The sequence below is a fragment of the Macaca nemestrina genome, chromosome 1, assembly GCF_043159975.1.
Source record: "Macaca nemestrina isolate mMacNem1 chromosome 1, mMacNem.hap1, whole genome shotgun sequence".
NCBI classification, from domain to species: Eukaryota; Metazoa; Chordata; class Mammalia; order Primates; family Cercopithecidae; genus Macaca; species Macaca nemestrina.
Window position 1 is genome coordinate 134380198 of NC_092125.1, and position 288358 is coordinate 134668555.

The 288358-nt window shown below is 36.8% G+C and overlaps 1 protein-coding gene across 2 annotated transcripts; it reads right to left on the reverse strand.

Annotated features, from left to right (window-relative positions):
- Window positions 1–84851: 84851 nt before the first annotated feature.
- LOC105485449 (sorting nexin 7) lies at window positions 84852–193206 on the reverse strand. Of its 2 annotated transcripts, XM_071074422.1 has the most exons (10): window positions 193012–193140; window positions 192091–192702; window positions 166506–166688; window positions 160351–160461; window positions 159842–160006; window positions 156445–156643; window positions 153252–153451; window positions 150601–150687; window positions 107511–107663; window positions 84852–85303 (listed from the first exon to the last, which is right to left on the reverse strand). In XM_071074422.1, the coding sequence occupies exons 3-10, from the start codon at window positions 166674–166676 to the stop codon at window positions 85226–85228; spliced, it is 1164 nt and encodes a 387-aa protein (XP_070930523.1). In that variant the 5' UTR covers window positions 166677–166688; window positions 192091–192702; window positions 193012–193140; the 3' UTR covers window positions 84852–85225. The 2 variants fall into 2 exon arrangements, with proteins under 2 accessions (XP_070930523.1, XP_011746107.2); XM_011747805.3 differs by lacking the exon at window positions 192091–192702 and having other exon boundaries at window positions 193012–193206.
- Window positions 193207–288358: the final 95152 nt, after the last annotated feature.

Sequence of the window (288358 nt, forward strand, 5' to 3'; positions counted from 1 at the left end):
TGCAAAAATTCAAAAAATTGCAACCTCAGGCATAAATGGGTGAATAAAGTTTTAGTTATATAAAAACTATACCTATCATTATATGATAAAAAGAAGATAAAGTTGATAAATTTAAAAGAATTGGCAGAAAAAATATTTTCAATTTCTTTCTAATTTTTTAATTATCCTCCTCTCCAATTACTCAAGACAAGCTGGAATTAGATGGCCATCTGTGCTGACCAGAATTAATGACTCAAGTAACAAAATAGCAAAGAGACTGTCCTGACATCCTCCATACCTGAAAACCTGTAGCATGGCACTTGCACTGAATTATTATTAGAGTCATCATGGGTTTTCTACTGATCTTATACAAAACCACCTGAATATAATTATGAATGTCAGAATGATATCTGTGGCCAAGTAACCAAGGAAAAGAAACTCATCAGCCTGTAGAATAACAGGACCCAAACCTGTAGCTCTATGCTATAACCAATTCATCTACACAGGTCTCTGGCTATGCACACTACTGGAGACCAGTCTACATATGTAACTTACGAAAAATGCCACTAGCCCTGTACTCAAGTGAGGGGGATGTGAGGGCAAAGAGAGAGAGAAAGAAGAGAGAACAAAATTCACAGATGAAAAAGGGGTGGGGGAGAGAGAGAATAAAATTCACTACTAAATAGGAAAAAGACAGAAGAAAAACAAGTCTATCATTTTACTAAAGAGTGCATTCCCCAAGGAGGGTACAAGACAGGAAATATGAATCTAATGTTTCTTCCGTAGGTATCAATCTCCCAAGTTTCTCTCCTACTATAAGCACTTTGTGAACTAAGGCTTGTGGATAGAAGAACTTTTTTAATAACATGGGCCGTAAACACTAGCTAACTTCGTCATCTGATGCTCAAAGAAGCAGAGCAACTATTTGTTGGACTTCCCAAGAGACAACATGTGAATCTCCACTCTGAGGGATTTTCAATAACAATTATGAGCATATGTAACTTATGTCTTATATTCCAACTTGAGAATTTACCCTAGACACACATACATACCCCATGACCATCTCTACCACAACCACCATCATGAGCGCTTAAAATGTGATCTCATTATATCAATCACTCAGAATTTCTACAGCATATTTTCCTAGGACTGAAAAAAAATTGCCATTTTAAAATTGTTTTTCTAGGGGAAAACTTAAAACTGTCAAAAATGATTAAAAATAACAAATCATGATTCAGTTCACAATCAAGTAACTAGTATTGTACTTACCCTCCTATAGTAAAGAATTATAAAATTGGAAAATATTATTATTTTTAAAAAATGTTTTCAGATACTGAACAATGGAAAGCACAAGGCTGTGATCCTTGAAAGAAGGGAGCCTCATAGAGTCAGTTTCATTCACTCATTCACTCATTATGGCTTTCTGTCTGGGGGAGATTTCCAGATTATTTTTCAGAAAATTGAATAAGCAAAAACCTCTACATAACTGGATAGAGAAAAAGATAAGTGGGTTAAAAAGATGGATATTAGAGTTTGAGGACTTAATGTCATCTTGGAGTTGTTAGGGCAAGGCTCTGAAGAGAGAAAACCACATCGAGAAAGTCTGAGAAATTTGCATATAAGTTTCCTGCCAAGACATTGATCAAATTCTAAGTTGTACATGCGTGGGGCATGATTCTGTGAGGATAAGCAAAAAAACTGTTGGGGAACTGAAAGGTGAATAGAGACTTCAGAGGTCTTACGGTGCTGGGGAAATATTGGCATTCCCATCCATCCAGATGAAGGCACCTTTTTGAACAATGTTAGTATTCGGCTGAGAACCTAGGAAGCCCATGCCTCAGGGGTTAGGACCACAGCCTAAGAGTAAAGACCACATGCTAGGACTCAGAGAAAATTAGATCAAAGTTATCTGCCACAAATTTGACTGTTGGTCAGCACAATGCTCTCTCTTGAGCTGGAAATGACATAATCCCAGAAGCTCTACCATATATAATTTGCAACATTCAGCATCAATAAAATTACTAAATATGCAAGAAGCAAGAACCTGAAATCCATCAACAAAAAATTGGCTTATGAAAGACCCACACATAATCCAAATTTTGGAGTTAGCAGTAAAGGATTTAAAAGGGCTAGTATAAGTATGTCAAAAACTTTAGTGAACAATACAGATAGGTACAAACAGATGGAGAATTTTCAGCAAAAAGCTGAAAGACTAGAAAAGAACCAAAGAGCAATTTTAAGTCTAAAAGTAAAATCTCTCTATGACAAACAATTTATTGAAGTGCTTAACAGCAGACTTGAAAAAGCAGAAAAAGTTTTAGTAATCTCAAAGTCAGGTCAGTAGAAATTATCTAATCTCACATACAGAGAATAAAAATAAAAGAATGGAAAATGCAGGTTAAAGTTTCCATATCAAGTGAGACAATGTCACGTTAACGTACATGCAACTAGAATCCAGAAAGCCACTGAGAAAATGGAGGACAAAAAAAGATTGGAAAAGATAATGGCCAAAACATTTTTAAATTTTATTAAAAATATCAACCCACAAGTCCAGAAAATTTCAGGAGGCTTAGTAAATATAAAGACCACATGGGGCACATCAAACTGAAACAGAAGCATACAAAAAAAAAAAAAGGGAGGGGGAGAAAATCTTAAAACCACCAAAGGGCAGATAACATTATATTCAGGGATACAACCATAAGAATGATAGCTGTCTTCTCATTATAAATAAATAGAAGCCAAAAGATAATAGGAGAACGTCTTTAATATTTTGAAAGGAAAAGTCTACTAGCCTAGAATGTATGTGTGTGTGTATATATATATAGGAATATATACATGGTATTAGTTTATATGAATATATATATTATTTTATATGAATATATATATCAGTTTATATATATTCATATATATATATCTATATATATCTCCAGGAAACATATCTATCCGCAAAAACGATCCAAAATGAAGGCAAAATAAAGATATTTTGGACAAATAAATGCTTAGTAAGTTCAATATCAGCAGACGCACACTACACAAATACAAAGGAAATTCTCACATCAAACAGAAATGCCCCCAGATAAAAATCTGAACCTACCAGAAGTAATGAAGAGTACTGAAGATGGGAAACATGAGGGTAAATATGAAAGGTTATTTTTTAAATGTTCTAATAACACATTGTTTAGAATAACAATAGAACAAAGGAAACACAGACGTATAGAAAACAAGAAACAAGACGGTGGGCCTAAACTCCACCACATCAGTAAATTCAATAAATCTAAATAGACTAAACCACTCTATTTAAAAGACAGTGATTGTCCACTAGAAAAAGACCAACTAAATGCTGTTTACAGTGCTAGGATCTATTTTAGCATTTAGGATCCATTTTAGCATTTAGGTTCTATTTTAAGTATAACGACATAGATATGTTGAAAGTAAAAGGATAGAAAATTATATACCAGGCAAACACCAATTTAAAAATTCTATGGCTATATTAATATCAGACAAAGCAGACTTTAAAGACAAAGAGGATTAATAGAGATAAGAAATAATTCATAATGATTAAAGTGTCAATTCATAAGGTAGGTATAACAACCCTAAATACATTTAGTTGAATAATACAGTTTCAAAGTATTTGAAAGAAATGAAAAGAGGAAAAGAAAAATATAGCAAAATCCACAATACAGTTGACAATTTTAACACTTTTCTCTCAGTAATTGATAGATTTAACTGACAAAAGTTCAATAAAGATATGGAAAATTGGAAGAATTTTCAATTTTATTACCTAACTTGATCTGATTGGAATTTATGGAGTACTACACCCAACAACTGCAGAAAATATATTACTTTTAAGTATACATGGAACATTCGTCAAAATAGATCATAAGCTAGCTCATAAAATTGAGTCTTAATAAATTTAAAAGACTGTAATCACAAAAAGTATGTTCCTTAACTACAATAAAATTAAATCTAGAAATCAATTTTAAAGTAGAAAAGTCTCCTAAGACATGAAAATTGAATAACACACTTTTAAATAAATGTGTCAAAGAATAAATTGTCATAAATATTAGCAAATATGTTTAATCACTCTGATTGCTATGTAAGAATAGGCAGGAAAGAGAAGCAAGAAGAGAGAGAAGGATGCCAGTTAGGTGGTTATTACATTTATCCAGGTGAGAGACGGTGTCGGCATGGATAAGGATAGTAACAGAGTGTAAGGATTGGTCAGATTATAAATATATTGTAAAACCATAGACAATAGGATTTGCTGATAGATAAATATGAGGTTTGAGAGAACAAGAAAAGTCAAGGATTAATTTGAGATTTTGGCCTGAGTATGCAAAAAGATGAAGCCACCATTAACTGAAATGAGGGAGATTAAAAAAGAACCAGGTTGAGAGCAGAAATAGTATGAGCTGAGTTTTGATCACAACCACTAGTTTAAGATGCTTGTGCCGTGCGTGGTGGCTCACGCCTGTAATCCTAGCACTTTGGGGGGCCGAGGCGAGCAGATCACCTGAGGTCATGAGTTTGAGACCAGGCTGGCCAACATGGTGAAAGCCCATCTCTACTAAAGTGTTTTAAGGAGGGATAGTGTTTCAAGGAGGAGAAAATAAGCAAATTTGTGAACTTCCACTTGTAGGTCAAGTTAATGTGAAAACTGTGAACTGACCTTTGATTTAGAACCCATCAATTTGTGACCTGAAAAATGCTTGAGGTGAAACAGTAGGAGTGTGAGCCTCACTATAGTGAATGTAAGAGAAAATGGATACAGAAGAAGCCAGTGTGTGGAGATAACTGTTTTGAGGATAGTTTTCTAAAAGAAGAGAAATAATGGGAAAGTTGGGTTAAGAGAATTTTTTAAGATATAAGAAATACTAGCATTTTTCTATATCAATAACAAAAATGTAATACAGAGAAAATAACTACAATTCAGATATTAAAAAAAGAGAGTTAGTTGAAATGATATTTTTAATTGGGCAAAAGGTGATGGGATTTAGCACCAAAGGGAAAAAGAGGTTGGCTTTAAAACAGAGGACAGGCAGTTCTATTGTAAGAGGGAACACAGATTGTACAGAAATGACAGAAACTTGGGAAATTCTGATTGCGTTATCAGCTGAGAATGAGGACGGTGAAGAGGAGGTGGAAGTTAGAAGCTTCAGGAGAGAAGAGGAAGTACTAAGTATTCATTTTGGAAAACATAAAAATGAATGGAGTGGGAAAAAGAGCACTACTGCTGAGCAGCATATACAGGCACAATTAAAGTAATCAATTGTGAATTTAAGTGAGACCAGTAATCCCGGTTGTTTGTTTTTCTCCATGCATTTGCATCTGAGCAACTACAGGTGCAAGATAGCAGAGATTTCGATTTAACCAGGATTGAGGCGTTGCCTCAATCAAGCACATGAAAGGTATTTGAGGAAATGATTATGAAGATTAACAATGGAATTTAAGGAAAGAAGGGAGGACATGAGGATAAGTAAAAAGCTGGTAGAATCAATGGATTTCATTCTCAAAGGGGGTTGAAACACTAAGTCAGAACAATAGTAGGAATGAGCAGAAAAGATAACAGATACTTTCAGAGATTAGGATGCTTACATTTAAGATTATGGAGTGATTTCAGTCATTGGAATGAATGTCAGAGACGGTTTAGAGGAAAAAAATATCATTTGAGGAGAACAGTTAAGGAAATGGAAATGTTGGGGTTTAGAAAAATAACCTATATGATTACTGAAATCACACCCAGTTATGATAGGAGTACTGTGGAAGAGATGGACAGTAAGCCAGGATTTAACATCTTCAAGGAAAAAGCTGACTTTAGTTAGGAGATAGATTGGTATATGGGCTACATCTGAGTGTCATTTGTTGACATGAGATTAACACACGAGGGGTAGGGTTTGGAAAGGAAATAAAATGTTCTGGAAGGGACAGTAGGAGCAAAAGGCATTCCTGCACCACCTCCAGGCCCTGATGCGTTACAAGAGCAGGAGGGGAAAAGCCACCCCAAAAGAGATTCACAGGAGAGCTTCAAAGATGCTCACAGAGATTCAAAAGAGAGTCTGATTTCAAACTTACTTTTGATGACAACAATCGTGGTCTCTATAAATAGCCCAGGAAAGAATGGCTGCAGTAAATCTGCTTTTCTGGCTGCTGAAGTGTCTGGTCGGTCTTGACGCTTCCTATGGTGCCATAAGAAAGTGTTACTGCTACATCTCTGGCAGTCTCAACCAACCCCCGAACTACTAACAACTTTGAAGATTTCACACCTATTGATAACAAAATCAGTTTCCATGTGATGAGATGGAGGTTCTTTCTTTCTCTCTCTCTCTCTTTCTCTTTGTCTCCCTCACTTCTTCGCTCCTTCCCTCTCTCTTCTTACCACCCTTTCTGTCGTTTAGAGAGGGAAGACAAATGAAGAGATGATGAGATATTCAAAACACTTTTGGCTCCTGTTAGAACCAGAAAATAAGAAAAATAGACTATGAGAAAACATTACATATGAAACTGAAGTATGCAATTTGTCAGTATTCTCTAGCACACTAAGCAGAATGTGATGAATTCGGAAAGCAACAAGAGGGAATTCTGAAAAATGAGACTTCCAGGCTGGGAAAATGTCGAATTATATTAAAGAAGAAAAATTATTGATGACCAGATATCCATTTCCCTTTCGTCTTTGCTACATTTCTTCACTTTAAGGTGATTCCTCAGCAGAGGGAAAATGTTCTTAGGGATTAATTTACTAGATTATTAGACTACAGTTAGAAATCAATTTCTAACATTTGTGTGATGAAATTATGTGAAATAACTTGCAGTGGACCATTCACTAAATTTTCCTTCCTAACATGTCTTGCATTAGAGATAACTGAATTTTAAATCAGGGTATTGGAACTCCAACCCTGATTCTGCTATAGGACCAACCTCTTACTCATCCTACTAATCTTACTTTCAGTATCTCTTTCTCCAAGAAAATTTTCCCCCTAAGTATGCTTCTTATTCTGATAATAGTCTGCTGTTGCAACCTGAAATTCTCTTTTGCATTCTACTGGAAATGTATACATTTTTATTTGTTTGATTAATGTATGTCTTTCCTATAGAACTGCAAGCTCTCTGAAGCCAGGGAGCTCATATTACCAGCATCTACATAGAAGGTAATCAAGAAATGCTTATTGTCTGCCTGTCTGATTTGGACAAATAACATACTGAACTTCAGTTTCTTCAGATCCAGTCTGTCAACTGCATAGAACTATGGAATCCAGTATTCCTAAGGGCACCTCAAAACCTTTAAAGTATTTATCAAATAGGAAGGATTTCTTAAGGTATCAAACAGTTTCCTGATACAATAGTATTATCAGCATATATTATTGGCAGAGAATATGTTCCAAGACATCTAGTAACTAATACCAAAATGTATATATAGTATGTTTCATCCTATTCATATGTATCTATAATAATCTAATTTATAAACTAGGCACAGTAAGAGATTAACAACAATAAATAATAATAAAATAGAACAAATATAACAAATGACAGCACCACTATTCTTGTGCTTTGGGGTCATTATTAAGTAAAATAAGGCTTTCTTGAACACAAGAAAGGCGATAACATGACAATTTATCTGGTAATGGAAACAGCTACTAAGTGACTACCGGGCAGGTAACATTCACAGCCTAGATACACTAGAGAAAGAGGTGATTCACATCCCAGCTGGAATGGAGCAGGCTGGCACAAGATTTCATCACACTACTGAGAATGCCATGCAATTTTAAGTGTATGAATTGTTTACTTCTGGAATTTTTTGTTTAATATTTTCAGACCATTGTTGACCAGGAATAACTGAAACCTTGGACAGTGAAACCACGTGTAAGTATATTCGTGATTAATTCACCATTAACTTTTACTACTTCTCCTAGTAATGAGTGTTTATTTTCCATAGGATCTGTTAACTACTTTTTGATAGTGGGCTTCAAGAAACCAAAAAAGTCCCAGGAATTTGAGAACCTACTTTAAATTTTACTAGATTTATAAATGTCCCCTGAAAACTTTAAATTACAGAATTCTGAGACAAAATGTTACGTCATGGGTTATGGAGATGCCTTACTGCCTTCTTTAAGTATGATAATGAATGGATTACCTTACTAGGTAATTTTGTTGTGAGTGGCACTTATCATCACAACCCCACTGAGTATGAGGTCAGATAAGGTGCATCCTCAACATTAATCACAAGCTGAAAATTTTACAGGTAGATTCAGGCTTCTAACTGATGGACTTATACCTTAGCCATTCATTTATACATATAACTGACCATCTGCCCATTCAACAGATATTTAGTGAGCAAGTACTTTGTGTTTAGGATACAAAGAAATGCAAAGAGGGCATTATGAGCCATAGTTTCAGTCTTATAATATTATGATCTTACATATTATAATATTATAACAATTACGTCATGACACATAAGAGAGATACATAACTCAGAACGGTAGGCTCAAGAAGCACTTTTCAGATAAGGAGCCACTTGAGCTGAGACCTAAAGAATCAGTAAGAAATCAGTGGGGAAAAATGATAGGCATATTATTTCAGGAAGAGACATGAACATACGAAGTCATGGAGGTGATACAGTGATTGGTGAATTTTTAAAAATGTTGATCATTTAATACTGTCAGAGAAAATAATATGTATCCTAGGAGGACTGGAGAGGTCAGGGAGATGAACCTGGGGAGGACTGCAGACACCCAGTCGTGAAAGTCTGCACATATTTAGACTTTATCTTAAATGTGAATGGAAGCTATAACCTGGATGTTGGTCTGTAGAGACAATTTATTCTATTTCTCCAGGTTAATAGTCTAAAAAAAAAGTAGAACTGGAAAATGGCAATTGTGTGTAGATCCCATAATGTATCATCTGAAGAGGATTTGCTAAGTGTTTTCTACCTGCTGGGCAATGTTGCAGAGGCCTTCATTTATTCAAAGAAATCTAGACAATCTATCAACAAAGACTAACGAGAATTTATTACCTAGGAGCCCTCTCTTTAGTTTGTAAAAACCAGACATTCCAAAGTCAATAGGAAGTAACGCATCATGGGTTGCAGGTCACCTGACAACTCACCATTTTAGCTGTAAGTAGTGCCTTAAACAACTGCTATTATTTATATGACAAATATGTATTCTAATTTTTGTGGAATAGTCATAATTTCATGAAATAGTTTTATTTTTGGTAAGTTGCATTTGTTCAATACATAGCTTAAAAATTAATTAAATGTAACTTAAATTGGATGTATTCATAGCTTAAGAAATACAAAAATTTAAAAATTCTCTTCTGGAGTATGTAAAGAATTTTGGTCCCCCAAATTTACTTCCTATGCCTCTACATCTACATTTATAAAAACTATTAATTGTAATGTTCCCAACACGGAGAAAACATAAATGTTAGACATGATGGATACCTGTATACATTATGTAAAGGTATCAAAATATCACATGTACCTTTAAAATATGTACAACTATTATATGTCAATTTAAAAAGAAGAATAATATAGAGCACTTCCTCAGTTATAAAAGAGGAATATATCTGATTTATTTTTAGATCAATCACATAGCGTGAAGATAGCTAATCATTGAGTTTGTAAATTTCAGTATCACTAAAAGAGTATATTTGTAATATTCTCATCACAAAAAAATGTTTAAAAAATTAACAAACAGAAAAAAGAAAAACAAGGGCATTACACAATAGTAAAGGGCTCAATTAAACAAGAATATATAATTATCCTAAATATATATACACCCAACACAGGAGCACCCAGATTCATAAAGTAAGTTCTTAGAGACCTACAAAGAGACTTAGATAACTACACAATACTAGTGGGAGACTTCGGCATGCCACTGACAGTATTAGACACATCATCAATGCAGAAAACTAACAGAGATATTTAGAACCGGAACTCAACACTTGTCCAAATACACCTAATAGACATCTATAGAACTCTCCACCCAAAAACAACATAACATACATTGTTCTCATCTGCACATGGAACATACTCTAAAATCAACCATATAATTGGACACAAAACAATCATTAACAAATTTTAAAAACTGAAATCACACCAACCACACTCTTGGACTACAGTGCAATGAAAATAGAAATAAATACTAAGAAAACTGCTCAAAACCATACAATTACATGAAAATTAAACAACCAGCTCCTGAAAGACTTTTGGGTGAATAATTAAATTAATGCAAAGATCAAGAAGTTGCTTGAAACTAATGAAAACTAAGATATAACACACCAGAATCTCTGTGACACAGCTAAGGCAGTGTTAAGAGGGAAGGTTATAGCATGAAATACCCACATCAAAAAGTTAGTAAGATCTCAAATTACCAGTCTAACATCATAACTAGAGGAAATAGATAAATTAGAGCAAACCAATCTCAAAGCTAGCGTAAGACAAGAAATAAGTAAAAACAGAGCTGAACTAAAGGAAATTGACATGGGAAAAACCATACAAAAGAGCAATGAATCCAGGAGTTTGTTGCTTGAACGAATTAATAAGATACATAGACCACTAGCTTGACTAATACATAAAAAAAAAGAGAGAGAGAGAGAAGATCCACTGAACACAATTCGAAATGACAAAGGGGACTTTACCACTGGCCCCACAGGAAAAAAAAAAAAAAAAAAACCCTTAGAAACTACTATGAACACCTCTATGCACACAAGTTAGAAGATCTAGAAGAGATGGATAAATTGGATAAATTCCTAGAAACATACAACATCTCAAGACTGAAGCAGGAGAGAAATTTAATCCCTGAATAGACGAATAATGAGTCCCAAAATTAAATCAGTAATAAAAAGACTGCAAATCAAAAAAAGCCCAGGACCAGATGGATTTGCAGCCAAATTCTACCAGATGTATAAAGACCTGGTATCATTTCTACTGAAAGTATCACACAGAATTGAGGACGAAGGACTCCTCCCTAAATCATCCTGTGAGGCCAAAACCTGGTAGAGACACAACAAAAAATAAAACTTGGCGAGGCACAGTGCCTCATGTCTGTAATCCCAGCACTTTGGGAGCCCAAGGCGGGCAGATGATGAGGTCAGGAGTTTGAGACCAGCCTGGCCATCATGGTGAAACTCCATCTCTACTAAAAACACAAAAATTAGCTGGGCATGGTGGTGTGTACCTGCAATCTAAGCTACTCGGGAGGCTGAGGCAGGAGAATTGCATGAACCTGGGAGGTGGAGGTTGCACTGAGCTGAGATTGTGCCACTGCACTGCAGCCTGGGCAACAGCACAAGACTCTGTCTGGGAAAATAAATAAATAAATAATAAATAAGTAAAACTAGAGGCCAATATTTTTGATGACCATAGATGATAAAATTCTCAACAAAACACTAGCAAACTGAGTCCAGGAGCACTTCAAAAAGCTAATCCACCACAACCAAGTAAAGTTTCTCCCTGGGATGCAAGCTTGGTTCAACCTATGCAAATCAATGAATGTGATTCATTACATAAACAGAATTGAAAAAAAAATACGCAATCACCTTAATAGATGCAGAAAAGGCTTTCAATAAAATTCAACACCCCTTCATGTTAAAAACCTTCAACAAAGTAGGCACTGAATGAACATACTTCAAAATATTAAGAGCCCTCTATGACAAAACCATAGCCAACATTAGACTGAATGCGCAAAGGCTGGAAGCATTCCTTTTGAAAAGCAGAACAAGACAAGGATGACCTTTCTCACCACTCCTATTCAACATAATCCTGAAAGTCCTGGCCAGAGCAATCAGGCAAGAGAAAAAATAGAAGACATCCAAATAGGAAGAGAGAAAGTCAAACTATCCCTGTTTGCAGATGGTATGATTCTCACCTAGAACACCCCACAGTCTCTGCCCAAAAGCTCCTTGAGCTAATAAACAACTTCAGCAAAATTTCAGAATACAAAATTAATGTACATAAATTACTAGCATTCCGATACACCGGTGCTATCCAAGCTGAGAGCCAAGTCAAGAATGCAACGCCACTTATGATAGCCACAAAAAAGAATAAAATACCTAGGAATACAGCTAACCAGGGAGGTGAAAGGTCTCTACAAAGAGAATTACAAAACACTGCTCAAAGAAATCAGAGAAGACACAAACAAACGGAAAAACATTCCATGCTCATGGATAGGAAAAATCAATATCATTAAAATGGCCATACTGCCCAAGCTGCTTATAAATTCAATGCTATTGCTATCAGACCACCAATGACATTCTTCACAGAACTAGAAAAAAACTGTAACAATTTATATGGAACCAAAAAAGAGCCTGAATAGGCAAGGCTATCCTAAGCAAAAAGAAAAAGGCTGAAGGCATCACATTACCCAGCTTCAAACTATATTATAAGGCTACAATAACCAATACAGCACGGTAGTGCTACAAAAGCAGACACATAGACCAATGGAACAGAATAGCAAGCCCAGAAATAATGCTGCACACCTACAACCATCTAATCTTCAACAAAATCAACAAAAACTAGCAATGGGAAAAGGACTCCCTATTCAATAAATGGTGCTAGATTAAATATCTTGTCACATGCAGAAGATCGAAACTGGAACACTTCCTTGCACCGTATACAAAAATCAACTCAAGATGTATTAAATATTTAAATGTAAAACCTAAAACTAAAACAACCCGTGAAGACAAACTAGGAAATACCTTTCTGAACACAGGTCCTGGCAAGGATTTCATGACAAAAACTCCAAAAGCAATTGCAAATAAAACCCCGAAAATTAACAAGAGGGACCTAATTAAACTAAAGAACTTCTACACAGCAAAAGAAACTATTAACAAAGTAAACAGACGACCTTCAGGATGGGAGAAAATATTTGCAAACTATGTATCTGACAGAGTCCTATTATCCAGAATCTATAAGGAACTTAAACAAATTAACAAGCAAAAAAACAACCCCATTAAAAAGTGGGCAAAGGACATGAACAGACACTTATTAAAATAAGACATGTACATGACCGACAAGTATATGAAAAAATGATCAACATCACTGATCATTAGAGAAATGCAAATCAAAACCACAATGAGGCCAGGCATGATGACTCACTCCTGTAATCCCAACACTTTGGGAGGCTGAGGTGGGTGGATCACTAGAGGTCAGGAATTTGAGACCAGCCTGGCCAACTGGTGAAATTCCGTCTCTACTAAAAATACAAAAATTAGCCAGGCGTGGTGGCAGGGACCTGTAATCCCAGCTTCTCGGGAGGCTGAGACAGGAGAATTGCTTGAACCTGGTAGGAGGACATTGCAATGAACTGAGACAGTGCCATTGCACTCCAGCCTGGGCAACAGAGAGAGTCTTTATCTCAAAAACAAACAAATAAACAAACACAATGAGATATCATCTCACACCAGTCAGAATGGCTATAATTAAAAAGTTAAAAAATAACAGATGTTGGTAAGGTTGCAGAGAAAAAGAAATGCTTATACACTGATGCTGAGAATGTAAATTAGCTCAGCCGCTGTGGAAAACACATTGGTGATTTTTCAAAGAACTCAGCAGAATTACCATTTGACCCAGCAATCCCATTATTGGGGATATTTCCAAAGGAATATATATCATTCTACCTTAAAGACACATGCATGTGCATGTTCATCACAGCACTATTTACAATAGCAAAAACATGGGATCAATCTAGATGCCCATCAATGGTAGACTGAATAAAGGAAATGTGCTACATATACACCATGGAATACTATGCAGCCATAAAAAGCAATGAGGTCACGTCCTCTGCAGCAACATGGTGGAGCTGGAGGCCATTATCCTAAGCAAACTAACACAGGAACCAAATACCACATGTTCTCATTCGTAAGTGGGAGCTAAACATTGAGTACATATGGACACAAAGAAGGGAACCACAGACACCAGGGCCTACTTGGGAGTGCAGGGAGGGAGAAGGGTGAGGATTGAAAGAGTTCCTATAGAGTACTATGCTTATTGCCTGAATGGTGAAATAATCTGTACACCAAATCGCCATGACACGCAATTTACCTATGTAACAAACCCATATATGTACTCCTAAATCTAAAATAAAAGTGTTTTAAAAAGTTAGAAATTTGAGGTGATGGATATGTTAACTGCCTTAATTCAATCTTTTCATATTATGTTTTAAAAGCATAACATCACTTTGTAACCAATAAATATACACAACTATATTTTGTTAACATAAAATACTATACATGTGACTGGATATATTAAGAAATAAAGTTCTGTCTGAGAAAAAGTTCATAATTTCCTTTTGTCATTTATTAAGACCAATTGAAGAGCTGTGTCTCCTTTAATCTCAAATGTATTTAACACTCAAGCACACCAAAAGGCACACTAATTTGTTTAAACCTATGCATACAACCAAGCTCAAAAATGGCCCCGAAAGATTTTTCCCTCCTGGTATTCACGATGTCGTATAGTCGTCTATACACTGACTCACGGCTTGCCTGCGTAATCAGGTGGACACTGTGGAACTGATAGTGATGACTTCTAAGGGTAAATCCAAAAACACTGTGGTTTTCACTTTGCCATTTCTTGGATTATTCTCTCTGGGGGAACTCAGCTGCCATGTAATGAGGATTCTTAGGAAGCCTATGCAGAGGGCCATTTGGTGAAGAACTGAAGCCTCCAGTAATAGCCAGCATCAACTTGCTATATGTGTGAGTGTGTCATTTTGGAATCAGATCTTGCTGCTCAGTGAGACCTTCGGATGACGGCAGCCATGACAACATCTTGACTGAAACTTCCTGAGAGAACCTGGGCCAGAACCACCCAGCTAAGCCACTACGGAATCCCTTACCCACAGAGACTATGTGAGATAATCACTGTCTACTGTTTTTTCAAGCCACAAAGTTTTAATTTGTCACATAGCAACTAAAGCTATATAATACAACCTAATTAAGATACCTGATGCAACCCAGAAAGGATTATTTATAATCACAGATAATAGTGAATCTGGTGCTTTTAGTAGCAATAGTTCAAAAAGAAAAAAAGGTTTTGAGTGTTGAAGTAGACAGAATTATGGTCTCCCAAAGATGTTCATTAGGATTCAAGGAGGTCTAAATCTCTAGAACCTGTGAATATGATACCTTACATTACAAAAGGGAGTGTAGTTGTGATTAAAGATTTTGAGATGGGGAGATTTTCCTTGGTTAGACAGGTAGGTCCAAGGTAATCACAAGTGTTCTTATGAGGAGAAGGCAAGAGGGTCATGAGATGTCAGGAGATGTGACAACGGAAGCAAGAGGTACAAATGGTACAAAAAAAAGAGATGATGATCCACGGAATGCAGGGAGCCTCTAGAAACAGAAATAGGTGAGACAATTGATTCCCCAGTGAAGCCCCCAGAAGTTGCACAGTGTTGTCAACATTTTGATTTAGGTGAACTCCAGAGTTGTAAGAGAAAAAACTGTGTACTTTCAAGCCACTAATTGTGTGGTAATTCATTACAGCAGTAATAGGAAACTAAAACAGTAAGCTGATACTGTGCCACAAGGAAAAAATACGATAAAAAGAGCCAAAAAGAGTGGTAGGCTTCGTTACTTTATCTCACGAAAGTTTCTCTGAGCTTAGTGAGAAAACAACAACAACAACATTAAGATTCTATTCTGAACAAATGTCTTCCAAAGGATGCAATCTAGAAAATGAAAAGGGTCAAATGACTCATTATTTAATTAAGAAATGCATTTGACAATGCCAAGCCTCCTGTGCTTTCACCCAAAATGCAAATGTTTTTGATGAAAGGGAAAGAAATTTTATTTCCGGTATGAGTTCAGTAAATATTTGTTGATGATATAGAGGATAACTTACCAAAAGCATTTTTAGCAAAAAAATGAATTTGGGGATGTTTGCAAACTTATTTTCGAAAGTGGATTTCATGCCTCCTGACGTGTGACATTGTTTTATCTTTTTAAGTGATAAGAACAAACCTAATAGTTATATAACCTGTCACAAACATTATCGCATACATGTCTCAAGTAATCCTCAACCTGTGAAGTCGGACTATTATTGTTATTTATATCTTATTCATTAGAATCCCAAGTCTCAGCCAGGTTGACTTCTGAAATCTCACCCAACTATGAATGATAGAACAGCAAGAGTGAATGAAAATCCCTATTCATCTACTATTCATTCACTCTTTGCTGTGCTTTTCTAGTGTAAGTTAAATATAACAAGGTTATTAGAAAAAGTAATTGGATACAGTGTTTATCATTCTCACTTTTTCTTTTGACAAGTTAACATTGAGCAATTCTATGTTCCAACTACCAGGTCTACAACAGTGAAACAGATGTGATTTCTAGCTTGAAGTTCATTGTGTAGTAGAAGAGACAAATGAGTGGGTTGATATTTACCCCGAAGACTGGCGGAGACTGTGGCAGGGCTAAGTAGCACTGTGTTAGGGGATCAAATAGCAGGGGACATTAATCTATAATTGAGGACTTAGCGAGAACTTCTCAAAGGTAGTAACTCAAATTTGTCAACTGAAGCTAAGAAGATTAGCTAGGCAAATAGAAGGTAAGTGTGGGTAAGGCAAGGTATTCCAGGAAGAAGAAACAAAAAAGTCTGGGAGTGGGCTGGGCGCGGTGGCTCACACCTATAATCCCAGCACTTTGGAAGGCAAAGGCTGTGAATCATAGGAGGTCAGGAGTTCTAGACCAGCCTGACCAACATGGTGAAACTGCATCTCTACTAAAAACACAAAAATTAGCTGAGCATGGTGGCCTGTGCCTGTAGTCGCAGCTACTCGGGGGGCTGAGGAAAGGAGAATCACTTGAACCCAGGAAGTTGCAGTGAGCTGAGATTGTGCTATTGCACTACAGCCAGGGCAACAAGAGTGAAACTCCGATTCAAAAAAAAAAGAAAAGAAAAGAAAAAGAAAGTCTGGGAATAGGTTTCCAAGAATGTTTTCATAGAACTGTCCTATATTCAGATGGAGGAACTCTCTTACTATTCAACTGATGTCACCTTGATGCCAACGATAGTGAGTGCTGAGCCTTACTGGTCCAAGAGGATACCTGAGGAGAATTTATTTTTTATTTTTCTTTTCTCAAGAAGTTGGCAGATTTTATAGTATCAAGTGTTAATTTTTTCACTTTATATCATAAAGGCCTGTTTCTGGATTCCTTCTAGGAGAAGCTCTAAAATATACATCTTTTCAGAGTAACTCCTGTTAGCTGTTGTCCATGAGGATCTCCTTCTTTTGAACCCTGCTGAACCTTTTCCCAAGATTCCTTTCCTGTATCTTGTATCCACTTGGAGCTTAATATTATTTTCTGTATACTAGGCTCTTGCACTTGGGCAAAGAGCAGATGTGGCAATAACTTTTTAAAAAGTCATTAGTATATCATTTTGCAAATTGCTTAGCACCAGAAGTATCGGGCCTGGAGTGTTTAAAGCATTTTAATAATTTAGAAATGCAAGATTAATGCAAAGCGATGTTACATTAAATAAGAGTTAATTTGCTTACCTTGTTGTATGCTATGTCATTTGATGAGCAGCCAAAATTAATTCACTAAGTGTCATGCCGGGGCCCAAAAGAAAAATGAAAACAGCTTTGCAAACTTTACTACTAGATGGAATGAATTCATTTATTAAATATAGCTAAATTATTTACTTATCTTCCAGGTTTTCAAAGGGCAGAGTGTATCTTCTTTCAGCTATTTGAAATATGAAATTAAATTGTTATAATAATGTATAGAGATAATTCATAAGGAGTCCAGAGGGGTACAGTGGACAGCACCTTAGGCTAGACAGGCACTAGTGAGTCCTCAGGGCAGGAACTTTATCTGTTTTGTTCACTACTGACTTTCCCAGCATCTAAAACAGTACCTTGCATCCAGCAGGTATTTCATGGTTATGTGTTCAGTAATTAAATGAGTGATTATCTGTTATGTTTGAATTGTGTCCCCTACACACACACACACACACACACACACACACACACACACACACACACACAAATCATATGATGAAGTCCCAACTTCAGGTACCTCAGAATGTGACCTTATTTGGAGACAGGGTCTTAGAAAGGTCATCAAATGAAAATGAGGTTATTAGAATATGCATTAATCAAGTGAGTCCTTATGAAGTCCTTATGAAAAGGAGAAATTAGGAGATAGACATGCATATGGAGAGAATGCCATGTGAAGATGAAGGTGGAAATTGGGGTGATGCTTCTACAAGCCAAGAAATGTGAAAGATTACCAGCAAACCACCAGAAACTGGGCAAGAAGCATGGAACAATAGATACTCTCTCACAGCCCTCAGAAAAAATCAACCCTTCCAACAAATTGATCTTAGATTTATAGTCTCCAGAACCATGAGACAATAAATTTCTGTTGTTTGAGCCACCTAGTTTGTGGTACTTTGTTATGGAAGCCCTACCAAACTAATGTAATATCTTTCTAGTTAAGTCTTGCACCTCCAAGTTATAGGCTATCTTGATTTTAATGTTCTATTATGACTTACTTCAGTTCTCCAGTTGCGTTTAGTGTTTGTCTAACTAACCACTCTCTGAAAGAGAAAATAAACCTATTTTCTTTGGATTTCACATATCATTAAGCTGTACACAGTGCAAGTGCTGAAAAAATGCTTAATTGTATATACTCTATAAAATAGTCTTGTCTCTTCTGTGATTGAGTACCTTCTGCATATGCTTGTTTGATGATTAAATGAGACTACTTGTGCAAAATGATAAGTTAGCCTAGATATATCTCTCCATAAGTGAAATTTGCAAAGACGCAGTTAAGCTTAGTGCAAAAGAAATGTTTTGAAATTAGACAACATGGGTTTAAATTCTTATTAACTGTATAACCTTGAGCAACATACACAATCTCTCTGTGTTCAATCTCTAGTATTCAATAAGGAACAGTTTTATTGTTACCCATTTAGTATGAAAATACTGTGCTAGATACTGAGTGGGAATTGAGCATGTAAGAAGTTTCAAAAATGAATGAGTCATTTTACTTCTTGGAAAACACATAAAAACTATTACAGTTAGGAAACGCTAGCTGCTGTAACAAATAAACCACCAAATTTCCATGCCCAAACCCAATAGATGTGTATTTCTTAGGCAAAACTCTAAGGTGATAGTCCCTATTTGACAGGCTTTCCTTGATAGAGTCATTCAGAGAACCAGGCTCCTGTCTTGTGGCACTGGATTCCCTTAAAAGTTCTGTGTCCTCTGCTCCAGCCAGCAGAAGAGAAAAGGGAGAGAGTGGGAGAGACATTGGAGAAGACATAACTAACTTTTAGGAATCCTGGTCCAAAAGTGACCATCCCATTCATGTTCCACTGATGAAAATTATTTAACCTGGATGCGTAATGGTCAGGACATATAGTTCCTAACTCAGTAGAACTTCCAGCAACAACTTCATTCTATGAAAGGAGGAGATGTAGCTTAGCTATATCTGTTACTGTCACAGAGCTAAACCTATATATAGCAACAAAATGGAGTAAGCTCCAAATGGGGAAGAAATACAGAGTATAGTATGGGCATAAAACCAGCATTCTCAAAGCTCCAAGTTGGTTCTCTGGGGTTCTGGGCTACTCTGAAATCCACTGTCTGTTATATAATCAAGAGTAGAAAATCCTACTTGGTGATAGAGGAAGGAGAGAAATAAGCAGGGGAAACGCTACTAAACCCTATTTCAGGAACGTAGTTACTATTATAGTATTCCAGAGTGATATTCTAAAGAAAGAATTTAGACATGGGTGAAGAGTTTTCACGTGGTTCTGCTTACACTTATACCTGATAGTTTAAGGCTACAAATCAGATTGGACATAATTACTGGGCACAGCCAGTCTTTAATAATACATGTGTACTCTGTGTGTGATGAGTCTGACCTTATGAGGTATGACTGAGCTTTCTGGGTATTTTGTTGTTGTTGTTGTTATTTTGCTCGATAGAAGATCATTAAAACAAAGTTAGTATTCAACAGCAGCACTTGGCTTTTGAGAAGACCTTTTCCTCAAATTAGCTAGGTCAGCAGCACGACTGTACGATTTGTTAATGCACAATAAGAAGCTCTAAATTTCAGTGCTGAGAATGTCACTCATTGAGATGCAATGCATGGCGTGCAGTTATGCAAGAAATCTGCCAGGTTGTGAAAGCATTTTCTAATACTAATAAAAGCAACCAAATAACTTATAGTGGTCCCAGACTGAGGCGGGGGGAACTATCCAAAGGGAAATATGCGATAGCCAGCATTAATTTATCTATGAGCGAAATGTTCTGTATTAAAGTGAGTCAATAGAAAATGCTTTGCTAGAGGACTTAGATGGGTTCAATATGAAAATAGCTCACTGTATTAATTTTTATTAAAAATTATATTATCCTAACAGAAGAGCAGAGTTTACTGTTATTTCCTGGGTAACTTTTGAAATTATATAATCTGCCGGGTGTGGTGTCTCATGCCTGTATTTGCAGCACTTTGGAAGGCTGAGGCAGGAGGACTGCTGGAGCCCAAGTGTTTGAGACCAGTATAGGCAACATAGGGATACGTCCTGTCTACAAAATTTTAAAAAGTTTAGTTGGGCATGCTGGTGTGCACCTGTAGTCCCAACTACTCAGGAGGCTGAGGAGGGAGGATTGCTTGAACCCAGGAGATTGAGGCTATAGTGAGCTATGATCATGCCACTGCACAATCTAGCCTGGGTGTCTCAAATATATGTATATTTTTTCTTTTTTAATATCCATCATAAGTGATGAAATCACAGAGTGACACACACATTTTCTGACTGAATAATTTCCTCACTCATGTTCCTTCAAAGGCTATTCCTTGTAAGTAATGATAAAAAATTGGTACTCTGTAATTTTATCTGCAAATATTATTAAGCCTGGGGGACAAATGATACTCAAAGAAAACATGAAGTTTCTGTGTGCTACTTTTATTTGTTTAATAATAGAGCCTTCTTAAAAATGCAGTATTGATTTAAGTTCAAAATCTATTTAAAAATTCCATTAAAGTTCATCAAAGAAAAGCACTAGCACTATAATTTAGTACAAAAAGGTAACTAGTAACAGATGAGAATAGGTATGCCAGAAATAATTATAGTGTGAGACAATTGCTTATTGAAGTTTTAGAAGTTGCATCCAATGGCTAGCCATTCTATTTACTAAGTTGGATGAAATGAGTACAATTTGTTTAACCCTGTTTGTTATACAATCAAAGACTTATGTATTTAGGAAGAAATAGATTCCGGCAGTAAAACAGGAGCCTATCTAAATGGGTCTGAGCATTTAGTGAAAAGCCACCATTTCAATGGCAGGGAAAGGAAGACCTTTTACCAATACAGAAAAAGTACGTGATAGTTTACAAATTCCAAGGAGGAAAACATAAGGTTAAGGAATGAATCGCCTGACCAATGGTAAGAAGGAAAACAAAATAAACTGTAGTCATATTCATAAGAGCTACAACCAGCAACTTATTCCAAGAGCTCCAGATATTAGAATTAATAATTAAGGCCTAGAAACTAGTAATACAGAGGTAAGCATAATAATTTCATGGTTAACACATTTTGTATCACTGACTTTCCAAATTGCTTTAATTTTTAAATAAAAGTGAGGTTCAATGGAAAGGGGATTGGTTGCTAAGTCTAGAGACATACAATGTAGGACTCTGGGGAAACCACTGTGGGCCTGTTACCTCAGATATAAAACAAAAGATTAGGTTGGATGAGTCTGTCTTCTCTTTTGCTCCATTATTTAGGTCTCTATTTCATTATTCTAGTGCTAGGGCTCCCAGTTCAGTCATAAGAAGAGGGAAGTGGTACCTCCTTCAAACTAGAGTTGAACCAGCAATCGGAGTTTTCCCAAAGATTCTGCAGTTATTTTCCAGAAGTGAAAAAGAAGAAACATCAGCTGGTGGCAATGTTGTCACTGAAACAAAGCCTTTTAAAAATATGTTGTAGCCCAAAATCAACTTCAAAAGCAGTCAGAGTAGCAAGGTGACATTACTATAAGTGGCTGCTAATCCCATATATCATCTGTAGCTTGAATTCAAGAGATAGTCTTTAAAATCACAGCAAGAAAAATTAACCAAATGTTAAGAGGAAACCATTCACTACTGAAGACAGACAATCCTTTACACAGCTGATTGATTTTATGACATCTCATTTACTTTTGCACACAATCAAAAAGTAACAGTTTTCCTACACATTGCAAATATATAGGACATCAGTTTCCAATGAAACCAGGACACTTGTTTGAAAAGTGAGTCTGAAAAGAATGATTTGATGTTATATTAATTTCTCTTGCACAATAAAGCAATATGACTTCATATGTACCAAATGCATTGTCACGTCAAAGCCAAGAAAATTAAACAAATAAATAGTTATTTCACTCTAAAATTAATTTTTAATGATGGAATCCAGGTAGTCATAAATAAGCATTTTCCAGGTCTCATTCCAAACTCAATAGTGGAGTTCAAGATAAAGACTCTGCTTATAGATTTTGCCTTTCCTCTGCCCCTTTCACCATGCAACATTTTTCAAGAGGCTGAAGCAAACAGATTGAATGAAAACTACATATCCATAGCATTCATTGTCTCTGTTTGCCTTCAGCCCACGTTCTGTTCTGTTCTGAGATGAAAGAATCTGCAGAGTCCAGAGGAAATAGGCAAAAGTGTCAGAGAGCTCAGCATTTTCCTCTTAGGCATGACAGGTAGGCACTAAATCGCCAGACCCTTTCTCCAGTCACCGGCATCATTCATGATAGTCAGCTAGCCCACCAAGCTTCAAAGCTGGTGTGTGTGTGTGTGCGTGCGTGCGTGCGTGTGTGTGCGCGTGTGTGTGTGGTGTATGTGTGTGTTTTGGTTTGGTTTTTTATTTATTTATTTATTTTTGAGATGAAGTTTCACTCTTGTTGCCTAGGCTGGAGTGCAATGGCGCAATCTCGGCTCACGGCAACCTCAGCCTCCCAGGTTCAAGTGATTCTCCTGCCTCAGCCTCCCAAGTAGCTGGGATTACAGGTGCCCACCACCATGTCAAGCTAATTTTTTGTTTTGTTTTTCCTACATAAGGGCTTTGATATAAACTGAAATTATAGAACTAGAATCTGGGTATTCTAATTTAGGCAACTTCCTGCTGCTCCCTAGAGAAAGGAGTGAGAAATGACTAATGAATGAACTCATCATGAGTGTATATATGAATGAATTAAAAAAGAAACTCTTAAATCCTCTGAACTTAAGAAATTTAGATCGGTTCTATGTTTTCACCTAACGCTGCTCCTATATAGATAATCTAAGATGTCATTTATAGCACCATCCCTGAGAAGTGTCTAAACCAAAACGGATAGACAGTCTCTGACTTACGATTTTTTGACTTTATGCTGGTGTGAAAGCAATATGCATTCAGTAGAAACCATGTTTCAAGTGCCCACACAGCCATTCTGGTTTTCGCTTTCCATATACTATTCTTTATGCCATCTTTTCTTTCTTGGATTTAATCTTCATATAACATTTAGAAAGCAAAATGAAAATATTTTATCACTGAGTATCAAGAGTTCTTATATGCTTACTAGCAGGTATTTATTTGAACATTTTATTTATGTACAAAAATTTGTACATATTTGGGAAGACAAATTTGTGAAAATATATTCTTTTAAGTTAAATTATGATCTTTGTATCAATCTTTAAATTGAGGAAAAATTTACACATAGTGATTTCAAGTACAAAATTTCATGAGATATGACAAATGGGATACCAATATCACAATGGGACAGTGAAGATATGAAATATTTTTATCACTCCTGGAATTTACCTGTGCCTCAATCCACCACAGGCAACCACATTTTATATAATTTCTATCATCATGGAGATTAATTTTGCTCCTTCTAGAATTTCTATACATGGAATTAATTATACTGTCCTTATGACTTCAACTCTGCAGTATATGTTCTTAATCGGGTGATACTGGCCTCAAGGGGATGAAAGTTGATTATTGGTGATAAGAGAAAAAAATCTTGGATATTACAATGATGTGTGGCACTCCAAAACTCAACCTTATCTGACACTTACTATGTAAGATTTAATTTCTCTCATTAGGGAGACAATTACTTGAGACTTAATTTGTCTTATTAGGGAGAATTTAAATTTAATTTTTTCTCAGGGCAGGGGGTAATAATTTTTAAAATGTTGAGATGCATTAGGAAAGAGTTGGTATTGTGCAGTTGTTTGCCATAATATTTTATTAATAGTAAATGGGGTCAAGTTTGTTGATAGTGTAACTTAAGTCTTTTATATCCTTATTGAATTTTTAGTCTACTTCTTCTGTTAGTTAGTTTTAGAAGAGCGTTAAGTCTCTATTCATAACTGTGAATTTGTCTATTTGCCCCTTCAGTTTGATCAGTTTTTGTTTCATGTATTTTGAGGTTCATTATGTGCTCTGAAGTTCCGGTTCTTCAGATCAAAAACTTAGAGTTATTCTGGGATATCTTTATCTTATACCACACATCCAAATTGTTTTTATTTGTTTGCTCTAACTTTAAAACATATCCAAGATCTAATTATTTTTCACCACCTTCACCGTTACCATGAGGCCTAAATTATCAACATCTCTCACTTGCATTGCTACAAAACCTCCTATTGGGGCCTCGATTTCTATCCTGGCAAGGTAGAAATGATTAAGCTTAGTGAGGAAGGCATATTGAAAGTTGAAAAAGGCCAAAAGCTAGGCCTCTTGTGCCAGTTAGCCAAATTATGAATATAAATGAGAATATATTGAATAAAATTAAAAGTGCTACTCCAGTGAACACATGAATAATGTGAAAGGAAAACAGCTCTATGTCTAATATGGAGAAAGTTTGAGTGATCTGGTTAGAAAATCAAACCAGCCACAACACTTTCTTAAGGCAAAGCTTAAACCAGAGCAAAGCCCTAACCATCTTCAATTCTGTAACTGTCTCAGAGAGGTGAGGAAACTGCAGAAGAAATTTTTGGAGCTAGAAGTTGGTTCATGGGGTTTAAGGAAAGAAGTCGTCTCCATAACATAAAAGTGCAAGGCAAAGCAGCGAGTGCTGATGTAGAAGCTGTAGCCAGTTACCCAGAAGATCTAGATAAGATCATTCATGAGGGTGGCTGCACTAAACAACAGATTTTCAATGTAGACAAAACAGCCTTCTATTGGAAAAATATGCCATCTAGGACATTCATAGCTTGAGAAAAGATGTCAATGCTTGGCTTCAAAGTTTCAAAGGACAGGCTGACTCTCTCGTTAGGGGTTAATGTAACTGGCAACTTTAAGTTGAAGCTAATGCTCATTTACCGTTTCAAAAATTCTAGGGCCCTTAAAGATTATGCTAAATCTCCTCTGCCTGTGTTCTGTAAATTGAACAACAAAGCCTGGATGACAGAACATCTGTTTAGGGTATGGTTTACTCGATATTTTAAGCCCACTCTTGAGATCTACTGCTCAAAAAAAGATTCCTTTCAAAGTATTACTGCTCACTGACAACGCACCTGGTCAGCCAAGATCTTTGATGAAGATGTGTAAGATTAATGTTGTTTTCAGCTAACGCAACATTCATAATCTATGGGTCAAGGATTAATTTTGACTTCCAAGTCTTATTCTTTGAAATAATACATTAAGTAAGGCTATAGAAGCCTTGTGATTCCTTTGATGGAACTGGGGAAACTAAATAAAATCCTCTGAAAAGAATTTCCCATTCTAATGCCATTAAGAACATTAAGACAGGTCAAAATATCAACATTAATGGGAGTTTAGAGTAAGTTGATTCCAATCATTATGGATAACTTTAAAGAATTCAAGAGATCTATGAAGGAGGTAACTGCAGATGTTGTGGAGAAAGCAAGAGAATATTAATTAGAAATGGAGCCTGAAGAGGTGACTGAATTGTTGAAATCTCATAAAACATAAACAGATGAGGAGTTACTTCTTATGGATGAGCAAATAAAATTGTTTCTTGAGAAGAAATCTATGCCTGGTAAAGATGTCGCAAACGTTGTTGAAATGACGACAAAGAATTTAGAATCTTTCATAGAATTAGTTAATTAAGCAGTGGCACAAATTGAGAGGACTGAGTCCAGTTTTGAAAGAAGTTGTACCATGGGTAAAATGCTATGAAACAGCATCCCATGATAGAGAAATCTTTGGTGAAAGGAATTCAAAGGATACAGAAAACTTCCTTGTTTTCTTATTTTTAGAAACTGCCACAGCCACTCCAATATTCAGCAATGACCACTCTGACCAATCAGAAGCCAGTAACATCGACGCAAGCCCCTCCGCCAGCAATAAGATTATGATTCCCTGAGGCTCAGATGATCTTTAGCATTTTTAGCAATAAAGTATTTTTAAATTAAGTTTATGCACATTTTTGACATAATGTTATTGCCCACTTAATAGACTGTAGTGTAGGATAACCATAACTTTTATATGCACTGAGAAAACAAAAAAAAAATTATTACTCACTTTATGGTGCTATTCCCTTTATTGTAGTGGTCTGGAACTGAATCCACAATATCTCTCAGGTATGCCTGTACTGGTAAGAATCTGCCACTTGTTTATAATCAAGTTGTACATTACAATATTTCAATAACAAATTAGGTATTTCACTCTCATTGCAGAAACACCACATTGGGTAAAAAATAAAAATAAAAAATAAAAAAGTGAAAAAAAAACAGTTAAAGGAAGGAACAAAGTCCTCAATTACAAACCTCCAGGTTGGTATGCATAGTATTATTACAATACTAAGTACTAGTCAATAATGTTTAGAGACTTTTCAGAATAAATTGCAGTGATCTGCTGCTCTCCTGAAGTCATTTAAAAACATACTCTTCTTGCTAACAAATTACACCAAATATTTGTTTTGCCAGATCAGATTCCTTTACAGTCAGCATGAAGAAGGAGATCCAATTAGAAGCTAAATAACATTTGCTCTCATTGATTTCCAAGTCCAAAAATCCTGGGTGAAACACAAGTTTGACTAGCATAGATCAAAATTTTTGAACACTAGTTGCTGTCAACAGAATGCATCCCTTGCCATTACTTCATCTCTGAGTAAAAGTGTCAGATAGTACCTCTGCTAATAGACTTTTCTCCTAGGATCAGGGCACATCCTCTTTTATAAACTGTTAGCCTTCATGATTCTCAGTTAAAAAATAAACTTTACATTGTTATGCATATTTTTACTTTGCAACATGCTCTCATTTATTTTCTCTTTGATCTTGGAGGATATATTAATGATACTTTTTCATAATTAGATATTTTAGTTTTCACCTTACCAAGCTCAAAATTCTGGTTGATCATGTCTACACCTTCAAAATATATTATTAATAATACACACTTGTATTTTTAATCCTCCTATTTCTTTCTCCTCTTTTCTGGTCTTCAGTCTTTCTTACTCAGAAGCATTCACATTCATGATGCTCCAGTCAAGCTTTTGCACAAGAGGAATGAGTTTAACAAATATTCTTCCTAGGTCCTTAAACATCTAATAAATTTTTAGATGGTAATAAAAATAAATGAATTTTAATTTTAGAAAAATTTGAGAACACAGATGTATAGCAAAAAAGTGAACAAATAATAAAACAATCCCAAAGAGATTAACATAAAACTGTGTTTCAAATTTCAAGCCTTTTCTTAATAAAAAATGTTTATTTTTAACATGTGCAGTTTTGATTCTTCCTCATATTTTATTTTTAGATTAAAGTATTACTTACATAGAATGAAATAAATAATTTTATGTCCACTTTGCTGAGTTTTATTCAACAGATATAACTGTGTAACCACTACTGCAAGCAAGATGTAGAATATTTCCATCACCACAGAAAATATCCTCCTGCTCCTCCTTTCCAATAAATCTACTCCCATTTCTCAAGGAAATCACTGCTCTAATATTTATCACCATAAGTATAGATTTGTCTATTGTAAAAGTCATATACATAGAATCTGTTAGTGTGTGTCTAAATTATTTAGTTATTTAGTATGGGCTAGATGACTGGCCAAATCATTTGCTTCTCTAGGTCCTTGTTTTTTCATTAGAAAAGAGAATAATTGGCCAAGCATAGTGGCTCACACCTGGAACCCCAGCACTTTGGGAGGTCCAGGTGGGTGGATCACTTGATTCTAGGAGTTGGAGGCCAGTTGGGCAACATGAAACCGTATCTCTACTAAAAATACAAAAAATAGCCGAATGTGGTTGTACATGCCTGTCATCCCAGCTACTCAGGAGGCTGAGGCAGCAGAATCACTTGAACCCATAACCTGAGTGATCTTTACTCCAGTAACTTCCTCATTTCTCTCTGAGACCTCTTTAGCCTGGCCTTCACTGTCCATATCTCTATCAGCATTTTTGGTCACAACTATTTAACCAGTTATCTAAAAAGCTGAAATCTTTCCCTCATCTTCCTATCTTCTTGGAGCCCTCCACATTCTTTCAAACTCTGCCTGTTACCCAGTTCCAGAGCTGCCTCCTCATCTACAGGTATCTTTATAGCAGTACCCCATTCTCAGTACCAATTTTCTATGGTAATCCATTCTTAAATTGCTATAAAGAAATACCTGAGGCTGAGTAATTTATCAGGAAAAAAAGTTTATTTTAGCTCATAATTCCACAGGCTGTACAGAAAGCCTGGTGCCAGCATCTGCTTCTGGTGAGGGCCTCAGGAAACTTGTGATCGTGGTGAAAGGTAAAGGGAAATCAGCATTTTACACGTTGAGACAGGGAGCAAGAGAGAGAGCAAGAGGAGGTCTCAGACTCCTTTAAACAATGAGATCTTGCGTGAATTAACTGAGAGAGAACTCACTTAACACCAAGGGGATATTATTAAACCACTCATGAACAATCCACCACCATGATCCAATCACCTCCCAGGTCCCACCTCGAATATTGGGAGTCACATTTCAGTACGAGATTTGGAGGAGACAAACATCCAAACCATATCACGCTGAGCACTCACTTTTAGTTTCCTAATCTCAGACATCCTTATGCTTACAATAATCCTGTAAGTTTGAAAAAATTAGTTTCAGAGTAGAGACAATCAAGACACAGAACTTAAGTGACTTGCCAGCTGAAATAACAACTTTGATCTTCTAAGTTCTTTATTGTATAATCAAAGGCTGACACATTAAGAAGGCAACTCCTACTCCTTTATTTATTTATTTATTTATTTAACAGATAGGGTCTTCATCTGTCATCTGGTTTGGAGATTGGAGTGCAGTGGCATGATTATGGCTCACTACATCTGGAACTTCTGGGCTCAAGTAATTTTCACGCCTCAGCCTCCCAAGTAGCTAGGGCTTACAGGCATGCACCATCATGCCCAGATAACTTCTTTATTTTTATTTTTTGTAGAGATGGGGTCTTGCTTTGTTGCCAAGGCTGGTCTCATACCATGGCATCAAGTGATCCTCTGCCTCAGCCTCCCATATCGTACTCTTTTTATGGTCTCAGTTTAATCATTATTTTTTCCAGAAAAAAATCTTGCATTTTCCAAGACTAAACTTGGTATACATTTATAGGACTACTTAGATCTCTATTGTTGCCTTACTACAGCACTTAGTACCCTATATTTGTCATATAATAACTATAATACAAGCTTTTTGAGGGTAGATATGGTACCTTACTCATGATGCATGTCCATTTATTTCTATAATAGAAATCTAGAGAAGTAGCCTTATCAGGGTCATAAATTCTGATTTCTGAATACCCCAGAGGGCAATCTGTCCTTTTCTCAAATATAAAGGTTAAAAACAATATTGATGTTTGATTGAAAAAAAGAAAAAAATGGCCAATAAGAGGTTAAAAAAAAAAAGAAGAAAAATATGGAAAAAAGAAAGCTCTCTTCTTTGTAACATTCCTGTTACCAAATTTCCTCACTCAATGACCTAGGGATTGGATTATTCTGTCTTAAAATGTATCTCCAAAATGAAGCAGCAATAAGAATTTTAAGAACAGGTTGCACATTAGCAGGACAGTGAAGGAAAGCACTGTGGCCTCTTCTTAGTTATCGAGCATTCCTGCTAGGCTAGTTTGAGAAGCCACGACAGAATTGTTTGACACTTATTGAAGGTCATCTTTGACAGTCAGTAGTTAATTTTCTGACTTATGGCACTTTTTTTCTTTTCTAAATTTGGAAATGATGATTCTTTTTTGTACTTTGGCTTTTCACTCATTACATTCTATAGGATTGCCAGGGAGGATTGTAGAAAGTCTTTTGAGTGACAACATTTCAGCAGGGTTTTTTTTTTTTTTGAACATTGAGAAATATTGTCACTGGGGCTTTTGGAGGATGGATTATTTTCTTGGCAGGTAGTGTGGCCTCCACAGGGCTCATTAGGCTTTCTGTTGGGAAGATCTAAAGTGCGCAGTTGAATACTGTCATAAAAAAGGGAAGTGATTTGGGCCTAATTCCTAATGGAGCCGCAAAGACTACAGCTCCTTTTTGATCTCTGAATTCCAAATAGGCCTTTTATAGTTGTCATATTATTGACTGTTCATTCTAGAGGCATGATTCTCTTTCTTTCTAAATCTTTTATGCTCAGAATGTTATTCTGATGCTTAGTATTACATGAGCAGATTGGCACCCTAGTGTATTTAATAATATCAATATTTCCTTCTAACTGGCTGTGGGGTGTGTGTGTGTGTGTGTGTGTGTGTGTGTGTGTGTGTTTCATAGAAGAGTTCTTTCTTGCAGGACCTGGCTTCTCCAGGTTAAGCAGTCATACATCAAACTCAGTTGTCATTTTCTATTTGTTCCTTGTGTAACCTCTTACTATATTCCTCAATTGATTACTGAAAATTTTTAATACATGATGTTATTTGGTGGTGTGACATAGAGGAAACAATTTCTTATTTTTGATATAAAAGTGATTTGCAAATTTTCTCAAGAATAAAAGCCCAGGTTAATCTCGGGCTGTGGATGATGACAGGACTAGAGTATTGCATAAAATTAAAGATTTCTGTCTGATAAGAAAGGAGAAAAAAATGACAAGGTAATTTTATATGTAAAACTTGCATTTTTTCCTATGAATAACTATTTCATATTGTTCTAAAGAAGTATAACTTTAAGAAAAAGAAGGGGGCCGGGCACAGTAGCTCACACCTGTAATCTCAGCACTTTAGGAGGCCATGGTGGGCAGATCATGAGGTCAGGAGATCGAGACCATCCTGGTCAACACGGTGAAATCTCATCTCTACTAAAAACACAAAACTTAGCTGGGCGTGGTGGCACACACCTGTAGTCCCAGCTACTCGGGAGGCTGAGGCAGAAGAATCGCTTGAACCTGGGAGAAGGAGGTTGCAGTAGCAAGGTTACACCACTGCACTTCAGCCTGGCAATAGAGCGAGACTCTGTCCCCACCCCCCCAAAAAAAAGAAGAAGAAAAGAAAAAGAAGTTTTATTCCACTTATGAAATAAATACATACCACTTATTCATCTTTTCTCTGTTGCAAATACAAAAGACATGAGTTCAAGTTTTATTATCACAAAACATTATTATTTGCATCTGTCACGAACTGGTAAATATTCCATGAGTAAGAACATGTTAATGTTTAAGATTTAAAAATAAAAAATGGTTAAGAATTTTTTAATAATTTCAAAATGTAATTCAGTGTTTACTCAGATTAATAGTTGATACGAGTATGACAATTTTGTTTTCCTTTTCATTAATGATTATTTTTATTTTAGTCCTTTCTAATCTTCTAGTTTATCTGGATACTTACTATCCATAGTTTATTTTTTTGCTTAAAATTATTATCAGTTAAACTTCCCAGGACTTAGTAGTTTAGTTACAACATGAATGAAGAAGATTAGTTTTGGACAAGTAGGAAAAGGTAGTATGAACTAAAAGCCTGTATTAGAAACACAGAATCCTGTAACAATTCTAAAGGCATCATATCCATTTTTACAAAGAAATCCCAGACTGTTTGTTGATGTTTCTAGAATAATCTTTTGTGCTATAATGGCACCAGATTGTCCTGCTGTATCATTTTAAAAATAAAAAAGATAGTGCTCCAACAGTCTGAATACAATTTTGTAAAAGGAAAAATAGTTACCTATAACCCTAAATCTTAACTAGCTCTTTTAATTTTTGCATGTTAGCTTCTAATCCTTGTGTATTTACATCTATATTTTTAATAAAATTTATTCCACTTAATATTTACATCCTACAGACTTCACGTTTTTAGTAATCTCTATAATTATTGTTTTCACAGTAAGTGTAGCTTTCAAGAGACTGATTTACTTTGATAGCTAATAGACTTGAATCTCCTATTCTTATATTTAAAGCAAAGAAAGATACAAAGTTACTGCCAATTTGCTACTAAATCACTGGTGCAGAGCTGCTAGCACGATGAAGATTTAGGCAGACAGAATTTTAAACGTTCTGCTGGCAGTGTTGAATTGGGAACTTTCTTCAATCAGAACCTGTAACTACACATGCCACATTCCTGTCTTCTTGGGTTCCTAAAAGTAAATATTGCAATGCACACCCAGACCTTGTGAAAAGCAAATAAGAATCCATTACCTAAAGTATCTTTTTAATCTTAAGAAACTGATGGAATTGTTCTATCTATGAAAATGAATTCTTATAATGATGATAGGGATTATTATTTTTTCAATAGCCAATGTACAAATCTTTTACAGATGTAGAAGAAAAAAGGAGTAACATTTCCTTGAACATGTTTCCTTAAAATATCAAGTGAAGAGACATTTTGAATGATTTAGCACCGTTAAACATTTATCAATGTAAAAAGTATAGATGTTTTTATAACCGACTTTGTTAATATTTCAAAATTAAAACAGTTATTGCTTGTACTTAATTATAAGATACAGTGTTGGCTTTATAAACCTAGTCCTAATTAGAATAAGAACATCATAAAATTAACTATTTAGGAGTTTAGGAAACAAAATACAAAATAGGATCAATGTAAATCATTCATTCATCTATTCACTTTATGAATATTTACTGAACACTTTCTTTGTATGTGGTAAGAATATAACAAAAGCTAATAGATCCTTCTCTTCAAGAAGCTTAAATATTTGAAATTAAATACTTTGGGAATTGAAGTCTGTTAGGAATATTAGTGGCCACACTAATATTTAGAAGAATGCAATAAATATTTAGTTTCCTTGTTTTCTTATATAAAGCACAGTTCTTATTAAGACCTGTCTGGAAAATTAAGAGCTTGAGGTATAAATATGTAAATTATTTTTCTCCTCAGTGAGATTGGATAATCTTAATTTAACAAGAATCTCAGCTTTGTGGTGGTGCTCAGCTCCCACTGAGATGTTCACTTCTTTGCCAAAACAGAGTGATCAGATTCAACTATGCAAGCACATGTTGGCTCCTTTTTAGTCAAATGGTGAATGTAACTCACTTGCAGATATGTGTGCAAAACGGCTTCCTCATATATGCCACACACGTGCTTTGCAAATTTAACAAATATTTTCTTACATGTGTTTCACCATTGATACTTTATGACCAAGGAAGCTCCATATTTGTGGTAAAGGTGTGGTTAACAATACCTCTCTTAGACGTTGGCACTTTATTCCTTGAGGTCTGGGGATCCAGTAAATATTTTTCCTCTTTTCCAGTTCACGTCAAAAAGACACTACTATTTGCAGTGTTTCCTATGACAAATATGTTTCATTTACTTTCAAAGATGTGTACTTCTAATCCATTTTCAAAGAATGAACTAGCTTAATTATTTTGAGTATTTTTTCCTTGCCAGATTAGTAGTTTAAAGAGATAATCATATGCAAACCTTCCTCTAAGCTATATCACTCCTGAGCGGGGGGCTCCTTTATCTACTTAACCCATATTTTGGTTACTTTGTTCCTGTTGGTGAATAAAGACATTCAACTGTAAATACATTCCAGAGCAGCATTGCAAGATCAGGGAATTGTTGGATAAGTAAATAATTATTAGATAATCTCTGATTACTTGACAGAGAAAGACATTATTATTTATTATTGCAGCTACATGTACATGTCCATTATATAATAATGTACATATACATCATTGTACGTGTGCTTTATAATAATATATTATAATACTGTACATTATAATACATGTACAAGTGCATTATGATAATAATGATTTCAGATTGGTTTTGTTTTATATGTTATGCTATATTTGTGTTTTAAATTAGCATTAATTAAACTATTTATAATAAACCTACAACTGCAAATAGAAATAAAGTGAGGTATAAAATGTGATCCCCGAATAAGCTCAAATTTTAGCTGAAAGAGGGATAAATATACATCTATCCCAGTGTCACATTTAAACTCGAACTAAAAGTGTGGTATTTACAACATCAGCGGGTTAGAAACACCTAATTGGATGTGGTTCCTTGGAGTCAGAAACCTGAGTGGATTTCGGTTCTGGATGGAGCAGGTTGAAGGTATCTTGGGAAACTGCTGTCTAAACTCCTCAGTATCTTTTTTTTAAAAAATCCTCTTCAGAATACTATACATTCCCATTGAGATTGTTATGAGTGTCACCTAACTGATCTTTCTACATTTAAATTTAGGCCATTCTAGTCTGAATCTGATCTGACCATTGAAGCTAAAAAAATCTTTCTAAAATATGTCTGACCTTTCCATCTCCCTGCTTAAAAGCTTCAATGAATCCCATTGCTTTTATTATAAAGTAAAAACCGTAAGTATATCTTCCAGGCTTCTGAATAATTGGGCCGGTGCTTAAATCTGAGTTCATGCCTGCCCAATTCCCGTTCACCTTACATCCTCCAGTAGGAATGAGGTTCCAGTAGTTCTTTGAATGCATCATGTTCACTGTGCACTTGGGCCTTGGATTTCACGCATGCCCTTCCCTTTGCCCTGACACTGGCAGCCTCAGTTTTCCTCCCTCCTGGCTGACTCCAATTAATTTCTTCAATTTCAGATTAGATCTCTTCATTCAGGCAAGGTTGAGGTTAGGGATATTTTGTGTGTGTGGCTACACACACCTCTGTACTTGCATCATCAATATACTTCTGACATCCTACTTGAATTTCCTATTTGCTTGTCCCAAAAGTCTTTAAGCTATGTGAGCAAAAGTGCTTGGATACAATGTTGGACAGTAAAAACTGTACTAAATTACAGTTAATAAACTATATAGAAGATGTTAGAGGTTTTGGGGAATTAGGGTACTTGAGATTCTGTCCTATAAGAAATAATTGAAAGAGAAATTAAAAGAAAATATTTCAAGGTTCTGAGAAATCTAGCCAGTTGAAAAAATAAAGGAAAAAAAAAACCTCTGGGAGCATTACATAGCAGACAACACATTTAGTGTTGTCTAAATATCCAAGGGCTCTCCTACTTTTCCCAGTCCGTTGCAGTTAGGTTGTGGCCACATGACTAGTTCTGGCCAGTGGGCAGAGAGATACATCACTTCAAGGACATGGCAATTAACAGTTACTCTGCTGCTTCCATCTCTCTTTTCCTCTGGAAAAGTAATCCTGAAGGCCACATGTTCCAGAAAGCATAGTACAGGATTCAGAAAGGCATCCTGTCCCACATGAGAAAGAAATAAGCCTTTATTTTTCTAAGACCTTAATATTTCAGGGTTTGTCTGATATGGTCAATAATTACCCAGACCAGTACAAGGAATAATGACTCTCTTCAAGTATTTTAAGAAGCCAGTCATATATAAGAGTAACAAGATATGATCTATCAGTTCCTAAGAATAGAATTAAAACCAAAAGATAAACATCTTAACAATCAGAACTATACCAAGATGGTTTGAGGTCTTAAAAAAATGAGCTCTACTGGTATTTGGTCACTATAAGAACATTGTAGAAAGCACTGGAGTGCTTCATAGATGATTAGGCCAGCACATCAACAGAGAGTCTGGAGGAAGTGGTCGTTTTTAAGAAGAGGCATGACCCCCAGCAAGGCTGCTGGGAAGGAGTGTGTTATTGACTCAAATGGCAGCAAGAATATACATATTAGCCACCTCTTGTGACCAAGCAGTTTAACCCTCACCTTGCCTGACCACCACCATTCCTTAACTTCCCAAATATCCTTCCAATTATCCCTTCACCAGTGCCCACAGCTTTTGACCCTGGCTTTTCTAGCTGTATTTTTTCTCTTTCAACAGTTCTGTTTTCATATCTACATCACTACCTTCTGGGGTTCTTTACCTATTATTTTGGACTTCACATTTGTGAACCTTGACCTTAAGCAATGTGATTATGTACCTTCCAGCCTCAAATTCAGATTAACGTGCGTGCAAGCTGATAGAAGAATACATATATTTTAGCTAGAAATAGATAGTGTATTATTTCTAATTTGTTCATTTCTTGAAATTCCTTATATACTACTTTGATTAAAAAAACTGTTCTGAGGCAAATTTGCAGTGACCCTTCCAAGTGATATATTTTTACAAAGGTAGGCATAGTTCTTGCCGATTTTACTGATTCCTAACACAACACAATTTAAGGTGGATGAGATCAACAGGCAGCAAGATGACATGCACTCAATTATTCAAGATTTGTTTATTGAACACCTGCTATATACCAGGTATGCTGGATGTATATCTGCACAGAAGAAATTCAGAGTACCTGTCTTCTTAGAACTTTCTTTCTAATGTGACTATGAAAAATAAACAAGTGGGTAAAATATATATTAAGCAAGTATCAATGTGAATGTGAAGGCGGTGTGCACAGTGCTATTGTAGAATCTGATGGAAGTGCGTAATTATTCCAGGTAGATTACTAATATCCTAGGTTAGGCTATTTGATTTATACAGAGAAATTTAAAAATTAAACTCTTGTTTCCTCCCACAATCTAACTCACAAGCTTTCATATCTCATCAGGTAATTACCACCAAATCCCAAAACATAACATTGTGTAATGCTGGCTCACAACCAACAAATACAGGGGTCTAGAAGGAAAGAGAAGATAAAGCATTCTCTTGAAAGAGGAAAGCAGAACTTTTGCCAGTGTAATAGCCAAGATACAAAATTCAAGAAATCAGCAGAAAAAGAAGGACAAAACAGAGCTGTTCAACCATAACGTCTTATTCCAGGCAGAGAAAGGGCACAGATGGACAAGGGATTACTGCCATGTGCAGCCCAGTGCCACCACCAGGCTAGGGCTCAGCAGTGCTGGGAGCCAGTGTGCAGAAGAACACCCGAACACCACACGCCATAGGCAGCCATGTGCAAGCCCCGCTGAAAGGCCGGCTGGTTGCTCTGCACTTTTTAAAGCTGGCATTTAAAATCACTCTGGCAGATGGAAGAAAAGTATGGAATAAAAGTTGACATTTAATTTTACTCTGTATGTTCGTTAAGTTAATTCTCGTATCATTTACAGGGAGATCTTCACTGAATGATGATCAGACTGTGGCAGCTTCCGGCTAATGTAAACAGTATACAGTTTCTAAGGGTCAAATAAATACTAAAAGATTGGCAACAATTAATCATAAGAATGTTATTATCTTAAGAGGTCCTTTATAAATTAAAGGTAAAGTTATAGAAGGTTAAATCTATCTTCATATACATTTTTCAACAACTTTCTCTTTGATTTGCACATTCTCAGAAAGAAAGAAAGAAGAAAGGGAGGGAGGGAAAGGGAAGGATGAACTTTTTTCATTTTGCCTTTCATTTTGTCAAAGTCATATCTCTCTGTAGTAAATCAGCATTCTCTTTTCTAATACCTTTTCTATTTCATTCAAAAAGACAGTTTTTACACAGATAACTCAGACAAAGTCATTACTTTTGACTTAGAAATGTACCCATTCACACATTCATCTCAGATAATTAAATATAAAACATTTTTGAAGATCTTTATTTTACTCGACCCCCAAAGTTATAGTAAAAGTATTTGATTTTACATAATTCTTAGAAGTTAGAGGGGAATTAATCTTTCCTCCACAAATGAATTTCCATTTTTCCTTGCTCCATTTCTGTCATGTCATCTTTATAGATGTTATTTCCTTTTTCACTTTATCCAATATGTGGCTGCAATAAATGCTGCCAGAGCGCTGACCATATACCTGTGTCTGCCACAGAGGTCACCTGTGGCTTCATAAGCAGTTGCTGTCCATGCCCATGGCTTCTTATCTCAAGCACTTGCATTTATGGAAGGGTAGAAGTGCAATAGTTTAATGATCCCAGGAGTAACACAACCAATGAGGGGCTACATCTGATGGTCTGGTACTCCAGCTTTCTCATTACTTGATGCAATTATTCTGAGTTCCCTTTTTTTTTTTTTTAACTTTATAAAGAGCCCCAGTGGACTCAGTCCCTTTTGTCCACATGGGTAGCCCAGTGTAACACCATCCTGTCTTCCCTGCCTCCTCTCTTCCCTGTCTCCTGTTCCCACTACCTCACTCTGCTTGTTGGAATACCTTACCAAATAAACTGCTTATACCCACCTCCTTCTCCCAGTGAATGCTTTTGGGAGATTCGTTTGGGGAGAACCCAAACGAAGATAAATGCTGATGAAAGAGAAATTGGAAGGAAGCTGACCATTAAACAAGCACTTACTAGGTGCTAGGCACTGTCTAATTTTTGCACATAAAAAACATATTTTATTACTTACTCTTGGAAATACTTCCCTTTAATGTCCTCCCAGAATGATATTGTTTCCCCACCCCAAAGCAAGTATAATGTTCTTATTTTAACTTATAAATTATTTATTTTCAAATATGTAATAAGAGCCCGACAGAATTGAATATTCCTATAAATCTTAGCCACAGCACAGTTCGAGCCTGTGTATTGGGGATGCCTATCCCAGTATAGCACTGTTAAGAAGCCACTGGAATTCACATTAAAAGAAATGTCCTTAGGAAAAAAAAATATACTGGCAACAGATACGATAGACAACAGGTTAATATTCTCAATATACAAAGCACATATACAAATCAATAAAAAGTCAAAATTGAAGATTTTACAATGGGCAATGAGTATGAATAGGTAGTTCAGGAATGGCCCATAAACAGGACCTTTCTCAACAGTAATCGTTGTAGCAGGTGGTGTTTTTCCAAACATGGCAGTTACAATTATCTCCCATTCCACATATTCTTCTAACAATATGACCTTGAAACTTCTTAACCAATAGATTTCAGCTGAAATGATGTTATGCGTCTTCTGAGTCAGCATTACAAAAATGCCACATACTTCCACTTTGTTTTCTTGGAATTCTCAGCCTTGGAACCCAGCTGGGAGGAAGACCCAGAACCACACGGAGAGACCTATGTGAAGAGCAACCATGGTCCCTGGCCCACAACCCTGACTGAGCTTGCAGGCAGTAGCCTCCAGTGAGTAAACCCTCATGAAAATGGCTGTCCCGTTTGACACTGCGTGGAGCAAAAAGGAGTTACATCTGCCCAAATTATAGAATTGTTAACAAATAAATGATTTTTGTTGTTTTAAGCTTCTATGATTTGGAGTGATTTGTTATGTATTAATGAGCAGCTAATATGTAACGTGATACCTGTAAATGGATACTGTCTTGACAAAGACCTAAAGCACCTGGTATTGGTTTGAGGGTGCAGTGGTGAATGGAAACTGGAAGGAATTTGAGGAGACTGTTAGTGATGTCTGAAATGGATTTGAGGAGAGTTTTAACAGATACTTAAAAGGTCTCAAGCCCGAAAGCTTGTTAAGTGAAGGCTTAAATGGGAAAAAAAAAAAAAAAAAAACTATTGCAAATACAGGAATGTGTTCCTTGTTATGTAATGGTGGAGAATTTATCAACACCATTGCCCTCTGTAATGTGATAAAAAATAGAATATGTAGCTCATGTGCTCCTTGAATGTAATGATATAGCTAAGGAGATTTCCAGCATAATATTACAATTGTCACCTGGCTTCCTTTCCAAGCCTTTGATAAAATATGAAAAGAATAAGTTGACGAATAAGAAAAAAAAAACCCCTGTTAATAAATATCAAAGAGTAAGGACTTAGGACTTACTAGACTTGAAAATAAGACTATTTTTCATTTCCAGTGTTTCCAGGTTGGAAATGATTTTCAAATTAAGAAAGGACCACACCAAAGGTCAAACTCTGGATGGGACTATAAGCTCTTTTGTTAAAACTTTAGAAAGTTCTAATATAATGCCTCATTAAAAGCTTTCAGACAAACAAAAAGCACTTTCAAGTGTTTAAGAGAATGTCTTGCAGATTCTCTGCACCAAAATGTGAAGCTTGTATTTTGGTGGGAAGCTGCTCTCAGTGATTCCAAGATAGACATGGGCCAGCCTTAAAGATACTTCTACTTGTGGCTTTCTAAAATTGGGATGAACCCTAGTAAGATTCATAAAATAGTCTCAACATTTTAAAAAATTGTTTTGGCACAAGCATTGGGATTACACGTGGAAAAGAGCAGAAACAGTACAAGATGAGAATAAACCTTTGTACTCACAATATTCTACAGGCAGAAAGCAGGCTGAGAAGACTTCTCAAATGAAACCAAAGACCTATTCTTGTGGAAAAGGAGAAACTCAGAAGACACAACCAAGAAATACTGAGAACAACTCCCAACGAATAGGACTCATCAAAGAATTGGCAAAATATGTCCCACTGCATATTACAGCTGCTATGAACCAGTGAATACCGTCTATCATATCCCCCGGTTTTGAGTAGTTATCTTATTTCTGTCCCAGAATTATATGTTGGGGCAGTGAGGAGAAAGGTAGAGAACAGATAATTTGTCTCTTTTAATTCAAAGGTGTTTAGATTGAGAGGAACTGAATTCCTTCAAGTACTGAAGAAGCTGTACTTGAGGAACTGCATCTAAGGAACATAGACCTGAGCTAAATAATGAAATACTGGGCTTTGAGCAGATGCTGTAATGAATTACACTTTGGAAATCTTGAGGCAAGGGTGGATGCATTTTACCTATAAAAGCAATGTGAATTGTTGTGACCAGAGCCTGGATTGTGGCAAACTGTATTTGCAAAGATGCCCATCATCAGCTTCTCTCATTCTGTGATCTTACAATGTGATCTTGAGTCTCCTGTGATTGAGTGGTGGTATCTGTGTCCCCTTATAGTGAACATGGGTAGGGTTTTGTGACTGCCTGCACTCACTGAGTACTGTGGAAGTTACACCATGTGACTTCCAAGTCTGGGTGACAAAAATCTTCATAAAGAAGAAATGTGTTAAGAAAAGTGGAAACAATCTTTATGAGTCATAGAAAAATGAAAAGCAGAGAATGAGTTTGGCAGTAGTTCTTCAACACTTGCTAAAGAAAACAGACATGAAATCTTAGAAACACATTTCTTACTCACTAGAGAGGTGTAACCAGTTGTGAAGCAGGGAAGATTTGAAGAGCCTCACCAAGGATGAGTAAAACCTACCTCAAACTTTCTGTTTCTCTTTCTCTGATTCTGTGCCTATCAATGAACATCCTAATAGCCAATGCAACAACCCCAGACTCTGTAACTGGGTAGAAATTTACCTGGGCAGAAGAAGGATATCTTAATGGCTGGAAATGAAAATCCCTTATTGTGAATTGGTGAAATAAAAACCAGTTTACTTAAATTTGGTTAGTATGAGTTAGTCTTTATGATCGATGAACTATGATCATGTCATTGTGTTACTGGGTCTACAAATGTGAGAAAGACAGCACAATGAGGAAAAAAAAAAAAAAACACTTGGGAAGCTCAGTTTAGAAGGCTCTTTGTTTTCCCTTTTCATCATATTATTTGAACACTATTCCATTTCTAAATTCCATGCAATGGGTTTAGAAAAGGTGATGTTAATAGAATAGGCTGAGTTGAGATGACAGGCAGGGTTAGATATAGGTCAATTTAAAAGGCATTTGTGATATTAGAGACCTTAAATAGTGGATCAAATATTTTTTCCAAAAGCTTTTGCAATAAAAATAAGCATCTAAGTATGTAAATTGTATTCATCATCTGAATAAATTCATCAACAAAAACCTGCACAGATTTATCACTCCAGCCTCCTTTTGGTTGGACATTTCCCACAGCTTTCTGCAAGCAGAAATTGTCTATGAACATCTGCTAGGGAAAAAAAAAAACCATATGATCTGAAACCCCATTAGAAATTTTAAGATTTAGAGAATAGCACTTAGAGCTAATAAATATATTCTTATAATTTTTATTTTATCATTTTGTGATTGTATTCTCTCCTTTCTGCCTTCCTTATATTTTTATATAGTCATATCTTAGAAAGTGACCATTAAATATCTTCAAGAACTTCCAGAATTCAAACCTCAGATACAGATAGGCAGTAAAGACATTTGAGAGAAGAAAGTCATGCATTTTCCATATCAGCAAATGAGAGATACATCTCTAGCATCATCTATACCTCCAACCCCTGCTTCATAGTGGACAACTTGTGCTCACCAAGCACACCATGCCGATTGCTTCCTCTGTACTTTGGAATATCCTCCTACTTCACAGTCTACCTGATAAACACCTGCAGCAGATGGCTTAATATGACATGTACTATTCTTCTAAAGGGAGATAACCTTAAACATATTTTGTTTTCAATTTCTGTTTTCATATTTTGTTTTCAATTTCATATTTTTCAATTTTTTGTTTTCATATTTTGTTTTCTTTTTTTAAGTTCTCATGTACAGGTTAACACCTGATTTTCTTTATCCTCTAAAGTGACACAATCATAAACTTCAAGAAATATCTAAAGAATAACTATTCATGTTTTAAGACTCTTTTAAAGTGTTACAAACTTTACAAAGATATCGTGGTGCCACGTTCCAAATTTCAAGATGAAAACAATCTCATTTTTTCTGTACAAGCACTGTAACGACCATAACTTCTTAGTCAAAGGATTTATAATATTTCATTAAGCTATTAATTCCCACTATAATTTGAATACTGAAAGATCCTTGAAGGTAAGTACCTACCTCTGTTCCCATGGCCCCGAACATTATTGACATCTTTAATATTTTCTGAAAGAATGGGAATGAAGAGGAGAGAGAATATGAATATAGAGAGATAGTGAAAAATGAATTATTTTATTCTGTATCCTATATTCTGGCCACATATGAGCAGAGTTGGCCTAGAATCACATCAGCCTTGGGTGAATATGGAAGACTGCATCTGTCAGAATATCCCAGAAAAAAAATGGCATAGTGAATACTGAATGGTTTCTTTTGCGCTCATTCTGGGTTAGTTTATGGTTAATTTTCAATTTAAACTACTGTGCCTTGCCTGAACACTTTCCAATGACAGAAATTTCCAAATAAATGTCTTATTTCAAGTAAACTCTTAAGGAAAAAGGTTATTTTGTTCATTTAATAAATAATAATTAAGTACCTACTATGTGTGAGACATTGCGGTAGAGGCTAGACATAACAAAAGTAAATGAGTCCAAGTTCCCTTACACTGTTAGGTGTGGTCTAAAATTGTTTGTTTGATGAGCATATTGAGAAAGTAAGGAAAGAGCCATCATTTCATACTCCCTCTGAACTAAGCCTCAAAAGCCCTTCTGTAGAAAACTGATGCACTTAGCCAGACAGTTGACCTACTAGAAAGCATGGGGTATTTATAAATGGTGTTCAGCATCAGTGATTTCTCAAAAAAAAAAAAAAAAAAGAAAAAAGAAAAAAAAAGACACAATATTTTGTATCTTGAAGCTTTCCATAAGTTATTTATCAGTTCCAAGAGCCTTTTCGAGGAGTCTTTAGAGTTTCTAGGTATGGAATCATATTGTCTGCAAAAAGAGATGGTTTGACTTATTTTTCTATTTGGATGCCTTTTATTTCTTTCTCTTGTCCGATTGTTCTGACTAGGAATTCTAGTACTGTGTTGAATAGGAGTGGGCATCCTTGTCTTGTTCCAATTCTCAAGGGGAAGGCTCCCCATTTTCTCCAATTCAGTATAATATTGGCTGTGGATTTGTCATAGACGGTTCTTGTTATCTTGAAGTATGTTCCTTTGATGCCTAGATTCTTCAGGGTTTTATCATGAAGGGATGTTGGATTTATCAAAAGCTTTTTACATGAATATTGAGATGATCACATGGTTTTTGCTTTTAATTCTGTTTATGTGGTGAATCACATGTAATGATTTGTGTACGTTAAACCAACTTTGTATCCCAGGAGTGAAGCCTACTTGATCATGGTGAATGAGATTTTAGATTTGGTTTGCTAGTATTTTACTGAAGGTTTTTTGTGTATATGTTCATCAATGATATTGGCCTGTAGTTTTCTTTTTTCTTTGTGTCTTTGCCAGGTTTTGGTATCAGGGTGATGCTGGCTTCATAGAATGAGTTTGGGAGGAGTCCCTCTTCCTCGATTTTTTGGAATAGTTTCAGTAGAGTTTGGAATAATTTTAGTAGAGTTTAATACCAGCTCTTCTTTGAATGTCGGGTAGAATTTATGAACCCATCCGGTCCAGGGCTTTCTTTGGTTAGTAGATTTTTAATTTCTGACTCAATTTCAGAACTCAATATTGGTCTGTTCAGGGTCTCAATTCCTTCCTGATTTAATCTTGGGACATTGTGTGTTTCCAGGAATTTTCCATTTCCTCTAGATTTTCTAGTTTGTGTGTATAGAGGTGTTCATAATAGTCTCTGAGGATCTTTCATATTTCTGTGAGATTGGTTGTAGTGTCACCAATATGGTTTGGCTGTGCTCTCACCAAAATCTCATCTTGAATTGTAATTTCCATAATTCCCATGTGTTATGGGAGGAACCCAGTGAGAGGTAATTGAATCATGAGGGTGGTTACCTCCATGCTGTTCTTGTGATAGTGAGTGAGTTCTAACAAGATCTGATGGTTTTATAAGAGGCTTTCCCCTTCCTCTTTGCTGTCATCATGGGAAGGGGCATGTTTTCTTCCCCTTCCACCATGATTATAAGTTTCCTGAGGCCTCCCCAGCCTTGCAGAATTGTGAGTCAATTAAACCCCTTTCCTTTATAAAGGAAAGAGTCTTGGGTTGTCCTTATTAGCAGTGTGAAAATGGAATAATACAGTAAACTGGTACCAGTAGAGTGGGGTATTGCTACAAGTTTACCCAAAAACGTGGAAGAGACTTTGGAACTGGTAACAGGCAGAGGTTGGCAGAGGCTCAGAAAAAGAGAGGAAAATGTGAGAAAGTTTGGAACTTCCTAGAGACTTGTTGAATGGCTTTGACCAAAATGCTGATAGTAATATGAACAATAAAGTTCAGGCTGAGGTGGTCTCAAATGGAGATGCAGAACTTTTTGGGAACTGGAGCAGAACTGATTCTTATTACTCTTGAGCAAAGAGATTGGCAGCATTTTGCCCCTGCCCTGGAGACCTGTGGAACTTTGAACTTGAGAGAGAAAATTTAGGGTATCTGGAAGAAGAAATTTCTAAGCAGCAAAGCTTCAAGAGGAAGCGGAGAACAAACGTTTGGAAAATTTGCCAACTGATGATGCAACAGAAAAGAAAAACCCATTTTCTGGTGAGAAATTGAAGCCTGCTGCAGAAATTTGCATAAGCAACAAGGAGCTGAATGTTAATCACCAAGACAATGGGGAAAATGTCTCCAGGGCATGTCAGAGAGCTTTGCAGCAGCCCCTCTCATCACAGGCCTGGATGTCTATGAGGAAAAAAATGGTTTCCTGGGCTGGGCTCAGGGCCCCACTTCTCTCTGAAGCCTAGGAACTTGGTGCCCTGCATCCCAGCTGCTCCAGCCATGGCTAAAAGGAGCCAAGGTAAAGCTCAGGCCATGGCTTCAGAGGGCACAAGCCCCAAACCTTGGCAACTTTCATGTGGTGTTGAGTCTGCAGGTAGACAGAAGTCAATAATTGAGGTTTGGGAACTTCCACCTAGATTTCAGAGGATGTGTGGAAATGCCTGGATGTCCAGGCAGAAGTTTGCTGCAGTGGAAGAGCCCAAATGGAAAACCTCTGCTAGGGCAGTGTGGGAGGAAAATGTGGGGTTGGAGCCCCCACACAATGTCCCTACTGGGGTACTGCCTAGTGGAGCTTTGAGAAGAGGGCCACTGTCCTCCAGACTCCAGAATGGTAGATCCACTGACAGCTTGTACTGTGAGCCTGGAAAAGCCACAGACACTCAATGCCAGCTCATAAAACCAGCTAAGAGTTGGGGGCTGTACCCTGCAAAGCCACAAGAGAAGAGCTGCCCAAGGCCATGGGAAACTACCTCTTGCATCAGTGTGACCTGGATGTGAGACATGGAGTCAAAGGCGATCATTTTGGAATTTTAAGGTTTAATGGCTGCCATATTGGATTTTGGACTTGCACAGAGCCCGTAGCCCCTTTGTTTTGGCAAATTTGTCCCATTTGGGATGGGTTTATTTACCCAATGCCTGTACCCCCATTGTATCTAGGAAGTAAGTAACTCACTTTTTATTTTACAGGCACATAGGCGGAAGGGACTTGCCTTGTCTCAGATGAAACTTTGGACTTGGACTTTTGGGTTAATGCTGAAATGAGTTGAGACTTTGGAGGATGGTTGGAAGGGTGTGACTGTGTTTTAATTGTGAGGACATGAGATTTGGAAGGGGCCGGGGTGGACTTATATGATTTGGCTGTGTCCCCACCCAAATCTGATCTTGAACTGTAGTTTCCACAATCCCCATGTGTCATGGGATGAACCTGGTGGTAGGTGATTAAATCATGGAGGAGTTACCTCCACACTGTTCTTGTGATAATGAGTGAGTTCTCACAAGATCTGATAGTTTTATAAGGGAATTTTTCCCTCCTTTGCTCTGCACTTCTCCTTGCTGCCTCCATGTGAAGAAAGAAAATGTTTGCTTCCCCTTCCGCTATGATTGTAACTTTCCTGAGTCCTCCCCAGCCCTGAGGAACTGTGAGTCAATAAACTTCTTTCCTTTATAAATTACCCAATCTCAAGTATGTCTTTATTAGCAGCATAAGAACGACTAATGCAGTCATCTTTATCATTTCTGATTGTGCTTATTTGGAACCTCTTTCTTTTCTTTCTTTCTTTTTTTTTTCTTTGTCAATCTAGCTAGCAGTCTATTGATCTTGTTTATCTTTTCCAAAGACCAACTTTTGGTTCCATTGATTCTTTAGATGAAATATTGGATCTCAATTTTGTTCAGTTCTGCTCTGATTTTCATTATTTTCTTTCTTCTGCTAGCTTTGGCATTGGTTTGTTCTTGTTTTTCTAGTTCTTCTAGGTGTTATGCTAAATAATTAACTTGAGATCTTTCTAACTTTTCGAGGTAAGCATTTAGCATTATAATCCTTTCTCTTGACACTGCATTTGCTGCATTCCAGGGATTTTGGTATTATGTATCTCTCTTTTCTTTTATTTAATTTTTTAAAAAATTTCTGTCTTAATTTCATTGTTTACTCAAAAGTCACTCAGTAGCAAGTTGTTTAATTTCCATGTAATTTCACATATAATTGTGTGGTTTTGAGAGACCTTCTTGGTATTGATTTCTAGTTTTATTCCACTGTGGTCCAACAGTATGTTTGGTATAATTTCAATTTTCTGAATTTATTGAGACTGGCTTTATGGCCAAATTTTTGAGCATGAGGGTGGTCTTGGAGTATTTGCTGTGTGCAGATTATAATGTATATTCTGTGGTTGATGAGTGGAGTAATATATTGTCTATTACTTATTTAGTAATCTAAATGTCTATTAGGTTCAATTGGTCAGGTGTTGAGTGTGAGTCCAAAATTTTTCTGTTACTTTTCTCCCTTGATGGTCTGTCTAATGCTGTCAGTGGGGTATTTAAGTCCCCCACTATTACTGTGTGGCTGTCTAAGTCTTTTTGTATATCTATAAGTACTGGTTTTATGAATCTGGGTGCTTCAATGTTGGGTGCATATGTATTTAGGTTATGTCTTCTTGTTGAATTGAACAAGAAGACAATTATGTAATGCCCTATTTATCATTTGTAATGTAATGCCCTATTTGTTTTTTGTTTTTGTTTTTCTTCTTGTTTTTTACTATTTTTTATTTAAATCCTGTTTTATCTGATATAAGAACAGCAACTCCTGCTGTTTTTTGTTTTCCAATTGCATGGTAGATCCTTCTCCAACCCTTTACTTTGGGCCTATGGGTGTTTTTATGTGCAATATGGGTCCGTTGAAGACAATGGACAGATGGACATTGTTTTTCTTTATTCAACTCGCCACTCTGTGTCTTGCAAGTGGAGAATTTAGACAATTTATGTTCAAGAATAATACTGATATATAAAATTTTGATCCTATATTGAAGTTATTAACTGGTTACTTTGTAGTTTCTATTGTGCAGTTGCTTGATAGGGCCTGTAGGCTATATACTTAAGTGTGTTTTTGTGGTAGGATTTCAGTCCACCTACAATGTTCAAGCTGAGAGACAAATCAAGAATGCAATCCCATTTATGATAACGATAAATACATCTAGGAATACATCTAGCTAAGGAAGTGGAAGAACTCTACAAGAAGAACTACAAAACACTGCTAAAAGATATCACAGATGACACAAACAAATGGAAAAATATTCCATGCTTATGGATTGAAAGAATCAATATTATTAAAATGGCCATACTGCCCAAAGCAATCTACAGATTCAACATACTTCCTATCAAACTACCAATGTCATTTTTCACAGAACTGCAAAAAATTCAAAACTTCATGTGGAACCAGAAAAGAAGAGCCTGAATAGCTGAAGCAATGCTAAGGAAAAAGAAAAGAAAGAAAGAGACATCACATTATCCAACTTCAAACTATACTACAAGGCTACAGTAACCAAAATAGCATGGTACTGGTATAAAAGCAGACACATGGACCAGCAGAATGGAATAGAGAACCCAGAGATAAAGCTGCACACCTAAAGTCATCTGATCTTGACACAGTTGACAAAAACAAGTAATGGGGAAAGGACTCTATTCAACAAATGGCATAGCTGACTGTCTATATGCAGAAGAATGAAACTGAACCCTTGCCTTTAACCATATACAAAAATTATCTCAAGATGGATTAAAGATTTAAATTTAAGACATCAAACTATAAGAATCCTAGAAAGAAACCAAGGAAACACCATTCTAGACATCAACTTTGAGTCCTCAAAAACAATTACAACAAAAATGAAAAGTGACAAGTCAGACTTAATTAAACTAAAAAGCTTCTCCGCAGCAAAAGAAACTATCAACAGAGTAAAAGACAATCTATAGAATGGTAGAAGATATTCACAAACTGTGCATCTGGCAAAGGTCTAGTATCCAGAATCTATGAGGAATTTAATTGAATAAGCAGAAAACAAATAACCCCATTAAAAATGAGCAAAATACATGAACAAAACAAGATATACAAGTAGCCAGCAAACTTATAAAAATATGCTCAACATCACTAATCATCAGAGTAATACAAATCAAAACCATATGAGAAACCATCTCACACCAATCAGAACAGCTATTATTAAAAAGTCAAAAAATTACAGATGTTGGTAAGATTGCAGAGAACAGGGAACACTTATACACACTGCTGGCGATAATATAAATTAGTTCAACCACTGTGGAAAGCAGCTTGGGGATTTCTCAATGAACTTAAAACAGAACTACCATTTGACCCAGCAATCCCATCATTAGGGGTATGTCGAAAAGAAAAAAGAAATCATTCTACCAAAAAGACACATGCACTCACATGTTCACCACAGTACTATTCACAATAGCAAAGACAGGGAGTCAACCTAGGTGCCCATCAATGGTGGACTGGATAAAGAAAATGTAGTACACGTACGTATACCATGGAATACTATGCAGCCACAAGTGGGATGAAATCATGTCTTTTGCAGCAAAATGGATGGAGCTGGAGGCCATTATTCTAAGCGAATTAATGCAGGAACAGAAAATCAAATACCACATGTTCTCACTTATAAGAGGGAACTCAACACTGGGTACTCACGGCCATAGAGATGGCAACAATAGAAACTGGGGACTACCAGAGGGAGTAGGAGGGGGAGTAAGGGTTGAAAAAGTAACTATTAGGTACTACGCTCAGTACCTGGGTGATGCAAACATTCGTAACACAAACCTCAGCGTCTGTCAGTAAGCCAGGTAACAAACCTGCACATGTATCACCTGAACATAAAATAAAAGTTGAAAAAAAAAGAAGATGGCCAACCAGTATCTGAAAAAAAGAAAAAAGCTCTACATCACTAATCATCAGGGAAATGCAATCAAAACTATGATAAAATATTATCTCATCCCAGTTAGAATGGCTACTATCAAAAAGACAAAAAATAAATGCTGGTGAGGATGGGGAGAAAGAGGAATGTTTGTACACTGCTGGTGAGACTGTAAATTAGTACACCCATTATGGAAAACAGTATGGAGGTTCCTCAAAAATCTAAAAATATGCCATATGATCCAGCAATCCCACTACTGAATATGTAGCCAAAAGAAAGGAAGTTAGTTTGGGGAGGTTGAGGCAGGCAGATCACAAGGTCAGGAAATGGAGACCATCCTGGCCAATATGGTGAAACCCCATCTCTACTAAAATTAAAAAAAAAAAAAAAAAAAAAATTGGCCTGGTGTGGTGGCGTGAACCTGTAATCCCAGCTGCTCGGGAGGCTGAGGCGGGAGAATTGCTTAAACCTGGGAGGTGGAGGTTGCAGTGAGCTGAGATCGCGCCACTGTACTCAGCCTGGTGACAGAGCTAGACTCTGTCTCAAAAAAAAAAAAAAAAAAAAAAAAAGAAAAGAAAGGAAGTTAGTATATCAACAAGATATCTGCAGTCACATGGCTGTTACACCACAATTCACAATAGCTAAAATATGGAATAAACCTATGTGTACACCAACAGATGAATGAATACAGAAAACTATTCTACAATGGAATATTATTCAGTCACACAAATAATGAAATTTTGTCAATTGTAACAATAAGGATGTCACTAGAGGTCCTTACATTAAGTGAAATAAGCCAGGCACAGAAACACAAGAGAACCTTGCATGTTCTTGCTTATACGTGGAGACTAAAAAAATGGATCTCATGGAAGGAAAGAGTAAAATGATGGTCACTGGAGTCTGGGAAGGTAAGGAGGAAGGGATAAAAAGAAGTTGGTTAAGGGTACAAAAATTCACTTAGAACAAAGGAATACATTCTAGCATTTGACAGTACAATAGGGAAATTGTAGTTAACAATAATTTACTGTGTATTTCAAAATAGCCGGAAGAGAAGAACTGTAATGCTTCCAACATTAAGAAAAGATAAATGTTTGAGATAATGGATATCCCAATTATTCTGGTTTGATGACTACATGTTTTGTACATGTATCCAAATATCACATGTACCACCAAAATATGTACAATTATGGTAAAACAATAAAAATACAAAAAAAAAGGAAACATTGGTCATCACAGAAAAGGAAAGACAATTAACTTTGAATATGTTTCATTTATGTTCAATATTATCTAGTTATCCCTCTCTCCAAAGAAAAAGAAAGGGAGCTCAGGTCATTCAAACAAGGGCAAGACTCATGTATTTGTAACTTAGTACATCAAAAGTAGTTTATTTGAAAGATCTGCTTACTGTTAATCTAAGCAACAAAAGTTACCCTTCAACCTTCAATTAACATAAAAAATAAATCTGTGTTTGAATACCTTCGAATGGATTACAAATCGTGCTATATTTTCTCATTAAATATGGTTTTTGGGCATTACATACCAGAAAGCAAAAAGCCCCATACTATCATATGCCACTAGGAAAAAAGGTCCCCAATTCACAAAACCTCTTCTAAGACCAAGTCTATATCCAGGAAACCACAAATAACGTAAAAGTCAAGGCCTTCATTTTTCACCCTTCAGAATAGCATAGGATTTTCTTCTGAGTGGTGAAGGACTTTCCTATTCCCTAGTTGATACACTTAGAGAACAATAAAACAGACACACACACGAATAAGAAAAATACATGTGAAAGAATGTAATATTTCAAAAAGTATCACGGTAGTTATCAACACACTGATGGACTTTGCCACATGTATTTTAACGATGACTACCATTCTCACTTTGAATTACCTTGAATTACCTTTGAATTACCTGAAGGCTCAGAGACTTCCGATCTCACTCAGATCCTAAACAGTGAAGAAAACAGAGCCTCATTTCCTCATTTGTAAAGGGAATGTATTTTTGACACACTTGGGGTTGGGTGTGCAGCCTACCGCATCTTCTCAACCCCCCTCCCTCCCCTACCCATGAGTTATCCTTAAAGAACTTTAACTCATGGCCCCATGCTTTGTTCAATCTGATCCATACAGGGCATTTTACTTTCTCTGCTCTCCACTCCCATCCAATTTATTCCCAGAAACTTTTAGTTGGAACACAGAGATTCCAGTAACTAGCTGTAGATGCTAGAAGTAGCAAATACATAAAATAAAATTTCTGTCTGTGATCACATCCCTTAAAAACAGATAAAAGGATTTTCACCAAATTTAGAGAATATGTTAGAGATGATGAGTCAACATTTATGGAATGTGACATAGCAAAATGAACTTTGTTGAGTCCAGTGTTGCTAATATTTTCACTTAATTTCCTCTTCATTTGTTATCCAGGATTAACTCTCAGCATCTCTATCACTAGACATATTAGTAGCCTATTTCTTACCAAAGCAGAAACAGCTCATCTAACTCCTTAACAGAATATCTTGTGCTCCATACCAGAGTCACATCTAGATATATGGATAAATTGGACAAGCAAGTAATTCCATGCACACCTAAACCACTATCTCCAAAATATCCATCCAACAATTATTTATTAAAAAAGAGAGAAAGTGTCTTTTTATATTTCTTTCATTGTATGTAAGATAACTAAGATAATCACATGCACTGCATTTAATGTAATATTCTAACTTAATTTTGAATATTCTTTTCTTTTGTAATTTTCTTTTTATTTATTTATTTATTGTAATTTTCTTTATTCATAGTTTATATGTATGGATACAGAAGTACCTTATAAGGATACATTACAAAATTCTGTTCAAAGCAACACTGAAAGCTCTTTTCTATTGTCTTTTATGTCAGCAAAATATTTTTACCTTCTCGGTAGTTCTTTCTCTCTTTTTAGCTTCTTTTGCAATTTTCTAAATCAGAAAACATCTTGGCAGGTATATTAGAGCATTTAAAGTTTAGGGGGAAAATTTCCAGTTCTCACTAAACAGCACTATCACATGCATTTTTCAATTTCAGCTCAAACTGCTGACTTCATGCAGCTGTCAACCGGCTGTTCTCAGAGTGATTGTCACCTGTTGGAAAAATTCCCAACAGAGATCCATCACAGGTGGCAAGGAATGCTTGGTTTTGTTTTAATTTTTACTCCAAAGTGCACTTCAATTTGGCAGAAGCCAAACTATGAAAGAAGCCAGCTACCAAAGGAGTTGTATGTAGAAACCTGAATTAAATGGTTGTATTTGTTTTAGAGTCCCTTATACATCGATGCACCAAATGTCTTCCTACTTGGCGCTGACCATCGGCTCTTTGCCCTTTTCCAACCACAATGTTCCATGGATTTCCATCCTAGCCTTACAATCCCCTAATGTTTGAATTTCTTGAGAATCTAAACAATGTATTCAGTTATTATTTACTGTTTCCCATCAGCAATGAAAATACCAAAGCATCAGTGATCAGTGCAACTGGCACCAGCTTGTATTTCCTTACTTAATGGCTGGTAGATTTTGAGGTTGGATCTAGTGGCTTGGAAAGTAATGGAAATAAAAATGGACAAAGGAGAAAACATCTATCCCAAAGGGAGGAAGGAAAAGGATTAAATTAAGAAGCCAAGTGAAAATTTATGTGAACCCCTCTGCCCCTCAACCCCCACCTTCCTCCAGCAATCTGGCTCATTTTCTGAGTGCCCACCATGTGCCAAGCACTGTGCTTTATCCAAATAATAGTATTTTAAAATACAGTTCTATAAACTAGATACTATTAGTCCCTTTTTAAGAATGAGGAAACTAATGTTGAGAGGTTCTTTCTCACAATATCACATCTAACAGGTCTTCAAATCCAGGTATATTAGCTAAAAAGTAAGACATCTAAGAATAAGAAAATGAACACTGTATATCCTGATACAACAGTCTGTAATCCTAAAGTGACCGAGGTAGAGATGATCAGAATCAAAGTTGCAACTAGTTCAGGGGAAATGGGAAGACCTACTTGTCTTATAAAAAAATTTTCTATAACCAATCATGTCTGAAATTTTGAAGTAAAGCATAATAGAAAGCACAGAAGATTTTCTTAAGTAAATAAAGTACTGGGAGTAAGGAATAATAGTACTAGCAAACATTTATTGAGTACTACCATGCACCAGACACTATTGAAAACATAGTTCCAAGAGTCTTTTCATTGTAATCCTAACAACAACTATGTAATTAAGGTATTACTGTTTTATTCATATAAAGATTATGAAAACTGACATCTAACAAGCTTAAATAACCTTCTCAGGGTCACAGGGTTACTAAGTGTCCAAACCAGGACTCCCACTCAGAACTGTATGCCTCTAGACTCTGTGCTTCAAACTACTAGACTAAACTACTTCTGGAAGGGAACTGATGATCCTAGTATAGGTGATCAAGTCATCATCTACCTTAGCTGGAATCCAAGCTCTACAGAAGAGGATTCCCCAAGATAAAGTGAACACCTAAGCATTAGATCATAATATATATAAATTTAATGAGGCAGTGCTAACACTGTAGCTAAGTCCTTTACCTGGATTGTCTTATTTCTTGCTCACAACAACCTATGGGATAGGTACTAATACTAACTTTATTTCAAAGTTGAGGAAACTTGAGACTTAGGAAAATTTGCTATTTTGCAGGACTTAAAACCTAGACCCTAGGAACTATCACTATTAACCACTATATGCTCCTTCAAGTCATATCTTTATGGGCTGAGATCTAATTCCATCTTTTGTAGTACTGACTTCGTAGTACCCTACTACAGTAAAATATTTTGCTCTTACATCTGGACCAGAGTCTTACATGTTGAGTAGTGGATGGAGTAGCCTCCAGCTCCTCCTAGTGGCTAGAATGGCCACTAACATTTACTAAGGAGTTGAGTATTGTGAATCATTGCAAACCAGGAACCACCAGCTTATGGGTTTGTCCAAAGGCCTGACAGGCATTAAACACCTGCAATCAAATTTATCCTAAACCTCAGAAGCCTCATTAAGTGTCTGACATCTGGTATGCACCAGGGTACTTTAGCAACTGGGGAAGAGCAACATGCAGATTAAAATGATAAAATTACCCCCAAATTAAGTTAAGCAGATGTGGAGTGGAGACACCACGAGTTCTGTTTTTCAGTTTCTTCCTTGCATTCCACAACAATAAATATCAATGCTTGTTATCTCAGCTAATTACACAGTTCTTCAGCAGTAAAGAAACCATTCTCCTTTCATTTCTGACACATAGCATTTAGATGCCTCCCCTCTAATGACCTGCTTCCTTGTCTTTTAAGAATGGAGTGCTACTGCATCCAGCTAGTAATTCAAAACTGAAAGCTTCTCCATCCTCCAACACTTATTCTTTTTAGGGTTAATTTTTAAATCATACCCTAATTACAGGAATTTACAGTCTTTAAAAAAGTAGCTATTTTCAGACCTGTTTACTAGACCACAATCTGAAACATCAGTCAAAAATAGCTTCAACTGATTGCATCCTTCTCTGGAACAGAACATCTAGCAGCAGAACATCCTATTGTAGCTGGTCCATCTACCCCATAATTGAGGTTGCATTGCAGCCCTGCTCCAAACTTATTTCTGCAGGAGAACAGCTAAGATCCCTTAGATAAGATGTCGGAATATGTGCTACTGGAATTGCATCCAGTCTGTTGGTTAACATTACCAGAGCCAATTTAGTGTTGAATTTAAATCACGGAAATGTTGGTGATATGGCAACATATATTCACAAAACTTTAGTAAAGTCAGTAATGACTGCCTTGCTCTCTGAGGCTCCACTCTGAGAATCCTCTTCATAAGACCCAGTCAAAGCTCAGTAAGGGAAACATATTGCTGTTAAATTTAAAAAAAAACTTATTATGTTCATCAACTCAATATTGCACACTTAAAAGTCATAAAAACAGCTTTTGGAATCACAGGGGATTTTTAACCACAAGTTCTTTTTTTTGTAAATATTCATACAAACAGATGATGTAATGTGCATTTTAAAAATGAGAAATTAACTTTAGGAATCAAGTGGGTCAAGGATAAGAACAGTCTGACTCAAAGAACTCAATGCCTCCTTTCAGATTAAAGTGAGAAACTCTAAAAACGAGAACAATATCGGGGAAATTTTTGATTTATTTTTTCTTTCTAAAGCAAGTTTGATGGAAACAAAAAAACAGCAAGTGTTTTCAGAGGCTTCTATGTTTATATTATGCAACCATATCCTGCTAATATAGCTTTAGGTGTTTATCCTTCAAAAGTAAAAGAATTAAACAGACCCAAAGAATTCCTCAAAGCTAAAACCAAAGAATACAATAGCAGACTAACAAAGATTTGCAGAGAACCTACTACATGCAAAGCACTGTTTTGCTGTGAGCTGCATAGTGATATAGAAAATTTGGCACAAACTGCTTGTCCCCAATGTCTACTTCAAAAAATAATTCTTTCCTCTAAAACGTGATCCCTTCTGCTGTCCCTTAGCTGACAGCCTCCTGCCATCACAAAGCCTTCCAGCCCTAAGATCTAGAGTCCATTTTTGAAGCAGCACAGTGCTATGAAGGAGAGGCAGATAACATGGATGGATCCCATCTCAGCATGCTAGGCACACAACTCCCCCTCCCCAGATTTTATGAAATCACCTCAAAAACCCTCATACATAATATTCAGATAAATTAGTCTTTCCATTTAGCTTCCTCTCTTGAGAAATGTTTTAAGAATCTAACCCCATCCAAATGCTCTTTGTTTTCTCCCCAACACAGAACCTGTGAATGAGTGTGATTTTAAGTCAATAGAAACATACATAATTTATAAGAGGATTTTTTTTAAATTATGCATTTCCAAACACAGTTGTTAAGGTTATAGCAAGTAATAAAAATGCAGAGAACATCTTGCAGTAGAGACAGGCTTTGGGAACCCCCTACTGGCTTAGCCAGAAGAAAACGACCCCACTGGTTCACTCAGCAACAGCTGTGGGATCCAGATTACAAATTCCTCCCAAGGCAATATGAATATGAGCTTGAAATATTCATCTCTCTTCCCAATACAAACTTGCTGATGCATTGCTGCCTCAATATTTCTATAAACCAAAACACCCCACCCTCAGAGCAGAGCTAGTTGAATCCTAAATTCTTAGGACATAAAGTATACAATGCTCAGAAGGCACATATGAAAAGATTTTCCTTTGGAATCTCAAAGTCAGTTGGCAGTTGGTAGCAAGACCAAACACAGAGATAAAGTCAAAGATCCTATCGCATTTTTGGTTTTTGAATCTCAAAAAGTAAACATATTTGTGGTGGGATTAATAGTTGTCAGTGGGGAGCCATCTCCAGTAAAATGCAGGCACATTATTACACAATTTAGAGAATATCTTATGTGTGTGTGTGTGTGTTTTAAAATAAACAGCACTATAGAGTTGGATGAAAACACACAGACTATATAAGAGCCAAATTCATAGCGACTGGAAAATGCTACATATGGGTGAAGGTGAAACTCTAAACTGAAGCAGGAAATCTCCCTGATCCGTTTGTAGGGGGGAGTTGGAGTACCTGGGCGCTGGACCTAGCTAGGTGCTTCCGTGGCAGCAGGGACGAACTCCACTCACTTGAACACACTGCATTCTACCCCTCACCACAGGGGGCCCACAGGTGAGCAGGTGCAGGATCCAGGGCAAGCGCTTTTGGATGCCAGCAGGAATGAATTTTGTATTGCCCCCACAGCAGCGTCTAGGGGGATGCCTGCGACCCTTGAAGCCCCAGAAGGAGTTTCGCAGAAGGAGTGTTGCAATCAGTGCTCGTTTAGCTTGCCATCTGCAGATGGCTTAAGTGTTAACAGCTCAGTGGAGGGTCAGTGTCACAGCCTTTTGCACCTGCACTCGAGTTCTTGTCCACTGTCCAAGAGGAATGATGTTGCAGGAACAAATTGGAGACGGTAAATGTGAGGTGGGGGTGGGGTGGGGTTATTGCCAACGAAAGTGGCTCTCAGCAGGAAGAGGAGATGAAAAGGGGATGGAGTGGGGAGGTAATCTTCTCCTGGAGTCCAGCCGTACTCAGAGGGACTACTTTTCAAAGCTACACTACCATCAAGCTGTCCCTCTGAAATCAAGCCTCTTCTCTCTGACATCCAACCATAGTCTCTGACATTCAGTTACTTCCCCTCCCCTCCTCTTTCTGCCAGAGAGCCTGCGGTTTTTAAGGGGCACAGGATGGGGGGCAGGGCGGGCCACGGGTGGTTTTGGAAAAGGCATTATTGAAGCGGGAGAGCGGGAAAGTATGTTCTCATTTTGGGTCGCAGTTCCAGGCTTGAGGGCGGGGCCGTCACTGGGGACCCACTCTCTTCTGCCAAGAATTTCCCTGCCTCCTGTTCCTATCAGAACTACTGGCCTCACCTGAGATTATGATAAAAGTGAAGTGTGAGTTTAATAATAGTCCAGATTTTTATTCTAATTTCAGTTCAAGTATTGGTTATAATCCATTTTCCTGATATTACATTGAGTGTCAGAAATATAAGGATAAAAAACAAATGTCCTGCCCTCAGGACATGGTCTAATGGGAGACTGACATAGTCTGATGGGAGAGACATAAGAGGTTGATGCAAAAGTAATTGCAAAAAGTAAAACCAATTACTTGTGCACCAACTTAACACATGTAAATACGCAACCACCCAAAGCATAATTTATGCCATAATGGTATCTTGGTATCTTGCATGGTAAGTGCTCAGTAGATAATAATGAATTTTTATGTTAGAAAGAGACATTTTTAGGTTACAGATATTCTTAAGAAAATAATTCTAAGTCAGAGAAACCTTCCCAAGAAAGCAGCTGTACTCAAAAGATGAATACTGCAATATTATTTATAATAGTGGACCATTTAAAACTATGTGAACATACAGCAACAGGAGATTGATAATAAATTATGGTATGTCTAAATGATTGAATTTATAATGGCTATTAAAATGAATATTTAGTACAAAAATCTCTTCTTTAATATCAAGTGAAAAAAGCAAGATACACATAATAATAGTATTATTATAATACCATTTATATTATATAATTATAATACACAACAGTATTATTATAATAATAGCATTATTATAATACTATTTATATTATATAATTATAATACTACACATAATAGTATTATTATGACATGTACTTACATACAAATAATGTAGGTAAGGTATGCCAAATATTAATAATAGTTATAACTGTATAATAGACCTATAAATATTTTTTCTTTTTCTTTTTTTTAATTTTACTTTAAGTTCCAGGATACATGTGCGGAACATGCAGGTTTGTTACATAGTTATGTGTGTGCCATGGTGGTTTGCTACACCTATTGACCTGTTCTCTAAGTTCCCTCCCCTCGCCCCTCACCCGCCAGCAGGCCCTGGTATGTGATGTTCCCCACCCTGTGTCCACGTATTCTTATTGTTCAACTCCCACTTATGAGTGAGAACATGCGTTATTTGGTTTTCTGTTCCTGTGTTCATTTGCTGAGGATGATGGCTTCCAGCTCCATCAATGTCCCTGTAAAGGACATGATCTCATTCCTTTTTATGGCTGCACAGTATTCCACAATGTTTTTGTACCACATTTACTTTAACCAGTCTATCATTGATGGGCATTTGGGTTGGTTCCATGTCTTTGCTATTGTGAATAGTGCTGCGATAAACACATGTGTGCATGTGTCTTCATAGTAGAATGAATTATATTCCTTTGGGTATATACCCAGTAATGGGATTGCTGGATGGAATGCTATTTTTGGTTCTGGATCCTTGAGGAATCGACACACTGTCTTCCACAATGGTTGAACTAATTTACATTCCCACCAACAGTGTAAAAGCATTCCTATTTCTCCACAGCCTCACCAGCACCTATTGTTTCTTGACTTTTTAGTAATCACCATTCGGACTGGCAAGAAATGGAATCTCATTGTGGTTTTGATTTGCATTTCTCTAATAATCAGTGATGTTGAGATTTTTTTCATATATTTGTTGGCCACATAAATGTCTTACTTTGAGAAGTGTCTGTTTGTTTCCTTTGCCCACTTTTTCATGGTTTTGTGTGTGTGTGTGTGTGTGTGTGTGTGTGTAATTTTGTTTAAGCTCCTTATAAATACTGGATATTCAACATTTGTCAGATGGGTAGATTGCAAAAATTTTCTCCCATTATGTAGGTTGCCTGTTCACTCTGATGATATTTCCTTTTGCTATACAGACACTCTTTAGTTTCATTAGATCCCATTTGTCAGTTTCAGCTTTTGTCGCAATTGCTTTTGGCGTTTTCATCATGAAGTTTTGTCCGTTCCTATGTCCTAAATGGTATTGCCTAGATTTTCTTCTAGGGTTTTTATGGTTTTGGGTTTTACATTTAAGTCTTTAATTCATCTTGAGTTAATTTTTGTATAAGGTGTAAAGAAGGGGTCCAGTTTCAGTTTTCTGTGTATGGCTAGCCAGTTTTCCCAGCACCATTTACTGAATTGGAGATCCTTTCCCCACTGCTTGTTTTTGTCAGGTTTGTTGAGGATCAGATGGTAGTACATGTGTGGTGTTATTTCTGAGGTCTCTATTCTGTTCCCTTGGTCTATAGGTCTGTTTCGGTGCCAGTAGTATGCTGTTTGGGTTACTCTAGCCTTGTAGTGTAGTTTGAAGTCAGGTAGTGCAATGCCTCAAGCTTTGTCTTTTTGCTTAGGATTGTCTTGGCTATATGAGGTTTTCTTTCATTCCATATGAAATTTAAAGTAGTTTTTTCTAATTCTGTGAAGAAAGTCAATGGTAGCTTGATGGGAATAGCATTGAATCTATAAATTACTTTGGGCAGTATGACCATTTTCATGATACTGATTCTTCCTATCCATGAGGATGAAATGTTTTTCCATTTGCTTTTGTGTTCTCTTATTTCCTTGAGCAGTGGTTTGTATTTCTCCTTGAAGAGATCGTTCACATCTCTAGGTAGCTGTATTCCTAGGTATTATATTCTCTTTGTAGCAATTGTGAATGGGAGTTCACTCATGATTTGGCTCTCTGCTTGTCTATTGTTGGTATAAAGGAATGCTTGTGATTTTTGCATATTCATTTTGTATCCTGAGACTTTGCTGAAGTTGCTTATCAGTTTAAGGAGTTTTGGGGCTGAGATGATGGGGTTTTCTAAATAGATAATCATGTCATCTGCAAACAGGGATGATTTGACTTCCGCTCTTCCTATTTGAATACGTTTATTGCTTTCTCTTGCCTGATAGCCCTGGCCAGAACTTCCAATATTACGTTGAATAGGAGTGGTGAGAAGGGGCATCCCTGTCTTGTACCAGTTTTCAAAGGGAATGCTTTCAGCTTTTGCCCATTCAGTATGATATTGGCTGTGGGTTTGTCATAAATAGCTCTTATTATTTTGAGATATGTTCCATCAGTACCTAGTTTATTGAGAGTTTTTACCATAAAAGGAAGTTGAATTTTATCAAAGGCCTTTTCTGCATCTATTGAGATAATCATGTAATTTTTGCCTTTAGTTCTGTTTACGTGATGGATTACATTTACTGATTTGCATATGTTGAACCAGCCTTGCCTCCCAGGGATGAACAGCTCACTGCAAGTTCTGCCTCCCAGTTTCAAGCAATTCTCCTGCCTCAACCTCCCGAGTAGCTGGGATTATAGGGGCCCGCCACCACACCCAGCTAATTTTCATATTTTTAGTGGAGACAAAGTATCACCATGTTGGCCAGGCTGATCTCGAACTCCTGACCTCAGGTGATCCACCCAGCTGGGCCTCCCAAAGTGCTAGGACTACAGGTATGAGCCACCACACCTGGATTTAGTGCTTCTTTCAGGAGTTCTTGCAGGGCAGGCCTGGTGGTAATGAAATCTCTCATTCTATTTTCACTAGCAGTTGCTCCATATTTTTGTCAGTACGTGATATGCTTGGTCTTTGGTTTAATCCATTCTAATAGGTATGTGGTGTTATTTAATTGTGGTTTTAATTTGCATTTTTAAACAACTAACAGAATTTTTTATTATTTCATTTGCTTATTTGCCATAAAGGTATATTTTATTTGGTGAAGTATCTGTTCAAATCTTTTGACTATATCTAATAAACAAATTGTTTCTCTTTTATTGAGTTTGGGGAGGATATAAATCAATAATATATTTTTAAATTTTCTTTTTATCATTGGTTTTTACAATTGGATTATAGGCTTGGTTTGGTGGATCACACCTGGAATCCCAGTGCTTTGGGAGGCTCAGGAGGCAGGATCACCTGGGGCCAGGAGTTTGAGATCAGTCTGGACAACATAGTGAGACCAGGTTTCTACCAAAAATTTTAAAAATTAGCCAGGTGTGGGAGCATATGTCTATAGTCCTAGCTACTTAGTAGACTGAAGTGGGAGGATTGCTTGAGCCCAGGAGTTTGGGGCAGCAGTGAGCTATGTTTGTGTCACTGAACTTTAACCTGGGTGACAGAGAAAAAGAAAAATTGGGTGTCTCAAAAAAAATTTTTAATTAAAAAACCCAATTAGTTGGATTATGATGAACTGTGTTATAATTGTCTTCATGTTTCTTGAATTTGGGATTCTTTGTGCTTCTTGGATCTGTGAGTTTACTGTTTTTATCAAATTTGAAAATTTTCAAACTTACTTTCTTCAGTATTTTTTCTGTCTCGCTCCCTGCTTTGGCCACTTAACTTACAAACATATTAGGCCACTTGAAATTGTCTCATATCTATATAGTCCATTCATTTTTTAAAAAATTATCCTTTATTTTTGTGTTTTATCTTGATGGTTTTCATTTTCATGTCACCATGTTTACCAATATTTACATCTGCAATGTTGCATTTGTCATTAATTCCATCCAATATATTGTTCCCCTCACACATGTTAGTTTTCATTTCTAGAAATTCCATTTTTGTCTTTCTTATAAATTCCATTTCTATACTTAATATTTGAATACATATAATTGTTATATAACTGTTTTTATGTCTTTATTTGCTAATTGTAATATCTGTGTCAGTTCTGGTTTCCAGTTGACATTTCCTTTCATTATAAATCATATTTTTGTACTATCTTGCCAGTTTATAATATTTTATTGAATTCCTGACATTGCAAACTTTACTATGTTGGATGTTAAATGTTTTTGGATTCCTATGGATATTCTTGAGCTTTCTTCTTGATACATGAGTAATTTATCTGGATACTGTTGAAGCTTGCTTTTAAGGTTTGTTACGCATGACTGGAAAGGTGTTTTAGCCTAATTATTTACTACTATTGAAGACAGGTCAGTATGCTTTACCCAGTGTTCCATGAAACATGAGATTTCTCCAGTTTGGCTGGTGGGAATGTGTGCTATGTCCAGTCTTAAGTCACCTCTAGGCAATGTCACCTTTACTCTGTTTAGGCAGTTTTTTTCCTCTGTCTTTGGGTGGTCTCCTCATGCATGGGCACTTAGCAGCACTCTGCTAAAGACATGGAGGGGCTTGCTGTTGACCTCTGGAGTTCCAGCTCTGTGAAGTTCTCTCTTCTCCAGCAGACTGTCCCACATACTCCGAGCTCTGTCTCTTCAACTCAGAGAACTGGTCCAGCTCTGCCTAGATTCTGCCTCCATATACTCTGTCCTGGAAACAATCTTGAAGGTAATAAGATAGGGAAATAACAGGGCTCACATCATTTTCTCCTGTCTCTCGGAAATCATTGTCCTACATTGCTTGATGCTAGTGTTTTGATAACATTTATTTCATACATTTTGTCAATTTGTTTATTTTTCAGGTTGGGTGATAATTCTACTCCCTCATAGTTGGAAGTGTATGTCCCTAAGTGTATTCATTTTGCTTCTAAGTGATAACTTCATAAGCCTCAGAATTCTAAATAATGAATAAAATATTCCCATAGCAGCTTTTATGTCTGACCAATCACGTAGACCCAAATGTTCCTTTGTAAAATACTTCACATAAGAAAACCTAAAAACAAAAACAAAACAAAAAACCTGATGGTTTCAACCAGAATTTTTGTTGTTGTTGTTGTTTAAGGAGCATTGCTTTCAGTAAATATTTCTCACTTTATCTTTTTAAAAATTACCTTTTAAAATTAATACTTTAATACTATTCTTGAGTAGCTGTGTTTATTAAAGTACTAGATATTAATTTTGATTTTTCATTGCCAACTTAAAGCTGTTCTCAATAGACGCTAGAGATAAATACAGAAACTATTGGTTTTACATTTTATTCTTTTTTAAAATGTAAGATACTTCTCTGCAAACTTAATTTTAGAAAAATATTTGATTATTTTTTAAAAGCACAATAAAGCAATGGAAATATTTTATAATAACACATAATTTTTGTGTGGAGAAAACATACTAACTTATAAACCTTCAAATCAATTGCTTAGACTATACCTGCAGGTAAAATGAGCTGTTTGGCCTGAATTGACTGCTTGGTTATTTCAAAATCCTTAAAAATTCAGTTAAATTGGTTGGATCATTACATAGTATGAAACTGGCAGGTTGCTTAATCAAAAATGGTTGAATTGGCTGTATGTGGAGCTATAACATGAATCTGGGAATAGTAGTCTCATGTTTGATCCTAAGGGTACTAGAAAGAACTAAGAAAACATTTGTGAATGTTTTTTATCCCATAATTGTGTTGTTTTTCATCAAAGGACTTTGAAGTTATAATAGTATTAATCTCCTTAAACCTAAGGTGTCTATGTCATTAGAGGAATGATGCTGGGTACTTGCAAATTGTCCGTGGCATGTATTATAGACATATTAGGAAATGAGAGGAAATCACAACTAGACCTCAGAATTACCCCATTTACACAATAAATAGAACACCTGTTATAACTAAATTAAACACACACCAGCAAGAAACTGGCCCAATCTTTACCCAAGGACCACTGAAAATCTTAAATGGAAACCTCAAATGGCATTCAATAAATAGATTAGTATATTCATGCTAGATTTACAAAGTATACCTCATCACTTATTGTCACTGAAGAGTCAGTAAGCGTTACAGTTACCAGGAGACCTACTTGAAAGTTCTTACTAATAGTAAGAATGGAGGTTTTGGTTTAGGATGTTATTTGGGAGATTAAAAGATTTAGACAAGCTTAACTGGGAAGAATAGCATAGTTTCTTTGAAATCATGTAGTTTAAAGCTGAGTTGACAGTTGCACATTCACTAGTTTAATTTCTTTCCTAACTCTGAATAGTTTGGCTAAGAAGGAAGAATGCAGGACGGACTGAACATTAGAAAAGAAATATCGTGATATAAAATGAGGGCTGAGGTAAAGATGAGTGTAAATGACTATCCAAATGGGATATCTCATAGATCCAAATAACTTTAGAGTTAGAAAATACTTCAACAGCCAGCTCAGATATTCCCTAATTTTGCAGATATTCTAGGAAGTGAAGCGACTTCACATGCAGACAGGATAAAAGTCCACCCAAGCAGACTGATTATTAGTAGTTCTCCAAGACTTACCAGGTAGATCACCAAATGTGTGGACACTGATAGGTCCTCCTCCCTGAGGTTCAAAAGGGTTTCTAAAGGTGAGGGAGGCTGGCTGTGTCTGGCAGCAAGCAGTGATTCTTTCTGCCTCTACATAGTGTGGCTGGCACTCTTTCTCTCTTCCAAGGCACTTTGCTGGGAAAGCTCCACTCTTCCCACGACTGTAGATCTAATGTTTCAGAGAAACACAAAGTGACTGAGGCTTCCAAAATAAATTCTTGATTTCTTAGACTGGGGAAGGGAACTTAGGGGCATGGTTAAGAGCACTGACTTAGGTGTGAATCACACTGATTGTTGTGTGAAATTGTATGAGCTATTTCACTTCTCCAAGGCTTACTTTCCTTGTGTGAATAAATATAATAATTGTTTCAGTTTCATAATACTGAGAAGGAATAATCACATGTAAGGTGCTTAACCCAGTATCTGTCAAAAATATTATCCATTGTCACAATAAAATAGGATTATCCATCTCCTATGTTTCTTTTCCTGGAAGAGCATTGTTGACTGGTAGACCCTTATTTTACTCTAGATTCATAATGGGGGAAAATGACATTTTTATAGATTACAAATTTATTGAAGTAGCCATGGAAAAAATTGTCACGCATCACATGTGAAGTATCGTAAACACATCATAATGAAATCAATACCATATTATTACAAACTTCTCTTTCATATTTATCTGGGGTCACAGGCTTCTCAAAGGACTGTGGGCTTGAAAATATAGTGTCAATGGAGCTTCAAAGCCAGTCCAATGGTGATGGCAATGACCCATAAGATTCTGGAATTGGGGCTGGGCATGGTGGCTCATGCCTGTAATCCCAGCACTTTGAGAGGCCAAGGTGGGTGGGAGTTCCAGACCTGAGGTCAGGAGTTCGAGACCAGCCTAGCCAACATGGTGATACTCCATATCTACTAAAAACACAAAAATTAGCCAGGCTTAGTGGCTCACACCTGTAATCCCAGCTACTTGGGAGGCTGAGGTAGGAGAATCGCTTGAACCCAGGAGGCGGAGTTTGCAGTGAGCCAAGATTATGCCACTGCACTCCAGCCTGGGCTATAAGAGCGCAACTCCATTTCAAAAAAAAAAAAAACCTATGGAATTGGGTACAATGTCTCTCTGCACTTCTTTACCCTCTTTACATCCTCTTTTTCCTCAAACAAGCTGGATTCAAAGAAGGGCTGGGAGCCGTGGGGCTAGTTGGTAATAGCTCCTGAAAACTCAATGTAGCACTGTAATAGGAGAGAATGAAATGGTGAAAGAGAAAAGTTTGAGAATCACTGAATTAATTCAGTCAAGTGTGTCTTTGCTTCCTGTACTAGAACTAGAGTCAATGTATGTTGGAATAGTAATCATTTATATAATTATGCTTCTCTTATTTATGTTTAAAGAACTTTGAGTGAATGAATTATTAAATTATTGAATGAAGGTGAGCATGATAGAAACAAATTTATTCTTCTCCTTAAGATTTGTTTGGACATGGTGCAAAATGAATGGCTCTCAGCCTCCAGAAAGAGTGTTCCCTGCACAATGTGCCTCCCTTTTTCTGCTGTGCCACATGTGACAAGAAAACACAATTAAACTTTCAGTTGGGTTTTGCATTTTTCTGAGCTTCTAACAACTGGGTGTCAGATATCTCAATGCATAACCACCCACTCACAATAAGATTATACATTAGACTCTTTGTTATCTACTTTTATGAAGGATTTCTGAATGCTAAAAGGAATAAATTAACTGTGCCAAATCTGTAATAAAGTTGTTCTCTCTATCCGATTGTTAATATTTCCACGATTGTAGAGTAATCCTCATCAAGGATAAGAACATTTACATTATCCTAAAAGAAGGACACTGAAAGTTATATAAAATTCATTTGATTCTTGGAGCTATATATCCATATTTGCCCTAGACTAAATATCATAATAGTATCTAATAGCCAAGTGTAAAATAACTATTAGAATAAATCTTTCCAAATATAATGAGAATACAAACCAGGAATGCAAAATTAAATATAACCATTTTATTTAAATTTCTCAGATTTTAATAATCTGATACCTAGATTTTCTTCTAAGTGCTATTATAGTGTTAATTTCCCTGTGCCCACACGTGGTAGAAAAGTACTTGCTGGTTACTGCTTGTGAGCAGAGATGTTCATCTTTTTCAACATTAACTCCATCACCAATAAGAGTGACTGGCACACATACTCCAAAATATTTGTTTATTATTGCATCAAATAGTACATAAATCATAAACTGTGAATTATGGAGATTAATATTTATTTTAAATAAAAATAATAGCTACAATGTTTGGAATAGTCTCAATGGGTAGACTGCTTCATGTATATCTTTTCAAAGTCATAAATACACCATAATATATTAGCATGATCACTTTGAAGATAAGCAAACTTTTAAAATATCTCTTTAAAATTTTCAATTTAAAAATGATTTGATTTAACATAATTTGTGCGGAAAGGCAGAGATTATATCACACGATCTGTTACTTGTGATCACTCTGCTATCATCCCCAGCACTCTTCCCCTCCCTCACTCGCATTGCTCCTATCATCCTGGCTTCCCTGTTGTTCTTCAAGACACCAAGCTTAATGTTGGCTTAGGGTATTCGTATTTACTGTTCCCTCTCCTGAGATACTCCTCCCTCTGTACCCGCAAGACTGGCTTCATCACTACTTCATCTATATCACTGTCTTCTCAAAGAGGCAGTCACTGACTACCCTGTGTCATATAGCTGCCCCACTCTCTAACCCCTTGCCTTGATATAGTTTTCTTCACTGTACTTGTTGCCATCATATTAAACATTTGCCCGTTTGCTTACTCTAGATCTCTCTCCACTAGAATATAAGCTCCAAGAGAGCGGACTTTGTCATTTTCTTCACCACTGGATCCTCCCAGTGTATAATAGTACACATAGTATCATTCAATAAGTAGATAAGTATTTCTTAAATAAATGACTCAATTGGTTGCTCTTATTTACCTAAAAATATATTTTACATGTTTTATGAATAAATTCATTTGGACTTTCTTAGTTCATTAAAGACTAGAAACAAAACTCCAAAACAATGATCTATCTAATTCTGACTTTCTTGAGACGTATTTTGAGAATATTTTGCAAAAATGATCGCCAGTAGTCATTACTGCTGTGGAGTTGCCTAAGGAGAAAAGGGATGCCTCAATTTACTATGTTAACTCAACCCAGGAAATGTTGAGATATACAGAGCCCCACCATTCCAACATTCATCAGCCATGCAAATTAAGTTTTTCATAAAAATTTTAGTGAACTCAAAAGGTTATTGTGAAAAAAAATTCTACTGATTATATTTCTGTCGCTATGTGCCAGGCATTGTATTTAGTACTTGACATGTATTAACATATTTAATTCTCACTTCAGAGCTCTCTGAGGCACTATTATCACGCTATTTGTTATGGACTGAATTACGTGCCCCTCAAAATTCATATGTTGAATGTCCAACACCATACCTCAGAATGTGACTGTATTTGGAGATGGGGTCTCTAAAGAAATGAGTTAGGTAAAATGAACTCATATAGGTGATCTCTAATCCAGTATGACCAATGTGCTTATAAGAAGAGGAGATTAGGACTCAGACAACACACAGACTATGAGGCATTGTAGTAGTTAAGAGTTCTCCAGAGAAACAGAACCAATAGGATTTTATATACAGATGTTGCCTGACTTACAATGGTTTGATGTAGGGTTTTTCAACTTTCTGATGGTGTAAAAGCAATAGGTATTCATTAGAAACCATACTTCGTGTAGCCATGCACTGTTTTTCACTTTCAGTACAATATTCAATAATTTATATGAGCTATTTAATACTGTATTATATAACAGGCTTTGTGTTAGATGATTTTGCCCAACTGTGGGCTGAGGTAAGTGTTCTCAGCACATTTAAGGTAGGCTAGACTAAGATATCCTGTTCAGTGGGTTAGGTGTACTAAATACATTTTTGACACTGGATATTTCAACATATGATGGGCTTATCAGGATATAACCCCATTGTAAGTCAAGGAGATTTATTTTAAGGCTCTCAAGATTATGAAGGTTGCAAAAACAAACAAACAAACAAAACAAAAACAAAAACAAAAAAAACTGCAGGGTGGGCCAGCAGGCTGGAGGCCTAGGAAAGAGGCAATGTTGCATGAAGGTCCAAGGCAGTCTGCTGGCAGAATTTCCTCTTGCTCAGGGCAAGTCAGTCTTTTGTTCTATCCAGGCCTGCATCACCAAGAACAATATATTTTATTCAAAGGTCATGGATTTAAATGTAAATGCCATCCAAAAACATCCTCACAGAAACATTCTGAATAACATTTGACCAGCTATCTGGGCACCATAGCTCAGCCAAGTAGGCACATAAAATTAATCATCACAAGGGCACTCCATGTGAACTTGGTGCCCATACACATCTTTAACCATACAGTAATCCCCCCAGACTCACTGTTTTGATTTCTTTGGTTTCAGCTACTCGAAGTCAACCATGGTCCAAAAATATTAAATAAAAAGTCCAGAAATAATCAATTCATAAGTTTTAAATTGTACACTGTTCTGAGTGGTGTGTGCTGAAATCTCACACCATCCCACTCTGTCCCTGAGATGTGAGTCCTCCCTTTGTCCAGCATATCCACTGTCTATTCTTTCTGGCCATTAGCCAGTTAGTAGCTAACGTGGTTGTCAAATTGACTGTCATGGTTTACAGTGCTTGTGTTCAAGTAGCCCTTATTTTACTTAACTGTGGTTCCAAGGTGCAAGAGTAGTGATACTGGCAATTTGGGTATGCCAAAGAGAAGTTATAAAGTACTTCCTTTAAGTTAAAAAGTGAAAGTTCTTGACTTAATAAGGAAAGAAAAAAATCATATGCTGAGGTTGTTAGGATCTACAGCGAAAACGAATGTTCTATCTGTGAAATTGTGAAGAAGTAAAAAGAAATTCCTGCATATTATTTATAGGTTTGGGATTATCCTCAGTTTCAGGCATCCACTGGGGGTGCTGGAACATATCTGCCACAGATAAGGGGGCTACGTACTTTAATCTCCAGTAAAGACAATAACGAGGTCATACTTCCATCTAGCATAATACAACTATCCTATGTACAACTGAAAATGCACTCTTTTCCCGGAAAAGGATGTGAAGTCCTTACATGATGTTTTCTCTTCTTGATACCTTGTAATTTAAATATTATGATATGAAGTCTACAATACTTAATACTATGACATGAAGTCAATACATCTTATATCACATAATAAGGGGAAAAGAAAGGGAAGAAAACAAAGATACTATATATTATATATATTAATACATACATATGTATGTGCATGCATACACACAAACATACTGATAACAAAACAAGGAATACTTATGACAATTACAGTACATATTTCTGCAACTGGTCACATGGTCATAGCTGGGATCTGTAATTACCTTCTTTCACTGCCCATTCTGCCTTCTATCACCTCAGCTGGTCATAGTTCCTTCCCTGGTGGGGTGACCCAAACCTTCATTCCTGAAGGGTCTGGGCCATTAGCAGTTCTATCTGGATTGGGTTGTTTTATTTTTCCATTGATTTTAATCACAGGGTATGGTAATACTATGAGAAACCCTAAGGAATCTCTTGTATTAGACAGAGTCTTACTTAGTATCCGTCCAATTTCTCCTTGGTATAATAGTTAGGATCAATCACCCCAGCGAACAAGTAATTCCCATATTTGCCTATTGATTCAGAGGCATGAGTAGCCTAAAGTGGTTGGGTGGTAGTCTTAACTGCTGGTTCAATGGAATCATTGTTATCTGTCCTAGTGGAAGCATTCCCCCATTTGGTACTGAGACCCCTAGGCAAGCAGAGCATGAGATCATAGGAACAGAAAGCAAATATTTTACTAGTTGGTTACAAATGGTACTGCTACCATTTTTACCCCTTGATTCCTGGACATTTGAGTGTCTGCTGTGGAAGAAACAGCACAATATATTGCACACGAATTCAGAGTATCTACAGCCTGTTGCAGAATATTGACCCAGCCCTGCAAGGTACCACCCCTCAGATGTTGTTGTAACTAAGTCTTCAAAAGGCCATTCCACTATTCTATCAAGCCAGCTGCTTCAGGATGGTGGGGAACAGTTCACCATGTGTGGACACAGTGAAAAAGTGGCAATCCTTAAAAACAAAAACAAGGAGAGAGGACTCAGAAGAAACCAAACCTGCTGACACCTTGATCTTGGACTTCTAGCCTCCAGAATTATGGTCTATTGTTATGGTAGCCCTAGCAAACTGATGAACTATTTTACTATTTAGATAGATAGATAGATAGATAGATAGATAGATAGATAGATAGATAGATAAAAACCCTGAGACTCAGAAAAACGGATAAACTTTCCCAAAGTAACACAGATAATAAATGATTAATTCTTAAACTCAGAGCCCTAATTCTTGACCATTAGTTAAGAGAGCACCTGGTTGCCTTATCTGCGTAACAAGTGTCAAGCACTTCTGTGGTTTTGGTCATGCTCAGCACATTAGGTGCTCAACAATTAATAACTGGTGATAAATATGTTCACTAGTCTATTTAAGGATTGTCAAGCAAATTAATATCTAGGAGGCATGAAGCTATAAAGAAAAATACTTGTTCTACATGTAAAGAGGAAGAGAATATGGGGCATTCATTTTTTGAGTGACAACATTTAGAGAGCAATTTTGAGAAAATTTTTACTTTATGAAGAAAATTTTGAAAACTTGCAATGACTTAGCAGCCCAAGCTGGCCCATGTGCTGAGGCTGAGGTGTATCCACCAGTCAACAGTGCCAAAAACAAACACAAAATCTGCAGGTGCTTCTGAACCATTTCAGGAAGAAGGTGCTCACTTAGCTGGGGTCAGGGAAGCTTCACACATTTCTTCCCTCTGAGAAAAGAGTTCTTTTTAGAAGATTTGGCAAATGTTTTCTTGGAAAACTCTTCAGCTTAGTAATAGTTGGGGCTGTAATTTACCCAAAATGGACAGAGAACAGCTAAAGAAGAAGAGAAGGATCTTCATTCAAAAGGTAAAATGTAAAAAACAATCGATACTAAGTGGGAAGGAGGGAAAATTTATATCTGAAAAAAGTAATTAGGTATTATTCCTCCCTAAACAATTATATAACATATATTTATAATGTATAAAGTTATAAATACACTATATCTACACATATATATCTTTCCCAGATATTGAATATCTTTCATGCATTATTGACTGTTGCCCCTCCCGTCTTGTATAGGTACAGGAATGCTTTAAAAATATAAAAAATAGTGACTTTTCTTTTTCTAAAACATACAATTTCCTATTTACTATCAGACTAGCAATACTCTATATATATATAGCAATACTCTCTCTATATATATTTTAGATACAGAGTTTAAATCTGTCACCCAGGCTGGAGTGCAGTGGCAAAATCATAGCTCACTGCAGCCTCAACCTCCTAAGCTCAAGCAATCCTCCTGCCTCAGCCTCCTGAGTAGCTGGGACTACTGGTGCATACCACCACACCCAGCTAATTTTTGCACTTTTTGGAGAGACAGGGTCTTGTTACGTTGCTCAGACTGATCTTCAACTGGTCTCAAATGATCCTCCCAGCTCGGCTTCACAAAGCACTGGGATCACAGGTGTAAGCCACCGTGCCCAACCTGACCCTTAATTTTAAAAGCTTTTTGTGGATGTGTACTTTGCACTGAACTTGTGCTGATGATGAATGACAGCCAAAGGGGCCTACACAGAAGCCTCCTATATAGAGCAAGGAAACTGTAAATAAAGCATTTCCCTTCCCAACTCTTTGCCATTTACTTGATGTAATTAAGAAAGATGGCATTAGATACTTGTATACTATCTGGAGTAAGGCAGCCAGACACTGTATATTAGGAGGAAAGTTATTCCAAGGAGTAAGGAGATTCACTTGAAACGATATTTGGCTAAGGAAGTGAGAGTACAAAGAGAGGGGATGAAAAGTTCTAATTCTGACTCTGTTTTCAAATAACTGGAACCAGGGCCCACGTATAATGTGTGGGGCACAATGCAAGATGAAAACATTAGGCTTTTTGTTTAAAAATTACAAGACTTCCAAGTCTGTGACAGCAGAGCATTAAACCAAGTGTTAGGCCTTGGTAAGCCTAGGAATCTGCATAGCGACACAGGTCACATGCTGTGTCCAAAGACCTGAGTTCAGTTTTATCTGTGAATTCAGGAACTGATTTGCTAAGTTAGCTTGTCTCATCCACAATTTAGAATTCCACATCATGACAGTATAACGCCTTATGTTTCTTATATGGAAAAGGTTATAACCTTCACTTGTTGTAACAGAATTTGATAATGTTTTTCTCTAAAAGCGAATTATACACCAAAATATCTTCCAGTATTTGTAGCATCCTTGCCTTAAAGAAAAAACAAACCTCATAAATGAAATTTTTGATGATTTCTATCACATATTTCCAAAGAAACACAAAGTAATCTTGCCTGTTAGAATTTGCATAAGTCCTTCTAGAAGGAAAAAGAAAATGCAGCTGTTACGTATTTTGAATCCTAAAACTTAAAGTTTAAAAGCAGATATTATATAGTTCTTTGGTTGTAGTTAAGCCTTCATTAACGGATACAAATTATGCCATCAAGCCACTTTGAGTTTTTTATGTTTTTCTAATATCATAATTAAATTAAAAGGTTTTCTCTCCAGAAAAGTATTGATTTTAGCACAATTCTCTCTCTCTTGAAATATTAGAATCTGAATTCCTTTAAAGGGGATGTGTTACATTATGACAGAAATATACAGGAGCATGAAATACCAAGAGAAAGAATGCTTATAAGAAATGAAGAAAATAAAGGGGAAAGAGGAATGAAGAAAGGAAGGGGAAAAGGTAAGTTACTGTGATGCTATTCTAAGGAATATTTATATTTTGTATTAAAGAATATTCAAAAGTAAAATTATGTGACTGCAATGATGATTCTGAAGAAATAAATAGTGGGGAAAGAATCTCTAAGACCTACGAGAGGAGCTCTGGGCAATCATGAAGTTTGGGATCAGGCTTGAAGACATCTCCTAAGACTTAGTCTTCAGGTCGGCAATTCACTGCAGCAGTCTGACAGCAGTGAGAAATGTGATTTCTGTACTGTCCACCACAGGTTGTGTATTACAGATACTGCTGGTTATCTGCCCTACATCTAGACTTCCATTTTACCCTAGTAATGGAGCTCTAATTTTATTCTGTGGAAGCTGTGTGCAAAAATAAATATTAAATTATCCAATACCCCTTAAAGGTAGGTGTGCTATGCGACTGGCCATTGAATTTGTGGTGAAATCTGGCCACTGAATTATGAACAAAACTACTCACTATAGTTAGCATGTAATTCCTAATTCCTTAGTTCTGTAGGTCCATTTCCTATAAGTTCTCTTTGGAGCAATTCACTTTATTTTTTGTTACGTATCCTGAAACTCTGTCCTTTCTTAGCTTTCAAAATAAAATTCTGAATTTTTTTCTCTAATGTTTTAGCTACTCTTTTCAAATATCTATTACCACAAGTTTGGTTAAGATCTCAGTAATCTCTAATGGGGACTACAGCAATAAATTCTAAATTACCATCTCAGCCTTTGGTTCAAATATAGCTCTTCAGTTTGTTATGCACTGAACATTTTCATATTTTTCTCTAATGGCATAGAACTAGTACAGTTTGAGGCTGAGAATATGACACAGAGAATTAGAGAATAATTATTATTCCTGTGACTGTATTATTCCCAGAATGATCTAAGCAGGTAGACTTCAGGAACAGTGGTACATGTTCCAAAAAATAAACGTAGCTATAAAGTGCCACAGGAGGATGGAGGGAAGAGTGATTCTTGGAGATAATAGGAAAATTCATCAAAGACTGGATGACATTAAGGTGGGTCTTAAATGAGTAGGAGTTTGAAAGGCAGGAAGGAAGAACTCATCAACAGAAGGAAAAACATGAGCACAATTATAGAAAGATGAAAGTGCAGCTGTGTTTGGAGAATGCTAAGTCAGTCTACGTGATTGGACTTTAGAGGAGGTGAAGAGAAAGTATGGAAGGTCTTTCAGACCAGTAGTCTTCAAACTAGCCTGGAGCTACAGAAGAAAATTTCCAGAAAGTACTCTGGTATGGGTAGTGTTTCTGGTTATCAGTTCCTAGATACTAAATTCCTAAATCTATTCTTTTCTAAAACTGTCTGCTTGAGAATATTCTTCCTTTCTAGAAGTCATACCTAATTTTCTTTCTTTCCATTTTACAGTAGACGCTCTCTCAATTTAAAAAAGAGAGGCATAGCTCTTATACATCTGGAATTTTACTATGGCTAATTGCCTAAGAGTGCAAATCCACTAGTCGCTAAACAAAGAGAAAATTAAAATATTTCTCATATTTCTATGGGGGGGGTGTGTGTGTGTGTGCTGTGTAATTAAAAATGCTGCGTTCTGGTCAATGTTGCAATGTTCAGAATAATTTTGGGTGAGGCAGGGTTTATTTAATTTTCATTTAGTGACCTCAATCTCATCTGTCTCTGGAGGATCATCAAAGAATGCTTTGCTCCAGTGACTGTGTCTCATGAGAGCAAAGCAATGAGTCTATTGAGAAATGCTGAAAGTTGTGATGCTTTATTTTATGCAAATGACAAGGTAGTAGCAAGGGTGATCTATCTATTCACCTATTTGTGCACCCATCCTCCCATCTATCACCTATCTATCCATGTAATGATCTTAAAATTCAGAAGGGAGATGATTCTCATGAAAATATGAATTTGTATGTTTATTTAAATTGAAATATAATGATTGACTTCACAATGAGGGCTGGCTTGATCATTTAGGTTATATGGCTGACATTTTCTATAAATTTCATGAGCTAAGTCTGTAACTCCAAAGTTTTGACCAAAAACTTACAATACGTAAGAAAAAAGCACTTTATCAAAAACTGTTGTCATAGCAAAGGTTTATTAAAACTAGCAATATTTAAATTTCCCTAACCTTTTCTGTTTAACAAGGTGCCTCTAAAGTGAAAGAGTAAAAGATGAGTCATTGTCACTGAATACGTTTTGGTAAAATCTGTGCTATTTTCCAGAAACTAAAAAGAGAAGAAAGACTCTGTGTGACAGTCACTTAGACAGCAGCTAAGTCTGTAGCTTAGCTCTTCTTCCAAGAGAGACCCTGTTGTGAGAAGTGTAGTTAGCTGGCAGCCCCCAACTGCCACATCTTCAGATCCACTGCGATTTCCATGCAAACATCCTACTTTCCCCCAGACTGCTCTCAGTCAGTGACAGCCTGGCGGAGGTACCGGAGCTGGGGGTCACTTCTGCCAAGCCAGGATCCATAACAGAAAAGTTTTGCTCCGGGAATGGCTTATGGCCTAAGATTTTTTAAGAACTGTGCTGCATTCTGAGGCCCTTCGAACCCAGTTTCTTCTCCTTCCACCTCTCCCCTCATAGATCCAGATCTGCACGGCAGTCTGAAGCCTTTTTCTGGCCCTCTCTTCTTTATCTCTTCTACATAGAGTTTCTATCAATCTTTGACATTTCTAATTTTGTCTTGGAGTCTGACTCTCAATCTGAGACACTCCAATACCAGGGCATCAAATCCTTTTCTGATTATTTACTTTCAACAAAATTAAGAGAGGATCTAAGCAAAGGATCCTTTGCTAAATAATAATTTCAAAAACTGGTAATACATCCAGGAGTAGGTTAAATAGAGCAAAAGTAATCTCATCCCCCTAGTTCGGGATTAGCTTAGAAACTCAGGCCTAGGCCAACTGTGTGACAAAATAGTCACAGGGATTGGTTCAGGATAGGCATACATTTCAATTTGGAGAAATGAGACACAAGGAGAATGTTGGGTATTCTGGAAAAGAGTTTTCCTATTCTTAAAAAACTAACCTGGAAAAGATAACTTCTTGCTTCCTTTCTATACCATGTATGTGGGTACAAAATTAAAAGCCACCAGTCACTTTCATACTGTAAGGGAAGGAAGTCAAAAAGCAAAATGCTCACAGACCAGGGAACTGCAGAGAAACAGGGATGGAGCAACCAGATTAAGCTGATCCTAAAGCCCACTCTACTGAGTGACTTCCTAGTTAAATGAGGATATATTTTTCTCTCCATTTAAACCTGCTAGAGTCAGTTCCCTATCACAGCCAAATACATCCTTCGTGCCTCCACTTACATTGGAACCTGCTCGGAATCCACCTTGCCCCAGCTCCCTCCCACGTGCAGTGGATCCTGTCCTTTATGTCTCAGCTGCTTTCCTGGAATGGGCATGCAGTTGTTTATCTGGACTTTGGGCTTTGCCTCTGCCTCAGCCTCCGGCTTCTTATATTTCCTCTGTGGAATGGGACAAATTTGGACGTGAATACCAGCCTGAATCAAAGTCTACCTGATTGTTTATTGGATTTTCTGCTTCTTTGTTTACACAGCTACATTTCCATCTCTAGCCCCTACAATTACCCTGTCAGTTAATGCTTTTGTGTCTCCATGGATCGTTAAGATTTCAGGGACTATGGGCATATAAAGACAGACATACAAAATAATTAACTGTTAAGCTTATCCTACTAATTAATTTTCACTAATATATGCAAGTGTACAAACATATTTGCATATATATTTTTGCACACATGCGCATGTATATGGACATAGAGATATATCTATATAGAGAGAAAAATGCCTTTCTATATATTTATGTCTGAATATCACATTTGAAAGTTCTTACCATGATATATCCAGTGTATCATAGGTGAACTAATCTGAATAAAGAACTAATCTGAATAAAGAGCTGATGCAAGAGTCTCCTAGGACCCTGCTGTCTCATGAGATGTTTTCATTTCTGAGACTTGGGGACAATCTGGGGATAGTTCTAGAAGATGAGTCAGTGGGGTGATTGGAGGCCTATGCCAGCAGTTATTTAGCAATTGTTATCAAAGTATTTAAATGATTTGTTTTTCCTACTGACATATGTCTCTAGATAGCATTAAATAGTTTAATAACAAGTATGGTTGTATTAGTGCAAACTTCCCTGAATATGAACACTGCTGATGACAATTTGAAGCCTGGTATCTTGGATTTCTATTAGTTCTACTGATGTTCTTGTTTATGCTTTAGGTTTCCTCTCCTAATTCTTCTGCTGTTCCTAGCTTCGTGTGTCCTCCGATATCCCCACTTTTGTCACTCACTATAAAGGGGGTAATAGAAAATAAAAACCATATTGATTGGGTCCCTTAGAAGTTCACACTATCCCCAACCAAGTTCTGGTAATCGCTCACAATTCAAAAAAAAAAAAAAAAAGAAAAAGATTCCAGTAAGTTTAAACGACTCATCTTGGAACCTCTTCTTTCTCGCTCACTACAGCCCAGACACCCTGGTTTTCTTTCACTTCCTCCTATGCATTAAGCTTTTTCCCATCTCAGGGCCCTTGTTTGTTGTTTCACTCAGCCACAATCTACTCCCCTTTGCCTGGTTTGTTCTTACTTTCTGGGTCTTAAGTTGTGCTTCGCTGTCTACTCAATTTAAAATAGATGCTCCATATTATTCCCTCTCTTACATCACAGCACTTCACACAATTTGTAATTATGCATTGTTAAGGGTTGAATTGTATCTCCTTTCCAAAAAAAAAAAACATATGTTGAAGTCCTAACCCTCAATACCTCAGAGTGTGACCTTATTTCACTATGGGGCCTTTATAGAGGCAATCAAATTAAAATGATGTCATTAAGGTGGGCCCTAATCCAGCAAGACATGTGTCCTTGTGCAAAAGGGAAATTTGGACACAGAGACACAGAGGGAAGACAATGTGAGAACACACAGGGAGAAGATGTCCATGCAATTGGAGTGATGCATCTACAAGCCGAGGAATGCCAAGGATTGCTGGCAAACACCAGAAGCTAGAAGAGGCAAGGAAGCCTTCACCCCTAGAACCATCAGGGAGAGCACGGTCCTGTAGACATCTTGATTTGCCACTTCTAGCCTTGAGAACTGTGAGACAGGTGTCTATTGTTTTAAGACACCCAGTTCCTGATACTTTTATAAGGCATCCCTAAGAAATAATACATGCATTAATTGAGATTTATTATTTATTGTATGATGTCTGTCTCATTAGACTTTTAGCTTTATGAGAGTAGGGTATGTTTACTTACCATAATTGTTAACAGCAAAACAGAGGATGGTGTCTGGCACCTATTACTAGTGGAATATTTGTGGAATTAGTGAATTACTGAATAAGTGGATGCATGGATAATATCTTAATGCAAAGTCCTTCAAAAGAATTTAGAATCTCAGATTGTTCAAATAAACCACTTAAAAGTAACACTAATGTAATCTTAAAATCAGTAATCATAATGCTTCAAGTAGGAAAAGAAAATTTCTGATGCTCAATTATCAAACACTTCTAACCAGTTCTGATTAGTTACTAAATTGCATGTTGTGGGATGATTCCCCTTAAAAAGGGAAAGCATTGTTCTTCTGATCTTACCAAAAGATTACCCTGTCATGTTTTAAGATAAAAAGCACAAACCATCTCTTCAATCTTCACGATTTACATTAAGAGAAATATAAACAGGAATTGCAGAAGTACACATTTTCTCTTTTGAACGTATGTAATTATAGCCTTAAAGAATTACACAAGCAAAAGTGATGGCAAACATATTTAAATAGCTGTCCCACTTTAAGGGATCTCATTGCACAATAACCTTATGAACAGGCACATAAATACATTTTCAAACCTGGGCAAACTGTAATACACGAAGACCGGGAGATAAGTAACAGCAGGCATGCCGTTGGCTTCCTGCTCCATTGATTTTTATTCCCATCTTTCCACTGATCACTATACACATTCACACACCACACATGCATACAAACACGCCACATAACACGTTTATACCATGTATATAAGCTTAAATATGTATCTATATGTATTTCTACTGACACATATGCATGACATTCTGAACATATCTTACTATGACATGCCTTGGTAAATGTGACTATTGTTTGCTTTATCTCAGGATTCACTTATGAAGGGATTTGGAGTTTTGAAGATTTAGTAGGTAACAAGGGGAAGCTGAGGCAGAACTTTTATAATCCAAAGTAAGTGGTCAAAATCAGCTGTTCGTAATTTATTCTTATACTTCCCAGCAATGTAGATCTGGCAGATTAATTCCCCCTTTCCACAGATGGGAAATCGGGGCCTAGAATAGTTAACTCACAAGCTCAGAATTTTAATGCTAAAATGACTATTTTTTTTTTACAGTATGTTCAGAATTTAATTCTAGTTCTAACAACCCATGTGTTTCAATGGAATCTTAATTCAGTATTTCCACATAAGAATATTTCTTACATATTGAACTCCTTATTCAATCAATTCTAATGTAAAGGTTGATTTTTTAATACAGATGAGTGCACTAACAACTCTAATTTCACAGTCTTGTGCTATTTTTTAGCTAACACAATTATGATTGACTTCCTATGTAATTATATATGCTGGACTAATGGTTTATTCACACTTGTAATCTCGAATAGATATTCTTTGAAGAGCTATTTTTACACGAGTCCTTGCTTGTTGAAAAATTTTAGGCATCAGAAGTGTTAATTATACATAGAACTAATATAATTCTAGATAGATAAAAAAGTATGTTCATTTAAAATTATCATGTGGACATGTATTACTCTATCTTCCCCAGCACTCTTCTTTCTTCTGGATAAAGCAGCCCCTTCTTTTAGATGGTGAACACATAAGGTGGTTGAATGAAAACTGCTGTCTCCCTTTGGTCATAACTTCTTTACCTACTGTAATTTGTGTAAAAGTAGGAACTGACCTTGGCTATGATAATAATAGCACATTGGCTCCTAGCCACAAAGACTGACCTGAGACCGGTGGGTGGGACTAAGAGTGGGCTTGGCTGTATGCTAAGCCAGTTCTTCTCTCAAGAGTTTTAACTGAATTGAAGGTGGAAGGGAAGAGCTCTCTCCTTCCTAGTAGCAAAGCTGGGCACTTGTGAGCCAGGAGCTACCAGCAGACATTAATCTAGCCCAGGACTTGTCAACCTCAGCAATGACATTTGAGGTTAAAAAATTCTTTGTAGTTGGAAGCTCTACTGTGCCTTCTTACCTCTATCCACTTGATACCAGTAGCAACCTCCTCCCCAAGTGTGACAACAAAAAATAGCTCTAAGCTCTGCTAATTGTCACTTGGGGATCACACTGCCCCAGCTGAGAACCACAGAACTAGCTTCATGTAAAGGCAGCAATAGGAGAAATTGAGGCCAACCATTCAAGAGAAGTAGGGAATAGACAGAAAGAAAAATATATCTGTTCAGGACCAGTCATGGCCAAATATATCCTTTTCTTTTTGATTATGTAAACTGTTCAATTCCTTTTTTTTTTTTTAAAGTAGTTTGATTTGTTCTTTTGTCAAGTGCTATAGTAAGAATCCTGAAACAAAGCATGGTCTCTCAACAAATAGTGCAGGGACAACTGGATACCTACATGCAAAAGAATAAAAGTGGGCCTTTTCTTCACACCATACACAAAATTTAAATAAAAATGCACTAAAGCACTAAAACTCTCAGAAGAAAGCAGGAATTAATCTTCCTAACCTCATACTTAGCAATGAATACGATACCAAAAGCATGAGCAACCTAAGAAAAAATAGATACTTTGGACTTCATCAAAACGAAAAACTTCTGCACTTTAAATGGCATAATCAAGAAAGTGAAAATCATAATTCGAGAGATTTGTATATTAAATACATAAAGAACTCTTACAACTCAAAAATAAAAGCACACAAAACCCAAATTTAAAAGTGGGAAAAATATGTGAATAGACATTTGTCCAAAAATACGTATATAAATGGCCATTAAGCACATGAAAATACGCATCAGGGAAATACAAATCAAAAACAATGAGATGTCACTTCATACCCACTAGGGCAGTTATAATAAAAAAATCAGAGAGTAACAAGTATTGGTGAGGACGTGGAGAAATTAGGACCCTTAACCACTGCTGGAGGGAATGTAAAATGGTGCAGCCACTTTGGAAAACAATCTGGCAGCTCCTCAAATGGCTAAACAGAGTTATAATATAACCCAGCAATCCCACTTTCAGGTATAGGCCAAAGATAAATGAAAACATATGTCCACCCAAAATCCTGTATATCAATATTCATAGCAGCCTTATTCATAATAGCCAAAGTTGGAAACAACCTAAATGTCCACAAGTGAAAGGATAAACATAATAGATGAACAAAATGTGGTATAACCACGCAATGGAGTATTTTTAGCCATAAAAATAATGAAGTATTGACAAATACTACATTGATGAATCTAAGTGAAGGAAGCCAGTCACAAAAGATCACATATGATTATTCTAATATGAAATATACAGAATAGGCAAATCTATAGAGACAGAAAGAAGATTCCTTAGGCCCTGGGAGATGGGGGTTGAGGGCTAAGACAGTGACAGTTAAAAGGGATGAGGAGTCTTAAAAGGGACGGGGATTCTTTTTGAAGTGATGAAAAAGTGAAAGCAAAGTAAATAACTATAAACAAGAAAATGGCTGCATAAATTGCTGTAGATTCATTTCATGATATACTTTGCAGTCACGTAAAGAGTAGAGCTATTTTTGACTTTGAAGGTTTTCCAGAAGATATTGTTAAGTGAGGAAAGAGGCAAAATAGCATGTATAGTATGATGTCATTTTTAGATGTGTGATAAAAGATATGTGTGTATAAGTATGTACAGTATATTATGAGAATGGAAAAGTGTAAGGAAGGGTACATGCTAGTTAACATGGGTTACCTGTGCAGCTATGCATGGTATGTATTTGGGAGAGCAGTCATGTAGATGGAAAAGGAGAGGGATGAGGAAAGGCTCACAGTGCACTAAAGCTGGGAGGAAGGAGGGGAATGTATTGCACTTAAAAACAAAGCACATTTCATATTATCCCATTGAATCACTTAATGATCTGATTAACTATCATTTCTCTGCCAGGTTTTCTAAGTTTACTGTATCATTTAACAACCTGTGGGTTAGAGTCTATTATCTCCATTACCTCCAGATGGGGAAACTGAAGTTCAGAAGGCTTAAAGAGCTTGCAAAACAATACTGCTGGGGCAATTTTGATAAACAGGAAGGACTCTCACCTAAAATTTGTTTTGGATGTCAAGACTCATGATGCCACAAACACACCAAGAGGATATGAAAAGGTTTATCACTTACATCATGAGGCTTTCCGGGGAGAGCAAGGCTGGCCTCTCGGACTGATTCAAAAATGGTTTGAGGCAACTGGAAAAGGAGACCAGCTAAGGTTTTTATGGTAGTTAGCAGGTAGATTCCCATCTGTAGGGAGAGGCTTGTGTTTGAACTTTATTCCAGTCAGTGCCAAAGGAGGGAGCACTTGGGCTTTCAAAGCAGCTTGTCCAGGAGATGTGGGGCAGAAGAGGAAGAGAGAGAGGTGGGACCTACAAACTATCAGCAGCCAAATGTCAAAATATGGAGCAAGACTTTTTATTACAGATGGTTATAAAATTTTATTTGCCAATATTTAAGAAAAATGTTTAGTTTTATATTTATAGCTGTGTGTGTATAAGTGAATCTCTTGTTTTAGTTAAAACAATTTAAATGTCTAGTTTTGTGACACTTAATTGACAATACCCAAAATATAAAGTCGTATGTGTAAGACAGCATGCATGACCAAATACCTCAAATTTCACAGTCCTGAGAAATATCTACTTCCAAAAATCAGCGAAAATTAAATAATCAACACATTTAGCTTTTTTTATATGGTTATAAAATTAATAGAAAAAAATCTGTATGATCAGTATTACTAGAATATAAGCTCTGAAAGTATCTTTTTCATCACTACAGAACATAAGCACCTACATCTGTGCCTTGCATGGGATAGACAATGAATGAATGGGGAAATAAACTTGATAAACACTGTACATCTTAACAAATAAAAGCTAGGTATGAGTTGAAAGAATATGCAAAAATTTTACAAAGCCCAAATATATCTACTAGTGGGAATATAATTATATAAGGATTTCTAACTAATAACTCAAATAATAATTTAAATCTTGGAAACTTTTTAATTGTGGAAAACAATTACTTAACTTATAAAAAATCAATTTTTGAACAGTTATCATCTATTTTAATAATGTCAAATAATTTTTGGTTGTTACTTTGAATTCCTAATATTAAACTGAATAGTATTCAGAGGAAATGATAATGAAATAAAATTGAATGCACAGTATACTTGTTAACACATGCTGAACTCAATTTAGAATGTTTAAGAGGCTTGAGTTACTAGGAGGCAAGGAATACACTGCAGCCAGCCACTTCATACTAAACTTTTTATTAAAACAGTCCTTACAACATATTTAAAATGGCATGTTCCACAGTCAAATATTTAAGAAAAAAAATCTATATGCAATTATTGGCACACAAATTTAAGAACATAATTAAAACCAAGCCAGATCTCTCGCTGTATTTCTATATCTATATACATATAGATATATATCCATACAGATAGATATATTTTCAAATTCATGTCAGTGACCTGGAATACCTGAGGTTTCAAGTTGTTGGTTTTCCAGATAGTACAAAACATTTTTCATCCACTTTATAAGGGACATGGCAGATCCAGAAAGAATAACTTTGGTTAATAAATGCTGTCTCCCAAAGATCAAACAGAAGTCCTCAATGGGATTAAGGTTTATCTTCAGAGGTTTCTTCCAAGTGGAGGTTGGTCTGTGATGTAAGGAATGATTCCCACGTAGCAAGGCACTGAATAATGGAAACACACCATGAGGCAATCAATAACGGTTTACTTTCAGCATTAAAGGATTAATAAATTCTAACACATCTGTTCCTATTGCAATCTGTTCTATTCTTCTCTCCTATCATCTTGTCAGAATCCTTGTCATTTTCTACATATTTTAATTCTTAATGAGGGATGCTACTGCGAAGGGGAAAACATATTAAAGGTTAAAAAGATTAGCAAGGATTAGTTTGCTGAAATAGTCTACTATTACCCCATATCAAGAGAAAAATAAGAGCTCCACGTTATAGAGAAAAAGATGGAGCCACTTGGAGCTGAGGAGGAGTGATGATACAAACACACTTCAGTCTGATTTGAATCCCATTACATCAAGTGTGAATTTGAGAAAGTTGATTAACCTTTATTAGTTTCTTCAGCTACAAATTAGGTTAATGATAGTACTTACCACTAGCACAACTGTGAGAATTAAATTTATATAATCTGTATAAATCTCTACGCAGAATGCATAACATAAAGTGAATGCTCAAAAAGTTAGCAACTGTTAGGATGGTCTGTCGGGAATGGGTGGAAAGACTTAAGTTATTAATGTGCCACAGGAAATGACACAGGATTGTAAGGGTCTGAAGGCATTCAGAACACATAAACATAAATGTGGCCTATTTGATTTTGCCTGAGGATGACCTTCCTAATAGACCAGTCTCAAGTATCTGTATGAAGTTTATCTACAGCATAATGTTAACAGTCTGAACGCACTTAGGATTCTTCTAAATCATACCTACTCTAATGTATATTCAGCCTGAGCTATAATGAATTTGGAAAGCAATTATGTTTTTTTTTTTTCAAACGTGGATAGACGGCCATAGACATGTATGTTTCTACATAATACACTCCAAAGTTGGACTGAGTAACGCTGGTCCACCTGGCTCAACTACCTCCATGTCACTTCTTCTGCCTCTAATCCTTTCACAGCTTTAATGTGTCCATATCGGACAACCAGTGCTAATAACAGACTAGAGATTTTTCAAACACTGTAAAAACTCAAACATTTAAAGCTCTCAAATTATAAGTGTGTTGCATTTCAAAAAGTATGTATTCATATAATTATGTATGTGTATGTGTATGTGTGTGCGTATGCACAAACACATTTTTTTCAAACTGAAGATTTAGAATATGGGAAATACTATGTCAATTCAGATTTTCATAAAGATTACATACTGTGATTTAACTCTGAGATAGGCTCCAATAACTTAGGAAGCTAATAATAAGCTAAAAGATTTGTATAATTACAGGAGAACAGTAAAACATTGAATGACCTAATTGTCAAATAAAAAAGGCACTGGGTAAAATTTACCCAATAAATTACTGGGTTAAATAGTGGGTATTTATTTTGTAATATATTTTGAAGGCCAAACTTGGGGTAATGTAGGCCTCATTAGAATAATCAAGTTTATCAAGACTTTAAGGGATACTTTTTCTTTAAGTAGCTTTAGAAGGTACTGAAAGTCAAGTACAATCCAAGAAGCACAGTAACTGTAATGAATCGATTCTGGGATTTGCTTTTATCCTCCGGTAAGTTACTAACTTTACGATATTCTAGTTCCTCAGATATATAATAATAATAGCCTCTCTCCTAGGGATGGAGAAATGACAAAATAAAATAGGAAGAGGAGGGAAGGGGAGGGGAGTAGAGGAATCAGGGTCAGGTAGTTACTACAGGAGACACCTAGTAAGAGTGGCCTCCTCTTAGACGGTACAGGAGAATATCTTAGATATCTTTAAGTATATCTAAATGCTTATACTAATGAAAAGGCATAAATTACTTCACATTTAGTATATTTTTCAAATTTTGGACTGTAAGTAATTTATAATTGTCTAAACTACACATGATTTGGGGGGCATGGAGGGTAGACATACAAAAATCTCTTCACTCAACAAATATTTTGGAGTTCTTACTATATGCCAGGCACTGTGACGGTACTAGCGCACAGCTCACAAACCAATAGAAATTAGGATTTAGCATGAAACCCAAGTAAGCAAATATAATCAACTATAGGATCTGTGATGTTACAGGACATGATGGGAGTAACAGTAATAGGATCTAAGATTGGAGTGTCCTAATGTTTCCTAGTGGAAGTAATCACTGAATGCAGACTAAAAGATGAGCAAAAGGTAGACCCCATAAATCTCAGCATGTTTGTGAAAGGTCAGTGTGAGGAAGTATAGAGTAGTGATCAAGAACTCAGGTTCAGGACTTCTGTTGCTGACCCAGAGGGTGTAACAGGGACTGGAAAGGCTCTTTTGCCTAAATCAATCAACCCAGTAGATACTATATATATAAAGCAATGGTTTTCAACACCCTGGAAATCAGGCAACAAAGGATAGTGGCCCCTGAGGAGAAAAACAAACAAACAAACAAACAAAACCAGAGTAAGCTCCATGATTACCCCAGTGTTATGGACTGAAGCCCTAATTCTAGTACCTAAGAAAGTGACTATATCTGGAGATGAGGCCTTTAAAGAGGTCATTAAGGTAAAATAAGGTCATATGGGTGAGCCCTAATCCAATATGACTGGTGTCCTTATAAGAAGAGGAAATCTGGACACAGAGAGGAAACCAGAAATGTGAGCAAGGAGGAAGAATCATCTGAGGACACAGCAGGAAGGTGGGCATCTGTAAGCCAAGGAGAGGGACCTTAGAAGAAAGCAGCCTGCTGACACCTTCATCTTAGACTTCTAGCCTCTAGAATTGTGAGGAAACAAATTTCTGTTGTTTAAGCCATCTAGTCTTCGGAATTTTGTTATGGCATTTGTATTGGGCTGTTCTTGCATTGCTATAAATAAATACCCGAGACTGGGTAATTTATAAAGAAAAGAGGTTTAATTGCCTCACGGTTCTGCAGGCTGTATGGGAAGCTGGTGCCAGCATCTGCTCAGATTCTGGGGAGGCCTCAGGAAGTTCACAATCATGGCGGAAGGTGAGGTGGGAGCAGGCATGCCACATGGCGAATGCAGGAGTGGTGGGGGCAGTGCTAGACACTTTTAAACAACCAGATCTCATGTGAACTCAGAGCAAGGGCTCCCTTATCACCAAAGGGATGGCCCAAGCCATACATAAGGGATCCAACACTATGATCCAAACACCTTCCACCAGCCCCAACTCCAACACTACGGATGACATTTCAACATGAGATTTGGGCGGGGATGAATATCTAAACTATATTAGCATCCCTCTAATATACCAGCTTGTTGCCTTAACAGAATTTCCAGGCCATGGTGAAGGGAGACATTACCTGGCTGACTCACTGAGTTAAAAGGATAGAGCTAAGAGTTAGAGAAAATGCAGCTAGAGTTCATAGACCAGAGTAACAGAGAAGAGAGTGGTGTATAGAGACAAACCTCTGGAGATGTGCGGAGGATGCACCATACCAAGCAGAATACTGATTGGCACATGCACATGAGAAGACTACGAGACACAGGGTAAAAAAGCCATCGGGAAGGATTAAACAGTATCCAGCATTCTCATAGGGCCTACAATAGTACAAGATCCCATCAAGCAGACTGCAAAATCACTTAATTCATTATCTGCAAAATTTATCACTGTCAGAACACACTATAAAAAATGTTAAAAAAAAAAAAAAAAAAAAAAAAAGCTTATTTGGCAGAAAAAAAAGAGACCAGATAGAAATATGGATCTATAAATAAATGACATAGTAACTACATGAGTACATATGATATATACTTTATTATTTAAACGTATTAAAATATATGAATTAAAAAAAGGAAAATCTTACAGGGCTTGTAATACATGTAGAGGTAAAATGCATGACAAAAACAGCATAAAGGTCAGGTGGAAGGGAATGAAAAAACACATTTGTAGGTTCTTATATAGGCAATATAATACTACCTGAAGGTAGACTATGACAAATTTAAGATACATACAGTAACCTAAAAATAACCACTAAAATAATAAAAGAGTTATACCTAATACAAAAGAGTTATATCTAATACACCACAAAGAGATGTAAAATGAAATCATGTAAAATTGTCTATCAATTCAAAAGAAGGCAAAAGAAGAAAATGGGAACAATGTACAGACAGGACAAATAAAAAACAGCAAGATAAAAGACTCAAATATACCAATAATCTACTCAAATGTCTATATGCTAAACACACCATTAAAAGATGCAGATTGCCAACCGAATTAAAAAAAAGACCTACCTATACTTTGTTTAAATTTCTTATAAATATTTTAAATATAAGGACAAATATAGTTAAAATTAAAAGGATTAAAAAATATCTATATGGCCAGGCACGGTGGTTCATGCCTGTAATCCCAGCAGTTTGGGTGGTTGAGGTGGGAGGATCGCTTGAGCCCAGGAGTTTGAGATAAGCCTGGGCAACACAGTGAGATCCTGGGTTTATTTTTTTTAATTAAAAAAAATTATATATATATATATGTTTTATTGTAACACATGTCAAAAGAAAAGCTAGCATGGCTACACTAGTATCAGAAATGTAGATTTCAGAGCAAAGATCATTATCAGAGATAAAGATGATCATTTCATAATGATAAAAGGGCCAACACATCTAGAGGACATAATTTAAAATGTTTACACACATAAAAGAGTTTCATAAAAACTGAGAGAAATACAAGGAGAAAGACAAATCTACAAGCATAATTGATTTTGATACCCCTCTCAAGAACTGACAGAATGTGTGGATAGAAAATCAGCACTCATATAGAAGATCTGAACCACACTATCAATCAAGTTGACCTAATTGAGATCTACAGGACAAAAGCAGAATACATATTTTCTTTCACGTGCCCATAAAACATTTACCAATATAGATCACATTCTGGCCATACAAGAAGTCTTGATAAATTTTAAAAGATTCAAGTCATATAAAGTATGTTATTTGAACATAATGGAATTAAACTAGAAATCAGTAACAGAAAGATATCTTTAAAATCACCGAATATTTGAAATCTAAACAGGACAATTATAAAAAGCCTCCAGTGTCAAAGGACAAATCAAAGGAGAAATTAGAAAGAGTTTTGAACTGAATATGAAAACACGACACAGCAACAATTTTGGTATGCCATTAAAGTAGAACATAGAGATTTTTTAGCACTAAATGCCTACATATGAAAGGAGGAAAGATTTCAAATCAATGACTTTAGTCTCTACCTTGAAAACCAAAAAAAGAACAATTAAATGCAGAAGAAAAAAAAAAACAAAAACAAAACAGAAAAGAGCAAAGTGGGACTCGATGAAAGAAAAAAGAAAAACAATCAAGAAAAATCAATGAAACTGACATTAGATCTTTGAGAAAATTAAACTTTTAGCCATGCTGCCAAGGGTCAGGAATGAGAGGTTTAATGTTAGTTCAGACTCTACTAAAGGAAAAAAGAAAATTATGAAGATCTTTATGCCTCTACATTTGACAATTCCTTGAAAGACACAAATTACCAAAATTCACCATAGAAGAAACCAATAACCCAAATGAATCTGAATTTGTAGTTAAATATCTTCATACACATACACAAATTTCCAGGCCCAGAATTCTTCACTGGTGAATTACAGCAAACATTTAAGGAAGAAATCATACTAATTCCATATAATGTCTTCCAGAAAATTGAAGACATGGGGATGCTGTCCAAAATACCAGAGCCAAAGATATTCCAAGAAAAGAAAACTACAGACTATTATTCCTCCTAAACATAGATATGAAAATTCTAAATAAAATTTTGGTAAATCAAATATAGTAATTTCTATAAACAATTATGCATCATAACCAAATGGAGTTTATTCCACGAATGCAAGATTGGATTAACATCCAATTATTTATCAAATGATAATATTAAATGCAACATTATCTCAATAGAGAGAAAACATTTATCAAATTCTAATGTCCATTCCTTATTAAAAAAAAAAATTCTCAGCAAATTAGGAATAAAGGAGAAGTTCCACAACCTGAGGAACAACACCTCCAAAAAGCTACAATAAACATCATATGCAGATATGCAATAAATATTAGCTATTATCAGTATTTTATTGCTTTTCAATAGCAAAAAAAAAAAAAACTGAGTTTCATAAACCACTCACAAATCTCTTTCACCAAATGTCAAGTTTAAAAAAGAAGGAAATACAAAAATTCCGAAGTATATCTTTAAAAAATCTACCCACAATGTTTACGAAACAGAAAACTATTAACTGGGTGGAGAGGGCTGATGGGAACAGCACCACACTTTACATTTAGAGAAAAGCCCTCAGTTTCCTTTGCAAACCATCTTTCTGCTAGAGCTCTCTGGTTTGCTCTCTGCAAACCCATACACAATCTTGTATCTGGTACCCCTGCAGGGCAGCCCCAAAGCAATTACTACTTTCAGAAGATATTAGGTATTTTTAATAACTGCAAAACTATCATTTAAATAAACTTCTGAACATTATCCAGGTAAAATTCAAAATGAAATTCTAAGCAGCCTGCTCTATTTAGAATTCTTGTCTAATAAGTGATTCAAATTGCACCAAAGATGGTGTTAGTCCTCAAGTGAACAAACTCCTATCATTTTCATATTCTGCATTAACTATGCTAGTTTAATAAAGGTCTAAGATATTCAGCAGTTGTCCATGCTAATTAGTGATGTGAGCTAATATTTTCATTTCTAAAGTAAGTACTAAAAGGGATAGTAAAACATGATAAGACAGACAAATTAGCTATTTCATGATTTCCTTATCTTCCATACCAGAAGCAGAAAAAGTATGTGTTTTGAAATACAGAATATTATAGAAAAATTGACATAGGATAGCAACAGAAATAACATTAACAACTGTCATATACTGATATGAATATTTGGTTAGGCATTATAATGATTGCTTTATATATCACCTTCTTTAAGCCTCACAATGACTACTGTGAATCCTATTTGACAGGTGAGAAAGCTGAGGCTCAAATGGTCTAAGTGTGTTTACATTATAAATCTCATCAATTGTATGCCAGTATTTTTCCATCAACAAATGGATAGTCAATCTCCTGAACCATCACCAGGGTACATTTAATAAGTCACTGGGTCATGAGAATGAGATGCCTTTCTTTCACATAGTAGAAGGATGATTTTGGAAGGAGAAATAGGTAAGAAACCCCGATTGCTGGGGCATCAGGCTGATCACATTTTAGGAAAGAGTATTTACAAAAGGTGAGTGTATGGAAATTAATTCCCTTCATGTATCTTGGAAATTCTGTATATATTTCTAGGAACGTATCTATTCTTTGAAGAAGACTGAATTAATACATGTCAGGAATATGGTAAGTGCTCAGTAAATGCAGACGACGCTATAGAGAAGGAATATATTGAACAACTGATGCTAAGATGCTGGCCATCAGAAAACTGCACTTTTCTATTTGAACACTAACCAACTGATACTTTGGTTTCTATTGCTCTCCAAACATGTAAATATTAAGTTTTGCCCTAAAAGCCTGAACCCCACTTATGTTGCTGACCAATATGGTTTTCTTCTGGGCCTGCAAAGCTGAGATCTGACCTTGAACTATGCAGTTCCTGACGCTACCAGATAACTTTGGGATTCTTGATAGCAGGTTTTTAATTAAATAAATGTAATTGCCTGTTTCCACCAATGTTTAATATTCACCCGTGTTACCTGATATCCTGCACATATATCAAATTAATGTACACAAATCTTTATAAACAACAAAAAGATGATATCTAAGGCTCCTTAAATTTCTTTGCCCTTGAGTATGAAACCTAAGGAAAAACTCAAGACATATATTGTTTATACCATATAGTTAAGTAATTTATTACAGTGAATATTTACTGTGCTCAGGATTACAATTGGAAGATATAAAGAATCGTTAATACAACCAAAAAGAATCTCAAAACCTAGTGTGAGATTTGCTTATAAGTTAATATTTTTAAAAGATGTTTCTATTTATTTGGCTTTGCATTGTCATCAAACAATTTTTTCCACTTTTAAATCATTACAGTGAGTGAAGAAAGTATCTGTCAAAACCAGAGTAGTAATAAAAAAAATATCCAGCAACACTGCTGGCCTGACATTTAATAGTTCTGGTTAGCTCATTCTAGCTTTGGATTCTCATACTATCATGGGAGAACCAACAACAACAGGAGTTCCACTTCCATTTGAATAAGATGTCATCATTTTCCATACATACTGTTTTATTTCATGCAATAATCTTCTGATGAAATCAGGTAATTTCATTTTACAGTTAAGAAAAATGACTCTCATAGTGCAGTACTGTGTTTTTTTCCAGTGCTCTATAGGAAACCATGGTGAACAGCTCCTTCTCACTGCAGAAAAAAATAAGCTGATAAATATGCTCTACATGCAACGAGCCAAGATGTGGATTGACCGGAAAAAAAGCTTATCACAAATCCTCGTTAATTGAGAATCCCGTACACGTTTCCCCCAGGTGGCTGCAGTTGTGGCCAAAGGCAAGTGCAATTTCTCTTTGAGGAGGGAACTCAGACAAAGAGAACCACCACAGGAAGGTGAGCCAGAGGTGGGGAAAACAGACCCAACAGGTAAACGAAGCCTTTCTGTTTCTACACACAGGCTGACAACCTCCTCAAATGCAGTACACACAGATAGAATACGTAGAAAATTAAGTTTTAATTCCAAAACTAACTTTCAGTTTTGAAAATAAATCTCTTGATACTTCACTAAAGGTGGTGACATTTTGCATTAGAAGAGGTAAATGTCTCTTCAGTTCTCATAAGCGGGTAGTAATCCCACAGGCAGATGTGATCAAGTTTTCTAAAGAGTAAATGGTGACAATAATGGTATTTCTATAGATAAGATACAGCTTTCAGTGGAAGCTTCCACATTTGAGAATCACTATTTTCTCAAGCTTGTGGGATATGAAGATGTTCTGTTCTACAGTGTGATTTCAGGCAAATTTCTTTATTGCTCTGGGCCTGTTTACCTATTCATAGTAAGGGTTTGAACTATGTGTGTCCGTTAAGTTTCATCCCAGAACTAAAATTGAAGATTTCCAGAGGCTAACCATGGCTGACAAGAAGTTGGCAAATGAAATCATATATAGTTTGTAAATATGCCTTGCTCTGCTTTGCTTGACCCAGTGTGGAATACAGCAAACATAAAATTTTACTTCTCCTCCTTGCATTTGGTATTTATAAGATAATTGTCATTATAATTTCCAAAGATAAGATTCATAAACATATGAGAAATATTTTCAGTACCACTACAGCTGCTTGTACTACTAGTAGCCAACATTTACTGAATCCTTATTAGACACTGAGTTAACTGCTTTTCTTTCATTCATTCATCCATTCATTCGTTTAGCAGCTTTAAAACCTGTTTTCTATGGTGGCAATTTTGGGCTCAAGTAAAATTAGTGGCTTAAGGCATATGCTGGTTAAGACTCCTGGAAATACCTGATGAGCATAAAATCTTATAAACAATTTTTAGTGACTCACTGGGAATGTTAACCTTTGCTTCCAAGACTTCTCTTTCATCTTTACGTATTCATTTCCATCCATACATATATGTATATGCACGTACATTTATATTTTAACACCCAAACAAATCTATGGCATTGTCAGCACTTCATCGATGAGGATACTGAGGCTCACTACAATAAAAAAAAAGTCCTTAAGGTCACTCAGCTAAAAGTCAGAAGTCATTTGTCCAAAGCCCATGCCCTTAGCCACCATGTGATGCCTATGTAACAGCTGATATCTCCATAGGTAATGACACCACACTGTTGATAGAAACAGCTAACTAGAAAATTTTTCATCCAAATTATTACATAAGTCAAAATAAAATATAATTATGTATTTCTGTGGTAATAAAGTAAAATAACTAGACATTTACCTAATAATAATGATACTTATTATTAGAGAATATGTAAAAGTCACACCTTCCCATATATTTATTTTAAAACGGGAAATTCCCATATTAAGCCACATAAAGCTGTTGTGCGTAAACTTTTCACCTTTAATCAAAAAGCACCTTTTAGAGAGAGTACCATAATAATTAGATCTTTCTCAATAAGCTACCAACTGGAAATATGACTGAGTTTCTTCTAAGTATTTTAACGTCGTCTCAAATGATCCTGGACACAGCTGATATCACCTACATTTGAGAAAACATTGAAGCTCAAATTGGCAATCATTTCTCTACTAGGTCAATAGCATCATGAAATTATTTATCATCTATAAAAATCATTAGGTTATGCCTACAATGACAGCAATAGGGTGTGTAACATTTTAGTAACTGTGTTTTAATCTCCTAAACCTGAAATTGAAACACTAATGAAAACTTTCAGGAGGTACATATTTTCAAATTCTGATATGTAATCAATCTGGAAATTAGAGTTGATACTACCAGAGAAAAGCAACTTTTATTATTTTGCAATAGCTCAAATTATTCATTAAATTTCATTTTTGGAAAAGTCTAAATTCAGCTTCTGAGAATCATTTGCCAATTTATAATTTTAGAAATACCAATAACTTAAAAATAACAGGATTTGCAGATTATTTTTCTAAAAATTACTTTTACATATCTCTCAAGAATGTAAGTGATAAGTGTGCACTTGTAATTATTGCAAATATTTAAATGACTGCAACACAGTTAATGCAAAAGGACTCATTAGCTACAAACGCCATCTTGTGGTCCATTTTTTTATTATTCTGTAGCATTATTCTGTAGATGTCTAACTCAAGATCTGATAAAGCCAGATGGAGCCCTAGATAAAATTTAATCCATTTCTCTCATTTTTATACATGAGGAAATTGGGGCTCTGAAAGGTCTAACATATTGGAAATCTTTATAGGAGAAATTAACATAAGAGCCAAAATTTAAATTCATATCCTTATAAACTCCTACTTTTGCTACACCACAACATCATTGTTGTTTACTTAAAACTAAGCCAATTACATGAAGTCTATCCAGTTTAATGCGAGACACTTCAGACATTAAGCTTATCTGTTTTTGTGTAAGCATACGTTGAAAGTACAACAAACTATACAGATGAGCACATTTACCTTTGGATTATTAGAAAATTAAGGTGCAACTATGATGCTTAAGCACATTATTTTATAGTGTGTTACATATGTGTTCCAGTTTTATTCTCCTAAAGACTTGTGAGGGATGTATGTGAAAGGGATATGGGGTGGGGGAAGGGAGGAATACCTCTATTTGGCAGTTTAGCAAACTGGGTATATAGAGAGGACATGATTAGGACTTTATAATTAGCTAATGCAGGCATCATGGTATCCAACTTTAATTTTTTCCATTAGAAGACCCACCTTTCTTATTTGTGATAAAATGCTGTGTGTGTGCGTGTGTGTGTGTTTAAATCATTTTTTCCTTTTCTATACAGAAACTATTATATTGGCCCATAGTATGTAGTCTGTCATTTACAAAGCACAATAAGCAGAATGTCCTTGATTCAGAAAGTAGACATTTTTAGAAATTATTTCATTATTATGTGCAATCTCCTTCCATGCAAATCCCTGATTAACTACATAAAAACTTATGTAGCCCAAAGGATGGGAAGCAGCACAGACTATGGCATGATATAACTGTCTATTTCACACCTAAGGTCACTTTATTTGCATAGATAATTGAGAACAAATTACATTACAGAATATAGGGGACTGATGAGAATATTTTCAATCGAAGTTTTGAAAACCGCAGAAAGCTGGCTGGGTGCGGTGGTTCACACCTATAATCCCAGAACTCTGGGAGGCCAAGGCAGGCAGATCACTTGAGGTCAGGAGTTTGAGACCAGCCTGGCCAACATGGTGAAACCTCGTCTCTACTAAAAATATAAAAAATTAGCCAGGCATGATGGCAGGTGCCTGTAATCCCAGCTACCTGGATAGTTGGGAGGCTGAGGCAGGAGAATCGCTTGAACCTGGGAGGCAGAGGTTGCAGTGAGCTGAGATTGGAGCACTGCACTCCAGCCTGGGTGACAGAGCAAGACTCCATCTCAAAAAAAAAAAAAAAAGAAAAAAAAAAAAAGTAAAAACCTATAAAACAACAAAAATATTTAAGACTTATATGACACATAATAAAAGGTTCACAACTAGATGGAAACATGAGCTATAGCTATGGATTTTGAAAATTTAATTCAGAGCAGAAATCACACTTAATCAAACAACAAAATAAGTACATAATAGTTAAGAATTCTGAAAATGACAACTAGTTGATTCTAAAGTTTCCTTAGAAATAAATAAAAATAAAATTCTGCTGCATTTAAACTTAATTCTACCACTGACTGTATTTTATATGCTTTATATGATGCTTGAATATTAAATCGATTATAAACTTTTAAATGAGAAAGGACACTATCTATATTAAGTATAAGAGATCAACAGACTTGTAAAAACCAGAAGGCACTTCAGAGCAATGCTTCTTAAACTATCCGTGGTGAAGAACAATGGTTTTGTTTTTTCTTCTTTCAGTCTTCTAAGGACCATTGTGGTCTTACTGGCCATGACTAGTCTGTAATTCATGCCACATGCAAATCACCACAAAGGCTGGACAATACTTGAATTGTTCCATAGAATTCAACAAGTCAAACTTCCTAATCACCCACTTGGATGTCTTGGCAATGTGGAATCGCTATCAAAGATTCCAACTGATTACTTGCAACTTCTAAATTGAATCTGTAATAACTTATGGAATGAATATCAGTCCACACTTAAAGTAGCATTAGAGATCAACACTATTACCCAAGATTTCCTAAACTATGTTCGGTAGAACACTCATCCTGCAAGAAGAAACACTGATCTAGTCAAGAAAAGTATTATGTCTTCAGATTCACAACCATATAAGCACATAAAGTACTCTGAGAACTTCTTTAGTACTAAATAAGCCTGCTTAACTACTTAATAATTACTTTGTTCTTTTTTTTTAAGTCAGAAATATCTTCTAATACAATAGGACCTTAATATGACTCTCATAAAACTTAAATTTTGAAAAAAATTAAGATTTTTTCAAAATTAATTAAGAGGTCACCAAAACAAATACCCAGAAAATTAAATAAATTGACTTCTAAAAAGCATATTATCATTCTCCATGCTAACGACTAACTTATGGAAAATAACTTTGGCTTAAATATAAAGATTCCTGCAGACAGAAACTAGTTAGATTTTAGATTTACCTCTTGGAATGTGAAAGCAGGACCTTATCAACAACATAGAAGATAATACTTACCTTCTTATTTGCTATGGTAGGGGAATATTCATCTATACATCAGTGAAAAGTTGCATCAAATTATGCAAACATAAGTTCAAAGGCAGTAGGCTATAATAGAGCAGTGTTTTAAGCCATGTTGAATTAAAATCTACTCTGTCAAGACCTCATGGTTACCTAAGCTCGTTCAAGTGGTGTTAAAATGAACACTCTAATGAGCATTAGAAATCTTATATCTCTATCATCTGTTGTTTTCCCTCTGTTTTCTAGAGAACATTTCAGACATTTACTCCATAAATGGTTTCTGTGAGCAAACAAATTCGGTATGTGAGAGGATAAAGAAAGGTGAATAGGTTTCTTTCCTAAGAATTTCTTAGAAACATAAACATGCTAAGATGCGTTGCCAACCTTCTCCAACAAAACGAAACAGTATAAGCTAAATGGGAGTAATCTGGCTATCAACTTGCCATCCTCAAGAAGTGGAAGTAAAGGATTGTGGGATAATGTATACCACAAATATACAATAATTAGAGACTCAAAGAACTATGCCCAGAGACTTCCTCTGATATTTATAATAGTCAACTTTTAAAAAGTTATTTGTGAAATATCTTAAATGTAGGTTTCCCTGAGCTCAGCTTACAATTCTTGCTTCTTCACTTATCCAAATTTCCTGGTAATAATGTGTCAAACTGAGAAGGCAGTTTCTTGGAGTCTAATGGTGGCTTGCCTCCAAAGATGTTCTAGAATCACAGAAGACTATTCCATCTCTGTATCTTTTGCTCTGACCATTTCTATGTTTCTTTAGATTCTATTTGAAATAAGAACTGATTGCTCAACAAAAAAGTGATATAGTTGGTAAAAAGGACAAGGTTAATAATCAATAACAATGTTGGTCTCTTGAAACACAAGGAGAACACTCTATTCAATGTATTGCCATTTAATGGCATTAAGAAGATGAAAAGTTGCTGTTTTCCTTTTGATGATCATCCCTAAATAAATTAGATGATCCATAGAAAAGTAGCATGATGTAACCTGAATTTCTTAATGCATTCAGGCTTCCAGTGAGTACTTCCCAATGAATAAGACAGCAGATAATGTAGGTACAAGGATGTAACGAATTGGAAAAGTTAACTGGTATAAAAATGGCTAGACTGAGTAAACTTCTAAGCTTCTTATCCTCTCAAGCTGGTGTGTTTGCTTTGCCAGAAATATAGCCTACATGTAACTGGAATCTATTCAATTTTAGGGTGTATAATGTAGTTCTGAGATATTCTTCACATAGTTCCAAAGACATAGAATGCTCTTTTCTGAAGGCCTATTTTAGCACCAGGGCATCTGTCTTCTGAGGTCTAGGGTTTAGGTCAGGCTTTAGTAACTATTAGGAGGCATGATTGTAAAAAGAAATGCACCTTGTTATGGGTTCAAAATTCCCTGTCCTGGATAACTCTGGATTATTCCAGCTCTAGTCAGCTTCTTTGTTTTCATAATAAGGAAAGAGCATTTAACTTTAAAGAAGGTGCCTCTTGACAGAGATTCAGCCCAGGAGTCTTTTTTATGGCCAACATAAAAAAAAAAAATGATTCAATACAGACCATCTATTACACCTCTGTTCCAACAATTTTAAAGAAAACTCAAACACTACCTGCCATTTCTTAGGCTAAAAACTATGCTGAACAACTCTATGTGGGTAACTCCCCTACCATATCCACTCTTCTCTCTCTAAGACAGGCTATTGACAAAGGGTTGAGCAAGTATTGACTGTGCCTGGTGTGTATCTGAAGTTACAAAGGAGGTTAACTACTTTGGAAACATTGTTCCAGTATTGCTGAAAACCTTCTCTGGGATTCACCTAGGAAAGTAACATGGCCTGCATTTCTTCTGAGTAAGTGACGGTCTGTCAGTCTTCCTTCTATGAGTAAATTTAGAATTAAGAGCTTCAACTGGGGCTTTGTAAGCACTGCTTTCAGGTTGGTAAAGGGCGGGCTTTTGCACCACTCACTGAAAAACAGAAGATACCCAGCCATCTCTTTGTAGCAATGGATAGTTTTTGTTTTATTACGTCTTCAAATGTACTGGATTTTAGTTAACTTTCATTTGTATTTGCCTAACCTTTTCATCTTATACTTTCATTCTCCTTCATGGATAAAACAGCAGTGAAATAGAAATGAGGTAGTTCTGTTTTCTTCATTCCCATTACACAGTTTCCACTAGGAATTCATTTTTATTAATTTCTTGATAACACATGAATTCCTAATTTTCTTGCTTCCAAAGAGGCTCCTCATACCTACTCTCATTTGACTCTGGTGCTGTTTGGAAGCTCTTCACATTTTTCCCCCCAAAAACTCTGTTTCCCGACATATGCTTTCACTGATATTGCCTGTGTTTTTCTGTATTCTTCCTTGACTGTATCCTCCTCTATCATCTTTGTTTCCATGGTCCATGGTCCACAGGTACGATTGTGTCAGGTTCTTTACCTGCTTCATTCTTTTCACTTTTAAGAATTGCCCACTCGGCCGGGCGCGGTGGCTCAAGCCTGTAATCCCAGCACTTTGGGAGGCCGAGACGGGCGGATCACGAGGTCAGGAGATCGAGACCATCCTGGCTAACCCGGTGAAACCCTGTCTCTACTAAAAAAATACAAAAAACTAGCCGGGCGACGTGGCGGGCGCCTGTAGTCCCAGATACTCGGGAGGCTGAGGCAGGGGAATGGCGGAAACCCGGGAGGCGGAGCTTGCAGTGAGCTGAGATCCAGCCACTGCACTCCAGCCTGGGCGACAGAGCGAGACTCCGTCTCAAAAAAAAAAAAAAAAAAAAAAAAAAAGGAATTGCCCACTCCTCTCAAGTCATATTCTCATTTAGAGTGTATGATTTTCAAAGTATAACTAACTTTTCTCTAATTTTTTAAGCTACTTTACTAAATTCTAGGAAATATGACTGAGAATGGCCAAGTTTTCCTTCTTTGCTTTCACCCCCCAGATTTTGAAAATAGTACTGTCTCCTTATGGAACTGTCATGTTAAGATAACAGTTCTTTGTCAGTCAGAATTAAGTCTAGGGAGACTATTCCCCTCATTGCTCCTTTCAACTCACAGATGAGCACAAATCGATACTTTTTCTGATTTTCAGCTTTGAATAGAATGAAATTTCTGACAGGAATCTAAATGCCATCCATCCAAATCTTGCTTAGGTAGCAGTTTTATCATCATTATCAATATAGATTAACCTCTTAAGCTCAGAATACTTGGAAATTGTCCTATTTGGACCAGGATGGTTTCAAGTAAATATATACACAATCTACAAAATGTCCCAAAGTATGCAGTATAATATTAAGTTTAAAACAAACAACCATTTCACTAGAATTTATTTCACCATTTTCCCAACACAAGAAGAAATAAATCCCTAAATAAGTAAAACTACACTTGAAGAACCTTCTGGACACTCAGCGCTTATTCATACTTATTTATTTATTTATTTACTTACTTACTTATTTATTTTTCGAGATGGAGTCTCGCTCTGTCGCCCAGGCTGGAGTGCGGTGGCGCGATCTCAGCTCACTGCAAGCTCTGCCTCCCGGGTTCATGCTATTCTCCTGCCCCAGCCTCCTGAGCAGCTGGGAGTACAGGCGTCCGTCGCCACGCCTGGCTAATTTTTTTGTATTTTTAGTAGACACCGGGTTTCACCATGGTCTCGATCTGATCTCCTGACCTCGTGATCCACCCGTCTCGGCCTCCCAAAGTGCTGGGATTACAGGGGTGAGCCACTGCACCAGGCCCATACTTAGTTTTTAGAGGACTGCTGTGAGATCTACTTTTACAAAATTTCTGTGATTTTTAAATGAGCCATAAGTAACTAGACTGGGATTTTAAGAAAACATTAGTAGTACTGTTCATCTGGCTAGATGGTATACCCTTATAATCATTTTTTTTCTTTTTCTCATTTATCTTTCAGAAATTTTCCTTTGCTATAATTGTTTTTCTGCTTGCTAGATGTCCATATAAATATGTTTGTGTTATCTGCTAAGTATAGAACCTTTTATTGAGTCTGTCCATTACAATCAAGTAAAAAAACTAATTTAAATACTTCGCCATTAGAAAAAAATAACGTTAGGGTTGTATTAATCAAATAAATGAATAAATATTTTTATATATTATTTTTCCCCAATCAACTTTAGCCTCCTAACAGCAAAACTTAAGTGTGAATTTGGATCATCTCTCCCCAGGCTGCACCACCCGTGTTTAGCACAGAGCTTCAATAACAGAATCTCACATAAATGAGTTTACATGAGGGAAGTGACATTCCTAAATAAGACTGATAGAATAAGAAATGCAGTAATCATGGACCTGCTTATTTCTTGAAATTCTTACCAAGTTTTCAAAAAGCTAATATTTATAATTATTTTTAATAGTATACTTATGATAGAAGAAAAAAAACAAATGTTCAACTATTAATTATCTAAGCTAATATACATCAGTATGATGTATCATAAGAAAATTATGACACTATGTGGAAACATGTAAAATAAATGAAAAATATGGAACTCAAAATAATATATATTCATTTTAATGATTGTGACACTAAATAACTAAACATATGTGTTTTTATGCTGACACATTCCAAAGACCCATGCAGAAAATCTAACAATAATTTAATCTTAAAATAGCAAATTATTTTCTGTAATTATATATAAATGAACCACTCCCTAGGAGAAAGGATTATATGGGTATTCTTTATCCTCATCATACATTTGTGTACTGAGCTTTTGTTGCTGTAATTGTTTGTTTTCAGTGAGCCTGTATTAATATTATAACCAGAAAAATAAGATAATAAAATAAGCATTTCCATATATCCACTAATAATTTTAAAATAAACTATTCAAAGGAATGAACTATATTATAAAATAAGCTATGCAAAGGAATAAACTATATTCCTTTATCATATTCACTTAACTACAAACTGCAATTTGGCAAAAATTAACATTAGTAGAAACTTGGGCCAGCAAGACTGCAGAGAGAGGAGAGCACTACCTCCATGAGTTACAGAGAAGGTCATGTGAGATGCCACATGTGAGATACAGAGCAGGCCCGGATCATAGCAGGTACTCAGAAATGTTAATTTAGCAGGCACATATTAAGAATCTGCATAGACACATTGGAACATAGCTCCTTTTACTAACCCTACCCTTATCATAACTCTTGTGAATTCCCTACCCTTTCTTACTATCAACCTTGTCCTTGATATGTTAGAGACAAATAAAACAAAGACATTAAATGACCAAAAGGACATCAGAGCTGTCTGTCACCTCCTTAGTAACAAAGGTGATTTCACTGGACTGGGTAGACGGTTCCCCATTTTTTGTGCTCATCCAGCCGAAAGGTAATTGTTCTCTTTTATATTAATAGTTCTTGCCAAGTCCAGAGCTATTCCAAAGCAGTTCCTAAATGGCTTCACTTTCCTGTCAAAATGTCCAAATAAGCCCTCAAAGTCTAATTGTAAGAGGACATTGGACAGCCAAGTGAATTCAATGATATTAAAATAAAGTTTTGAGAAGAATGCGCTCTTCCAGTTCATAAGATAAGCCAGGAATCACTTGCTCTCAAGCTTTCATCATTAGCACCATCAGCATTGACAACAACAAAGCAGATTTTCTTTTGCACCTTCAAGAAAAATGTTAGGAAATATCCACGCCCTGTATCCAACATGTCCTGTTTTACTGTTTTAGAATCCCTTTACATTAGCAGGAAGTCATTTTCTTTCGTTATTTGAGTATCAGTGTACTTTGAAATCATTCATCCTGCTCAAGTGGATTTTTAATTTTATTGTTTTATTATTCATTTGTTTAAAAAGACTCAACACATTTATCCTTAATTATTGGTCATATAGAACAAAATGTGAATAACATCATTTTACCTAGTAAAAGTTTCATTTGAGACACCCGTTGTGGATTGAGAATCAACTCTCTCCCAATAAATTCATACATCTAAGTACAACATGACACTGATTATTACATGTTCTTAGATGTAATAGATGCCTCTAAGTATAACATGACACAATTATTGTACAATATGATAATAACTGGAGTTGGATACAGACCCATACCTCATATTTATAATCTAATTTCCCTCTGCCATTTTAATATTTAAGTTTTAATATCTAAACAATCTGTGACCAGAACTTAATACAGGTAAATCCAAAGGCAAATGTATATATACCCTGTTTCATCCATCACACTAGGAACAGACCCTTTTGGGAATACTGATGAAAAAAGAAGTATTTCCATTAGAATGTGATGAAATTAAACAGGAAATGAATGGTCTCTGGAACATTTCTCTTCCCTGTATATCTGAGATATTCTGATGTTAATAGTTAGTGGCGGATTGTTGCTGTTTAGGCCTTAATCTTTCGCTAAGAATCCTTGACCATTTAAGGGTTCCAACTTCTTGATTTTGTTTTACTGGACTGATGTGCCAAATCTGTTACAAGTTTTTCACTCAGGAAAAAATTCAACAAATAAATGGGGCTATAAGGATCTCTGGAAGTTATACAAACGAAAAACAATGATCCCTCCAAATTTATACATTTAAGATGGAGGACACTTGATATATTTTTGTAACATTTAGAACTGTAGTACACTTGGGGAAAGAGTTAAAAACATCACACACTGATAGAAACTGCTGTGAAAAACAAAATTTGCAATATGGCACAGCGATGCTCTTTTAACTGTTTCTAAGAAAGGAACATTTTATATAAACTGAATTCAATCAATGAGACTGAAAAAAATACGTATTTACGTGAGAAGTATGGTCAAAACCCAAACATTTTAGTTGGAATGCTGTGGAATTGTTATGAACACTTTAAAAAAAATCCAAATTTAGAAAAATTGGCAGATCTTATCATTTAATGGAAAATATATTAAGTGCATTTGTCCTGTGATTTTTATACCCTAATATACTTAGGTTTTATAATCGTTTATAGAAAAATGCATGTTTTAAGACATTTTCTTATAAATTATCTCAATTAAATTTTTGATTTGTTTTGTTATTCATAACAAGTGACTTTCTTAACAATTCTGTAATTTAAGTGTAGACAATTTCTACTAAAAAGGAGAGGTAAGGTTAGCTCTATGGATTTAAACAGTTAAACGGTAATAAAGCTTTATGTTGATAAATGTGCTTTATTAAAAAGAAATATTTTATATCATTCAAAATCTGAGATTTATGGGAAATTCATTTTAGATACTTGATTTTACTTATAGTTGTTATCAGAATGAAAAATTAAGGAGAGATAGAAAATGATCTTTCCAGTTCTACCCAGTTAAAAAACAAAACAAAACAAAACAAAACCACAGATCTGTTCGATAATCTCTAGCCCACTAACATGAAACTCCTAGGTCAGTTCACATCTCTGCCTTTCCTGCCTCCTAACTAGTCTCATCATGTCCAGTGTTGCCTAACTCTGACCCATGTACAGTCAGAGTGATCTTTCCAAAAGGCAAGTCTGATGCTGTCAGTTCCCTGCTGAAAACTACTCAAAGGTTCCCATTTCCCTTAAAAGACTAAATTTATATAGCACTCTTCAGCCTAATCTTTCAATTCAAAACTACCTTCACTCTTTCTTCCTCCAAAAAAGAACCTCAGTTATCTGAACATGTTCTCTCTCCCTTCGAGGCTTTTGTACATGTGTTTTCTCTGCCTCCAACTCCATTTCTCACACCCTTATCTGGCAACTCCTTATTCTTCATTCAGGTCTCTGCATAAACATATCCTTATTTTTCCTAGATTAGGTTATATGCCACTGCAATGTCTTTCTATACCTAACCTTTATACCATTTTGTTATGCTCTCTTTGTGACTGTTCCCGTCATTGGCTGTAACTATGTGAGAAAGGGATTGTGTTTGCCTTGCATACTGTGGTCTCTCCAGGGCCAGGCACAATGTCTGGTGATAGAAGGAGCTTAATTAACTCTTGTTGAATAAAAACATCAATATCAGTTAATCTTTCAAGATATATAATATTTCAGTTTAAAGTTCTTTTAAACTGATAAGCACTATATACTCTAAATTACAGGGGTTCTCAACCCCTGGGCCATGGACCGGTACTGGTCACTGGCCTGTTAGGAACCCAGCCACACAGCAGGTGAGCGGTGGGTGAGCATTACCGCCTGAGCTCTACTCCCTATCAGATCAGAGGCAGCATTAGATTCTCACAGGAGCGCATGTAAGGGATCTAAGTTGCATGCTCCTTATGACAATCTAACTAATGGCTGATGATCTGAGGTAGAGCAGTTTCATCCTGAAACTAACCCCGCTCCCACCTAGGTCCATGGAAGAATCATCTTCCATGAAACCTGTCCCTGGTACGAAAAAGGGTGGGGACCACTGCTATAGGACATAATTTTGTTAATGTAATAATTTCATATATTCATTAATTCAGCCAGAGATAAAGTTAAAGATGTTATTTTAAAATATACTTTCTAGGAAAAGTATGTTTACAATTTAAAAAGAAAAACAAAAAACTTATCTGAGGAAAAGTTAGTTGTAAAAAAATGAAATACAATCATCTGAAAAACAAAATGACCTTAAAAAAAAAAAGATGTTGTTACTCTTTTGCTGATGGAATAGGGTGCTCCTTTGTTGATGGTTTTAGAATAGCTACAGAAGATGGGGATAGCAAGGATATAGGGAACAGGGCCTGAACTGATTTTCTGCTCATTCAAACCGCTGTTCCTTTCCTTCCTTTGCCACATCTTTATAAATGGAAAAGAGAGAGGAAAGAGGAGTAGTTAGGAGAATCATTAGAAAGCATTATCAAATGCTTTTGAAGAATCGAAATCCAAAACAACAAACTGAGGATAAAAAACCAAATGTAACTGACAACTTCATCGAAACTGAGCTACCAGAGGGGCATCAGAATGTGACACTGGTTCTTTAATACACTCTTTCAACATTGGACAGACCAAAAGTAAATGAGAATATAACTTTAAAATGAAGCAATATCAAATAACACTAATTACCTGTTCATAATAATGGATATTCTCCTCAGCCATATCTGTAAATGCTAACTTGATGTCATTTTGCATATTTTGTTTCCATCTTTCCCAATCTGCTTTCAGGGCATTATTAGCGCATTCCACTTTATCTTCAAGTTTTCCAATCTCCTCTGGAAGCTGAATTAGGTCACAAAGAGAGACAAATTGACCTATGTATTATTTCCATTAGGTGAATTCATCAAATATTAAGTTGAACAAAATACCAAAATAGCCTAAGTATAACTCTTTTTTGTTCTTAATCACCAGTATTTATCATATGTACTAACGAAAGTAAAAAGAACACGGGGTTCAGTCAGGGTTGTTGAGTACAGTTCTATGGCTGGCCACCAATTAACACTTGACCTTGGCTAAGTCTCTCAAATCCTGGGCTTCAGTTTCACTATTTAGAAAACAAAAGCAACTGAGCCAAAAATTAACTCTAAAGTCTTTTGTATTAAGACTCTCCTTACAACTACCATTTCTGGTGATAATATTTACATTAAAAAATACGGTTTCAGTCACTTCAGCTTCCCAGTTCTGGTCCTCATTTTTCAATTGTTTTTAGCAGAAGGCTCAATTAACTGAGAGGTTATAACATCCATACTCTAGTCCCGCCTGGAGGCCCAAGGGATTAACTTGTAAACTTTACTCAGATAGCCAGTAACAGAGGCAAGTTTATAGCGCAAGATGCCCAGATCCTAGACCATGAGCCACCAGACAGACTTAGTGTAATATTTACCCTCTTCCCCACCTTATCAGCCTTTCAGTATGTAATCCATTGATTTATTTTTTTATATTTGGCATATTCATATATATGTATTTATACATTTATATTATAGCTATTCATATATTCAGTGTATATTTACTAAGTGTCTTGTCTGTAGCGGGCATTTGTCTAAGACCTGGAGATTCAGTAGTGAAGAAAATACACAAAAATCCCTGTTTTTACCACAGCTTATACTCTACTGGGGAGAGACAAACTACAGGCAAGGTAAATAAAAAATACGAACTGTCCGCTGGTAATAAATGCTAGAGAGAAAAATGAAGCAGAAAAGTAGACAGGAAATGTTAGGATGCTGCAATTTCAGATAAGGTGGCCAGGGAAAGCCTAAATCAGGGAAAGCCTAAATAAGTATGACTTGAATAAATATCTGAAGTAGATGTGAGAGTGAACCATGGGCTTCTCAGTGGAAACACATTCCCAGCAGAGGAAACACATTCCCAGGAAAGGAAACACCAAGGGCAATGACCTGGAGGTGGAAGTATGCCTAGGTGATTTAAGAACGGAAAGACCTGTTCACTCTGATGGTAGTTTCTTTCGCTGTGCAGAAGCTCTTTATTTTAATGAGATCCCATTTGTCAATTTTGGCTTTTGTTGCCGTTGCTTTTGGGGTTTCAGACATGAAGTCCTTGCCCATGCGTATGTCCTGAATGGTATTACCTAGGTTTTCTTGTAGGGTTTTTATGGTATTAGGCCTAACATTTAAGTCTCTAATCCATCTTGAATTAATTTTCGTATAAGGAGTAAGGAAAGTATCCAGTTTCAGCTTTCTACTTATGGCTAGCCAATTTTCCCAGCACCATTTATTAAATAGGGAATCCTTTCCCCATTTCTTGTTTTTCTTAGGTTTGTCAAAGATCAGATGGCTGTAGATGGGTGGTATTATTTCTGAGGACTCTGTTCTGTTCCATTGGTCTATATCTCTGTTTTGGTACCAGTACCATGCTGTTTTGGTTACTGTAGCCTTGTAGTATAGTTTGAAGTCAGGTAGCGTGATGCCTCCAGCTTTGTTCTTTTGACTTAGGATTGTCTTGGCAATGTGGGCTCTTTTTTGGTTCCCTATGAACTTTAAAGCAGTTTTTTCCAATTCTGTGAAGAAATTCATTGGTAGCTTGATGGGGATGGCATTGAATCTAAAAATTACCTTGGGCAGTATGGTCATTGAATGGGAGAAAATTTTTGCAATCTACTCATCTGACAAAGGGCTAATATCCAGAACCTACAAAGAACTCAAACAAATTGACAAGAAAAAAACAAACAACCCCATCAAAAAGTGGGCAAAGGATATGAACAGACATTTCTCAAAAGAAGACATTCATACAGCCAACAGACACATGAAAAAATGCTCATCATCACTGGCCATCAGAGAAACGCAAATCAAAACCACAATGAGATACCATCTCACACCAGTTAGAATGGCAATCATTAAAAAGTCAGGAAACAACAGGTGCTGGAGAGGATGTGGAGAAATAGGAACACTTTTACACTGTTGGTGGGATTGTAAACTAGTTCAACCATTATGGAAAACAGCATGGCGATTCCTCAAGGATCTAGAACTAGAAGTACCATATGACCCAGCCATCCCATTACTGGGTATATACCCAAAGGATTATAAATCATGCTGCTATAAAGACACATGCACACGTATGTTTATTGCAGCACTATTCACAATAGCAAAGACTTGGAATCAACCCAGATGTCCATCAGTGACAGACTGGATTAAGAAAATGTGGCACATATACACCATGGAATACTATGCAGCCATAAAAAAGGATGAGTTTGTGTCCTTTGTAGGGACATGGATGCAGCTGGAAACCATCATTCTCAGCAAACTATCACAAGAACAGAAACCAAACACCGCATGTTCTCACTCACAGGCGGGAACTGAACAATGAGATCACTTGGACTTGGGAAGGGGAACATCACACACCGGGGCCTATCGTGGGGAGGGGAGAGGGGGGAGGGATTGCACTGGGAGTTATACCTGATGTAAGTGACGAGTTGATGGTTGCTGACGAGTTGATGGGTGCAGCACAGCAACATGGCACAAGTATACATATGTAACAAACCTGTACGTTATGCACATGTACCCTAGAACTTAAAGTATAATAATAATAATTAAAAAAAAAAAAAAAAAAGAACGGAAAGACCAGCATGGTTGCAAGAAAGAGAGAAAAAAACGAGGGCGGGGGAAAGTCCTGGGAAATGAGGTTAGAGAAGCAAGTGAGTGGCCAGATCATACTGAGCCATGTAGTCTACGGTTAAGGTTCTTGGATTTTATGGAGATCCAAAGCCAGGAAGATTTGAACAGAAATGACATCATCTCGCTCATGTTTTAAAAGGGGCCTTATATGTTACCACCATTTCACGACAAAGTATTTGTGAGAGGCCATCTTTTAAAAAGAATTCCTATTTTAAGATGCTGAAATGTAAAAATGTCTTAGAACCAATAAAATGTTACTTCCAATGCTTGTCTGAATTAGTTCCTTTTTAATATGAAATTTCACTTCTGTTCTTATTTCACAGCAGCTGTGTGTGCTTTCATTTCTCAAATAATAGATATTTGGTATTATATAAAACTTGCATTACCAATGTGAGATCTATTTCAGTAGAAAGGCTGACTTTCATGTTTTTGTCTGTGTTTTTTCACTCTCTTGTTTTGTTTGTACGGTCAAACTATATCAGTGAGAATACTTTATGGGACTCTGTAGTCTTCTGGGTAATTATTTTGCTAAATCTTAAAGAACATGTCCAATGGGATGTTATTGAATAACTAATAATGACAGGCTGTCGGTGCTTGGAAATAGGCACCTACAGCCATAATAAAATTGTTGAAAGGCCAAACTCAAATAGGATCTGGGTCTGCTAGGAGACCTCAGGGATGTTAGAGAGCCTCCTCTGGATTGTTGGATGGAATCTTGCCATTTGCATAGCCAGATGGGGATTATTAACAGAACGTCTCCATCTAGGATCAAGGGGTACATACACCAATTGTAATCACACTGTTAACTCTCCTCTGCTTAGGCTTTGCAGTTTAAATTGCCATGCAATGGCGTGGAATGCTGATAGAGTGGTTCCACTGAAATTGGCTTTCAGGAAACATAGTATCTAAATCACATAGTCTATCTTTGTCTTCTTCCTGATGCAGCTTAAAATGGTGTCCCTGCCATAAAGGATTTACTACAAAGAGTTTTTCCATGTCAATCTGTAAATCTCCCTCATTAAAGCCTTTGAAGTGGTGTTCTGGTCAGTTGGTGGCTCTGCCATAACCAGCAGAGCGTGTTCCTAGAGAAGAACTTAAGAACTCACTCTCAGAACTTTGCCCTCACTGTCACCTACAGAAAAGATTGTAGCCTTATCAGTACAGCACTGGGATTAAGAGGACTGACAGTGGGTTAGCCTGGTCTCAGTTTAAGTCCCACTTCTGTCGTTTACAAGTTATGCGACATTGAGTAAGACTACCTGTTGAAGCCCTAGTATCTTTAACTGTAAAACAAAGGTAAAAATAATAACATGCATTTCATTGGGATTCTTATAAAAACTGCAGCATGAAACAATGACCACTAATTGACTTACACAGGGCCTGAAAATTTGCCTACTAAATGTTCTCACCATCATCATCACCATCATCATCAGCTGGTGAAACTGACATTAATTTCCTCTCTTCTTCTGGTATTTTAGTCTCTGGTAATATGTCATTCTTCTACCAGTGTCTAGGTCTTAAGCCAATTTCTAGTGCTATTTCCTCAATCTATTTTCACCAGTGTAGAAAACGACACATATGCTTTAAATATGTATGATGAATTCTTGTCATTTTTTGGTGACTATATCAGGTTTTTCCTTTCTTTGATGAGTTATTCATAATTTTAGTTGGAAAAAAGGAAGGTAAAAAAATTAGGTATTTCCTCACAGTGAATCATCTTCCCATAATTTCAATTCTAAGAAACACTAACATAATAAACACAAAACACCTAATTCAAATTAGGAATGATCTGCACTACATCTTTCCCAACAATTTACAAAAGCATAATATAATTAGATACCTTTCCCCTTCGTTGACTTCAATTTTACTAAGTTCTTTGGCACAAAGACTACGCATTCTGACTGTGCCATCCATCCAAGTTCTAATAGAACATATATACTCAACAAAAGTTAACCTGAGGGGGAGAATAGCCCACTGGCAGGCTAAAGAAGTCCTTCTGGTGTTTTATTGTTCCCTCCAACACCACATGTCAGGTTTCAATAACTCTAACCGTGGGAAATTCAACTCATTTACTGCAAAATAGCATGGAAAAGACTGGGCTAGATAGGATTTAAGGCTTGGTATTAACCTTCTTTTCACAAATACTGACAGCAGTTTAGCCTTCTGTTATTGGAAAAATTGAAGAAGCAAGCAATCCTTGCTGCCTGCAAAATGTTGTAATGCCAAAATAAGTAATAATAAAAGACTGTAAGATAGTGAAAACATGCTTTATATTTAATAGTAAGGCTAATGGGTAATTTCTAGCTTCAGTTATATTCAGCTAGAAATTAGCCACACAATTAAAGTCATTAATCCTAAAAGCTCAAACAAAACAATATGTTTCTACAGTGGTGAGTACATGTCTATAGTAACAGTAACAGCAGTAATCATGACTATTTTTTGCATTGTGTCATGGGCCATTGTTTTAAGCTATATGCTTTCCATACATTATTTCACTTAATCTGCATAAGCACGTTACAAATGTGGTATTATCATCTTCCTATTACAAGCTGGGAAACCAGAAGAAAGAAAAGAGATTACATAGCTATTTGTGGCATATCAGGGATTCAAACCGATGTCTGCCAGTCAAGGCAGGTGCTCTATTCATACTGACTGAATAGCACCAGCCATTGATTGGGCAAGCTTGTCTGTGGCTTTCAAGGTTAAACTGATATAGCTGTTATCTCAAGGAGTTTGTAATCTATTAGGTACAGGTACGCAAAAGTAAAGCAAAAACCAAAGGCTATAATAAAAAGTAGAATGGGATACCATAATGGAAGGAAAAACGTAAAAGTAGTATTTACAGATACAGAATGGGAGATTAATTCTGATTGTGGGGTAGGGGACATTTTGACTTTTAATTAACTAGTCAGTGACTGGGACAAGGAAACACCTATCTGAGGATATATATGAACACAATCACATAAATACTATGCTACAGAGTGTGACAAAAGAATGGACAAGAGGCTGGTCTGGAGTTGGCAAGGAGAAGCATGGGAAATGCAGCTGCAAATGCAGATTAGAGAGACTGACAAGTAAAGGCTGGAAATGATATTGAGCATGAAAAGGATTTTGCAAGAGATGGTTATCCACTGAAGGTTTTGATCAAGGCAGAGCTGTACTTCAGCCAGATTGAGTCAGAGGTATGTGGAAATTGTTAAGAGAGAAACAAAGGAGGAGAAGAAAGGAAACCAGTTCATCTAAAATGGGACTAAGGAATCAAGAATAAAAATCAATAGGGAGGATCTGGTTGGTTCTCACTCATTCACCCAGCAGCTTCCACTCAGCATCCATCTAGTCTGCGTTAGGAACGAAAATGGAGGGGGAAGAGATGGACCTTGCTCTCACAGACTGATGCCATTGGGGAGAAATAAATAAGTAATCAGGAAAAGAAAACTTGAAAGGCATTCATGCAAAGCAAACTGCAGACGTTAGTTCACAGAAGCATGTTTACCTTGGAGTTTCTGAAGAACTACAGATGGTTCTTTAAGGTTGATACCTACAGTACAGTACGAGTAGATGAAGAGCTAAGGAAAAGGACAGAGAGGCAGGCAGTGCCAAGTCCTACAGGGATTCTCCTGCAGGTTGTTTGGATTTTTATTGAAGACAAGTGGAGGTGTGAAGGAGTTTAAGAAAGAGGACTAGAGAACAGTGGTAAAGATCAGACCCCTGATGCCACAGAAACTGAAAAGCAGCGACTGAAATGCTGGGAGGCAGAGTCAGGAGGGTCTAGCCCTGATGTAGATGGTGGGCACTGTGAGAAAAGTCTGCATTGCTGATAAGGTTAACTGGAAGAACAGTTACTGCAAGGTGTGATAGGAGATGATGGCCTGAAGGCTAACAGTGGTAATACATTCACTGTCCCAAATAGTATTGCAAAGTGAGGGACACTGTTATATAAACATTCAAAACCATTTAGTTGCAGACAGAGCAAACAATTTTTGGAGGCTAGCAGGAATCAAGATTAAAGTTAAGCTTTGAAGCTTCCAAAAAGACTTTGCTACACTAATTTGGGTAGTTTGGGCAGGCTGGGAGATAATATGGATACACCAATTGACATACCGATTGCACCAAAGCAGAGCTGACATTTTAAATTTTAAAAATTACAGGTATATGTCTAAGGAAGTAAGTAAAACTGATGTGCAGCTCTGCTCTTTTGGGAGAGACCTCTCTCCATTATCAAGGTTTTTTATTTGATGTTTCAATGATGCTTAAACTGCTTTGGAAGTCTTGTTTGAACTAAAAACGGTAACGTGGTTCATTTGGAAACTGTTAAAACATTTGGTCCTCTAAAATGAATGACTAATCCTCCTCATTCAAACACATAAATATATACATCTGTTTTTATTTGTTGACCCTGACCTCTTTGATACCTCTTTGGAAACAATTAATTACGGATGCTCCTGACTTACCTATGTAAAAGAAAACAAAAACTCCAACCTGAACCCCAATTCACTATGCCAAAAGAAAAACATTAAGCTGAAAGCTGAGTCATGCAAGAAGCTGCCTTTCCTTTTGTTCCTAAGCAGATACCTATAGATAAAAAGATTAAATATCTCCACATGTAGCTACTCTAAGTTCACCTTATCTTATGTAAAGTGCCCATTCACTGAGGCTGAGAGGAATACATAACTGACTACTCCCCTACCTGCTCCTTTTCTCTTGCAACAAGTGGATAACAGTACCCTCACTATTTCCCCTCCAGCCCACTTTTCCCCTTTAGATACTGAAGCCTTCAAAATCATCTTTGGAGAAAGTTACAGGCCACAGACTGTTTCTGTGACTCCATGTTTATTTCCTCCACGCATGTCCCTAACCTTGGCAAAATAAACTAAACGGATTAAGACCTGTCTCAGATACTTTTTGGGCTACACCTAAATCCCAATAAACCCACTGTTAGTTGAAAATATTGTAAGTCAAAAATGTATTTAATGCTGGTAACACAGCAGACCGTCTCCAATTTAAAATCATTCAACTTAGGATTTTTTGACTTTAGGATAGTGAGAAAACCAAACACATTCAATAGAAACTGTAACCCCACCTTAAAGTTGAATAATCCTAAATGGAACCATCAGAATTCACGGACCATCTGCATTTTGAAGTGCTAAGCTTTCAGGGCTATCTGAACACTGTAAATCATTTTACTGGTTATAAGTCATTCAAACGTCATTCACATTTAATTAAATCAAGTTAGTAAGAAATGCAAACAGATTCAGGAAACTTTGTAGAGTCATGTGCCACATAACATTTCAGTCAATGACAATCTGCATATATGACAGTGATTCCTTCCATAAGATAATCACATGGTATTTTTACTGTACTTTTTCTATGTCTAGATACACAAATATTTGCCATTGTGTTTCAATGGACTAAAATAAAATGCTGTACAGGTTTGTGACTCAGGAACAACATGCTATATACCACAGAGCCTGGGTGTGCAGTAGAGCATGACATCTTGAGGTTGTGTAAGTATACTCTACAATATTCGCACAATGATGAGAATGCCGAAAAACACATTTTTCAGAACATATCCCTACCACTTAATAACACATGACTGTATAGTAATTGAGTTATGTGATGTTGAGTTGAGTTCCTGTGAAAAAGAACTGAAAATTTTTCTACTGAAGTCCAAAGACAAAGAGGGAAACATTAGGGAATTCTGAAGCAGCTCATGCTCACCAAGACAACTACTTTGTGAGAATTATGAAGTAAAAATATGAAGTTTATTCACTTAGCTAATAAATATTTTTCCTGTCTACTATGGGCCAGGCACATGGTAGATGTTATGAGAGATATACTGTAATAAGCACATAGCTCCTTGAGGCACTTGAAGCTAAATAAAACACTATTCTTATACTTTAAAAAAAAACTTTTATTCTTATAAAAAACAGTATTCCTATACTTTGGAGTTTTCTTTTGTTCATTCTAAAAAAAAAAAAAAGAATAAAGGGCAGGAATAAATTTTGAATTGTTTTTAGTTATAACTATTTTTCCTGAGAGGGGAATATGACCAAACTTTGGTAAGGCTGACATATTTCTCTAAAAAGTATTATTATTAGTCTTAAAAAGTGAAAACAGAATTTGCTGATTCCTGAGAAGAAACAAAATTACAGGGGGAAAAAAAAGGAAATAATTTTTAAAAAATCACACTACAAATAAGTCCACCAATAACATATTAAATGTTATTTTGTTATTTCTTACCCATGGACAGTACAGTATAAAAGGCAGCAACGAGTGGATGAATAAAAGACGCATGAAGTTCATGTCATGCCCCATCTATTGGAGGGATCCCAATCCAGCTGAAGGTCATTTCCTCCCTTTCTTGTTAGATCTGGCTTGCTTTTTCTGATTCAGTTCAAAGTTATCTAAGGAATTGTTGCGGGAAGTCAGGGACCCCGAATGGAGGGACCGGCTGAAGCCATGGCAGAAGAACATAAATTGTGAAGATTTCATGGACATTTACTAGTTCCCCAAATTAATACTTTTATAATTTCTTATGCCTGTCTTTACCGCAATCTCTGAACATAAATTGTGAAGACTTCATGGACACTTATCACTTCCCCAATCAATACCCTTGTGATTTCCTATGCCTGTCTTTAATCTCTTAATCCCATCATCTTCATAAGTTGAGGAGGATATATGTTGCCTCAGGACCCTGTGATGACTGCGTTAACTGCACAAATTGTTTGTAGAGCATGTGTGCTTGAACAATATGAAATTTGGGCACCTTGAAAAAGGAAGAGAATAATAGCAATGTTCAGGGAACAAGGGAGATGGCCTTGGACTCTGACTGCTGGTGAGCCAGGCGGAACAGAGCCATATTTCTCTTCTTTCAAAAGCAAATAGAAGAAATATTGCTGAATTCTTTTTCTCAGCAAGGAACATCCCTGAGAAAGAGAATGCGCTCCTGAGGGTAGGCCTATGAACGGCCCCCGTAGGGGTGGTTCTTTTATGGTCGAAGCCAAAGCGATGAATTAAGCCCCCGTCTCCTGTAGTACTCCCAGGCTTATTAGGATGAGGAAATTCCCGCCTAATAAATTTTGGTCAGACAGGTTGTCTGCTCTCAAACCCTGTCACCTGATGTTATCAATGACAATGCGTGCTGAAACTTCATTAGCAATTTTAATTTCACCCCGTCCTGTGGTCCTGTGATCTTGCCCTGCCCCCATTTGCTTTGTGATACTTTATTACCTTGTGAAGCATGTGATCTCTGTGACCCACACCCTATTCGTACACTCCCTCCCCGTTTAAAAATCGCTGATAAAAACTTGCTGGTTTTACGGCTCAGGGAGCATCACAGAACCTGCCAACACGTGATGTCTCCCCAGGACACCCAGCTTTGAAATTTCTCTCTCTTGTACTCTTTCCCTTTATTTCTCAGACCAATTGACGCTTAGGGAAATAGAAAAGAACCCACGTTAAATATCAGGGGTGGGGTTTCCCCCGATAGGGAATGGTCTGATGATTAAAAGGGTCAAAACAGATGCACTGGGTTCCATAAGCACTGGCTGCGCTGTGAACCCTGGTCATCATGTTGTGAATGTTTACAGGTCACATGGGCAGGTGGGAAAAGTAATGTGATAAATCCAAGCATTATTATCAGAAAATAAAAACTACATTCTGTTGGCATGGACTCATAGGACCATTTCTAGAACTGCATAACAGAGCACTGTTTTAGTATTATTCCATTTTTAAAGAGCATATGACTACTAACATCACCACTGGGACACTAATCTCACTAGCCCATTTAATCATATTGGAGGTTTTTCTCCTTATACACTCAACACTGACTTTTGGTAAAACTAATCCAGAAACATAATATTCTAATAATTTTCATTAAAAAGTGCTTTTATAAATTCTAATTTAATATTACCTTTACAAATTTAAACTTTCAAGAACATATCTTCACATAAGCATAACCATCAGAAACAGACCTAATATTAAAGTTGCATAAATCTCTGAAAATATGGTTTATTAGCTTTTTCAACCAAATGATTAACTGGAATGTGAAGAGTAAAAAAAAAAAATCACAAAAAAAACAAAATAATTTTATTAACTTTATGGAAAAGATTAAAGTGATAGAACATTTTGGAATCTCATTAAGAGAATAAAGATAGTATTTTCTTTCTGACAAAATATGGTCTTGGAAATTGTATCACAAATATCTACATATAACTATTACAGATGAGAACTGCATTCTCACAAGGTTAGAGTAGCAAATAAAATATAGAAAATATTTTTTAATTGTTAAAAAGAACATATTCCACAAATCTAAGTTTCCAAAAATACTTTATAATAAATAAAATTTGGAGAAAAATTTAATAAAATGGGATTACTTATAAACTAAATAAGATATAAAAATAATGTATCCAGAGTGCATACATTTGATCTAATGCTAAATATTTAAAAATAACCGAGCTTTTCCTCTTAGAGAGTAAAGTGTGTTTAAAGATGACTGGGTAGTCTTTTGCTCTTAAGACTTAAGTTTGATACTCTGATGCTATTTCCCTCAATATGTGTCTATTACAGAGGCAGGAACTTTACTTTCAAATTTACTAATAGAAATAACAATGACGTCATTGAATTCACTTGACTATCCTATGGCCTCTTACAAATGGTGAGAGCTTATTTGGACTTTCGAGCAGGAGACTGCAGCTATTTACGATTTGCTTTAAAATAGCTCTGGAGTTGGCAAGAACTACAAAAGAGAACAATTACCTTTTGGAGGGATGGACACAAAAAATGAGGAACTATCTACTCAGTCTGGTGAAACCAACTTTGTTATCAAGGAGATGACAAACAGCCCTGATCTTTACATTCTTGCTGGAAGGCCTTTTGATCATCTTAATGTCTTTGTGTTTCTTTATCTCTAACATATCAAGGATAACTTGATAGTAAGAAAGGGTAGGGACTTCATGAGAGTCATAAGAGTAGGGTTAGTAAGGGTAGCTATGTTTCAGCAAGTCTACTGCATATTGCAGATTCTTAACATGTGCCTGCTAGATGAACATTTCTGAGTACCTACTATGATCAGGCCCTGCGCCATATGTCATATGTGGCATTTCACTTAACTTTCTCTGTAGCTCTTGGAGGTAGCTCTCTGCCCCTGCCCTCATGCTCCCAGTCCAGCTGGCTTACCTTTCAGTAATGCAAAAGCAGAATTAGGCATGCGATGCAAGTCCCTATGACAGTACTGCAGGCTAGTTCTCAACTATACTTTTCTTCTTCCTAATTGTTTAGCAAACTCCATCTAAGGATTTTTGTTTTTTTAAGTTCCACAATGCATGTGCAGGATGTGCAGGTTTGTTACATAGGTAAACATGCCATGGTGGTTTGCTGCACCTATCAACCCATCACCCAGGTATTAAGCCTAGTATGCATTAGCTAGTTTTCCCGATGTTCTCTCTCCCCACCACCCCCGCCAACAGGGCCCAGTGTGTGTTGTTCCCCTCCCTGTGCCCACATGTTCTCACTGTTCAGCTCCCATTTATAAGCGGGAACATGTGGTGTTTGGTTTTCTGTTCCTGCGTTAGTTTGCTGAGGATAATGGCTTCCAGCTCCATCCATGTCCTTGCAAATGACAAGATCTCATTCCTTTTCACAGCTGCATAGTATTCCATGGTATATATGTACCGTATTTTCTTTATCCAGCCTAACATTGATGAGCATTTGGGTTGGTTCCATGCCTTCGCTTTTGTGAACAATGCTGCAATGAACATACATGTGCATGTATCTTTATAACAGAATGATTTATATTCCTTTGGGTATATACCCAGTAATGGAATTGCTGAGTCAAATGGTATTTCTAGTTCTAGGTCTTTGAGGAATCACCACACTGTCTTCAACAATGGTTGAACTAATTACATTCTCACCAACACTGTAAAAGTGTTCCTATTTCTCCACAGCCTCACGAGCATCTGTTGTTTCTTGACCTTTTAATAATTGCCGTTGTGACCGTCATGAGATGGTAGCTAATTACAGTTTTGATTTGGACTTCTCTAATGATCAGGGATGTTGAGCTTTTTTAATGTTTGTTGGCTGCACAGATTTTGTTTTCTTTTGAGAAGTGTCTGTTCATGTCCTGTACCCACTTTTTAATGAGGTGATTTTTTTCCTTGTAAATTTAAGTTCCTTGTAGATTCTAGTTATTAGACCTTTGTCAGATACACAGACTGAAAGCATTTTCTCCCATTCTGTAGGTTGTCTGTTCACTCTGGTGATAGTTTCTTTTGTTGTGCAGGAGCTCTTTAGTTTAATTAGATCCCATTTGTCAACTTTTGCTTTTATTGCAATTGCTTTTGACATCTTCCTCATGAAATCTTTGCCCATGCCTATGTCCTGAAGGGTACTGCCTAGATTGCATTCTAGGAATTTTATAGTTTGGGTTTTTACATTTAAGTCTTTAATTCAACTTGAATTAATTTTTGTGTAAGGTGTAAGGAAGGGGTCCAGTTTCAATTTTTTGCATATGACAAGCTTGTTCTCCCAGCACCATTTTTAAAATAGAGAATCCTTTCCCCATTGCTTGTTTTTGTCAGTTTTGTTGAAGATCAGATGGTTGTGGGTGTGCAGTCTTATTTCTAAGTTCTCTATTCTGTTCCATTGGTCTGTGTGTCTGTATTCGTACCAGTACCATGTTGTTTTGGTTACTATAGCATTGTAGTATAGTTTGAAGTCAGGTAGCAAGATGCTTCCCGCTTTGTTCTTTTTGCTTAGTATTTTCTTGGCTAGCTGGGCTCTTTCTTAGTTTCATATGAATTTTAAAGTAATTTTTCTAATTCTGTGAAAAATGTCAATGATAATTTAACCAGAATAGCATTGAATCTATAAATTACTTTGGGCAGTATGGCCATTTTCACAATATTGATTCTTCTTACCCATGAGTATGGAATGTTTTATCCATTTGTTTGTGTCCTCTGATTTCCTTGAGCAATGGTTTGTAATTCTCCTTAAAGAGGTCCTTCACTTCCTTTGTTAGCTGTATTCCTAGGTATTTTATTCTTTTTGTGAAATTGTGAATGGGAATTCATTCATGATTTGGCTCTCTGCTTGACTACTGTCAGTGAATAGGAATGCTTGTGATATTTGCACATTTATTTGTATCCTGAGACTTTGCTGAAGTTGTTTATCAGCTTAAGAAGCTTTTCGGCTGAGAGGATGACGTTTTCTAGATATAGGCTTGCGTCAGCTGGAAACAGAGACATTTTGATTTCCTCTCTTCCTATCTGAATATTCTTTATTTCCTTCTCTTGCCTGACTGCCCTGGCCAGAACTTCCTAAGCTGAACAGGAGTGGTGAGAGACTGCATTCTTGTCTTGTGCTGGTTTTCAACGGGACTGTTTCCAGATTTTGCCCATTCATTATGATATTGGCTGTGGGTTTGTCATAAATGCTCCTATTATTTTGAGTTATGTTCCATTCATATCTAGTTTATTGAGAGTTTTTAACATGAAGGAATGTTGAATTTTATCGAAGGCCTTTTCTGCATCTATTGAGACAATCATGTGGTTTTTGTCTTTGGTTGTTTATGTGATGGATTACATTTATTGATTTGCATATGTTGAACCAGCCTTGCATCCCAGGGATGAAGCCTACTTGATCATGCTGGATAAGCTTTTTGATATGCTGCTGGATTTCGTTTGCCAGTATGTTACTGAGGATTTTCACATTGATGTGCATCAGGGATACTGGCCTGAAGTTTTATTTTTTTATTGTATTTCTGCTAGGTTTTGGTATTAATGTTGGCCTCATAAAATGAATTAGGGAGGAATCCTTCCTTTCCAGTTGTTTAGAATAGTTTCAGTAAAAATGGTACCAGCCTCCTTTTGTTCCCCTTGTAGAATCCAGCTGTAAATCTGTCTGATCTTGGGCTTTTCTGGTTGGTAGGCTATTTATTACTGCCTCAATTTCAGAACTTATTATTGGTCTATTCAAGGATTCAACTTCTTCCTGGTTCAGTCTTGAAAGGGTGCATGTGTCCAGGAACTTATCATTTTCTTCTTGATTTCTTAGTTTATTTGCATAGAAGTGTTTACAGTATTCTCTGATGGTTGTTTACGTTTTTGTGGGGTCAGTGATGATATCCCCCTTCATCATTTTTTATTGTGTCTATTTGATTCTTCTCTCTTTTCTTCATTACTAATAGTCTATTAATTAAAAAAAACAAAACAAAAAACAAACAAAAAAAACCCTCCTGGGTTTCTTGATTTGTTGAAGGGTTTTTTGTGTTTCTATCTCCTTTAGTTCCACTCTGATCTTGGTTATTTCTTGTTTTCTTCTAGCTCTGGGGTTTGTTGGCTCTTTGTTCTCTAGTTTTTTTAGTTGAGATGTTAGGTTTTTGACTTGAGATCTTGAGATCTTTCTAGCTTTATGAAGCGGGCATTTAGTGCTATAAATTTCCCTCTTAAACACTGCTTTAGCTGCATCCCAGAGATTCTGGTATGTTGTTTCTTTGTTCAAAGAACTTCTTGATTTCTGATTTCATTTCATTATTTAGCCAGGAGTCATTCAGGAGCAGGATGTTCAATTTCCATATAGTTGTGTAGTTTTGAGTGAGCTTCTTAGTCTTGAGTTCTAATTTGACTGGGCTGTTGTCTGAGAGACTGTTATGATTTCAGTTCTTTCGTATTTGTTGAGGAGTGTTTTACTTCCAATTATGTGATCGATTTTAGAGTAAGTAACATGCAGCACTGAGAAGAATGCATATTCTGTTGTTTTTGGGTGGGGGGTTCTGTATATATCTATCAGGTCCACTTGATCCCTATCTGAGTTTAAGTACTGAATATCTTTGTTAATTTTCAGTCTTGATGATCTGTGTAATATTGAGAGTGGTATGTTAAAGTATCCCACTATTATTGTGTGGGAATCTAAGCCTTTTTGCAGGTCTATAAGATCTTCTTTTATGAGTCTGGATGCTCCTGTATTGGGTGCATATGTATCTAGATTAGTTAGCTCTTCTTGCTGAATTGAACCCTTTACCATTATGTAATGCCTTTCTTTGTCTTTTTGATCTTTGTTGGTTTAAAGTCTGTTTTGTCAGAAACTAGGATTGCAACCCCTGCTTGTTCCTGCTTTCCATTTGCTTGGTAGATTTTCCTCTACCCCTTTATTTTAAGCCTATGTGTGTCTTTGCCTGTGAGATGGGCCTCTTGAATATAGCACATTAATGGATCTTGACTCTTTATCCAGCTTGACATTCTGTGTCTTTTAATTGGAGCATTTAGCTCATTTATACTTAAGGTCAATGTGGCTATGTGTGAATTTGATGCTGTAATCATGATGCTAGCTGGTTATTTTATAGACTTTAGTGCTTCCTTCAGTGGTTCTTGCAAGGCAGGCCTGGTGGTGATGAATTCCCTCAGCATTTGCTTGTCTGAAATGGGTTTTATTTCTCCTTCGCTTATGAAGCTTAGGTTGGCCAGATATGAGATTCTGGTTGGAAATTCTTTTCTTTAAGAATGTTGAATATTGGCCACCAAACACTTCTGGTTTGCAGGGTTTCTGCTACGAGGTACATTATTATTCTGATGGGCTTCCTTTGTAGGTGACCTGGCTTTTCTCTCTAGCTGCTCTTAACATTTTTTCCTTCATTTTGACCTTGGAGAATCTGAAGATTATGTGTCTTGGGATTGATCTTCTCATGGAGTATCTTACTTGGATTCTCTGGATTTCCTGAATGTTGGCCAGTACTGCTAGGTTAGAGAAGTTCCCCTGGATGATATTCTGAAGTTTCTTTTCCAACATGATTCCATTCTCCCCATCTTTTCCAGGTACCACAAACAGTCACAGGTTTAGTCTTTTTATATAATCTCATAGTTCTCAGAGGTTTTGTTCATCCCTTTTCATTCTTTTTTCTCTAACATTGTCTGCCTGTCTTATTTCAGCAAGATAGTCTTCAATCTCTGGAATTCTTTCCTCTGCTTGGTCTATTCAGTTATTGATACTATGGTTGCACTGTGAAATTCTCATGCTGCATTTTTCAGCTACATCAGGTCATTTATGTTCCTCTCTAAACTGGTTACTCTGTTTCACAGCTCCTGTAATGCCTGTAATGTTTTATCATGGTTCTTAGCTTCATTGTATTGGGTTAGAACATGCTCCTTTAGCTCAGTGAAGTTCCTTGTTACCTACCTTCTAAAACCTCTACTTCTGTCAGCTCATCCATCTCAGCCTTGGCCCAGTTCTGTGCCCTTGCTGGAGAGGTGCTGTGATCATCTGGAGAAGAGGCACTCTGGCTTTCTGAGTTTTCAGCAGGTTTTTTGGTTGATTCTTTCTCATCTTTCTGAGTTTATCTACCTTCAATCTTTGAGGCTGCTGAGCTTTGGATGGGGTTTTTGTGGGGATACTTTTGTTGATGCTGTTGTTGCTGCTGTTTTTCTTTTAGCAGTCAGGCTCCTCTTCTACAGGGCTGCTGTGGTTTGCAAAATAAATTTGGTAGAAAAGTAAACAATCATTTTTTAACAACTTATTTATTTATTTAAGACGGAGTCTCATTGTGTCGCCCAGGCTGGAGTGCAGTGGCGCAATCTCAGTTCACTGCAAGCTCCACCTCCCGGGTTCATGCCATTCTCCTGCCTCAGCTTGCCGAGTAGCTGGGACTACAGGTGTCCACCACCATGCCCAGCTAATTTTTTGTATTTTTAGTAGAGATGGGGTTTCACCATGTTAGCCAGGATGGTCTCGATCTTCCGACCTCATGGTCCACCTGCCTTGGTCTCCCAAAGTGCTGGGATTACAGGCATGAGCCACCGCACCCGGCCAAAAAAACTTTATTTTTAAGTGCCTATTGTGTGCCAGGCATTGGCCTAGACACATGACCAAGGGCACAGGATGAATATGAGAAGGAAGGTTCTGCCTCTGGGAGCTTACAGTCTAGCAGGGACTTAAAATTCACATCACACCAGGCATTCTCTGGCCTTAGAGATTCTCAATGAGTTTTCTTTTTAAAATAAATAAAATAAGTACCCTCCAAACTAAATCTTAAGAAATCCAGACTATCTAGATCCAAAAAATCCCCTTAAAAAGGAAATATATATTTATATTCAATGGATATTCCTTACTGGACTAAATATTCACTTGATGAAATTAAGGTATATACTAATATAGGTAAGTACACAATCAGACATACTCAAGCTCAGTTGAATGACATCTTTATTTCTAGGACATTTTTACATGTCCAGTGCTCTGCTGCATTTGGGGAGAAAGATATGTACCCGTTACGAAGAGGATGCAACACCTGCCTCAACAGTAAGTTTCCTGTCTCCTAATAACAAATGCTTCTGGCTCTAGGTCAAGACTCAGATTATACTGGCCACTCAGGTAGCTCCACTTTGAAGAAATACCATTTCATCTTCCTCAGTTGCCTTAGGGTATTAACAGTTTGGTGTTACCTGCTTCCCTTGCTCCTTTCTTACTAAACTTTAAACATTTACAATCACACACATTTATCAGTCAGTGATCTAAAGTCTGGGCTTTGAAGTCCTGTGGGTTCAAGTCCTAACTGTGTCAATGTAGACAAGGTCATTGCCTTAGGAGGGTGCAGTTTCTCCCTCTGTAAAATGTGGCACCCTGGTGTGATGATGAAAAGATTTTTATTAAGGTATCAGAACTGTCCTTAAATGAATCTGCCCTCTCATTTATCCTATGTTAAGGAATTGAGGACCTGTAAGAAAAGAAAACCACAGGAGAAACAAAGAGCTATCTTATTAATAACTCAGTAAGCTCTTCAATAGCCCTGACAAAGCCTGAGAGTGTTGGTGGGTGAAATGAACAATGAAATGCTTCAGGCTAAAAAGTCTTCTATTATAGTAAGACCCATCTCCAAATCAGATAGGTGAAGCCAAAAAGCCCAGAAATTACCTCTATTTTAGAAACTTAGGTTGTCACACCACCTCAATAAATTATTCCTCTCAATTACAAGAAATTTTAGTGTCTTGCAAATTACGGAATGTAAATACCCTAAGACAAACTATGCAAATGGATATTTTCCCCCGACTCTGAAAGCACTTTAGAATATACTTCCTGGTAACTGAAAAAAGCTGTCTAGCAATCTAGGAAGAATAAAAGCCAAAACCATCCCTTTCGACTTCCAAACATCTTTTCAGGCCTTTAGTTTTTTATTAGAGATCAGTTTTTTTAAAGTATATTAACTCAGCCAACAACTATTTCTTCAGCACTTACTTCATGCCAAGTACCATACTAGGCACAGTGCCCCTTTGTGAAATGTTTTTCTTCCTTTCTCATTCGTTTTTGGAACACTTCTATCATAGAGGCAAATCTTTGCCTAATATCACAGAGTCCTTCCAATCTGGATATAGTCTCATGATGAGACCACTAAGGAATGCTTTAACACGTTTTTCTCAAATTGGGATTCCTATATCTATATCAACACTCAGTGATGGCCTAAGGATCGCCAAAGTCATGAATAAACATGGCAAAATATTCATAGATATTTTACAGAGATTAAACTATTTTTAAATTAACAAATATAAATATATTATGGAGTAGTGACATTTACACGAGAATTTAAAACAGGAGATCTTAAAGAAATTTTGAGTTTGCATTGCCCATGAAGGGGTATATCTCTCAGACTTACTGGGGCATATATTCCAACTTTCCAAACTCTTTTGGTAAAAATATTTGAACTGTACACCACATTAAAATATGTGTTAAAAGAAACTCTGCTTGACTGCTAAACTATACATTTAATAAATAATATACTTTAGCATGATGATTCTAGAGGAATTAATTTTCATAATTACCAACAGTTTTATCAAAGTATCAATTATAAAAATTATGGATTGAGAAATCAGCTTCCCTACAGTCTGTTTCTCTAGGAACAGCTGCCAGAATTACAGGAGAAAATATCCAGTCAAAACCTTTTTAAATCACTGCAATTTATCATTGCTAAAAAGCAATCTAGGAAGAAATTTCACTTATCTCTCTAAGAAAGAGCCACCCATGTTGACTATTTAATTAATAATCTTCCATCACTTATCCCTGATTTTGTAATCTAGAACTACAGCAAATAAGCATCCTTTATCCTTATCCTGTGATTGTCTCTATACATACAATAGTAAGGCCATATGGCAGCACAATTAAAATTTAGAGTCTTTCCAATATTATTACTAAGCCCCTAGTGTCTAAACATCTTATGAGGTCTGGTCCTAATACATTATAAAAAGAGTTATTTCTTCATTAACAAATAATAGCATTTTCATACAAATTAATCTAGTATGTAAAAATTTCTGAGGCTAGCATTACCTTGATACAAAAAGTGCCATTTCTGGCAGAAGCAACTATAATTACAAATCATTCTTATTCAGAAATGTGGATACAAAAGTCCTAAAAAAGAAAATGAGCAAGCCAAATCCAGCAATGGCCAGAGTGGGTTTATCCCAGGGACCCAAGCATGGTTAACATGAAAAAATCTCTAGTGTAAGTTGCCACAAGAAAATAATAAAAAGTGTACAATTATCTGCGTAGACACAGAAAATCATTCTGAAAGTTCGATACTAACTTATGAATCAACCTCTCATCAAATAGGAGTAGGTAAGAACTGCCCCAGCCTGATTAAAAATATATAGGATAAAAAACTATAGCAGACATTATTACTTATGACAAAAATCTTGGAAGCATTTACTTTACAATCAGGAAAAATACAAGAATGTTCTATCACTAAGAACATTATAATGTTTTTGCCAGCTAACAATGAAAAAGGAAATATGAAGAATAATTATTGAATAAACAAAATTGCCAATATTCACCCATAATTGAATTTTCTTTCTTTATTTTTGAGTCAAAGTCTTGCTCCGTCACCCAGGCAGGAGTGCAGCAGTGCGATCTTGGTTCACCACAACCTCTGACTCCTGGGATGAATCAAGCAATTCTCCTGCCCCAGCCTCCCGAGTAGCTGGGACTACAGGCATGCGCCACTGCGCTCAGCTACATTTTTTTTGTATTTTTATTAGAGATGGGGTTTCGTCATGTTGGCCAGGCTGCTATTGAACTCCTGACTTCAGGTGATCCGCCTGCCTCGGCCTCCCGAAACAGGAGTGAGCCACTGTGCCCAGCCTAGAATTTTCTATGTAGAAAACCCATCTATAAATTATTAAAATTAAAAATAACTTAAATCATTAAATATAGAATAGATATGTAAAAGTGAATTACTTTTCTCTAATTCTGGCCAAAAAAAAAAAAAAGCCATAAAATGTTTTAAAATACAAAATTTACAATAAATACAAGCCAAAAAAATAAGGTACTTAGTAATAAATTTAACAAAAAGCATACATGGCCTTTTTGGGGAAAAAAAAGTTTAAAACTTTATTGAGAGATAGTGAAGGATTTTCAAATAGTGAAGTATCAAAAAAAAAAAATCTATTTTAAATCTTTTGCTGGTTTCTTTCATCTCAGCTTAAATAATAGTTCCCAGATAATGCTTCCCAAAACATTTATGTACAAAGCAGGGTTGTTGTTCTTTTTGTTTTTGGTCTTTGTTTTTTGCTATTTCCTATCTCAGTCCATTCTTCATTTCCTTAACATTCATTAGATCTTGCAATCATTTTATTTATTTGTCTTGTACTTTTCTGTTGGGATGTAAGGTCTACCATGAGGGTCCTTGGGTTTATCGATCTTTTCATTATTATCCCCAGTGTTTACACTAGGTGGGAATTTGGTAAATATCTGTAGATTGAATCAGTGATTTTAGGAAAGTGAAAGGTTAGTAATTAATCCAGGCTTGTTTCTTTTACTGGCTTTATGAGTATTATTTCTTTACATAGATGTCTATCTATATAAAGATATATCATGAACATTTTTGAGCAAAATAACAAAATTTGAAGATGATAGTTATTCTTACTTAAAAGTATCATCTTTTTTTTCTTTTTAAATGGCTTATCTATTATTTCCTTTTATGGAAGAAAAAATCATTCAATCTATTTATTCAAATGCTAAAAATTTCTCTTCATAATCAGAAAAGCTGGGAAATTATCATTTTGAAAAGTTCTTGAAAATAATATATCTAAATAAAAGGATTAAGATTGCCACTCCATCAGAAGACAATAGAAAATTCTGAAATTCATTTCGAATCTGACAGCTACCTCTTCTTAACAAGTATTAATTAAATTGCAGGGGAAAGATAAGAGGGCTCTTAACAATAAAATTGTATTTTTTCTGATTCGTGAGAGAGGTGAGATGTGTCTGAAGAAATTAAATGCTTGATTATACAATGCTGCTTAAGCATACATGTGATTACTAAGTAGCACCTGTTTTACATACTTTACAATACACACTTTTCTTACAAAGTGAAAACCTCTGTCCCTGAAACCCACTGCAGATTTTGTTATCCAAATGTAACTTGTGCAGTAAAACACAATGCATTTTCTAAAAATGACAAATTGAGTCATAAAACACCCACAAATGTAGTTAACGCATCACCTTTCAAGCCAGCACCTTCGACACCATTAACATCCTTCAAATAATGATTATAATTTCTTGTGACATTGCAGGAAACAGAAAGACAATTATTTAAAGGGCCACATTTTAGGACAGGTAGAGATCTCCTCAGAATCTTCTATACAACAAAAGCCACTAAATATATATGTCAGAATATAAAGGATTCATTTCTTTCTAGGTGCTTCCATCAGTCATTAATATATTTCTATTAAAAAGAAATGATGTGGCTCCTTAAAAGTAAAACAAACAAACAAACAAAAAATCACAGTCCTTTAACTCTTTAGATATAATTCCCTGCACTTTTCTGCAAAATATAACCTAAGGCTAGAAAAGCAATATGTTCAATTACCACTAGGCTTTCCAAAGTTTAGAATAATTTCAAAGCCAAAAATCAAAATTTATTTATTTCACAGAACTTCACAGGCCAAACTGTTTTGTTATTAAATATTTTTATTTTACTCACTACTTAACTAAACAATATCTCATACATTATCTCATTTAGTTCTCAATATACCCTGTAAGGTAAATATTATTTTTCCCAGTTTACTTACAAGAAAAAATAAGGCTTACTGAAGTTTAAAAGTGACTTATTTTGAAATTTCGGTCTAGAACCTAGGTTCTCTATAGCTTGTGATACAAACCTTAACATACTACAAAACTCCAAAATTGGGTAGATGAGGTTTAAGGCATATACAAGACAGCTCACAGTACTACATTAAGGAATTTCCATTTATAGTTAACTGCTTTGCATTGTTTTTAATGTCTACTTACATGCACAGTTTATAACACAAGTAAAACATGAGTATAGTACAGGTTAAGTATCCCTTATCCAAAATGCTTAGGACCAGAAGTGTTTCGGATTTTGGAATATCTGCACTACACCTACCAGTTCAGCATTCCTAATCTGAAAATGCAAAATCTAAAATGCTCTGAAGAGCATTTCCTGTGAGCGTCATGTCAGTACTCAAAAAGAACCAGATTTTGGAGCATTTTGGGTTTCAGAGACATGTGTTAGGAATATTCAACTTGAGGTGCAAGTAAATAATCTGTAAATTAAAAATTAACATCTATTGGGAGGTGTGCTTAAAAAATATTTATTTGATGGAGTATGTGATCAAAAGAGTCTGGTGACTACCATATTATTTTTGCTCTAGTACTGTGTATACTATACTTTCAATCAGGTGAATTCCCCTGATGTTTCTTTCAGACATTCATCTCTTTTCTATCTGAATCCCTATCAAAGCTAAAACTTCCATGAGAAATGATCTCCCCTCTTTGATTTGATCAACCAAACTACCATATATAAAAAACAGCTCCTAAAGCTGCAACATACCATAAAACAAATCCAGCCAAATAGAACATTCTGTGATGATAGAAATATTCCACTCTGGACCATCCAAAATGGTACCAATAGCCACATGTGACTACTGAAATTCAGCTAGTGTGACTGAGAAACTGAATTTTTAATTGTGTTTAATTTTAATTAATGCAAATGTAAGAGTAAACAGCACATGTGGCTAGAGGGTAACATAATGTATAGCATGACTCTAGAAAAGTTGTATCATGTAACTGGAATAGCATCATATGTATAGCTCAAGTATAAAAATTAGGGGTTCACTCAAAAAAGTATCCTTTAATAAGGATAAAATACCTTTCATGTGTTTTCCCAGAAATACTCTAATATTACTGAATATTTTCTCAATCACTTCATTTTGAAAAATGAGGTAATATTTTATAAGAAATATTAGCCTGAGGTAAACTCAATTGATGGTACTTTTGGATATACATAGTAGTCTACTAATGGAGTTATTTTTTAAAGAAAAGAGACAAAGATTAACAACAGAGTTATTTCTAGGTAATCTCTCATGATTCAGGTATTTGATTATTATTATAAATATTTTATAGTTTACTTTTAAAAGCTCTGTAAATAGACAAGCAAGAGGAACAAAAAGTGGGGGTAGACAAGTCCTGCCATTTATCAAACATATTACAAAACCTCCATTATTGACACAGTATGGTCTTGGAGCATTAACAAACCAAGTGAACATACAGAAAGTCTTAACATCGTTGCATATTAGAACAAATAAGGTATATTTCAAAGGCAGCATCAAATCACTAGGGAAAACATGATTATTCAACAGATAACTTGGGTGCAAGTGGGACAGTTATTAAAATATATACAATTGAATAATATATAATATATAGTTGAAATATATAGTTGATATATACCATTAAAATATATATATTACATATATAGTTGACAAAAACCTCGTAAGAATCAATTTCTAATGGCTCAAAGATTCTACTGTAAAAAAGGAAACTAAAAAATTTATGGAAGAAACCATGAGACATTTTTTCTGTCACCTGAAGTATAACACTTTCTAACTTGTCTTTAAAGGTAAAATCTTTAAGAAAAAGATAGATAAACCTGACTTTATAAAAATTAGAAACTTCTGCTAGTAAAAATCAGTACAAAAAATTGCAATATAAGTGAAAAAGAAAGACTAATTTCCCAAATAAGAAGTTCCTATAAATCAGAAAGACAGAGATCAAGAATTAATAGAGAAAACATAATGAACAAAAACCAGACACTGACAGATAAAAATAATACAAATTTTACTTAAACATATAAAGCACTGCTTAACCCCACTCATCAGAAGAGAAATGCAAAATTAAACCTACAAGGGGATACCATTTTTCACTTTTGAGGTGGCAACAATTCTACCATTCGATATCTCCCCTTAACAAGACCTGGGGTGGAGTGTACAGGTATAAGCCAGCTGGTGAGAATATAGTAGCTCTCCTGTGGACAGCAGCTGGGTGGTAACAAGAATAGCAGCAGCAGAAGAGCTAATTCTTTTATCCCTTCCTATGGGCCAGGCAATATTCTAAGCACCCTACATGGGTTAACACAGTTAGTGCTATGAGCTAGGTACTATTATTATCTCTAATCCACAAAACAAGAAACTGAGGCATGGAGAAGTTAGCTAATTTGCTCAAGATCACTCATTTAGTAAAGGGCTATCAAAATCAAATACCCTCCAATTTAGCAATTTCACTCTAAGTATTCTAAAGATCTACTGGTATACTTACAAATAACATGTACAAAATTCTTCAGCAAAGCATTGTCTATAGTCACAAAATATTAGAAATAAGTATTACCAGCAGGGGTCAGGTTAAATAAATTCTGCACAGCCATACAATGGAATATCATGTAGCTGTAAAACACCAATAAATGAAATGATCTCCAAAATATCTTACCTTAAAAAAGCAAAGTGCAGAAATCTTTAGAGCATATTACCACACGTATTAAAAAGTCAGAATGTATATTTGTATTTATTGTATATCCATGAAGAAAGCGGAAGGCTCCAGAAGTAACTAACAATAGGATGTGCTTATATTAATAACATGGGTAGTGGGACTTGGAAGAATAGGATATTGGGATGGGCACACTTTTCACTGTGTGTGTTTTTCTAAATTTATGAATTTTTAGCCATGTGAATATATTATGTTTTCAAATAAATTATAATTTGGGGTCATTTTTTAAAGCAATGCACTAATTAGTTATGTTAGAGATCAAGACTATATTATCTTATGGGATGAATGAAATGTTGAAGTACCTAATGTTATATAAATGAGAAGTGGTGGTTGGGAAGTAATATTTGTAGGGACACATTACATCTGGATTTCAGAAAATAAGGCATAAAAGTGGAGACTCTGGCCGGGTGTGGTGGCTCACGCCTATAATCCGAGCACTTTGGGAGGCTGAGGCGGGTGGATCATGAGGTCATGAGATCGAGACCATCCTGGCTAACACGGTGAAATCCCGTCTGTACCAAAAATATAAAAAATTAGCCAGACACAGTGGCAGGCGCCTGTAACCCCAGCTACTAGGGAGCCTGAGGCTAGAGAATAGCGTGAACCTGGGAGGCGGAGCTTGCAGTGAACAGAGATTGTGACACTGCACTCTAGCCTGGGTAACAGAGCAAAACACTGTCTCAAAAAAACAAACAAACAAACAAAAAAACCCACAAAATGGAGCTCCTTTTTCCTGATTGTTAAATTGTGTGTATATATTTCCTCTTCCAATAAAAGTGTTAGGTGATAAAAAGAAGTATTGAAAATGCATGTGAAAGTGGAAAAAGGTGTTATTTCTATATTAACGTATTATTTTATCCTAAAAATCACACATTCATGTGTGATCTTGACTATGTATAACAAAGTTAATCTAAATATTGTAACTAAAAATTTGACATTGGACAAAAACTATGCTTTTTGGTGAGAGACCTTCTTCAGGAAGTGTGTTAGGCAAGCCTTACATTTGCACTTCTATGTGCAATCAGTAATGACCACATCTGGCACTTCTCTCATCATCTGACCTATGTGCACGCCTCTTTCATTTCCTCATTAATGGAGTGCCCATTATATGTCTTGCATTTTCCTGGTACAAGGGTCTGCAACACCTCTTTAAATGCATTAAGGTTTATTTTGAATGCTCTTCACGGATATCTCTGTCTTTTTTCTCACTAAGTTTACATTAAAAGCTTCTAAATAAGACGGTCTCAGAAGCGACAGAATCTGCCTTCTGGGAAGGACAGTATCTTCGTAATTTTGTTATTTTGAAAATGCTTCTTACCCTCTCCCTACCCACACTGCTTATGAGAACCGCTGACATACATTAAGGAAAGAAACTGTACCTCCTTAACTCATTTCATCCCCTTTTTGTGACTGACAGATAAATAAGGCAGGTCAATTTAACCTCAAATAAACACTATTAAGACTGCCAGTTCACCGTAATAAAATATTTCAAGTCACCAATGATGTTCTGGCAAAGAGAATTTATCACAAGCTAACTCTGATTAGTATTAATTATTTGAAACATGTTGATAAGTGTTTTCTGAGGATTGTTCTGGGATTACACATAGTGGTTTCTGCTACGGGTAAAGGAGTAGTAGGCTATTTACAAGTACTGTCTTGGAATATAGTTTTCAAGTCCTGGAATATAGTTAATAGCACAATTTCTGAAGTTCTGCTTCAAAAATTTCTGCATGTGCAATGTTGTTCAAGTAATTCTATTTCTCTGTTCCTCAACTGTCACATTTATAAAATATATAAAAACTTATAAAATAAGGAAAATAATAGTACCTACACCCCGTATTATGTGAGACTTAAGTGAAACAGTACACATAGAACATTTAGGACTCTGCATGGCACATCGTGTGTGCTTAAGAAATGTTAGCTATTATTATCATCATCAATTAGTCTTGTTGATCTAGTTAACACATAATTCTATATAATAATTCCTTGAAAGAAAAAAAGACTTTCAACTCTCTGAGATAATTATAACTCTATGTATTTCAAAGCATTTCCAAGTGGCAATTTACAATTTATTATAAAATCCAAGTATATTTTTTAAAGAAGATAAAAGAAGAAAATACCAAACTTTTATTCCTTTTTGCTTTGATTTTAGTAGTAATTGTTAGTTGCCTTAAAATTTTCTCATCTCCCTATGTATTTCAAAGCATTTCCAACTGGCAATTTATAATTTATTATGAAATCTAAGTATATTTTTTTAAAGAAGATAAAAGAAGAAAACACCAAACTTTTATTCCTTTTTGCTTTGATTTTAGTAGCAGATAAATTGTTACTTGTCTTAAAATTTTCTCATCTCCATGGACTTCAGACCCACCCATTGGGAAAAAAAAATTGTATTTATGATATATCAGGCAGTACAGAGTTAGGTTACAATTCTGGCTCTGCTATTTAACTAGCTGTATAACTGCAAGCAAGTCACTTAACTTTCTTATCAAAATCTCCACTACTACCTTCCTTTTTTATGCCATCATCACCACCTACTCATGGTATTGGATTCAACACAGCTTTCTGTTTTCCCATGCAGGAAACACAGTGAGCATTTGAGAGCAACTATAAACTCTTCCATTCTCTGAAACTTCATGAAAAACTCAGCTCTAAAAGTTAATCACTGCAGGCAGAACAAGACTAATGTCCACACAGGTGGAGAAAAGGAGGCAAAGTCATGGTGGCCAAGCACAGACTGTCAAAGCAGCAAGATGAGGAGGTAGTTCCTGCAAACAGTGGCCTGAATTAGGGGGTAACTGCCCAAGTAGGATGAAGAGGGCACCATATGGGGATAGGAGGCAAACTTGGCATGGGGGAACAGAAGTGTGGTAAAGAAGAGGTGTGGCCCTTGCAGGGTGTGAAAGCCCAAGTGGAGTGGAGAGTGCCACCAATTTAGGAAAGATGACTTGGGCTATGCAGCATTGGTTATATACAGAGGGATTAATCAGATAAGCAGATATAAAAAAGATAATGAGAGCCTGTCTCTCGCTGTCAGAAAGGGAACTACAAATACGGAAAATAAAATATATCAAGAATGAATCCTTATAACTAGATTAAAATTGGAGGTATTGGTGTAAAATCATTGTTGTAATATATATGCAAATACAGATGATATAAAAACGTGTGTGTGTGTGTGTGTGTGTGTGTGTGTGTGTGTGTGAATATGATTAAACAGACATTCTCCCTAGCTCTGCTCATACAGAAGGTCTTAGATAGTGATACCTCAATAGCAATGAACACATCTAATGACGAGTTACTGTTTTCTAAATATAACTTTTTCTACTAAAAGGAACCAGGGCTCATTAGAGAAATAACTGATTCCAGGGCTGAGCCAGGTAAAGTACAAGACAGTCAGAATGTTTTGTTACATCAGAAGCAAAGAGTTGATCAAAACGATGTGAAGATGTCAAAAGGGCACAGAAGCCAGCTTGAAGATGGTCCCATTCATCAAAATCGGGTAACTCATGCATCAAAACAAGTAATGATAACATCGGGCTAAAACCCACATCCTAAAATAAAAAACAAATTCATACATGAATAAATTGAAAGTTAAAGTAGGATAAGGCATGGGATTATCAGTCTCAAAGACGCTCCCCACAAAACACTTATTAATTACATTGGAAAAAGAGTGATTTTACAGTGAAGAAGCTGGACGGACATTGCCTTAGTGATCAAAGAGCACAGCATCATTAATGGGACAAATAAGTATCATGTACTACCTAAAAGGAATCAATGAAAGGATCACAGTAATGCTTAAGTGATATTCCTTTCAAAGATTGATAATATAAATCTAAGCATAAGGAAATATGAAACAAGTTAAAATAGGAGGCATTCTACAAAATAATCTGCAAATGTAGAATGATCATGAAAGTCAAGGGAAGATGAAAGAACTTTTCCAGACTGAAGGAGATATCTAACTAAATACTGTCAAAAAACATTAGAGAACACTGGTGAAACCTGAATGGGTCTGAGCATGTGATAATAGAAATGTATCAATAATTTATTGATATTGATGGTTGTACTATAGTTATCTAGGAAAACATTCTTGTTTGTAAGAAACACAGTATTCAAGTGTTATTACATTTACGATTTATTCTCCAATGGTTCAAAAGAAATGTAGGTCTTTGAAGTACTTGCAACTTTTCTGTAAGTTTGTCCCTTTGAAACAAATTTAAAAATGTTAACACTTCGAATCACAACTCTTCCCTACTTGAAACCCTTCAGGGGCTCTCCACTGCAACCAGAAGAAAACTCAAGGCCTACACGTTCTTCGTCTGCTAGTTTTCAGTCCTCATGCTATAGTGCTGCCCCTCTGTCCTTCATATTCCGGCTACTTACAATCTAACAAGGCTCCTGGAACATGTGAATTCATTCTCATTTCAGAGGATCATGGCTTTTCCTCCGTCTTCCAACACTGGTGCTCCAGAATTTGGATCAATGGCCCCTTATAATGATTCAGCTCTCTTCTCAAGGTCATCTCCTCAGAAAGGCCTTTCTGATCACTCTAGACACTTCCCCTCCTGGTATTCTTGATCATATTACCCTGTTTTATATTCTTTATAGCACTAATCACGGTCTAAAATTATCATATTCATTTAATTATTTTTATTTATTTTCAGTCTCCTTCCACTAGAGAATAAGCTCCTAGGGAGAGGGACTTTGTCAGTCTTCTTCACCGCAGTATCTCCTCCACCTAGGGCCTGGACGTTGAAGGAGCTAAGAACTATTTGCTGATTGACTCTCTAGGACTCGATTTTCCCATTTACAAAAATGGGAACAAATTACTACGTATCTCATAGGATTAGACATTGGCTGATAAATGCGAATGCTTAGCATAGTGCCTGACATACAACATGTACTAAATAGATGTTAAATATGATTATAAAATGAAAGCACTAGTTTGGGTCTAAAAATTCTCTGAAAGTTGAATGGCCATCTGATTGGGGCATTGACACCACCCCCCCTCAAATTGACTATTGACTAAGCTTCACCAGAGAGAAAATGCTTACTCTCTGAAGTCTACTAATTATACAACTATACTTCATTTTATTGTACTGTACTTTACCGTGCTTTGCAGATATTCCTTTTTTTTTTTTAAACAAATTGAAGCTTAAGCCTACCAGCATCATTTTTCCAACAACATGTGCTTACTTCATGTGTGTGTGTCACATTTTGGTAATTCTTACAATACTTCAAACTTTTTCATTATTATCATATCTGCGATGGTGATCTGTGGTAAGTAGTCTTTGATGTTACCACTATAATTTGGAAGGGGAGGAAATGTGTCCATATAAAGTAGTGAATCTAATCCATAAATGTGTATGTTCTGACTGTACTACTGACCATTCTCCTGTCTCTGTTCTTCTCCTTCCTATTCCCTGAGAGACAATAATATTGAAATATGGCCAATTAATAAACCTACAATGGCTTTTATGTGTTTAAGTGAAAGAAAGAATTGAGCGTCTCTTACTTTAAATCAAAAGCTAGAAATGAGTGAGGAAGGCATTTCGAAAGCTGAGATTGGCTGCAAGCTAGGCCTCTTGCACAGAACAGACAAATTCTGAATGCAAAGAAAAAGTTCTTGGAAGAAATTAAAAATGCTATTCCAGTAAATATATGAATTATAAGAAAGAAAGAAAAAAAAAAAGCCTTATTTCTGATATGGAGAAGGTTTTAGTGGTCTGAATAGAAGATCAAACCAGCCATAGCATTCCCTTAAGCCAAAGCCTAATCCAGAGCAATGCCCTAACTCTTCAATTTTATGAAGGCTGGAAGAGGTGAGGAAGCTGGAGAGAAAATGTTTGAAGCTAGCAGACGTTGGTTCACTAGGTTTAAGGTTTAAGGAAAGAAGCTGTCTCCATAAACATAAAAATGCAAGCTGAAGCAACAACTGCTGATGTAGAAGTTATAACAAGTTATCCAGAAGACCTAACTATGATCATTGACAAGGATGGCTACATTATAAACAACAGAGTTTCAACGTAGACAAGTTTTTTTTTTTTTCCCCTGAGACAGACTTTCGCTCTTGTTGCCCAGACTGGAGTGCAATGGCACTATCTCAGCTCACTGCAACCTCCACCTCCTAGGTTTAAGCAATTCTCCTGCCTTAGCCTCCCGGGTAGCTGGCATTACAGGCATGCACCACTATGTTTGGCTAATTTTGTATTTGTAGTAGAGATGGGGTTTCTCCATGTTGGTCAGGCTAGTCTCGAACTCCCAACCTCAAGTGATGCGCCCGCCTCGGGCCTCCCAAAGTGCTAGGATTACAGGTGTGAGCCACTGTGCCCAGCCAACAAAAGTTTTATATTGGAAAAAGATGCTACCTAAGACTTTCATAGCGAGAGAGGAAAAGTCAATACCTAGCTTCAAAGGACAGCCTGACTCTCGTTAGGAGCTAATGTAGTTGGTGATTTTAAGTTGAAGCCAATGCCCATTTACCATTCTGATAATCCTAGGGCCCTTAATAATTACTCTAAATCTACTCTGCCTGTGCTCTATACCTGAAATAACAAAGCCTGGATGATAGTGTTATCTGTTAATAGTATGGTTTACTGAATATTTTAAGCCCACTCTTGAGATCTACTGCTCAGGAAAAAAGATTCCTTTCAAAATATTACTGTTTATTGTCAATGTACTTGGTCACTGAAGAACTCTGATGGAAATGTAAAAAGGAATTATCACTGCCTTCATGCCAGCTAATGTTAACTTCCATAGTCCATGGGTCAATGAGTCATTTGGACTTTAGAGTCTTATTATTTAAGAAATACATTTTGTAAGGCTGTAGCTGCCATAGATAGTGATTCCGCTGATGGAACTGAGTAAACTGAAAATCTTCTGGAAAGAATACACCATTCTAGATTCCATGAATAATATTTGTGATTCATGGGAACAGATCAAAATATTAACATAGGAATTTGGAAGAAGTTGATTCTAACTCTTATAGATGACTTTGAGCAAAGGGTTCAAGACTTCAGTGGAGGAAGTAACTACAGGTGTGGCAGAAATAGTAGAGAACTGTAATTAGAAGTAGAGCCAGAAGAGATGACTGAATTGCTACAATTTCATGATAGAATTCGAACAGATGAGAAGTTGCTTCTTATGGATGAGCAAAGGAAGTGATTTCTTGAGGCGGGATCTACTCCTGGTGAAGATGCTGTGAGTATTCTTAAGATGACAATAAAGAATTCAGAATATTATGTAAACTTTGATACAGCAGTGGCAAGTTTTGAAAGGATTGGCTCCAATTTCAAAAACAGTCCTACTGTGGGTAAAATGATATCAAACAACATCGCATGCTACGGGGAATTCACTGTGAAAGGAATATCGATCTATGCAGCAAACTTCCTTGTTCTCATATTTTAAGAAATTGCCATAGCCACCCGAATCTTCATCCACCACCACGTGATCAGTCAGCAGCCATCAACATAGAGGCAAGATGCTCCACCAGCAAAAAGATTACAGCTCTCTGAAGGCTCATATGACCATTAGCATTTTTAACAATGACATATTTTTAAGTAAGTTATGCACATTTTTTACACATAATGCTATTCCACATTTAATAGACTATAGTGCAAACATAACTTTTATATCCACTGGGAAACCAAAAATTTCTTGTGTCTTGCTTTATTGTGGCAGTCTGAAACTGAACACAGTATCTCCAAGCTATGCCTGTAATAAATCAAAATGAATTTAATTTAATGATATTCAAATGGGCTAGAGGAAAACTACTGGTTCTCTATTTTGTGGAAATACAATTTTTGATTTTCAGTACTAAATTATTTATACTTTAGGCTAGGCCTGTAATCCCAGCACTTTGGGAGGTCAAGGCAGGCGGATCACTTGAGGTCAGGAGTTTGAGATTCCACCTGGCCAACATGGCAAAACCCTGTCTCTACTAAAAATACAAAAATCAGCTGGGCCTGGTGGCACAAGCCTCTAATCCCCACTACTTGGGAGGCTGAGGCAGGAGAATCGCTTGAACTAGGGAGACGGAGGTTGCAGTGAGCCAAGATCGCACCACTGCCCTCCAGCCTGGATGACAGAGCTAAATTCTGTCTCAAAATAATAATAATAATTGTTATTACAATTATTATTTTTACATTATTATTATTATTACAATTGTAATAACAATTATTATTATTATTTATACTTTAAATGTTTTATAAAACCATGATGTATTATCTAATACTTTACATATTCATACTATAACTTAAAATTTTTACTAACACAAGTCCTAGATTTATAAACACTAATTCATCTTCAAAAAAAATTCTTTAAGCACAATTTCTGCATGTCAATGGATAAAGAATAATTAATGTCTGATTAAGGACACAAGTTAAATAAAAGTGAATCAAAGCCCTCTCCTGGCTTCTAATTCCCAGTGGGTTACTGCTCCAAGCATTATGAAATATTTATTACGTGCCCAGGCAGGGCCAGGAGTGAAAGAGATATATAAGACAGATCCCTAGGACATATTTCTTATTAACAAAAAGTCTAAATTAAGAAGAAATTGAATCTGTTTTGAGTTTCTATATAGGAAAGCTATTTAAACTTTCTATCTATGGCAGGTAAATCCCATAAAACACACCACAAATCCAAAGGACACCGTAAGTAGAATTTCTTAAAACCCTGAGAAGAAATGACTGGAATTTTAAACTACCCCTTTTACTTGTCCATCTGTTACTTTTTCTGTTGCAGTTAAGGCAACAGAAAAAAAAAATCTTCCTAGAGAAAGACACAGAGCTTAGTCTTTCTTTAGAAATTATCTGCAACACTGTTACACTGCCTCTCTTTCTCCAGTCTTTGTCTTCTTCCTTCTTCTCCCCTTTCACCCTCACCCACCACAAACATACACAGGCCTATTCATCAAGACTGTACATTTATATGTTCTACTTTCAAATTAGCAACCCTTAATATGCAGTTACTTCCCTAAGCAAATTTCACTGGTGAAATTTTGAAAATGGTACAGTATTTTTCACCTCACCCTCTAATATCTCTTGACAAGTTTTCTGGGTAACGGTTACATGAGTCATTCAGTGTTCAGGTTTGTGTTCATGACAGACATGCTGCTGTTGATGAATTTCAAAAGAAATGACTAAAAACACACTTGGGCAGGGTGGTCAAAATATGTGTAAGAAATGTGTGGTCTTTAAAATGATTTGGAACACTTTACCTCTAGTTCTTATTAATTTGTTTCTAATTTATTCCTTATTAGATTCCATATTCCATATAAGAGAGCTTCCACAATTGTACTCTACAAGTTTAAAGACAGAAAGTAAAGACATTGGTGCAATGAGAAAGTGAGAGTAAGGAAAAAACAAGGTAAAGTTAAGGGTGAGAGTTTGACACACACAAGACACACTTGACAGACACAAGTGGATCAGAATTGGGGCTCTCAATAGTTTAGTAACTAATGTAAAAAGTGAGATAAATGGGATAAGATCAGGTATAAAACCCAAGATGTGTATAAGCTGAAAACACACTAGCTACTCAGGAGAAATGCAACCGTATTGCTGGTGCTATAAACGAAAGCTTTCTCATGCAGTCTTATAAAAGAAAAATATAAAATAGTCAGTGCTGTTGATGTTTATCATAAATAGATTTATGGTTCTCCTTAAAATGTCCTTCTGATACATCAGTGGTACAACATCGAGTGAGTTGAGTTAAAATAATTCCATAGGAGTCCAAAGCGCAACCTCTGAATAGTCTGTATGAATTCATATACAATTTAAAGTATCTATGCAACTGCCTAGAGCAACCGGGTAGGGCAAGTGGGGGTGGTCACTACACAGCTAAAGCTAATTGCTGCCTCGCTTTTTCTTTTTTCTTATTTTAACACTGTGGAGGTCTCACAAGCAGGACTGCAGTTAACACTTTCTAATCTTTGATCTAGAAGAATGAAACTAATATATACGTCAAAGAAAGTTGCTTTAACATTGTTTATAGAAATATTTACAATCTAATCCTGGTTAGGCACTGGGCTAAGGTTTCAATATGCTCATTTAACAACACTTTACGGAAGGTATTACCCACATCTCTCATAGTTGAGGAAACTAAAGTATGGAGAATGTTAAGTAAATTGGCCCAGAACTACAAAGGCAGTAAGTGACCTCTGCCACAAAATGCTGTGCTTTAAATTATACACAACTTTGCAACTGGGATTAAGACCTTATATTAAATACTTTATAGAGACTGCTCTATTGTGAAGTGCCAGGGGCACAAAAATAAATGACAGAGAGAAAAATTCAATATAGTAAAATTCCAACCAGAGATCTCAGGCTCAACAGACTCTTATTCATAAGGCAGATATGGTGATTTTTGCAATTTAATCAAATATTCATTACTATCCTTTACAACTTTAGGAGAACACAGTTTTGCTTATGTACCTACCACTCAAGCCAATGAAGCCCTGAATGAGAGGGCTGCCTGAGAAGACACAGAGGGAGAGGAATTCTAGGCACTCCTTTGTGCTTTCTTCTGGGAGAAGCTGGCTGCTGAGGGCCTTCTTGATTACGGCATCACTCAAGCACCATTCCAAATTCCCAGCCAGCTGTGTGTGTACAAACCCACTACCCTGCTGCACTGTCTGTGGCCAGTATTTATTAGTATTCTACCCAGAATCCATCCTCTACTCTCCACATTACTTTCTGGAAAGGCCAACGTTTTTTTCAGGTATCTGTCACAGGGTGTGTCTTGTAGCTGATAAGTAAACTCTGATGGCCACATTAGCACTCCATGTGACTGGTTTGATCCTGAGTTTTCACAATTCTGACCAACAAGTTTTGAGGAAATGTCAGCCAGGTGCCTTTTAGGATAAACTGATAAAAGGAAATACGCAAGAAAAAAAGCCTCTTTTCATCCCACTGGACATTGTCATGTTCTTTACTGCTGTGTATACATGTGTGGATGGATGTGTATCTGTGTGTGAAAGACAGACACATAACTGCAAACAGACAAAAAGAAGCAGAGTAGAAAATAGATTATGTTAGGAAATGAGGCATATAGAAAGGAATAATTTGTAAAAAGTTCAGGAGAGAAGTGAGCCAGAAAATACTTAAGAAAAGGAAGAAGCAACCTTCACCCCGATCACAAGAAAGGCTTGCTATGCCAAACTTATTTCTTTAAAGCTTCCTAGAATTAGAGAGAAGGCAATCTTGCTCTGTGCAGCATTTAGTACACTACCAAGATGATCTGAAAATTAATAACCTCTATTTAAGGATGAGAGTAAAACACCAGCCAAAAATAGCATGTCATACTGAATAAGGACCAGCTTGAATAATCTGGTATATGTTTGTATCTACTGAATGTGGCTGTGCAAAATTCCAGACTATGATGATCTTATGAAAATGCATTTCTTTGCTCACATAAATATACTGCTAAACAGCTATGGCATTATATCTAGATCCAACTTTCCAATTCTATGCACATATTGCTAAATGTCAAATGTATTCATATTCATTTATATTTGAATGCTGCTTTGAGTGAAAAACTATAAATCATCCATTCAGAAATAAAAATAAAATAGATATGCAGTATTATTTAGCAGCACAGATGAACCTTATTTATTTTACAGTTAAGCAGTGAAGTGAATAAGCATTTTCAAACAGAAGCTCTGACTCTGAAAACTTATAACAAAATGGCAAAACCCACAAGTTTCTCCAAACATATGAGTTTCCTCATAACCTCAGTCATTATTATACCTTTATCATCCCCGTCAAAAATTATGACTTTCACAGGACACTATTACATTGAATATCTTCTTTATTGGAGCACATAATGCAACTCAGTTACTCTTGAAATATTGTAATCATATATAAAATTGTTTTTTGAAATGCCTCACAATTGGAGAAACTGTTTAAAAAGTTCGATGACCCTAATCAGATCTGTTTAGTTAATCTTACTGGTGCAATGATCTATCACCAGACAAAGCTACATCAAATTCTTTTCCTTCTCCTCATCAGACAAAACTTCTGATTCTTCCATTAACATTAATCTCTTAATGTTGAAATATGCCAAGGCTCTGACTGGACTTCTTTCTTCTCTCTTTTCTCACACTTCAAAGACCTTGACAAATCTCATAGCTTTAATACCATCTATTTGCTAATAACTTCCAAATATATATCTTCAGCTGAACCTATGAATTTTTACATGTAACTCCGTACCCAATAGCTCCACTGGGTGACTAACAGGCAAATCAACTTTACCTTTCCAAATCTGAGAAACTTATCTTTCCCATTAAACCTGTTGTTTTCAAAGTCTCCTCATCTCAATTAATGCCAACTATTACCTTCCAGTTGCTCCGTCTAAAACCTCAGAATCATCCTTGCCTCTCCTTATTGGCTCACAATCCACAGCCCACCAAATAGCAAACAGCTCTTCCTATGAAATATACTCAGCTTCTGACCCTTTAACATCACTTCTGCTCTGGTCCAAGCTATTATGTCTCACTGGGAATATTTTAAGAGCTACTCTCCAGCTCTGGCTTTCCTCCATCCCATGCACATACCACATGTACATCATCTTGTGCTTTCTCCAAGCACAACAATCATCTTATAAGTTAAATATGATTATGCTACTCCTTTGTTCAACTATTTTCCTATCTCACTGAGATATATAAACCTTATAAAGCTCTATATGGTCTAACCCCTGGTTTCTTCTCTGACTTCATTTCCCACAACTCTTCTACTTGCTCACTCCATTTCTGCAACACTGGCCTTCTTGCTTTTTCTGGAATGTACAAGCACACTTTCATTGTGCATGTATTGTCCCCTCTGCCTGAAAGGCTCTTCCCCCAGGTATACATATTACTCACACATTACCTCCTTGGTGACTATTTTACTGACACCTAATTCTAAATTGCACTGCTCCTCAACACTCTGTCTCCTCCACACTTATCACTATATGACAATATATTATAAATTTTAATTATTTACTCTTTTTTTTTGACCCACTAGAACATAAGCCTCATGAGGACCTGGTTTCTATCCCCAGTGCTGGGAACAGTGACATTCATATGGTAAATAATTAACTTTGCTGAAAAGTTTTTGTTGAATACCTCTACCTTAAATATCATCTTATAAATATGTAAAGTTGCACATCTCCAAATTTCTTCTTCACTTTTTATTCTGTAGCTCAGTGTAGAGAGCCACGATCTGCCCTGCTGCAAGTTAGAAATGTTAGTTATTAATAACTTGAAACATTGGCTGCCCTTCATTATTTAAGTGATGTGGCTTCTATCCTCTGCCTACCTCTTTCTCATATTAACTCGTCTCTGCAACTCCACTGCCACCTCTTCAATTCAGGTTCCTACTGGATCCATACTGAGCAAAGGATAAAGTACATATTTCTCAACCTGACAGATAAGGCCTCCTTTCTACCTGACTATAGTCCACCTTTAAGTCACATCCCCTCTTCCTCACTGTACCCTCCCCTCCACACACCAATCTGGTTTAATCAAGTTAGCAGGCTTTTTGAGCTTCTAAAGCTTTTCATAATATCCATTCTACCTGAAATATTCCTTGTGCTTTACAATGAATAACTCCATAGCCATTTTATACGGACCAATCTCAAATATTACCTCTATACTGTCATCAAAATGACAACAGCTAACAACTACTGAGTACTTACTATGCTCCAAGCAATGTATTTGCATTATATAATTTAATCCTTAAACAAGCCTATTAGAAAGGTACAAATAATGTTCTCAACCTATACATGATAAAATGAGGCTAAAAGAAGTTAGAAAACTTGTCCTGGGTCACAAAATTTAATAAACAGGTGAGCTAGGATTTGATCTTTGATTTATCCAATTCCAAAACTTAGACAACAAAACTCACATGAACCGCTGAACTGACCTTCAAATGAATATTCCGAATGTCTTTACTGACTTAGGTAATCCTGAAGCCATTAATTTTATGGCTGTGAGATAAGAACTACAAACCACAAACTCTGAGAAGGAGCCACTTTGCAACTAACCATGTAATGTATCAAGGACTCTCTGTCAGATATTATTTTAGTTTGCAGAAAAACACATACCTTTTGTGGGTATATCTGTGTGATAAGAAAAAGTAACTGTAATGCCATTATTGTTCATTTATAGTAAATGCAGGATTACAGGCAAGGTAAAAAGACCAGAACCCTTGTATTTACATGCCACAAAACCCACACGAAGGTCACCTGATACAGCCAAATGTCCTCTGGAGTGTTATATAACTGCAATCTTTCTACCCAATAACTATAACTCCTCTAACCTTTGCGTTTCTTGCTAGAGCTTCATTTCACTGACCTTTTTATTATCAGTTGCTTTGCTGGGTTTGCACATAGCATCCCACCCAAAGGTGACTTCGATGGAGCCTCTGAAGGCTGCCCCAATGTCTCCACAGAAATGGCCCCAGGGTTGTCTCCAAAATGGCCCTGTCTGAGTTGCCATGGTAAACAACCAGGCAGATTGCTATATTCAGTTCTCTGCCAGGGTCGCCATGGTGACTGCAAAGGACGGCTCCTTAGAAGGACCTCACAAGGGCACGTTGCCATGGTGACCCTATCCTGCATATTTCTAAGCAACTTCCTTTCAGTCTTTCTGTGACCAATCAAGGCCGGTTCATTTTTAGAGTAACTCTGGTAGGTTCCTCCCGAAGATACCATCATAAGACATAGGGATTTTAAAAGTGAGAAGGCCTATAAACAAATTAATTATTTGAAAATATAAACAGTTCCATTCACAAATCATTAAATCAGTCTGCATACATTTTAGGAAAAATTTGTTTTGATGATAAACAAAAACATACCTGCAATGTCTCTGTTAAATGTGTCTGTTTTGAAACTTAATCAACTGAAAGTATCTTACAGAATATAATGCAGATAATTAAAGTTTCAAATTTTTCCAGTCTTACAATGTAGCAGCTACATGGGTATTAAACACTTTATAGTAGACATGACATACACACCCAAGTGAAATCATAAATATATACTGATGATTAAGTTATAATAAAATATCAAAATCATTCTTATGCAGCAAAAGACAAAATATTTGCAAGCCCAGTGGAAAAATAAATGTGTGTGTGTGTTTTTTTAACTGAGTTGGGAAATCCCAGCCATATTTGGACCCAAGCTATTTTCTTCCTTGTGCTTTTGTGGTTGGAACAATCCCAACTAATCTTCCTTTCATTTTAAAACATGAATATAGGCCATTCTTAACATATGCTTGGTTTTTCAGCCATGCTATTATTCTCCTGAAACTTTAAAATATTCTACTGTTCCTAGTATTTCATCAAGAGCAAAATTTTGTCTAACCACTAACTTCAATATCCTTAGTTACTTAACACCTAAAAACAAATTCTAAAATTCAGAAGATGCAATTACAATTTCTATACACATGTACAGCCTTTCAGTCAATTCTAGTTGACTCTTAACTCTATATATATAGTTAAGAAATATATGTATATATGTACATATATGTATTATATATGTACACATATGTATATATATGTTTCTTAACTATATATATTGAGAGCATTAGGAGTCTATTTCTTATTAAATGGAAAAGGTTAATCTGGGGTTCTCTCTAAATCATAAAGATGATTTTTCCTTTGAGCACTATTTCCTCTAGTTCTACATTTTCTGTTATTCTCTCTCACAGATTCCTTTCTCCTACTCTGTCCACAGCAGCCCACCACTCCCCACTCACATTCCACTGGAGAGAACAGAATTTCAGTTAATATACATAGTCAAGAAACGTGAGAATAATTCATAGTATAATAATTCTAAGTTGCATACAGACATGCAAGTTAGACTTCGTAGACACAAAGACTCTTAGTATTTGTACTCATCTTTTACTGGTTTTCACAATATTAATTAAATAATGAAATAATTGCACAGTCTGATTTTGTAGAGACTTCATGCTTCAAGCCTTCAATATGCTTGCACAAATCAGAGTAGTCACTATGGTTTCCACTCATTCCTTCACTACATATTTATTGAGTGACTACGATGTGCCAGGCAGTGCACAAGGGTCTGGGAACACTCTAGTGAACACATGAAAAAAAAAAAAAATTCGGCCCTTAAGGTGTTTCAGTTATGGAGAGGGAGAGAGAAAAATATATAAAGAAAACTAATTAGGAAGTCATATGTTAGGAAGTGATTAAAGTTAGGGAGACTATTAAAGCAGGGAGGGGGGATGCAGAGTCCTTGGCCAGGTCAGGGCTGAGGAGGCTGCAACAGTATAGATTTACAGGGACGTTTCAAGGACTCCCCAACTCACCTGATGTAAGTGCACTCAACATTATATTCAATAACAACCTAAATCCTTAAATGTAAAGGAAAATTTAAAAAATATTTCATAATGCACACAGTAGAAGTTCATTAGATTAAAAGTCCACTTTTCTCACTTCTATACCTGCTTTTTGACAGGCAGCACTGTCTGAGGCAGACAAGAGACGTCATCACCTCCGATCCTATTCTGCATTTCAAGACCTATATATAAACTTAGGCAAATTACTCTACCTTTCAAGTGTCTTCTCACTTTTAAAATGAGAATAATTATTCCAACCTGACAGTATTACTCTGAAAATGCAAAGATACTAAAATATAAATATAAAACTACCATGGGTAAAATAATCTATATCTAGAATTTGCTTTAGAATACTTCAGTAAAAATTTAAACATGAGGAGAGACAATAAAAAAAGGTGAGCAAAATGTTGAGAATTAATGAAGCCCAGTTATGAATATATGAGAGCTCATATTATTAGATCTCATTTTGTTTGAAAATTTCCGTAATAAAATATCTGAAGGTAAAGATTAAACTTGCAAACACAAAGATATTCACTTTCACAAAAAGTTTAACAATACTCAGAAAAAAAGTATAGAGGAACATTAATGTATTTTATATAAAAATCTCAAAAAACTAGAAAAAAGTAGATTTATTTACTGAGTACTTACTAGCCTGGAACAATGCTAGCATTGCCTTTCACACTTTCTTCCAATACATTATCTCCTTTTTAAAAAATTATACTTTCCTAATAGTATGAGATGAGACATAAGTCAGAAAGGCAGAAAACCATCACTGTTAAGCTTGTAGACTCACATGGTATCCAATGTATAACAGATTTTAGGAAGAAATTTTACGATAATTTGCTGAATGCTTAGAAATAATCATGTAAGAAACAATTATGTAAGGACATTGCTAATAAAAATTTTAGACAATGAATTCTATATGATTGTATCAAGAAACTTAAAAACTTACCAGATCAGTATCTGTCTTTTTATAGGTCAAAGCTTCAACTTTGGAATCCAGTTCTGCTTGTATTTGGTCTCTTCTTTTCATAACACCCTTTACATTAAAACACACAGATAAAATAGGATGTACTTAGTTTTAATAATCTTTCCTATAGCAAAAATATATATTTCAGAAAACAAACAGCATCTCTTCCTCAAGCCATCAGTCATTTGGGGATATAATACATTTTAAAAGTTTTTATTTTTTTAATCTCTAAAAACTAAATTGAAAGCAAGTATATAAGAGGGTTTTTTCCTATAAATGTTTCAATTAGTTTTCCTAATGCACATTTTACCCATTTAAGCATTGTATATATGCACTACATTTGATGGAATACTCTAGGCATGTACAATTCTTCAAAAATAGTAAAGAGCAAAACAAACAAAAAATAGTAGAAGCACTGGAAATATATACTACAGCATAAACTAGTGGCAGGTGGGATGTCACATGGACCATAATCTGGAAATATCTACACTCTGTGGCAACCTTCTTACCTGACTCCAAAGGGATAGATAATCAAACAGGAAATTATGCTGGGAAATCAGAAAACTGAATTATGCATTCATATCCTAAGCATTGTATTTTTGCTCAAAATATAAAATATTCATTAGTTAGCCAAGCTTTTGATGAGAAATCATAGCCTCCTCTTTGACTGATAGGAGTTGTATCTTTTTTCTTGATTTCATGTTTCAGAGTTTTTAAACTTAAAGCACCCATGTGAAGAAATTGAAGTGCAGAATTCATCTACATCTTTCATTTTTGTTGAATTTTTACAATGTCTTTAAGTGATTCACATTTCTTCCGAGACATGTAACTTAGACTTGAGCCCAGGAGTTCCAGGCTGTAGTGAGCTATGATCATGCCTCTGCACTCCAGCCTGTGCAACAGAGCCTGTTAAACAGACGTTAAACAGGTTAAACAGCCTGTTAAACACACACACAAAAAAAAAAAAATCAAAGGAAACTAACATTTTTCCTAGTTGCAAAGAAGTCCATAGAAAACTCAACTAATTTCATAAATTCCTTTATATTTACCTCAATGTTTAATTGCCATTAATGTCAAGAAAGCCCTCCTTTCTTTGACCCAAATGACTCACTCTCTAACTCAGTCCTATTTATTTAAAGTCTGTTTCAAAAAAGATGAAGTACTGGTTTTCATATGCACAAATACATTTTAAGTAAAAGGTTGCTTCAGAGGACAACTGGTGAAAATTACATGAAATTAATCATTTTTATGGGAGGATTATTTTTCATTATTTTAGCTCAAATTGAAGAGAATGTTCCAATATCAAACAGGACAAGAAATGCAATACAAGTACTATTTATTATACCCTGGGAGTCTAAAAATTAATTCAATCAAATGAGGACCTATAAAATAATTCTATTATAATTTTTCCATATCCTTAACAATGTAATACTTCAATTACATAATTTCCATCTCGATATAATATAAAAGAAAACACTAATTAATGGAGCAGAACATACAAATCAGATCTTCTTGAAGATTTACACAAGGGGGTGACCAATAATGAAGTGAAACCAAAGGATGTAGCCAAGGAAATGGATAGAGAGAGGCAAGAGAATCATCAACAGTGAAACATCGAAGGCCTTTGGTAAGGAAGAAGCTTTGTTTACAGGAGGACTCCAATAAAGTTAAGCACAGACGAAGCCTGAAATGTCCGTGCAATATTTAATGACTCTGTCAAAGGAAACCTAAACATGATCGACGAGAGAGGCAGATCTCATGCTGAACGACAAAGTGAGCTTTTCAGACCAAAACAAGGACAAGTTTTTTAAAAAGAAAAAAATTGAAAGAAATTCCTAGAAATCAAGGGTACATGTCCAAAGAGACCATGGTTCCAATTATAAAGAATAGAAAAAAAGAGCTATATCTGAATGCAAGCTGACTCCTTCCCTCATCACCATCCTAAAACACCAGAGACCTGAGGGTGCCAATTTGCTTGTGCAAAGTATTGTAGGCACAGAAAAATACTGGATGAAAAACATTAGCTTTGCAGATAGCATTGCTAAATTCCAAATATCTGGAAACTTTAACTTGAACTGAGGAAGTAAAATGCAAAACTTTGATACAAGAGGAATAAAAGCCTTTTCAAGTAGTGAAAGAAAAACATTTTAACTTGAAAGATTTCTTTTAAAAGCAACCAGAAGGCAGAACATCAAGATCCGACTCAAGTACTTTCTACATAATGGTACTAAATATATTGCTAAATCAAATGTACCTAGAAGCAGGAGAGCAGTTCTTTCATGAAAAGAAATCCCCAAAGCACTAAAAAATTTTAAAGTAAAATTTCAAAAGGTTTGGAAAAACTAATCATATTCCCTACGTAAATTTTGATTGAGGATGCTTCCTGTCTATGTATAATCTGATAAATTGTTGGTGTTGCTATTGAGTATTGAGTATTCCTGCTTTTTAACAAAGGATTCTTTCCTTCATCTATTCAGGCACACAGTGAACAAATTATTTATTGAACATCTACATGCAAAACAACCTGCTAGGACAAAAAGATAGTAGTTTTAAAGAAAAGAAATGTAGTCGCCTTTACAAAGCTTATAATCAGGTTAAGGGACGGAGGTAAAATTCGAATTAGGTGTTCTTACCATTAACATTTCACTATAAAGCACGTACTCATGTACAACAGGAAGCAGGGCCTCTGAGAGTCCAGACATCCGCTTTTCAGTGGCCTTACAGCATCTGTCAATGCAGCCGGCAACATCCTTTAGAGTATCAACCAGATCCTCTTCTGACGCTGACCACAGAATATGAATTGGGCCATATTCTTTCATTTCATCAAAATATTCTTTAAAAAAAAGACTTAATAAGCTCTTCAATATACAAAAGTTTTCAAAGTACTTGTATCTTAGATAGTAAGAAAGGGCATTATTTCTCTTACAGTGCACATATTCTTACATAAGAACATAAGAAAATGGATATCATCCTTCATTAAATCAACCGGCCATCAGTTTGCCCAGGTCAGTATTTGAATGACTACTGTCCAAGTGTAATCAATAACAACATTCCTTTTCATTGTCAAAAATGTCTTGGCTTGACAAATAAATTAAATGACCGTCAAATCTATTATAGACTTCTGCCTACCACACAACTGTATTTGAGTGCTTCATAGGTAACATGCCCTGGAAAAAAGCTTATCATCTTCTTTCTCCCCTTCTTCTGACTATATATTCTACTTAGTGGTAACTACTATCCATAAATCTAAGCAAAAAATTGGGAGGTTATCCTAGAAACATACTTACACAGAGCCAGTCAATCACCAATTCCAAAATTTCTAGATCTTAAACTATCCATCTACCTACCTATGTACTTATCTTCACTTTCACCACCATCAGCACCTCTAATCTGTACCACTTCAAGGGTCTCCTAACTATTCTCCCTCTATTTTTGTCACAGTACAGAAACACTGACTCTTTGTAGTTAAATTAGAATTAGTTAAATTAAACCTTTATCATTAGTCCTCACTGTCTGCTTCTCCAGGTCCAATGTGAAATTCTCTGCCAAAGATTTTAACTCAAGTCAAATTGCTTGTTCATTCATGAATATCCCATGATTTCTCTTTAAAAAAGCATTTGCACATGTCCCTCTGCCTTGTCCTCCATTTCTATCACCTGACAAACTACTTCTAATCCTTTAAATTTCAGTTCAAATAAATCTCTGATTCTGTTCCAAAGGATTCATAGATGCTTTGGCCCTCAATGAGCCCATCATACCTATCATAATTTTATACTTCTATTAAAGCATTATCCCACTGTATTATCGATGTCTTATAACTCAAATGCTCTTGGCCACATACTCCTTAAAACAGGGACTGAGTCTTACTATTTTGCTATCTCAAACCCTTATGTGTAATGAGTTCAATAAATATTTTCGTATCAATGAAAGAATGCATATATGAGTAACCAAAGACCATTCAGTTTTTGATACGCTATATATTCAAAAATTTGGATTTCATTTTAAAATGTGAATATCTTTACAACTTAACATTTTTACTTTCACACTTAATTTTCAGTAATGTATAGCTTTTTGTGTAGAAAATGTATAAGCAGTGAGCATTTTTTGTTCACTATCCATATAAATACAATTAAATTGTCTATATTCAGCCATCTTACAACTCATTAGGATTTGCTGATATCTGTCATATTTCTCTAAACAATTAAACTATTAAAACTTTAAAAGTTTGTATTAAATAAAAAGTTTAAAAATATGAAATTTAAAAACAATGGAGATACTAGTTGTATCTAGTATCTCCTCTATAGTCCTTCCAAACTCCACCTTCCTGATCCTAGGCCTGTCTTTCTGGTAAATAATGACCATACTGAACTAATTTCTAGAAAAGAAAATTTTCCACTTTCTTTTCTCAATTGAGTCAATTGAGAAATCTCAAATTTCTCAATGTATGTCAATGTCTGTCATTAAACCTGAACAATATTTATGTTTATATGCAAAGCTGCCCTAAAATTCTAAACTGCACTTACATACCATTCAAATCACATCTGTATGCAAGCATTTAGTTAGCTGCACTGTAATTTGTCTGTTAATATACATATTTCCTAACTAGACTGTGAGCTTAACAGGTACCATCTTAATTACTCTTTGATACTCACTGTTAGCTTATAAAGCTCTTAACTACCAATAGTTTCCAGAGATCTCTTTGAATTGCCATACCACCTAACTACGCAGCCAGAATCTACTTAATAGAACTGGAATCACAGAACCTAGTTAAAATAATTCACCTCTTCAGGTTAAAAAAAAAAAAAAGACAAATAATAAATGTAAGGGCAAACCAAGGAGGTTTAAAACAAATTATTATACTATATTCAGTCACTACAGTAATCTCATCAGGTGTCAACGCATGAATAAAAAAGGTAGAAAAGGGGCAAAGTACATTCAGTTATAAGTTTTTTCTGTATCTCTTTTTAAAACCAATCAATTCTTAATAAAGCACATTTTCCTACACCATTCCAAATCTTATGTTCATTCGTGTTTTTTTTCAATCATTGAACAAATTTTAATTGAGTGCTTATTATGATTAAACACCATCTGAATACTAGAAATAAAATATTTCCCAGCTTATCCTGATGGGCAGTACAGTTAAGTAGAAGTCAATTAACAAATAAGCCATTAACTTAGGGACTTTTGTTTGTCTTTATGTAGTTCCTGATCTCTAATAACAAATTATATTAGGAAATTTTTGCTGACTCAGTTATCTATTTTTTAATGTAAGTAAATGCAATTAGAAAATTAGTGAAAAAATCACATGATTAGAATTAGAAAAAATTCATCATAAATCCTGACTTATAAACTAAAAAAAAAAAAAAAAAGAAAATAGGAAAAGAGGCAGATTTTCCAATACATAAATCTCTCTGCCATACTTTGACAGTATAATACAGAATACCTGTTCCCTCCAGAAAAAAATAATTACCAGAAAATGTGAAAACCTATTTCCTGAAACATCACTTCTTTGATTCTGAGCTCTGTGCCATGTTGAATACAAACTTCATAAAACTACATCCACAGTCGTAAACTCAGGGCTTACCTTACCACTATTATCTATGAATGGGAAGTAGAGCAGCTAGTGATTGATAAAAGTGAAAATGGAGACTGGCCATAACTACCTTTGAAATCATTTAGGAATCACAAATGTCCATAACATGGCTGGGAATAAGCCACACTTTGAAGCTGACATTCTAACTGCATGTTGCTATACTACACGAACAAATGTGAAGATTCATTAGAAACTGAACAACTGTGAAAACACATTTCAGTAATTCTACTTACCCCTTTCTTCCTTATAAATTCTCTGAGATATTTTATCTATCAAATTTATTTTCTGGCTAAATAGTTCAATAAAGTTATTCATTTCCATGAACTCCTCTGGGCGGTTTTTAACTCCTCTCATTGAGGATGCAACAGCTCTGACTGTTTGTCCCATCCTGCTTAGCAATCCGGGACCTTGCTTCTTATGAGAAGAGAGTTCCTAGAAACAAAAAACAAAATATTTCTAGTGAAACATGTCTCAATATTCCGAGACTCAATACAAAAAGAAACCTAATTAGGAGAATAAAATTAAGATAAAATGGTTTCATAGGCATTTAGTGTTAGCTTGAAGCAGATGAGCTTTATTAAGGTACAGTGTCCCAAGTGGCAGCCTCCTTGATAATATTCCCTTTCACAGTACTCATGTAAAACAGGTATACAGTCGTTCCTCAGACCATAAATCTTTAAAAGAACAGGGTTTAACAGACAGAATAGTGCTCAGTGAGATACTAGAGAAGACAAGGATAATATGACATACCATCTATATTTTATAACAGGAATTTAATGGAAAATGATTGAGATAAGATTTCTCAGGGCCTAAGTTATACTCTGAAAAATAAAATTGGAAAACTTCATTAATTCTTTAGATGTAATAGTAGCTAACATTTATTTAGAGCTTAATACATTCTGGGCACTATACTGACATTTTAATATACGTAATTTACCATAAACCTATGAGGTAGGTTTTATTATTTTCCTCATTTTACAGAAGAAAATAGAGGCACAGGAAAGTTAAGTAACTTGCTCAAGATCCTAGAGCAATTAAGTGACAGAGCAAGAACTGGAATCCTGGAAGTCTGATTCCAGAGACTTCATTATTAAGCACCAACTTGCTCTGCCCACTTAAAGTCATTAGGGTAGTTTGTCAATAGATACTACCTGACTATAGCACTACACCCAAATGAAGCGGGTAAACTGTGACACCGCCTTCACTGGCTGGTTGTCTGCAGAGAAAATTTTTAATAAGAAACGTAACTAGTTATTTCATACTTAACCTAGGAGGAATAACTATAGACTTGAAAAACAGATAGAAGAAATCCTATAAAAGAATATATTACACACAAACATATCCCTTGAGAAGTATGGCATAAGATAAAAGAACAAATAAAAACAAAAGAAAGGACAAGGGATTCTAATAATGGTTATGGCCTTTGTTGAAACACAAGCTTGGGATCAAATAAAATACTGCTGACTACCTAATCTACAGATAAAAATATCATATATTATTTACCCAAATATTAAATAACACATTGTCTATCTTCTTCCAGGTTTTCGTTCCTGAATATCTTACGGAAAATAATACATACAAAGTAAACTTGTTTATTTCCAATTCAGCGTGATTTTTTTTGTGCCAATAACAACAGATGCCATCCTTGACCAGGCAACACATCCATCCAAGAGTACTACAGCCTCATTTGATAGAGTAAACATTATCAGAGACAGCTCACGTCACAACTGGCAAGCTGTTACTGAAACTGTTGACTGTAGAGAATATTTCTAACAGCTTCTAAGTTCTGAAGTCAGGCCACATATTCATTTCACATAAGTCACAAAGGGCTTCCATAGAGCAGGACTATCTGTCAAGATTGAAATGAACCACTTTTTAGCTTCCACCACTGGCAATAACTGAGAGATATAAAACTCAACATTTGTCAGTAACTGTTTAATATTGACTCTTTGTCCTATCTGGTATCTTTCTTGCAGAGTTATAGCTTTATAGAATAAAAGAAAAAACAAGTAGAATGGATAAGGTTTCCATATTAGAAATTAGGCACTCTCCCACTTAGATAATTAAAGGAAAAGTAAGGAGATTATATTATCTGTCCATCCATCTGTCCATCCATCCATCCATCCATCCATCCATCCATCCATCCATCCATTCATCTATCTCCATTCATCCATCTACCCATTTAATAAGGACTTTTATCCTAGCTTAAAAAGCCCTGATCCATTATTACTCAAAATAAAGTAGACCCTTGAACAACACAGGTGTGACCTGAGCAGGTCCACACATGTGGACTTTTTTCAATAAATGTATTGGAAAATTTTTTGGAGATTTGCAACAATTAAAAACAACTCACAAACCACATAGTCTAGAAATGTAGAAAAACCAGAGAGAAAGGTATGTCATGAATGCACAAAATATATGTAGATACTAGTCTATCATTTACTACCCTAAAATGTATATAAATCAATTATAAAAAGTTAACATTTATCAAAACGTGTGCACATATTTTGGCTCACATGCCACCATTTGCAGTTGAGAGAAACATAAACAAACATAAAGATGCTGTATTAAATCAAAACCGATTAAAATTAACTACAGTACACACTGTACTACTGTACTATTTTTGTAGCCCTCCTGTTGCTATTTGTGGCTAGCTGAAGTGTTGCGAATATCCGCTTAAAACGCCATGTGACGCTGATCATCTCCGTGTGAGTAGTTCATCTCTCCAGTAAATCGGGTATAGCAGTAAAAAGTGATCTCTTGTGGTTCCCATGTATTTTTTATTGTGTTTAGTGCAATACTATAAACCTGAAATAATACCATGGGACCCATATGAAGTGCCACTAGTGATGCTGGAAATGTTCCCAAGAAGCAGAGAAAAGTCATGGCATTACAAAAAAAGTTGAATTGCTTGCTAAGTACCATAGATTGAGGTCTGCCACTGTCATTGCCCTCCATTTCAGACTGACAATTCATCTGGTAGACAGACAACATAAACTTATGGTATCAATAGATACAGTAGGATACTGTTAGTGTATTTTCTCTTCCTTAGGATTTTCTTAAATAACCTTTTCTTTTCTCTAGGTTACTTTACTGCAAAAAATACAGTATATAATACACAAAAGATATAAATATGTGTTAACCAACTGTTTATGGTATAGTTAAGGCTTCCAATCAACAGGAGGCTGCTAGTAAAGTTTCTGGGGAATTAAAAGTTACACATGGATTTTCAACTTCATAAGGGGTTGGCTTCCCTAACTGCCATGTTGTTCAAGGGTCAACTATAGTGTCAATAAAAGAAATACATTTATAGCTGTTCAGTATTTGCTATTTATGCAAGAAGCACCCTGACATTAAAACATTAAAGAGAGAGAGAGAGAGAGTGTGTGTGTGTATGTGTGTGTGTATGTATATATATATACGTATGAAGATACAAGATTTCTGTAATATTTATATGTAGATTTGACACAGGGTTATACCTGAAGGATAACTCTCCAGTGTTTCTGAAAAATTCCATCTCAATTCAAGTACACCACTGCGTGATTTGTAAAGGTAAACAAGAGGAAGAATACAATCTACTATAGATCTAGACACCCAAAGATTATATGAGTATAAATAAAAATCATTTACCCAAGCTTGTGCAGTGAGAAAAATTTTGAAGTCTTCATTAAATGTTAAAGTTGGATGATCAGCAATTCGGTTCAAAAATTTATGTAAAGCCTTCCTGCGTGTCTCAATGAAGTCATCATTAAAGCGTTCCACCATTCCTTTTACTATAAACTTTTCTGGCAATGGCTAAGGCAAAAAAAATAAAAAAGGTATTCGAGTATTATTTGCCATAGGTTTATAAGGAATTCTATGCTTTTCCTTTTTGGAAGACTAGTTGAACATCTGATCATTTCTTATAAAAAAATTTTTTTTTAAATTCACAATTTTAGAACCAAAAATGAGAAATCATAACACACTATGAAGAGTTTTTTTTAAAAGTGTACATAGATTGAAACATTTAGAAATACATGTTATTCCTAAGATAAATGAATTACAGTGAATTTAAGGTCTGAAATTAGGTTTTAGGCATTCAAAAAGACTCACTAGAAAACTGGTAGCTATTCAATGAAAAAAAATTTTTGCAAACTTACTGGAATAATCAGAGTGGGGTGTGCTTCTTCCAGTTTTCCCTTCAACCAAAGGAAATCTTGATACCGTCTCCTAACTTCAAATTCACTGGAGTCAAATTCCCCACGAGATGTCTGAAGAAAGTAGGAGAAAATAACAGCACATCCAGTATAAGATAGAAGATATTTGCCTAATGTTATTTTAGACACTGTGAAATAAATGGGTCTCTAAGAAAAATTAACAAATCCTAATTATTCAGTGTTTGTCAGCCTGTAATTTTTTTTTTTTTTTTTTTTTTGTCATCTATTCATGTAGCAGATGAAACAAAGCAAACTTTCTGGTATTTCCAGAAAGAAAGCAAATATCATACTTAAATTTAAAATCCAAACTGAAAAATCTGTCTTACAACAACCATCTGCCTTCCACAAGATTTTAACTACTATTATCTTTGGCATGACTTTCTCGCTAACAAGCAAGTGTGTTCTGAATTTAGGTTTCAAATATATTTCTTTTCTCAAGATGATTAGAATTCAGAATTTGAGGAAAGTCCTATTTTTGCAATTTGGAAAATAACCTGAATGTAACTGAGAAAAATGTTTTCTTGGAATTTGCTCAAATGAATTGCTGTGCTAGGATTTGCTTTTGGTATATGAAAATTCTAACATTTTAGAGTGATTTTACCACTGTTTTAAAAGAAGTAATTAATAGACATTTGATATGAAAAGAAAATCTTCCTGTCATTTCTCAAAGAATTTTATTTTGGGTTATATGCCTAAACTCCTAAAAATTAAGCAAATACATTAAAATATCTGTTCTCAACAAACCAAAAATCCATGCCAACACATATGACAAGAAGAACATGGGTACAATATCAACCTCATTTCTATTGCCTGAGTCCCAAGTCAAAGAAAAAATATGGGTTATCTAATGCATACTCACCTCTCATAAGAAAACAGTCACTCACACCAATACCTTATTTAACTGAATTTTTGCATATTAAAAATTACATGCAGTAATATTTAGGTTGAGATTTTCCTGCAGAAGTAAACATGGAATGACACACTGCATATATATTTCACACTCACCAGAAATATCAATCACCCACACAGATGTACACAATTGTAAAATTAAACAGTCCAAGTCATAAGATGCAATCTTTATTGTCATAAAATAAGGTCCATGAAAGCTATACTTTCCAAAGTTTATTCTCTTAAAACGAATGTTCAGAATATCATACAATGTATCTTTGTACAACATTCCCTTTATAATAGGAAAAAGTGGGAGCAAATGAAATGCAGAAATCTGAGAAACTAAATGTTCACAAAACACTACAAAATCTTAACTATTATGCAACATGGTACATGAAATGGAAATGGTAAAAACACGAAAACTAAATCAAGTACCAGCAGTTTAATAATAGAGGCTGGTTGGTGTGTGTATGTCCATATGCAAATAGACACATGCATACACACATACATATGCAGCCAAAACATGGTTTAGAGTAACTCATTAAAAAATATGACTGAGCACCTCCTTATACCAGGTACATATGTACAGGTCCACTACCAATTTCTAAGACTATACATTGTCATAACGAACAATGAAGCACTCAAAAAACAAAACAAAACAAAACAAAACAAAAAAACCAGCAGTTAAAATAAGATTGAGCTGTATATGTCTTCAAGAATATCCAACATTTTAAGTAAACAATTCTTAAGTAAACAATTCCAGCAAGAAGATATAAAATCAAGTCAAATAATTGGTTCAGTCTATCCTCATCACTCTATCATTGACTCAAAGGAATTCTCTAATGTAGTGCAATAGAAGAATAAAACAGATGATAAGTGTAAGTAACGAAAAGAATGTTATTTCTTCCTATTGCAAGATTTCATTCTTGTCTTGAAGGGTTATAAGAGATACAGATGTAGGAATATGATGAGGAAAACAGTCATTATCAGCAGAATTTGGAACAAGACTAATTTCCCTACAGCAAGGATTAGAATCATTGTCCCCTCTAAAGTGGACAAATTTGGTCATTATAAGATGCCTCAGTGGCTCACGCCTGGAATCCCAGCATTTTGGGAGGCCGAGGCAGGCAGATCATGAGGTCAGGAGTTCGAGACCAGCCTGACCAACATGGTGAAAACCCGTCTCTACTAAAAGTACAAAAATTAGCCAGGTATGGTGGTGTGCACCTGTAATCCCATCTACTCAGGAGGCTGAGACAGGAGAATTGCTTGAACCCAGGAGGCAGAGGTTGCAGTGAACCAAGATCATGCCACTGTACTCTACCCTGGGTGACAGAGCGAGACTCTGTCTTGAAAAAAGAAAAGAAAAAAAAAAGATGCACAAAAGCTTCCAAACTGTAGAAATAACTGGGTTTGATGACATATATCCAACTTAGAAATATCATGTATTGTATACAGTGCATTTGGAGTACAAATAATGCTTCTAACATAGAATACAGTTTGCTATGGAAGCAACATTGTAAATGCTGGCCAATTTTTCATGTTTGACCATAAAAGCTTGGGTACTTGAAGTTTAGTACTAATGAACTCGTGTGATCTCTACCCCCAAATACATTTATTCCAAAAATACCAACCTTCGGTCAAGTGTGAACAGTTATTCTAAACTCAGAATTTAGAAAACTTTTTCTGAGGGAAAATGAAACCTAATAGTCAGTTCAGCCAATCAAGAATATAGCTTAACTCCTAACTGTACAACGACAGGCATTTATAGGTTTGTTTTCACAAACAGGAAGTGGAAGGAAAGTATCTTGTTAAATCTCTTCATTCTCACTCTTATATGTACTAAGAGAACATACATCTCTAGATCTCCAAAAGAGAAAATACTTCTTTAGAACAGTCACTTAAAATATGCTAACCTAAACAATAAAGGATAATTTCCCATAAAAAGAACAGATGCCAGAAATGTGGTTTTCCTGATATAATCATTTACAGTGGGATCATTCTTAAGTATTCCTAAATAGTTGATTGTCAGTTTACATGTGTGAATATTCATTTACCCTTATAATCCTTAGTGTCCATGAATATAAATATTTATAAAACTAAGATTTTTCCCAGGAAGGCCATCTTTCAACCTCCAAATTAGATGGTGTATCCCATGCTCATAATATCCAATATTTTTCCTTCAAAATATTTATAACTATAAAGAAATAACTTAGTATATGATGTGGTTTGGCTGTGTCCCCAACCAAATCTCATCTTGAATTGTAATAATCCCCATGCGTCAAGGGTGGGGCCAGGTGAAGATAACTGAATCAAAGGGGCAGTTCCCCCATACTGTTCTCATGGTAGTGAATAAGTCTCATGATATATGATGGTTTTATAAATGGGGGTTCCCCTGCACAAGCTCTCTCTTGCCTGCTGCCATGTAAGATGTGTCTTGCTTCCCCCTTGCTTTCTGCCATGATTGTGAGCCCCCAGTTCCAGCCATGTGGAACTGAGTCAATTAAATGTTCCTCCTTTACAAATTATCCAGTACTGGGTATCTCTTTATTAGCAACATGAGAACAAACTAACACAGAATAAAATTAATTATTTAATATCATCATACACAAACACCCCTTCCTCAGAGTGAAAACACCAGGAAGGCAGAAAGTTCCTTTTGTCAGACCTACCCTGATCACTGATGTATTCTGAATATATAAGCACAATACTTGGGAGAAAAGGGGTACTCAATACAATCTTTTGGAATAAATAAGTAAACGATAAGTGAATAAGAAAAGACTATCTGATAACATGATATACCTGTGCTATTTATATATTTATATCTGTAATATATATTTTTATATATATAGATATAGTCCATATATTATGATATAGTAAAAGTAATGAGAAGTAGAACAAAGGAAGTTAGTTTATAATAGTTAAACTGAAAGTTTACCATATCCATACCTCAATGCACAAAAATATAATAGAAAAAATGTATACTATGAAAGTAAACTGTTTGGATTTAAATCTCAGCTCAGCTAATTACTATGCTGTGTAACCTTTAACAAGCCACTAAGCTTCAGTGTCCTCATGCATGAAATGGGGGTAAATCATAGTATCTATGTTTGAGGATTACTGTGAGCCTAAATGAGTTAACATGTAGCAACTGGTTAGAATATTACCTGGCACAAAGCAATCACACAGTAAATGTTTCCTAGTTTATACACTTTAATATTATTATTACTACTACTATTACTACTTCTATAAAACCAGTCCATTTAAAGTATGTCGTAAATAGGAAAACTCAGAGGAACAGTATGAATTAAATTAAACTCATAAGGTGACTTTAGAAAGAATGTCTTTCTGAGAGATGCGAATGATGGAAAAATAATTCAGTTTCACAAATTATTTGCTAGGATGGATAATGACAATAGATAATTATAACAGTAGTAATAGGAGAAATCTGGCTCTATTCTAGCAGTATGCCTATATGAACATTCAATTTTCATAAAGACCTTATGAGGTTAGTACTGTTGTCCTATTTACACACAAGAAAACTAATATAGAGAGGTTAAATTGTTCAAGTCACATAGCAAGGAAGGTGAGAAATCAAGATTCAACTCCATGTTGTCTTGCTCTACCACATCTTGAGATAGCTAATTCCTTCACTCATTCATCAACAAAATAAATAGTTTACTTATCATGTCCTAAGATTTGTGTTTGGAATTACGGATAACTTAAAATATAGTTACCTTCCTTGAGAAACTCACAAACTCACTGAGAATAAATACAAATAAGCATCTATTCCCATACAGGTAGATGGCAATTACAGGTAGATGGCAACTATTCCCATACAGGTAGATGGCAACTACTGAACGCTTATCATGTGTTAGGCATTTTACTAAGTGGGGTTTCCATTGATTCCTTATTCTACTGCAACCCTACAGAAGTGAGTTCTATTATCTCATGTTTATCGATTTAAAAAGACAGCTTAGTTGGATTAAATATAAGCTTTTGATGTTTTGCCATATTGACTCTAACGTTTCACATTTCTTAAGAGTTCGATAGAATAGCATAAGAAAACAGACGAAGAATAACTATTTCAGCCATGGGACAGTAACAACTAGAGAAGCCTTCACAGGCATCTAACATTTTGAGTTGTATATTGAAAACTAAGCATGACTTCTTCTGTCTAAGAAGGGGATGGACATAGCAAACAGAAGGAAAACTATATGCACAGTGATGAGAGCAAGAGATCCCCTAAATATTCAGAAAACAGAAGCAGCTCTACATGAGTGGAGAGCAAGGGTACTGAATGTGAGGTGTAAGAAATAAGTCTTCTCTGGCAAGTTGGCACCAGACTGAGAAGCCCCTTTATATGTCATACAAGAAAGTCTGCACTTCGTTCTGACTGAAATAAGGGGCAAGAAGGGATTTTAAGAATTCAAGTGAAGAAATTAGCAAACATAACCAATAGCAGTGTGGCAGTTTCATTGGAAGAAGTGATTATAGGAATATAGTTCAGAACTTTTTCAGCAAAAAAAAGAGACGTACTTTTACATACATGAAGTATAAAAGTCAAGGGTGAGGCTTCATAAACAAAATACTATAAAGAGAATTATTTTAAAATGCTATTAAATAAATGACTTAAAACACAGATTATACTAGGTGATTGCTTAATTGTGCCTGAGGTAAACTGTCTTTGCAGTGCTTTGCCCTATGATTAAAGAGCTCTGTGTTCTAGATCTACTTTGCCCTTGAATTATTGCACACTTAACAGTATCTCATACATGAGACAAAGTGGCCACTTGCCCCACTTTGAAAAACAAATGATACTATATTTTATAATGTTCCAAAGAAATCTGAATACCTAATATTGCAAACTGTTTAACTATTTTCTTTTTTTATTAACAACTTGAGGCCCATCTTTTCCAAAGGTATTTCTTAATAATTTTTTTAAACTAAAAACCTAGATGTTCTTATTCTAAGAAGTATAGCTGCTATAAAATCAGTGACTTTCTCAAGTCAATTTGAATTTCACTGACTTGATACAGAACAAGTGAAGGGCAGATAAGAAGCAATGTGTTAGCCAAAAGGTTTGAAAAACTAAAAGTCAATTCAGCTAAGATCCTGGAATGTTGAGAATTATAAAGAACAAGAGGTACTTACTTCCAAAGCTTCAAAAAAAGCAGCTAAATTCAAGAAAATATTCATCCAACGTTTACCTTAGTAATAATCCTATAGGTAATGAAAGTTTCTATTGTAGTAACGTGACTTTCAGGTTCATCAACTGTGATGAAGAGATCCTTTAAATCTGGTTCATCCTCAAACTTGATTTGGTTTATCATTGATAAAGGGGACGTTGGCATCATAGGGCTAAAGGAGTTCATGTCCATCAATGAGGCATCCTAAGAAATAAAACATTCAAAAATTAATATCAATAGAAAAATTAAACTCTTCCATTTCTAGATGCTATCAATATTAATGAAATAGATCAAGAACAAAAAGGATTACTGGGCTTTTAGTTAAATGTGGCATATTGAACATATATTTTTACCTGTTTCCTCTTAAAAATCCCATCCAAAAGATGACAGTAAAGAAACAAACAAACAAATGAAAAGTACAAAGCCTCAAGGATTGCTATGGTTTGAATGGTTCTGTTCCCTTCAAATGTCATGTTGAAACTTAATCCCCAATGCAACAGTATTAAGAAGTGGAACCTTTAAAGGTGATTAAGTCATAAGGGTAGAGCCCTCATGAATGGTACTAGCCACCTTATAAGAGGGCTGTAGGGAACAAGCTAGTGCCTTTCTTGCCTTTTCACCTTCTTCCATGTGAGGACACAACAAAAAGATACCATCTTGGAAACTGAGAGAATCCCTCACTAGACGCCAAAAGTGCCAGCACTTTGATCTTGAACTTCCCAGTCTCCAGAATTGTGAGAAATCAATTTCTATTATTTATAAATTACCCAGTCTCAGATACTTTGTCATAGTAGCACTAACAGACTCAGGTGAGGATAAGAAGCAAAAACTACGTAAATGAAAGGTGCCAACTACTTTTTGGAAACTGGAGAACTGATCATCAAGCGGTAACTTAAATAGCAGAGCAGAGAAAACTGGAAAGTAATACTGAAGAGAAGAGTAAACTGGAAGCAAGGATATTTATGATGTAGAATGCCAGGAAGGTTCAAGAATTGGAGGCACCAAGAACCTGTAGACATAAAGGTTGTGGCAGAGCAAAAACCAGATGATTGGTATTAAGAAGATCTAATAAAACAAAAAAGAGCTAGAACCTCAGATTCCCTCACCTACCCTAGGCAATCAGGTAACTTTCCCACCCCAATTTGGCAGAACACTGGAAGTTTACTTTCTGAAAGGTCTGAACTTGAGGGCATGCAGTAGGATAGGGGGAGAGGTCCTATAAAAAGCCAGCTATCAAGTGAAAGTCCTGCATACCAGACCCAAAGACATGCAACCCTGTTCACCGGATCCCAAGAACGTTGGCAGGAAGGTGCAATCCCCACCCCATCATAATCCATTCAGGCTGTTTATTAAAGAAAAATACAATAAACTAGGCTTACAAACAACAGAAATTTATTTCCCACAGTTCTAAACTAGGAAGCCCAAGATCAAGATGTCAGCAGATTCAGCATCTGGTGAGGGCCCACTTTACAGAACAGCTTCCTTTCACTACAATCTCACATGGTAAAAGGGGTGAGGGTCTCTCTGGGGTCTTTTATAAGGGCATCAACCATAATCATGAGAGCTCCACCCTCATGATCTAATCACCTCCCAAAGACTCCACCTTCTACTATCATCGCCTTGGCAGTTAGAATTTCTAAGTATGAATTCTGGGTGGACACAAATACTCATAACACAGCACCCACCATAGTTGGAAGTTTCCTCTCTTAGCTGATATTGGAGGAAAAACTGACAGTTGTAGCCCCCTAATGAATTAGCCAGGTCTCTGTATAACCACCCTACATTGAAACCCCTACCGCGCATGCAGAATGTCTACTCTGCTTTTTATTATTTGGTGTAGGAACTACCAAACATCTGAACATGAGGGAAGGCTCTGATGTGAAATAAAGTCACAAACAAACCAAAACAGAAGATTAAAGGAAGCAGAAAGAACAGAGCATAAACACTTTTTAAAAACCATGAAATCACCAGAAAGATAACAGAAAATATTAAATCCATGAATGAGAAAGCATGCTGTTTTTAAAAAAACAGAGAACAGCAACACCACCAACCAAAAAAGAGACTCATGAAAATTAAAATATGATAACAATATAAAAACGCAACAGAAGGTTTGAAAATCAGAGCTCAAGAACTGTCCCACTATGTGAACCAAAAGAACAAGAGATGGAAAATGAGAAAATTTTTTAAAATGAAAGGATTCAGGAAGGCAGTGCCTGAATAAAAGGAATTCCAGAAAATGAAAAAGAAAAATATCCTTGACATAAAGTATTTCCAGGTTGATAGGGCCTGTGAGGTCTCCCCAAAATGAACAGGACACTGGTTGGGTAGGCAGTACTCCTACAAGCATCCATCACCATGACATTTCATAAACTAGAGATTTTTAAATTCCTGAAAGATTTAAGAAAGAATATAAGTAAAATAAAGGAGGAATCTTGGAAATCAGAATGGCATCAGAGTTCTTAAATGGTGATGCTGGAAACTACATAATAAACTAATGTCTTCAAAATTTTGAGAGAGAAGTATTTTCCACCTAGAATTATACATACCCAGACAATTGTCATTCAAATATACAGGTAAAGTAAAGCCATTTCAGACATAGAAGATTTCAAAAAACGTCCCATGTACCTATTCTTTGGAAGCTTCTTGACTTCTCCAAAATAAGGGAATATGCCAGGAAAGAAGATACAGAATCTAAAAACAAGAGTTACAACAGAAGATCAAAGTAAAGGAAATATCCCAGAAGATAATGTTCTAGGTTAACAGTTTTGCAGCAAACCTAGAGAACAGCCCATATACACTGGACCAGGAAAATAAATATACAGGGTGTCAAGGAGATGACAGGGAGAAAGAATAAAGGAAGCGAGGAAAGAAGGAAAAGGGGATGGTGGAAAACAGAACAAGAAAGGGGAGTAAGCAAAGGAGGAAAGGAAAAAAGGAGAGAGAGAAAAACAAGAAAGGGAATGAAAAAAGGAAGTGGAAGGAGGACAAAAAAGGAAGAAAAGGAAACTGATAGAATAATGACATAAATCTGACAGGAAGCATGCCTATGTTAGATCTGCAGATAAATTATAATTGGTACAAGAAAGTTAAGGAGAGAGAAAGCAAAAGAGAGAAAAGGAGGGATGAGAAAACTTTTACTTATTGAGAGTAAGCCGGAAACATGTTGCCCCATTATTCCTAAATAGGTCTGTGTGTATTTTCAGAAAACAAGAACTCTTCTATATAACCATAGTACTGATACAGCTATTTGAATCAGGAAATTAGTACTGACATAATACAACAGTCTAATCCACAGATCCTTTTGAATTTCTGTGTCCCAAAAACATCCTAAAAAGAAAATGTTCTTCCTCTCTGGTACAGAACTAAATCCAGGTTCATCTGTTACATTTAACTGCTATATCTCTGGTCTCCTTCAATCTGGAACCATTTCTCATCTTTTACTTTCTATTATGCTATAGACCTATCTGAAGCTATTTTATAGGCAATGTTTCCTTTTCTCAAATACATACATATGTTTTTCTCTCTCCCATCATCTTAATTTATCGCCATTTTAAGGTAGATCCAGGTTTAAGAAAAAAATTATTTTTATCCAGAGCCAAGCCATATAGTGAATTATGATTACATTTTCATTCTTCTACTGCTTTAAAAAATATCTTACAGTGATAAGGTTTTGCTATGTTGCCCTGGCTGGTCTCAAACTCCTGGCTTCAAACACTCCTCCTGCCTTGGCCTGCGACAAGGTTTGGTTGTGTCCCTACCCAAATCTTATCTTGAATTGTAACTCCCACAATTCTCATGTGTCATGGGAGGAAACTGGTGGGAGATAATTGAATCATGGTGGCGGGTCTTTCCCGTGCTATTCTCCTGATAGTGAATAAGTCTCATGAGAGCTGATGGTTTTGAAAATGGAAGTTTCCCTTCACAACTTCTTTTTGCCTGCTGCCATACATGTAAGATGTGACTTACTCCTCTTTGCTTTCCACCATGATTGTGATGCTTCCCCAGCCACATGGAATTGTAAGTCATTAAACCCTTTTTCCTATATAAATTGCCCGGTCTCAGGTATGTCTTTATCAGCAGCATGAAAATGGACTAACACAGTAAATCGGTACTGAGAGTGGGGCACTGCTGAAAAGATATCTGAAAATGTGGAAGCAACTTTGGAATTGGACAACAGGTAGAGGTTGGAACAGTTTGGAGGACTCAGATGAAGACAGGAAAACGTGGGAGAGTTTGGAACTTCCTAGAGACTCGTTCAATGACTTTGACTAAAATGCTGATAATGACATGGACAATGAAACCCAGGCCGAGGTGATCACAGATGGAGATGAGGAACTTCTTGGGAACTGGAGCAAAGGTGACTCTTGTTATGTTTTAGCAAAGAGACTGGTGGCATTTTGCCCCTACCCTAGAGATTTCTGGAACTTTAAACTTGAGAGAGATGATTTAGGGTATCTGGTGGATGAAATTTCTGAGCAACAAAGCATTCGAGAGGTGACTTGGGTGCTGTTAAAGGCATTCAGTTTTACAAGGGAAGCAGAGCACAAAAGTCCAGAACATTTGCAGCCTGATAAAGCGATTGAAAAGAAAATCCCACTTTCTGAGGAGAAATTCAAGCCAGCTGCAGAAATTTGCATAAATAACAAGGAACCAAATGTTAATCCCCAAGACAGTGAGGAAAATCTCTCCAGGGCATGCCAGAGGTCTTCATGGAAGCCCCTCCCATCATAGACCCAGAGGCCTACAAGGAAAAAGTGGTTTTGTGGGCTGGGCCAGGGTCCCCATAGTGTATGCAGCCTAGAGACTTGGTGCCCTGTGTCTCAGCTGCTCCAGCTGCTTCAGCTATGTCTGAAAGGGGCTAACATAGAGCTCAGGTCATGGCTTCAGAGAGTGCAAGCCTCAAGCCTTGACAGCTTCCACATGGTATTGGGACAGACAATGCATGGAAGTCAAGAATTAGGGTTTAGGAACCTCCACCCAGATTTCGGAGGATGTATGGAAATGCCTGTATGTCCAGGCAGAAGTTTGCTGTAGGGATGGAGCTCTCCTGGAGAACCTCTGCTAGGACAGTACAAAAGGGAAATGTGGGGTGAGAGCCCCCACACAGAGTCCCAACTGGAGCACCACCTAGTGGAGTTGTGAGAAGAGGGCCATCATCCTCCAGGCCCCAGAATGGTAGATCCACTGACAGCTTGCACTCTGCCCCTGGAAAAGCCAGACACTCAATGCCAGCCCATGAAAGCAGAAAGATGGGACTATGCCGTGCAAAGGCACAGGGGAAGAGCTGCCCAAGACCATAGGAACCCCACCTCTTACATCGGCATGACCTGCATGTGAGACATGGAGTCAAAGAAGATCATTTTGGAGTTTTAAGATTTGACTACCCCACTGGATGTCAGACTTGCATGGGCCTGTAACCCCTTTGTTTTGGCCAATTTCTCCCATTTGGAATGGGTGTATTTACCCAATGCCTATACCCCCATTGTATCTAGGAAGTGACTAACCTTTTGATATTAAGTTCATAGGTAGAAGGGACTTGCCTGTCTCAGATGAGAGTTTGGACTGTGGACTTTGAGTTAATGCTGAAATGAGTTGAGACTTTGGGGACTGTTGGGAGGGCATGTTTGTTTTTGAAATGTGAGGACATGAGATTTGGTAGGCACCAGGGGTGGAGTGATATGGTTTGGCTGTGTCCCCACTCAAATCTCATCTTGAATTGTAACTCCCACAATTCTCATGTGTTGTGGGAGGAACCTGGTGGAAGGCAATTGAATCATGGAGGCACGTCTTCACATGCTGTTATCATGATAATGAATAAGTTTCACGAGATCTGATGGTTTTAAAAATGGGAGTTTCCCTGCACAAGCTCTTTTGCCCTGCTGCCATCCATGTAAGACATGACTTGCTCCTCCTTGTCTTCCACCCTGATTGAGGCTTCCCCAGCCATGCAGAATTTTAAGTCCATTAAACCCTTTCTCCTATATAAATTGCCCAGTCTCAGTTATGTCTTTAGCAGCAGTGTGAAAACAGATTAATAAATCCTGCCAGAGTGCTGGAATTGCAGGTGTGAGCCACTGTGCCAGCCCAGTTTTTGTTTTCCTGAGTGTTCATTATTCATTTATTCATTCTCTCTCACTCCAAACTATATCAGTGTATATATGTATAGTGCTATTTTTTATTTTTCAATGTTGATACCATCAATAGGTTTTCCAATAAGGAGACTAAAGAGTATAATATTTTGTTTAAATTAATTATATGACTATAGACTCAAATTAATTATATGACTACAGACTCACAGATTCCTATTTTATTCAGTGGATATAATTCATTAACATCATAATTTATTTTGATGTTTAAACAGTTCCAAGTTTGACAAGTGGGAGTCCCTTAAAGCTGCACCAGTATGTTTTTGATATGTCTTCATTATTCTTTGAGCACTTTACTTTTTAGAACAAGATGTTTCAAGTTTATAATACTTTGTTCTTTCCCTGCCCAAGCTCTGGAATCAGACATTTCTCCGAAGAGCTCTGATTCGTTTTTGAGAAGATTGGTATTTACAAACCAAGATATTAGTGCTAGGAAATAAATGTATGAGACATACACATACATATATACACTGATATAGTTTGGATGTTTGTCGTCTCCAAATCTCATGTTGAAATGTGACCCCCAATGATGGCAGTGAGGCCTAGTGGGAGGTGTTTGGATCACTGGGGTGAATCCCTCATGAATGGCTTGGAGCCATCCTCATGGTAATGAGTAAGTTCTCAGTCTATGAATTCTGGCAATATCTGGTTTATTAAAAGACCCTGGATCGTCCTCTTTCTCTTGCTCCCTCTCTGGCCACAGGACATGTTGGCTCTCCTTCACCTTTCACTACAATCGTAAGCTGCCTAAAGCCCTCACCAGAGGTAGCTGCCAGCACCATGCTTCCTGTACAGCATGCAGAATCATAAGCCAAAATGAACCTCTCTTCTTTATAAATGACCTAGCCTCAGGTATTTCTTTATAGCAATGCAAGAATAGACTAACACACACACACGCAAACACCCACACACGTACACACACACGTACACACACACACGTACACACACACAGACTCATACAGCTCTAGATCTATGGTAGATATAAAATACGAAGGGTACACAAATTAGACTTATATACCTCTATTTCTTTTTTCTTTTTTTTTTTTTTTTTTGAGATGGTGTCTCACTCTGTCGCCCAGGCTGGAGTGCAATGGTGCGATCTTGGCTCACTGCAACCTCCGCCTCCCAGGTTCAAGCAATTCTCCTGTGTCAGCCTCCTGAGTAGCTGGGATTGCAGGCGCCCGTCACCACGCCTGGCTAATTTTTGTATTTTTAGTAGAGATGGGGTTTCACCATCTTGGCCAGGCTGGTCTTGAACTCCTGACCTCATGATCCACCCACCTTGGCCTCCCAAAGTGCTGGGATTACACGTGTGAGTCACCATGCCTGGCCTATATACCTCTATTTCTAATTTGATATGTCATGGCTTGTCTAGCCTTTCCCTTTTCCATATTTATAACACTTTTTGCCGGCAGTGAGAAGCCTGGCTCCTATTATCCCAAATATGTTTACTTATTGGCTCAATTCCCCTGTACATAACCAATCTCCCAACCACACTGGCTGCCTCCTCTGCTCTGACCACATAGGTCAAGGCAGCCTTATTCTCAACCCCAACCATGCAGGATGCCTCCTCAGCTTCAATTTCAACTGGCACCACTGGTCATCTGCTCAGTCACCTTCAATAGTTTTGTCTAAATAAAAGAAAGAAAAAGATGGGAAAGGAAAGGCTACATGTTATTCTTTATAAATAAAATTAATTGAAACATAAGGATAATTACAGTAAACTTTAAATTCAAATAACGGTTCTTTCACATGCAAAGATAAAGCTAACACTCTCAATAGGATGAGTTATTTCTGCAGTGGCAGTAAGAACTTATTCTCCAGCTCTATACTTTTTCTTTTAGATACATTTGTTCCCCTAAAGTAGCGATACAGATGTTGGAATCAAAAGTTTTGTCTGTTGTTATGCATAAGACTACAAAGTTAACTGATGTATTTGAATATTAAATCTGCAAGAAAGCCCATTTTAGCTTAGCAACAAGGTTAGCTAGTACTGAGTTAAAAAAAAAAAAAAATCATTACAAAGGAGGCCAAAAATGGCTTCTAGTCCTATCTCTGCCATTGACTAAGCAGGCACTGAACCACTAATTCGGCCTTTCTATGTTAAATTACAAAGTTGGACCTGATGATTTCCAAAATATCTCAGATCCAAATGCATTAATAAAGTACTGATGTTTTAAGAAGAGATACTTTTTTGTGAAACTATGACTGGGAAAAAAAGATGAAATCATAATATGGAGTTGTTTTCTCCTCAAACCAAATCAATAAAAATGCTTTTGAATCATCAGTAATATTCAGAACACTGCTCTAAAGGCTCTTCCCACAAAAAGTTTAGCTCTGTGAACTATAACGCAACATTTAGATCATCCTTCAATGTAATAATAGAAGAGATATTATCATAGGCCATGCTAACTGAAGAAAGAAGATTAACAATAGTCATAAAGATTACAAAGATTCAGCCTATTCTCACAAAAAGATCTGTGATCATTTAAGCATTAAGCAAGAAATAAAAGACAAATTTCAGTTGGATTAATCAGATACAAAAATATAGAAGCAATAGATGTCTTGCAAAAAAATTTAGTAAAATATATCATTTTATATCTCTATGAGCAGATATAATGAATTCTATCCATACGATAGAATACAATATAGTGACTTAAAGATGATTTAGAAGACCATACAATAACTTGGAAGAACTTTCACAGTATGTTATTCAGAAAAAAAAAAAAAGGCAAAATATAAAATTTGTGTAAAACCAGATTCCAATGTGTGTGTATGAGTATGACTCGGGGGACGGGCAGGGAGGGAGAGAGGGAACTTAGCAGCTATTAAAAAAAAAAAAGTTAACAGGAATTATTCCAGATGTTGGGATTGCTGTTGGGTTTAATATTTTTCTATGTGATTTTCTGTATTTTCCAAATATTCTAAAACATATGTTATATTTTGTAACCAGAAAAAATGTTAAAATTGTTAGAGTCAACATTGTACATGATGTGCTCAGAGACAGTAAGAACCATAGTGATAAAACAGTTGCCTAGGGCTGTTTTGGCAGAATAACTTGGATTATATTTGATTTTTTTCTTAACAAGGTTGCATAGTTAAATAATGGGATGCTAACACAATGAAATACTAAGCAGCCATTAAAAACAGAATTTAGAGCTTCCAAATAAATGTGTAATCAGCATGTACAAAAATCTCTCTCAAAAACCATTTCATATAAATAGCAACTTTGTAAGCTGACAAATTTTAATTTGGTGGGCAAACGTACTTTGTATTTTACTGACATTATGTGCAAACGTGCTTTGGCATTCTTTTTGCTCACCCTTCCAACTCACCACAGCCTACTTCTTTTACCTACTACATAATTTAGCATTCTATTTCTTCTGCTTGAAATGCATCCTTTTGTAGAGTGGGAAAGATCTGCATGAATTTACAAAGGCTCACAATACCAATGAGTATAGTGTGGTGTCATAAAAATATGCTTCGATATCTAGCAAAGGCAGAAAATTACAGGCTGAAATTTAGCAACATTCCAGATTTCAGTGGAAGGATTTAAATTACTATGAATCACTCAAAAGCATTCTTAAAACCTCAATAAAACTGACTATCTAAAGTGTTTTATATTCACTTCAAAAAAAGGAAAGAAAATATACTGACAATACTTAAAAGACTTAACATTTGGACATGAATAACTGAAGAAAATAAGTGTTTGGGAAGATCCAAAGAAGCAATTAACCAAAAAGAACTCCATTTAACCTTTTGCGGTTGATGTGTTTCAGGAGAAATGGATCATTAAAATTTGTTCTTTCCAAACAAAGGTCTCACCTCCCCAATAATGGATGTGTGTCTCCCTGTCTGTCTATTTGGATATAAGACCATTATCTTAGGGTCATCTAAACAATGAAAATATATCTTTTTGCTTTTTCCTTCAACAGATTACAGCAGAATAAAAATTATCTGTGTGACAACTCTCTACTTCTTAACATTTACTCCTATAGCTAGAACACTGAAAATGCACACACACAAGAAAATCCTGGGATGGTTTCAGGCTGAGATTTGAGTGTTTAATAGAGAAGAAAGGCTGTGTTGCAAGAATTCATGGTCTTTTATCCATACTCCAAAACAATACATCCGCTGACTGTCAGAAAAACCACTTAAATAACTTAACTGAAATAAATGGATTGGAATGGTGTTAGCATGATAACAGAATTTATTGCAAAAATCACAAATTAAGTGTAAGTTTTTCTGTTGTTACTCGGGGCTTATTATAAGCATTTGTTATGGGTCGAATTGTTACCTCACCCAAATTCATATGCTGAAGCCCAAATCCCCAGTACCGCAGAGTGTGACCTTATTTAGACTTGGGGTCCCTACAGATCTGATGAAGTTAAAATGAGGTCATTAGGATAGGCCCTAATCCAATTATGACTGGTATCTTTATATAAAAAGGGTAAATCTAGACACAGAAACATGGACAGAGGGAAGAGGATGTGTGGAGACACGGGAGAACACAGATCTATAAGCCACATTGAGAAGTCTGGAACAGATCCCTCTCTCACGGCCCTCAGAAGGAACCAACTCTGCTGACTTCTTGATTTCAGACTTCTGGCCTCCAGAACTGTGAGTCAATACATTTCTGTTATTTAAGACACCCAGTCTGTGGTACTTTGTTACAGCAGCCCTGGCAATCTCACACAGCATTTCTGCACTTAAAATGGTACACAATAAAAATCTGGGGATGGAGGCAAAGTTAAAAGGAAGAAATTGTGATTAAGATATTTCAACCTTGCTCCATTCTTTTTAACAGGTTAGTAGTCAACTCCAGGAATTTCTGGGAATGCTTTTTTCCACCCTCCTTTAATGCAATTAGATGGTTCCAACATTCTACCACTGAAATAAATAAATTAGATAGCTGAAATTTAAAATAAATGATGGTTTGTCAATATTTGAGTGCTGAGGTGATAAATAGCAATAGAAATAGGTTAAAAGGTGAGATATGACCTCTTTAAGAGGTGTCCTCCTTTAATGTCCCTCATTGAAATGCTACTCAGGAATGTCTCATAAATGTAACGTGAATTACTCTGATAATACTAAATCACACCCACCATCTGTGCACAAACAGCTATCTTCTTTTTACAAGTCACAGGGAAAAAAATCCATGTGAGAAGTGTAATAAATCAGAATACTGGCATGAAAAGGCCATGCAAATAAAATTGCTGATGCACAAGAAACACGCACACCCAAGAGACATCTGGTAAAAAAGCAACTTAAGGTGGAAGGAGTTTGAGAAACCATGTTGTTAAGAAGGACACTCATCTTGATAGGCCTAAATTTAGACTTGCCAGCTGTGTTTTGGTTTACAAATCCTTCCAATCTGCCTGCTTATAATAATAATAAAAATGAGAAAGGCTTTCTGTGGAACACTGTTGAAAATGTGACTGGGGGAAAAGCCAGCCTCTGTCATATTCTATAAAGGGGCATACAACACTCTAATCTTGTTTGACATGATTTCCATCACTACATAGTATATATACCCTTACATACATATATCACAATTTATTTATCCATTCTTGTGTCTCTAGGTTTTCTACTTTGTAATGGTGCTGCCTTGAATATGCTTGTACTTCCTCAAGTTTTATATACTACAGAGCTATAGACTGACCTTAGAAATTTTACACATAATTTTATTTAACATAATTTTCCCTTCTGGCAGAAAAAAATAAGAGTGGTATAATAAGAGAAAAAGTCTCTGTACATACACAGTGCTAAAGTTAATCCAAGTTTACACATGTACCAGCTGAGTGAACTTGGTCAAGTAACTTTTCTGAGGTTCAGTTTTCTTACTTTCAACTTCTTAGAGAGGTCATAGCTCACCTTAGATCACAGAGGACTAAGAGGATAATAAGATAATAAATGTGTGGTACACAATGTCTGCTTGAAGGGTTTATATGAATTATCTTATGTAAACCTTACCACACTCCTGTAGAGTATATTTTTCCCCCTTGTTAGAAAGACAGAAATACTATTGGTAGGTGCTCTTTCTCCTCTTATTTTCAGATTAAATTACTTGTTCGAATAGTAACTGCTATTAAGTGAAAGAAGCAGGATTTGAGCTAACGGCCAATAAGCTCAAGTATGACAGGGGTCAAAATCTTACATCAAAATATGACAGGGGTCCCTGGGACTCATCACTGAATTCACTTTTTTTCAATTTCCCATGAAGTTAAATAAAAATCTAAAGCAAGAATAAGTAAATGTACGTAGTCAGTATACAGCTCTGTAGCATACAGAACGTGAGGAAGTACAAGTGTATTCAAGGAAGCATTGCTGGAAATTAGAAAAACACTAGAAACAGAAAAATGAATAAATAGTGAAATAGGCATATAAGGGTGTACATACTACAGAGCAATGAGAATAAACTACAACTTCATACAGCAATATGGCCAATTCTCATAAACTAAGTATTAGGAGAAAAAAAGCAAATTATAGGAGAATTTGCACAGGATGGTATCATTTTTTAAAGTCCTAAAACATTCAAGGCTCCCAAATCAGTAAATCTTTAAAATATATTACTTCAAGATACCTATATAAACTTCCATAAAAACCAAACAAATGACAAACATAAAATTCAGATTATCCATTTATTTTTCATAGGAGAAGGATAATCTACGGAGGGGAACACAGGGATGTCAAAATTTTTTAATGTTTTATTTCTTAACCTGAGGAGTGGAACATGGATGCAAATTTTATCATTCTATTACCAAGAATCTGCAAAAATTTTCTGTAAAGGGCCAGATGGTAAATATTTGTGGCTTTATAGGCCATCTGGTTTCTGTCACAACTTCTCATCTTGGCCACTGTAGTGTAAAAGCTGTCATAGACAATACACAAATAAATAAGTGTGACTGTGTCCCAATAAAACTTTATTTATAAAAGGTCAACCAGATTTGGCCCACGAGCTGTTGCTTGTTCTGGCTTTACACTATAGATATTATATAGACAGCTATATAATATAAACAGATATTTTATAAATATGTATATTGTTTCATATGTATCAAAATATTACATAATAAAAATCATTTTAAGTTTTCAAAAGGTATGTTTGAGTAGGATAAGTATATAGTGTCTTTCCACAGTTTTTTTTTTTTAATTTTTTTTTTGTTTTAGAGACAGGGTCTTGCTCTTTTGTCCAAGCTAGAGTGTAGTGACACAATCACAGTTTATTGTAACCTCAAATTCTTGGGCTCAAGAGATCCTCCTTCTTCAGCCTTCCAATTACCTAGGACTATAGGCAGGAGCCACCATACCTGACTATTTATTTAAATTTTTTTGTAGAGACAGGGTCTCACCATGTTGCCCAGACTTGTCTTAAACTCCTGACGTCAAGCAGTCCTCCTACCTCAGCCTCCCAAAGTGCTGAGATTATAGGAGTGAGCCACCACACCCAGCCTCTTTTCAGTTTTCTAAAGAAACTTAGAAATAAAAAAAAATTCTCTTGACAAGTGGTAGGTAGGCAGAGGTAAGTTCCAGATTTGTAGCATTTCCCTTTCTGCTAGGGACATTTTTTACACTCAGACATATACACTCACAAATCAATGTTTTTAATCACCACAATAAAGACAACTCCATATATAAGCAAGAACAAATCAACAACAACTAAAATACTAAGGCTGAAAGGTAGGCAAGGCTCCCCAACTAAGCACATCCTCCAGCACACTGGTGCAGTTCGCATTTGTGCCTCAGCGGTATGTCATATTATTGCATGTCAAAAATATTTTAAAGCCATGAATGCAAAATCTACAAACGGTAAAAGGTCAACCGAAATGGCCTTAAAACAAGCTTGGGGTAATAGATACGCACATAAAACACAGTATCAGCCAACTACCCAACTATGTTTCAGTGATGACTAACTGGAAGCAAAAGAAACCAGGGAAAACAATTACTCTAACCAGAACTTCTGAAGAGGTTTAATATATGTCCTACAGACAGATAACGCTGCAGACCCAACTCAGGAATGTAATCAAAATGGTTTTAAGGAGCACAACCAGCTGACTGTGCCCTAAATAGGCATGGCAAAAATGGATCCTGTCTTACCGTAAACCACAACTATTCCCTAAACCAAAGTGTTGTCTTTACAGATATTCTCCTATCTGTAAGGGCCTAGATATCTAACTCCACCAACAAATTGACAGAGCATTTCTCAAGAGACAATATATGCTTATACATATATCGGGAAAACCAGTCGGTGATTAAAACAGATTCACCAAACATTCTAATCTCCCAGGAATTCTAAATTTCCTGGCAGATATTACATGTAAGGACTCATTCCAAGAGGGAATTATGCACATATTGTATCACTTAAGAAACAATACTGGTGAAAGTGATACCAAAATTCTGGAAATTTAAAAACATGTGCTCTAATTATTTCAAATTAAAAGTACCCTACCCTCCTAAGTTTTATCTCCATGGAGCCTTTATATCCATAGAAAATTTTTCCAAACTTTCCATACTTAACTAAGTAGATGTACATATAGCCCTATCCAGATTATCAATTTATTGCTACAATATTTTCCCTTACATAAGTATAGGTTCCTCAAAGATAGAAACCAGTATGTTTTTGTGATCCTCTGAAGATCTCACTACAAATTCAAAGTGGCTGCTTACACAAGTCAAAAACAAAATATTAATCTTATATACCATAATAGTAAATACTGAGCACTTTCTAAGTGCCAGAGACTATGTGCCTTAGCAACATATACATACATTATTTCATTTAATCCTCTCAACAATTTGATGGAAGTATAATTATCATTGTCCATATTTTACAGTTGAATAAATTTGTGGTATAGGGATGATAATCATTCTCCCCAAGTCACTCATCTCTTAATTTATAGCAAAACTCAACCACCCTCACCATCCACAAGCACACAAAAAGCACTCAGTATAGTATTTTGATTTCATTTAACAAATGTTCACTGGATGTCACCCAAGTGTCAGGCACTGGGCTGGGGATACAATAGTGGCCAAGACTGGTAGAGTTCCTGCTCTCATGAAGCTTATACTCTATTTGAGAGGGAAGGGGAGGGTACATATAATGAGCAAATAAATATATAGATAAGTAAGATAATTTCAGATAAGAAGAGTAAGTGTTAGGAGAAAATGGAGCAGGTTGTTGGATGAAGGGGCTGCAGGGAGCAGGAAGAATGTTTTCCATAGAGCTGTCAGGGAAAGCTTCTTTGAGGAGGTAACATGAGAAGGAGTCAGCTATACAAAACACTTGGAGAGCAGGATTGCAGTCGGACCGAGCAATGAGGCCCAAGGCAGGAAGAATATTTGAGGAACAGAAAGGAGACATATGGCTGGAACACAGACTATGATGAAGGAATGACCAGCAAAGCTCATTTCCCATTTGCTGTGTCAGAATTCAAGTATTCATATGTTTTATCTAATCGTCTTTTAAAAAGGGAGGAGCGCTCTATGATAAATGAATGTTACACCTGAAAATTTCAAAGTAAAACATTTGTTGCACAACTAGAGATTGTTAGGCATCGGTATGGTCTTATTCAGACTTTTCATGAGCATTAGCCAATTGGTGGTGATTAATCATATCTAATGCAGCTCCATTAATCTTGATTACACTTGAATAATTTCTTAGTAGAAAACTTTATTTCTTGTATTTAATACTCTATTTTAAAAATTTGGTTTTATTTATTCAGAAAGGTCCAAGATGCCATTTGCCTATAACTTTGCCACAAAACCATTGTTAGAGGTGGTCTGATTGTTCCTAATGATCCCTCTTCTTCCTGTGAGAGGATTACATCTCCTTGCCAGTTGCCAGGTGATTTTCAGTGCCTCCCAATTGGTTTGGCCAGTTACTTGCTTTGGACAACGGCAGTATCTGCGTAGAAGATCTGGGAGCCATTGTCTATTTCCACCAGTGCTCATATTATTTTCCCTCTGTCATAGGAGTGGCATGTCCCAGTTAGGGGTTACTGCATCAGTCTTGATCCCAAAATGAAGACATGTGGAACAGAGTCAAAGCCTAGAGCAGAATCACAGTTTAGCCACAGCTGACAGATACACGAGCAAGAAAGAAAACGTAATTGTAAGCAAGCCACTGAAATCGCGAGGTTGTACGGCAGCATAACCTAGTGAAAGCTGATGAAGATAGCATTCAATGTTCAATTAGATTACAAAATACACATGCACATTTTTCTCAGAACAAATTAGAGATTCGTTTTTTCTAATTTTCAAGATTCATATACCAAGAATTTGCCATTTGTTTCTGGTAACACATAAGGCTTTCATTTTTATCCCAAACAGACTTTTTCTCTTAATATTTCAATTTAAATGATTAAGCTTCTGTTTATTTTAAAACAAAAACTTATCTAAAAATAAAACTATGATATAAAATCATTTTTGTAATAGAAATGAATCTAAAAATATGACAAATGAAAGAACCTCAAAATTATGATAAAGTATATATGACTCTATTTATTTGCAATTACCTAAAAAGACAAATTTATATAAACAGAAAATTTAGATGACTGGCTTTTGTCTATAACAGAGAGAAAACAGACATTAACTGTAAACAGGCATAATGGATCATATTAGGGAGATGAAAATGTTCTAAAACTGGTTTATAGTGATAGTTGTACAATTGGTTAATTATCTTTAAAATAATCATTTACCCAAAATGGGTGAATTTTATGGCATGTAAAATATACTCAATAAAATTGAATTTAAAAAGAAAAAAAGAGCATGTCATATAAAAGCATTTCTCAATGTCAAAAAATAAGACAATTTTTCTATTTCAATGTTAAAACTGTTGTTTTAACCCTATAACATAAGTAGATTTTTATGTCAGTATTTACTAATAATTTTAATTGTCTTTTTTGTTAATACTAGAGGTAACACTCTATTATCTAGCTTGATTGATATACACAATCCAAAGTTAATCAAATATTCTGTTTAAACTGAGCAAAATCTTTTAAGCATATAACTCTTTACCTGTTTATTGAGAAAACTGTAAAGTATATACTTAAGGTGAGTCCAATGTAAATGTTTAACTTTCAGTCTCATATCTTCTTTGGAAAGTGTGTGACACAAATAAACAAACATGAATAAAATAAATTTTGAACACTGTAACCACATAGCTATTGAATCTGTGTTTCCTTTTGATCACACTAGCTACCTGTAAAACTACAGCAGGCTATCAGTTCAGAGTGTGCTAGAGCATATTATCAGGACCCTCAAGGATACGAACATAAAGCTTTATCTTTAAAACTCATGGAAATAAAGTATTCTTTTTAGAGTACACTAAGTTTAAATCTGGAGTCTTTTAACATCATTTTCTCAAAATATTTGTCATAACTTTCCTTATTGCTCTTGACCAATAAATAAACAAACACCACTGTCTCTGCAAAAAAGAGCTGTAGCTCTTTCCTATAGGTCCTCACAATTTTCTTTGTTTATACAACATCCAATCCCCTTTCCAAATACAGGCATGTGTCATTTAACGATGGGGATAGAAATGCAGCCTTAGGAAATGTTGTCATCGTGTGAACATCATAGAGTTCACTTGCACAAACCTAGATGGTATACCCTACTTCACACATAGGCTATATGGTACAGCCTATTGATCCTAGGCTACAAACCTGTACATGTTACTGTACTGAAAACTGTAGGCAGGGCTGCAACACATGATTAGAAAAGGTACAGTAAAAACACAGTGTTACAGTCTTAGGCAGTCCATCATTGACCAAAACGTTCTCACACAGCACACGACTACATAACATTGGCTATAGTTTCTGCTAGTGCCTGTCCCTGTCTGCACCTGCATTTCCAGCCTTTATATCTACTCTGTGAGCAATCTAATATTCAAGATTGCACGTCTTTCCTGCCAGAGTTGGTTTCCACTACTTGTAACCAAGCTCCCTGAGACAGGTGCTATTATAGCATTAATAGCTTAATATGGTTTTTTTTCTTCAAGTAAAAGAAGGTTTCTAAATTATTATCTTTGGATTGTTTATGCTTCGTGTTTATTTCTTCTAATATAATCTAAATGGGAGATTTTGTTCAGGATTGAGGCTCAACATAGCTGTTGTATTATCAAACAATAACATTACTCACCATTAATTAAGACTAACTTAATTCTATTTAGTTTAGTATCCTGACAGGAAAGACCAATATGATACAAACTGAATTCACTAACAACAGACCACCAGCAAATTGCTGTAATAACTGTCTCTATAAATATGAAAAAAGTAGAGGCTATGCCATTCATTAATGTATTTATTTTGTAAATAGAGTTCCTACTCTCCAACCTCCAAGGAGCTTAATCTATTGAAAATAGACAAGCAATCAAGATTTTGGAAAAGAGAAATAATATCTACTTATAAGGCAGAATGTATTAAGCATCAGATGATTCGAAACACTAGTATGGAGAGCACAGACTGGAAAAAATTAATTCGAGCTGAGGATTGAAGAAGGTTCTTAGGGATGATGAGTAACAGAAAAGATTTTATTTCACTACCCTAACAATAAGTACACAAAAGTAGAAAAATACACAGTAAGTTCACATAGTGGCAAGTGGACCAACCTAGATCAGTGCTTCTCAAATTGTATGGTGGAAACAAATCACCAGGAATCCTGTATAAATCAGATTCCAATTCACTGGGTCTGAGATGCCATTTGTAACCAGCTCCCAGGTGACGTAACAGTCATGGAACTGAACAGTGAGGCTCTCCAGGAAAGAGAGTGATGGTGAAGGAGAAGGCTGACAGCCTGATCATCAACAGCTGTGAATGGCAAAAGGTGATCAGAGCTGTGTGCTCTGGAAACGCTGATTTGCTGGGAACATATAGAATGGAGGCAGAATATTAAGAGAATGAGGACCTTATGAGGCTATTTTAATAGTTCTCAGAGGTAACCACATAACCACTCCAAACATAGGAGAGGAAACTGAAAGAACGCACTAATTCCAGAGATACTAAAAAGGCAAAAATGATGGGGGACATTCAGATATATGAACAGACATGAAGAGTGCATGAGAGGGATGATTAGAAGGTAAACACTGAGGATTTTATCCTGGACACCTAAGGAATTATTACATCACTAGGAGAAAATTAAATGGAAAAGACAACGGGTTTGGGAAGAGAAATTAAGAATTGGAGAATGTCAGAACATAGTCCAATTTGGAACTAAACTGAAGGGATGAATAGGCCCATTAATTAAGACTTTCCACTGCTCTTATGGTTAAATTTAGTAAGTTAAAAATTCATTGGAACAGGCTCTTAGTAGTAAAAAAGGACAGTTCAACTGTCACACCCTCCTCTCCTCTGGGACAGTTAGTCATCCAGCTTGTTCTAGAACATTTTTAGTGACAGAATTCATGATCCTGTTGGGTAATCCCTTTCATTTTAGAACCTTTAATTATAAATCTATTTTCTGAATAAGCCTGAAACTTCTCTGTATTTTTTCACCCAATGGTCCTAGTTTTGCCCTTCAAAACTGTAAACATTTAATCCACCTGATCATAATAAGTCTTCATAAGGAGTTATTAAAAGAATTAACCCATCTCTTCCAAGCTAAATCACTTTTTGTTCTTCCCCAGACTTTCCACACAGGTTAGTTTCCTCATGGTCACCAGAACATATTATCAGTGAAATCCCTTAGTTGATTCTCTTTCATGGATAGCAAATATGTAACAAGACTGTTACTACTTCCTGTGCCAATGGAAGATCTTGTTAAAGGATCTAAGCCCTCTAAGTCCAGACCAGATTTCAGCTCCATCTTAATACAGTATTCCAAAGAATCCATAACAAGGCACTGGCATCTGAAGATGAGACCATATTCCTCTGCCATTTTTTGATATCGACTGTTAACTCTCCTTTAAAAATGCTGAGAGTGGAATGGATCTTCAGAAGTGGGATGGACGGTTCAAATTACATTAAATTTAATACCCTATATGACCTTGAAAATATGGTGTTTAAATTCAATACCATGTCATTTGTGTATACTGGTTTTTCAGTCGCTGAAAACCACTAGGCATTTTTGCACATAAAATGGTCCTATACAAGGTCTCCCCAAACTTATTCTGAAGTTTCCTTATTTTTTTTGGTTTTATTGTTGATCACATATGCTACCCCAAAAAGAGAAACTTTGAGCTTTTCACCTTTCTACTTCACCTACCTAGACTTCCTCCCCAAGGAGAAATATAAAAGAATACTTAACCTATAAGGAGGCTATAATGGCACAGAGTGAAATTTTTTTGTAAGAGAAATATAAATAGTCCTGGATCAACCCTATTTTGTTTCATTGTTTTGTTTTTTTTGTTTGTTTGTTTTTTCCTAACCATCAAAATAGTAAGGCCCACTAAGACAAGATCAGGATGTAGGCCTTAGGGAAAGGGGAACACATATATTAAGTCATGTAATCGTCATGTTAGTATTTATCCTCATTTTACAGATGAAAAATCTGACGCATTGACATTAAGTAACTTGCCTTAGGCAACAATGCTAGTAAGCAGTGCAGCCAGGATTTCAAATGCAGGCAATGTAGTTAGAGTCCCTACTCCTGCGCAGGTGCGGTGGCTCACACCTGCAATCCCAGCACTTTGGGAAGCCGAGGTGGGCAGATCACCTGAGGTCAGGAATTTGAGACTAGCCTGGACAACATGGCAAAACACCATCTCTACTAAAAATACAAAAAATGTATATATACAAAAAAAAAAAAAAAAAGAATTGCTGGGTGTGGCAGTGTGCACCTGTAGTCCTAGCTACTGGGGAGGCTGAGGTGGGAGGATGGCTTGAGCCTTGGGAGGTGGAGGATGCAGTGAGCCAAAATCATGCCACTGCACTCTAGGCTGGGTGACAGAGTGAGACCCTGTCTCAAATAAAAAGAAATGAGAGTTTCTACTCTTAACCACTAAGCTTATATCTTAATGGTATTTTTACTTACAATGACTAATGGAGCTTTCTTCAGAACTTCATATTTATGCCAATTAAATTTCATAGTCTACTCCTGAATACAATGTTCTAACTTATCAAAAGATTTGGAAAGCCGATTATGATATACAGACTATTAGCTATTGTTATAGTTACTACTGCTGTGTAACAAATCATCTGAAAACTTAGTCATATAAAATGATTTTATTGTTTTAGATTTTATTATGCCCACTAGTTCAGGCAGGAATTCAGGCAGCACACAGCAGAAATGTCTTGTCTCTCCTCCATTATACATGAGGGCTCAACTGAAAAGACTTGATGGCTGAGGGCATGTGAATGCTGGAGGCTGAAATCATGCAAACATCTTCACATGAAAGCCTGCCACTTAATGCTGGATAGTGCCAGGGCCTTCAGCTGGGGCTGCTGACCAAGCATTTACATGTGGCTTCAATGTAACACGGGTTTCCTAACATGGAGGTTTTAGGTTGCATTTCTTACATGGTGCTCCAAAAAGCACAGTGTCCCACTGGACAACATGAAACCTACATTCCCTTTCATGATCTAGCCTGGGAAGTTGCACAGCATCACTTCCACCATATCCTATAGATCAAAGCAGTCATAATCCCACCCAAGTTCAAGGAAAGCAGCATTTATTCCATCTCTCCATAGGAGAGTGGCAGGTCACATCATAGAAGAGCATATAGAATGAGAGATACTGACACAGCCACCTTTATTGAAAGGAACTCTCCACATTTTTGTACTATGTCCTATGACCCCACCCATCTATTTTCTGTGCCCTAGGAGGCTGGCACCTATGGATGACATCACCTTAGCAAGATCACTCAATGAGGAGTGCAAGCAGGAGAACCAAGGGTAGGAGAAGAGGAATTCAGGGAACATACCCCTTATTTCCTCCTGCTTTGGCACATTTCTGGCAGTAGCTACCTCTCTCTGTAAATACACTTCCTGAAGAAGTGTCCCCATCTCCACAGCTCCAGGTCTGACTGGTTTCCAGCAATGCTATTTCCATTTCTTGTCCCTTTAAAGCTAGGGATGCTAACAGTTTTTTGCCACTACAACTCTCTAAATGCCTCAGTACTCCTTGTATGTTCACTAAGTCTGCCAATAATTCCATAAATAGTCCCCACATTCAACTCTCATTTAAATCATTGGAGAGAATTCTGATTTTTATCACGGTGATGACTGATACAGGCACACAACAGAAACCAAATAGAGACTGTTCAGAGAATATATGTGAGAAATTAGTAAGCAGGACTTCCTAATCTTTGTCTAATTATTTGATAGATGAATAGTATAATTATGCTGCTCCATCACTATACTGAATTTCCAAATTGACAAACAAAAAACATATATATATAAAGACATGTATACATGTGTATGTTAGATGTCTCAACTTTATTCTTTCAAGAATAACCTTTTCAGCTGGGCGCAGTGGCTCACGCCTATTATCCCAGCACTACGGGGGGCCGAGACCGGTGGATCACCTGAGGTCAGGAGTTCGAGACCAGTCTGGCCAACATGATAAAACCCTGTCTCTACTAAAAATACAAAAAATTAGCCAGGCATGGTGGTGCATGCCTGCAATCCCAGCTACTCAGGAGGCTGAGGCAGGAGAATCGCTTGAACCTGGGAGGCAGAGGTTGCAGTGAGCCAAGATTGTGCCACTGCACTCCAGCCTGGGTAACAAGAGCAAAACTCCATCTCAAAAAATAAATAAATAACCTTTTCTGAAGAAATGAGTGATTTTTTTCTCAAAAGCCTTGCTCAATTAACTCTGATTTACCATAAACACAATCTTAAGTCTTTCATTATTCTTATAAAACATGTTAGCTTCTATTGATCATGTTTTTTTCAAAGTGTTTATAAACAACATATTAAATAATTCACTTCATGGCTTTTTTGGAGATTGAAATGAAACCTACTGTTCAGTACCTTCCAGAACTTCCTTTTTGCCCATTATTTGTAAAAACAATATTTACCTATTTCTAGCTTCAGGGAACCATTCCTGCATTTCATGACTTCTCAAAGGTAACTAGTAGTGATGAGGATGATTACATCTGTAAGTTCCCTGATTATCCTAGATGATATATATCTTACTTTATGATCCTGAATATCTTTAAAGAGGCCAATTAGAGCTATCACTTACTACCAGATAAGCATCTCAGTGCTTCATTGTGGCCTAATCACTACTCTGTATCCACAGCTGTTTCTTCCATACAGTATTCAATAAAAATAAAGGCAATTTATTTTAATTTATTGTTTTTCCCCCAAAGAGGAGAATTTTTTCCTTTAAATGTGAAGAAATTGGCCCTTTTTCTCCAGTTAAATTTTTTGGAAGCCTCATCTCATTTTGACCTAGTTTTAAAATAATTCTTAGGCTCTTGTTACCATTTGTATCTCTTTTATTTTCTTTTTATTTTTATTTTACTGTTTTTGTATGATTGGTTCTGTTCTCCTTCTAACATCTATACTTGCTCTTTTAAATCAATGTCCTCTGCATTCTCTTGAGGTTGGCATCATTTTCTGCTCACTGGATTATATGAAAATTCAGAACAACTCTGTTTTACTTTCCATCCCTCTTGATTTGTATTGCCATTTAGAGTTTCTGTCCCATCTTCCCACCTGAACTGTAAAATTGTGATAGCAAGAACTAAATCTTGTATTTCTTTTTTTAATCATACTTAACACAAAAATATGTATTTGTCATGTACTTGTAATATGTTGTGGAAAAAAAAAAAAGAAATAATACGAAGTTTTTTGTTTTTCTTTTGAGACCGAGTCTCATTCCATCACTCAGGAGGGAATACAGTGGTGTGATCTCAGCCCACTGCAACCTCTGCCTCCCAGGTTCAAGTGATTCTCCTGCCTCAGCTTCCCGGGTTGCTGGGATTAAAGGCTCCCACCACCACACCCAGCTAATTTTTATATTTTAAGTAGAGATGGGGTTTCACCATGTTGGCCAGGCTGGTTGCGAACTCCTGACTTCAAGTGATCTGCCCGCCTCAGCCCCCCAAAGTGCTGGGAAAATTCATACTCTTTAAAAAGCTTCTGGAAGAGGGCACCAGGCACATATTCATAAATAATCTAAGGGAATAAGGAGACTAAAAAGGTGAATGTAAATTGAATATGCAGGTTGCCAACCTCAAAGTACTAAAGGGGAGGACAGTCTGCTTCGTAAGTAATTGTGAGATTCCATCCTAGGGTAGGCTGAACAGCAGTGGTGTTTGCTTTATAGAAGAGCAGGCAAGGAAGGGAGTAGTGGAAAGGGAAGGCCACGTGGAGCAGCCTTTCTTAAATTTGCTTGCTTAACTACAGATAACGGTTGAGAAATTCAACTTACTGAAATGGATAAAAGTGGCTAAGTTTAAACTTTTCCAACTATTCTTTTTGGATTTTCACTAATATTATTATCTTTGCCTTAATCTATGTGGGCAGTTTCTACAGACGTTGTTCTTAACTTTTTCCAAGCATCCAAGACGCGCAGTTAACACGAAAAAGCAGGGTGGACCCAGGTGTACGGGCTCATAGAGTTTGGAAGGTCCACTTTTAAAAGAATACAAAATTAGGTGGAAAAACAAATTATTCAGATGAGAAAAGAAATCTCAATAAATGATTGGAGCCATGGAGATCTACATTCCTTAGTCTGAGAGAGCTTTAGGCAATTCACCAGAAATGCTTATTTAGAAATGCTTCTGGTTGGGACCTGTCATTTCCTTCCCACCTAGAACATCTGCAACTCCAGTAACCCCCAACACGCCCAGAGGTCTAAGCAAACGAATAGCGCTGAAGCTTCAATTTCATTAGCTTCACCTTAGATCTGCCTCTGACGAGAGGACCTCATTTAAACATCGATTCTTAAGAGCCAGCTAGGACACTTAGAATCTGGGGAAAGAGAAACCGCTTGACAGGTTTAAAACAATCCCAGGCACTTTGGCTCAAGTCTGTAATCCCAAACCCTTTGGGAGCTGAAGGTGGTAGAACCCCTTGAGGCCAGAAGTTTGAGTCCAGCCTGGACAAAAAAAAAAAAAGAAAAGAAAAACAGAAAGAAACCCCGATTTTTCTGATACAATATTGCCATTTCCAACATCCCATCCATTCCATTTTGAAAGTTGCACAATGCATCACCATAGACTAATATTTCTTGTCTAAACAGCAATGTAAAGAAGAAAAGAAAGTAAATCACTAACTGGCCAATTGTTGTTGATCTGAACATAAAGTATGTGTGGAATATAAAAAGGCAGCGTTTACCTTTTACAACTAAATATAAAATAATTCCATTGTTTTACTATTTAATAGAAAAGTCAAGAGCACAAAACTGTGATAGTCTGTTTAAATATTCGGAATACAAACCTGGGCCTATCATTCCATGTAACCCGAAGTAGAAATAAGTTTTACATACTCCTTTTTGGAGTCAGAGTATGCATGTTCACTTCCTAACTTGGATTTGCTCTCCCAGAGTAAATGCGGTGGTTAAGAGGTCGTTTGCTTTACCTAACATCTCCAGGTAACATTAAAATGAACAGGCTTCTTAGTAATTAATACAGCGTTGTGATCTGAACTCAGGTCTTCTCTCAGCAGCAACTTGAGAAACTGGAGCGACATTCAACCTCCCTGCAAGAAAGGTATTTTTCTTTTCTAAAACCCTTTAAGAAATTACAGCCACCAGTCTACACGTACCAAAAGTCTACCACTAGCCCACACAAGTCAATTTCCCTCCAACTGTAAAATAAGGAAAGAAGAGCCTTTGGTCCTAAATTTCCCGGGGGGCAAGGAAAAACGAAAGCGCCGGCTGTGGGTTGGGTGGCAGTAGCTGACCATCTGAAAAATTCTTAGCTCCTCAGCGGAGGAGCTTCCTGTTAGAAACAACCGTTTTCTCCTGTTCAGGGAGATTTCCTCGAACCTATTCCCACAGGACCTGAGACTTACCTCGGGTGTCACCCAAGTCTCAAATCCACAACCAACAACACTAAATTAAGAATAATTTCTCTAAACTCGGCTAATCTCTCTCCCAGAGTTCAGGGCTGGCCTCGCCCGAAAAGCAGCTGGCGGGGGCGGTTTCGAGCCACTAGCCTCCCAGGTTTGGGAGCTGCCGCGAGGAGATGTCTGTGTCAGAGAAGCAGAAAGGGAAAACAAATCACAACTTTGCAGACTCCACGAAGCCACAGCCCCGCCACACGGAAGGTCAAAGTGCGGAGGAGGGAGCGGCTGCGGTTTGAGGCCCCGAGGCGACGCGGCCCCGGCTGCGGCCAGAGCTGGCAGGCGGGATCCAGCAGCCCGGGGGACCTCACCCGTCCCCAGCTCAGAGCCGCCGCCCCGGGAGGGCGGGCGCGCCAGAGGCAGCCGTCAGCGCAATGCTGGCAACTCCCGGAGTTGCCTTGGAAGTTTCCCGGGACTCGCCGCCGCCGCCCTCACCTTGCTGAACACCTCCAGGTCGTCCTCGTCCTCGTCCAGATCCAGCACCTCCGCCTGCAACAGCGCGGAAGAGCCGCTGCTGCCCGGGAAGGGGGCGCTGCCCCCCGGGCTCTCCCCGTCGGCGCCCCCGGCCGGGAGGCCCGAGGAGCGCGCCTGAGATGCCCGGCGCTCGCCCTCCATCCCGAGAGTGCGCGCCCGGCTGGCCGCCACCGCCGCCGCCAGCCCGGCTCCCCCGAGCGTGCCCATTGGCTCCCGCGTCTCCTGCGCCTCCCCGGCCGGCCCCGCTCCAGCCCCTCGCCCGCTGCGCAGACGCGGAACTGCCGGGACCAGCGTCGGCCCGGGCCGGGCGCATCCCCACCTGGCCTGAGGCGGGCTGGAGGGGCGGGACTGGAACTCTCGGACTCCGGCTAGGGTGGAGAAAGAGTTGGCTGTCCCCTGGAGAAGAGGAGAGGCTCAAAGGTAGGAGGTGGGCGTCCTCGCATTGACCCAGTCGGGGGCCACCGAGTGACCGTTTCCGCGGTGGCGGGGTCGGGGAAGAAGCCACGGAGCGAACCGTCCACTTCGCGGGATCCACAGAGAGGCTGGAAGGCACCCGACCCAGCCTGCCAAGAGAGAAAAAACAGCAATAACAATACTGTATTTCCTCTATTCAGTGGTTGCCTTTCTTCTTGGTTGTGATTTTCGCGCTAATGTAAAAATAAAGACATGAAAACTTCCCCTGTTTCGTTAATTGATTTTTGACCCAGTGACTGGCCTGTGCGGTCATTTCACTGTCGAGCCAGGAAAGCTGAGCTTTACAAACTATTTTCAGCCACTTTCAAATGCATCTTTACTCCTGGATGTCTTCCTGAAGTTAATGAGCAGAATGTTACCAAGACCCAAGGACAACTAGCAAGTCTGGAAAATTGCCACCGAAAAATAATCCTCAGTCCTTGCACTGCCAAGGCAAAGCTTTAATTATTTAACTGCTTATTATTCAAAAACAAAACTAAGTTCCAAAAACAATGGAAAATTGAGCCCACATTGATATATTTTTAAATTTATCTTCAGGTTTCATTATTTACTTCCGTCAGCCCCACCTCTTTTCTGTAGGCCCATTTAAAAATGTTTAAATACATTGAGCTCTATGTAAGAATTCCTTATTTGGGAAAATAGAGAATATCTTTATTTCTGATTAGAGGCAAAGCCTTAATAATGTATTTTCTCCTATCATTCAAATGTATTCCCGTTGATTTCAGACATGCACCCACCCTTCAGTCAGGTTGGTCACTGCCCCATGAATATCCAAATTTGTTCCTGTGCTTGATGATTTCTGTACTTTAAATGCCATCTCCTGCCCATCCTTCAGAAATTAAATATAGTCCCATCTCTTTCAGAAAGACTTTCTAAATGACTGTTCTCAATTTAGCATTTAATTTTATTCCGTCTTGCAGATTGTATTTGTTTCATGTACAAGTTTTACATTCCTTAGTAAATGATAACATGTTCAGGTTGGGGATCCTGGTATGTATTAACCACAGTATCAGATGTACTCTCAAAATGCTCTCTGCTAAGGTCTGTAAAGAATATAAGTTATTAAAAGACTTTATTTTTTCCTTGATAAACTTATTCTGGCTAGGAAGGAAGATTCAAGGTTTTCTAATTGCAATCTGAACCAGGAAATTCTTAATAATGCTGTAACTCACAGAATTGCCAGAAACCATAGAGAATGGGCTCAGAAAATGGGCAGAATAAAGCAAGGCTGCACAGCTTGGATTATAGCCAAAGACTAGGCCACAGAACCAATGGTACAAACATTGCTGCTACCATTGCCTGATACTGGATGTCACACCATCTTCACCAGTGTAAATATTGTCATTAACACTGATGTTACTGGACTCCAGTTGCTGTCCCTGACAGCAGTACCACAGCTGCCTCTGAGAACTTCTCTGCTATTACTGCCATTAACATGTCTCCACTGTCCTGTTTCTCTGTATTGATTTTTCTAGTATTAAAACCCTGGAGAGTATGTGTGCTTGGCCAATCTGGCCACGTTTCATGGAAATTTCTAAGGCAGAGAAAGTTCTAAACATAGAAATGTCATATTAATGCTTGTCAACCAAAAAAGAAGAACAATAGGAAGAAGAGGGAAGGATGAGGAAGAGGAGTAGGGAAAACCTGACTATAATTTGCCTGTTTGGCTATCCAACATTAGTATTGCCTTTCTTCACATACTCCCCCTACTTCCATGCTTTGAGCACCTAAGCATGCAGTTCACAGCCCCCTAAAGGGAGAAAATTCCAAACCTACTCATTAGTACAACTCCAAAGCAATATGTCTACTCCTCCTGTAGTCTCAGCTTCCCATTAAGTGGGACTGTCACTGGGTTGATTTTTTGTGTTTTTTTGGTTTTTGTTTTTATTTTTATGAGACAGAGTCGCACTCCGTCACCCAGGCTGGAGTGCAGTGGCGCGATCTCTGCTCACTGCAACCTCCACTTTCCGGGTTCAAGCAATTCTCCTGCCTCAGTCTCCTGAGTAGGTGGGACTACAGGCACACGCCACCACACCCAGCTAATTTTTTGTATTTTTAGTAGAGATGGGGTTTCACCAGCATAGTCCAAAACTTTGAGTACAAGTATAATATTAAGAGGAGCACTACCCACTCCTGTCCTGTTTAAGAGAAATCATATCATACATTAATTTATGGTTTCATGAATATACATCTTGTGGAAAAGCTTTCTCTTCTTGTACTTTCCAGATGGGATCTCTTCAGACCATAACTTGGTCTTTAATATTCCATTCCACCATCTATGAAGTCTGCTGTTTCTAGTAATGGGTTTTGTGATGAGACAAGTTACCCCATGAGCATTGCCCAAAGGCTTTACTTCTTTTGCTAGAAAGTGATTTAACTAGTTAGAAAAAAATATAATGTGCAAAATCTGATGAGGAATAGACCAGTCAATGAGTTCATGGACAAGCATGTTAAGGGAAATCTGATGAGCAGAATAAGCAAAGACAATTTGACTTTTCCACTAAAGACAAATCATGGCATCCTGCAGTGTGGCAGGGTAAGGGCCCTGTGTAGTTGCTGCTGTGGCAAGCTGAGTGCTGAGCAATGGAAGTAGCCAATTATCCTTTAGTGAGGGGAAATCCTTATTTTTGAGCCAATGCATTGTATAAATCCCTGCCAACATGGCCACTTGGTATGTGAAGCCATAGAACAAGCACTGGAGTTTCTAGAAAAGCAGTAGGATTAACATCCACAGGAGAATAAGCATTATTGTTCAACTTATTTTAATGTTATAAATTCATCAAATGAAAAGGCTTTTTTGGAAAATATTGTTGTGGGCTACATACAAATACGCTTTTATTCTGGGGCCATTGCAAGAAACTCACCCACATACATTTTCTCCAACCTTCTTGACCCTGAGATCCTACCTTGTTTCTTCTAAGTCCCATCAAGTCAAACCTCTAGCCTTTGTCCTGGAAACAGCATAGAATCCTCATTCTAACCCCTTTGAAGCATAGTGGGCACTGTTGTATACCAAGGGGAGGATGTCCCTCGTCCACTGCCCTTTTGCACTGCAATAACTACTAACTGATTCCCGCAAATGATAAAGATCCATCTGTAAACCAGATTTGGAGTTTTTACCCCTTAGTTAACTGTTCAGATAAAACTCCCTATGAGATTATAGGAGTAGAACTGCTGGGAGCAAGAGCTAAATGCTCATGCAATGTTTCCTTATAGGACCACTTTCAAACATAACATTTCCACACAAACATGGCTTGCTGAAGGAAGGCTCGTTCAATTTTAGTATTTTTTTCATTATAGCACCCATTTCATGAGGAGCTGCTTGGATCACATGGTCACCTGATGTCACATGCTTATGTATCTAGTTGATACGGTTTGGCTATTTGTCCCCTCCTACAGTTAGGTTGAAGTGTGATCCCATATGTTGGAGGTGGGGCCTAGTGGGAGATTTTTGGGTCATGGAGGAGGATCCCTCATGAATGGCATGGTGCCCTCCCTGTGGTAGTGAGTGAGATCTTGCTTTATTAGTTCACACAAGAAATGATTGTTTTTTAAAAAGGAGCATAGCATCTCTCTCTCTCTCTCTCTCTCTCTGACTCTTTTCCTGAATCTCTCTCGCTCACTCCCTCTCTTGCCCTATGACATGCCTGTGCCGCCTTTGCCTTCTGCCATGAGTGTAAGCTTCCTGAGGCCTCACTAGAAGCCAAGAAAATGCTGATGCCATGCTTTTACAGGCTACAGAACTGTAAGCTAAAATAATCTCTCTTTTTATAAATTACCCAGCCTCGGGTATTCCTTCATAGCAACACAAAACAGACTAACACACTCGTCTTTGCCAGAACCTGATAACAAGCTAAGGGCTGATTTCTTAAATCTATCAGAGCACATTTTGCTCTAAAACATTAGTCTTTTGATTTTCTTTCAGAACTTGTCATAGGCCCCAGAGAGTATCCTTATTCTCTACAGTCTCATCAGTAATATTAACAGCGAAAGGTTGGCCAGGCATGGTGGCTCACACCTGTAATCCCAGCACTTTGGGAGGCCAAGGCAGGTGGATCATGAGGTCAGGAGATCAAGATATCCTGGCTAACACAGTGAAATCCCGTCTCTACTAAAAGTACAAAAAATTAGCCAAGCGTGGTGAGGGGAGCCTGTAGTCCCAGCTACTTGGGAGGCTGAGGCAGGAGAATGGCATGAACCTGGGAGGTAGAGCTTGCAGTGAGCCGAGATCTCGCCACTGCACTCTAGACTGGGCGACAGAGCGAGACTCCGTCTCAAAAAAAAAAAAAAAAAAAAAAAACCAGTGAAAAGTAGTGAGTGTCTACTTGAGTCACACATTCTTATAAGTGCTTTATGCATGGTCACTCATTTAATCTTCACAAACACTTTATGATGTATATGCTATTTTTACCATCCCCATTTTACAGATAAGGAGACTGATGAACAGAGAAGTTTAGTAATTTACCCAAGTTAAGTAATAAGTGGGAAATAATTTACACCTCACTGAAAAGAATGTTACATATGTTGTCTTAAAAAATAGAAAAGAGGCCAAATATGGTGGCTCATGCCTGTAATCCCAGCGTTTTGGGAGGTTGAAGCAGAAGGATCACTTGAGGCCAGGAATTCAAGACCAGCCTGGGCAACATAAGGAGACTCCATTGCTTTAAAAAAAAAAAAAAAAAAAAAAAAGCCTTTTTTCTTAAATGAGCTGTTGTTGGTGGCGCATGCCTGTAGTCTCAGCTACTAGGGAGGCTGGAGTGTGAGAATTGCTTGAGCTCAGGAGTTTGAGGCTGCCCTGAACTGTGATTGTGTTGCTGCACTCCAGACCGGTGACAGAGTAAGACACTATCTCTAAAGAAAAATAAAATAGAAAGGAGGATTTATAAGGATATTCTGGGATTCTCAGCTCTTGGAATTTAGCAGAACAGATAATTCTAAAATTCTTCCACTACCAGTCCTGAAGAACTGTAACAAGAATCTTTAAATTCACGGTTGAATTTGCAAAAAAGTAATTAACTTTCAGGAGACAAGAAACAAAGTAACCGTATGTGAGAAGATGAAATTGGTAAATATTTGGGCTGCTAGTCTGCCTGTCCCCAGGGTGGAACATGTAGGATTGGTCTCAATAATCTAAAGGTTTGCATTTGAATTATCATAGGAATAAGGGAAATACAAACTTATAAGATATTTGGTCAATAACAGTACTCTTTTGGATCAGCCTGAGCTCCACATAGGAAAGATATCTCCCCAAAAATCTTACTCATGGTTTGGGAAGTCACAATTCAAAATATTAAAAGTGTTCTTGAGTTAGTGATATAACTGGGATCTCTGGCATAATCAAATAAAAAGATCTCTTTCTCAGCTCACTCTAGACAGTTTCAACAGATAAAACTATACTGCAGATAAGATCACAATACATAATTTAAAGCATTCAAGGAAACTATCATGGATCAGAATCATCATATGAAACTTTTAGGAGGAGAGCCTCAAAGAACTTTAAATAATCAAACAATATACAGAATATAAATTATTAAATAAATAAAAGAATAACTACAACAGACTATAAAAAGAACCAAAAAGTCTAGAAATGAAAAATATAGTCAGTGTGCTGATTGTTAATTCTTTGCTTCTCTGCTCCAAATGAACTCTCATTGCCTGCTCTGTGATAATGGAGATGAGCCTTATATATATTTCTCCTTTGCCACCTGGCAAGATGTTAAACATTGTCAGGAGAGGATCTGGAGGGATATTGCAGAAGGAAGGGTTTTTCCTCTTCCTGTTTCTGGTGTGCTCCCTTACCAGTGTCCTGCAGAGAGCTCTTTTTCTCCACTGTTCAATGTGAGGTTCCTGTAGGGCAAAACTTTTTATGGTATTTGACTCACTATCAAACTCACACAGCTGTGTTGGCATAGTCCCAGATATTGTGGGCCTGCCCCCAGCCCAGGTTGCTGTACCCGCTTCCCTCTTCTTAGTCCCAGGCATGGACACACACCAGGGACACTGGAGTCCAGCCATTCCCTGATGTCTGTCAAGCACAGCAGCCAAGAGCTGACCCAGTGCACTAGACTCCTGAAGAGGAGGACTTTGTGAGGCTCCAGAGTCTGATAGTTTCCAACAAACAGCAGCTTCTCCTGGCATCTAACAAGTTCTGAGGCTCAACACCTATCAGAGGGTAGATTTCCATTAAGTCCTACCATGAGGTACTTCATTGACTTCTCCAACATTCAGGAAGCTAAAGTGGAGCTAAGGTGGTGACATCTGGATCTCACTTCTGGCAAGAGAGGGCTTGTCCGTGGGTACTTATCTCAGCACTATGGGTAGTGGTCACATTTTATATTATATTTGTGTACTTTTAGAATTACTTTGACTCTCAGCCAATTCTTCATCACTCCAATTCCCTGTTAATAATGCTTTATATTAAATTTTGCCTCCTCAAATGACTGTGATTTTTATCACCTGATTGGACCTGGAACAATACAGAATTGCTACCAGGAATGGTCCCAGAAGATAAACCTGCAAAAAATGGCATTTTGGGAATCTCCTTACAACCAAGTCACTGAGGAAGAAAAACCTCGAGCCTGGCGTAGAGATAGGTCTTCACAGTATTCTAGCACCATCTGAAAAGAGCAGCTGCAGCACTGCAGCCCCACTCAAGGGTAAACATGAAGAACAGTGGTGAAGGAATATTCTCCCAGTGACCAGAACTTCAAGTGTGACATTTGGTTATCTATGTCTGGAGAGTAAGATGGCTGAAAATACAGGTTCATATAATGCATGGGTAGTTGCAAATAGTTTAGTTGGATGGTCAAGGACTTGGAAGGAACTGTTTTAGATGATTAGTCAAAAGGGAGCTTACAGAAGAAGTATGTAGGTTGACTTTTCAGAATGGCCACAGATTAAGATGTTTGTGAATGTGAAATGCCCACCAGAGGGCCACTACTACAGAGGTGGCTTTAAGTGGATAGAGTTATGCACTCTGGGATGTCAGTCAACCTTTCTCCCTAGCCATCATATTCTTTGTTTAATGGATCCACGAACTAAGAGGCTATAGTGGCAGGGATAGAGTCTACACATGGACTCGATAACATGAACATCCCTTTACCAAAGCTGATCTGGCTAATGCAACCATTGAGTACCTAATCTGCCAACAGCACAAACTAGCACTGAGCCCTCAATATGGCACCATTCCTGGGATATAGGGGCCAAGACAGCCAACTGGCAGCAGGTTGATTATGTTGGATCTCTGCCCTCATGAAGTAGGTAGAGATTCATCCTCGCTGAAATGAACACACTCTGGATATAAATATACCTTCCCTGCCTTTAGTGTTTCTTCCAGCACCACTATTTGTGGATTCACAGACGGTCTTATTCACCACCATTGCATTCCACAGAGCATCAGGTCTAATCAAGGAATTCATTTCATGGTAAAAGAAGTCATCATGGACTCATGCACATAAAATCAACTCTTCTTACTATATATTTCATAGGTTGGAAGTAGCTGGCTTGACTGAAAGGTGGACTGGCTTACTGTAGACTCAGTTATGGTGCCATTTGGAGACAACATCCTGAAATAATGGGGTTCTATCTTAGAGGATGCAATGTACACTTTGCATCAGAGTCCATTATATGGTGCAGTCTCTCCCATAGGTAGAACACATGGGACCAGGAATCAAAGAGTGGAAGTAGGAGTGACTCCTCTTGCTGTTATACCTAATAATCCCCTTAATAATCCACTTGCAGAATTTTTGCTTTCCATCCTACCCCTTCTAGCTCAGAAGTAACTCATGTTTCTTTTGCTCATGACTTACTGGCCAGAAATGATTGCACAGCTCCACTCAACCTAAAGGGGGTCATGAAGTACAATCATACCCTGTGCTCAGTAGTCAGAGGGTCAAAAATACTTGAATAGCACAAATGACAGTTAAAACCTAAAAGCACTTAATTCTAGGTGATTAAAATGAGGTATAGCTAATCTGATGGAGGGGCTATAACCCTAAGCCTGTGATTAACACCCAGTTCTGCAAATGGACAGATCTTTACATGAAACTCCTCATTGGCTTAGAGAATTCAGGCATGTATTTTAAATTATTACCTTCAATTTTCCCGTCAACAAAGTGGAGATAATTGGTAATATATATCCAAAGGTTATGAGAATCAAAGAAACTAATATACGTGAAATCATTTGTGAACTAAAGACCCATATCCATTTTAATTGTGTTATTACTATTACTGTTAATATTATTAATTTCAGTAGTAGCATATGGTTGCCAAATCTGACCCATAATTTCATTTGGACTCTCTAGCAGTAATATTTGGGTTAGTTCTTGTAATGTAACATAATGCTTTGTAGTTTTGACTAGAATATGTGTTTTGTAAAAAGGGTTTCCTTACTATTATGGGAAACTGGCAATTTCAAGTCTTCTGTCATGTACTGTAACAAATAAATAAATGTGTTAGAATAATAAGGTAACATGATTTTAAACATCTTTAGACTAGCAAAACCCAAAGGATATGGAATATGCATGTAATTCCATGACCTATTATGGTCTGCTTTTCTCTTAAACTGGATACAATAATCCTACTACCAAAGGAAGGAATCTAGGAATGATTTTCTTTAAAAACAAAAAGCAAATTTATTATGTAACAAAACTGAAAATACAGAGTAGGGTAAACTCTAAGCACAGTGAGATAATTGTTCGTAAATATTACCCAATTAATTCTATAAATGAACTAAACATGGCTTAATATTGCCAAGCTTTTTTCTAAAGTGTTGATGTTTTTAACTTAAAACAAACATTTAGCTGTTTTTGAAAGCTTCTCAGATTCACTGTACTCAGCTTCCGTGGACAGACTCACAGGACAGATCATTGCTATCCCAGAATTTTATTTAAGTGGTACCAGTATAATGAAAATTTATCTGCAGTTCATTTCATTTCTATAACAAAAGTTCCTTTGAATGTATTTCATTTAAGAAAACTTTAGAAAAAAATTGTTTTAATAAATCATATACATTTGTTGACGGCCGTAAGTAAAGGTGTTTTAGAATACAGAGGAACCATATCTTAAAAGCAAGACTCTAACATTTATTTTCTTTTTCTTTTTAAAAATAAGACTTATTTACATATAATTCACATGACATACAATTCACTTATTTAAAGCATACAAGTCAATAGTTTTGAGTATATCCACAGAGTTGTACAATCATCACCAAAATCAATTATAAAACATTTTCATCATCCCCAAAAAGAAGCTCTATACCCACTAGCAGTCACTCCTATTTGTCCCCAGTCCCAGTCCCTGGAACTACAAGCCTCCTTTTTAATCTCTATATATTTGTCTATTCTTCACATTTCATATCAATGGAATCATATAATTGTTGTCTTTTGTGGCTGGCTTCTTTTATTTAGCTTAATCTTTTCAAGGTTCATCCATGCTGTAGCACATATTAGTACTTCATCCTTTTTTTCATGAAATAATATCTTGTTGTATGGATATACCACATTTTATTTATATTTTCATCAGTTAATAGGCATTTAAGTTGTTTCCACTTTTTGGCTGTTATTAATAATGTTGCTATGAATAATTACATGCAAGTTTTTGTATGGACATCTATTTTCATTTCCCATGGGTACATTAGGAGTAGAATTGCTAGGTCATATTGATGACAGCAACGACCCATCTGGAGCAGTTGCTGCAAAGACACTGGCTGCAGCTGGGAAGGCACTTTTGGGGATATGTACTCCACAGGCCAGCTGGAGGTAAGAACAGGCAGAAGCCCTGCCGCTTTCTGAGTTGGAAGGGTGGGAACCCTACCTGTCTGGGCAAGCTGGAAGTCCCCCTGCCCTGGCAGACTTAGAAATGACTGCTCCCACTGCCCAGGATCCCCCCTCTCCCAGTGCTGCTCCAATTTCAGAACAAAGTTGAGGCCAAGCCTGGGCACCGTCCTGGCCCAGCTGGGTGTGCATGCACTCAGGGCAGTGCTATCATGCCAGGTTCTTGCTGCCTTGGCCTCCTCTCTGGACTTTGGGTATGATGAGCACCAGTGGGAGGCTGAGGGGAAGCTGAGGGTGACACAGTGTGGGCCTGTGGGCACCCCTCAGCACAAACATCCTGAGTGCCAGCGACATCAGGTTAATGGCAGTGGGAGGCAGACAGGTTCCTGGGCAGAAACGGGTGGGTCCCTGGTAATGCCCCACCTTCAGGCCTGGGATAGCCTGAAGCCTGGGGGCCAGGCTGCCAGTTCCATTGACCAACGTGAGAACTCATGGTGCTTTTTCCCAGCCACACATGGCTGCCCACTGAGCAATCAGCATGTACTTCCTGCCACCTGAAGCCCACAAAAACCCCTGACCTGGCCAGGAAGACCCTGACTCAGGAAGACGTCAGGATGAACTGCCTGCAGAGAGGAGCTACCCACTGTGGGTCTTCTTTAGCTGAGAGCTGAGCAGACATTGAGACGACTTGCCTGTGGATAGGAGCTACCTACTCCAGGTATCTTCTCCACTGACAGTTGCACAAGGGACAGGACAATCTGCTTGCAGATAGGAGCTACCCACTCTGGGTCTCCTCTCCACTGAGAGCTGTGCTCATTGGGATGACCTACCTGTGGAAAGAAGCTGCTCACTTCAGATCTCCTAAGAGCTATACTATTGCTCAATAAAGCACCTCATCACCTTACTGACCCTCCAGTTGTCCATGTACCTCATTCTTCCTGGATGTGGGACAAGAACGTAGGACCCACCAAATGGCAGGACTGAAAGAGCTGTAACACAAACAGGGCTGAAACATGCCCCTTGCTTACCATATTGCAGGTGACAAAAAGGAGAGAAGAGAGGAAGAGAGAAGAGCTGCAGCCCTGTGGGGACCCAGACCTAGGAGTTCCCCAAACCAGGGCTCTGACACCCTCTTTGGGGCTCTGCAGTTTCTGGCATCTGCAAGCTTCCATGCACCACCATGTTCCCTGGTGCCAGCAGTGGAGCCCACTTGCAGTACACCTGGTCCAGCTGCAGGCTCACAGGGAGCTGACACTTGTGCCTGTGCCTGGAGCTGCTTTCCCCACCATGGCCAGTGTGTCTGGACTCGCTCACTCATGCACCCCTCATCACTCCATACCTGGTTCATCCTTGGCAGGCATGGGATTTGGGCAGTAGTGCAAGCTGAGTACAGCGTTCCAGGCCAAATGGGAAGAACGAGCCCGGTGAGCCCCAGCAAAACTCTGGCAAAGTCACCACAAGCCACAAAGGTTTCCAACTGGCAAAGCAACACCCCAAGGGTCCTGTGACAATGTTTTAACTCTATGTTTAACCTTTAGGGAAACTATCTGATTGGTTTTTAAAGCAGCCATACCATTTTACATTCCCACCAACAGTGTATGAGGATTTCATTTCCTCACACTTTTGATATTACTCGGTATTTTCCTTTTGGTTATATCCATTCTAGTGGATGTGAAATAATATGTCATTGTGATTTGGATTTGCGTTCTCTGATGGTTAGATATTGACCGTGTTTTCATATGACTGTTGGCCATTTGTTAATCTTCTCAGTAATGTATCCATTCACATCCTTTCTCTAATTTTTAAATTTGGCCATTTGTCTTTATTATAGTGATATAAGAGTTCCTTAGAATTATAGGTAAAAGTCTCGGCCGGGTGCGGTGGCTCAAGCCTGTAATCCCAGCACTTTGGGAGGCCGAGACGGGCGGATCACGAGGTCAGGAGATCGAGACCATCCTGGCTGACACAGTGAAACCCCGTCTCTACTAAAAAATACAAAAAAAAACTAGCCGGGCGAGGTGGCGGGCGCCTGTAGTCCCAGCTACTCGGGAGGCTGAGGCAGGAGAATGGCGTGAACCCGGGAGGCGGAGCTTGCAGTGAGCAAAGATCACGCCACTGCACTCCAGCCTGGGCGGCAGAGCGAGACTCTGTCTCAAAAAAAAAAAAAAAAAAAAAAAAAAAAAAAAAAAAAAGTCTCTTATGACTTATATTTTATATATTTTCTCACATCCTATGAGTTGTCTTTTCACTTTCTTGTTGACATCCTTTAAAGTAAAAAAGTTTTTAATTTTGATGATGTTCAATTTGTTTATTGTTTTCTCTTGTACTTTTAGTGTTGTGTGTAAAAATGTTTTGCCTTAATTCTAGATCATTGCTATGGTCTGAATGTTAGTGCCTCCCAAAGTTGATATGTTGAAATCCTGACAACCAGAGTGATGATTTTAGAAGGTGGGGTGGTCTTTGGGAGGTGATGAGATAATTAAAACAGAGTCCTCAAGAATGGAATTAGTGTGTTTATAAAAGAGAAAAGAGAGCCTAGAAAACTAGCTTGTCTCTTCTGACATGTGATGTTATAGTAAAAGTATAACTGTCCATTAACCTGTAAGACCCTCACTAGACACTGAGTTTGCCAGCACCTTAATCTTGGTTTTTCAAGGCTCCAAAAGGAAATCATTAAATTTTTTGGAAATTTTAAAATAACTTTCTGTTTATTTGTAACTACCCCATTATGATATTTTGGTATAGCAGTTCAAATGGACTAAAACAGATAATTGGTACTGAGAAGTGGGGATGCTCCTGTAACAAATACCTAAAAATATGGAAGCAGCTTTGGAACTGGGTAATGGGTAGAGGCTTGAAGCATTTTGAGGTACATTCTAGAAAAAGATTGCATTGCAGTGAACAGAATATTAAAGAAAATTTTGAGAAGAAATAGAAGAAGAGAGGTGTAGAGAGAACCTCAGCCTTCTTAGAGAACATCTAAGTGGTCATGAATATGTTGGTAGAAATATAGATGGCAAAGGCCATTCTGATGAGGTCTTAGACAGAAATGAGGAATATAATATTGGAAAATTGGGAAAAGGTCATCCTTATTATAAAGTGACAAAGAACTTGGCTTAATTATGTTTATGTCCTAACCATGTGTAGAAGACAGAACTTTGAGCAATAAAATTGGATATTTGGCTGTGATAATTTTAAGCAAAGAGTTTAAGAAGCAGCATTTTTTTTTTAATTGAGTGCTTATAGTAAAATGCAAGAAGGGAGATGACTTAATAATGACATAGTTAATCAAAACGGAAGCAAAATGTAAAAATTTGGAAAATTAGCCTACCCATACTGAAGAAAATGAGACAGCTTTTTGGGAGAGAACATAAATGGTGTGACCAAACTTAATGAGTTTAGTATGGATCGACCATCCCAACAAAAGCTAGGTGATATTCATGTAGACAATGGGGAGATTTGTCAATCATCTAAACAGAGGCCAGGACATATTATCCAAGACAATGGAAGAATGACCCTAAAGCCATTTTGGAGGTAATCAAGGCTGTCCCCCTTATTACAGTCCCAGAGTACAAGGGTATGGGAGGCAAAACTATCTCAAAGAAGGAGCCACCACTGATGGTGTCACCTCATGTGGCAGACTTGCTCCCCACATTCAGTCACAGCACTCTGCAGCCACCCCAGGTGCAGCTCCAGTAAGCCAGCTGCAGTGTACATTGTGCTTAGCAAAGCTGTGAGGGTATAGCTACCTCTGTCTAGATTTCAAAGGATGCCCCAGGCAGAGCACTGCTGTTGGGAAGAGCCACCACAGAGACTCCCCACTAGGACAGTGCAGATCCATGGGAGTATGCCAACTCCACAATCCCATACAGAGCCAAGAGACTGTGATTACAGCTTGAGAGCACTGAAGGCATCTAACTTCAACCAGTGACAGTTGCAGTATGGGTAGCACCCAGCAAAGCCATGGAGTCAAGCCTGCCCACATTTGGAGGGTGAGATTTCTACACCAGTGGACCTAGAAGGCAGAGCGTCAAAGAAGATTATTCTTGAGCCTTAAGTTTTAATGTTTGCTCTCTTGGATTTTGGACTTAAGATCTGTGACTCTTTTCTTCTTTCTTGAATATTCCCTTGGGAATGAGAAGGTTTGTCCCATTCCTGCCTCACTATTGTATTTTGGATGCTTATAACTTGTTTGATTTTACAGGCTCACCGCTGGAGGAGAATTTCTCTTAGAATTAATTAACCTTGGGTCTCACCAATATTTTATTTAGATAACACCTCAGACTTTAGACTTGAATTGATGCTTGAATGAGTTAAGACTTTGTGGGCTATTGGGATGGAATAAATGTGTTTTGCATGCAAGAAAGATGTAAGTTTTGGGAGAACAGTGTGGAATGCTATGGCCTGTGTTTGTATCCCTCCAAGGATATTTTGAGATCCTAATGCCCGAGGAGATGGTATTAGGAGGTAGGACTTTTGGAAAGAGAGTAGGTCATAAGAACAGAGTCCTCATTAATAGGATTAGTGTCATTATAAGAGAAATTCCAGAGAACAAATTTGACCTTTTGCCATGTGAGGACACAGCAAAAACACATCTGTTTATAAGCCAGAAAGTGGATCTTCACTGGACACTGAATCTGCCAGTGACTTCCTTTTGGACTTCCCAGCCTCCAGAACTGTAAGAAATAAATTTCTGTTGTTTATAAGCCATCCAGTCTATGTTATTTTAGCAGTTTGAACTGACCAAAACACTCATGAAAATACAAGATACACCCCTACATTTTCTCCTAAGAGTTTCATGGCTTTACCTCCTCATTTGGATTGATGATCCATTTAGGTTGATGAATTTATATTTTCTATATGGTGTGAGGAAGGGGCCCAGCTTCATTCTTTTGCATGTGGATACTCAGTGGTCCCAGAACCACTTATTGAGATGATGATTCTTTTCCCACTGAATTTCCTTAACATCTCTGTTGAAAATCAATTAACTGCAATTGTGAAGGTTTATTTCTGGACTTTCAATTTTGATCCATATGTTTATCCTCCTGACAATATTACACTATCTTGATTACTGCAGTTTTATAATAAGTTTCAAAATTGAGAGGTGTCAGTCCTCCAACCATGTTATTTTTAAAGATTGTTTTGGCAATTCTGGGTCCCTTGTGCTTCAATATTAAGTGTAGGATCAGCTTGACGGTTTCCTTAAAAAGACAGCTGGAAACCATCCTTCTCAGCAAACTATCGCAAGAACAGAAAACCAAACACTGCATGTTCTCACTCATAGGTGGGAATTGAATAATGAGAACACTTGGACACAGGAAGGGGAACATCACACACCGGGGCCTGTTGTGGGGTCGGGGGAAGGGGGAGGGATGGCATTAGGAGATATACCTAATGTAAATGATGAGTTAATGGGTGAAGCACACCAACATGGCACATGTATACATATGTAACAAACCTGCACATTGTGCACATGCACCCTAGAACATAAAGTATAATAATAAAAAATATGTATATAAAAAAGACACCTGAAATTTTGCTAGGGATTTCATTGAATCTTTTGATCAGTTTGTAGAGTATTGCCATCTTAACGATTTTGAGTCTCCTATTCATGAAGGGGTTTTTCCATTTATTTGATCTTCTTTAATTTTTTTTGACAATGTTTAACCACTTTCAGCATATACATTTAGTATTTGCTTTGTTGAATTTATTCCTAAATATTTATTCTTTATAATGCTATTGAAATGGAATTGTATTTTTAACTTGATTTTCAGGTTGTTCATTGTTATTGTATGACATATAATTGAATTTTTAATATTGATCTTTTAAAAAAACTTTTTATTTTTTATTTTTGTGGCTACATAGTCGGTGTATGTATTTATGGGGTACATGAGATATTTTGATGGCATATAATGTGTAATAATCACATTATGGGAATGAGGTATCCATCACCTCAAGTACTTATTCTTCATGTTACAAACAATCCTACTGTACTCTTTTATTCTAAAATGCACAATTAAAATATTATTGCCTTTAGTTACTGTGTTGTGCTATCAAATACTAGATCTTATTCATTCTTTCTACCTAATTTTGTGCCCATTAACCATTCCCAGGTCCATAATCCTCCTCCCCACTACACTTCCTAGCCTCTAGCAACCATCATTCTACTCTCTATCACCATTAGTTCAATTGTTTTAACTAATTTTGCAGTGCTGTCTCAGCTCACTGCAAACTCTGCCTCCCAGATTCATGCCATTCTCCTGCCTCAGTCACCTGAGTAGCTGGGACTACAGGCACCTGCCTCCACGCCTGGCTAATTTTTTGTATTTTTTTAGTAGAGATGAGGTTTCACCTTGTTAGCCGGGATGGTCTCGATTTCCTAACCTCGTGATCCACTAGCTTCAGCCTCCCAAAGTGCTGGGATTACAGGTGTGAGCCACTGGGCCTGGCCCAATTGTTTTAACTTTTAACTCCCACAAATAAGTGAAGAACATGGGAAGCTTGTCTTTCTGTGCCTGGCTTGTTTCATTTAAAATAATGTTCTCCAGTTCTATCCCTGTTGTTGCAAGTGACAGAATCTCATTCTCTTTTATGTCTAAATAGTACTCCATTGTGTATCAATATGTTTTATTTATTCATTCATCTGTTGATGGACACTTAGGTTGTTTCCAAACCTTGACTATTGTGAATAGTGCTGCAATAAACATAGGAGTGCAGATATCTCTGCGATATCTTGATTTCCTTTATTTTTGGTATATACCTAGAAATGGGATAGCTGGATTATATTGTAGCTTTTAGTTTTTCTTCAAGGACCATTGAACTGTTCTCCATAGTGGTTGTACTAATTTACATTCTCACCAATAGTGTACAAGAGTTCCCTTTTCTCCACATCCTTGCCAGCATTTGTTATTGCCTGTTTTTTGGATAAAAGCCATTTTAACTGGGGTGAGATATCTCATTGTAGTTTTAATTTGCATTTCTCTGATGGTCAATGATGTTGAGCACTTTTGCATATATCCATTTGCCATTTGTATATCTTCTTTTGAGAAATGTCTATTCAGATTTTTTACCCATTTTGAATTGGGTTATTAGTTATTTTCTTATAGAGTTGTTTGAGCTCCACATATATTCTGGTTATTAACCGCTTGTCAGATGGGCAGTTTGAAAATATTTTCTCCTATTCTGTGGGCTGTCTCTTCACTTTGTTTATTGTTTCCTTTGCTGGGCAGAAGCTTTTTAACTTGATGTGATCCCATTTGTCATTTTTGCTTTGGTCGACAGTGCTTGTGGGGTAATAGTAATCATTTATCCTATAACCTTGCTTAACTTGATTATTACTTCTTATAGTTTTTAAATGGTTTATTTAGGATTTCAACAAGCAAAACCAAGTAATCTATAAATAGAGATAGTTTCATATCTTTTCCAATGTAGATTACTTTTATTTTCTAGTTGTATTTGTCAGGAGTTTTCTACAGAAACAAATAATACAGGATATCTGTCTGTCTATCTATCCATCTTTCTATCTGTCTATCTATCTATCTATCTATCTGTCTATCTATCTATCTATCTATCTATCTATCTATCTATCTATCTATCTATCTTCTATCTATCTAACTTTATAAATAAAGAGGTATATTGTTAAGTCATTGGCTTATGTGATTATGGAGACAGACAGATCCTAATATCTACAGTTGGCAAGATGGAGACACAGGGGAGTCACTTGCGAATTTGCAGTATGAGTTTGAAGGCCTGAGAACCAGGATTGTTGATGGTATAGTACATTCCAAAGGCCAGCAGTCTCCAAACCCAGAAAGAAGCTGATGTTTCAGTCTGGAGTCCAAAGGCAGTGAAAAAGCAATGTTCCATCTCGTAGGCAGTTATGCAAGAAGAGTTCACTCTTAGTCAGACTTTTTGTTTGATTTAGGCCTTCAACTGATTGGATGACACCCACCCACATAAGGAGGGAAATCTGCTTTATTTGGCCTACAAATTTAAATGTATTTGGTCTACTCATCTCCTCGGTCTACTTTATTCAGTCGACTAATTTAAATGTTAATCTCTTTAAACAATCTCACAGACACACCCAGAATAATATTTGATCAAATATCTGGGCACCCCATGGCCCAGTCAAGTGGATACATAAAACTAACCATCATAAACTACCATTTGTCAACTGCACCTGTGATTTTGTGATATAATAAGAAGTTAATAGTTGCTTTCTATCCCTGATTCCTGGGTAGTTCTCCTAAACACCTTGTAATTTCTGAAGTGATTTTCCTGGTTGCCAGGAGAATCAAATATGTGATAAGAAGGTTGAAATTTTCAGCCCTACCCTCTAACCTCTAAGTAGGGGAGAGAAGCTGCAAATTGACTTAATCACAAATGACCAATGATTTAATAAATCATGCCTATGTAATGAACTTCTCATAAAATCCCAAAGGCTGGAATTCAGAGAGCATCCAGGTTGGTGAACACGTGAAGGCGCTTAGAGAGTTGTGTTCCTAAAAACAGTGTGGAAGCTCCACAATCTGCCCCCGTACCTCACCCTAATTGTTTCTTCTATCTGACTGTTTCTGAATTTTATCCTTTTATAATAAACTGGTAACCTCGTAAGTAAATTTTTCCCCAAATTCTGTATTTCTACCAAATTATTAAAACTGAGTATGGGGCATGGGAACCCCTGTTCTATAGCCAAGTTGTACAGTTGTTGTGGGTAACCCAAGGAGACACTGCTTGCAATTGGCATCTGAGATGATAGGAAGTAGTATAGTGGAACTGAGCCCTTAACCTGGGGATACGATGCTAACTCCAAGTAGATAGTCGCAGAATTGCATTTAATCAGATGACATCCAGTTGGTGTTTGTTGGATAATTAAATTGATTTGTTGTGGAAAATAAAACCACACACACACACACACACACACACACACACACACACACACACACATCCCATGACAGGAGTGAAGTACTGAGAGTGTTGGGAATGTATAGAAGAAAACCAGAGCTTTCCCTTTTCAGCACTCATATGTATCACCTCATTTTAAACCATGCTTAATCTCCAAATAAAGACAATAACAAGGTCATAATTCCATTTAACATGATACTACTGTCCTGCATACAACTGTACATTCACTAACCCCTTTTCCAGAGGATACGGTAAAGTCCTTGAGTGATGATTACTCTTCTTTATATCCTGTAATTTTACTACGATGTAAAATTAACATTATCTGAATACTATGATATAAACTCAGTGTATCTTATGTTACATGATAAAAGAGTAAGAAAGGAAAGAAAGCAAAGACATTTGTTTTAAAATCATGATAAATTATGTCCTCATTTTTATAATTGGTCTTGTGGTTGTAGCTGAAATTTGTAACTACCTTCTTCCATACCCATTCCCTTTGCCTTTCAGCAAGCACCTCAACTGGTCATGGTTCTTTTCCTGGTGGGATGATCCAAACCTTCATTCCTGAAGGGTCTGGACCATTAGTAATACTATCTCATTTGGATTGTTGTAGTTTTCCATTGACTTTAATCACAGGACATGGTTATAATAAGATATACCTAATGAATCTCCTACATGCTGGACACACTCTTTCTTACCTCCATTGTGGAGTAGTAGTCCAATTTCTTCTGGTAGTTAGGATCAATCACCCCACACAGCAAGGTAACTCTCTTCTTTGCCTGCTGGTTTAGAGGCATGAGGAGCCCCAAAGTGGCTGGGCAGCAGTCTTAACATCCAGTTTCGTTGGTCTGTGTCTTCTTTTAGGCCAGTACCATGTTGTTTTGGTAACTATAGCTTTGTGGCATAATTTGAATTCAGGCAGTGTGATTCCTCCAGTTTTGTTCTTTTTGCTTTGGATGGCTTTGGCTATTCTGAGTTTTTTGTGGTTCCATATAAATTTTAGGATGATTTTTTCTATTTCTGTGAAGAAGGTCATTCATATTTTGATAGGGATTACATTGAATCTGTAGAGTGCTTTGGGTAATATGGGCTTTTTAACAATATTGAGTCTTCCAATCCATGAACATGGAATTTTTTTTTTTTTTTTTTGGGTGCCCTCTTCAATTTCCTTCATCAGTGTTTCATTCTTTTCATTTTGGAGATCTTTCATTTCTTCGGTTAAGTGAATTCCTAGGTATTTAATTTTTTGTGTGGCTATTGTAAATGGATTTACTTTTTTATTTCTTTTTCACATTGTTCAACGTCGGCATATAGAACTACTACTGACTTTTTAATGTTGATTTTGTATACTAGAACTTTACTGAATTTGTTTATCAATTATAATAGTGTTCTTATGGAGTCTAGGTTTTTCCAAATATAAGATCTTATCGCCAGCAAACAAGGATAATTTGATTTCTTTCTTTCCAATGTGGATGCCCTTCATATATTTTTCTTGTCTGATTGCTCTAGCTAGGACTTTTAGTACTATGTCAAATAACAATGGTGACAGTGAGCATCTTGTTGTGTTCCAGGTCTTTGAGAAAAGGCTTTCAGTTTTTCCTCATTCAGTATGATACTAGCTGTGAGTCTGTCATAAATGGTTTTATTATGTTATGTTCCTGTTGTACCCAATTATTTAATGCTTTTTTTAAATCATGAAGGGATGTTTTGAATTTTACCGAATGCTTTTTCAACATCAACTGAAATGACATATGGTTTTTATCATGCATTCTGTTGATATAATGTATCATGTTGATTGATTTGCATAGGTTGAACCATTCTTACATCCAAGAGATAAAAATCCCACTTGGTCATGATGAATGATCTTTCTAAAATATTGTTGAATTTGGTTTGTTAGTATTTTGTTGAGGATTTTTGCATCAATATTCATCAGAGATATTGGCCTGTAGTTTTCTTCTTGTGTGTCTTTGTCTGGTTTTTGTATCAGGGTAACACTGGCTTGTAGAATGAGTTTGAAAGTGGTCCCTACTCCTCTATTTTCTGGAATAGTTTGAGTAGAATTAGTATTAGTTCTTCTTTAAATGTCTGGTAGAATTCAGAAGTGCAGCCATCAGGTCTCAAGCTTTTCTTTACTGGAAGACTTTTTACCATGTCTTCAATCTCATTATTTGTTATTGGTCTCTTCAGGTTTTGGAAATCTTCCTGATTCAATCTTAGTAAGTTGTATGTATCTAGGAATTTGTTAATTTCTTCTTGATTTTCCAATTCATTGGCATGTGGTTGCTCATAGTAGTCACTAATAATCCTTTGAATTTTTGCAATATCAGTTGTAATGTCTCCTTTTTCATTTCTGACTTTATTTGGATTTCCTCTCTTTTTCTCTTAGACTGGCTAAATATTTGTCAATTTTGTTTAACTTTTCAAAAAACAAACTTTTTATTTGATTGTGCTTTTGTATTTTTTTCATTTCAATTTCATTTATTTCTGCTTTGATCTTCATTATTTCTTTTCTTTTACTAATTTGAGGTTTGGTTTGCTCTTGCTTTTCTAATTCTTTAAAATGTATTGTTAGATTGTTTATTTGAAGTTATTTTTCTTTTTTGATGTAGGCGCTTATAGCTATAAGCTTCCTTCTGAGTATTGTTTTTGCTGTAGCACATAGATGTGGGTATGTTGTGTTTTCATTATCATTTTTTTCATGAAATTTTTCAATTTTCCTCTTACTTTCTTCATTGACCCACTGGTCATTCAGGAGCATACTGTTTTACTTCCATGTATTTGTACAGTTACCAAATTTTCTCTTGTTATTGATTTCTAGTTTTATTTCATTGTGGTCAGAAAAGATGCTTGACATTATTTCATTTTTTCTCAACGTTTTAAGATTTATTTGTGGCCTAACATATGGCCTACCATTGAGAATAATCCATGCACTGAGAAAAAGAATGTATATTCTGCAGCTCTTGGATGAAATGTTCTGTAAATATCTACTAGATCCATTTGGTCTGTAGTGCAGATTAAGTCTGATGTTTCTTGTTGATTTTCTGTCTGGAAGATCTGTCCAATGCTGAAAGTGGAGTGTTGAAGTCTCCAGCTATTATTGCATGAGGGCCCATCTGATTCTTCAGCTGTAATAATGTTTCCTTTATATATCAAAGTACTCCAGTGTTGGGTGCATATGTATTTAAAATTGTTATTTCCTCTTGCTGAATTGACCCCTTATCCTTATATGTCTCTTCTTATAGATTTTACCTTTTTTGTCTCTTCTTATAGTTTTTGCCTGGAAATCTATTTTTTTCTGATATAAGCATAGCAACTCCTGCTCTTTTTTTGGTTTCCAATGGCACGGAATATCTTTTTCTATCCTTTTATTTTCAGTGTATATGTGTCTTTTTGGATGAAGTGTGTTTCCTGTAGGCAATAGATCAATGGGTCTTGTTTTTTCATCCATTCAGTCAGTCAATGTCTTTCTATTGGAGAGTATAGTCTATTTACATTCAACGTTATTATTGATGAGTAAAGACTTGCTCCTGCCATTTTGTTATTTGTTCTCTGGTTGTTTTGTAATCTTCTTTTTCCTTTTTTTTTTCCTTCTTGTCTTCCTCTAGCAAAGGTAATTTTTCTTTGATGGTATGATTTGTTTTCTTACTTTTTATTTTTTGCATGTCCATCGTATGTTTTTTGGGTTTGAGGTTACCATGAGGTTTGCAAATACTGTATAAAATACTCATTATTTTAACCTGATGGCAACTTAACACTATTTGCATAAACAAATGAAAAGAAAACTAAACAACAACAACAACAAAAACTCTATGCCTTAACTTTATTTCCTCACCTTTTAAATTGTTGTTTCTATTTACATCCCATTGTACTGACTTTGCCTTGAAATGTTGTTGTAGTTATTATTTTTGAATGGTTCACTTTTTAGTCTTTCCACTTAGGATAAGAATAGTTTACACACCACAGTTACACTGTTAGAATATACTGTGTTCTTCTGTGTACTTACTGTTACCAGTGAGTTTTCTATCTTCAGGTGATTATTTATTGCTCGTTAATGTCCTTTTCTTTCTGATTGAAGGGCTCCCTTTAGCATTTCTTGTAGAACGGGTCCAGTATTGATGAAATCCCTCTGCTTTTGCTTGCCTGGGAAAGTCTTTATTTCTCTTTTATGTTTGAAGCATAATTTCACTGGGCATACTTTTCTACAGTAAAAGTTTTCTTCCTTCAACACTTTGAATATGTCATGCCACTCTCCTGTTCTGTAAGGTTTCCACTGAAAAATCTGCTGCCAGGCACATTGGAGCTCCATTGTATGTTATTTCTTTCTTTTCTCTTGTTGCTTCTAGAATCCTTTCTTTATCTTTGACTTTTGGGAGTTTGATTATTAAATTCCTTCAGGTAATTTTCTTTCAGTTAAATCTGCTTGGTGTTCTATAACCTTTTGGTACTTAGATATTTATATCTTTCTTTAGATTTGGAAAGTTCTGTTATTAACCCTTTCAATAAACTTTCTAGCCCTATCTCTTTCTCTTTCTTCTCTTTAAGGTGAATAACTCTTAGATTTGCCCTTTTGAGACTATTTTCTAGATCCTATAGGCATGCTTCATTTAAAAAAATTTTTTTTTTCTTTTGTTTCCTCTGACTGTGCCTTTTCAATTAGCCTGTCTTCAGGCTCACTAATTCTTTCTTCTACTGATCAGTTCTGCTATAAAAGGACTCTGATGCATTCTTCAGTATGTCATTTTCATTTTTTAGCTCTAGAATTTGTGATTAATTATTTTTAATTATTTTATTTTAATCTCTTGTTAACTTCATCTGATAGAATTCTGAATTCCTTTTCTGTGTTATCTTGAATTTATTTGAGTTTCCTCAACACAGTTATTTTGAATTCTCTGACTGAAAGGTCATATATCTGTTTCTCCAGGATTGGTCCCTGGTGGCTTATTTAGTTTAATTGGTGATATCATATTTTTCCTGGATGGTGTTGATGCTAGTAGATGTTCTTCAGTGATTGGACATTGAAGGGTTAGGTATTTATTGTACTCTTCACTGTCTGTGATTATTTGTAGCCATCATTCTTGAGAAAGCTTTTCAGATATTTGAAGGCACTTTGATGTTGTAATCTAAGCTATTTCTTCTTTAGGGGGCATCACAGTAGTACTGTGGTTCTTACAGACTCATAGAAGTACTGCCTTGAAGGTCTTAGACAAAATCCATGAGAATTCTCTAGTTTACCAAATACAGACTATTGTTCCCTTCCCTAACTTTCTCCCAAACATAAAGAATCTCTCTCTGATCCACCTAAGACTGAGGTTGGAATGACACAAACACCCCTGTGACCACCACCACTATGACTGCATTGGGTCAGACTTGAAGCCAGCCCAGGGCTGGGCCTCGCCTAAGGCCTGTTGTAATCACTCTTTGGCTACTGCTTATGTTGATTCAAGGCCCTGGGGCTCTAAAATCAGAAGCTGACAAAGCTAGCCAGACCTGTGTCTTTCAATTCAGTTTGGCAAGGTCCCCCAAGACCCAGGTGGGTCTAGAAGTGTTGTCCAAGAGTCAGACTAGAGTCAAAACCTGGTATTTTGGTATTGTATTGTACCAATTTTATTGTATTGTGGGTTAGGTGGCACTCAAACCACACAACATAGTCCTTCTCACTCTTCCTTCCCCTTTTCAAAATCAGAACAGCCTCACCCTGTAGCCCGCCTCCCCCACCACAGGCCATAAATAGTATTGCCAGACTACTACTGATTTTCCATTAACGCCCAAGATCTCTTAAATCAGCTTGTCACGAATGCTGCCTGGCCTGAGACTCACCCTTCAGGACAGTGGGCTTCCCTCTGACTCAGGGCAGGTCCAGAAATGCCATCCAAGAGTCAAGTTCTGGAATCAGAGATCCCGAGAGCCCACTTGGTGCTCTACCCCACTGTGAGCAAGCTAGTATCTGAAGCCAGCAAGTCTCAGAGGTTCACCCAAGACCCTTGATGTAGTACCTGTGTATTGCCACTGGTTTTTCAGGGCCTAAGTTAGCAGGTGATGAAAGCTGCCAGCACTGTTTCTTTCCTTCAAGACAGCAGGCTCTTTTCTGGTCCAGGGTGTGTCTGGGAGCTAGGGCCTGGAACAGGGGCCTCTCAACTCTGTTCAGTGTCCTATCCTGCCGTGGCTGGGCTGGTATCCAAGAAGCAGGATGAAGTTCTCCCCACTCTCCCTTCTCCTCTCCTCAAGTGGAAGGAAGTGGTCTCTTTTGAAGTTTCAGGCTATACAGCTTGGAGCTAGGGGAGAGGTGATGCCAGCACTCCCTTGGCTTCCCCAGCTGGTATTTCAGTATGTTGTGTGCCGCACCCCACCCACTCCTACACTACCCTGTCTCTGGGCCTAACTCAGCTTGAGGACTTGCCTATGAGTGCAGTTCTTATGGCCTAGACTGCCTTTCAAGTTTACTTGCAGACACAGAGTGCTATAGCTCATCATGGTGAGTTTTGAGGGAACTCAATTTCAGACCACTATGATCATCAATTTCCCTCTGGCTAGGGCTGGTTTAAATGCTCCCTCTGTGGGTGAGCATCAGCTGAATTTGATCCAGTTTTCCTTCCTGCTCTAACGGGACAGTACTGAGTTCAATGCCTCACAGTTGCTGTGCTTACCCTCCCCCAGCACCCAGAGATGCTCACCACACCACACCGCTGCTGCCAGGGGTGGGAGAGGGTAGGCATCAGCAATTCAAGGCTGTTATTTTTTTAATCTCTTCAGTGCTTCTTTCAGCAATGCGAAGTTAAAACCAGGTACTGTGAGTGCTCACCTGATTTTTGGTTTGTACGAAGGTGTTTTTTTTTCTGAGTAGATAGTTGTTAACTTGGTGTCCTTGTGGCAGAGGATGATCAGTGGAGCTTTCTCTTCTTCCACCTTGCTCCGCCTTCCAAGCTCTTTTTTAAATCATGGTTTGCCTTTGCAGAGAGGGAGGGGGATTTGAGTGGCCAAAGGCAACTTTAGCTTTTATTCATAAGATGCATCAAAAAATTATCTCTAAAATTATTATAAAAAGAGAATACATTCATGTTTTCCTGGTTTATAAAGAATTTAAAATTTTTAAAATTTCTTTTGCCAAATACACCAATTCAAGCATTGTGTTTCCTAAGTACAATACTTAATTGTTCTAGCTTATTCTTTCAACTGTTGTCTCTATAAACATTCTAGTGTCTCTCGAGGCACTTTACTTCTCCCTAATACTTCTCTGTGCAGCTTAGATGTCCCGGTTCTTCATTTCAATTATTCTAATACTCAAACCCCGTTTCTTCTTTTGCTTGTGCCTCTAATGCCTCCAATCTGACAACTATTCATTTTCCCAATATTCACACCTGAGTAGCTGAGTGCTCATGGAAGAGAGAATCACTGAACCTGACAAGTCGTTACCAGTATAACTTTATAGTCACCCACTTCGACTGGGTCCTCACTGATGCTCAGTTATTCTACTGTATTTCTTTGTTCAGCTCTTGTTATTACTCCCTGCAATGACTGTTTCAAATGTCTTCTGAAACTTGCTTGCCCAGCCTCCCTTCTTACTCTCAGCAGGTGACTTTATCTTCTACTTTATAAAGAAAATAGAAGCTCCAGCTTTCAAACATAAAGACCCAGTAACGTCTGCCTACATGCAATCCTCCTTTCTTCTTTTTTTAACGGAATCCTTGTCCCACTTTTGAAAACCTGGACTTTGTCAATTCTACATATGACATCTGGAAATTTCGGGCCTATTTTGGGACTGCAGGAAGATTTATCCTGAAAACAAAACCAGCATGATGAATGCAGCAGACCAGAAATGGGAAAATATCTGAATTTTCAATGACAGTATTAAGTATTTTATTAAGTATATTTGGAGGTGACCTTATCAGACATGTCACAGTTTTGTATGAAGGATGAAATGATAAGTATCTTCGTTATTTAAGTTATTTGAATTATCCCTTTTTCTTGGTATTTACATGCCAAAGAACTCTACATTCTGAAAAATAAATACTAAATGCAAAGATATTTGGAAGTGGCTACATAAGAGATCCACTCCTAGTATACTCCTACTCAGATGTGTAGCCCTTTGGGAACCCAGCTTATTGTGACAGGTGACATGAGGTGCTCCTATTAGACCCTCACATTACACAGGACACGGACTCTTTTGTCTACTTCGATGAGGCTGAAAACTCTAAAATTCTATATTTCTGGATTGCCAAATACTTTCAAAACAAAAGTACATTTCATATGTTTTGAATACTTAATTCAACTTTTTTTCTGATACAGCGGTTGATCTGAAATACCTAATCTATTGCTGGAAACAGATACTATTATAGTTTTTAAAATTATAATAAGCTTTACTGGGCTGTAGTTTACATTGAATATGTTTCACCAACTTTATTATTACCATTATTATTTGAAATGGAGTCTTGCTCTGTCATCCAGGTTGGAGTGCAGTGTCATGATCTCAGCTCACTGCAACCTCCACCTCCCATGCAAAAGTGATCCTCCCACCTCAGCCTCCAGAGTAGCTAAGATTACAGGTGTGCACCACCATGCCTGGCTAATTTTTTTTGTAGTTTTAGTAGAGATGGGGTTTCACCATGTTGGCCAGCCTGGTCTTGAACTCTTGACCTCAGGTAATCGCCTGCCTTGGCCTCCCAAAGTGCTGGGATTACAGGCATGAGTCACCGCACCTGGCTATATTTCACCAACCTTAAATGTGTAATTTGATGAATTTTAATGATTTTATACAGTTATGTAACCATGACCAAAATTATGCTTTAGAATATTTCCATCAGTCAAAAAGTTTATTGGGAGTATTTGTCATATAAAAACCTGAATTCACTAAGTTTAAATTAAAATCATAATACATTTTTCGTATGTACATAATCTTTACGTTTACTGTATTTATAGACAATCTCTAAATAAATATTTCCTTTTACCCTCTTCTACATTATGTAAAAATTGTAGTATATTTTTGACTATATAAGCAAGGAAAGGAAAAGGACTTGTGTGAAGCCGAGCATTTTGAGACAACTGATAAAGTTAAGTCCCTTAAATGAATGCATGAGCAGATGGTTGTGTTAACTTAAAAAGAAGGTGCCTTTTGAGAGAGGAAGAGGACCAACATTATTGCAAGCTGACTGTGGTAGGCACTTACATATATCATCCCATTTTGTACTCACAAATAACTCATAACATTGATTTTTTTTTTAAAGCCACTATACCAATTAGTATGTAGGAGCTCAAAAGAAATATGCAAATTATCCCAGCTCACAGGGTTAGTAAGCAGTAAAACTGAGGTATGAAAACAGATTTACTTACAAAGTGCTTTCTTTCTATTTCATATGATCATCCTGTGTATTGGAAGTAAAACAGACAATAAGTTCTTTGAAGATAGAAACTCTGCCCAAGGCACCATTGGGTTTGTGTGTGTGTGTGTGTGTGTGTGTGTGTGTGTGTGTTAAGTGGGGGGCATCCATGTGAGGTCTGATAGGATTTCTTGCAGGAGGTAACATCTAAGCTGAAACTTATCAGGAAAATACGGACACTCGCTGTGAGGAAAGTGAGCGGTAAAGGTGAGAAGTGAGTTCTAGGAAGAAGGAATTAGATGTGTAAAGGCACAGAAATAAAGAGAAGCATTCTTCAGGAATTTAGCAAGAAGGGAATTGTGGGAGAAGAATTTAGAAAGGCAGATAACATGTTGGTCATTTAACAACAGATATCCCACCCAGAAGTATGTCTTGGATAGGATGGATCTGTTAGAATTGCATGTGGGTGCATATTGACCATAGTGGCTGCATAATGTCTGGAATAACTTTAACAAGTAAGGAGTTATTATTATTGTTGTTGTTATTTTAGACAACGAGAAGTCAGGCATTCCCAATATTAGGTAGCTGGTCAAGGTTGGATGATTCTTCTAGCTGCAGGCTTGGCCATCCTTACTTAACATGTGACTTCTGTTCTTCAGGTTTTATGATGACTGCTTTACCTTTATATATTGAATCTGCATTTTAGTTAGGAAGAAGTAGGAAAGGCAAAGAGTAAAATGTAAATATCATCAATCTGTCCTTTCTCTTCAAAATCAGGGAAAGACATTATGTTTTTAGAAGCATGAATAAGTGTTTTTGGAAGCACTTATATCTTATTAAATACATCTGTGTCATAAGGTCATCCCTAGCTGCAGAGGAGTCTGGAAAATTCAGTTGTTGTTTTGTTTTTTGTTTTTTGTTTGTTCGTTTGTTTTCTTACTTTTAATTAGGCAGTCTGGATTTGTTAGTAAGATCTTGAATAAATATCCAATAATATTCACAGTACCCAACATAAGAACTCTTTAATAAATAACTGTTAAAAAGTTCTTCAGAAAATACTTCCTAAATGTTACTTTCAGAAAAATATGGAAAAGGTGAAATCCATAATAGGAAAGTAGACCTTCTTCAAGGTCACTTTTGGGTGTCTGGGGTGCCCTCAGCATAAACCATGAGGTATCATAGCAAACTCACCCCTTGATAATTTGTGTCACTGGATAGTAAGAAATAATACTCCATGACAAGCAATTCAACCAGAAAGATGGATTTTCTACCTTAATTGAGTTTCAAATTCCTGATGGGAAGTATCTGATATACTATGTGTCACAACTTGCAGATAGTATAGGGGATCTATACTGGCAACTAGAGTGATAGGCAATAGGGATTCATTCATTAATTCATTAAGCATTTTTAAGTGGATGCCTTTTGGTATGTTAGATCATGGCTGGGGCAATAGTGTACTATTTTCAACAATTACTCTCCCCTCGCCCCTGTAGTCATATTTTTTGGCTACTCCTTTTAATTTTTCTTAAAAAATTTTGGTCTGTTTCATTAGTATGCATGACCTGTATTGCAATGTTATTCAACCTTCTTATTCTACTAACTCCTATCTCTGTTTCCTTCATGACAGATTATATTCGATTGGATTTTGTGGACTCTGTGCTCCTGATTATTCTCTTATCTCTGAGTGTTCCTCTTTACTCTTTGTAAGACTTTTCTTCCTCAACCTCTCCTTAAATGTCAGTGCTACTCAGAATTTTGTCTTTTACCTCCTTTTCTCTGCACAAACTCTCCCTCAGTTATATCATCCACTTAAAGGGTTTCAATTGTTTCTATAAATCAACAACAGTTAAATGTATACTTTGATTTTTTTTTTCTTTTAATCTTCAGATTAATACCTCTAACTCTCTGCAGGTCACCTCCCCTTTCAGAATCATTGATCTTAACATTTTCCAAGTTAAATTCAGAGATACTTGCAGATCTATGGTTGTATGGATCCAGCAGTTCCTACACAATAATCCCTTCCTCTTATTGCTGTAGTCCCTTCCCCTACTTTCTGCAATGATCCTTTTGAATAAAGTTTCTCCTTACTAAATGAGAATTTATCTTTTATTTGATAATTAATGGTTCCGTGCCTTCAAGGAAGTGCTGACCACCCCTTGGATCCCACTGTCTTCATCCAAGTATCCATGCTGGTTCTGGAAGCCCTTGTGTCCTTTCCTGGTGGGAGAAATCAGGATCCATGGTGATGCATCACAACTCCTCATCTAATCCAGTGCTCAGGACACTTGTCTGTTGTAGCATCAAACTAAGAAGTTACTTTTCTTCTTTGTGGCAAAGAGATTTTCCTTCACCCCCTTCTGTGTAGCCTCTTCTGTGTATTGAGGAATTCCTAATCTGGGGATTACAGATGACAATTTCCTTAGCTTCCAGAACCTCAGAGATTGTGTGGTGGGGTTCCCTTTTCCCTTGGCTCTCTGACTTTGTCTTAACTATATGATAATTCAACGAGTAACTCTCATTATGACTCCTTCTTTCCTCTTCTTCTCTGTTGACTACATGTGACAACATGCTTCACCCTATGGCACTGACTCAGTTTAATATCCTCAGAAACAGTCACATTTTACCAAAAGCAGTTTAGAACATAATGATCTCTTTGCAAAACTTGAGAACTTCCCAAATTGGCTCATCTGACATCTTGAGAGCTCCCCCTTTCCATCATTCCTGTTACCCTTTCTTCCTTTCACTACATCAGACCTTAATTATTTCTAATATTCCCAGAAATTAATGAAAGTAAGCTTATTTTGCAAAACTTGATCTCAACAGTAGTTATGTTTGTATGTAATATATCACATCAAAGTTTCTAAGGTCTTTCATGAATTTAAAACCGTAGACTTATGTAAATTAATTATGCAAGTTATGCAGGTTGTGTTTTTGTTAAGAAACAAGAAGAGTAATTTTGATCTAAAGTAAAATGACTAGTCATTCCAGGATGAGAAAGAGGGAATTATAGCACAAAATGCGAATGGATATGAAAGGTTGTAGGAGGTTTGCAGAAAAAAATAAATAAAAATAAGGAATTTTATTTCTTGTACAAAGCTAAAATTTGATGGGTTTATTTATAGGATTTGTTAAAGAAGATTTAGTATTAAACTTCATACTGATAGAAAACTACAATTTGGTTTTCTCTTCACTTAAAAATGACAACAGTTTTTCTTCAATTAGTGTTCTGCTCTTTATAAGAGATTGTAAATAGTTTTTATTTACTTGCTGAGTAAGAAAAGATTCTGCATCCTATCAGAAAAATTTCCTGAGCTTATATTGACGTTAATTCATTATTTCCCTCCCCAAGCATGATTTTCCGCTTGTTTCCCTATTACAGCAAATGGCATGACTATCAAACTAATCAGCCAAGTCAGAAACCTAGATGTAAATGCTCCGTCTCCCTTCTCATCCCCATCATCTAATATGCCAAAAGATTCAATTGATTCTCTCTTTAAAAGTATTTTGAGACTGTCCAAAAATACACATTTCAGTATAATCAGCACATTCTATCCCTGCAGTGAAGCAACAGAGGAACGGAAGAACCCAAGTCATAAGATGCAACTGCATTGATTTGCCATAAGACATCACTCTCACAGGGGTGGAAGACTGCAGTGTGTACTTGTTCATGTTGGCAGACCAACTTGGGTATCAGAAAGTGATATTTTACAATGAATAAAGGAAGTTAGAGGAACAATTTGTTCAATAGTATTAGGCTAAGTAAGAAACTGGGACATAATACAGCTATGATAAAGTGAGAGTGGTCTTTTGATGCAAATGGAAAGATTTGAAGTAACTGACTATAATTTCACACATTTATCTCAACAATAGGGATGGCATGCCACTGAAATGTAAAATACTTGGGGTTCAGGGGCTGAGACTCTCCATTCCCTAAATGTTACTTAGATGGTCATAGATTATGCTTGCTTCTCTTACTCTGATTTTTTAAAAAACCTATCTGACCCATCTTCTCTGACCAATATGTAACACTCCTGACATGGAGGACATTTCTGATGTTTTCAGTGGACGGTAAATTGTGAAACTTACAGTTCAATTCTGTTTATCTCATTTCTGAATAATTAACATTTTTAATTTAAAAATTTAAGTTCAAAACGTAATGTTCATTTGAATTCTCACATTATATTTATCTAGGTACCAACACATAATAAATTTGAATTACTCATGAGAAATTAATTTATTCCTTTTTCCATATTTTTTAAATTTGAAACTCGAAACGTCCTATATTATGTAAGAACTAAAGTGAGACATTTTTATTTTCCAAAGATAAGTATTAAGGCAAAATTACGTGTCAAGTGATGATCCTTCTTCCTTTCCCACTCACCAAAGCTATTATTTCATGCCTTTTATTTTCTTCTTAAATTTCTAATGCTGACAGCCTATCCTTTTCCTTGCCTAAAAAAGTCTGTAATTGCTATCACATTTCAAGAAAAAAATTTGAAACTATCTGATGGGAACTTAATCATCTTCCACAGCAGATGTGTTGATGCCAACCTTCTTCCCTTGTTAAAAGGAAATACATTTCCTTCCTCTTACGAAAGACTAGTCTCTTGTACCATGCTCCTGCTCTCAAGCCCTCTCATTGTCTTGCTGGCGTTCCCATGGCATAAATTTGCTAGGTTTGACATAAATATCACAGACTAGGTTACTGAAACAATGAAAATTTATTTCCTCACAGTTCTGGAGGGTAGAAATTGGAAATCAATGTGTTGGCAGGGTTGATTTCATTCTGAGGCTTCTCCCCTTTGCTTGTAGATGGTCATCTTTGTCTTCTCCCTTTGTCTTCACATAGTCTTTCCTCTGAGCCTGTGTCTGAATTTCGTCTTCTTATGAGGACACCAGTCATCTTGATTAGGCACTACCCTAAAGATCTCATGTTAATTTAATTACCTCTTTAAAAACTTCATCTTCAAATATGATATATTCTGAGGGTTAAGACTGGGGGTTAAAACTTCAACTTACAGGCTGGGCATGGTGGTTCATGCCTGTAATCCCAGCACTTTGAGAGACCGAGGTGAGAATATCACTTGAGGTCAGGAGTTCGAGACCAGCCTGGCCAACATGGTGAAACCCTGTCTCCACTAACAATACAAAAATTAGCCGGGCATGGTTGGGGGGAACCTGTAATCCCAGCTACTTGGGAGTCTGAGGTTGGAGAATCACTGAAACTCAGGAGGCAGAGGTTGCAATGAGCCAAGATCACACCATTGCACTTCAGCCTGGGCATGTTGCCATTTTAAGATGGAGCAAAACTCCATCTTAAAAAAACGAGAAACAAAAAACCTTTGACTTATGCATTTGGAGAGGACACAATCCAGCCCGGAGCAATCAGTTAGGGCCTTTTCTTTCTACATTATCGAGCTTATTTTTTCTTTATCTCTCACAACTGTGTCATTACCCAAAGCATAAAGCATGCTGTAGAAGTTCCTATTCTAAAAAATCACCCTTTGACTCCACACTCCACTCCAGCTATTGCTTTATTCCTTTGCTCTCATTTAAGCCATGTTAGTGGCATCTCTTATACATGCTGTGCACATCTTCTCACCACACTTTCACGTCTCCACCTTCTCCAATGTGTCTTCTGCCAATTTGATTTTATAAAATTAAACATAGTTGATGACTCCTTCAGTCTTGATACAGTTACCTACCTTGACATCCATGACATCTGCAAAGACATTTTGGTTATTCACCATCCATGCCTTCTTTCCCCCATCAAGTAGCAGATTTGAGTTGGGGTAGGATTGAGCCCACCCCAATTTTAGCATTGGGTCTTTACTGGACACCTTGCCCTTGCCCACATTGATTGGTTCAATACCAAGTATGGATCTGAGATTTATGTCAGTCAGCTCATAGCATTCACCTGATCACTCTGGTGGGAATGTTTTTTCATTGAATTTTTGTTTCCTTGAATGGGCTCTTCTTTCTCCTTTGGAAGGAAATGAGGAAGCAAGTAGTTCTGTGTTTTGCTAATATCCATCTTGTGATAAAAATGACACTATCCTGGGGAAAAGCTACCATCTGGAAGAAAACAATGATGAAAGAATTTCAGAGAGACAGAAACAGAATCCTGAGGGACTCATGTCTGAAGCTTTTTAAATCTCTGTACTTCTCACTGAAGAGAGCTAGTAATCCCTTTTGTTGTTGGTTAGATTGAGTTAAGTTTTCCATTCCTTGGAACTGAAAGCATGTTAAATGAGTCAACACCTACTTGGCTGGTCTTCCTCCCATCTATCTCTCTCTTCATGTCTCTTTCTCTGTCACAGTATTCATCTTCTCACCTAAATATTTTAGTTTCAGTTTTCCAGGACATGGTTTTGGGCCTTATACCTTTTTTCCAAACACTGAGGTTATATGAAGTAGGGCACATAGTCCACACTGAGAGAGAGATTATGTGTGGAGCAGGCCCCAGGAGACAGTCAGGGAAGACCACAAGATGAGAGGAAGGGCTTCAGGAGACCCGCTTCTGTGAGGGACACACTATCTCACAGCAATCAATATCTTTGTCTTGTCTGTGTAAGAGGAATACAAATGAAAAGACAGCTACAAAATATTAAATTCTGGCCATATTTTATATGTCATGATACAATTTCATTTTGTTTTGAATTTTTAACAAAGAAACAACATGATAAAATATATGTATTTTAAAAATTTTAAAAGTAAAAAATAAAAGTAAATTTAAAAAAATAGAACTTGCCCTGTGAAGACAAAACAAAACACACAAACAAAAGACAAGCAAGCAAACAAACAAACAAACAAAAATACTCTCATAGCTATGGTGAGAAGAGCTCATTGAAGAGGCAAGAGAGTGAGAGAGAGTCTCAAGTAGGGAGGATAGCCCAGGAAGAGATAATGGTGACATTGTTGAGGGGATGCACATGTCAGCACAATTCAAACCATTGGCCATGGCCTACAACTTCCTGAATGGTAAGAACCCTGACAACCCTTCCAATTTAACTCTGTTCCCCTTCCCCTTGCTCATTTTGCCCTAGCTACATTGCTCTTCTTTCAGTTTCTAACAATTACAGAGCTCTATCATCACCTTAAAATGTTTTCTAAGTGAAATCAATCGTGAACATCTTGTCTGAGTTAACCACTCCTCTACCCATTATCCTCTATCACTTTATCCTATTTGTTTTCTACATAGTTGTTATCACAACTGTGTAATTATTTGAGTCAGCATTTGTTTACTTATTTATTGTCTATTTCCTACTACTGAATTTGGAGAGGAGGAGTCCATGAGGAAACAGACACATCTCCTTTGCTTACCACTATATATCCAATATCTAGTAAAGTGCCTGGCAAATAGGAAATACTCATTAGATATTTATTGCATGAATGATTGACTGAGTATAATTATCTAAAGGAGTTTCTTTAATATCATTATACTGTCTTTTCAGTAGTGAATCAAAAGCAATTTCCAATCAAGTTTTGAATTCCAAATCTGTGGTTGAACAACCAAAAGTTTCAAATTTTGGCTTACAATTTAAAATTTTTAAAAAAACTCTCTCTCTATCTATATCTATATGTATATCTATATATATCTATAGATATCTCTATATATATCTATATATATCTATAGATATCTCTCTATATATCTATAGATATATCTATATATCTGTCTACATGGGTGTGTGTGTGTGTGTGTATATATATATATATATATATATATATATAGAGAGAGAGAGAGAGAGAGAGAGGGAGAGATTGAAAGAGAAAGAGAGACAGGGTTTTACTATGTTGCCCAGGTTGGTCTTGAACTCCTGGCCTCAAGCAATCTTCCTACTTCAGTCTCCTGAATAAGATTTTGCTTATGCTTAACTTGGTTTCTGGTGCATTCATGAGACACCTTAGAAGTACATAATTTAATTACAAATACTTAATTTAATTCTTAACAGAATCTTGAAGGTCCAATGTCAAAAACTTCTCAAATTAAAATTTGGAAAGTTATATAGGCTTTGATTTTTCATTGTTAAGATGGCAAATTTAAGACTTAGAGATACCATTTTAGGTTTTATTCAAGTTGTTATGAAGGAGATAAAACATTTCAAAATATCTATATGGTAGCACTTAGTATGTTTTCTGTTGAAAGTAAAAGAAAACCCAATGAACACACAAATAATAAAGGGGAGTTAGGTCTGTTAACTCAAAAGTGTAGTAGTTCTCGTTATAAATAAACTTAACAATTCTTGATGAATTAGTCGGTCAGCCATGAAACACAGTCAATCAAATAATACATCAAATTATTAACTCTATTATGTGAACCACATTAAAATTTTTCCTGAGGAAGGCCTCCAAATCTCTGGAACCACAATGACATTTGTTACATCAGCCTCGTTTACCTTAAGTCAGCATTGTCCAGTATGTTCGACAGAGCAGCAGTTTCTCAGGAGGTCTCATGAGAAAGAGATCCACGGCCGAATGCATCTTGGGGCTGGAGTGGTTAAGCTACATGGGCTTCAGAGGTGGAGAGTCTCGCTTAGAATCCTGACTCAGTCACAGTCATATTACTTACAGTCTCTAGGTTTCATTTTCCTCCCACACAAATGAGGCTGAATAGAACTAACTTAATGGAAGAGTAAAGACTAAATGAGATAAACAGCGAAACCTGTTTCTTATGGAATTCCAACTATATGCCAGGCACTTCTCTGATAACGTTATGTGTTTTATCTCGTTTAACTCTAGCCACAGCCCTAAGGATGAGTATGTTATTATGCTCAATTTTACAGATGAGGAAATTGAGGCAAACAAATGTTAAATAACTGCCTAACATCACGCAGCTAATAAGCAGCAGAGTCAGGATTTCATTTTATTTGCAATGCCTGTTAACATACTAGCTTTAGGAAATATTACTGTTATAAATGCACGTGTGGAGGTAAAGAAGCAAAGCAAACCATCTTAGTAGTCAAGTGCTTCCAAGATATAAATCAGAGCCAGCCTCAGGGAGAGCTGAATCAAGGGTTCATAACTATCTAGGATATGACAAGAATCATATTAGCTCAATAGCCGTGACCACTGTCCTCTTGTGGGCTCTTAAAAGTGTGTATATTTGCTACCTGCTGCTTACTCAAGATGGATCTCAATTTCAAAATTTCTAAAACAGAATATCTGTTTGGGACAGTTTGCCACTTTATAATATCAAGACAGTTTCTCATTAGCTGAATCAAGAGGATGACCTTCTTTTTGTCAATCCTATTCTTCCTATCCACTGTTTACCTTGGGCAAAAATCACTGCCCTTACCAGCAATAGCCTGAGAAACCAGATTACATGACCCAAATCTTGACGCTTTTGTTTGGAAAAAATGACCTGTGGATTATCTTTTGAGAAGGAGGCCTAGATGTGGCAGGCACTTATGTTTCATAAAATATTTAGTGCTAAGCTTAAAAATTTGTTTGGTTAACATTCAAATTAGCATATATATAGGTATTAAAATCTATCACTAATAATATTCATTATATTTATATATATTAAAAGAAAAATCAATATTACTTACTTCTTCTTTTTTGAGATGAGGTCTCTGTCACTCAGCCTGGAGTGCAGTGGTATGATCCCAGCTCACTGCAACCTCTGCCTCTGGGGCTTAAGCAATACTCCTAACTCAGCCTCCTGAGTAGACGGGACTACAGGTGTAGTCCACCACCACACCCAGCTAATTTTTTGTATTTTTGGTAGCAATGGGGTTTCACCATATTGCCCAGGCTGATCTCGGACTCCTGAACTCAAGCAATCCACCCACCACGACATCCCAAAGTGCTGGAATTACAGGTGTCAGTCACTGTGCCTGGCCAATATTACTTACTTCTAAACTAATTCATTTTTCAACAAATATTTATTGAACATCGAATACTTGATAGATTGCTGTTTTAATGCCAAAGTTACTGCAACAAACAAAGTCATGAAGTCCCTACCTTCATGCAACTTCCATTTTAGTGGCCGGAATTAGATTATTTGAAAGAACAAATGTATAGTATATCAGGTAGTGATATGGGTATAAAAATAAAAATAAAACTGGGTAAGGAAGTTAGAGAATGCCAGGAGTGGGGAAAGTTACTAATTTTTTTTTTTGTAATAGTAGGTTGAGGTCCTTCTATTTTATATAGTACGGCCTGATAAGGTGATATTTGAGCAAAGACCAAAAAGAAGGGAAGCTAAATAAGCTGAAGAAGAGCATTCCAGGTGGAAGGAACAGTAAATGGAAAGGCCCTGAGACACCACAATTCTTGACATGTTTATGGTGGTGAGCAAGGGGAAGAGCCATAAAGATAAGGTCAAAGGGGTGGCTAGGAGTCACATCGCTAAGGCTTTTGCAAGTGATTGTAAGGTTTTGGTTTTTAAACTGAGGAGGACAGAAAAACGTTGGGAAATCCATTGAGCCAAAAAAATCTCTCTTACATTTTGCAAGAATTACTCTGGTTGCTGTCTGGAAAGCAGACTTTAGGAGGGCAAGATAGAAGTAGGGATACCAGAAAAGAGGCTATTACAATAATCCAGGCAACAGAAAAGGGTGGTTTGGACCAAGGTAGAAGCAGTGGTACAGTTAGATAAATCCTGCAGATTTAACCAACTGGATTTTCCATCCAATTAAACATTAGGCCTTGGGTCATGTAATCCTGCTTTCAGGCTACAAGTAGTTGACCCAAGGATTTATATCCAAGGTGGAGGAGGATATAAGAAACAATAGAGTTGTCATAAAACAGGCCAATCTCTTTTAATTTCATTATGAACAGACTAAGGAGAAACCAAGGAATGACTCCAAAATATTTGGCATAAGCATTTAGAAGAATATCATAGTTACTTACTGAGATGATAAAATTCTCATTATCAGTACATACGGATATTAGGAGCACAAATTTGTATGTTAAATTTGAGAAGCCTATTAGATATCCAAATGGGGATATCCAAATGGGGATATCCAAATAGGTGGTTAGATGTTGTGACTTGAGTTTCAAATAAAGTCTAGGCAGGAGATTAAAAAACTGAAAGTCATTGTTATATAAATGGCATTTAAAGCGATGAGATTTAGCAAGCTCACCTACTGTGTAAAAGACAGAGAAGAAATCTAAAGATTGAGCCTTGGCATTCCAATGTTTAGAGTTTGAGGAGATGAAGAAGAACGAGCAAAAGTGGTTCAGAAACAGCAACCAGTGAGTTAAGAGATAATAATTTTTAAAATTTATAAATTTCAAACACAGAATGTGCACACGAGGATAACTAATCACCATGCTGAAATTATGCAATATTTAATATTGAAATCAAGTATTTAAAACAAGTATTTTAGTTTCATAGAAGAAGAAATTTATTTTATCTGTATCTTTACTTCTGTAAAAGTAGAAACATGTTGGTTATTTTGAAAAAGTTAGTAAAAATGTGATAAGCATTTTTTAAGGCAAATAAAATGAGTCTTTCAGATAAACTAATATTAAAATACACGTCTAAAATAAATTCTGCAATTAAATAAACTAAAAAATCTTTCAAATAATATAATAGTAACATAAAAAATAATAAGACCTGCCAAATTTCACTCTCTTGAAAGAAACTTAAGGCTGTCAAACTTTTCTCTTCAGTATGTCCGTTAAGCAGAAATATACCAGCAGTTTTAGGTTTGCAGGTTTTTAAATTTTGGTGTTACCTAGAAGCATTATCAAAATGATAATGGAAACAACAAAGAAAGCATAATTGCAATCTCATAGAAAATGCATTTGCTTTGCATGGTCACTTACAAAGATAGCTGTATGTCTTTTATTTAAACATAAAACATTAGAAATATTTTATCCCAGAAGAAGTAAAATTGGGATACATTTTGATGTCCGAGCTGGAAGATTTTTAGGCGTGCAGGGCAACATTTTAATCTTTTCTTAAGTTTTAGAGCTAATATAATATATACCCAGATGTGAATACACTGTCATTCACTGTACTCATGCTCTTTTAGTGTGTCATTCCCTTTTTTCAATTTTACCCAATATATGGATACCAGATTGTAATATTCTAAATGTTTTGAGATTCTGAGGTGCTTATTAAATTGAAATACCCTGTGTTTGCCTTTGAAGAAAGTGCATTTTGTTTATTATCTAATGTGTAAATACATTCTGTGCCATTGTAGACATAAAATTAAGTAAATCTTAGAACCTCAAGGAAATCACTATTTATTGGGAAAGATGTATGGATTTACTGTATAATATGAAATGTGATACTAGTAATAAAATCCTACCATTTTTAAGTTTTATGGGGACAGGAACTTTGATGATATATTCATCTCCTAGCACAATGCCTGGAACTCAGTACAATTTTTGAATGCATTCACAAATGGTTCTGCCTGGTGGCATTGGAGAAAGTGGAGGTGTCAGCTGGTTTCTGAAACATGAGGGTGTTTTCAAAAAATGGAGAAAAGGGAATGGTGGAATCCAGGCAGGGAAAAATTATGCACAAGGACACCAAAGTTTGAAAATGCAGAGCCTCTTTGGAGAGCTTTGAGTATAGCATAGGTTTGTGCACAATGGAAAGAGACAAGGAAGTGACTATTGACAGATTGTCAATGGCCTGGCATGCCCTGTTTTATGAAGTTTGGCTATATACTCCAGCTGTCAAAAGATTTCTTAATAACATTAAAATTTTGCTTATACTAACCATCCTGACCAAAATATTCAAAAATTTACCATGATTTTTGGTTCAAGATAATCATCTTGAATGCACACATTTGCATGCAAAAGAGTACTAGAGGGGGGATAGAATTAAAATTTTGTCTGATGGATAGTCTGATGGACAGAATTTCAATTCTATCCCCCTGCTAGTTGGATAGACTACCCATCAGACAAAATTTCAATTCTATCCCCTGCTAGTTGGCTCCTACTATGGACTGCATGTCTGTGTCCCACCTAATCCGTATATTCAACCCTAACTCTTAACAGGATGGTATTAACAGGTAGGGACTTTGGGAGGTAATTGGGCTTAGAGGAGGTCATGAGGATGAAGCCCCCATAATGGGATTTGTGTCTAAGAAGGCTAGAATTTTCTCTCTCTCTGCCATGAGAGGATACAAAAGAAGACAGTCATCAGTAACCCAGGAAGAGTGCCCTTTCCAGACACTGGATCTTCTAGCAACTTGATCTTGGACTTTCTGGACATCAGGACTGTGAAAAATAGATGTCTATTGTTTAAGACACCCAGTCTGTGGTGTTAAAGCCTGAGCTAACAAAGACAGGTCCTCATTATTCCTTCTTTTTCCTCTATTTCTTTTTTTGTATCATTGCTGAATGAGCCTGGAAGACCAGCAATTAACCATTGGCAAAATATTAAGGTCTTTTCTCCAAAGAAGTAAGGAACTGCTAGGGAGAAATATAGATTCCTGGGTGAATGAATGTCAGTGCCCTAGGATATTGCATTCCTTCCTTTTTCTGGCATGTGTATCCACCTTTTTTGAACTTAAGACTAGCATCCTACTGATCATAATGTGAATGTTAACAAGCCCAGTTCACAAATACAGAGCTCTAGGATAGATATCTTATTCATGAGAGGAAGTATGAAGTATAGAGTTAACTTAGATAGCTTGAGATTGCTATCACTAGATAGTCCTGATTGCAAATTTGGCCCTTGCTGGGGTCTGGGAACATGGCTCTCAGAATGTTTCAGGTCAGCTGTCAACTGATATGGGTGGTTCATTGTGCCTAGACTTTAGGAACAATATGATTTATGCTAAACACTTGCTTTTGTTTTATGTGAGTCTAGAATTTTGGAACATGCTACCCAGAGTGTGCTTATCTAACCAGCCTCCAATAAAAACCTTGGGTACTAAGTCTCTGTTGAATTTCCCTGGCACACAAAACTTAGCATTTGTGGTCCTAAGTCATTTCTGGAGAAATTAAATGTGTCCCATGTGACTTCTGAGGACTCTTGGAAACCTGTACCTGATCTCCACCAGACTTTCCCTTATGGGCCTTTCCTTTTGCTGATTTTGCTTTGTACGTTTTCACATTTTACAATCAACCATACTGTGAGTATATTGTATATCGAGTCCTGTGCAACCTTCTAGTGAATCACTGAACCTGGGCATGGTGTTAGAAACTCTTAAAACAGGGTCCTAGTAGAAAAGAATAGGCCTACAAATAGAATCCACATCAGCTATTTAGGAAAACCAACTAAGTCCTCTAGCTTAAAAAATAAACTCATCCAATATGAAATAAGAAGTGGAATAGCATAACAGAGAAGTAGAATGCATACTAGCAGATCACTCAATAAAAACATCTAGATAATCCAGAGAAAAATAAGAAAGAATATGAAAATAAAAACGAAACAAGTCAACAATTACTATAATTTACTTGAGAAATATTTGACTATATATAACCAAAAAATTATTCAAAACAGGTAAACTAGAAGGGAGAAGAAAGCTCTTAAAAATTAAACATATAGAGATTTGAAGGCAAGATGGCCAAACAGGAACAGCTCTGGTCTGCAGCTCCCAGCGAGATTGAGGCAGAAGGCGGGTGATTTCTGCATTTCCAACTGAGGTACCCAGTTCATCTCACTGGGACTGGTTGGACAGAGGGTGAAACCCAAGGAGGGTGAGCCGAAGCAGGGTAAGGCATTGCCTCACCTGGGAAGCACAAAGGGTCAGGGAACTCCCTCTCCTAGACAAGGAAAGCCATTAGGGACTGTACCATGCACTCCAGCCCAGATACCGCACTTCTCCCATAGCCTTCACAACCTGCAGACCAGAAGATCCCCTCAGGTGCCTAAACCATGAGGGCCCTGGGTTTCCAGCACAAAAACTAGGAGGCTGTTTGGGCAGACACCGAGCTAGCCACAAGAGTTTTTGTTCATACCCCACTGGTGCCTGGAATGCCAGGGAGACAGGACCGTTCACTCCCCTGGAAAGGGGGCTGAAGCCAGGGAGCCAAGTCATCTGGCTCGGCAGGTCCCACCCCCATGGAGCCCAGCAAGCTAAGATCCAGTGGCTTGAAATTCTCCTACCAACACAGCAGTCTTAACTTGACCTGGGAGTTGGAGCTTGATGCGGGGAGGGGCATCCACGATTGCTGAGGCTGGAGTAAGCAGTTTTACCCTCAAAGTGTAAACAAAGCCTCCAGGAAGTTCGAACTGGGTGGAGCCCACCACAACTGAGCAAGGCCGCAGTGGCCTGACTATCTCTCTAAATTCCCTCCTCTCTGGGCAGGGCATCTCTGAAAAAAAAAAAGCAGCAGCCCCAGTCAGGGACTTATAGATAAAAACCCCACCTCCCTGGGACAGAGCACCTGAGGGAAGGGGTGGCTGTGGGTGCAGCTTCAGCAGACTTAAACATTCCTACCTGGCAGCTCTGAATGGAGCAGTGGATCTCCCTGCACAGTGTTTGAGCTCTGATAAGGAACAGACTGCCTCCTGAAGTGGCTCCCTGACACTCGTGTATTCTGACTGGGAGATGCCTCCCAGTAGGGGCCAACAGACACCTTTTACAACAGGAGAGATCTGGCTGGCATCTGGCAGGTGCCCCTCTGGGACAAAGCTTCCAGAGGAAGGAACAGGCAGCAACCTTTGCTGGTCTGCAGCCTCTGCTGGTAATACCCTGGCAAACAGGGTCTGGAATGGACCGCCAACAAACTCCAGCAGACCTGCAGCAGAGGGGCCTGACTGTTAGAAGGAAAACTGACAAGCAGAAAGGAATAGCATTAACACTAACAAAAAGGACGTCCACTCAGAGACCCCATCGCAAGGTCACCAGCTTCAAAGATGAAAGGTAGAAAAATCCATGAGATGGGGAGAAACCAGCACAAAAAGGCTGAGAATTCTAAAAACCAGAACACTTCTTCTCTTCCAAAGGAACACAACTCCTCACCAGAAAGGGAACAAAACTGGATGGGAATGAGTTTGATGAATTGACAGAAGTAGGCTTCAGAAGGTGGGCAATAACAAACTCCTCTGAGCTAAAGGAGCGTGTTCTAACCCAATGCAAACAACCTAAGAACCTTGAAAAAAGGTTAGATGAATTGCTAACTAGAAAACCTGGTTAGAGAAGAACACAAATGACCTGATGAAGCTGAAAAACACAGCATGAGAACATCGTGAAGTGAAGTACACAAGTATCAATGGTCGAATTGATCAAGCAGAAGAAAGGATATCAGAGATTGAAGATTAACTCAATGAAATAAAGCAAGAAGACAAGATTAGAGAAAAAACAGTGAAAAGAAACTGACAAAGCCTCCAAGAAATATGGGACTATGTGAAAAGACCAAATCTATGTTTGTTTGGTGTACCTGAAAGTGACGGGCAGAATGGAACCAAGTTGGAAAATACTATTCAGGATATTATCCAGGAGAACTTCCCTAACCTAGCAAGGCAGGTCAACATTCAAATTCAGGGAATACAGAGCACACCACAAAGATACTCCTCAAGAAGAGCAACTCCAAGACACAAAATCATCAGATTTACCAAGGCTGCAATGAAGGAAAAAATGTTAAGGGCAGCCAGAGAGAAATGTCAGGTTACTCACAAAGGGAAGCCCACCAGACTAACAGTGGATCTCTTGGCAGAAACCCTACAAGCCAGAAGACAGTGGGGGCCTATATTCAACTTCTTAAAGAAAAGAATTTTCAACCCGGAATTTCATATCCAGCCAAACTAAGCTTCATAAGCAAAGGAGAAACAAAATCCTTTACAGACAAGAAAATGCTGAGAGATTTTGTCACCACCAGGCCTGCCCTACAAGAGCTCTTGAAGAAAGCACTAAACATGGAAAGAAACAACTGGTACCAGCCACTGCAAAAACATACCTAATTGTAAAGACCATTGACACTATGAAGAAACTGCATCAATTATTGGGCAAAATAACCAGCAAGTATCATAATGGCAGGCTCAAATTAACATGTAACAATATTAACCTTAAATGTAAATGGGCTAAATGCCCCAATTAAAAGACACAGACTGGCAAATTGGATAAAGAGTCAAGACCCATTGGTGTGCTGTATTCAGGAGACCCATCTCAAGTGCAAAGACACACATAGGCTCAAAATAAAGGGACGGAGGACTATTTACCAAGCAAATGGAAAGCAAAAAAAAGCAGGGGTTGCAATCCTAGTCGCCTATAAAACAGACTTTAAATCAATAAAGATCAAAAGAGACAAAGAAGGGCATTACATTATGGTAAAGGGATCAATGAAACAAGAAGAGCTAACTATGCTAAATATATATGCAGCCAACACAGGAGCACCCAGGTTCATACAGCAAGTTCTTAGAAACCTGCGAAGAGACTTAGACTCCCACACAATAATAGTGGAAGAATTTTACGCCCTGCTGTCAATATTAGTGGATGAATGAGACAGAAACTTAACAAGAATATCCAGGATGTGAACTCAGCTTTGGACCAAGTGGACCTAATAGACATCTGCAAAACTCTCTACCCCAAATCCTCAGAATATATATTCTTCTAAGCACCACATCACACTTATTCTAAAACTGACCACATAATTGGAAGTAAAAACACTCCTCAGCAAATGCAAAAGAGTGGAAATCATAACAAACAGTCTCTCAGACCACAGTGCAATAAAATTAGAACTCAGGATTAAGAAACTCACTCAAAACCACACAACTATATGGCAACTGAACAACCTGCTCCTGAATAACTGCTGGTAAATAATGAAATGAAGGCAGAAATAAAGATGTTCTTTGAAAACGATGAGAACAAAGACACAACATACCAGAATCTCAGGGACACATTTAAAGAAGTGTGCAGAGGTAAATTTATAGCACTAAATGCCCACAAGAGAAAGCAGGAAAGATCTAAAATTGACACCCTCATATCACAATTAAAAGAACTAGAGAAGCAAGAGCAAACAAATTCAAAAGCTAGCAGAAGGCAAGAAATAACTAAGATCAGAGCAGAACTGAAGGAGATAGAGATACGAAAAACCCTTCAAACAAATCAGTGAATCCAAGAGGTGGTTTTCTAAAAAGATCAACAAAATATATCGACCACTAGCCAGACTAATAAAGAAGAAAAGAGAGAAGAATCAAATAGATGCAATTAAAAAACGAAAAAGGGGATGTCACCATTGATCCTACAGAAATACAAACTACCATCAGAGAAAACTATAAATACCTCTATGCAAATAAACTAGAAAACCTAGAAGAAATATATAAACTCCTGGACACACACACCCTCCCGAGATTAAACCAAGAAGAAGTCGAATCCCTAAATAGACCAATAACAAGTTCTGATATTGAGGCAGCAATTAATAGCCTACCAGCCAAAAAGTGTCCAGGACCAGACAGATTCACAGCCAAATTCTGCCAGAGGTACAAAGAAGAGCTGTTACCATTCCTTCTGAAACTATTCCAAACAATAGAAAAAGAGAGACTCCTCACTAACTCATTTTATGAGGCCAGCATCATCCCGATACCAAAACCTGACAGAGAAACAATGAAAAAAGAAAATTTTAGGCTAAAATCCCTAATGAACATCGATGCAAAAGTCCTCAATAAAATACTGACAAACTGAATCCACCAGCACATCAACAATCTTATCCACCATGATCAAGTTTACTTCATCCCTGGGATGCATGGCTGGTTCAACATGCACAAATCAATAAATGTAATCCATCACATAAACAGAACCAATGACAAAAACAACATGATTATCTCAATAGATGCAGAAAAGGCCTTTGACAAAATTCAACAGCCCTTCATGCTAAAAACTCTCAATAAACTAGGCATTGATGGAACGTATCTCAAAATAATAAGAGCTATTTATGACAAACCCACAGCCAATATCATACTGAATGGGCAAAAGCTGGAAGCACTCCCTTTGAAAACCAGCACAAGACAAGGATGCCCTCTCTCATCACTCCTATACCACATAGTATTGGAATTATTCACCAGGACAATCAGGCAAGAGAAAGAAATAAAGGGTATTCAATGAGGAAAAGAGGAAGTCAAATTGTCTCTGTTTGCAAATGACATGATTGTATATTTAGAAAACCCCATCGTCTCAGCCCAAAATCTCCTTAAGCTGATACACAACTTCTCAGGATAAAAAATCAATGTGCAAAAATCACAAGCATTCCTATACACCAATAACAAACAGACTGCCAAATCATGAGTGAACTCCCATTCACAATTGCTATAAAGAGAACAAAATACCTAGGAATACAGATAACAAGGGATGTGAAGGACCTTTCAAGGAGATCTACAAACCACTGCTCAAGAAAATAAGAGAGGATGCAAAGAAATGGAAAAACATTCCATGCTTATGGATAGGAAGAATCAATATCAAGAAAATAGCCATACTACCCAAAGTAATTTGTAGATTCAATGCTATCCCCATCAAATTACCACTGACTTTCTTTACAGAATTGGAAAAAAAAACTACTTTAAATTTCATAAGGAACCAAAAGAGAGCCTGCATAGCCAAGACAATCCTAAGCAAAAAGAACAAAGCTGGAGGCATCATGCTACCTTACTTCAAACTTTACTACAAGGCTACAGTAACCAAAACAGCATCGTACTGGTACCAAAACAGATATCTAGACCAAGGAACAGAACAGAGGCCTCAGAAATAATGCCATACATCTACAACCATCTGATCTTTGACAAACCTGATAAAAACAAACAATAGGATTCCTGATTTAATAATAGTGTTGGGAAAACTGGTTAACCATATGTAGAAAGCTGAAACTGGATCCCTTCCTTAGACCTTATACAAAAATCAACTTAAGATCGATTAAAGACCTAAAACCATAAAAACCCTAGAAGAAAATCTAGGCAATACCATTCAGGACATAGGCATGGGTGAAGACTTCATGACTAAAACACCAAAAGCAATGGCAACAAGAACCAAAACTGACAAATGGGGTCTAAGTAAACTAAAGAGCTTCTGCACAGCAAAAGAAACTACCATCAGAGTGAACAAGCAACCTACAGAATGGGAGAAAATTTTTGAATCTATCCATCTGACTAAGGGCTAATATCCAGAATCTACAGAGAAACAAATTTACGAGAATAAAACAAACAACCCCATCAAAAAGTGGGTGAAGGATATGAACAGAAACTTCTCAAAAGAAGACATTTATGTAGCCAACAAACATGTGAAAAAAGCTCATCATCACTGGTCATTAGAGAGGTACAAATCAAAACCACAATGAGATACCATCTCACATCAGTTTGAATAGTGATCATTAAAAAGTCAGGAAACAACAGATGCTGGAGAGGATGTGGAGAAATAGGAACACTTTTACACTGTTGGTGGGTGTGTAAATTAGTTCAACCATTGTGAAAGACAGTGTGGCAATTTCTCAAGAAATTGCCAGAAATACCACTTGACCCAGCAATCCCATTACTGGGTATATACCCAAAGCATTATAAATTATTCTAATATAAAGATACATGCACACCTATGTTTATTGCAGCACTGTTCACAATAGCAAAGACTTGGAACTAACCCAGAGGCCTATCAATTATAGACTGGATAAAGAAAATTTGGCACATATACACCATGGAATACTATGCAGCCATAAAAAGGATGATTTTGTATCCTTTAAAGGGACACGGATGCCGCTAGAAACCTTCATTCTCAGCAAAACAACACAAGAACAGAAAAACAAACACCATATGTTCTCACTTATAAGTGGGAGATGAACAATGAGAACACATGGACACATGGAGGGGAACATCACACACCAGGACCTGTCAAGAGGTTGGGGGCTAGGGAAGGGATAGCATTAGGAGAAATAGCTAATGTAGATGACAGGTTGATGGATGCAGCAAAGCACCATGGCACGAGTTTACCTATGAAACAAACCTGCACATTCTGCACATGTACCCCAGAACTTAAAGTATTATTTTAAAAAAGAGTGAATAAAAGAGGAGAAAAAAATTAAACATAAAATTGAAGAATTTTAAGGCACTATTTCTTAATATAGAGAAAAGAACAAATAGATGGAAAGTGAAATAAATAATCATACATAGATAATGAATCCAAGTGGTTTAAAATCCTATAAGTAAGAGTTCTAGAATAAGAGAGAGAAGAAAGAGGGAAGAAATTATCAAAGAACTAATAGAAGAAAAGTTCCTTGTGTTGAAAAGAGACACTAGCCTTCACATTGAAATGTTCACCGTGAATAGAATAAATGTAGATGTATCCTAAAATAGACATATCAACATGACATTTCAAAATACCAAGGATGAAGAAAAAGTCCTAGAAGTTTAAATTGTGAGGGGAAAAAAAAGCCATTTATAAACCAAAGTTATTTAGGCCGGCATCTGATACCTCATCAAATTCTAGAAGACAAAAAAGAAAATCCTCCTAACTTCTAATTAAAATTATTTTCAACCTGGAATTTTATACCCAAACCATGAATCAAATATATGGGCAAATTATGCCTTTGCTGAAATGCAAATGTTCCAACCATTTACTCACTAAGGGATTACACTGAGCAATAGGAAGAAAAAAAATAAGAAAGATATATGCCAAAATAAGTGATGAAAATAACCTCCAAATCTAGTAAAAACGATCCCTCAGATGGCAGTTTTGCAAGAGTACCTGGTTCCAATTAGATCAGAAAATCAATGGACTTCAGGAAGGAGAGTGAAGTATATGATGAGAAACATAGAGCATATTGAAACCATTGGATATGGGCGAGATGAGGAGAAAAGTGTGTTTCTTCTTACAATAAAGAGAAAGGAAAGGAAGCACAAGAAAACAAGAAACATAAGAAAAAAGGTAAAACTGTGTAAGTTACCCCTGGTACAGATAGGAGGGAAACTAACATGTGGTGAAACATTTTAATATTAATGTATCAAAAAAAAAAAACAACAACTCATTTGGTCTGGAGTATTGTTCTTTTATACGAACAGTGATTGCAGTTTTAGTATACTACCTTGCCTTGAGGTGAATCACATTTATATAGTACTGTAAGTGTTTTTATTGTTCATCAACTTTCAGAATCAACCTAGAAATAAAGCATGGAATATTTCAAGATGTTTACAGGATAAACAATAAATAAGACTGCATAGTGAATTTGTTCACAGTGAATCTCTGGTATCATGAATCATTCTGATCATATAGTAGGCTATATAAATAAATGTAAGTATTTATTGACAGAGTGAGTAAAACCAGATTTAAATACAAAAGAGATCTCTAAAAGTATAACTGCTCGGAAGTTAAAAATATATACCCGTTGTCAGGCCTCTGAGCCCAAGCCAAGCCATCGCATCCCCTGTGACTTGCGCGCATACGCCCAGATGGCCTGAAGTAACTGAAGAATCACAAACGAAGTGCAAATGGCCTGCCTCGCCTTAACCGGTGACATTCCACCACAAAAGAAGTGAAAATGATCGGTCCTTGCCTTAAGCGATGATATTATCTTGTGAAATTCCTTTTCCTGGCTCATCCTGGCTCAGACAGCTCCCCCACTGAGCACCTTGTGACTTCCACTCCTGCCCGCCAGAGAACAACCCCCTTTTGACTGTAATTTTCCTTTACCTACCCAAATCCTATAAAACGGCCCCACCCTTATCTCCCTTTGCTGACTCTCTTTTCCGACTCAACCCGTCTGCACCCAGGTGAAATAAACAGCCATGTTGCTCACACAAAGCCTGTTTGGTGATCTCTTCACATGGACGCGCATGACATTTTGGTGCCGTGACTCGGATCGGGGACCTCCCTTGGGGGATCAATCCCCTGTCCTCCTGCTCTTTGCTCTGTGAGAAAGATCCACCTACGACCTTGGGTCCTCAGACCCACCAGCCCAAGGAACATGTCACCAATTTTTAATCTGGTAAGCAGCCCTTTTTTTACTCTCTTCTCCAACTTCTCTCACTATCCCTCAACCTATTTCTCCTTTCAATCTTGGCACCACCCTTCAATCTCTCCCTTCTCTTAATTTCAATTCCTTTCATTTTCTGGTAGAGACAAAGGAGACACGTTTTTTCCATGGACCCAAAACACCGGCGCCGGTCACGGACTGGGTAAGGCAGCCTTCCTTTGGTGTTTAATCATTGCAGGGATGCCTCTCTGATTATTCACCCACGTTTCAGGGGTGTCTGACCACGCTGCAGGGACGCCTGCCTTGGTCCTTCACCCTAAGCGGCAAGTCCCGCTTTTCTGGGGGAGGGGCAAGCACCCCAACCCCTACCCTCCCTGTCTCTACCCCTTCTCTGCTTTTCTAGGGGAGGGGCAAGCACCCCAACTCCTTCTCTCTCTCTCTGTTTCTACCCTTCTCTGCTTTTCTGGGAGAGGGGCAAGAACCCCGACCTCTTATTTTTGTGCCCCCTCTTATTTTTGTGCTCCAATCTCTTATTTTTGCACCCCAATACCTTACTTCTGCTCCCTGACCCCTTTCAAGCTTTTCTGGAGGGCAAGAATCCCCGAATTCCTTCTCTCCGTATCTCTACTCTTTCTTTTCTCTGGGCTTGCCTCCTTCACTATGGGCAACCTTCCCCCCTCCATTCCTCCTTCTCCCTTAGCCTGTGTTCTCAAGAACTTAAAACCTCTTCAACTCACACCTGACCTAAAACCTAAACGCCTATCTTCTTCTGCAACACCGCTTGGCCTCAATATAAACTTGACAATGGCTCTAAATAGCCAGAAAACGGCACTTTATAATATTTCCATCCTACAAGATCTAAATAATTGTCGTAAAATGGGCAAATGGTCTGAGGTGCCTGACGTCCAGGCATTCTTTTACACATCGGTCCCTCCCTAGTCTCTGTTCCCAATGCAACTGGTTCCAAACCTTCCTTCTTTCCCTCCCTCCTCTCCCCTCAGTCCCAACCCTGAACGTCACTGAGTCTTTCTAATCTTCCTTTTCTACAGACCCATCTGACCTCTCCCCTCCTCGCCAGGCCGAGCTAGGTCCCAATTTTTCCTCAGCCTCCACTCCCCAACCCTATAATCCTTTTATCACCTCCCCTCCTCACACCCGGTCTGGCTTACAGTTTCCTTCCGCGACTAGCCCTCCCCAACCTGCCCAGCAATTTCGTCTTAAAAAAGTGGCTAGAGCTAAAGGCATAGTCAAGGTTAATGTTCCTTTTTCTTTATCCGACCTCTCCCAAATCAGTTAGCGTTTAGGCTGTTTTTCATCAAATATGAAAAACCCAGCCCAGTTCATGGCCTATTATTTAGCAGCAACCCTGAGACACTTTTCAGCCCTAGACCCTGAAAGGGCAGAAGGCTGTCTTATTCTTAATAAGTATTTTATTTTATTACCTAATCTGCTCCCGACATTAAATAAAGCTCCAAAAATTAAATTCCGACCCTCAAACCCCACAACGGGACTTAATGAACCTCGCCTTCAAGGTGTACACTAATAGAGTAGAGGCAGCCAAGTAGCAACTTATTTCTGAGTTGCAATTCCTTGCCTCCACTGTGAGACAAATCCCAGCCACATCTCCAGCACACAACTCCAAACGCCTGAACCACAGCTGCCACGGGTTCCTCCAGAACCTCCTCCCCCAGGAGCTTGCTACAAGTGCCGGAAATCTGGCCACTGGGCCAAGGAATGCCCACAGCCCGGGATTCCTCCTAAGCTGTGTCCCAACTGTGCGGGACCCCACTGGAAATCGGACTGTCCAACTCGCCCCGGAGCCACTCCCAGAGCCCCTGGAGCTCTGGCCCAAGACTCTGAGTGACTCCTTTCCAGACCTTCTCAGCTTAGTGCTGAAGATTGACGCTGCCCCCATTGCCTCAGAAGCCTCCTGGATCATCGCAGAAGCTTTGGGTAACTCTTACAATGGAGGGTAAGTCCGTCCCCTTAATCAATACGGAGGCTACCCACTCCACGTTACCTTCTTTTCAAGGGCCTGTTTCCCTTGCCTCCATAACTGTTGTGGCTATTGACAGCCAGGATTCTAAACCTCTTGAAACTCCCCAACTCTGGTGCCAACTTGGACAACATTCTTTTATGCACTCCTTTTTAGTTATCCCCGCCTGCCCAGTTCCCTTATTAGGCCGAGACATTTTAACTAAATTATCTGCTTCCCTGACTATTCCTAGGCTACAATCACACCTCATTGCTGCCTTTTCCCCCAGTTCAAAGCCTCCTTCGCATCCTCCTCCCCTCGTATCCCCCCATCTTAACCCACAAGTATAGGATACCTCTACTCCCTCCTTGGCGACTGATTATGCACCCCTCATCATCTCATTAAAACCTAATCACCCTTACCCCATTCAATGCCAATATCCCATCCTGCAGCACGCTTTAAAAGGATTAAAGCCTGTTATCACTCGCCTGCTACAGCATGGCCTTTTAAAGCCTGTCAACTCTCCTTACAATTCCCCCATTTTACTTGTCCAAAAACCAGAGAAGGCTTACAGGTTAGTTCAAGATCTGCACCTTATCAACCAAATTGTCTTGCCTATCCACCCCATGGTGCCAAACCCTCAATACCTCCCTCCAAAACCCAGTATTCTGCTCTGGATCTCAAACATGCTTTCTTTACTATTCCTTCACACCCTTCATCCCAGCCTCTCTTCGCTTTCACTTGAACTGACCCTGACACCCATCAGGCTCCGCAAATTACCTAGGCTGTACTGCTGCAAGGCCTCACGGACAGCCCCCATTACTTCAGTCAAGCCCAAATTTCTTCCTCATCTGTTACCTATCTTGGCGTAATTCTCAGAAATACACACTTACTCTCCCTGTTAATCGTGTCTGGCTAATCTCCCAAACCCCAATCCCTTCTACAAAACAACTCCTTTCCTTCCTAGGCATGGTTAGTGCAGACAGAATTCTTATGCAAGAGCCGGGACCGCGTCCTGTAGCCTTTCTGTTTAAACAACTTGTCTTTACTGTTTTAGCCTAGCCCCCATGTCTGCACGCAGCGGCTGCCACTGCTTTAACACTGTTAGAGGCCCTAAAAATCAGAAACTATGCTCAATTCTCTACAGTTCTCATAACTTCCAAAATCTATTTTCTTCCCCCAACCATCGCTCAGGACAATGTTTATGCTGATAAGTTAGATAAAAAAGCAGCTAGTGTTCCAACTTCTATCCCTCACGGCAGTTTTTCTCCCTCACATCGGTCACTCCCACCTACTCCCCCACTGAAACTACCACCTATCAATCTCTTCCGACACAAGGCAAATGGTTCTTAGATCAAGGAAAATACCTCCTTCCAGCCTCACAGGCCCATTCTATTCTGTCATCATTTCATAACCTCTTCCATGTAAGCTTACAAGCTGCTTGTCCACCTCTTAGAACCTCTCATTTCCTTTCCATCATGGAAATCTATCCTCAACGAGATCACTTCTCAGTGTTCCATCTGCTATTCTACTACCCCTCAGGGATTGTTCAGGCCCCCTCCCTTCCCTACACATCAAGCTGGAGGTTTTGCCCCCACCCAGGACGGGCAAATTGACTTTACTCACATGCCTCCAGTCAGGAAACTAAAATACCTCTTAGTCTAGGTAGACACTTTCAATGTATAAGTAGAGGCCTTTCCCACAGGGTCTGAGAAGGCCACCGCGGTCATTTTTTCCCTTCTGTCAGACATAATTCCTCGGTTTGGCCTTCCTACCTCTATACAGTCTGATAACAGACCAGCCTTTATTAGGCAAATCACCCAAGCAGTTTCTCAGGCTCTTGGTATTCAATGAAACCTTTATATCCTTTACCATCCTCAATCTTCAGGAAAGGTAGAACAGACTAATAGTCTTTTAAAAACACACCTCACCAAGCTCAGCCACCAACTTAAAAAGGACTAGACAATACTTTTACCACTTTCCTTTCTCAGAATTCAGGCCTTGCCCCCGGAATGCTACAGGTTACAGCCCATTTGAGCTCCTGTGTGGACGCTCCTTTTTATTAGGTCCCAGTCTTATTCCAGACACTAGACCAACTTAGACTGCACCCCAAAAAAACTTTCATCCCTACTGTCTTCTGTCTAGTCATACTCCTATTCACCGTTCTCAACTACTCATAAATGCCCTGCTCGTGTTTACACTGCCGGTTTACACTGTTTCTCCAAGCCATCACAGCTGATATCTCCTAGTGCTATTCCAAACCGCCACTCTAAATTTCCTCCTAAAGTAAATAAATAATCTTTGCTGGCAAGGCTGTGCAGAATCTCCTTGGGCACTCTCTAATTAGATGTCCTAGGTCCTCCCAATTCTTAGTCCTTCAATACCTGTTTTCTCTCCTTTTCTTATTCAGACCTTGTGTCTTCTGTTTAGTTTTTCAATTCATCCAAAACCATATCCAGGCCATCACCAATCATTCTATGTGACAAATGTTTCTTCTAACGACCCCACAATATCACCCCTTACCACAAAATCTTCCTTCAGCTTAATCTCTCCCACTCTAGGTTCACACGCCGCCCCTAATCCCGCTTGAAGCAGCCCTGAGAAACATCGCCCATTCTCTCTCCATACCACCCCCCAAAAAATTTTCACCACCCCAACACTTCATACTATTTTGCTTTATTTTTCTTATTAATATAAGAAGGCAAGAATGTGAGGCCTCTGAGCCCAAGCCAAGGCATCGCATCCCCCGTGACTTGCACGCATACGCCCAGATGGCCTGAAGTAACTGAAGAATCACAAAAGAAGCACAAATGCCCTGCCTCGCCTTAACCGGTGACATTCCACCACAAAAGAAGTGAAAATGGCTGGTCCTTGCCTTAAGCGATGATATTATCTTGTGAAATTCCTTTTCCTGGCTCATCCTGGCTCAAAAACCTCCCCCACTGAGTACCTTGTGACTCCCACCCCTGCCTGCCAGAGAACAACCCCCCTTTGACTGTAATTTTCCTTTACCTACCCAAATCCTATAAAACGGCCCCACCCTTATCTCCCTTTGCTGACTCTCTTTTCCGACTCAGCCTGCCTGCACCCAGGTGAAATAAACAGCCATGTTGCTCACACAGGGCCTGTTTGGTGCTCTTCACATGGACACGCATGACACATGTCATAACATTTTTACTAATAATTTTTTTTAAATAACAAGCTATCTAGAAAACAATGAGAGAAGAATACATCACACCAAAATCTACGAACCCAGTGAAGTCTGAGCCAGAAGAAAATGTGTGGCTCTCTTTACCCTCATCACTAAAGAGGAGGTGAACAGCAAAACAAAACAACTAAACACATATCAATAAATTGGAAAAATAACCAAAACAATAACAAATAAAATAGGAGGTAGAAATTACACAATAAAATCTGAAATAATTAAGAGAAAAAATAGGATAAAGCCAAAACAAACACAAAAGCAAAGCTACTTTTGTAAATTACCAAGGGAGATAAATTCCCCATGAAAATCATAAAGGAGAAAAGCAGAACCAAAATATAAAAGATTAAGAATGAGAGAGGTGTTGTAGCCGAAATACAGAGACTAAAATAATTACAAAAGAATGTTATATAAACTCTATGGCCACAGATTTGATAACGGTAGGATGTGGATAGTTCCTGGCAAAATAAAATGACTTAAGGTGACAAGATAATACCAACAAAAACCAAAGAGAAACAAAAACTGGCTGGGCGCAATGGCTCACGCCTCTAATCCCAGCACTTTGGGAGACTGAGGAGGGTAGATCACCTGAGGTCAGGAATTTGAGACCAGCCCAGCCAACCTGGTGAAACCCCATCTCTACTAAAAATACAAAAATTAGCTGGAGGTGGTGGCGGGCACTTGTAATCACAGATACTCAGGAGGCTGGGGAAGGGGAATCACTTGAACCTGGGAAGTGGAGGTTGCAGTGAGCTGAGATCGTGCCATTGCACTCCAGCCTGAGTGACAGAGCAAGACTCCATCTCAAAAAAGAAAAAGAAAAAGAAAAAAAAAGAAAGAAAGAAAAAACTATAATAGAGAAATTACATGCTATCTATCTGAAAGTTGAATAAACAACTACCATTGAAAACGTCCACAGGAGAAACACATTCTTTTTCTTTACTCCCTCCTGAAACCCCAAGAAAATAAGAGCAAAAGAATAAAAAGGTCATAAGCACATAAAGGCAAACAGAATAAACGAGAAGGTGACAAAAGCCCAGAGAGGAAGCTGGGTGAATGAAACTGAGGTGACTGAGGAGTACCTGACAACATTCCAAAGCAAGCCTGGTGGAGTTGGAAGAAAAGTGGGGAAAGCTAAAAAAATTGGCCTTTCAGAAACAGCGGCCCCCAAACTTTTTGGCACCAAGGATGGTTTCATAGAAGACAATTGTTCCATGGACAAGGGTAGCAGGAGTCGGGGGAGTGGCGGATGAATTTGGGATGAAACTATTCCACCTCAGATCATCAGGCATTAGATTCTCATAAGAAATGGGCAACCTAGATCCCTGGCATGCACGGTTCACAATCGGGTTTGCACTCCTGTGAGAATCCAATGCGGCTACTGATCTGAGAAGCGGGGGAGCTCAGGCAGTCATCCTTGGCTCACCTCCTGCTGTGTGGCCTGATTTCTAACAGGCCATAGACCTGCATAAGTTTGCAGCCTGGGGACTGAGGATTCCTGAAAGCAAAGACTCTTTAGATTAGATACTCTGCATCAGATGCCTTTTCTTGCCCCCCTGCAGCTGGTTACATGCCTCCTTCCCCTCACCAAGAGGAAAGAGGAAATTAATCATATCTACCACTGCTATAGATGCAAGTAGAAACTACCCTCCTAAACAACAGGGGAAACAGGGGATAGGTAAACTATTGCAGCATTTTTAAAAACCAATTTCAGGATACATGTTAAAGTATAAAACTTAATCTATTATAATTTTAAAATTAACTTTTATTCCTTAAAAGCAAAGCAGTCGATATATCGCAATTTTTAATTACAGCAGAATACACAGTGGCTAAAACTGGAAAGTATTTAAACGTATGTTTACATGAAGAAATTGGGAACTATATCCTACAATATTATTTAGCCAGTGTCATTAATGAATTCCAGACATTAATGTTGACTTAGAGAGATTTACAAAGTATTGCCATGCCTGTAAGTAGAAATATACCCATGAACAAAAATATATTTTCTAAAGCAATGAGTTTGAAAACCTATATGCATATGTATTTATATTTAATCTTATAAATGTTTGGATATGATCATGAAGAGTTTGAAGCTGAATTTGAGGAAATAAAAGGCCAAAGTAAGCTGCAGGGAAGTGGTTGGGAGGTGGAGGAAACACAGCTTTGTAAGTACTGAACAGAGATTGTCAGTGTGTCAGGTGCAGGGCTAGGGGTATCATTCCTAACATTCTGTCCAGATAGAAGATTAAGGAGAAAAGAAGCAAGGCTTAGTGTGCAGGAGATGGCTGGAGGCTGAGGCAAGGCTTCTCCTACAGGCATCAATGTCCTGGGAGAGACAGCAAAATGAAGCATTTAAAAGCCTTTGGCAAAAGATTCCAGCAAGACAGCTTAGTTGTCCTATGGGAGTTTTGTGGGGACATGAATGATTCAGTTGCATAAACCTTGGACTCTAGGTGAGGAACAGTGATGGCAATTTCCGAACCTTGCTGGTTTCTGGGGTAAACACTCTTAATAGGCTGAACAGCTGTTTTGCCACTGGTTCTGGAAGGAAAAAGCTAGCTGAAATGCACTTGGCATAGTTTGATCTAAAAGTCAACAAACTGGCACACTGGACAAATAAAATAAACAAATTTTATTCTCACACTAGCGTTTGATTACTCTTTTCAGACCAACATTTAGCTTTTTTACATCATCTTCCAAATTTGACAATTTCCATTGTGATTATTTTAAAAAACCTTTATGAAAAATGTTTTTGTGACTTATGTTGTTACTTGATGCAATTAATAGGCATTCATTTATATTTTAAAAAGAAATTTTCTATAAATGTTTTCTTTATTAGTGTTCTAAAGAATCAATTTAGTCTACAAAAGCTGTGACTCATAATTTATGCCTGATTTTATTTGTCAGTACAGTTGACAACTGAATAGCTTTTAAAAAGTAATTGACGTTAGTACTTTAGGAATTGAAATACTGCAGACAGCTCACGTGAGAGAAACTAATGTGGCTTTTGCCTTTCATTAGAATCCATAAATGGAAGAAAGCAGAATATAAGGATGGTATATACTCTGGCATACAATATATTTAATAATATCAAGGTCTTTTAAAAAATAATAGCAGTCTTTTAAACAGAATTAACTTTTGAATGTAGTATCACGGTTGAAATTCACAAAGCAAAAATATCCATTCAGAATAATTGTGAAAGTTTATGTGTCCACTTCAGTAGTTACTATATACGTAATTTCAATTTTCCAGTGTTAGTAAGTTCTGGTATAAAACAGTAAGTATTATTTTAAGTTTTGTTACTTTGCGAAAACTAAGACAATTTCAGGTTAGTGTTTGAATTGAGTTGCTTCTACCAGTTTTATTTTTCTAAGCTTTATCAAGGTATAATTAATATAAAAATCTGTACATATTTAATGTACACAATTTGATGAGTTTGAACATATGTATATATTCATGAAACCATTACTGAAATGAAGGTGATAAACATATCCATCATCTCCAAAATTTTCTCAATGTCCATCTCACCGTTTTGGGGGGTTGGTTTGGTTTCTTTTCTTTTTTTATTTTGTGATAAGAACACAGCACTTCTACCAACTTAAAAGCATTTTAATATAATAAATCTAGTTTTATTTCAAACTTACAGAGGTATGAAAATAAACTACATTAATTCAAGTTTAATTCGTAATATAAAATTATATTTATTTATTCAGATATTTGGAATAAAAATACTTTTCCCCACAACACTGTTTTAAAAATATCTGCATATAGGACACATAAGAGTGCAGTGATTAAGATATGGATACTGGATTCAGAATGCCTAGTATAAATTCCGACTTTGTCCCTTACTTAGCAGCTATGTGATAGTGACTTAACATCTCCAAGCTTTAATTTTCTCATCACCAAAGTGGAGATAACAGTTGTAAGAATTTAATTCCTGAGACAAACTTAGTAAGATGCCCTGCAAATAGGAAATACCAAATGAATATTAGTTATTACTGGAAAAAGAGTGCCTTGCCCGTGTGTAGAGGGCCCCTTATGAGCATGCTATGATCTGGCATAGCTTTAGACCCTCACTGCTTCCAAACATCTCACATATGCAATAAAAGACTATATGGTGTAGTGAACAATGCATTGGATTTTATATTATAAAATTCAGATTCTGATAGAATCTTTTACAGTCTGAGCATGTGGCTTAAGCCTTTAATTCTAGCATATTGGGGTGCTGAGGCAGAAGGATTACTTGAGGCCAAGAGTTCAAGACCAACTCGGCCAACAAACCAAGACCCCTGTCTCAAACAAAAACAAAAACAAACAAAAAAAAATTGTCTCTACAAATTATATGAATTTGAAAAATCTATTTAAAACCTTAGTTTTTCAACAATAAAATTATAAAAATGTCCACATAGACTATTTTATATGGTCTTCTTTTACCTTCCTCTTCTCCATTTTTACAATGTTATTGAAAAGATCAAAGAAGATTATACATAAGAACCAAAAAGAATTAATTTTTTTTAATTTTTATTTTTTAGACAGAGTCTCGCTCTTTCACCAGGCTGGAGTACAGTGGCACGATCTAGGCTCACTGCAATCTCCACCTCCCAGGTTGAAGCGATTCTCTTGCCTCAGCCTCCCGAGTAGCTGGGACTACAGACATGTGCCACCATGCCTAGCTAATTTTTGTATTTTTAGTAGAGATGGGATTTCACACGTTGGCCAGGATGATCTCAATCTTCTGACCTTGTGATCCATCTGCCTTGGCCTCCCAAAATGCTGGGATTACAGGTGTGAGCCACCCACAAGGAATTTTACCATTAATAAGATTCAATATAGTGGTCACTGACGTGGCTCCCAATTGGATTCATATCTTTGTATTGGGGCATTACTTCTCAAATTGAGACATAATAGCTATAAAACTTGCAGACAGATTTTGCTGCTTTTCTTTCCTCGCATTGTCATTCTGTAATGCTTTGGTCCTAGCCCATAAATACTTTATTTTACCATATTACATCTCTATTTGCATTTGTTACTCACTTATTAGACTTAGCTCAGTAAAGTTTATATGAACTCAATGAACAGTTATAGAGTGACTACTACTATTAACATATCCAATCAGTCAAAAGATGGTGATATGAGTGTGATGCAGTTTTGTCCTTATAGTCTTGGCTTGATATTTTTAATACAATGAGGCAAATACAATAGTTAACTACCCACTAAGAGACCCAGAAGAGGAGAAATTAGAAGAGGAGCAGAAAGGCATGTTAAAAAGACACACAAAAAGTGATCTCTGAATGAGGCTTGAACTTAATCTTCAAGGATGAGTGAAAATACAGAGGTGAAGAGCCTGAGAAATGTAATTTTCCATGAGCATAACCTGCAGCCTAAGGAGAGAGAAGTGATAAGGCTGAAGGTATAGGTGGGAACATGTACCTTATCTCTATATGGAACCCTCATAACTTATGTAATGTTAGGCCCATCATAAGAATTCAATAAATATTGATGGGCAAATAGAATAAATAAAGGATCATTCAGAACACAGTACAGATAAATCTTTCCCAAAGAAAATAATAATGGTAATAAATTGTGAGAGGCCACAAGACTATAGCTTGCCATTAAATTTCCAGGGAATCAGATAGCTAAAGAAGTAGCAGTAGAACCCCAAATGTAGACTCAAATTATGTGTTCATCTCACAATAAAATTGCTTAACAAACAGCTATGACCAGACAGTAAACTAACATTTCTGGATGCTGATTTGACGGTAGATTCAAGTGTCCAGATAGGAAGAATAAACATGAGAGAACTGTAAGAGAATATGAAAGAATATTATTTTGCCATTGACTCCATGTTTGTTTGAAGCTGATGGTGGAGCCGAGGGAACATTACCATTGGACTGTCAACCCACCACAAGGTACTTATTTCTAAGGAGAAGAGTGAATAAGATCGAGTGAATTGACCTATTGCCAGGTGAAACCTCCACAGACTTGCCTGTATTTGTCTATTTCACACATAGTTCCCATGAAAATGAGAATAAAAACAATTTCAGGAATGTCTCCTTGAAGATGTAAGTACATTTAATTCTCTGACTACCCATTTGTAGTATCTAAATAAACAATGTGTACAAAGGCAAAAAAAGAGAGAGGACAAAATGTAGTAAACACCACACACCTCATATATGCTGAGCCAATATTTTATGTGAACGAATGGATGACATTTGGAATTCAACTTGTTTTAGCAACTTTTTTCTTTTAATCCCAAAGCACTTCCTTCTTAATTAAAATTTTAACTCCTAATGAAGTTGTTTAACCTGGTTAGCTGATCAAAGGGAATTAAAATTTCTTCAATGACTAACGACAGCAATCTCCTGAAATACGCAGTTAGAACACATTCAGTCTGAGAATGAACTAAATATATGAAAGTGAGAAAATTTAATTTTGTGTTTTCAAGAGTCAAAAAAATACAAATGTGATAGTATCTTACTGTAAAACCCATGAATATTTTAAAAGTAGTTTTAAATCAAAGTGGATTGAATCATCAAAGATAATGCATTTTAATAGAAGTTAAATACAGAATAACTTTTATCTAGAATTTCTCTAATGCTTATTTTTTCTCCCTTTCCAGAAAAGGCAGAAAGCTTGGGGAAGAGGAAATCTGAAATTGTTATCAGGAAGAAAATGTTTATAACATCCAAAGTAAGATTTGAGTTGATGGCTTTTTCTTAAAAAATAAAAATAAAAATATCACTTCCTGATTTTATATTAATGATAATAACCCATTCTCTATCAGATAGGTTGCATGAGTTTTTCCCAGGTGCAGCTGACCTTTCATTATTGCTTTCATTGTTCTCTGGTGTGAAATTTTTATTGTTTATGAAGCAAATCTTTTTTATGCTCCCAGTGAATGAGACTATCTCCACTGTTTCACTACAATGGTTAAGTCGTCTTATATCAGGTCCTCCATTTACAATCTGTGTAAAGATTTATTTAAAATCGGGATGATAAGTTATTTTATAGTGTTGTTGAAATGATTGAGTTAAATGCCCAATAGATAGTAGACACTATTAAAATTACTCCTAAATATGAGTTGATCATTGGTGTAAGCTTTTCTTTCTATTAAGAATATATTCTTCAATACATATTTTTTCAAAAGCATTTCAAAAATAAGAAGCAGCTGTTGAATGGTATGGAATACCTATTTAAACAAAACCTATTGATTTTGAAAAATTAAAAATAAGTTGCTGAATTTCATTTAATGTATTTAAGATATATGAATCTTTATGCAAATCAAATTGTCTTTATTATTGTTTTCTGCTTCCTTTATTGATTTTAGTTTAGAGTTATCCTAGATATATCAAATTAATTGGGTAGCTCTGTATCATTTTTCTTGCCAGGAATAAATTATGCTAACATCAGATATATCTATTCTTAAAAGTACTGAAAGCCCGTTTTCACAAAACTGTGTGGCTCAGAACCTTTTGGTCAATGATAATTATATAACACTTTCAACCCAAATTCTCTTACATAAATGGTCTGTTTAATTACTAGATATATCTTCGCATCAATTATGGTAATATTTAAAATTTCTACAAAAACACCTATTTCATCGAGGTGTATTAGCTTAGGTTTGTAAATAGTGTTCTTTTAAATTACAACAACCACCTATTATTAATTATTGCTTTTTCATATTTTTTTATTTTTCACTTTTTTAAAAAAAAGATAAGATAAAGTCTGGCTCTATTGCCCAGGCTGGAGTGTCATGGCATGAACTTGGCTCACTGTAACCTTCACCTCCTGGACTCAAAAGATCCTTCCACCTCAGTCTCCCGAGTAGCTGGGACTACAGGCACATGCCACCACACCTGGCTAATATTTGTGTTTTTTTGTTTGTTTGTTTGTGGAGATGGGGTTTCACCATGTTGGCCAGGCTGGTTTCGAACTCCTGAGTTCAAGCCATCCACTTGCCTCGGCCTCCCAAAATGCTGGGATTACAGGCATGAGCCACTGTGCCTAGCTTTTTCTCACATTTTATAATTAGAATTATCTATTTTAGTTTTTCCAGTATACTTGTTTCATAGTCGTTCCAATATTTTCCTGATTTCTAGTTTTATTGTGTTATAATTTTAATTTGTTTTCAAATTATTTTCTGAATCTTTTAAAAGTTTTAACAATAATGTCTTCATGAATATGTATGAAATTGATTTATTGCTTTGTTAAATAGGAAAATCAATGAGGCCTATTATTCTCTGTCTCCTTATGATATTTTATTTGGTTTCTGTCTTTCATCTGTTTGGAATTTGTTTTGATATCAAGTGTGAAATAAGGATCTAACTTTTTTTTCAGTAAGTGTACTTAGGGGTTCCAATGCTCTCTATTTAATCAATCATTCTTTCTTCGCTGACTGGAAATACCACCTTTATGGTAAAATAATGACTGTTAGAGTTGTATAGACTTTTGTATTTGTTCATGGGTTTTTGAGTTTATTCAATCGATGTGTCTGACACCTGTACCACACTTGTAGTGTTTGCGACTTAATGGTTAATTCCGATATCTGGAGTTAACTTCGACATTCTCATACATTTCCTTTTTTCTTTATACTGCTTATTCTAGTATCAGTCAACAAATTGTCCCCTCTACACTCTTGAATAACTTTCTTCTCTTGACTTTCATTATTCCACATTTTCTTGGTTTTACTTCTGTTCCTCTATTCAATCATTTTTAGTCATCTGCAAATGTATTTCTCCCATATCCAATCTCTAAATGCAATTTATATAATAGACATATATAAAATAAATTGAATTTATTACTTTTTCTGATTACAATAGTAATAAAAAGTTATTCACAATTTCAAAACCTCAGAAATACCTAATTCAGAATTCCAATTTTGGGCGTAAAGGGCTAACTTGTATCAGACCAATATTTCCACAACGAGCAACTGAAAAAAATTATAAATTAAAAAATAAAAACTGTTTATAAATGTTAGGTAACTACCAGGCAATCAGACCCTGAGAGACCAGGATCTCTGAGAAAACAAAAATGCACTGGGGTTAGCCTAACATTCAGTGTCACAATTTTCCTTGAAGTATTTGTTGTTTGTAAGTTGCAACTGAGAGTCTGCGAAGTCAAGCAGTGGCCAAAAATCTTCGAAACCTAGCAGAATTTTCATCACTCTTATGATATGATGGAGAAAAAATTCAGTTTAAGACTTCCCAAAGATAAAGGCTCTAGACATTCAGGTGGGATCCCTGAAGGGTTATATGCTAGGAATAAGGATAAATAGAAAAATTGGAACCCAATTTTGCAACAACTCAGTCTACCCTGGAGTAAGGTAATGTACTCCCAAGTCAGGCTGACAGCCAGACACAAATGTAAGTCTTCTCTGGAGGAAAACAACATTACTAAGAACCTCATATTAGCCTAAATATGTGTGTACACATTATCTGGCACTAAAAACAAAAGGAAATCCCCATAGAACAAGATACTCTTAAATAACTGAAGGCAAGAGAAAAACATAGGCAGTATAAATAGAACTACAGATGATTCATACAGTGGACTTACCAAACTTAGACTTTCAAAGAATGTCAATTCATATATGCTTTAAAATAAATGACAAAATGGATCATTTTAGTAGAAAACTGAAATCCATAAAAAGAGCATAATGAAAACTCTAGAATAGACAAATAAAATAATTAAAATTAAGAAATCAATAGATTGGTTTAATGGCAAACTAAAGACAGCTGAAGAGAACATTAGTGAACTGGAAGAAAGGTCAGTTGAAATTATCTGGACTGAAGCAGGGAAGTGACATAAGATACTCAGAAAAAAGCTCAAAAGATGTATGTAAATGATGAAAAGTTCTCAGATATTTATATTATGAGTCTCAAAGAGAAAAGAGAATAAGAAACAGGTAATATTAGAAGAGATAATGGCTGAGTATTTTAAAAATTAGAGTAATCAGTAAGAGATCCAAGAATTGCTGCAAACCCTGAGCAAGATAAATACAAAGGAAAGCAGATTAAGTCACCTCAAAGAGAATATCAGAAATTGTCAAAAGGAAGCAGCCACACTGCTTTAAAATAGAAAAATAAGAGGTTAAAATTTTTTAAGAGAAAAACATCATAAGGAAAACTAAAATCAGAGTGTTAAAGTATTGAAAGAGACTTATTGCTGACCAATAACACTATTCTTCAAAAGTGAAGAAGTGAAGACATTTTTGAATGAGCAAAACCTGAGAAAATTTTTTCCCAGTAGAGTCACACAAGGCTGTTACTAAAGTGAGTTCTGTAAGCCTGGGAATATGCTGCCAGATAAAAGCATAGAAATATAGAACAAAACCAAAAAGATACAAAAAGAGTATGAATGTGGATAAATTTAAGTGAGTATTAACTGAGTAATGCTCTAATATTATTTATGGGTTTAAAAATAAATGTAGAGTTAAAATACACGACAACAACAGCAGAAGAGATGGAAGATAGTTCAATGGACTTAAAGTGATAGCAGACCTTTAACTTGTTTGAAAAACGGTAAAAGGAACATTAGCTTCTAATAGACCAACAATGCATGTTGTAATGAACATGGTAACTATCAATGTATAATTACCAACCCAATGGGAGATGGAAAAAAATACTTGATTAATTCAGGAAAAGCCAAGACAGTAAAGAAAAACTAACATAGAACAGGTAGAATAAGTAGAAGACAGGTAAGATAATCTTTATTTTCAACTATATCAAAATTTACCTAAAATAAAAAACTAAAATCAAATCCTTTAACTATAAAATTAAAATCAAATACTTTCACATAGATTTCAGGCTAGGTGTAAACAAAGGATTCAAGTCAACACTTTTTACGAGAGACACACTATAAACAGGTTGCAGAAATGTTTTCAAGGAGCGAAAATACTATGAAATTATTAACCAAATAAAGTATATTTAATTATCATTATATCCGTAAAATTAGATTTTAAGTAGTTTAGTAATAATAGAAGATATTTTCTTTTTTTTTTTTTTTTTGTTTTTTTTTTGGTTTTTTTTTGTTTTTTTGAGACGGAGTCTTGCTCTGTAGCCCGGGCTGGAGTGCAGTGGCCGGATCTCAGCTCACTGCAAGCTCCGCCTCCCGGGTTTACGCCATTCTCCTGCCTCAGCCTCCGGAGTAGCTGGGACTACAGGCGCCCGCCACCTCGCCCGGCTAGTTTTTTTTTTGTATTTTTAGTAGAGACGGGGTTTCACGGTGTTAGCCAGGATGGTCTCGATCTCCTGACCTCGTGATCCGCCCGTCTCGGCCTCCCAAAGTGCTGGGATTACAGGCTTGAGCCACCGCGCCCGGCCAGATATTTTCATAATGATAACAATAGGTAACACACTAGGAAGATATGAGTTCTAATTTGTAGCACCAAATAGCATGGTCGCAAACTACATGAAGCAGTGTCAATGGAACTAAAAGAGACAAAACTACAAGCACAATTTTTAAAAAACCATTTACTTTAGTGTAATTATCATATTTATATTCTACTTTCAATAATTACCAACTCATAGCCAATAAAATTTCATATCTATTACTCTCTCACCTGTGATTTTTTTTCTGAAGCAAATCCTAGATAGGATATCATTTACTCTCAAAACATTTTTTTATATAGCCTTGAAAGAAAAAAGCCTCTTGATAACAAGGCCATACTATGTTCCACACAGATTGTAAACATGTTTTTTGACTGATTTGTTCTTTAAGAATTATTAAACTCCAAGTGATTTTTAAAATATAAACTTTTATTGTTCAAGTGTTAATATTTTATTAAAGATGAGTTTGTGACATTAATATTTTTTCCAGGTAGAATATCAACTGTGCCATGTAATGGTAGGTTAATAATGCATCATTTCAAAACTAGAGACGTTTGGGATACGAAGAATCACAACAAAGAAACTGAAGAACCATTGGATAAATAGTTTATAAATAAATTATAAATTGGTGGACATACATGGTGACAACAAGTATAGGTCACAGTGAAATTGTCCACTAGATTTCTGCTTTCTGGTGTCCTTTCAGGATAAAGGGATAGTTAAAAATGTTAAAAGGACTATGTTATTCCAACACATATCAAAGCATGCATTAGTGTATGCACAGATATGATAAAGAAAAGAGAAGAATTCAGTGTGGTCTTAAGGAAAGGGGTTTGCAGAACTGAACAAGAACGTGTGCACACCTTGAGAAATACCACACCCTTGCCTTGTAAAGCCAAGTGGTAAATAAAACTGATTTGATACTATTAATGTCTTTTCATATCTACATTATTCCATGGACCTCAAGGAAGCCTACCTTTGGTTAGGGTATCCTCTATTGCAGGTAGTCAGAGAAAATATTTTACTTCTTGGAAATTCTTTCAGTCTACAATAGACCATTTTTTTGTTTTTTTGGAAATAGTTCCATGGAATTTCAACAAACAAGGGCATATCATATGTTTCTATTATACAAGCTTGTTTCTGTTTATTGGGTTTTTATCATGTGCATAGGTTCTATGCCATGTTTATTAGGTTTTATTCAGCAATTTTATTTAGAAGTCCTCTCTCTCCATATTCTTTTCTACTCAAATAGTCAGGCACCGGTATTAGTGTGTTCAATATCCCAATATCATTGTGTTTCTCTAAATTCCTGTTTGAGTTTTCAAACTTTTATAATCTAGACAACTTGATGATAAACTATTTGCCAATAACAAATAACAATGATATATTTTTATCAGCAGATTGTGAATTTTGTTAGCATAAAATAACTCACATTGTTTCATTGTGAACAAAGATTTTGATAATATTTTAACTTCTCTCTTTTTCCTTATGATTGATTGATGCACACACACACAAACACGTACACACGCATGCTACTATCTTTAAAATATTTTAATTTTAATTTTTTAATTATTTGTTTGGTTTGGTTTTTGTTTTGAGACAAGGTCCCTATGTTGCCCAAACTGGTGTCTAACTCCAGGGCTCAAATGATCCTCCTGCCTCAACCTCCCAAGTAGCTGAGACTACAGGCACATGCCACTGAGCTGGGCTAAACATTTTTATTTAAAATAAATAGGATCGGCAAGTGTTAGAATAGTCCTTCAGATCACTGATGCAGTGACAATAATCATTGGCAGCTTCTTGTAGAAATATTCCCAGAAATATTCCACACAAATAGATACATATATAAATTCATTTAGTCACACTTCACTACCTCCAAATATGAAATATCCACTTTGTCTTGCATCTTGTTTTTGACTTTATAAATTTATCTTTAATGTATTTCATATCAACACATAGAGATAGAGATATGCCTCATTCTTTTTCATTACTACGAGCTATGTCATTTGTGGGTGAACCATAATTTATTTAATCATTTATGGACATCTATAAAACCAAGTCTTTTGTTACTAGACAAGGCTTCAATAAATAGGTTGTATGCATGCCATTTGGAAATGTTGGTAATATAATGTATAGGCCTCTTGATGTTGAACTACTACATAAAAGAGTATGTACAGTTCTCTTTCATAGACACTGTCAAATTGTTCTTCAAAAAGTTTATGTTAATTTACACTCCTACTGGCAATGTCTGAGGATGCCTTTTATCACATACCTTCTCCAATGGTGTGAATTTTCAAATTTTCTTCCTTTCCTAAGATAATAAAAATCCCCATTTTTATTTTGCATGTCCGTATAAGTAGGGTAAAGCAACTTTAAAAATACTTAAACACCTTATGTTTTTATTATCTGAAAACTGTCCTTTGCTTTTTTATTGCTGGTGTTTTCTTTTTCTTATTGATTTGATATGCCTCTGTAGATGAAAGAAATTAGAGATTTGTAACATGTGTTGCATTTTTTCCTACTTTTTGTCCTTGGACTTTCTGTTTTTATGCAGCTATTTTAATTTTCATGCAGTCAAATTCATCAATCTTTCCCCTTTTTCCCCCTTTTTTTCTGGATTTTATTTATTTTAAAGGCATTCCTAGTTCAAATATTACTGGAGAAAAAACCTTCCCATATTTCATTTTAGAACTTTTATGATTTTACTAAATCATTGATATTTCAAATGTAATTGGAGAAAAGGTATGTGGTAGTGGTTACTTTAATATCTTATATTGAAAAATCCATCCTTTCTCCACATTTATCACTTATAAACTTTATAAGTACAGTTTTAATTGCTGTGCATTTATAATGCCTGATAGGATTAGTCTTTTTTTGTTTCCTTTTTAAAAATTGGCTAGCTATTCTCACTGACCTGTTTTTCTCTATACAAACTTTAGAATTCTCTTGTCTAGTTTCAAAACATAGAGAACTGCAATATTTACAGTATTGGTTGCTCTTATCCAAGAATATGATAAATATTTGCATTTATTCAAAAATTTTTGATGTCTCTCAATAGCAGTTAAAGTTTTTATTATACATAGTGAACATTTTTCTTACTAAGATTTTTCTTTGGTGTCTCATAGAGGTTTCTTTTGTAAGTTTAACTTTTATTTCCATTATATTTTCTAATTGGTTAGAAAAGCAATAATCATTTTTATATCTAGCAAACTAAGTAAATTATCTTATGTCTAATAGCTAAACAACTCAATCTCTTGAATATTCTAAGTATATAATAATAGGATCTGCAATTAATGATAATATTGCATTATCCTTTTAAAGTTTATGTCACTTCTTTTCCTTGCTATTTACCTTGGTTAGAGCTGCCAAATTAATAAGAGCACCAATCATGAGCATTTTTCTTATTTCTAGTTTTGATATTGATGTTTATAAATATATATATACACACACACACGTGCACACACACAGATATTTCATGTATGCTTGAAAATAAACATTATAAATAGACCTTACTTGGAAATGTTTTACTAGTTGCATTTTCATAGACAATTTTAATTTATTTTTATTTTTTAAAAAAACTTTTTCCTAGCTGGTAGACTACCAGGAACATAGGCAAGTTTTTAAAAAGAAGAAACTCATAGTATATATGCTGTACATCCCAAATAAGAAAAGGATTATTGGCCAAAAGAAGGCATTAAAGACTTTAATAGCCTTTAGAAATGGTATCTAGTTTTCAGAGGTCATTCTCATCAGAACATGAGGTGGAACTTTATGCAGCAATGCTCAGTGTTCTTCCCTAACCTTGACTTTTTTTCCACACCATCATCTCATCTCTTCCCTTTTTCTCTTTAGCACCAGGTGCTACTCAATTTGTATATCCATTAGGAGATTTCAATTTCCAGGAAGCAAATGCTGGAAACAGTACATGATGGGTTATACATTATATTCTGCATTATGTTCTGGAATGTACAGTCATATTAGGAAAAGTGCTACAATAGGGCAATAAGAAGAATTCTTGGTAGATGCTGTGATTTGAATATGATTTTTCCCCTCTAAATCTCCTGTTGAAATCTGATTGCCATTGTGGTAGTGTTACAAGGTAGGGCCTCTAAGAGGTGATTAGGTTGTTAAGAGAGATTAATACCTTTCTTATGGGAGTGATTAGGTATTGTGAGAGTTTGGCTCCCTTTTCTTTCACACAGGCATGATCTGTTTCCCCTTCTGCTTTTCTGCATTGCTATGAAGCAGCATTAGGCCCTTACCAGATGCTGCTGCCCAATCTGGTGCTTCCCAGCCTCCAAAACCATGAGCCAAATAAACCACTTTTCTTTATAAATTAGTCTGTGATACTCTGTTATAGCAATAGAAAACAGACTAAAACAGGAGATGAGTGGTTAATGGATACACACACGAGTCCATGCATAGATCCAAACATATTAGAAGCATAATTTAGTCTTTATTTAATACACCCTCATTAAAATAAGCTTGCTGTTTGAAAACATTCTGTGCTAACGTTAGAATCACCCAGAATTGACTAAACAGTACATTAAACTTCAGTAAATTATAATTCAGTGAAGTAAGTTCAAGGCTTAGTCTAAAAAATATAAAAAGAATAACCTTATCACATATCCTAAGTTTGTGTGAGAAGCTAAAGTACTTCATTAATCTCTAACTTCACATTTCTTTCCAGTTAAATGGAGATGAAAATTGAGCCAGATCATTGGCAAGTGATAAGCTAAAATGTAGAAACAATTGCATAGCACCTTAAATATATAACTTTATATAAATGCTGTGAGAAGCAGAATATAATGAATAATCCATAAAGAGTATTGGGTTTATGCTTCCATTAAAAGCTGTCTTCCCTCAAGTCTTGAATATTCCATGAACAATTCCATTAATCTTTTATCTACGGCACATACAATATAAATCACTGATATGTTGTATATAAACACCTAATAAAATGAAGTTTTTAAAAAATAACCTAAATTCTATTTTAATTCATCCTTTTACTTTCAAAAAGTTAATAGCGATAAAATGCAAGAGATCAATTATTTTTGTCATATTATAATACAGTTTTAGTTTAATGTACTTTTAAGGCTTAGTGATAGATGAGTTCGCACCAGTCTTTATGTGTCATACCTTTCTGTCTTTTGTATTGTCATCTAAAAATAAATATATAAGTATAAACTTTTAATAAGTAGGTTCTATAAAGTACACTAATCGTGTTAGTGTTTTTTTACTCTTTCTTCTTCTTCATTCCAAGCTCTTAATGATCTTCAATAATAACTTATGAGTAAACTTGCTTATTGGTCTCTTTGTTGGAATTAGCCATATGGAAAGAAAATTTCTGTGGTCTAGTTTATGTATGAATTTGAGGATGAAGGTTACTTGGTAGCTTTCAGATGGTAAACCAAAAAATGTTTCTGCATCAGGTGTAAATGTTTTTCTTTTTTATATTAAACTTTTAACACCCATTTACTTGCCATGTGAATACCTACCTGGACAATGGTGCCATGAAGAATCAGGAGTGGACAGTTCCCAATGTGCTCTGATTTAAATTATAAATGATTGTCCTGAAATAAAGAAAATTCAAACACCAAAAGGAAAATTCTTTTAATTCTACAGAAATGTGTTTGATTGCCTTCCATATAAAATGTATGTACCAGGTATTGAGGAAGTTTTAACTGGTATTCTAGGTTAAAAGATAATTTTACTTCACTTCAAAAACAAATTTACGAGAACAAAAAGTTTTTTACAAAAACATTTACAAAATCAAATTTTTCTTAGGTGGATGAAAGGTATGAAATCGAAAGACAAAACTTTAGAACTTTTTAGAATAAAATATAGAATATTTTTGTGACATTTTCTAAAACTAAGGTGTCTTATTCAGTTAGGACTGCCATAATAAAATATCATAGCTTGGATGACTTATACACATCGAAACGTTTTTTTCTCATAGTTCTAGAAGCTGGAATCGAAGATTCAGAGGCTGGCAGAATTAGTATCTGTGAGGGCCTGCTGCATGGTTCATAGATGGCCATCTTCTCACTGTTTCTTCTTATGGTAGAAAGGGAAAGGAAGTCTGTTTTATAAGGGTACTAATCCCACTCCCTAGGGTTCTGCTCTCCTAATTACTTCCCAAAATCTCTATCTCCTAGTACTATCACATTAGAGATTAGGTTTCAACGTATAGGTTTTCGAGGGGCACAAATATTCAGTCTATAGCAGAAGGCATTATTTTTAATATCATGTATTCAAAGAACAGTATCTGAAGCTAAAGTATTTTAAAATCTCCTCTGTTGCTATAAACTTAGGTAATTTACTTAAGTTCTTTTGTCTTCAATTTCCTCACTTGTAAAATAGAGGTAATAATTTTACCTAACCCAAACACTTGTTCTGAAGATAGAATTTGCTTAACTCATGTAAAGCCATTAGGAAAAGGCCTGCCACATAGTAGGTCTGTGGGTCAGCTGGGACCCAAACTGAAGGGTAGCAGTTATCACAGGAATGCTCTTACTAAAGTCAAGCATAGAAGTACTCAGAGGGACAAGGAGAAACATGATGACACCTCTATAAGCCCAGACACATGACATATTCCATCAGCCAAAACAAGACACATGGAAACACAACTTCAACATGTTAGGGAAATATATACCTCCTATGACATCATTGTGATAAGGAAGAAATATTTTGGAAATAGTATTAAATATACTACACTGTTCTTTAGGATTTGACTGGTTCTTCAGGGTTTGATTATGCAGAATTTTGGTGTAGGAGGGCGGTTTAAGAAAAAAGAACAAGGTCTTTGCAAATAGGCTAGATTTCAAAGATAGAAACACAGAAACATCTGCATATGAGGAAGTGGAGCAAAACAAATTTTAAAGAAAGTGATTTTGATCTATGTTTTCCCTCCAAAGTTTTTAAGAAAGGCCAATAAGGAAAAAATATATTTTTAAAGTATATTTTGCTAGATGTTTCTTTGATTATGCCATCAGTCTGGGCCACCAAGTTACTGCAGTCCCAATAAGCTTTTTAAAAGAATTGTGCAAAGTAATAATATAAATATCTCACTCATGTTACCATATAGATTCATCATCCATATGCAACTTCTAGTGGTAATTTGTTCTATACCCTTTCCAAGGTTTTGAGTACATACAGATGTATCCAAATATACATATATTTTATATGAGAAATATAGTGAATATATATTCATATATATACATATGTATGTAAGTATAAAGTGATTGTTTAAATATCTCATAATGTACAGATCAACTTAATTCGTTTTAAATAAGACAATTCCTTGAAAATTCAATTGCATTTATTCTTTCCTCTGAACTTTAGAATGATTTTGTACAGTTCAAAAAATTCTGCTGGTGATTGCATCAAATGTAGTTTCATTCTATTAAATATACAAATATATATGGATACACATAAATTTGTAAAGGATTGATGTTTTAAGGGTGTTAGGTCAAATAACAGTGAAACACGCAATATTTCAGCATTTATTCAGGTTATATTATACATTTTTCAATAAAATTTTATAGTTTTGTATAATAAGTTGTAATTTCCTTGTTAAAAGAGCTCAACATGATACAGCATCTACCATTCGGTTAGATCTTAATAGTTACTAAAATATTGAAATGATTTATTTACTTATTCATATATTTCTTTCATTGTCTTCTCATATGATAATTAATGGGTTCAATGATTCATTACTTGAGAAGTCGCCATATACTTGTCAGTGACTATATTCATTTTTCAGAAGCCATAAGTCAATTTATCAAGAGTCTGTACCAAGAGATTCTAACGTGCCTGCAATTTTCACAAATACTTAATGCATTATACTGAGATGCAAAGTAGTGGACATGGTAAATGTTACACAAAGTAGAAATTTAATATTGAATTATAAAGATTATATGTGCTTATAAATAATGATCAATCATTAATTATCAATGTTAACATATAAAATGACAAATGTGGTTTGTTTTTTCCCTGTAGGAGCACTAGATGCTAGTGTAATTATTGCATGAAACCACCAAAATAAAACAATCCCAACTGCAGTTGGCAAAACAGATATAAAGTTAAAAAATAGTTATTTTACAATAGAAAACAATTTAGTAAAGGCATTGAGAGACCATACTTTGTCCTCTTATACCTGGGTGTCTCTAGGTATATGCAAGGGGAGGTTATCTTTTTCTTTCTAGAGAACAGGGGAAGGTTTCCCCATCAGTACAGTATCCTACTATGTAAATCGGCTACAAATAGACAAACAGCAGCACATGAAGAACAGGAGTTATTTGTGTGCTGAAGTTTATAACATATAGTAGTAAATGTTGGAAAACAACACAAACGCTAGAGGGGGAAAACTCACAGAATGGGAGAAAATATTTGCAAACTACCCATTTGACAAGGGATTAACAACCAGACTATGTAAGGAGCTCAAACAACTCTATAGGAAAAAATGTAATAATCTAATTAAAAATGGGCAAAAGATTTGAATAAGCATTTCTCAAAAGAAGACATAGATATGGGAAACAAGCATATGAAGAGGTGCTCATCATCGTTGATCATTAGAGAAATGCAAATCAAATATACAATAAGATATCATCTCATCCCAGCTAAAATGGCTTTTATCCAAAAAAATAGGCAATAGCAAAGGCTGGCAAGAATGTGGAGAAAAGGCAACCCTTGTACACAGTTGGTGGGAATATAAATTAGTACAACCACTGTGGAGAACAATTTGGAGGTTCTTCAAAAAACTAAAAATAGGCCAGGTGCAGTGACTTACACCTGTAATCCTAGCACTTTGGGTGGCCAAGGAGGGAGGACTGCCTGAGCTTGGGGGTTCGAGACCAGCCTAGCCAACATGGCAAAACATCATCTCTATTAAAAATACAAAAAATTAGCCTGGCGTGGTGGCACACACCTGTAGTCCTAGCTACTTGGGAGGCTGAGGCATGAGGATAACTTGAACCCAGGAGGTGGAGGTTGCAGGAAGCCGAGATTGTGTCACTAAACTCCAGTCTGGATGACAAAGTAAGACTCTGTCTCCAAAAAACAAAAAGCAAAAAAACGAAAAACAACAACAACCAAAAAACACCTAAAAATGGCACAACCGTATTACCCAGCAATCCCACTGCTAGGTATCTACCCAAAATAGAGGAAGTCAGTATATCAAAGAGGAATCTGCACTCACGTTTATTGCAACACTATTCACAATAGCCAAGATTTGGAAGCAACCTGTGTCCATCAACAGATGAATGGATGAATAAAATGGGATACATATACACAATGAAGTACTATTCAGACATACAAAACATGAGATCCTGTCATTTGAAAATATAAATGAAACTGGAGGTTATTATGTTAAGTGAAATGAGTCAGGGACAGAAAGACAAACTTCCTGTGTTCTCACTTATTTGCGGGAGGTAAAAATTAAGACAATTGAACTCACAGAGATAGAGTAGAAGGATGGTTATCAGAGGTTGGGAAGGGTAGTAGCAGCTTGGAGGGGAGATGGGGGGGATGGCTAATGGGTACAAAAAAAAATAGAAAGAATGGATAAGACCCAGTATTTGTTAGTACAACAGGGTAACTATAGTCAAAAATAATTTAATTGTACATTTTAAAATAACTAAAAGATTATTATTGGATTGTTTGTAACACAAAAGGTAAATGCTTGAGGTATGGCTTCCCCATTTACCCTGATGTGATTGTTAAGCATTGCATGCCTGTATCAAAATTTCTTATGTGACTCATAAATATATACACCTACTATGTACTCACAGAAATTAAAAATTAAAATTAAAAGAAAAAGAAAAAATATATAGGACATAACATTCTTAAACATTATGAACCTATTAATAGAGTTTAAAAATAATGGAGCAAAAGCTAAGTACAGGAAAAATAGACAAATCCACTAGTATAGTAACACATTTCAGTGGTCCTTTTGCAAAAGTGGATAAAGCAAATATTTTATATAATAAAATACTAAATAATTAAGGATATAGAAACTTAAACAACAATACCAACCAAGACTACCTAAAAGGCATTTTTGGAACATTCTACCCAGCAATTACAGAATACACATTATTTTTAAGTATACACGTAACATTTACCAAGATAGGCCATATTCTGGGTAATAAAATAATTCTCCCTGAACTTGAAAGTATTCAAATTCTACAAAGTTGTCTGACTACAATGGAAAAATTAGAAATTAAAAAATAAAAAGGCCTCTGGAATATTCCCAAATATTTGGAAACTGTTTTATTCAAGATTCTTCAGACACACAGAAACAATAGGATATATACAGTTAACCCTTGAACAACATGGGAGTTAAGAGTGCAGACACTCCATGTAGGTAAAAATCTGCATGTAACTTTTAACTCCACAAAAACTTAACCAGTAATAGCTTGCTGTTTACCAGAAGCCTCACCAATAACAGTTGATTAATACATATTTTGTGTGTTATATGCTTCATATATCATATTTTTACAATAAAGTAAGTTAGAGAAAAGAAAATGTTAAGAAGATCATGAGGAAGAGAAAATATATGTAATATTCATTAGGCGGAACCGGATCTTCACAAAGGTCTTCATCCTCATGGTCTTCCCATTGAGTACATTGAGGAGGAGGAAGAGGAGCGATTGGTCTTGCGTCTCAGGGGTGGCAGCAGTGAAAGAGGTGGAGGAGGTGGAATGGGAGGCATGGGAGGCAAACAAACTTGGCGAAACTTTACAAAAAGACACTAATTTCTGTCTGACTTTTTGCTTTTACATTTCTGTAAAAATGTTTCTATATGGTACCAATCTTTCTTCCAGTTTGTTTTAGTCTAAGTGTCTGTATCATAGAAGGGTTCATTTTGTACAAGAAGTGCAAACAGTCTTGGATAATCAGAGCCCTCCTGCCAGATTGCCTAATGTCAATTTTTCTGACACTGCTCCGTTTCTATCTTCTTCCTCGTTGTCTGGCACTGGTTTGGAAATGCTCATTTCAATGAAGCTATCTTCTGTTAATTCCTTTGCTGTGGTGTTTGTTAGCTCTTGAATTTCTGCAAGATCCGTATCTTGAAACTTTTCACCCCTCACCATTTTTGCGGTATCCACAATCTCTTTCATGATTTCCTTGATTGACTCTGTCATAAATCTTGTGAAGTCATGGACAATATCTGAACACAGGTTTCCCTGATAGGAATTTATTGTTTCAGGTTTGATGGTTTTCGTGGCTTTTTCTATAACAACGACGAAATCTTCAATGGTGTAATTTTTCCAGACTTTCATGATGTTCTCCCTATTGGGGTTCTCTCATGATGTTGACAACATTTTTCCATAGAGTACCATATATAATGAGTCTTAAAGGTTTTTATGACCACTTGAGCTAGAGGCCAAATTAGATATGTTGTGTTTAGGGACAAATAGACCACTTTTATTCCTTCGGTGCTGAACTCATGAGGTTCTGAATGAGCAGAGACGTTGTTCAACATCAAAAGAATTTTTAAAAGCAGTCCTTTATTGCTAAGGGGCTTCCCAATATCAGGGACAAACCATCAATGAAACCAATACAGAAAAAGTGTTCACAGCTGGGTGTAGTGATTCAAGCTTGTAATCTTAGTGCTTTGAGAGGCCAAGGTGGGAGGATTGCTTGAGGCTGGGAATTTGAGGTCAGTCTGAGCAACATATGAAGATCCCATCTCTACAAAGAAAATGTTAACCAGGCATAGGAGTGTGTGCCTGTGGTCCTAGCTTTTAGGAGGCTGAGGCAACAGGATCACTTGAGCCAAGGAGTATAAGGTTACAGTGAGCTATGATGCTATGATGGTGTCACTGCACTCCAGTCTGCGTGACAGAGGGACAACTTGTCTTCAAACACTTTTAATTTTTAAAATTTTTTTAAGAAAAAGTATTCAGGCCTTCTTTTTGTTCAAACAAAATACTGGCAGCGCTGCTGTCTATCTTTTCAAGGCTCGAGGGCTAGTAGATTTATAGGTAAGGGTAGACTTGGTCATAAACCCAACTAGATTTGCACAAAATAGGAGAGTTAGCTTATCCCCTCCTGCCTTAAATCCTGGTCCTCGCTCCTCTCCTTTATTAATAAATATTCTCTGTGGCCTCTTATTGGGCACTGCCGTCTACACTAAAAATCTGTTTACTCAGATACCGTTTCCTCTCAGTGATTTTTCTTAATGGTATCTAGGAACTCATTTACTGCTTCTTGGTTGGCAGAAGCTGGTTCTCTTGTTGCCTTTACTTTTATTTTTTTTTTTTTTTGAGGCAGGGTGGTCTCATCCTGTTGCCAGGCTGAAGTGCAGTTTTAACTCACTGCAGCCTCAATCTTTCAGGCTCAAGGAATGCCCCCCATTTCAGCCTCTGGAGTAGCTGGGGCTACAGGTATGCACTATCACACCCAGCTAATTTTTTTTAATTTATATTTTTAGTAAATATGAGATCTCGTTATGTTGCATAGGCTGTTCTTAAACTCCTGAAATCAAGCAGTCCTCCCGTTTCAACCTCCCAAATTGCTGGGATTACAGGTGTGAACCACCATGGCTGGCTTCTTCACATTTTTTAGGTCAAATGTCCTTCTGAAATCATCAAACTGTCCTTTGCTGACATGAATTTTCCAGATTTATATCTTTCATCTTCCCTTTGCTTTGTCATATAGTAACTTCACTTTTCCTCAGGTCATATTAAGAGTCTATAGGTATGACTTTCTTAGGAAAATCCTGTAATCACATAAATGCTGCAGTTTCTACATGAGATATAAAGGTATTTTACAAAAAACTTAAAAAATGCAAGGATTTCATACCTGGTGATGTATGATAAACATAAAGCAACAGTTTATGATTTTTTTCTTTTTAAAAAATAGTCTAATGCTGGTTTTATTTATATTGAAAGAGTAGGCAACTGTAGCAGTAGACCTTAATCTGTGGTACTTATCAAACAATTCAGCTTTTTCTTGTAATGTCATGACTTTTCTCTGTTTCTTGGGAGCAGTTCCAGCTCTACCGGTGGCACTTCTTTTGAGTTCTCTGGTACTATTCAAGGTTTATGGTATTGAACTAACACAATGAAAAATAAGTAAGAACTGTGAGCAATCACTGTTTACTGTGATACATAATTTACTAGAGAGACAAAGTGCTCATATGGAGAAGATTAGAGTCATGTGGCATTTTAAAGTGGATACGTTTAACATTTGAGCTCACTGCCATAGCAACAGGAGGTGGCTACAAAATTATTACGGTATTATAGCATGTACTATAGTTAATTTTATTCAGTTATAATTTAATACTGCATCATTATATATTTTTTCATCAACTTTTATTTTAAGTTTCAGGTTACATACGCAGGATGTGCGGGTTTGTTACATAGGTAAATGTGTGCCATGGTAATTTGCTGCACTGATCAACCCATCACCCAGGAATTAAGCCCAGCATCCATTAGCTGTTATTCCTGTTGCTTTCCTTCACCCCACCCCAGCAACATGCCCGTGTGTGTGTAATTTCCCTCAGTGTGACCATGTGTTTTCATCGTTGAGTTCTACTCGTAAATGAGAACATGCAGTGTTTGGTTTTCTGTTCCTGCGTTAGGTTGGAGGAAAACAGCTTCCAGCTCCATCCATGTCCTTGCAAAAAACATGATCTCAGTCATTTTAATGGCTGCACGGTATTCCATGATGTGTATGTACCATATTTTCTTTCTTTCTTTCTTTTCTTTGTCTGTCTGTCTTTCTTTCTTTCTTTCTTTCTTTCTTTCTTTCTTTCTTTCTTTCTTTCTTTCTTTCTTTCTTTCTTTCTTTCTTTCTTTCTTTCTTTCTTTCTCTTTCTTTCTTTCTCTTTCTCCTTCCTTCCTTCCTTGCTTCCTTCCTTCCTTGCTTCCTTCCTTCCTTCCTTCCTTCTTTCTTTTTTTTTTAGATGGCGTCTGGCTCTGTCGTGCAGTGGTGCAATCTCGGCTCACTGCAACCTCCGCCTCCTGGGTTCAAGCAATTCTCCCGCCGCACCCTCCTGAGTAGCTGGGACTACAGGCACCTGCCACCATGCTCCGCTATTTTTTTTTTTTTTTTTTTTGGTAGAGATGGGGTTTCACCGTATTGGCCAGGCTGGTCTCAACTCCTGACCTTCTGATCCATCCACCTTGGCCTCCCAAAGTGCTGGGTATACAGACATGAGCCACTGCGCCCAGCCATATGTACCATATTTTCTTTATTCAGTCTATCATTGATGGACATTTAGGTTGATTCCATGTCTTTGCTTTTGTGAATAGTGCTGCAATGAACATAGGTGTGTATGTATCTTCATAATAGAATAATTTACATTCTTTTGAGTATATACCCAGTAATGGAATTGCTGGGTCAAATGGTATTTCTGCTTCTAGATCTTTGAAGAATCACCACACTGTTTTCCACAATAGTTAAACTAATTTAAATTCTCACCAACAGTGTAAAAATATTCTTTTTCTTCACAACCTCGCCAGCATCTGTTGTTTCTTGATTTTTTGATGATCACCATTCTGACTGGCATGAGATGGTATCTCATTGCGGTTTTGATTTGCATTTCTCTAATGATCAGTTATGTTAAGCTTTTTTTCGTGTTTGCTGGCTGCATGAATGTCTTCTTTTGAGATGTGTGTGTTCATCTCCTTTGCCCAATTTTTAATTTTTTTTTCTTGTAAGTTTGTTTAAATTCTTTGTACATTCTGGATATTAGACTTTTGTGAGATGGATAGATTGAAAAAATTTTCTCCCATTCTGTAGATTGCCTGTTCATTCTGATAATAATTTATTTTGCTGTGCAGAAGCTCTTTAGTTTAATTAGATCCAATTTGTTAATTTTTTCTTTTGTTGCAATTGCATTTGGTGTTTTTATCATGAAATCTTTGCCTGGGTCTATGTCCTGAATGGTATTGCCTAGATTTTCTTCTGGGGTTCTTATTGTTTGGGGTTTTACATATAAATATTTAATTCATTTTGAGTTAATTTTTGTGTAAGATGTAAGGAAGGAGTCCAGTTTCAGTTTTCAGCATATGACTAGTCAGTTCTCCCAGCATCATTTATTAAACAGAGAATCATTTTTCCATTGCTTGTTTTTGTCAGGTTTGTTGAAGATCAGATGGCTGTAGGTGTGCGATCTTATATCTGAGTTCTCTGTTCTGTTGCATTGTTCTATGTGTCTCTATCTGTACCAGTACCATGGTGTTTTGGTTACTGTAGCCTTGTAGTATAGTTTGAAGTTGGGTAGTGTGATGCCTCCAGCTTTGTTCATTTTGCTTAGGATTGTCTTGGCTATATGGGCTCTTTTTTGTTTCCATATGAATTTTAAAGTAATTTTTTTAATTCTGTGAACTATGTCAATGGTAATTTAATGGGAATATCATTTAATCTATAAATTACTTTGGGCAGTATGGCCATTTTCATGCTGTTGATTCTTGCTGTCAATGAGCATGGAATGTTTTTCTTTTTTTTTTTTTTTTGGTAGGTATTTTTCGAATTTATTTATGGGCATGTTATGTCAATTTTTATTGCTTTATGATAACTCAGTCTACATGTTAAATTTCTAAAGGAAAAGATGATATGTTTTTTTTTTATTTTATTTATTTATTTTTTAAATTTATTTATTATTATTATACTTTAAGTTGTAGGGTACATGTGCATAACGTGCAGGTTTGTTACATATGTATACTTGTGCCATGTTGGTGTGCTGCACCCATCAACTTGTCATTTACATCAGGTATAACTCCCAATGCAATCCCTCCCCCCTCCCCCCTCCCCATGACAGGCCCCTGTGTGTGATGTTCCCCTTCCTGAGTCCAAGTGATCTCATTGTTCAGTTCCCACCTATGAGTGAGAACATGCGGTGTTTGGTTTTCTGTTCTTGTGATAGTTTGCTAAGAATGATGGTTTCCAGCTGCATCCATGTCCCTACAAAGGACACAAACTCATCCTTTTTGATGGCTGCATAGTATTCCATGGTGTATATGTGCCACATTTTCTTAATCCAATCTGTCACTGATGGACATTTGGGTTGATTCCAAGTCTTTGCTATTGTGAATAGTGCTGCAATAAACATACGAGTGCATGTGTCTTTATAGCAGCATAATTTATAATCCTTTGGGTATATACCCAGTAATGGGATGGCTGGGTCATATGGTACATCTAGTTCTAGATCCTTGAGGAATCGCCATACTGTTTTCCATAATGGTTGAACTAGTTTACAATCCCACCAACAGTGTAAAAGTGTTCCTATTTCTCCACATCCTCTCCAGCACCTGTTGTTTCCTGACTTTTTAATGATCGCCATTCTAACTGGTGTGAGATGGTATCTCATTGTGGTTTTGATTTGCATTTCTCTGATGGCCAGTGATGATGAGCATTTTTTCATGTGTCTGTTGGCTGTATGAATGTCTTCTTTTGAGAACTGTCTGTTCATATCCTTTGCCCACTTTTTGATGGGGTTGTTTGTTTTTTTCTTGTAAATTTGTTTGAGTTCTTTGTAGGTTCTGGATATTAGCCCTTTGTCAGATGAGTAGATTGCAAAAATTTTCTCCCATTCTGTAGGTTGCCTGTTCACTCTGATGGTAGTTTCTTTTGCTGTGCAGAAGCTCTTTAGTTTAATGAGATCCCATTTGTCAATTTTGGCTTTTGCTGCCATTGCTTTTGGTGTTTTAGACATGAAGTCTTTGCCCATGCCTATGTCCTGAATGGTACTACCTAGGTTTTCCTCTAGGATTTTTATGGTATTAGGTCTAACATTTAAGTCTCTAATCCATCTTGAATTAATTTTCGTATAAGGAGTAAGGAAAGGATCCAGTTTCAGCTTTCTACTTATGGCTAGCCAATTTTCCCAGCACCATTTATTAAATAGGGAATCCTTTCCCCATTTCTTGTTTCTCTCAGGTTTGTCAAAGATCAGATGGCTGTAGATGTGTGGTATTATTTCTGAGGACTCTGTTCTGTTCCATTTGTCTATATCTCTGTTTTGGTACCAGTACCATGCTGTTTTGGTTACTGTAGCCTTGTAGTATAGTTTGAAGTCAGGTAGCGTGATGCCTCCAGCTTTGTTCTTTTGACTTAGGATTGTCTTGGAGATGCGGGCTCTTTTTTGGTTCCATATGAACTTTAAAGCAGTTTTTTCCAATTCTGTGAAGAAATTCATTGGTAGCTTGATGGGGATGGCATTGAATCTATAAATTACCTTGGGCAGTATGGCCATTTTCACGATATTGATTCTTCCTATCCATGAGCATGGTATGTTCTTCCATTTGTTTGTGTCCTCTTTGATTTCACTGAGCAGTGGTTTGTAGTTCTCCTTGAAGAGGTCCTTTACATCCCTTGTAAGTTGGATTCCTAGGTATTTGATTCTCTTTGAAGCAATTGTGAATGGAAGTTCATTCCTGATTTGGCTCTCTGTTTGTCTGTTACTGGTGTATAAGAATGCTTGTGATTTTTGCACCTTAATTTTGTATCCTGAGACTTTGCTGAAGTTGCTTATCAGCTTAAGGAGATTTTGGGCTGAGACAATGGGGTTTTCTAAATATACAATCATGTCATCTGCAAACAGGGACAGTTTGACTTCTTCTTTTCCTAACTGAATACCCTTGATTTCTTTCTCTTGCCTAATTGCCCTAGCCAGAACTTCCAACACTATGTTGAATAGGAGTGGTGAGAGAGGGCATCCCTGTCTTGTGCCAGTTTTCAAAGGGAATTTTTCCAGTTTTTGCCCATTCAGTATGATATTGGCTGTGGGTTTGTCATAAATAGCTGTTATTATTTTGAGGTACGTTCCATCAATACCGAATTTATTGAGCGTTTTTAGCATGAAGGGCTGTTGAATTTTGTCAAAAGCCTTTTCTGCATCTATTGAGATAATCATGTGGTTCTTGTCTTTGGTTCTGTTTATATGCTGGATTATGTTTATTGATTTGCGAATGTTGAACCAGCCTTGCATCCCAGGGATGAAGCCCACTTGATCATGGTAGATAAGCTTTTTGATGTGTTGCTGAATCCGGTTTGCCAGTATTTTATTGAGGATTTTTGCATCGATGTTCATCAGGGATATTGGTCTAAAATTCTCTTTTTTTGTTGTGTCTCTGCCAGGCTTTGGTATCAGGATGATGTTGGCCTCATAAAATGAGTTAGGGAGGATTCCCTCTTTTTCTATTGATTGGAATAGTTTCAGAAGGAATGGTACCAACTCCTCCTTGTACCTCTGGTAGAATTCAGCTGTGAATCCATCTGGTCCTGGACTTTTTTTGGTTGGTAGGCTATTAATTATTGCCTCAATTTCAGAGCCTGCTATTGGTCTATTCAGGGATTCAACTTCTTCCTGGTTTAGTCTTGGAAGAGTGTAAGTGTCCAGGAAATTATCCATTTCTTCTAGATTTTCCAGTTTATTTGCGTAGAGGTGTTTATAGTATTCTCTGATGGTAGTTTGTATTTCTGTGGGGTCGGTGGTGATATCCCCTTTATCATTTTTAATTGCGTCGATTTGATTCTTCTCTCTTTTCTTCTTTATTAGTCTTGCTAGTGGTCTGTCAATTTTGTTGATCTTTTCAAAAAACCAACTCCTGGATTCATTGATTTTTTGGAGAGTTTTTTGTGTCTCTATCTCCTTCAGTTCTGCTCTGATCTTAGTTATTTCTAGCCTTCTGCTAGCTTTCGAATGTGTTTGCTCTTGCTTCTCTAGTTCTTTTAATTGCGATGTTAGAGTGTCAATTTTAGATCTTTCCTGCTTTCTCTTGTGGGCATTTAGTGCTATAAATTTCCCTCTACACACTGCTTTAAATGTGTCCCAGAGATTCTGGTATGTTGTATCTTTGTTCTCATTGGTTTCAAAGAACATCTTTATTTCTGCCTTCATTTCGTTATGTACCCAGTAGTCATTCAGGAGCAGGTTGTTCAGTTTCCATGTAGTTGAGCGGTTTTGATTGAGTTTCTTAGTCCTGAGTTCTAGTTTGATTGCACTGTGGTCTGAGAGACAGTTTGTTATAATTTCTGTTCTTGTACATTTGCTGAGGAGTGCTTTACTTCCAATTACGTGGTCAATTTTGGAGTAAGTACGATGTGGTGCTGAGAAGAATGTATATTCTGTTGATTTGGGGTGGAGAGTTCTATAGATGTCTATTAGGTCTGCTTGCTGCAGAGATGAGTTCAATTCCTGGATATCCTTGTTAACTTTCTGTCTCGTTGATCTGTCTAATGTTGACAGCAGAGTGTTGAAGTCTCCCATTATTATTGTATGGGAGTCTAAGTCTCTTTGTAAGTCTCTAAGGACTTGCTTTATGAATCTGGGTGCTCCCGTATTGGGTGCATATATATTTAGGATAGTTAGCTCTTCCTGTTGAATTGATCCCTTTACCATTATGTAATGGCCTTCTTTGTCTCTTTTGATCTTTGATGGTTTAAAGTCTGTTTTATCAGAGACTAGTATTGCAACCCCCGCTTTTTTTTGTTCTCCATTTGCTTGGTAAATCTTCCTCCATCCCTTTATTTGGAGCCTATGTATGTCTCTGCGTGTGAGATGGGTCTCCTGAATACAGCAGACTGATGGGTCTTGACTCTTTATCCAGTTTGCCAGTCTGTGTCTTTTAATTGGAGCATTTAGTCCATTTACATTTAAGGTTAAGATTGTTATGTGTGAACTTGATCCTGCCATTATGATATTACCTGGTTATTTTGCTCGTTAGTTGATGCAGTTTCTTCCTAGCCTCGATGGTCTTTACATTTTGGCATGTTTTTGCAATGGCTGGTACCGGTTGTTCCTTTCCATGTTTAGTGCTTCCTTCAGGGTCTCTTGTAAGGCAGGCCTAGTGGTGACAAAATCTCTAAGCATTTGCTTATCTGTAAAGGATTTTATTTCTCCTTCACTTATGAAACTTAGTTTGGCTGGATATGAAATTCTGGGTTTAAAATTCTTTTCTTTAAGAATGTTGAATATTGGCCCCCACTCTCTTCTGGCTTGGAGAGTTTCTGCCGAGAGATCTGCTGTTAGTCTGATGGGCTTCCCTTTGTGGGTAACCCGACCTTTCTCTCTGGCTGCCCTTAAGATTTTTTCCTTCATTTCAACTTTGGTGAATCTGGCAATTATGTGCCTTGGGGTTGCTCTTCTCGAGGAGTATCTTTGTGGTGTTCTCTGTATTTCCTGGATTTGAATGTTGGCCTGCCCTACTAGGTTGGGGAAGTTCTCCTGGATGATATCCTGAAGAGTGTTTTCCAACTTGGTTCCATTTTCCCCCTCACTTTCAGGCACCCCGATCAGACGTAGATTTGGTCTTTTTACATAATCCCATACTTCTTGCAGGCTTTGTTCATTTCTTTTTCTTCTTTTTTCTTTCGGTTTCTCTTCTCGCTTCATTTCATTCATTTGATCCTCAATTGCAGATACTCTTTCTTCCAGTTGATCAAGTCGGTTACTGAAGCTTGTGCATTTGTCACGTATTTCTCGTGTCATGGTTTTCATCTCTTTCATTTCGTTTAGGACCTTCTCTGCATTAATTACTCTAGCCATCAATTCTTCCACTTTTTTTTCAAGATTTTTAGTTTCTTTGTGCTGGGTACGTAATTCCTCCTTTAGCTCTGAGAAATTTGATGGACTGAAGCCTTCTTCTCTCATCTCGTCAAAGTCATTCTCCGTCCAGCTTTGATCCGTTGCTGGCGATGAGCTGCGCTCCTTTGCCGGGGGAGATGCGCTCTTATTTTTTGAATTTCCAGCTTTTCTGCCCTGCTTTTTCCCCATCTTTGTGGTTTTATCTGCCTCTGGTCTTTGATGATGGTGATGTACTGATGGGGTTTTGGTGTAGGTGTCCTTCCTGTTTGATAGTTTTCCTTCTAACAGTCAGGACCCTCAGCTGTAAGTCTGTTGGAGATTGCTTGAGGTCCACTCCAGACCCTGTTTGCCTGGGTATCAGCAGCAGAGGCTGCAGAAGATAGAATATTTCTGAACAGCGAGTGTACCTGTCTGATTCTTGCTTTGGAAGCTTCCTCTCAGGGGTGTACTCCACCCTGTGAGGTGTGGGGTGTCAGACTGCCCCTAATGGGGGATGTCTCCCCGTTAGGCTACTCAGGGGTCAGGGACCCACTTGAGCAGGTAGTCTGTCCCTTCTCAGATCTCAACCTCCGTGTTGGGAGATCCACTGCTCTCTTCAAAGCTGTCAGACAGAGTCGTTTGCGTCTGCAGAGGTTTCGGCTGTGTTTGTTATTGCCCTGTCCCCAGAGGTGGAGTCTACAGAGACAGGCAGGTTTCCTTGAGCTGCTGTGAGCTCCACCCAGTTCGAGCTTCCCAGCAGCTTTGTTTACCTACTTAAGCCTCAGCAATGGCGGGCGCCCCTCCCCCAGCCTCGCTGCTGCCTTGCCGGTAGATCACAGACTGCTGTGCTAGCAATGAGGGAGGCTCCGTGGGTGTGGGACCCTCCCGGCCAGGTGTGGGATATGATCTCCTGGTGTGCCTCTTTGCTTAAAGCGCAGTATTGGGGGGGGAGTTACCCGATTTTCCAGGTGTTGTGTGTCTCAGTTCCCCTGGCTAGGAAAAGGGATTCCCTTCCCTCTTGCGCTTCCCAGGTGAGGCAATGCCTCGCCCTGCTTCAGCTCTCGCTGGTCGGGCTGCAGCAGCTGACCAGCACCGATCGTCCGGCACTCCCCAGTGAGATGAACCCAGTACCTCAGTTGAAAATGCAGAAATCACCGGTCTTCTGTGTCGCTCGCGCTGGGAGTTGGAGACTGGAGCTGTTCCTATTCGGCCATCTTGCTCCGCCTCGCATGGAATGTTTTTCTATTTGTTTGTGTCCTCTCTGATTTCCTTGAGCAGTGGTTTGTAGTTCTCCTTGAAGAGGTCCTTCACATACCTTGTTAGCTGTATTCCTAGGTATTTTATTCTCTTTGTAGTAATTGTGAATGGGAGTTCACTCATTATTTGGCTCTCTGCATGCCTGCTGTTGGTGTATAGGAATCTTAGCGATTTTCGCACATTGATTTTGTGTTGTAAGACTTCGCTGAACTTCTTTATCAGTTTAAGAAGCTTTTGGACTGAGATGATGGAGTTTTCTAGATATAGAATTATGTCATCTGCAAACAAAGTTAATTTGATTTCCTCTCTCCTATTTGAATAAGCTTTATTTCTTTCTCTTGCCTGATTGCTCTGGCCAGAACATCAAATAAATATTTTGAATAGGAGTGGTGAGAGAAGGCATTCTTGTCTTGCATTGGTTTTCAAGAGGAATGCTTCCAGCTTTTGTCCATTTGGTATGATATTGGCTCTGGGCTTGTCATATATGGCTCTTAGTATTTTGGGGTATGTTCCTTCAATACCTAGTTTATTGAGAGTTTTTAACATGAAGGAATGTTGAATTTTATGGAAGGCATTTTCTGCCTCTATTGAGGTAATCATGTGGTTTTTGTCTTTAGATCTGTTTATGTGATGAATTGCTTTTTTTGATTGTTGTATGTTGAGCCAGTCTTGCATCCCAGGGATGAAGCCAACTTGATCATGATGTATAAGCATTTTGATGTGCTGCTGGATTTGGTTTGCCAGTATTTTATTGAAGACTTTTGCATTGATGTTTATCAGGGATTTTGGCCTGAATTTTTCTTTTTTTGTTGTGTCTTTGCCAGGTTTTGGTATCAGGGTGATGATGGCCTCGTAAAATGAGTTATGGAAGAGTTCCTCCTTTACAATTGTTTGGAATAGTTTCAGAAGAAATGGTACCAGCTCATCTTTATACTCTGGTTGAATTCAGCTGTAAGTCTGTTTGCTCCCTTGCTTTTTTTGGTTGGCAGGCTATTTATTACTGCCTCAATTTCAGAACTCATTATGGGTCTCTTCAGGGATTCATTTCCTTCCTGGTTCAGTCTTGTGAGTGTGTATATGTACAGGAACTTGACTATTTCTTCTAGGTTTTCTAGTTTAGCATCATTATGTTTGTTTTACATTTCTCTCAACTGGGAATAGCACTGATCTGTATATGTTTGAGTGCATTGGTTTTAATAAATTTACACTTTTTATGATAGATTTATGTATATTTTATGGTAGTAAATTATAAAATATACTAGGATCTACATATATTTTTGTATTCATGATGTATCTGACTTTAGGTTAATTACTTATATTTCTATACTATGCAGTTCATCTGCAAGTTCCTTTAACCTGATGCAAATCTCTACCTAAAAAAATACCTAGAAATATATTTAACCAATGAGGTGAAAGATTTGCATAAGGAAAACTACAAAACACTGATGAAAAAAATCATCAATAACACAAACAAATGGGAAAAAATTCCATGTTTATGGATTGGAAGAATCAATATAATTAAAGTGAATATACTTCCCAAAGAAACCTAGAGATTAAACCCAATCCCTATTGAAATGCCAACATCATTTTTCACAAAATTAGAAAAAACAATCCTAAAATTCACATGGAAACTAAAAAGAGCCTGAATAGCCAAAGCAATCCTAAGCAAAAAGAACAAAGCTGGAGGCATCACGTAATATACACTGGGGAAAGGGCACGCTATTAAATAAATGATGCTGGGGAAAATTGAATAGTCGTATGCAGAGGAATGAAACCGGACCCACACCTCTCACTATATACAAAAATTAAGTCAAGAGGGATTAAAGGCATAAATATAAGACCAGAAACTATAAAATCCCAGAAGAAAATCTAGGAAAAACGCTTCTGGACATTGACATAGGCAAAGAATTTATGACCAAGTCCTCAAAAGAAAACACACACACAAAGAAACAAAAGTAGACAAAGGGGACTTGATTAAACTAAAAACCTTCCGCACAGCAAAAGAAAAAATCAGTAGAGTAAACATATAACCTCCAGAATGAGAAAAAATGTTGGAAACTATGCATTCAACAAAGGGCTGGATTCTAGAATCTACAAGGACCTCAAACAACTCAACAACAACAGCAAACCATTCAGAAGAGGGCAAACGGCCAGCCTCAGTGGCTCACACCTGTAATCCCATCACTTTGGGAGACTGAGGTAGATGGATCACTTGAAGTCAGGAGTTAAAGATCAGCTTGGCCAACATGGTGAAACCCCGTCTCTACAAAAATACAAAAATTAGCCGGGTATGATGGTGGGTGCCTGTAATCCCAGCTACTCAGGAGGCTGAGGCAGGAGAATCGCTTGAACCTGGGAGGTAGAGGTTGCAGTGAGCCGAGATCGTGCCATTTCAACCCAGCCAGGGAAACAAGAGTGAGACTTTGGCTAGAAAAAAAAAAAAAGAAAAAGAAAAGAAAAAGGAAGTGGGCAAAAAATATAAACAGACATTTTTCAAAAGAAGACATACAAGTGGACCAACCAACATATGAAAAAAAGCTAACATCACTAGTAATCAGAGAAATACAATTAAACCACAATGACATGCCATCTTACACCAGTCGGAATAGTAATTATTAATAGAAGTAAAAAAACAAAAGATGTTAGAGAGGATGTGATAAAAAGAAAATTCTTATACACCTTTAGTGGTAATGCAAATTAGTACAGCCTCTATGGAAAACAGTATGGAGCTCTCAAAGAAATAAAAATAGAAGGCCATTCTAGCCAGAAATCTCACTACTGGGTATATACTCAACTAGAAATAAAGTATTATATCGAATAGATACTTGCACTCATATGTTTATCACAAGACTACTCACAATAGCAAAAATATGGAATCAGCCTAAGGGTGCATTAATGGATGATTGGATAAAGAAAATATATGATAGCATATTTTATAATAAAATATATAACTATATATACTATCATGGAATACTACTCAGCCATAAAAAAAGAGACTGAAACTATGTCTTTTGCAACAACATGAATGGCACTGGAGGCCATTATTCTAAGTGAAATAACTCAGAAACAGAAAGTCAAATACAACGTATTCTTACTTAAAAGTGGGAGCTAAACAATGAATGTATGGACTTCCAGGGTGGAATAATAGACAATGCAGACTCCAAAACGTGGGAGAGTAGATGAGGACTGATAAATTACCTATTGAGTACAATATTCATTGTTTGGGTGATGACTACATGAAAACTTCAGACTTCATCACTATGCAATATGTACATGCAAGAAATCTGTAATGTACCCCCTAAATATATAAAAATTCAAAAATTTAAGAAATTGTTGCAAATCTCCAAACATTTTCCAATATATTTATTGGAAAAAAGTCTGCGTATAAGTAGACCTGTGCAGTTTAAACCTTTCTTATGCAAGGTCAGCTCAAGGTATCTTGAATCTGAATACTACAAACTCGTGCAGAATTTCTGTATTGAATTCTGGAGACAGAATTCCTTCTTTTGCAAATCTTAGTTTTTCTTCTTAAGGGCCTCAACTGATTGGATAAGGCCAGTTCACATTATGGAAGGTAATCTGCTTTACTTCAAGTCAACTGACTTTAAACATTAATTGCACCTTAAAAATACCTTAACAGCAACATGTAGACTAATGTTTAACTAAACAACTGTTCACCATAGTCTAGCCAAGTTGAAACATAAAATTAACCATCACAGAAAATACACAACACACATCTTAATTATGCATTAGTCAAAGAAGAAATTGAAAAGAAGATTAGAAATAATTTTTATCTCAATGAAAATTAAAACACAATATGCCAAAATTGGTGGGATAAAGCAAAAGCAGTACTTAGGGGAAAATGTATGCCAATAAACATTTTTATTAGAAAAGAAAATATGTCCTACTCTAATCAATGACTTCAGCTTTCACCTTAATAAACTAGAGAAAGAGGAACACATGAACCTCAGATTGAGCAGAAGAAAGAAAATCGTAAAGGTTGTAGTGAAAATCAGTGAAGTAGAAATAAGAAATAAATACTCGCTTTTTGAGAAGATCAATAAGATTGATAAACCAAATTGAGCAGATGTAGATCAATCAAGAAAAATATTTGAGAAGACATGAATTGCCAGTATAAAAAATATATATAAAGAGCTAACATAACTACAGATCCTTAAGGCTTCAAAAGAATTATAAGGGCCGGGCGTGGTGGCTCACGCCTGTAATCCCAGCACTTTGGGAGGCCGAGGTGGGCGGATCACAAGGACAGGAGATCGAGACCATGGTGAAACCCCGTCTCTACTAAAAATAGAAAAAATTAGCCGGGTGCAGGGGCGGGCGCCTGTAGTCCCAGCTACTCGGGAGGCTGAGGCAGGAGAATGGCGTGAACCCGGGAGGCGGAGCTTGCAGTGAGCCGAGATTGCGCCACTGCACTCCAGCCTGGGCGACAGAGCGAGACTCCGTCTCAAAAAAAAAAAAAAAAAAAAAAAAAAAGAATTATAAGGAAACTTTATGAAAACTTTTATGTTAAATCAGTAAGTTAGACGAAGTAGACAAATGATACTCAGGAAGAAGTATATAAATGGAATCATCCTATGTTTATTAAAGAAAATAAATTTATAATGAAAAATCTTCCCATGAAGAAAAATTTAGTTCCAATTGGCTTCTCTGGAAAATTCTACCATTATTTAAGGAAGAAATAATAGTTTTTCTAAGAAAATGAAGAAAGGGAAATGCTTCCTAATTTATTTTATAAGTCAAATATTATTCTGATATTCAAATCAGGGAAAGACATTACAAGAAAAAACAGTTGCAAAAGTGTTACTTTTTTTAAGCAAATTAAAACTTATGTCATAACCAAGTGAATTGTATTCCAGTAATATAAGATTGATTTAACATGCATAAATAATATAATTGATCATGCTACATTAGACAACGGTAATAATAAATATGATAATCTGAATAGATGTTGAATGGTATTTGACAAAATACAACGTTCTTTTCTGAAAGAAAAAAAAAAAAACTCAACAAACTAGAAATAGAAAGGAATTTCCTCAACCAAATAAAAGAGATCTTCAAAACTGCTACATACATTCATGAAGCCAACAAGCATATGAAAAAATGCTCAACATCACTAATAATTAGAGAAATGCAAATCAAACCACAGCGAGATACCATCTCACACCATTCAGAATGGCTGTAATAATAAAAGTCAAAAAATAAGTCAAAAAAGTAGAAAAATAACAGATGCTGACTGGCAAAGCTGTGGAGAATGCTTATGCACTAGTGGTGGGAATATGGATTAGTTAAGCCATTGTGGAAAGCAGTTTGGCAGTTTCTCAAAGAACTTAAAACAGAATTACCATTTGACCCAGCAATCCCATTATTGGGTCTATACCTAAAGGAATAGAAATCATTCTACTAAAAAGACACATGCATATGTATGTTCATCACAGCACTATTTACAATAGCAAAGACATGGAATCAGCATAGATGCCCATCCATAGCACACTGGATAAACAAACTGCGGTACACCATGGACTATTATTCAGCCGTAAAAAAGAATGAGATCATGTCCTTTGCAGCAATATGGATGGAGTGGGAGGCCATTATCTTAAGCAAACTAACACAGGAACAGAAAACCAAATATTGCATGTTCTCACTTACAAGTGGGAGCTAAACCTTGAGGACATATGAACACAAAGAAGGGAACAACAGACAGCAGCACCTACTTGAGGATAGAGGGTGGAAGGAGAGGGAGGATAAAAAA

Coding starts and splice junctions, on each gene's coding strand:
- LOC105485449 (XM_011747805.3), bottom strand. CDS start 193,191: ATGGAGGGCGAGCGCCGGGCATCTCAGGCGCGCTCCTCGGGCCTCCCG. Junction 160,462..166,505: donor CCTATAGGATTATTACTAAG/GTAAACGTTGGA, acceptor TACTTTCTTCAG/ACATCTCGTGGGGAATTTGA. Junction 107,664..150,600: donor AAAAGACAGATACTGATCTG/GTAAGTTTTTAA, acceptor GACCTAATTCAG/CTTCCAGAGGAGATTGGAAA.